This window comes from Carassius carassius, chromosome 8, assembly GCF_963082965.1.
Source record: "Carassius carassius chromosome 8, fCarCar2.1, whole genome shotgun sequence".
NCBI lineage: Eukaryota > Metazoa > Chordata > Actinopteri > Cypriniformes > Cyprinidae > Carassius > Carassius carassius.
The window spans coordinates 15656142-15868220 of record NC_081762.1 but is presented as its reverse complement, the minus strand read 5'-3'; the positions used below and the strand labels follow the sequence as shown (position 1 = coordinate 15868220).

At 36.8% G+C, this 212079-nt stretch overlaps 7 protein-coding genes across 13 annotated transcripts; 5 read left to right on the top strand and 2 right to left on the bottom strand.

Annotated features, from left to right (window-relative positions):
- Window positions 1–95332: 95332 nt before the first annotated feature.
- Window positions 95333–129242, top strand: sfpq (splicing factor proline/glutamine-rich). 2 transcript variants are annotated; one of them, XR_009434462.1, is made up of 12 exons: window positions 95333–96027; window positions 96469–96657; window positions 96748–97049; window positions 97150–97245; window positions 97558–97754; window positions 97867–97951; window positions 98029–98143; window positions 98231–98279; window positions 99674–99783; window positions 123940–123992; window positions 124094–124171; window positions 128791–129242. XR_009434462.1 is itself a non-coding variant. In XM_059556450.1 (10 exons), exons 1-10 carry the CDS (start codon window positions 95503–95505, stop codon window positions 104648–104650), a joined length of 1788 nt encoding a protein of 595 aa, XP_059412433.1. In that variant the 5' UTR covers window positions 95337–95502; the 3' UTR covers window positions 104651–105023. The 2 variants fall into 2 exon arrangements, 1 of the variants encoding a protein (XP_059412433.1); XM_059556450.1 differs by lacking the exons at window positions 123940–123992; window positions 124094–124171; window positions 128791–129242 and adding an exon at window positions 104531–105023 and having other exon boundaries at window positions 95337–96027.
- A 178-nt stretch (window positions 129243–129420) lies between these two features.
- On the top strand, window positions 129421–133233 carry LOC132145422 (uncharacterized). Its single transcript, XM_059556452.1, has 2 exons — window positions 129421–130032; window positions 132509–133233. The coding sequence occupies exons 1-2, from the start codon at window positions 129767–129769 to the stop codon at window positions 133053–133055; spliced, it is 813 nt and encodes a 270-aa protein (XP_059412435.1). The 5' UTR covers window positions 129421–129766; the 3' UTR covers window positions 133056–133233.
- Window positions 133234–138282: 5049 nt separating this feature from the next.
- Window positions 138283–178493, top strand: zmym4.1 (zinc finger MYM-type containing 4, tandem duplicate 1). 3 transcript variants are annotated; one of them, XM_059556435.1, is made up of 28 exons: window positions 138283–138742; window positions 144283–144843; window positions 145174–145226; window positions 145324–145488; window positions 154284–154356; window positions 154493–154733; window positions 154992–155121; window positions 161469–161684; window positions 161765–161915; window positions 162010–162125; window positions 163821–164042; window positions 164465–164615; window positions 164738–164913; window positions 165036–165201; window positions 165291–165443; window positions 167682–167719; window positions 167811–167955; window positions 168160–168266; window positions 170320–170491; window positions 170743–170949; window positions 171049–171152; window positions 174376–175068; window positions 175817–175970; window positions 176667–176818; window positions 176905–177019; window positions 177109–177348; window positions 177426–177552; window positions 177730–178493. In XM_059556435.1, exons 1-28 carry the CDS (start codon window positions 138361–138363, stop codon window positions 177944–177946), a joined length of 5427 nt encoding a protein of 1808 aa, XP_059412418.1. In that variant the 5' UTR covers window positions 138283–138360; the 3' UTR covers window positions 177947–178493. The 3 variants fall into 3 exon arrangements, with proteins under 3 accessions (XP_059412418.1, XP_059412416.1, XP_059412417.1); XM_059556433.1 differs by lacking the exon at window positions 174376–175068 and having other exon boundaries at window positions 138285–138742; XM_059556434.1 differs by lacking the exons at window positions 138283–138742; window positions 174376–175068 and adding an exon at window positions 142024–142219.
- Window positions 178494–183661: 5168 nt separating this feature from the next.
- Window positions 183662–201957, top strand: zmym4.2 (zinc finger MYM-type containing 4, tandem duplicate 2). Of its 4 annotated transcripts, none has more exons than XM_059556438.1 (29): window positions 183662–184124; window positions 189849–190097; window positions 190204–190285; window positions 190385–190597; window positions 190713–190768; window positions 190880–191008; window positions 191254–191290; window positions 191482–191689; window positions 191765–191891; window positions 191985–192200; window positions 192290–192440; window positions 193246–193361; window positions 193475–193693; window positions 194053–194203; window positions 194334–194509; window positions 196465–196624; window positions 196775–196903; window positions 197041–197069; window positions 197248–197377; window positions 197506–197615; window positions 197797–197968; window positions 198090–198296; window positions 198387–198487; window positions 198614–198743; window positions 198939–199090; window positions 199174–199288; window positions 199366–199605; window positions 199682–199805; window positions 201424–201957. In XM_059556438.1, the coding sequence occupies exons 1-29, from the start codon at window positions 183831–183833 to the stop codon at window positions 201641–201643; spliced, it is 4443 nt and encodes a 1480-aa protein (XP_059412421.1). In that variant the 5' UTR covers window positions 183662–183830; the 3' UTR covers window positions 201644–201957. The 4 variants fall into 4 exon arrangements, with proteins under 4 accessions (XP_059412421.1, XP_059412420.1, XP_059412419.1 ...); XM_059556437.1 differs by lacking the exon at window positions 183662–184124 and adding an exon at window positions 187035–187404 and having other exon boundaries at window positions 191485–191689; XM_059556436.1 differs by lacking the exon at window positions 183662–184124 and adding an exon at window positions 187035–187404.
- Window positions 201958–203171: 1214 nt separating this feature from the next.
- On the bottom strand, window positions 203172–204483 carry illr4 (immune-related, lectin-like receptor 4). The gene is given in 6 exon segments (XM_059555429.1): window positions 203172–203349; window positions 203450–203492; window positions 203495–203563; window positions 203652–203708; window positions 203711–203756; window positions 204090–204483. Coding segments are annotated over 6 exon segments (507 nt in total). The 5' UTR covers window positions 204204–204483.
- Window positions 204484–205368: 885 nt separating this feature from the next.
- Window positions 205369–208551, top strand: LOC132145411 (RNA-binding protein 48-like). The gene is made up of 5 exons (XM_059556431.1): window positions 205369–205590; window positions 205748–205938; window positions 206721–206866; window positions 206953–207515; window positions 208272–208551. Exons 1-5 carry the CDS (start codon window positions 205426–205428, stop codon window positions 208341–208343), a joined length of 1137 nt encoding a protein of 378 aa, XP_059412414.1. The 5' UTR covers window positions 205369–205425; the 3' UTR covers window positions 208344–208551.
- Window positions 208365–211078, bottom strand: clxn (calaxin). Its single transcript, XM_059556432.1, has 6 exons — window positions 210925–211078; window positions 210570–210725; window positions 209022–209126; window positions 208791–208942; window positions 208612–208716; window positions 208365–208521 (listed from the first exon to the last, which is right to left on the bottom strand). Exons 1-6 carry the CDS (start codon window positions 210989–210991, stop codon window positions 208471–208473), a joined length of 636 nt encoding a protein of 211 aa, XP_059412415.1. The 5' UTR covers window positions 210992–211078; the 3' UTR covers window positions 208365–208470.
- Between the last annotated feature and the right edge of the window lie 1001 nt (window positions 211079–212079).

The following is a 212079-nucleotide window of genomic DNA, read 5'->3' as shown; positions in this document are numbered from 1 at the left end:
AAAGTTACACTACTATTACATTTTAAACAGGGTAACTTGTAATCTGTAACCTATTACATTTCCAAAGTAACCTTCCCAACACTGCTCCTTGGAAATATCCTTGGAAATTACCTTGGATACTAAAGCTGTTAACAATGTTTTTGGTAACTGAAATAGCTAATTAGAGCTAATTAGAAATATTTAAACAAAATCACATACAGGAGCAAAAATACTACAACTAAAATTCTATATATATTATATATAAGACCATTACAATAGTCCGCCCTGCTAGTGATAAAGGCACTTGACTGCACACAAAACATCAAATTCCTTCAATGTTTTTGAGACAATAGCATGCTGATTTAGTTACTGCTTTGACATGAAACTAACTACTGAAACTAAGGTCTGTCTCCAGATGAATTGTCCTTGTCTAGATGGATGGTCGTTGTCCCTGAGGAGTTTTTCAAAAGTAATCAACATCATCCATAAAAAAAAAAAAAAAAAATTGTATTCTAGCAGAGAATTTAACTTGATGAGTTCCTCTGTAATTACAGGTTCACATCAAGTTTTTTTTTTTTTTTTTTTTTTGTGGATGATGTTGATGTTTCATGTCAAAGCAGTAACTAAATCAGCATACTGTCGTCTCAAAAACATTGTAAGAATTAGATGTTTTGTTTCCAGTCAAGACTTGGAGAAACTTGTTCATGCCTTTATCGCTAGCAGGGTGGACTATTGTAATGGTCTTCTCACCGACCTTCACAAGAAGACCATTAGACTACTGCAGCTCATCCAGAACGCTGCTGCCAAGATTCTGACTAGAACCAGAAAATCTGAGCATATCACACCAGTCCTCAGGTCCTTACACTGGCTTCAAGTTACATTTCAGATTGATTTTAAAGTACTTTTACTTGTATATAAACCACTCAATGGCCTAGGACCTGAATACATTGCAGAAATTCTCACTGACTATAAACCTAACAGTTAGAAATACCAAGGGTTCACACAAAACAAGGGGAGTCCGCTTTTAGCTCTTATGCTGCCCACAGTTGGAACCAGATTCCAGAAGAGATCAGATGTGCTAAAACATTAATCACATTTAAATGCAGACTCAAAACTCATCTGTTTAGCTGTGCATTTATTGAATGAGCACTGTGCGATGTCTGAACTGATTGCACTATATTTTATGTATAATCATTCTCTATTCTTAACTATTTTAAATTCATTTTAAGCCTTTTAAAAATCAATTAAAAAATAAAATAAAATCTTTGTAAAGCACTTTAAATTACCATTGTGTATGCAATGTGCTATTTAAATATACCTATGCCTAGCAAGTTTGCCAAAAAAAAAACAGCACATTAGCCTGAACTGACATGCACTGACTGCAGTCAGTGTTCTTAATCACTATTTTTGTCTCGTTTTTAAGTATAACATCTTTAAAACAAGATGTATTTTCTTAAAAATCTTAATTACATAAGATGTTAAAACTTGTTTACTAAATCTTGAATTAGTTTACCCCATTGGAGATATCTTGTTTGCTTACATTTAAAATGTTTCAAGGCTCATCCTTAAATCTAGAAAGAAAGAAAAAATCACTAGTGGGGCAAGAAAAACAAAAGATGTTAGAATTTAAGGAAAGAAGGCAAAAATAATTTTTTAGGGCACATAAAGTACCATGCAAACTCCACTTCAACACAATATTAAGTGAGTAAAATCAGCAAACAGAGCTATGTTGTTGGTTGCAAACTTTGAATACAACTGTGGAGAATGAGCTAATGTAAGACAGCATCACATGGCTGGGCTGCCATGGCAGACTATTAATCCTTCACATTGACTGCAGGATGAGGCTCAGATCATCTCCCAGAGTGCTTGTAATCTTAAATGTCCTCCAGCCCCCCTGTGCCTCCCTTTGATCGTGGGACAAAGAGTCAGCTTCTGGGAGCGCAGAAATAAAAATGAGGCACATAGCAATATACAGTTGCCCAAGGCAACCAGTGCACTTTGAAGGCGATTGCTAAATTTGTGCTTCTTGCCTGGTCTGATGGTAAGAGAGAGAGGGGGGGGGGGGGGGGGCACGAAAGAGTTGAAAGTGTGAAAGGGAGGGAAAAGAGAGCGATAGAGAGGAGAAATCCCACAATAAAGACTTCCAGACAAATAGCCAACCTAATGGAAGGGAGCAAAAATGGACCCACCTTTCGGGGACCTTTGCTGACCCCAACTCGAACAAAGCACATTCAAACCTGGTACTTCCTGGCAATGTCATCATACATCAAGCATATAGCAATAAACAAATCTACTGTCACCCTTAGCTATCAAATGGAGATGTAACCCACTGGTGAAAAATGGATCTTTCAAGATGCAGCTTCTGTAATCCATCTCCAAATCAGTCTTAGCAGGCCGTGCAAAGATATGGAGATGCCTCCGCCTGATCCAGGATCAGACAGATTGGCAACTGCAGCATCTCTGACAAGCCCCATAATCCATCAGGCCTTGTTACACCACCTGAATTCATCAAAGAAAGTTGAAAATGAGAGATCGGTGCAGCAGTGTTGGAAGCAGTCACCAAGCATTTGTCAGTCTCCCATTTAATAAATGGCATCCTTTGTTTATTTTTGGAAATAGATTGGATTACATTGTATCTGTTTGAGATGGATGCTCGGTGCTGTAAAGCCAATTGATAACTCTGTTCTTCCACAGGCTGCCAGAAATGCTAAATCAATTTACTGCAAAAGCTGCCGCATCAAAACAAAAATAATCAGTAGCCTCCGCCTGCCTGCTCAGCTCCAGACTCTCTTATAGTCTTCATAAACAAAATGCTGGGTTAAATACAACCCAGCGCTGTGCCCCCTAGGGGGCACATTGGGGAATGCAGCCTGCATGGTTCAGGTCGCGACGAAGACGGGTTTAAGATGCTTTTTTTGGATTATTGGATCCCACGGAATAGCGCTTTAGCCAAGCAGCGCCTTAAGAAATATGTACCTCCATGTTTGGATTATAACATTTGAAGGCATGTTCTGCTTTCGCATTTGTCTCCGTGAAGAATACGTGTGTTCAGAGTTACTCGATCATCGTGATGAATCACGATGTCTAGGCTCCACTCGTGTTTGTTCCTATTCCCAAGGGATGTGGGACAAAGTGTTTGTTGCTCGCGGAACGGTTCCACTGTTATCGCGACACAGTTTATCTCACCTCCCGAACATTGCTTTGATCTGCGGGATCCACACATCCACACACAGATGCCACAGATATCCTTGGGTTGTTATGACAATGAAGTGTGAGCACAGAGTTGTTTCAGGCCTGATCCTCCGAGATCATGTGTAGAGCCTGGCTGAACATTAATATATTTAAATATTCTGTGGAGAGAGGCTTGCAATATTTCTCTCCCAGTGTGTTTAGCACCCAGAGTGATTATGGTGAAGGTCTTTTCCTGTGTTAAGCCAGAATGTAGTCATCTGTGGATGGTTATGCTCCAGCTCAAGCTTACTTTGCTCTGGAATATGGCAGTCTGAGGGCAGCTACACTCTACTCTAGCTTCTATAAATTGGTTGGATTCCCCTTGGCACAAGTTATTGAGTGTAACAATGTAAAAATTGTCATAGTCACAAGAAGAAGGAGACAGGAACCAGCAGACATTTAAATAAAACTTTAATAACAAAACAAACACAAAACAGTGCAACAGCCCCGGTGGACGACTGCCGTGCACAAACAAAAGCAAAACACAAAATAAAACCTAAGCCTGGTCCTCTCTCATCCCTCACTGTCGCAACTCCTCTTTTTATCATTTTATCCTTATTAACAATAAAACAATTTTACTAAATTATTTCTATATTACTACACTATTCAGTAGTTAAATGCATGTGAACAGTAGCCTACTTTTTGATCAGTTCAACAGTAATATTCAGGAAATAATAGATATTGAATGGATTTTTGAACTTATTTTTTTTTTTTCTCATTCCAAATGATCAGGGGACATAAAACGGAAAAAAACGGTAGTAAATTATTACTATATTACTGTGCCATAGTAAAATACATTTGCCAATTTTTTGATCAATTGACCAGCTATCTGCCCAATCAGATATCTAGGTGACACAGTTTATAGTCCTTGACAGTATACCTCTCATTTCATGGCACAGCGCAGAGCGCTGTACTGTCTGCTAGCAGCCCCTTAGATCATGCGCAATCAGCAACAGCTCTCCTATGGACACTATGACCACGTTCACCCCTGCCACCCGCATCCCCATTGGGCAAAGGGTCGAGATGATCTGGTTGTGCTTTGTGAACACTCTCGTGTTGTACGGCGGCACCATAGTGCTGCTAAGACCAAATGATGATTTGGCTGTGCTTTGTGAACACTCTCGTGTTGTACAGCAGCACCATAGTGCTGCTAAGATGTACTGCGAGAAGCGCGATAATTAGACGACGATCGTCATTTACAAAAAGGCAAATATTCCCCTTCAGAGTCAGAATCGGTGAATAACATTTGCAACACATCCTCACGGTACAACTTTGTATTAGCCATTTGGCAATTTTCTTAAATCTCACCATTTACACGCACGCTATGAAATGAACTGCTTCCATATCAATGACATGAGAGCTCACTTTGCTCTGCTAATTCTTCGAACACTTTGAATAGGAACATGACGTAATGTTGGTCTACAATCAAAGTACTACATGTCTGTCATCTAGTGGAAGGGCATACAACAGAGAAATTACACCATATAAGGAACTACAGTCTATTTTATTAAGTATGACGTCTTGGCGCTTAGAGGGATAAGGTTGTAAGAAGATAGCCCACGCTCTGTGGTCTGGGCAGTTCTGCAAGAAGGCTATCTAGGCTAGCTGTGTATGTTATTCTGGTCTACAAGCCTTCATAATACCTTTAGAACATAGCTATCTGAAGATAGCTGTGTTCTAGCTCAGCAGCTACTTTCATTACCTGGAATTTAAGTGGCAATCTCTTGAGCTCCTCTAGAGGCTTTCTAGTTAGTCTCTTCAGTGGTCTTGTGTATCCAGGCTAGTATAACTCACATAGCATAGCTATCTGAGGATAGCTGTGTTCCTACATGGGTGGGATATTCCCCTTGATTAATTCAGGTTCCCCCATTTCTGCCAAGTTGTGTGAGTGGCCTGGGAATCAGGTACATTGCCCCTTTCTGAGGAAAGGATTGATGTATGTATGTCACTTCCTTGGTGCTCTCACACCAGGTGGACAAACATGCGCCTCGACATGGCTTGATTGGATTTAGTTCCCCAATGTGCAACCTAGAGGGAGCAGTGTGGAGTTCCCTAAAAGGGGAATGTCTCAGGTTACGCATGTAACAATGGTTTCCCCAGAGGGAACAAGATGCTACGCCCCCTTGCCATGCCTTTGGCCTGCCTGTTTATGTCTCCTTCAGACAGATAAGTGTATGATTTATTCAGCAGGTTTCCTTTTATACTTCTGGGCACCCTGCATATGACGTCATGGGCCATGTGGACCAAAAGATTGGAGTTGTTTCACACGTGCTTCAGACACCGGTCATGCAGACTGCATTCCCCAATGTGTCTTTACGGGGCGCAGCGTCTCGTTCCCTTTCAGGGAACCATGGTTACATGCGTAACCCAAGACGTTATCACAACTTAAAATGTATAATTAAAATGACCTTAAAATGTCCCTATTATGCCTTTTCGACTATTACCTTTCATGCAGCGTGTCATGTAGCTGTATATGAACTAGGGTTGTGCCGTTAGACGATAGTATTGTGTATCGACGATAGTCAGAGTTATTGACGATAGCAGGTGTTTCTTATATTCTGATATTAGGCTCATTCTCCTATTAATGTATTAAATTGTAATAATAATAATAATAATATATATATATTTTTTTTTTTTTTTATTAGGCAGCCTATTATAATTCGGCTATCAAACTGCCCCACTATTTCACTTCAGCACCGAATTTCACACACACTGGCATGCGCGCAAACGAGGATTAGAGCCTGTAGCCGGTGAAGAAGTCTCCATCCACAAACAGATGTACATCGTCTGCAGATATAAGGTATTTCATTGCTCTTTAACAAGTAATCTGAATGGCCCATATATGTGCAATATTTTAAACAAGCCTTCCCTAACTGAGTTTAATGCCACAGTTATGTTAGAATGCATCTCATTCTTGTTTCTGTGGCAGTGCGTCGGGCTCGTCATGGGGCGTGCAGTTCCTAGTGTTGTACGACTGATGCATAAGTTCAATTGAACTTTTCTCCAAATATATGAACTTACCTGTTTTGAATACTTTATATTTAACAAGAACATAGAGTCTTTCCTTGCTCCACCCATGCATGATAATATTGTGTATCGATGATCTCACGGGCTGACGATATGACGATTTGAAAAATGACCATATCGCCCAACACTAATGTGAACATAAACTATCTGCAAAGTTTTGAAGCCGACAGAGCTTGATAGATAAAGTTATTGTCTGTCAAAGAAAAAGAGTCCGCTCGCAATCGCCTAAACGAGTCGTCTGGAATTTGAATCTTATTCTGTTACAGCTTTCAATCCATACCATCTTTTCTATGTATTGACAAGTCTCCAGGGCTATCATTCTGTCATGGCAATTGGCGTTTCCTTTCTGACACACGCTGTACGTGGTAGACCAATCCAGAGCAATAGAGAGATCTCTCTATGGCACTGGACCAATCACAAAGGACTGCGCCATCTGACCAATTACAGCAGTGAGGGCTCAAGGAAAGGGGGATTTAGAGAGACGGATTCTTTGAACTGCTTCGCACAAGGTATTAATCGTTTATAAATTAGGTAAAATTATGTCTATTTTCTGACTCACAAAACAATATTAGCAACTTTAAAAATGGCATAATAGGGGCACTTTAACAAGTTATCTCCAATCACAATTTTACTCAAATGTCATCCTGTAATAATTTAATTTTTCCATACTTTTGGAGTAAACAGCTGTCAGATTTTAAAACAATGAATTACTTGTAAATACAAATGAAACCAAAAAAGGGGGGGGGGGGGTCTTTTATTCCCCTGGAGTTTTTTAACATTGAAAACCTTTAAGAAAGACATTTCATATTTGAATGACCTCTTATGAATGTACAAACTGTACAACCTACTAACTGGACTACACTGCCATCTCACACACTCCTCATTTTCATTCATAAAATATAACATCTAGCCTCAATAAGGTCCATAGAGCACTTATAGTGAAATAAACTCATCTTACTATAACGGCAGAATTACCCTATGCCATATTAACTATGCCATATCTATTCATAAAACCAGAACTTAACTGCCTCAATTAACAAATGCTTATTAAATGAATGGGTTCATTAGAACCCAGTGAGACAATGGGAAAACATTAACAGGACACATCAGCATGTTTCACCAGGGACTATACAAATTGAAATTGAAAAAGAGGTGTCAACTTGTATTTTTGTCTCAGTATCTATTGAAAAAAAAAAAAAACATCAACATTTCTCTGGATTGCAGAGAGCAGCCAGAAATGCAATGGTTGATGATCTGTGCAAGCCCATAATAGCAGAGCTGTCCTCTTGGCAGTTCTGAAATGGGCTATGTGTGTTTGTGAGGAATGTTGTGCCGAACTGTTACAAAAATATTTCAGCTGTCAGCGGATGAGATGCTTTGACTCTGAGTTGATGTGTGTGTGTTTGTGAGTTTGTGCCCAAGCTCTTGGTTTGTTATTTACTTGATAACCCCATCAATAGCCCACCATCCTCAGCTCACTAGCATCCCACTTGGTTTAAAACCAGCACAGGTGGACTGAAGGAACTTTAAAAGCTCAGAAGATATTGAAAGGAACTTTCTTTTCTTGCTGGAGGTCTCTGCGGCCTGTACACTACAAGGAAAATGTCACGACCAAAGTCTGAGAAAGCACATTACCGGGAAAGGTCAAAGACACAACTGGAGACATTCTAAATCCTAAGACTAAGACTACACATGTTGTCACAGAGAATAGCCATAACTCTCAAAGCTCTAAAATCATGTATTAGTGAACACAAACAGACATGTACACATTTTCATATGCAGGTGTGCTCATTCTGAAACATTGCTGAGGTGTGTAATTTCTGCACCGCTATAGTATCACCAAATGGAACTACTAAAATAATGACAGTTTTCAAACAGGTTATCGGAAAACTCCCGTCTGCTATTGATTAGACAAATAGACCCTCCCCCAAACTTATGTCAATGACTCAGTGTTGCTGTATCATGATGCTCATAATAACATGCCAATTGCTTATATTTTGACATATATATTAGTTGAGATTTGTATTTATTTTAAGTATTTTAGTTTAGGGGTACATTTTTCATGTGACAGATAACTAAATATGATGATCTGCTTACAATACATGAGTTCTTCTTCCCAGAACAAAAATACTTGGTTAAAATAAATAAATAAATAAATAAATAAATAAATAATAATAATAATAATAATAATAATAATAAATATTAAGCATGATTTAAAAAAAAATTAATTGGGTTTTACAATGACACCAGTCATGGTTACAGAAAAAAAAAATTTAAAGGGAGGAGCTATTTGCTTAAATGATTAAGGCCATTTACACAAAGTGGAAATAGCAATTATAAAACAGTATTCAATAATAACTTATTGAGTGTAAAATATAATTTTCATTCAAATTATTAAATGCATGCCACCTTATCGGGACAATAAAGACCTTCCTACAACTCCCCTAACTGATACTGATTTTGTGATATGAGATTTGTACAGAAAAAAAAAGTTCTCGAAACTTCGAAATCATTTTGACATCAATCATGTCAAAAATGACTATGGCACATGCATTACGATCTATACCACTGAAGCTGTTGTTAGACAATAGTCTTGACTAGCCCAATTACACGTTGGTGGGTGAAGTTATAGTGTAAATAGCCTATTTGCACTTAGTGTTAACAGACACTCTGTATTGGGCATTATTCATTATTGTTTTTAATAAAGTTTGAAGTCAGGATGTTACTATGCAAATAACACATTTTGCTAATTAAAATAATAAAGAACTTTTGTATTAAACAGTCCATTTTAGCAGCACCTATTTTTTTTAGTCATAAGTATTTCATATTTTTCTAATAATGCACAAATTATAAGTATTAAATATTAACATTTATTTATAAATATAGCCAATATTTCAAACATATGGGATTTATTTTTCCACTGAGCTTTTCACGGTGCATTACAGGATTGCTTCCTCAGACAAAGAGATTTGATGCTGCCTTGGAAAGTTGGTCTAAAACAAGTTTTCAGAAGGCAGCATAATTACAACGCCTCTGTACTGTGTTGTGAAATTGTGGCCATTTACAGAAATTATAGATGTATGAAAACAAATCTACATGCAAACAAACAAACATCAGACTAAACCAAGACACACAAGGTTTATTTGCTCTCTGCTAAAACTCACCAAGACTTACTCGTCTGTTCCCTGCTCTGGCCTTTTTTATATCTCTACATCCTTCCTAAGGAGAGAAAATGTCAGCCCTTTTGCGTCTGTTGCTTTAAATGTCTTTTTCAAGCCACTTTCCCCTAAAGTGTTTTGCTGGCATGTTCTCCTGCAGGGCTGAACGCCCCCTTCTTCTATCTCTATGTCACATTTCCTTTACCCCCAATTTAAAACAATTGTCTGTCATCGGCTCATCCAAGTTCTTCACCTAAAAGAGGAGTGTGTCTCCATCAAGGCCTCCATGGGGGATTATTGGATAAAGAGGCAGATCAGGAAACAGACAAAGTTCATGCCTACTGCTCCAAGCAAAGATGCGGCTTGCAGGCAGATGTTTTCTCTGACAGCTCTGTCTTACAGCATGGGAATGCTGATAAGCACTGATGAAAGAGTGTATGTCTCTTTCTTGTTGTTGGGGTTTGTTTTTTATTGTTATTTTTTTTTTTTTTTTTGTGATACAAGCAGTGTCTTTACATTAAAAGTGTGTTTGAACCAGCAACCACAATGTTTTCAGATGATTCCAAGTTGAATGATCAAATGATCTGTGAGCTGAATGGCTGGCTTACAAGCAAAAATAAGACCTAAATAAATTAAGTCTAACAGAAGCAAAGGCACCAACATCAAATTAATTGACTGATTAATCAGCTCATATCTACAAATTAACTGCCTGTGTTTCTTTTGTTTCACTTCAATAGAGTGAAACAGAGTCTACTTACTTTTTCAGCAGCCTTGGAATTTCTTAAAAGCCATTAACTATATCAACCAGCTACAAGGTAAATTACAATATTACAAACTTTGATTTTAAGCAAAAATTGGTTTGAACTAAACAGACAAAGCCCCGAAACTGTGAACTTACCTGTTTTGATGAGAAAAAGAAATACAATAATATATTACTACAGAAAAACATTTTGTAATGTGGGCTGCAGACTTCAACGAAAATATATTCTATTTAATAACAACCTTGTAGATCTGTCTTTAAAAGTTTATAGTTACCATTAAGAATCAATCCCCCTACAGAGACAATTAATTGGATCTTTCCTGTTGCTCTCCATAATGTTACTTTTAGCTATACATCATTGTCCAAGCTCAGAACAATATATTAGCAAGAAAACAATTGGCTCATTTACATTAATTAGCAGAGGTATCAGTCAGGAACATTTCAGTGGTATAAGAAAGGCAAAAAAAAAAAAAGTCAGACAAAATTAAGGTTCAGTAAAAGTCACTTAAAGTTAAGTGCTGTAATTTGCACTCTACTTAATATTGTTGTGAGGTGTTTGGTCATTTCCAATTTTCCTCCATATAACTCATTACTACTACAGTTTTTTAAGGTATTAAAATAAATCACAAAGCCATCAAAATATATTAATCATTGAAATGATTTTGAAGATTAGAGGGGGAAAAAAACCACCACCCACAAATAGAACATAAAACTCTCACACAATGTCAAAGTCTGTGAATAGCAGAGTGCCATAATGTGTGCTCTTTATCAGGCCATACTTAAGTTCAATTAATCATGCTAAGCCACTTGTGTGAGTTACATTTAATAATTAAATAGCAGAACTTCCAAGAATCAATGTTTCAGTTTAGTCTTTTTACAGTAAATGTCTCCATGCAAAGATTCAAATTGATTCTGGCCTTTAAAGGGGTCTTATATCATAAGGAATCAGATTTCCCTTGATCTTTTGAGATAAAAGAGTCCACTGTGACCTACCATATGAAGACATACAATAAGTTCAGATATCTTTCTGAAGGACATCCTTCTTAACGGTTCAAGCTGCATATTTCAAGGTGGACCGTTTGTCCTGTTTTGAACTTGTCACAATGTAAAAAAATCTTTGCAAATATTTTATCTAATTTGGACAATAAAACTGCATCTCGTGGATGTACACTTTGTGGCTCATTTCAAATGAAAAAAGTGTTTACACAGAGGCAAACCACCAATTAAATGCCAGTATAATAAGGGTAAGAGAAAGAAAATTGAAAACGTTAATATTAAAAAAATATTATGACTATATTGGAGTAAAAGTAAACTATGATTCGTTTAAAACAATGAGGCTCATAGACATACTGAGACTAATGGAAATGCTAACAGACTGCTTTCACCAAGGATTATAGACCTGCTTCATTAAAACTAATATATCTGTTGGCTATTGTCTTAAAGTAATCCAGTCAAAGAACATTAATTATGCATATTGTAAGCAGAACATTTAAATAATCACCAGTTTAACATTTATAACAACAGATGCAAAAACAAAACAAAAAAAAGTAACTGTAAGAGAATAGTTGTACATATTCCTCGTGATGAAATCATTAAACCATCTGTTTCCTATCTTTTAATTTGCCCACAGAGAGATATCTAATGTAAAATGTATGACAACGTTAATATAACTGTAAGATGATTTCTCCCTCAAGGCATGACAGTTATTCATATAATCATATAAAAGAGAAGTCTATTATGCACTTAGTTATGTCCACCTAAGTCTTTTTCACAATTTGAATGAGCAATTCTCTCAGACTCTTGAACAAACAATGATGCTGTACCTTTGAAAATTCTATAAATTAAATTTTGTTTACTGGCATTCTACACACTGCCATTCATTAACATAGGACTGCTGAATGCTGAATATGTGTTGATATACACATGGGAGGTGAATTAAATACACTAACTCTTATGACATTATAAGCATAACAGATTATGAATGAGCTGATTTTGCTTCATTTCATGCATAGAGCTTTCTTATAGCAACATTTTAGCCAGTGAAGACAGCAAGTTTGTGTTGAGTGATCTAAAGTCAGCACTTGAAGAAAAAAAAACTGTTAAAAGAGATTAACTGATATACTGAGTGTTAAAGAGAGGAATTAACAGGTCTACTACTGATGGCAGACTGATGGAGGCAATGGTATTATTGTGAGAGAGAAGAGTTAATTAGAAGTTAATTTTATTGTATAGCACATTTACAACTGTCACAGTGTCTGGGTTGTGTTCCCTGGGTTTCCACTAGGTGTCCTCAGTTCCCACGGTGATTATCATATTATCACTTCCTGTCTCCTTATTTGGTCACCTTCCTCCTTGTTTAGTTAATTGATTGTTCCCCACCTGTCTCCTGTTTCCCCATTATCCTTTTGTGTATTTATACCCGGTCTGTCTGAGTCTGTGTTACGGAGTCCTTGTTTAATGTTTGAGAGTTAATTCATGTCCGTCGCTTCTTGCCTTGCTTTGCCTTGTCTTCGTGTCTTGTTTCTGTTATGTTTGGATATTCTGGTTTTGACCAGAGTAGGATCCTACTGTGACGGAGTCCTTCTGTCACGATCGGCGTTACAGGAAACACAGGAGAGGGAACCAAGCCCTGACTCTGGTCAAAACCAGAATATCCAAACATAACAGAAACAAGACACGAAGACAAGGCAAAGCAAGGCAAGAAGCGACGGACATGAATTAACTCTCAAACATTAAACAAGGACTCTGTAACACAGACTCAGACAGACCAGGTATAAATACACAAAAGGATAATGGGGAAACAGGAGACAGGTGGGGAACAATCAATTAACTAAACAAGGAGGAAGGTGACCAAATAAGGAGACAGGAAGTGATAATATGACAAACACCGTGGGAACTGAGGACACCTAGTGGAAACCCAGGGAACACAACCCAGACACTGTGACAACAACAGCCACCAGGCTGACCAAAGTGGTTTACAAAAGAGCAAGAGTTTTACCACTTACACAGAAAACAGACCAGACAAAAATGTAAAACCACCCGTTAAAAATTACCATATCACAGTAGTCAATTCACTAAGGAAAACAAATAGGTTTTTAACAAGGATTTAAAAACAGACAAAGAAAGGGCCCTTCTAATCTCTAAAGGCAGGGTATTCCAGAGTCATGGCCCTGCCACCTCAAATGCACGCTCCCCTCTACTCTTAAGCTTAATGTGAGGGACCTCCAACAAAGCCTGGTCATGGGATCATAGGCTTCTAGACAGAGTGTAGAGATGAACAAGTTCAGATAGATAGACAGGAGCTTGGTTATGTCGGGATTTATATACAAAAAGGAAGATTTTAAAGTCTATTTTCTGACAAACCGGCAACCAGTGAAGAGATCTAAGAATTGGACTGCTTACGACACTTTAAATGAAGTCTGGCCGTAGTGTCTTCGATGAGCTGAAGACACACAAATTGAGAATATAAAGAATTGCAGTAATCTAGACGAGACATAACAAATGCATGAACATCCATTTCTAGAGTTTAGGACTGAGAGCATTTTTCATTTTAGACAGTAAACAAAGCTGATAGAAACTGGACCCAATAACAGAAGAGATGTGTTTATCAAATTTTAAATGCTGGTCAACTAGAATACCTAGGTTCCGCAATCTAAAAACAATTTCTAACTCAGGGCTTATACACTGAGAGTTCTCATTTGGAACGAAAACAATTACCTTGGTCTTGTCTTCATTTAGGAAGAGGACATTTTGGGCTAGCCATGATTTAACCTCCTCTAAAGATTGCAGAAGCTACGTAATCACAGTGGAATTGTTTTTCTTGATTGGTAGACAGATTTGAGTGTCATCTGTGTAGAAATGAAAAGACACACTGTGTCACACTCAGAGCCCAGAGGTAGCATGTAAAGAGAGAAGAGGGAGCTAAAATAGAGCCTTGTGGAAGGCGACAGGTCAGAGGAGCAGGGGAAGAGGAAAAATTACCCAACTTCACTAAAAACTTTCTCTTAGACAGGTATGACTGAAACCATTTCAGAACATTTGCTTTTAGACCCACCCAAGACTCTAATCTAGATAATAGTGAGGAGTGTCCTATGGTGTCAAAAGCAGCCGATAAATCTAAAAGAATAAGAACCACAGAATCTCCGGAATCAGTAGAGAGGTAAATATAATTTAACACTCTCAAAAGGGCGGACTCAGTGCTGTGAGCAGACTTAATAAAACCAGATTGAAAAACCTCAGAAATACAATTACTGGTCAGAAAACATTGAAGTGGATTCAGCACAATTTTCTCCAAAACGTTAGAAACGGAAGGTAAAACAGAAATTGGCTGAAAATGTTTTAGGACAGAGGGATCTAGTGAAGTCTTCTTGAGCAGAGGAGTGACTGTAGTGACCTTAAGGTTGGCTGGAACAGAGCCAGTTTGGAGACACTTATTAATAAGAGACACCAAACCTTGCCCAATCGAAATCGATAATTAATTTAACCCTTTCACGCATAGTGGTCACTACAGTGGACAGCTATTAAAAAAGCATTTTCTTGAATTTGCACGGGTTTTTATGGCAAAGTTGCACATCAATCTCTTCATTGGACCCTGGTGCATCATCCTATAAATTGCAACCAAGTGGCAAGCCTTTGTGTTTCGATTTTTTCCCCCTCCAAACCAAGATGGCCAAGGGTCAGTCAGACATGCCAAGTTGCTCCAGAATATCCACCCATTCCTTCTATCCTAGGAGACTCTTGTAGGTAAAAAAAATATTGCAGCATAAAGCAATATCTAATGAGTCATATCACAGTAAAATTTTCCAAGTTTTGATTTTAGATTGAGAGAAAACTCTGATTAATCACATGTCCACTGTAGTGGACGTCATGCATGCAATGGCTATATTTCAGCTACAATTCATAATTATAATGTGAATATTGTTTTTGAAATTTAAAACTTAAAAACTTAATATGCATTGACTTTTTCTACTGTAAATAAATGTATTTGTATTATTAGAATGTAATTTTCATTGACATCGAAAAAAGTCATGTGATTACATAATGTATGACACTTGTAATGCATTACTTTACTTGTTAGATCAAAAAGTAATCTGATTTTATAATGCATGTTATTGTAATGTGTTTTTTTACTAATAACATCAAAAAGTAATCTGATTACGTAATGTATGTTACTTTTAATGCGTTTCTTTACTCATAACATCAAAAAGTAATCTGATTACATAATGCATGTTACTTGTAATGCGTTTCCTTTCTCATAACATCAAAAAGTAATCTGATTATGTAATGTGCATTATTGTAATGCGTTTTTTTACTCATAACATCAAAAAGTAATCTGATTACGTAATGCATGTTACTTGTAATGCGTTTCTTTACTCGTTACATCAAAAAGTAATCTGATTAGGTAATGCACATTACTTGTAGTTAATTACTTGTTACAACCCGAATTCCGGAAAAGTTGGGACGTTTTTTAAATTTTAATAAAATGAAAACTAAATGAATTTCAAATCACATGAGCCAATATTTTATTCACAATAGAACATAGATAACGTAGCAAATGTTTAAACTGAGAAATTTTACACTTTTATCCACTTAATTAGCTCATTTAAAATGTAATGCCTGCTACAGGTCTAAAAAAAGTTGGCACGGGGGCAACAAATGGCTAAAAAAGCAAGCAGTTTTGAAAAGATTCAGCTGGGAGAAAATCTAGTGATTAATTAAGTTAATTGATATCAGGTCTGTAACATGATTAGCTATAAAAGCTTTGTCTTGGAGAAGCAGAGTCTCTCAGAAGTAAAGATGGGCAGAGGCTCTCCAATCTGTGAAAGACTGCGTAAAAAAATTGTGGAAAACTTTAAAAACAATGTTCCTCAACGTCAAATTGCAAAGGCTTTGCAAATCTCATCATCTACAGTGCATAACATCATCAAAAGATTCAGAGAAACTGGAGAAATCTCTGTGCGTAAGGGACAAGGCCGGAGACCTTTATTGGATGCCCGTGGTCTTATGGCTCTCAGACGACACTGCATCACTCATCGGCATGATTGTGTCAATGACATTACTAAATGGGCCCAGGAATACTTTCAGAAACCACTGTCGGTAAACACAATCCGCCGTGCCATCAGCAGATGCCAACTAAAGCTCTATCATGCAAAAAGGAAGCCATATGTGAACATGGTCCAGAAGCGCCGTCGTGTCCTGTGGGCCAAGGCTCATTTAAAATGGACTATTTCAAAGTGGAATAGTGTTTTATGGTCAGACGAGTCCAAATTTGACATTCTTGTTGGAAATCACGGACGCCGTGTCCTCCGGGCTAAAGAGGAGGGAGACCTTCCAGCATGTTATCAGCGTTCAGTTCAAAAGCCAGCATCTCTGATGGTATGGGGGTGCATAAGTGCATACGGTATGGGCAGCTTGCATGTTTTGGAAGACTCTGTGAATGCTGAAAGGTATATAAAGGTTTTAGAGCAACATATGCTTCCCTCCAAACAACGTCTATTTCAGGGAAGGCCTTGTTTATTTCAGCAGGACAATGCAAAACCACATACTGCAGCTATAAAAACAGCATGGATTTGTCATAGAAGAGTCCGGGTGCTAACCTGGCCTGCCTGCAGTCCAGATCTTTCACCTATAGAGAACATTTGGCACATCATTAAACGAAAAATACGTCAAAGACGACCACGAACTCTTCAGCAGCTGGAAATCTATATAAGGCAAGAATGGGACCAAATTCCAACAGCAAAACTCCAGCAACTCATAGCCTCAATGCCCAGACGTCTTCAAACTGTTTTGAAAAGAAAAGGAGATGCTACACCATGGTAAACATGCCCCGTCCCAACTATTTTGAGACCTGTAGCAGAAATCAAAATTGAAATGAGCTCATTTTGTGCATAAAATTGTAAACTTTCTCAGTTTAAACATTTGCTATGTTATCTATGTTCTATTGTGAATAAAATATTGGCTCATGTGATTTGAAAGTCTTTTAGTTTTCATTTTATTAAAATTTAAAAAACGTCCCAACTTTTCCTGAATTCGGGTTGTAGATCAAAAAGTAATCTGATTAGGTAATGCATGTTACTTGTAACACATTACTTTACTTGTAACATCAAAAAAGTAATCTGAATGGGTTATGCATGTTACTTGTAATGCGTTACCCCCAACACTGATCATTTCAGATGAGATTGAAAAAACGTATCGCTAGGTTTTCTCAGAGGAGGGCTATGATAGAAATGTGCATGTCCATCTTGAACATAATCATAATTATCAGCTAATAAGGGTAAATCTCCATACTCTGGTGCACTGGAGGCTCCCTGAGTGGTTTCCACAGTTGTACCTTGACAGGCTGTAGAAGATTCTGATGGAATCACGTCCTCATGTTCTGATATAATAGATACGCGAAGTGCAACTTGTATGAAGTTGTATGAAGCCATTGCAATATTTTGCATTTATATTTTTTGCATATATTTTATAGTTTTCACATTATTTTATATAATTGCATTGATTAGTTTGTTAAATTCACATACTTTATCTGTTTGATTATTGTCTTATATTTAATACAGTATATCTTCAGTTTAAACCAACCGCATGCTGTCCACTCAAGTGGACTGAAGATCTCTTTGAAAAATTTGTAAAAAAAAATAAAATAAAAATCAATTCTTGTTTTTCATGCCCTAAGAGCAATAAAAACACATAGGAAAAAAATCCTGACTGAGGATATCATAATTCATGCGTGAAAGGGTTAAAATAATTTTGGGTGAATGATATCGCTAGAACAGAATGAAGGTTTAAGCTTGTCAATCACCTCCTTCAATTCCTGGAGGTTGATAGGTTCAAAAGCATCCAAGAATGCAGAGGCAGATGACATGATTGAAGAGATAGTTAAAGTGGGGCAGAGGCTAAGTCTTAAGTTAGTAATTTCACAGAGAGCATCCAGAGGCAACAGGCAGTGTTAACAGAAGGATTTTTTAACAGACTAAATAATTGAAAACAAAACCTTAGGTTTAGAGTGATTAGTTTCAATTAGATTAGAAAAGTATGCAGCTTTCGTAGACTTAGCTGCAGTCTTGTAAGATGTAAGAGAATCTCTGAACATTTGAAGAGAGATATGAAGCCTCTCATTTTTCCATTTATGTTCTGCCTTTCTACAGTTTTGTTTTAAGAGACAGGTATCAGAATTTTACCACAGTACAGATTTTGGTTTTGTCTTGTGAGGCTTAAGGGCGGCAGTTACATTTGCTACCTTAAGACAGGCAGAATTCAAGAGGCTAAAATGTTGATCAGCATCCAAGTCAGATAATGGTTGATCCCAGTGCAACAAAGTACAAGGTGGAATTTGTGCTAAACTGTGAGAGTAGAAATGAGAAAGATTTACAGGTGTATTAGAAAAATTTTAGAGATCTGGAGGAGATAATATAGGCTTATGGTCAGAGATCATAAAATCTGAGAGAACAATATAAGTCACATCAAGCCCATATGAGAGTACAAGATCCAACGTGTGTCCTTGAGTATGAGTAGAGACATTGATCCACTGGGAAAGATTAAAAGTGTGGATAATGTTAAGAAAGTCATGTGATAAGGGGTTAGATGGACAACAAACTATTAAAGTTGATCATAATTTGTGGCAATATTGCCGATAAGTTCAGTGAAATGCTGTATAAAATCCTTAGTAGAGTGAGGAGGGTAGTAAATCACGCTTAAACAGACAGGACCATTCCAGTCTAAGTGAAGAAACTGAGCTTCAAAGCAGGAAAAGTCTGTTACAGGGACCTAATAACAGCATGCAGAGAGAGAGTTCTTTAAAATTGTTACTATCCCACCCCCATCCGTCAGCAGGGATCAGATCAGAAAACAGAGTTAGATCTAAGAAGAGACAGAAGTAATGACTGAACAGAATGATGTATTTCTGTGCACAGCCAGGCCAGGTGACATAAGGTCACTGGCAAAGTGCTGAATCAGTGCTTGAAGCAGACAGGTATACATGCCAAAACATAACCAGTAGACATTCTCAAAATGAGATAAATGCATACACTATGAGTCAAAAGGTTGGACACGCTTGACTGAATTTATTTTTCACATGGTCTTAGAAATGCTTTTGATCTGCAGGCTTATGCCTAAATATAATGTTTTGGGTGAGTTGCTACATTTTGCAGACATGCAGTAGAGTTGTCCAATAAAACTGCACATATAGACCATTTCAAAAATGAGCCAAAGTGATTGAAAAAAGAAGAAAAAAACTGTAATGTCTTTACTCTTATTCTGAAAATGTGTGTGTACACAAGTGCAGGCTCACTACAGAAACATTTTATAATGGAACTTTGCGTCCTGCAGATAATGACTGAAAGCACAATGACTTCACTAAAACCTTTCAAAATCTCCCTTTCTTTTAATTACCTCTCGCATATGTACTTTGGACAAACAACACTGATGTTCACTCAAGAAAGTCATTTTCATTTCATTTTCAGTAGTGACTCCTTTTAGCAAAAATACATAATTATTTGAAAATTGCTTAATAACCAAATGCATCTGCTCATATCTATTCATACTGTAAGCATGTTTTTATTTTTATTTTATTTTTTTCATGTGGCACATGTTAAATCAAATATCGTGTTAATTTGTTCTGTTGCTTTTATGCCATACAAATAATTTGTTTATTAAGAGATTGTATGGTGATGGTGATCAATGACTCTGAGGATGGAGAGAGAGAGAGAGAGAGAGAGAGAGAGAGAGAGAGAGATATGTGTCTCAATTCTGTCTTTTGTGTCTCTGCAAATGTGAAATTGAGATGAATGAGACCAGGTAAACATTTCAAATTAGGGAATAATGGAGAGAAAGAGAGCATGTATATCAAGGAGTATAGAGAGAGGCAGGGAATGTAAGAGATAGAGACAGACAAACAGAGTGTCTAGAAAGAAAGATAGATAGATAGATAGATAGATAGATAGATAGATAGATAGATAGATAGATAGATAGATAGATAGATAGATAGATAGATAGATAGATAGATAGATAGATAGATAGATAGATAGATAGATAGATGTTCTTTTTAGTGAATTAAAAACTGATTGTAACTAATGTATCCCAGTTCACAAATAAATTAATATTTTGAGTCATTTTAATTATATCATTTGAAAATGCTGTATACAATTATTAAAATAGAAGAGTAATCTGGCATTAGGATGCTCAAGACAGGAGAGTTTGATGGTTTGTCTGACTCTACTGAGAGTTGATTTGTTTTTGCTTTACTTATTCCACATATGGACATTGAAGCAGCAATTGCTTCCCCACATGCTAGAATCTGATTATCAAAAACTGGAGAGGAATTTTTAAGTATATTTATTAAAATTCATCATGGTGGAAGCACGATCCATCGGGGCATACGCATACTCGACTAGCACATACATTTTCATATCATTCACATATCAAATCAGCTTTGGCCAGTCCCTCAGCACCTCCACATGCCGGTGTGGAGAAGAGTTTCTGTGTAGCTACGGCTTCACAAAGGACAGTGGTGAGAGATACAGTGAAAAAAAATGATTATAGTATCTGATTAATGTCCAAATATAGACAGAGCTAGCAGGGCTGATCTAACTGGTTGAAGAGTTACGCATGGGAGGGAGAGGAAGGCCATGGATGAGACAAAGGTTGATTCACTTTGCACAGACACAGCTGCTCTTGAAAAGAGGGAAATGAAAATAACCCCATATAGCTTGATGGATGGGAGAAACTAAATTATGAGGGGTGCAGGTCATTTCTGATGTTGCCAGGAAGTCAGTCAAAAAAGATTTGAAGAGAGAATGCAACAAACCATTTTCAGAGCAAATGTAATGAATACAGTAATTTAACTGTCACTAATTACAAGGACAATCAATTATTTTTCGGTCATATTATGAACAGATGCCAATAGGTAATTAAACAGTCCGAATGGCCCAAAAGGTTAATGAAAGAACTTGCTTGGAAAGGTCAGGACATCCTGACAATGATTTTGTAAGCTGTGTTAACTCATTTCATCTGTGAGGTGCATTTACTCTGATTGGAATCAAATATTTTCTCATTATCAGCAGAATTGCAAGTCAATTCAAAGATGTAAATGACTCACTATAATTAAGCAGTCAAAGCATGGTGAAATCATTATTTGCCATGTATAAGTTATTGGTGCTTGTTTTATTAATAATTCAAATGTAAATTAAAGCCATTAAAAACTAATCAATTGAGATTTTTTTGTATTCAGTAAGGATGCTGGAAAACCTCTCATCCATCTCCAAGCAAACAAAGCTTCCCAGTCTTGAAAAACACATGTGTGATGCAAACTTCTGTAATGGCATCCCTTTGTAATTCTGATGCAGAATCAAAATATTGAACAGAAACCACAAAAAATACAGCTTGAGTTTATACTGCCAAGTTTTGCACAGGTATATAATTGTGACCCATTTGTTATAATTAGGCAGACTTAATAGTGTGAATCTACAATTTTCATAGTCATGGAAATAAAGAAAACTCTTTGAATGAGAAGGTATGTCCAAACTTTTGGTCTGTACTGTATATGAATAAATTTTTCAGGATTCTTTGATAATAAATATAATTCAATTACCAAATTTTGAAATTTTTAATATCTTTTGAATGGTAGTGTATCACAATATATATATATATATATATATATATATATATATATATATATATATATATATATATATATATAAAGCAGCATCAACATATTAATAAAAACTAATAAGACACTAAAGACTTAAGCAACGGCTGCTGAAAATCTTAAAATACATTGTTATTTTAAAATAACATTTCACAATATTACAGGCTTTACTGTATTTTTATCAAATAAATGCAGCTTTGGTGAACATAATTCATAATTATTCTAAACTTTTGACCAGTAGCGTTCTTGTGTTTGCTATTATTGGGGTGAAAATACTGCAGTACAACATCCGTATATAGTACAATAGTCTCCCTGCTACTTAGAAAAATCCATCAAGAAGTCTTTTGTATATATATTTGTTCTGCTTTTGTGTTTGTCTTTCTCAGCAACACTTGCAACACACTTGCACTGTTGCATCATGAGCAGTTGGCAAGAAGCAGGCCAAAAATATCAGCAATCAAAGCAGAGAAAGATGTGGCACAACTAGGGTGATTTAGACAGCAGGTGAGAGACAGATGGAGAGGCATCACATGCGATTGTGATCTTTGATCACTCAGCCATTAACACTGCAAATAAATTCTTCTGCTCCCAAGCCCTGAGTCAAGTGAGAGAAACAGAAGAGATAAAGTAATTTAATCTGTTTAATAATCCTTTGACATAGTTTACTATCACTGATAACAAGTATAGGAACTTATGGCCAGTCATATCACATATCATATCTGTGAAAATGTGGACTACTGAGCATGTTTGCATCATATCTTAAATCAATGTTGCAAACAAATTAATATGAGTTGTGAGTAAAAGAAATAGACTGCTACTGAGTTTCTGGGAATATTATGATTCATACAGGTGATGTTGAACTATTAATGATTGATTGCACATCAAAGTAAATAGTGTAAGCTTTCTGAAATAAACATAACATTCTTTCCAACATAAACAAATAATGTCAAATATCTGCATTCCATCGCAGCACATAAATAAATAATGTAAGTAGACTTGTTATATAAAATGTTAACAATAGTGCAATATGAAAAAAAACTTTTGAAATTCTCTTTTGAAAGGATTTCCACTCAATATCCAAATGCACAGATAAACCGGAGTTTATAAACTGGAAAATAAATGTGTATGGTGCTCATTTAGTCATTTCATGTGACAATATCCACATAGATGCATTTATAGGCTTGGTTACGTGCCCAAAATGCTGAAATGCTATCTCTCAACTGGCCAACTGAGACTGGAGGAGTCTATTATCCTGGTCCTCGTGTTTTTCATTTCTTTTAGATGGGTTCCTCATGCCCCAAGTGTAATATAGAGCAGTGGTTCCCAAACTTTTCCATTCCACGACCCACCTAGACAAGTGTAATATATTTCACGACCCACCAAAATATTAAAAAAAAAAAAAAAAACAACGAGTGAAATTACTTTAAACCTAATCTTACTTAAAATTTTTATGACAGAAATTAAGTATTTAAGAAAAATAACCATTTTATTTTAGAGTACAACTGAAAATTTCACTACAAATTTACAAGTTTTAATTTTTGTTTACTGGCGTTAAAATATGTAGTGTCCATAAAAACGTGAAGCAGGCTCACTCCAGTGAAGTGTGATCTGCGCTGCTGTGTTTTGTTGCATTCATGATCCTTCCGTGTGTGTCGGCGAGAACGGAGCACAATCCAACACTTTTTTAGAAAAGCATAAGAAGCAAAGCAGAACTATCTAAAACAGTTTGGAGATTAAAATAATTGTGAAATAGGTAAAAAAAGACCGATTGAACCTTTTAATGACATTGCTCTGAGACCTTCAAAACACGCAACGCACACGGACTTAATTGCAATTTGAAAATCACACTAAGGATATTGCAGTTCATTATTAATGTTGGTGGGCTATATCGTTGTGATGAGTGGGTTCCCAGTTCCCGCCTCCTTCTTCCTGTGATTGTGAAGATTTTAATGTTTTACACTGGTGCCGAAGCCAGGGAGGAAGGAGGGGCGCGCTGCCGAAGATCCTTCGCCGCTGGGGTGAATCCGCAGTGCCATCGAGCAGGGCGAAGGAGTCTGCCGCCGAGGGTGCTCGATGTGGTGGGCTGGAGTGAGTTGCCGGGGGGGGGGGGGGGGGGCCAACTCACTCCAGCCCACCGCCTCGATGACTCCTTCGTGGAAAGAGGTGGGAACCGGCGGACAATCAAACAAAGTTTTAATAACCAAATAAACACAAAACAGCGCGACAGCCCCTCTCGGATGACTGCCGTGCACAAATAAAAAACAAACACAATAACAAAATTAGCTGCAGCCAAGTGACTTTGTGCGACCCACCTTGTTCCATTCCGTGACCCACGAGTGGGTCGCGACCCACAGTTTGAAAACCCCTGATATAGAGGACATAACACGGGTTAATTGAGATTTTTTTCTCTCTTCTTTTTTTTCCCCTCTGCCACAGATTGCCACCGCGTGCTGAACACAGAGACATGACTGGAAGGCATCATTATGAGGGTAGCAGCCAGGCTTTACACCCGTTTTTAGAAATGTGTTAAGCAAAGAAAGGTGGTGTGATATGATATTCCTTGAGCATAAACCTGTTCCCGTATCTCAGAGGAATTCATTTACAGCGACTCGTTAACTAAAAGCTTTCCAGGTCAAATTAAGTTGACTCTTTCGGAAAGGTAATGCAAAAAGAGCACAAGTTCATAAAATTCTATCATCCAGTTCCAGGAAATAAGACCAATACAAGACTCCATGTTTATTTTGTTTCGTTTGTTTGTTCGTAACAGTCCAGGAAAACGTCCATAAGGGTGATTTTGCACCGATTTGGGATGGCACCACAAGGCATCATTCACTTGCAGAATGCAAGCTCCTGGAGGGTGCATAAATCTGAACTAGTGAGTTTAGGTATATTGGTGCAGAGCCAGTTTGTCTTGTAGGCAAACATCAGTAGCTATCGGGAGCCAATGCAAACTGATAAAGAAAGGTGTGACGTGGGCTTTTTTTTGGGGGTTTGTTTGAAGACCACTCTCATGTCTGCATTCTGGATCAGTTGCAGAGGCTTGATAGTACATGCAAGAAGGCAGACCAAAAGAATATTACAATAGTCTAGTCTGAAGAGAGCAAGAGCTTGGACATTTACAGGGCAATGGCGCTTTGGGGGCCTTAAAAATGCACAATTTCAAATTAAACTCACCTAGAAAATGATACTATTATTGTCCTTGTGTTAACAAACAAAAACGTAGTGACGTCATGTGCAAGCGTATATCGTGTTGTTCAGTCTATAGGTATTGACAGTGTTTCTTTACAAAATGACATCGACAAATACTGGCCTGGCATGCATCATACAGCTTCTTTAGTTGTTTTCATGGATCATTTTGACAATGTTGCCTTATGGAGGTGAAACATTTCGAAAACGCAAAGGAAAAACATTGTTGCCTTGTAAAGTGTAAAGTAACCTTTATCGGGTAGATACTGATCATTACAGCATTAGGCGTTGTTCACACAAAACATGTTTCAGGTTTAAAATGTGAGACGCATGGTGGTGGAATTAAACAGAAGGTCTAGAGATTAATTTAGAGTCTCGTTTAACATTAACGGCTAGCACATTTACATAGAAATGCAACAGAAAAGCAGTGCAGTGGAATGCAAAAATGCATTCTGTGTGAACAGTCCGTATGACTGGGTTTTTGTTTATGTGTATTTGAGAGTGAGTAATTCTGAAGAAAACATGCAGACCAGATGCAGTAGCTGTGTGACAGAATGGTGTCGCATATGCCTGGATGCTAGATGACGGTCTCCCCGTGTCAGCCCAGCTTCCAAACCCTTTCCACCATCTCTGACACACTGTCAGAAACAACAGGGCCACCTCTAATGCAAGCAGATGTAATTGTAGAGTCTGAAATAGAAAGGAAGCGTGCTTGCAGAACAATGAAATGGCTCAGTCGATGTAAAAAGCCACAATGAGATCAATAAATATTCATGTTACTTCTCTATTAGGAAAAATGCATCCTTCTCATATACAGTAGTCCATTATAATGTAGCTGAATCTAGCAGGATCGTGAGTTCCATTCCTTGGGAACACATGTACTGATAAGAAGGATGTATTGAATACACTTTAACTTGCTTTGGATAAAAGCTTCTACCAAATGTATGTGCATTATTGGTTGTGACTGGTGGTGATGTACATGCAATATAACAGCTTTGGAGTCTAATGATCCACTTCTTCCACGTGACATTTGGACACAGGAAGAAACAAGAGATTATATTCACAATGAAAGATATCCCATAACTGCTATTAGTGATTTTCAAACACATACTACTTATAATAGTCCAGTCTATCTTGTCCAGTCCAGTCAATCTTGTGGTAGAATTGAAAAGCTAATGCTCTCCTACCAGCCTGAGCAGCCATGAGGAACTCTAAATCATCTACTCGAATGTTCTACAACCCGAATTCCGGAAAAGTTGGGACGTTTTTTAAATTTTAATAAAATGAAAACTAAAGGAATTTCAAATCACATGAGCCAATATTTTATTCACAATAGAACATAGATAACGTAGCAAATGTTTAAACTGAGAAATTTTACACTTTTATCCACTTAATTAGCTCATTTAAAATTTAATGCCTGCTACAGGTCTCAAAAAAGTTGGCACGGGGGCAACAAATGGCTAAAAAAGCAAGCAGTTTTGAAAAGATTCAGCTGGGAGAACATCTAGTGATTAATTAAGTTAATTGATATCAGGTCTGTAACATGATTAGCTATAAAAGCTTTGTCTTAGAGAAGCAGAGTCTCTCAGAAGTAAAGATGGGCAGAGGCTCTCCAATCTGTGAAAGACTGCGTAAAAAAATTGTGGAAAACTTTAAAAACAATGTTCCTCAACGTCAAATTGCAAAGGCTTTGCAAATCTCATCATCTACAGTGCATAACATCATCAAAAGATTCAGAGAAACTGGAGAAATCTCTGTGCGTAAGGGACAAGGCCGGAGACCTTTATTGGATGCCCGTGGTCTTCGGGCTCTCAGACGACACTGCAGCACTCATCGGCATGATTGTGTCAATGACATTACTAAATGGGCCCAGGAATACTTTCAGAAACCACTGTCAGTAAACACAATCCGCCGTGCCATCAGCAGATGCCAACTAAAGCTCTATCATGCAAAAAGGAAGCCATATGTGAACATGGTCCAGAAGCGCCGTCGTGTCCTGTGGGCCAAGGCTCATTTAAAATGGACTATTTCAAAGTGGAATAGTGTTTTATGGTCAGACGAGTCCAAATTTGACATTCTTGTTGGAAATCACGGACGCCGTGTCCTCCGGGCTAAAGAGGAGGGAGACCTTCCAGCATGTTATCAGCGTTCAGTTCAAAAGCCAGCATCTCTGATGGTATGGGGGTGCATAAGTGCATACGGTATGGGCAGCTTGCATGTTTTGGAAGGCTCTGTGAATGCTGAAAGGTATATAAAGGTTTTAGAGCAACATATGCTTCCCTCCAAACAACGTCTATTTCAGGGAAGGCCTTGTTTATTTCAGCAGGACAATGCAAAACCACCTACTGCAGCTATAACAACAGCATGGCTTCGTCGTAGAAGAGTCCGGGTGCTAACCTGGCCTGCCTGCAGTCCAGATCTTTCACCTATAGAGAACATTTGGCGCATCATTAAACGAAAAATACGTCAAAGACGACCACGAACTCTTCAGCAGCTGGAAATCTATATAAGGCAAGAAGGGGACCAAATTCCAACAGCAAAACTCCAGCAACTCATAGCCTCAATGCCCAGACGTCTTCAAACTGTTTTGAAAAGAAAAGGAGATGCTACACCATGGTAAACATGCCCCGTCCCAACTATTTTGAGACCTGTAGCAGAAATCAAAATTGAAATGAGCTCATTTTGTGCATAAAATTGAAAACTTTCTCAGTTTAAACATTTGCTATGTTATCTATGTTATATTGTGAATAAAATATTGGCTCATGTGATTTGAAAGTCTTTTAGTTTTCATTTTATTAAAATTTAAAAAACGTCCCAACTTTTCCGGAATTCGGGTTGTAGTAAGTATACTTGGTTGCTTGCCCAAAAGTGTGCCAGAGCCACGAAAAAGCAAAAAAATATTCTCTCCTCTATATGGTTCACAAAATGCATTGCAGCATGCTTTTTTCTATTTTTTTTTATTATTATTATTTTTTTAATTGAATTTATAAACTAATTTCTTATTAGTTTTTTTTTTAAGTTTTTTTTTAAGCAAGAATGCATTTAAAGTAAAAAATACTTTTTTAAACATTATATTTATAATAATCATGTGAAGCTAATGATTACAGTAATGGGTGCTGAAGGTTCAGCCTTGCTATCACAGGCATAAATTAAATTTTTTAAATATATAAAAATGAAACCATATTTTACATTTGTAATAACATGTCACACTGTTACTGGTTTTAATATGTTTTTGAGCATAAGAGACATTTAAAAATCTTAATACCAAACTCAAACATTTGAACAATAGTGCAGATAGATAGACAAAGGCTCCTTGGATTTATTGTGAGTTTCTTTCTGTTAATCACAATCATTTCAGTGTATTGTTTTGAGGGGGATCAAGGCTGAGTCTGGAAAACAAAAATGCCATGCATCTGTTTCACAGATGAGTCATAAATAAGCTTGTTTTTAGAGGAAAAGGTCATGTTCAGATGAAATACAGCGACATGCTAACTCACAGATTTTATCTCCAAACATTCATTAAGGTTGGTTTATGGATATTAACATATCTATCACTTATCAACTTAACTCACTGAGAGAGACCAACATTGATATTGGTTGTTTCTTTAGTCTTCTGGGCCAGATTGTATTCTAGGGATCCAAACCAAGAAAAAAAACACAAGATCTGAATCAAATGCCCCAAACGAAGTAAAAGAAACCTAATTAAAAGTAAGGCACAGCTCTCAGCCAAAACGGAACACTAATCACCATAATGTGCCTTCTCTCCTTTTTCCGTTTGCTAAGTGACTACATTTAAATGAAACAACTATTTACACTGTATAATGAAGTATGGTTTTTTGTTTTTACATTCATTTGTTGTATTATGGCAGAAAATTGCCAAGACTTTAGTAAATATCTAAAAACAGTATTTTATCATAAGAAATCATTTGGAAATCAATCAGGGACATATTCTGTGGCTGAAGCATTTCTATGTGGGATATTCAAATAAAATATGGAAGTCACATATAAATGTCTGTCTGTTGTCTATTGCAGATATCTTGCTGGTTGGCAGACCGTCTCCTTCTTCTGTCCAGATGAGTCAGTCTTGTCCTCTGTGTTCATGTCTCACTAAGCAAGTATATTTCAGGTGAAATGAGATACCTCCTCTGCATGTACTCTCAGGTCTGATTCATGGAGCCTGCAGGTAGCGGGGGTGAACTGCATAGTTGTTTGGCACTTTTTGATATTAGGAGAATCCTGTAGGGCAGACTAATAGAGAGGGAGGAGAGGACAATGATTAGAAATGGCATGTCTGCTTGACAAACAATAAAGGCCGGTCCTAGCTCTGACTCACAGGATCAAGAGCGTTAGAAGCATATGCTCTGACACAAGCTGGATTTAACAGGTGGTGTGGTATATTCTCAAGTTTGGAAGCTCTAACTTTACTGAATAGGATTAAACGGGTCATATGATGCTTTTTTAAAGATCATTATTTTGTGTATTTGGTGTAACAGAGTATGTTGACATACTTTAATGTAAAAAACAACTATTTTTTTGCCAATACTGTACATTATTGTAGGTCCCCTATGCCCCGCCTCTCTCAAACGCGTCGTTTTCTACAAAGTCCCTCCTTCCTACAAGTGCAGTCTGCTCTGATTGGCCAGCTAACCCAGTGCATTGTGATTGGCCGAGCACCGCAAACACTCGTCAGAACTGTAACGCCCCTTTCCATAATCACAAGCTTCATCTTTCAAAATAAATATAAAGACACTTAATAATGTCCTTAGTTTTACTAGTTTTGTTTAGTTCAATCCGGAAAGGGGAACAGACACAGTGATGAAGCTCGTATGTGTTTGCAGTACACAAGCCACGGAGGGTTAAGACAGCTGACTACACTGTGACCCTCTCTCTCTCTTTCACACACACACACACACAACACGCAAAACTCTGCATTTGAACATTCAATAGCAAATACTTAAACTAATAACATACTAACTTCCAGTAGCTGATTCAGAAGTGCCAGATTGTCGTAGTGAAGTCAGAATTATATCCTCTCCTAGGTTCACGAAACGGTCGTCCATAAAATACATTGTAAGTAGTTTTAAAGATTCCTAAATGCATCTACTTTCAGAAGGCCAAATAAAGTGCTTTCCATTGAACTGCTTTTGTAGTTTTGATAATCAATTTATTTGTAATGAACACACAAGTTATTTTTACATTTGATTGTTTTTCATACACGAATGCTTTAGATATAAAATGATAAATGTAATGCATTTTTTGTTTCTTTCTAGGCTACTGGTACCATTTTTTTTGTTGTTGTTGTTGTTGTTGTTGTTGTTTTTTGCATCTGTTCTTATTTATAATAGCAAAGATAAAATAAAAATAGCTATTTTCTGATTATTAATGTATTAATTAATAATAAGAAAAGACAGAGGACTTCACTATCGACTCCAATATTTTTTTTTTATCAGATTCCAACAAATCATAAATCATTTTTAAGGTCTTGGAGAATAAAATTTTGACCACCATTTTTTTTTTTTTCGTTTTTTCCCCTAATTGCTCATTGTGACTCGTTTTGTTAGCACGAGTCACATTATTCTCATGAGGAAATACATGTGGAGGTGGTAAATGACAACAACGCATGCGCGATGTTTCAGGCGGCATGGCAAGTTTAAAGACATGAATCGGATATGGGTCACAATTGAAAGAACGTGTAAAAGGACAGCCAAAACATTGGATATAGACAACAAATCAGAATTGGGCATCAAGACCTGCAGTGTAAACGAGGCCTTAGATAAACACAGCATCTCCCTGACATGACTGCCTTTTACATTCATTCTTCCATTTAGCTTTATTTTAATTTCAGTTAAATACTTACGCTTATTTATTTTATTAGTTGCTAAAGTAACATTCCTAATTTTTTTTATTTTAAACCAATATTTTTTATTTTATTTTATTTTATTTTATTTTTATTTATTTTTTTATATATAGTTTTGTTTTTAGTTTTAGTTAACAATAACACTGGGTTTTTATTTACTTCTTATTTATTTTTATTTTATTTATTTATTTTATTTTTTGCAGTATTTAATTTTTTGGGTGAACTATCAAAATCTCGAAGGCAGATCAAATTCAGCATATAACGCAGTTACTCTCAACACTCTCAGACCACAATGAACAGACCAGTATTCAGAGAAACTCTTGAGATATACTTAAAACCTTTAGAGCAATTCAAGCCTGCTATTTTTCTGAGCAGTCTGGTCTGAATGTTCTTTTTGATCCTTGAAAATATAAGCATTATTTTTCTCTTTTGGATTTTCCAGCCATTTTGCAGGATTTTTTAAGGATTTTTAAACTTAAATAAGCAAACTTCATTGTCTAAAATGATTTTGTTCTATTTTGTCTGTAAGCTTGAAAGCCCAGCAATCCTGCCACAATGGATCATTTCTAGATTGCTGTTCCATATGTGCTACAGAAACACAATCATTTCACTTTAATTGTTCATTGTTTGGTCCTTGAGCTGGGCAAAGTGTTTCTTTGCTCCACTGCACTGTCTGAACATCCGGCCATGGCCCAGCGGGCCTGCTTGTGTCCACATTTTTCATGTCAAGGTTTTGTGCAAGCCTCTCAGCTTCACTGAATAAAACATGAGCTCTTCTGATGTTCTGAAAACACAAGAAAAAAAATCAATACAAATATTTTTGTCTCCACATTTTATTACTTTTCAAGCATTAATATGTGTTTGGTTTGCAAAAACATGTTTGCTTTCTGTTTTTAGATTTTGCAGGTTTAGTTTTTAATTATGGAAGAACAGCTTGGTCAATATTCATATTTTCATAGGCTTCACAAAGTCATACTGGTATTTTGAGAAAATGTCTCTGTGTTTTATTTTGTCCATACAATGAAAGTCATTGCGTTCCTGTGTTGTCTGGGACCCCTTTCACTGTCATGGTAATTAAAAAACGGGAAAAAAAAATTACATGATTTTAATTTTAAAGAGAACCAACCCCTTTAAGACTCTGAAACTGTAAAGTTTAAGTTGTGTATGTGTGTGTCCTTGTTTTAGTGTTATGTACATGTTTAATAAATTATTCAGCTAAAAGCAAATGTTTTCCTGCGTGGCATTGCAGATTTTCCAGAACATAGTGTGCGCAGCACATACACATAAGCACAAACACAACTAAAAAAGACACCGTGCCACTTTATATTGTTCGCCTGTAAATGTGAAAGGACATCTGGGTTAGTTGTGCCATGTTTTCCAGACATTTGAGATAATTGAACAAATTACGTGCAGGTTGTGGTTAGGCACTGGGGTCAAAATAGCTGTTAGTAGTAAATGCGTATGCCTCTATGCCTTTCATTAATTGTGAGAATAGCTGTTTTTGCTCCTCTTTTCCTGTTCAGTAGTCATTAGTCACTCGACAGGCTCGCCGCAAGCTCTCCAGCCCACCAGTTAAGTCTTGCACACCCTAAAGACAAAGAAAGGAAGAAAGAAAAAATGAAAAAACATGCCTAATGACAGCTTCATGTTAGCATGTTAGTCTGAATGTCACTTTAAATAAATACACAACGAGAATGATTGGCTTCCCTAATCACAACAGCAGTAATTCATAAATCTCCAACTTTCTCAAATAACACATTTACATTTCAAACTGTTGTTTTTAGACACCACACCTGAATACAAATCACACTCTTGTAAATTCAACATTATTTTGCAGTTTATATGGAACAAGCACGAGTGGAAACAGATTTCAAGATTTCAAAAGAATTGTCAGGTGGTGTTTTATTATTATAAGCATAATTTTTCTGGCAAAGAGTGCACCTGACTTGCATACATCAAATCCCACCTCTTTTCTTTCACTGAAAGGTTTTCAAGAATTAAGCCTTATTAGCTTAGGCCTGGCCTTCACAGGATCACGTGCATCCAGTGGATAAATGGAAAATATCCACACTGTGAACTTTGTGGATGTTTAATAATTTCAGTAATAATAATTTTAAATATTAAAATGGGCTGTAACAAGATCAGAAAACAATAATAATATTTTTATTATTGTTTATTATTGAAAGTTTCTACTGAAAAGATTGACTATGAAGTTCACGAAGCACTGTATTATGCACTGTTTATATGTGTGTATAAACAACACACTACTAACAAGCAGGCAAATGACCAAACTAGGGTTGCAAAGGGGTGGCAAATTTCCGGAAATTTCCTTGAATGCTTGTACAGTATATTTGTGGTATATTTCCATGTGGTACTCTTCCTTTTTTTCTTTCTTTCTTTCCTTACAATCAGAATGTCACTTTTTTGGTCATATAAATATAAGCATTTGCACCAAATAGCATGTGGAACTGAAAAAATATTATTCAAATATTTATAACTTATAAAAGGTTAAATAATCAGTCCTATTTATAAAAAAAAAAAACAAAAAAAAAAAAAAACGATTCAGATTTCAGACTATTATTTCATATGATAGGCATTGCAGGGTTAATGTCAGCATGAAATACCTTTGGACAGCAAAATATATGCTGTTCAAATCTATAATGGTTGTAATTCACCGAATTTGTGCATGAATACAATAGTGCTATAAATGTTTTACAGAAGAGGAAAGCCGTCCCACTCTGGCCAAGAGTAGGTTTGAGGAAAGCAGTCATTTATAGCAAACACACTTTATCTTTTAATTGATCTGTTGAATGATTGTGAGCGGATTCATAAAGAAAATTTAATTATGCAAAAAGATCACACTTTCTGGTCAGACATACAGAGGAAAGAATGATTTCTTAACGCTGCAATGAATCCGTCAGAGGACTCCTTAGCTGCAACCACAAAAATGCCTCACCTTTCAGCCCAAACCAATGCTGACAGCACAGCCACACAAAGCTATTTCAGTTTGTCTGAAGAATTTCCATGTCATTTAGAAAGACTGGATGGGTCTTGATCACTCCTAGATTAAAGTCTGCTAATGGAGAGCGGAGCAGGCCAGAGAGCAGGTGTTACCATGACAAACGGGCCGTGAGTGTAATTGCAGGGGACAGGAGTGTTGTTTGTAAGAGCCCATATCAATGTGTTAGAAAAGCCCTGCAGTGAGTGTCATCCGTGGATTTCTCTTTTTGCACCAATCACAGGACAACAAATAGCCCATTCCGTTTCATCCATAAGAGACACTTTGAATATTAAGACATAATGGAACAATTATAGAGCACTTATCAGTAAACTCAAAACTGTATCTTCCTTGTATGTGTTCTCCCAGAAAAGGTTGGACTTCACGTTTAAATACACAGCCAATCCCCAGATAACCAGTCAACAGCATCTATTTTCAATGACGCTTTGATGCCTTTGGGCACATGCTGTGTGCTGACAAATATGCAAATTTCACTGATAACTCCAGTAGCCAATAGGGAGCCAGAATGAAAATGTGCTTTGTCCTTATACTCCCAACCACTGACAACAGAGAATAACATTCACAACTAATGTGTTTTGCAGCACTTGTACAGTGTTACAGGGAAAGATGGTCCTCATTCCACAGAAAGCTCTGTATGATTTTATGATTTCAGTTTTAACTGTGTACATAATATCTGATCAAAAATAATATTTATTAAATATATCTATATAATAGTATATTGTAACTAACTGTTAAGTGTGTATTGAAATAGAAAACTATAAAAAAAATTATTCATTAAAATAAAACTAAAATAAAATATAAAAGTGAGATGAAAACCTTGAAAAAATGTAAAGTAAAAAACCCTGATATAAAGCTGTATTACGGCTAAATATAAGTAATAAAAACTACAAAAATAAAGATAATAGAAGCACAAAACAAAATGACTAAATTAAAATAAAAATAAAATAAATGGCAATTCAAAATATTAAATAATATCATAATAATAAATATAAATAATACAGTCACTGTACATAAATTTTCCGATGACATGTTTTTATTATTATTATTTTTGTTTGTTTGTTTGTTTTTTTGTCTAGTAGTGGTTAGGTTTAGATTAACTGTAGGAACTCGAAAATATTAGTTTAAAATATAGATGCATAAATATAATATGTTATAATTGGTTTATAAAGAATTTTAAATTTTTAACGATAAGCATATTTGCATTTGTTTCACCATACTGTATATTCAAATGTATTTATATGAGTGAGAGTGCTGATATTTGAAAAACATTCTGAAAGTTGTTTCAGAAGCCAATGCAGAATTGACATTTGATTACTGAATGAATCAGTGTTTTTGATCATATTAAGGATTCAATAATTTGCTCAATGAAAGTCACTTGATGTAACTGTCATAATAATGGAGTAACTTAAATAACTGATCACTGAAAAATCCCCAGCACTAATGCAGTCTACTTGAAAAGAGCAAATAAAAATCCCAGTGTAATATATGCATAAATTATGGATTTAGAAATACTATAAAGGAATAATAGACTAATATAAACTGTCTTCACTCCAAGGCATCCCAGGGATTCATCAGGACAGATGGGAGTGTTAACAGGACAGGAGTAAAGCAAACATGTCAATCTTTAATGTTTTTTTCAGTCTAGCACTGGGGAGCTTAATATTTACATTGGATGATCTCTGGGATCTTTGGAAAGGAATGGCTATAATAAAATGGACTAAGATTGTGGCTTTGAAAACCATTAAAAAGTCTTGTTTCATGAACAGGTGTCCATGAAATCATCTAGAGGCAACCTATGGATTATGGTGCAGCAACATATTGCTCTTTTAAACCAATTCAGTATAACAAAAAGCACTTAAAAGATGACGTGTTAAGTACGATCATTAATCTGACTCCATAAAATCTCTTATAACTGCAATACTAATAAGAATAAAGGTTGTCTCCTACACTACTGTTTAGGAATGAACAGAATCTAAATATATATTGCAAACATCATGCAGCTCAGTCTGGTAGTCATTATATGCCAATTAGTGAGTCAGAGCCTTGAAATGAATTATTCAGAATGCAGACTATCTGAATTAGACCCACCTTTTAAGAAAAAGGTCTAAAATCTAAACACATTTTACTAATTTTTGCGAAATATGTGCATGAGTGAAGTTAAAATCACTTTAGCCTTCAACTTAACCATAGTGCATTTACAAATCTATATAAATTTAAATATAAATGTTAAATAGAAATCTAAATGTTAAATCTAAATCTAAATGTTAAATCTAAATCTAAATGTTAAATCTAAATGTTAAATCTAAATGTTTAATCTAAATCTAAATCTAAATGTTAAATCTAAATGTTAAATCTAAATGTTAAATCTAAATCTAAATGTTAAATCTAAATGTTCTAAATGTTAAATATAAATCTAAATATAAAATCTAAATGTTAAATATAAATATAAATATAAATGTTGAATGTTGAATAAACACGTTTGGAGAAACTGTATTTGAAGAGTAGGCTAGTGTCACTTTTATGAAAAGGTTCGCATGCTTAAACACCAGCAAGAGCCTATGCTCTCGGCTAACACCCATTCATTGGACATTTTGAACGACAGTAGCGTCAATAGTTACCGTACCTAGTCAGGGGCATGCGGGGAAATAGGCTCTTGCCGCCGTTTAAGCATGCGAACATGAATGAGAGTGATGACATGATGAGTGATACAGTCTATTGTGAGGACATAACATTCAGTCAAAGTGAGATCCCTCGTGGCTGGCTATTATGGCTACAGGTCATCATAAGCCCCACACTTTTCATAAAAGTGACACCAGCCTACTCTTCAAATACAGTTTCTCCAAACGTGTTTATTATTTTAGGTACCGTATTTTTCGGACTATAAGTCGCACCTGAGTATAAGTCGCATCAGTCCAAAAATACGTCATGATGAGGAAAAAAAACATATATAAGTTGCACTGGACTATAAATCACATTTATTTAGACCCAAGAACCATGAGAAGACATTACCGTCTACAGCCGCGAGAGGGCGCTATATGCTGCTTAGTTTGTAGGGGTACGTCTGCAGACTGCAAGACAGGGGCGTAACTTGAAAGAGGCATAACTTGAAGTTGTCGAAATCTCACAGAATCAAGTGAGATGTCAAATCGATAACTTGTTGGCAATATGACCGCTTTCACAGAGGGCACAAAGTCTAATATTGATTACGTTTTTTAAGGGAAGCAGGGGTTTTAGGCAGGATTTGATGTATAAGGTGTGTGTAGATATTAATGTTAGGGAACAATGTGAGTGATGTGTACGTTTAGTAGGAAAACATATTATCTGATCCACACTCCGGAACAGAAGAGGGCAGTATTGCACCAATAAGCTGGATGCCAACTGCCGTTAAACTGGAAAGAAGACGAATAAGACAGCTTGCTGTGAGTTACAATGGTGAGAATATATTTTTTCACGAAATAATTATTTAAATTTAAAGGTGCATTCCATTCGACCGTAAGTGTACTGCGAAGTGGACTTCACAGGGTATTCCGCCATCTTAAGTGAGATTCCAATCCGAAGGGAGCGAACATGTTCAGTTCGAAGGGCACTGCGCACGGCACAGGGAATAAGGGAACATTGATACATCAGTTCACAGGAAGTGGAGAGTGATTATCCCCCAACTGTCATTGCGCGCAGCACGTCATCACCAGTCAGAACGGCCGTCTTCGCTGTCTTCGTTCATATTCATTACGGATTGTAAAAAGGTATGATAATGTAAAAGCGACTAGAAGCAGATGGGGCTCTGCCATTTTTCTTTATTTTACTTTATTTACCCCTTTACTATACGGCTGTGCGCGGGAAGAAGGCGCACGAGACCACTATGCAATTATATGACCATTTATTAAAAACACACATATATATATACACAGTTAACCAATTTTAAAAAAAAATGTAATTTTCATATTTGCATGACAGTTACAGCAGGGCTTCAATTCTGTTAATACTCAAGTAATAGCAGCAATAGTCAATTAAAGTGTATAATAAACATATAATGAGTACTGTATAATGAAAAACATACGTTTTTCATTATACAGTACTCAATGTTTTTTTCTTTTTTATTGTATAGTGTACATATTTTAAATGTGATTGTAAATAAAAATTAAAATATTAATGTAGTCCTATATATTTATGTTATATCATAATCTGTGCGACCCCATCGTTGACTTTCTTTGATGACGTTTGCAGGGCGTTCCAAATGAGCGGTTATTGTCAGTGAAGTCCACTTCAACTGATATACCGTGCTCAGGGAGTAGGGAGAAGTGAACACTGCGTAGGGACCCTGTCGAATGGAACGCACCTTTCGAGTACAAGTTATTTTCATACTGTGGTATTGATTTTGGAGTTAATAATCTATTAAATCTAATGTGTAAAGTCAGCAACATATAAGCAAAAGGTGTAAAGACGCTATCCTCCGGTTTCACAGACAAGACTAATTGAGCTATGGCCTGATCCTGGCTTAATCTAAACCCTGTTTGTTACTTACATAATATAGCATATTTGTGATTGTGCTGTAAAAACACGTTTTATAATGAATAACTAACAGGGGAGCTCCATTAAGTACACGACTCAAAAGTGGATTTACATAAACCATATATACATCTTGAAAACTATTACTAAATGTCTATCATCTGACAGGATAGTCTTTGATAAGTATTGCAGGTGAGCACATTTAACAGACATGAAACAGGCATCTGAGTTCACTCATTGTTGTCAACACTGCTTTAGATGAGTGTAAGTCATGTAATCAAACAAATCTACATACAGTAACTAAACACAGGTTATCTATTTTATTTGTCCATTTGCAATACTGATAATTTTAGAAACATTTGTGTTGGATAAAAAGCGAGTTACATCATTTACTAACTCAACATGCAGATGCAGTATATCACAGATAAATCACAGAGGAGACTGACTCTTGTCTGGATGTTACAGGCACAGATTATAATTATCTGCTGTAGAGTGACTGATGAAGGAATGCTGCCATCAAAGGATTTGTGTAAGTACACTACAAAATTAAATGAAACATTTTAAATAGTGTAATGGAGTTATAACAGCACTTTTCTTATTGTTGATTTCTGTGCATTTGCTGCAGATCTTTTGTGGTGGAGCAGGACCTGCAAGGAAAGGGGAAAAAAGGAAATACCTGAAACAAAAGAATAAAGTAATGACTTTTTGTATTGTGTGTGTGTGTGTGTGTGTGTGTGTGTGTGTGTGTGTGTGTGTGTGTGTGTGTGTGTGTGTGTGTGTGTGTGTAGATATGGATGAGATTCTCCATCACTCCATCTCTCACTGTCTCATCAGGACCAGATGCTGCTGTGGTCTCTTCCTCATCAGTGGCCCCAGAGCAGCGAGAGCATATAGAGAAAGACCACAAGACACTGAGGATGTGATTTTGGTAAAGTTTGTTCTGCTGGTTTCTGTTTATACAATGAAGGCGGACTTTCAGAAGCTTCAAAAGCATCATCAAAAAATGTGATGGAGCTTTTATCTGAAGTCATTGACCGTGCTCTTATTACAGGGGCCTACAATCCTCTGATCCACCTGGAGAAAAGAGCCGTGCTCACAGACATACTGGTGGTTTTGAACCAGTTCAGTGGTTTAGCCCACTACAAAAATAATAAATCAATGCATGTACTTGTAAACTCTGTGTAAATGTTTTAAAGGTAGTGGTGCTCATAGAGAGCAGGCACACGATTGTTTGGAGCAGACACCGCAGTCAGATTGTCCTGCACGTGTTCTTCTGCTCTCGCTTCAAGGTTGTGTGGTTCAGAGAGACGACATCATGGTCTTCCTCATCCTGTTGCTCAACGACATCCCCGTTGAGAAGAGTGAAACTGTGAAGCACAGCGCAGCAGCAGAATTGGCGCAGCTGTGTTGAGATGATAGTAAGATGTGGGGTTCAGCATCTGTAAATACATGATTGTTAGAACAGTAAGTTTGAATGAAGCTTTGTTTCATGTGTTGTTGACTTGTACATGTATGCATTTATTGTGATGTTAACATTTATACATTCTTTTAATCATTTAACCTGTTAGCCAGCACCCCCCATTATGGGACTCACAGCTGAAAGTGCTCTAACTAACTTATAATTGTAATAGTTTCCTACTTCAGTGTGTTACAAACATAATTGTGGTGTCTTTAGAAAGAAGACCCTTTGGGCTTCACTTTTTATCAACCAGATTTGATAATGCTCAATAATATTATTAAAATATTATTTTTAAATATTATTATTTAAAAAAAAAATTTACCACTCTTAAATATTTTTTTATTTGATATAAAAATAAATGAAATGAGTCCTGGAGCAATCTAGAAAAGTAATGGGTTGAAAGCCACATGTCTCATGAGTTTCTATTTCAAATCTGAATAAAATATCATGAAAAATGAGACTCCAGCAAATTAAACCTGTCACTCATATCTTTTACGCTCGTTTTAATTTTGTAGATTACATGATCAACATAGCGGATGATGATATCCAAATCGCATTAATGCTTCATACACAAATAAGCTTTCAGGCTGTAGAGTATGTATTCTTTTATCGCTCGTTAGATTAGTTCGTATTGAAACTAAGTGCCTAATTAAAGGGTATGCGGTTTCGAAAAATCTCGTTTTGACATCTCGTGTGGTTCTGTGTGATTTGGACAACTTCAAGTTACGCCCACTTCAAGTTAGGCCCCTTGCTGTGTCCGAATCCGCTCCCTATCCACTATATAGTGCACTATATAGGGTGTCAGCCATTTTGTAGTGCTGTCCGAATTCTGAGTGAACTACTTCATTCCCTACATTTGTCCACTACATCTTACCCACAATTCATTCTGATTTCGAGTGAACAACCAATGTACACTCGCTGAAGCACTATTTCCCACAATCCAATGCAGAGTAGCATCGAGCTGGAAGCGACAGCGGGAGCGAGCGAGTTTGAATGAGAGATGACGTTTACACTATGCGTTTACATCTTTATTATTTCTGTTTTAATGTTTTTCCTACATTATTTATATTGATATGTTATGTAGGCAATAACTCAGTATGGGATTTTTGGCCTCCAGGGGTCACTCAATCAAAATAATAACATAAGACGTACTTTGATGATGTCGGGAAAGAGCGTGGGCTCATGGGAGTTGTTGTCATTGGAACACGCGCTCTGTCGCTCCCCACATTCTGCACTCATTCTAACTTAGTATTTTGACAATCACGTCTTTTCGAACGGAGAGATATATGAATTATCAGACCCCTATCAAATCAATATTCCATCTAGCTAGTAGTAATATATGTTAAAAAATACGGTCGCCTGTCGTTAATAATTATAATTACGTTTATACTATGATATCGAACAAGATAGTGAACTGCATTTGAAGCTACTTTATCCAGCTAGATATAGAACAAATGTGGATTTACATTATACTATACATGAGAGCTAGTCCGTCTGCATTTTACACAAGACATCATCGTTTCACAAAATATACAGATAGATACACTTAGCTGAATGGATGCATACCTGTTTAACAGAATGCAAGCGAGTTTGGCATCTCTCTGTAGTTTCAGCTTGTCACGAAGCTCTCTCCATCTTGGAAATGCAGCTCCAATATTTACCCGTGTCTTGTTTCTTCTCTTGTCCCAAAACCTTCTCGGGTCATTTATTTCACCCGTACGTTTGCGCTTCACAGAACGTGCAGGCAAAGCATAATCATGATCCATAACTAAGTTATTGATTGAGGTATAAATACTAATATAAACAATATAAATATAAAATATAATAGTCTCGATCAAGGCTAGCTTCTACTTTTTCTTTTTCGTCTTTGTCTTCGTTCTTTGCTTCTGTTCACCTTTGTATTTGGCGTTCCGCCGGGTTCCGCAGGAAGTTAGATAAACTAGAGGGGTCAAAGGTTATATGACGCCATAGACAGGCGACAAAACGGAAATAAAGAAACTTGCCGTGTCTTCTAATTAAACTATAATTTTCTCCGAATTTGAAAGTTTGTGGAAACTGTTGGGATAATGTAAGTACACAACTAAAAAATATATATAACATAGATATAGTGATTTCTGCTATTTTTAATATTGTATTGTATTGTAATATTTTTAATACATATTGTGCCTTTAATATTTGACTAATTTACTGAGGTGGCATCGTTGTTAACTTACAAAAATGATGATAGTTTGGTGGATAATTTACATTTTTTCATTAATAACAGGTAGTGTATTCTGATGTAAAATTAACGGTTCTACAACCATCTTATCTGATCTTAAAACGCTGCTTGAGCGAGTGTCTAGGTACTAAAAATAATAAATACATAATTATGAACGTGTTTATGCGTGTTTATTTTTGTTTTCAGTACGTTATTTTAATAACATAATGATTATGAACATAAAAGCATTACAAAAAAAAAAAGATTATATACCATCGATGAAACCACAAAGCTGACGCGGCGGTATGTATAACTGCAATGTAAAGTAATTTTGAGTATTATTGCTATTAGTATTATTTTCTAAAATTAGGTACATATGGCAATGTTTTTGCAACAGCTCCAAGTCTCACGCGCAGTGTAGGCTATACGTCACTGTCCGAATCCGTTCACTTATTTATTTGTTCACTCCTTCCTGATATAGTGAACTCAACTGCCATACACTATATAGGGATTATTGAATGAGTGAATCAGTGAGCGATTTCAGACACAGCACCTGTCTTGCAGTCTGCAGACAGACCCTTCTCTAGGCTACAGGAGCATTGAGCAGCATAGAGTGCCCTCTCACGTCTGTAGACGGTCATGTTTTCTCTTGGTTCATGTCAAATTAATTTTGATAAATAAGTCGCAAGACAAGCCAAACTATGAAAAAAGTGTGACGTATAGTCCGGAAAATACGGTAGTCATTATCACGATAATCCATGTCCAAGAGTCAATTTCCTCAGATGAGATGATTTTTTATTCGTTCCTTATTTGACACGATGTACAGACACTGAGTGACCTCATCGAGCTTTTATTTTGGCACTTCTGGCATTTTGAATTTGCATATTAGCTAAATATTTAGTTTCACCCGAAACATTTAGATTCAACATTTAGATTTAGATTTAACATTTAGATTTTACATTTAGATTTTACATTTAGATTTTACATTTAGATTTATCATTTATATTTAGATTTAGATTTAACATTTATATTTATATTTAACATTTAGATTTAGATTTAACATTTAGATTTAGATTTAACATTTAGATTTAACATTTATATTTATATTTAGATTTAACATTTAGATTTAACATTTAGATTTAACATTTATATTTATATTTAACATTTATATTTAACATTTAGATTTATATTTATATTTATATTCAATATTTAGATTTAACATTTAAATTTAGATTTAGATTTAGATTTAACATTTAGATTTAGATTAAGCATTTAGATTTAACATTTAACATTGACGTTTTACATTTAATATTTATATTTAACTATTTAAAATATCTCTAAGTTGACAAATATTGTTGTAAATGTGCTAAAAAGTGACCGACAAAAAATTCATACCGGTCTTTTTAAGATTATTTGAAGCTAAATGTGACAAAATTTTCCATCGTAAACTGAATTTACAGTCATTTGATAATCAGAGGAAGTCTGCAGATGCTCAGCAGGGGGTTGTTAACAGCGCTACCGATTCTCTGACAGTATCCAACATGTTGGATATTATTGCTCAGCTGGTGATCTAGACCAGTAGTTCTCAAACCAGTTTATGGGCTCTCACTACCTTAAAGGATAGGTTCACTTTCCAATTCAAATTTCCTGATCATTTACTCACCCCTATGTCATCCAAGATGTTTATGTCTTTCTTCCTTCGGTCAAAAAGAAATTAAGGTTTTTGATAAAGCATTCCATGATTATTCTCCTTACAGTGGACTTCCAATGGCTACCAAACAACTGAAAGTCAAAATGACAGTTTCAGTGCAGCTTCAAAGGGCTCTACACACCAGATGAGGAATAAGGGTCTTATCTAGCAAAACAAATGGTCATTTTCTTTATAAAAAAAAATATGTATATGCTTTTTAAACAGAAATGCTCGCCTTGCACTGCTCTGCGATGCACTTCCATTACTTCATATAATACATAATCACGTTAATAAGGTCACGAGTGACTGACTCAGTCAGTGTTTACAAATGTGAAGAAGGAGGACAGTTCAACACATATTCAACCATTGACACATATTCAAATTGTTTGTAAAAGAGTCGTTTGACTTAGTCTTTGCATGTTTGACTGATAAACACTGAGTCGGTACTTCTTCCGCCTACCTTTTTTCCACGTGATCTTTTTTCCAACTTCATTACACATTATGTGAAGTCATGGACGTGCATCACATAGCAGTGCAAGAGAAGCATTTCTGTTTATAATTCTTTTTTTAGAAAATGATCAATCGTTTCGCTAAATAAGACCTTTGTAAAAGGTCCACTGTAAATAAGTCCACTGTAAGGAGAATAATCCTGGAATGTTTTCATTAAAAACCTTTATTTCTTTTCAGCTGAAGAAAGGAAGACATAAACATCTCGGATGACATTGGAGTGAGTAAATTACTAGGAAATTTGAATGTGAAAGTGTACTAATCCTTTAAAGGAACAGTTCACCCTTAAAATCAAAACTTGCTAAGGATGTTCTTACCCTCAGGCCACCCAAGACAGACGAGTTTGGAACAAATTTGAAGAAATTTAGCATTATATCACTCACCAATGGATCCTCTGCAGTGAATAGGTGCAGTCAGAATGAGTCCAAACGTCAAAATAGTGAAAACATCACAAAACTAATCCAGATGACTTCAATCCTTTAATACAGTCTTGTGAAAAGCAACGTTTTTGTAATAAACAAATTTATCATTAAGATGTGTCTAATTTCAGACAAGTCCATAATATTGCTTTCTCCAGTTAAAAAGTCATCTCATCTGAATCAGGAGAGAAATATGCACAAACCAAGCACTGATTATAAGTCCAAAACAATTCTAAACAAATATATCAGCTGGATTTTGATGTGAGAGAACAACAGAGGAAGGAATTTGAAGGAGTATTATTATGGTATTATCCAGAAGTGATGGTTTAAAGTAAAATGTCTTTATGACGGATTTGATTCTTAAAAGCACACCACTTCTTACTTCACAAGACATTAACTAATGGACTTGGGTTGTGTCCATTACTTGGATTATTATGATATTATAATCAACTGTTTGAACTCTCATTCTGACTGCACCCATTAAACTACACATGATTCAGTGGTGAGTAAGTGATGTAGAGCCAGATTTATCCAGATGTGTTCTGATGAAGAAAAAACTCATCTACATATTTGATGGACTGGGGGTGATTCAATTTTCAGCTAATTAAAATTTTTAGGTAAAACATTCTGTTAAAATATAATAAGAATACAATTTTTTAAAAGCTTAGTCCTAACAAGCTGTGCTTACTGAATGTGAAACTTTTTCACACTGAAATTAACCATTACTTTGCCCTGAAGGAACAAATACACATCACACACATTCACAAATGACTCTTTGAATCGCATGCTGATTTAGTCTATTGCAGTTATGTATGCATTCCTGTTATTTCTGCGAGCTTCACACTGATTTGCTGCCAATGTAGGGCATTGCAATGCGTGACAGGAAAACAGAGAGACATTTCATAAATTGTTGTTCGGTCTATCAATACTCTTCCATTGGTAATGGGTGAGTGTGACAGACTTTGGTTAGATGAGGGTGAGATTTGAGCAAATACAGTCAGTAAGTGTGGCATCCGCGACTTCAGTCGAGTTGCTGATAGTGGAACGCTGCTTTAATCCGACAGCAATTTAGTCACTAGAAGTGACATGTTAGACAAAGAAATATAAGGCCAGATTCTTCATTATTTCTCTAGTATGATACTAGTATTTTAAATGCTATTTATAATTATATTTATAAATATGTCTAACTTTCACACTGGTCACACAATGCCCCACTATCTGTTGAATAGTCTACTGTTGAAATTAAAACAAGAATGCTTATGAAATGACTGATTTGCAGACATATTTATATAAAAGTACTTTTTTTAATTGCAGATAATAATGTGAAATGAACACTCACAATGCAAAAACTGTTTTAATAGGCTGTTCCTTAGAATCCCAATTCAATTTTGGTCCAATTCAAAGGCAGCATCTGGTGATGGCAATCCCATAATTCATTGTGCCAGCTAATGAAGAAATGGTCCAAACATAATAAATATTTACAGTATGATATTTAGATTTCATTCAACAATAAAATATTATAATAAATAATCATTTTCTAATTAAAATATTTGTGTGTGATCTATTGTTTTATGTTAGCTTTTAAATTTCTTAGTCAACCATTTGTTTTGTTATTCATGTTAATTACATCTTTATTCATCAGAGAAACCTTGCAAACACACACTGAATAATTTGACCTCCAACTGAATCTCACCTATTTGCATCTGAAAGGAACGTTTAAAGGGCTCAAATGAAGATGAAAGTACACTATTACCTTCCTGGATTTCAGTGGCTCCTGCCTGGAGGCTTGTGCTCTTATTGCTTTCTTTTGGTCTGTCAGACACCCTCCTGTTCTGCTCTCACATCTCTTCACAAGCTCTTGAATACCTTAATAAGATAAGAACTTAACAGAAGGATACTAAATAATAGCGTACTTAAATAAGAACATTATGAAAAAGATGATTTCTTTAAAGCTGCACACATTCATTTTTACTTGTTAAGTAAGGACATTAATAGTAGTTATTACAAATGTTCGGAATCATGTATACTCATATGAAGACTCCAGTCATATCAGTAGCATAAAAGTTTTAAATTGGCAAAACAACTGAAAAACTGATTTACTGCATTTACAGCAAAATACAGAATTCAGCTCACTTTGAATGATTTCCATCCCTTTGTCTGTAAAATATTCTTAAGTATCTATATAATTGTAAAATGTATATGTATTTATAATTCAAATAATTTATGTGTGTGAAGTGTGTATACATAAAAACTGTTCAAATGTTTTAATGGTTTTATAAAGTCTCTTATGTTCACCAAACTGCACTTGTTTGATCAAAAATACAACAAAATGTGTAATATTTTAAAACATTATTAATATATATACATTTATTTATTAATATATTAATATATATTATTTATTTATTTATTTGTGATGAAAATATTATTTTTTTATAAACTTACTTCAGAGTTCACACAATCCTTCAGAAATTATTCTTATGCTGATTTGATGCTCAAACATTTGTCATTATTAACATTAAAAACTGATCTGCTTTTTATGAAAATTGATTCTCTGATGAACAGAAAGTTCAAAACAACATTTCTTTTAAATATATTTTTTAGTATAATGTAAAAGTCTTAACTGCCATCCTTGATTAATGTAGGGCATCCTTGCCGTATAAAAATGTATATGCAAACACTACAGATAAATACCCATGAATCCAAATAAGATCAGGGTATGAGAGCAGAGTCAAAGTAAAAATGAACAAAACTTTTCTCTCTCTTTTGACCCTGCTCTCTCGATCTCCTTTCTAAAGTCTCCTCGGAGCCCTTGTCTTAGGTCTGTGGGTTCTGCTGGGCCTCTGTGTGTCCCTGTGCCTCAGGCAGCCAGCGAGGAGGCTAGCTTCAGCCCTGCTCTGTGGGCAACAATGCTAAAGAACAGCAGGTTTCAGGCTGCGGCTGCTTGTGTAATCAAGCTGTCCCTGGCCAATATGACAACGCTGAAGGGTTTTTTCATGACCTCTCTCTCTGATCGGCTTTCATAAAAAGAGTGTGACTGGAGGCAGAACGTGCTTTTTTGACAGATGACATTGTAACTTTTACAATATAGTTTGATTTATTGTGCAATTTTACGACTCTTTAAATATGCAAGTGGGTCAGGTTTGAAAGTCAAAGACAGAAACTTAAAGACACGGTTCTTATTACTGTAAACCGAATGAATTATTACATAGCACCAACTAACCCCAAACATAAATGCCCTACTCTGCATTATGAGAGATGATACAACACTCCATATCTCCGATTCATTGTTTTTTATGAAATATTTATGTGTAAGCAGGCCAGTTTAAACGTGTATGCTGGAGTTTAGAAGAACTAAAAGCACTGGGGCTGTTAAGTGACTGACATTTTAATCAGAATCGACCTTTTCACCAACAGACCCACATATCACCTTTGTGTCTGGGGTACCGGTGACATTTTCAGCGTTATTTCTGTTGTTTTTTTTGGCTTTTAAAGTGAGATGAAACCTTTTTTGAATTATTATGTGTAACCACTTAATCATCTTATCAAAGGACAGAATATTAAATTGAAGACATATGGAAAAAATACAGCAAGATATCCAAAATTACCCCACTGTAAGTTTATTTTGAACAAATGCATGTATTTATTTATGTTTGCTTATGTTTTAAACTATATGCAGAAGCATGATGTCCATGATTATTTGACAATTAAAGAATATATCTTAACCTGTTGTTTTTTTTAAAGCACATAACATGCTTATTCCAAATAGCTTCTTATTTGTAGATAAAGATTCTCATTACTTAACAGTAGTTAATATAAACATAGTTTGTTTACACGGCTAAACAGAATATTATATGGTTCAGTCACACATGAAATTCAGAATTTTTTTTTACCTTTCCTAATATTTATACTCAGCGAATAATAAGTGAGATCGGTCATTTTTTTACAGTGTAGTATTTCCTGTACAGTGAAAGCCTCGTAGTGCACAATGTAGGTGATAGGGAACAATTCAGACAGTGTAAATAAACTTTGGATTAGTGCAAATGAGCTTATATATTAAGATTTTCATATTGAATCTAGGGGGTAATCTATTAGACTGTGGCTGTCAAATGCGGCTTTACCGAGCTCAATGTCTCTGGACCGAGCAGATATAAACAAAACGCTATTGGCTATTTTAAAAAAGTGGGTGGGGCTGCTAGATATTCCCCGCCCTCTCTTCCTGTTTCAAATTAAATTGCGTCACCACATAGAATAATGCTGCGTGTTTCAAGGCACTTCAGGGGACCTTTAACTGTACCTATTGATTTATTTAATGCATACTTGCTAAATAATTATTTTTTTTTTTTTTTTTTATCTCACTGGCCTCAAACTTTTGAACAGTAGTTTACTTCCAGAAATGCTCACTGATTTTTTTTTCTCCCTTTTTGAAATTAAATTTCACCTACACAATAATTCTATCAGTGGTTCTTAATCCTCTCTAATGCCTCTGATATGTGAATATCACAGGTTTCATTAGAGCACCTTAATCGAACATCCAATAAAACAAGCCTGACATCATAGCATCCTGACATGTGACTGTCAATCCAAGAGTATTGTGTGCATGTCCTTGCCAAAGTCATTTGGCTTTCATTACAAGCTAGCATGTTATTATATAAGCTAGCTCTCTTCTAAAGGAAGGATAACATGTTTTATAGCCTTGATGAAGGTGATAGCACCTTGACGAGATTCATTTATGCAATTCATTAATTGCTGTCCAATTACACCCATGTCAAACTTAACACGTCTCAAATTGAGGAGTACACGGTCTTCTCGGTGGAATTAATTCTTTAATGATGTGTCAATAAAAGTGCAGGAGTCATGTGACTCAGCACTGCGGGAGAGTAGAGGTGACGAATGATGGATGAGCACACGGGGAGAAGATATTAAAGACAAGCAAGCAAGCGAGGACATATACACTAAATCATACATCACAGCACTGATATGCTCGTCATGATCATACATAAAGTATAAATAGTGTATAATTTTAAAAGAATAAATCGAAGCAAATTTATTATTATCATTATTTACTTGGAATGGGGAAAAATACTGTGTTTCCTATTCCTATTCCTCCTATTCATTGTGATCTTCATTGAGATCTCAATATTGTTTCTGAAAATCTCTGGATTGTGTTTTGAATTCTATGCCAGTATTTTATTTATTTTTTTAAGCATCATACGGTGCGGGTTGAAAGCCTTGCAGCAAAAGAGTCATTTTTTGCAGCCTCAATTGACTGTGATGAGATACAATTCAGTTTATTGTAAAATAATGGCATAAATGTTTGGTTGTCCTTGAGAGCCAAATGCAAAAACAAATACACAACATCAGTGGTGGACTGGGACAGTAAATCAGGCTGGGAATTTGACTCCACCCCAGGCCAGCTCTGTTGCTGCAGTCACCACCCAATTCATGTGTGCACCAGACTGCTAAACTCTTTGGCTCTTTCAGTTGTTTGAATCTGGTTATACTTAAAAAATAAATAAAAATCCTTTGACTGTGGACGGGCAAAATAATCAAATGGAGTATCAAGACATTTACTGTGTCTATCATCTTTCCCTGAATCCCCCTCTTTCTCACTCTGCACATTGAGTTTCTCTGCAATATGAAATAAGCACTTTCAATAATCTATATTAATTATGCAGCCATCAATTGTCCCAATGATCACAGTCCTACTTCTGATGACCTTATAAATCATAAAAGCACATATTTTTCTAAGAATATAGCCAGCATGTTTAGTTTTGCTTATACTATAGCTTAAACTTTACCTGAAGGTTCCTGCTCTGTCTCAAAAGCTGAACTGTCCACCCTCTCTTGTTCAACAGCAGGAGCACTAGCAGCACTATAGTGCTACTGTTGCTTCCTTTGTCACCTTCAAGATAAATAAATAAGCATTGTAGACTAGGCTACATATTGTAGGCTAGAAATGTAAAAATCTAAATTTCTGGTCAATTTTGGCACTAAAAAAATACTGTATCCCATATGTAAAACAGTGTGCTAGTTTGAAGTTCTATCATTATATACATTTGTAATATTATTATTTTTTTAAATAGATTTTATCTATTGTAAGTCGCTTTGAATGAAAGCATCCATCTGACAAATGATTATGTAAATATTAGGGTGGAACAGTTAAACTTTTTCACAGTTCGTTTTGTTTAACGGTTTTAGAGTCACGGTTTCGGTACCATTGTATGTGCTATGTTTGTGGAAAAATGACACTTTCAAAAAATATATATTTTATCATATTATTAAGAATATTCTAACTACAAGCAACAACACAAATAAATACAATAGAGTAAAGATACAAATAAAATAAACTGACTTCCATGTTTTTTTTTGGTAGGTCTTGCATTAGTTTTTAGGTACAGAAATTGAATAAAGTAATCAGAATGAGCTTTATTGCCAGGTATGTTTACACATACGAGGAATTTGTTTTTGTGATAGAAGCTCCACAGTACAACAGAATGACAGCAACAGAACATAAAACACATAATAAAAGAATAAAAAAATACAAAAAAATACAAATAAGTAGGTAAGGAATGACAATGTAAAATCGCATTGCATTTTGGACTATAACTTAAAGATTATTCTTTATTAAAGTTACAAAAGCTTTTTAATGATGTCTCTATTTGTTTCTATGTTTTGCCACAGGGATTTACACAAGCTCCAGTCTGGATCCAGAACACCTGAGAAGAGATGATGCTGACCCTCAGAGGACTCCAGATGATGCTAACCCTGAATCAACAAACAGAACTAACAAATATTGCTACAAGTGTGACTGCATCATATAATAATTATTAATTATTAATAATATTAATATTGTTCATCCTCTGGCTGACTACGTCTTGTATTAATTTTTCTTAAAATCCTGTCATACGTGCACAAACTGAAAGTCACCACTTATAAGCTACTACTAAATATTGTAGAAACATAATTTTCTGTAAAGTTGCTTTGTAACGATTTGTATTGTAAAAAACCGATATACAAATAAACTTGAATTGAACTGAATTAAACAAGAGCAGTGAGTGATTTCTTTGTTGTTGCTGTTCGATTAATATAAAGACTGTCACTTTAAGAGAATGCACTGATCCAGTGTTCGTATTAGTATTGAACCTTTACAGTCTATGTATTGAACGAGAGTGAATGATTTGCCCAGGGTAATGTTTGGGAATCCAGAATGCGCATCCATCAACAGAAACATATATTAACTGAACCCTGTTTGTTTTACGTGTTAAACCATGCTTTGTCAGATTTAAGTTGAACAGCGGTCCCAGCGCGTGCCGAACAGTGTGTGGTGAACTGAACGGTTCAGTTTTTTAAGTGAGCCTTCCAATCCCTAGTAAATATAAATGTAATTCTGACCGACCTGCTCCCTTACTGGCAAACATGGCTGGGATTTTGCAGCAATTTGCTGCGTCTGTGGCCAGGGCTTTTCTCCTTTTTATACATTCCCTCTCTGCTCCTCCTTTGTGTTTACGCTCCATTTTCTGAGCGATTTTCTAAGATAAAGCCTGCCTCTGGATATAGCCAATTAGGCAGTGCTTCGCTGATGTTTGGTCATGTGGTGGTGTAATTTTCACTCCGCGATCGCCTGATTCGTAGATTCATAAGACCGTCAATTAATTCGCAGTTGCATACCAGCCTATTGCGCGTCAGGCTGATCGTCTGCACAGCGGCAGGCCAGAATGACCGTCAGGCCACCGGGAAATGTCCTGGTGCTCCCGATGGCCAGTCCGCCCCTGCACAACATGATGACGTAGTTTGATCCAAGAACAAATGACCAATATGAGCAGGTTCTATTTAGTGAATCACAACCATACAAAAGAATCAGAAAACAAATAATTTTTTTTGTTAAATAAGTACTTATCAAACTGCATGTTTTTGGGCCCTGTTGTTCATTTTACATATCAAAATGAATATTTTTTGCAATGTATCAAGTTAGATGTTTCCCTGTATAGTTTTTATAGTTGTTTCCTTGTAGCAATAGTCACATTAGGCTGTACATTATAAGTGAAAAATACTCAAATTAATCAGATTCAGAGGTGATTCATTGTGTATGTGATTCAAAATCAAACACAAAAGGCAAGTACCCCAAGTTTAACTGCATACAAGTTTGGAATAACAAAGTAGCAAATACATACAGTAATTACATATTTTTTTCCTTTGACAATAAACTTTACTAGTTTTTTTGTTTACTCTAATCATCTGCTTATTACAGTATTTTATCCAGCTTTAACATGGTACAGCAGTGTAATTTTCAAGACACATCTGTCCCATTGCCCCGTGTCTTTCTCTTATACCTGAAACCCCTCTCCTCAAGCACCAAGTTTAATAACAATCAAGTCCACTGGGACTTTCTCCCAGACTGAACTCTCCAAAACAGCAGTGGATTCTAGAATAAAGACCAGCTTTTCCCGGCAGCTCTCAGCAGTTGAGCTGCCATCTTGTCAAGACCCCAAATGAGCATCCACCCAGGGGTGTGGACCTCAGCGGAGCTCCACAAATAGTCATGTCAGTCCTGCACTATTACAAGATGAATTTCTCAAGTAACACTCCAGCAGCAAATCATAACAATAGATACAAATCAGAAATTCAATGTTTAATCTCTAGATGAAAATGTTTAGTGTATTTGCACCTTTGAGGTTATGAAGGGCGTTTTGCTAATAATGAGTTGGTAAGCTTTCTAATGAGGAGTATTCACACACTGTGATTATTCGATTCACACTAAACTCCATTAGAGCCGTATGCATTCCATTTATTAGAATATTCTTGTTAGCATTCTTTCTTCTCTACCTTCCAGTTTAGAGAGTCAAATGGAATGGAAATCTTTTGAAAAAGATTTAACAAAGAGAACAGTTTGGCCAGTGTCCACATGAGTGTGAGTGAAAAACCAATTGCTAATTGATTTCTCTAATAGAATTAGGCTACTAGTAACTCTATCTGAATAATAATTTATTGCTTTACCCTTTTGAGACTTGCTTTAGGAAAACGGTTCTATATTCAAGGATTAATGGTAAATAAGTGAAATGGGTTTGTGAATCATGCTTTCCAACACGAAAGGGTTTCATCAGACTTGACTTAATAAAAATAAATAATAAAAAAACAGAGATTTTGGTAGGTGTAGAGAAGGGACCACCTTTTATGAGTAATTTGTTAAAAAACACTGATTCATTCAGGAAGTTGTGACTGAATAATGGAATTGTTCAATCAATTGTTCATTCAAGAACACTGATTCATTCCGAAATGAACCAAGTGACTTTGGCTGCATCCAAAAACCTTGCTGCTTTATCAGTCAATGACTTTCCAGGCAACTTTTTTGCACAAAGGCACCTCATGAAACAGATTTTGGATAGGCTTCTGAAGCAGTGTAACGGTATAACAAACAAAATAGAATGAGTTCTAGTGATAACTAAATTAATATTTAAGTACTGTAATACTGGTTTCTCGCTGGAAATAACATCAAAAGTGCAAAGGTTAGTCCAAAATATACATTTACACACAAACTGACCAATGAACGCAACTTTTAGATGGTATCTTTGTTTTATTAACTCAACCTTCACGGAATGGAATGGAATTGTGGGATATCGAAGGCGTCTATGCTGCCTCCAAAAATTGATCAGATGATGGTATCTCATGAGACAGGAAGAGAAGCTAACTTTGGATTCAGAAATGACGTGACGCCTTGCATCCTTCGAATGCATCTTTCAAAGGCATCATTTTTTTTAATTTTCATATGCAGCCTTTGAGTGAGTGACTGAATCATTTGAATAACCAAACTGATTTCATTCAAAGAAATTGTTTGTTTATAGATGTTGACTACTGCGTGTTGCAGTGAATAGTCGATCCTGCTTTGGTTTTCCTTGGAACCATTTTCTTTAACAGAGCAAAAATAGACAAAGTTAGTGACAGTATTATGTCTAAAAGCTTCTGTAAATACTATCATTTGTTAACTTGCGCCAAAAAAATATGCAGCGGACACTTGCAGTGTTAAATGTTGTTTGCAATGTGCAGTGTTTGCACAGAGCAATTTGTGGTTGAAATAACCCAATGATGCCACAGAAAAAAACACACAGCTGGAAAAAGTGCTTGCAGGGTTTACAAAAACAACATAACTAATTCAAAACTGATCATATATTGTACCTATTATAAATCTGAGTACTCTTAGTGTGAACCACCATCTGTGAAGACAGGATGATGATGACGAACTGACGCACAGCAATGAATATTAAAAGCCATTACTGGACATTCCATGCTCACCACCCACATTCATTAGAGCTCAGGAAAAATTGAATGCAATTTGCGGTTCCCCAGGAGCATCAAGCAAAACATGGCCATCTCTTACAAAATTTGTGAGGTTTTTATTTTCCATGGTTGTAAATTTAGCATATTTCTCTTTATAATGCTCTGGAGCCGACTTGGCAAATATAACATTATGAAGAGGTGAATCTTTCCACCGAATCACTCACATTATACTGATAGCATCACCTTTAGACCCTTCAAGGGTCATATTTTCCAAAGACTCAATCTGGCTGTGGAAACCGTTGATGCGACCGGTGGCTGCTGGAAAAAAAAATAAAAAATCATTATTCGCTCTGCCATACAAGAATGATTTTTCATTTTCTCCTGATTAAATATTTACTTTGATGGAAGCAAGTGCACACGTATATTCACAAGTCTCATAATCAACAAATCACACTAAGTGCATAGCTGCTTTCCCCAATACTCCTTGTGAAAGTAATTAGGAGAAGAGAGAAGAGAGAGTGAGGCTGAGTTGATCTTAAAGCATACACTGTGACTTAATTAATGGACTGCAAATAATATCTGTGAAAAAGCAAAGACAGAACATGTGGCAATGATTGCAAATAATTCAATTTTAGCTAATTAGGAGACACAGCATCTTTGCTTAAATGTGTAAAGGCAAGGCAAATCAAGTTTATTTAAATAGCACATTTCGTACACAATGGTAATTCAAAGTGCTTTACATAAAAGAAAGTAAAATAATCAGACAAAAAAACAAACAAGGAATTTAAAAACTTTGAAAATGGTTTAAAAATGTATTTGAAATGAATTTAAGACGAATGAATTTAAAGTTGCATAAAATACAGTGCAATTCATAAAATACAGTGCAATCAGTTCAGACATCGCACAGTGCTTATTCAATAAATGCACATCTAAACAGATGAGTTTTGAGTCTAGATTTAAAAGTGGCTAATGTTTTAGCACATCTGATCTCTTCTGGAAGCTGATTCCAACTGTGGGCAGCATAATAACTAAAAGCGGACTCCCCTTGTTTTTTATGAACCCTTGGTATTTCTAACTGATTCCTAATGATCTGAGTGCTCTGGTAGGTTTGTATTTAAACATACAGTAGGTGGGTTCGGCACAAGTTAACACTGAAAAAAAGAATGGTAATAAGGGTAAATATGTACATACGCCAGAGAAAATCAATTAAACAAAAAAGTATAAATATAAATGTATTAGATTATGTAAATTAATAAACTCCAGGTGTATGTACTTATTAATGCCAAATTCTGGTCAATGTCACTTTTTCTGTCCTATTTTTCTAACTTATTCTGTTTCTACCAAGCAAACTTGAAATTGCATTTTTACATTTCCAGCATACCTCAGCAGTGCCACAAACTGATCCCCTTCATGCTCCATGCCGATTTGAGGCAGTAATTAAAGCAAAAGGAGCCTCTACCAAGTATTGAACATTCTTTCCAAAAGGCCAACAATTCATTAAAACTTTTTCATTAAAAACTTTTTTATGAAGTACTCTAATTTGTTGAGATAGTGAATTGGTGGGTTTTTGTTAAATGTGAGCCAAAATGACCACAATTAACAAGAAATTGATTGGTGTTATATGATAGTTTATTAAGCTAAAACTTTGCAATTGTGTCAGCTGTGTTGTAAAATGAACTCAGCCATAGATTTTCAATTACCAAATTCCAGAGGGGATATTGGGATGGTCTGAAAGCAGACAGTTAGGAATGGACTGAATGCTCAGTAACAACAAAATCATTGAGCAAATGCATAAAAAAATGTGGATGAGAATTTATTTGAGTATTAAAAATAGGTGATAGTTTCTGAATGAATCAGCACATTTAAACAAATTCGTTGAGCAAATGGATCAATAACTCACTGAACATGAGATGGTCACTTGTCGCCACCTACTGGCATAATCATGTAACTTGCAGAAACAGTCACTAATGTTTGAGATTCCTTCAAAGGTACAAAAATCAATATAATTCCTGGGTGTTTCTAGAACTGTTCCCGCTGTGTTTCCACACTTCAAGCCTTTGTTGTGTACTAAAGTCAGTGGTTATTAAAAGGACGAGTCTTTGTGGACATCAGCAGTTCATCGATACAGAAGTCAGACGCTCAGCACAGCTTCAGTCAATATTGAATCAGTGGCTTGTTTGATTCCCCTGACGTTAAGCACAATGAGTCCTGTAATCTAATCACTTTCTTTCTTTGTTAATTAATGCTTAGAAAGGGAGAGGATCTGATTTCACAGTGTCCTTTACCGTAAGCTGAGGCATAGATTGTGGATAATGGTTAGCAGTTTTGGATGGACATTTTAAATTAAATCAATTGCAGCCTTTCATAGGCATAATAGAAGTAAGTCACTTACAATCTCATAAGCTCACCAAGACTAAATTTGTTATACGTAACATTGTGAAATATTATTAAGTTTTAATTTTAGTTTTTCTATTTTAATATGTAATTTATTCCTGTGATGCAAAGCTGAATTTTCAGCAGCCATTACTTCAGTCTTCAACGTGACATGATCATTCAGACATCATTCTAATTCTACATTTCTTTTTATTTATATTGTTTTGAATTTTATGAACATGCTATTTATTATATTAAAAACTGTTGTGCTGCTCAACATTTTTATGGAAACTAATAATTGTTTTTCTTTGATGAAAAGAAAGTTCAAGAGAACAGCATTTATTCGAAAAACAAATATTTTATAACAATGTACATATCTTTACTGTCCCTTTTGATTAGCAATTTATGGTGAATAAATGTATTTATTATTATTAGTAGTATTTTTTTAACTATATTATTTACAAATCCTACTGACCCCAAACTTGTGAACAGTAGTGAATACTAAGTCTAAATCAAGTGGAAAATGACCTGAAATAGTTCCTGACATATTGAATTAACTAAATCATTTCCCCCCCTATTACTAAATAATATTTTCTTATGACGCTCATCCATTTCAGAGCACATTGTGTTACGGGCTGCTGGTGTGTGAATAAAGGCGCACAAGGAAGATGATATACATATACTGTACAAAGGGGTTCTTTTAATGATCACGGAGGAACAAGGGCACATCCAACATAACACATAAACTTAACTTAATCACGGACCAGGAGGAACTCAAAAGACAGGGTACTTAAACACGAGGGAGGAATCAGGTGAATGGAGACAGGTGGGGATTAATCAATTAAAAAGTCATGGAAAAGTAAATTTATTTAAGTAATTCAACTCAAATTGTGAAACTCGTGTATTAAATAAATTCAGTGCACACAGACTGAAGTAGTTTAAGTCTATGGCTCTTTTAATGGCTTTTCTGAGCAATGTCTTCATCAATAGACAAACTGAAAGAACATAATAAACCTCACCAGAGGTGCAAGAGGCCAACAAATTGCAATAGTTTTTTCTTGTTTATTTTTTGTTTGTATAACCATCAAAAATACCTCTCAAAATCATACTTATGAAGCGGTATGTTTGTTGCATTACTATCCACTTTCCATGCACGACTAGTAAAGGTTTAACAGAAACGGCTGACTCAAGTCATATGCAGTGTTCAGGTTGAACATTTTAAATTAACATTATATGCATAGTGACAAATAATTCAAAGGCTACTGTCAAAATGAAAACATATTTCCATAAGTGATTGTGATGCTTTGGGAAACAACTGGGAAAAGTCAGAGAGCACAAAGCTCTACTTAATTATAGACAAGCTGAAGACTTCTGCAAGATTTACTGTCTTTATTGTTATCTCTGAAATTTCCCACACTATAAGAAACATATAAATGTCACTCCTCCATACAGACTCCCACACAGCCACCACAGGGTAACACTGAGGTTATTTATAAGCTGTGTGATTTTAGTATATAGCCAGTAGGCATCCACAAACCATTTTTATTTTCCTGTTACGACTGGTCAAACCTTTGGCCTGTTAACCACACAGCAATATTTTTGACATTCAGTTTTGTAAAATCCTGTTTCGTCCTCAGAACATTGTTTTTCTCATAATCATAACTTATAAGTCAGACTTAATATGACCAGTGTAATTATCATTAACAGGAAATATAACTATTAAAAATATTGTAGTTCATGGAAATTAAACTGAAATAATATGAAATATAAACATTAAATGAAATCCTAAACTAAGTCAAAATTAGAAGTGTTGCCTTGGCAATTAAGTGAAATCATCTGATGCACTAAAATGACTAACTGGAAATAAATAGAAATGAAACTAGAAAACTTAAATAAAAATAAATTCAACCTAAGAAGTAATATTAAAAATGAACTTAAAATGACAAAAAAATTTAACTACATTTTATATAAAAATATAGAAAAAGAAAAGCTTATTCAAAACATAAATAAAAACTCTAACAGCATCGAAATAGCACTGAATGTGACTATATTTCACATTAGGAAATTTATATCTCACAAACTTAGACTGTTTACTTTCTTTCTTATATATGGAACATAAAAGAATACATTTTAAGAAATGTCAGGGCTTTTTTATCAATACAATTGTAACCAAAGCTGTGTGGTTACTAACATTTGTCGAAATGCCTTATTTTGTTTTCCACAATGACATGAGTGAGTAAACAATGTCAAAAAATTTTGGGCAAACTAATATCTCACAACTGCAACCTTATGTCTTATATTTGCATCTTAATATTTCACTTTATTATTCAGAACTGCGGCAGCAGGTTTCCATATACTGTACATCTAGCAATCCCTGATCCAGATTTGCAGCATTTGTTAAGAGGCATTTACCCTTTAATAACGTCAATGCACATACTTTCACTAAACTCTCTATTAATTACTTTTACACCGAATGTGAATTATAATGAATGACTTGTCAAAAGGATATAGGTCTCTCAGTCATTACAGGATCGACTGACCATGAGAGACTAATTAGCACTGTCCATATAATTACTCAAAGATCGGCAGGGCTATTGTTTGCAATGACAGCGAAATGTGTTTAGCCTCAGATTTAGGTCAGTGCATTAAAAAGCATAACTGAGGTGCCAAATGAGCCTAATTAATGAACATACAGTAATTAAAACTCAAGGAAAGGAGAATCGTGTAGCGCAGTATGCTGCAAAATCGAATATTACAAAGGGTGCTAACCTGATCTACATGGCATACAGAACTGAGATTTGATTTACTGTCATCTTTCTGTACTTACACGGCGCTCCCACTCAATATTAAACCCCTCACAGGTATTTGAAGGCCTATATCTCACCGGATTTGATCCAGTCTTCCCAGCAGCTCTGTGAGTAATGATCCTCCATCAGTCTTGCTCTTCAGCACTACCGCAGGGAGGATCCATAATTACAGCATCTCTTCTTCAGCCTGCTACAACCGCCTCGCCGACAGTGACAATATTGAGATGATGGCAGACATAATTTCCTTTGAAATTAATGAATGGTAAATAATTACCCTACATACCCGGAGAAGCTGCTGGATGGGAAGAGGAAGAAAGAAAAAAGAAATATGACAAGACAATCTCAACACCTCCGGGGGCAGAGGAGGGCAGGCACAAGGAAGAGATGGAGGAACTCTTTCATGGCCTTCAGGGAAGCAGATATCTGTTTGGTGCAACTGAACGCTGCTTACTTCTGCATAGAGTTCCTCCCCTCTGTGAGCGCTACAATCCTCATTCATTCATCATGTGTACCCGGCATTAGCATATCAAAGCCACTCTTATTTCTAATTCCATCTAAAGTAATTGTTAAATGAACATTGTTAACTGCTGACTAGGGCTAGGATATTGGAAAAAAGCATCTATGTTCAAGAGGAGGTGGCGATGGTGTGATCAAAGGTATGGTAATATCTATGGTAATAAAACAGCGAGGAGCTTTGACAACACTGAGCAGGAAGTACCAAGCAATACTTTTTTTGTTTTAGACAGGGTGGATGGGAGATGGGAGACTTTTTATCTCTCAGTTGTGGCTTTTGATTTCACTGCGTGTCTTTTTTCTTTCATTGCAACTTCGTCCACATTGTTTTTAATGTAAGAGAGGACGCAGCCATTTGTAACTTGAATGTGTGAGTTTTCCAGTCATTCGCTTCTAGTTATTTTACCTGTACAAAAAGAGTCTGTTATGCTGCTTGATATGGCAAACTAGTAAATATAATTTTAATGTATTATTAATTTACTGCATTTTGTTATTAGTTTTTTTACTTATTATGGCGAATAAATCTCACACATTCATGGAAAATTCTTCTCTAAATACTTCTTATAAATTATTATTAATCTTTTTACAAAATTGTGACTTTATACATAAAATTGTGGCTTAATATCTCACAATGTGACTTTGTTTCTTTATAATTGTGACTATATCTATTACAAATGTATTTTTCAACGTTATATCTCACAGACGTTATATTTCACAGTTGTGGCTTTATATATCACATCATGACTTTTTCCTCAATGTTGTAGCTTTAAATAAATTGATTTCTCAGAATTATCACTTTATATCTCACAACTGCTAAAAATTATGGCTTTATTGGTAGTAATGGCAGTTAGTAATTTGTATGCCATGATAGCTTTATTTCTCTTAATTGTGGCTTTATATCTTACAACATAACTTTTTCCTTATATAATTGCAACTCACAACTGCTCATTTACTTATCATAATAATGATATGAATTAATTATCTTATCTTAATTATGACTTTCTCACAATTTTCAGCTTTATATATCAAAACTACAGCTTTATATCTCACAGCTGTTACTCTTTATCACAATAACAACTTTATTTTTCTTAACTATTACTTTATATCTCGCAGTGTATCTCAAGGAAATCATGCACCTCTAAACTGTAAAGTCAACGTCAAATGAACGTAGGAAGGAATGAAGTGTGCAGGTTGTTTATAATTATAGTGAAAAATATCACTGAGATGAGGATATTGAATGTATGTGAATTCCTCCCTGTGCTTTCTAAAATATGTTTGAGGGGTGTCTAATTAACCTCATACTGTGTGTGCCCACTTCAACAATCAAGTCATTTAGGGCACTCACTCCACTGAGACATTTTTCAATTCTTACCTTTTAATTTAATTACAGAACAAAGACAAGGTCACCTCGACTGTAGTTACAGCCATCTATACAGGATAAATTTCAGCTGTGAGTGCTGCAATCCCTATCCACATACAGTTTAATGGGTCGTTCACACAGGACGTGTTCTTTTCTTCTTTCCGCATTAGCTGTAAACAACCCTTACGAAAGGAAAATATCAACCTGTCCTCCAACCAATACGCTCGTATATGTCGTTTGTCCAAATCCCTGACCCATAAGAGCGTATCCTACAATTACGCCCCTATCGGCAAAACGTCGTTTTCATATTAATGTTTTGTATTCTTTTATTTGCACTCTGGTTTGTGTTTCGTGTAGCTCAGTTGGTAGATTATTGCGTTATACCTTGATATGTAATCATGCTATCATGGGTTCGATCCCAGGGAACGGATATGCACAAAAATGTATATGCTCAATAAATCATGATTTAGCATGATTTCTGTGAGGGTTAGGTTTAGGGGTGGGGTTAGGTGTGGTCATTCGAACGAATAAGCAACCTAGTAAAATATGTAGGAAATACTGTGAGATCGGTGTAAAAAGCCCACACATTGCATTTAAATAAATGTGTGTTTTGATTGGTAATGACGTCATTTCATGATGACAGACGCAACGCGCGTCATTATTTTTACGCCCGCTAGAGGGCGCTTAACTTTAAAACGTAAATATAGGTCGTAATAAGGTGCTTGCACAAATGACCTATATGGTCGTTTTTTGTTGGAGGACAGGCTCCTAATATATTGTATATTTGAATACATTGAATAATATATTGATGATACATATATTATATTATATATTGCAAAATATACAAATGATTGCCGCTTTCAGTATATTGCAATATATTGGAAAAAATAAATATATATAAGAATATATGCCTAATATATTACATGATATTTTCCAATACACTGCAATATATTTTTGTTCCATGTTTTAAGGCGTCAATTTAAAAGCAGTTAAACTATTGAGATGCAGCACAGCATATCATTGCCTGTTAAAAACAATAGATCAATCAGATGAATCTGAGGATGTGATTTACATTTGATTATATAATTCACAAGGGTATAATTTTGTAATGCATGAATTTCCCCTATAAACTGTTTTTATCCAAATTGCATATTTCATTTTTTTATTAATAATAATAATAATAAAGTAATAATAAAACAGTTCATACTAAACTATTTTTACTATTCTGTCTAAATACAGCCAGGATTTAGACCGTATCATAGTACTCAGTACTGCTCTCATTAGAGTTACAAATGACCTGCTCTTATCATCTGATCATGGTTGTATCTCTTTACTAGTGCTACTAGATCTTAATGATGCATTCAACACTATCGACCACAACATTCTTTTGAATAGACTAGAAAACTTTGTTGGCATTGGTGGGAGTGCATTAGCATGGTTCAAATCGTACTTATCTGACTGCCATCAATTCGTTGCATTGAATGAAGAGGTATCATATCAATCACAAGTGCAGTATGGAGTACCTCAAGGCTCGGTACTTGGTCCGTTACTTTAAATGTTACCCCTGGGAAATATCATCAGGAAACACTGTGTTAGATTTCAATGTTATGCTGATCACACTCAGCTCCATATTTCTTTGTGGCCTGGTAGAACATACCAATTTGATAACCTAAAAAAAAAAAACTACAGAATGCATAGTCAGTATAAAAAACTGGATGACGAGTAATTTCTTACTGCTAAATTCTGAAGAAAAAAAACAGAGATGTTAATTATCGGACCTAAAACCTCCACATGTATTAATCTGGAACATTATCTTACATTTGATGGCTGCTCTGTCAATTCTTCATCATCAGTTAGAAACATGTGCTATTTGAATATATTCTTTCCTTCGAAAGCCACGTTTCTATCATTTGTAAAACTGCATTTTTCCATCTCAATAAATATATCTAAATTGCGACCTATACTCTAAATTACAAATGCAGACACGTTAATTCATGTGTTCATGACCTTAAAGTTAATTTATTGTATTGCTTTATTGGGCGGTTGTTCTGCAGACTTTATAAACAAACTTCAGCTGGTCCAAAATGCAGCAGCTAGATGTCTTACTAGAACCAGGAAGTATGATCATATTAGCCCAGTTCTGTCATCACTGCACTGGCTCCCCATTGTATAAATTTTAAAATCTTGCTTATTACTTATAAACGCCTGAATGGTTTAACACCTCAATATTTGAACGAGCTCTTATTGCACTATAGTCATCGACGTCCGCTGCATTCTCACAACTTTGCAATTTGATAATACCTAGAATATCAAAATCAACTGTGGACGGCAGATCCTTTTCTTATATAGTGAAAACACTGTTCAGGAGGAAGACACACTCTATCAATTTAAATCTAGATTAAATACCTATCTCTTTAACCTGGCTTACACATAAAGGCTGATTTATACTTGACGCATCCGCAAGTTCACTTGGGTGCGTGCTGAAAATATGACGTCTTCACGGTGTTGCCGGCAGGTCGATTTGGTTGCGAGCAAACGCGTTTCGCATTTCAGTGTGCACGGCATTTTCTTTTCACTTTCCACACAGCTCCACATCCGAAGATGCATGAGTTCATGGCGACTTCTAGCCGAACATGCACATCTGTGCTGGCGTTTGGATGAAACAGAAGCAGTTTAATGTTAAGTTCAAACTCCATCAGGTGCTTTTTGATGGAAAACAATGCATAGGCTTTTTTGTTGTTGTTGTTAGTGGGGTTTTTTTCAAGGCTTTTTATTTGAAATACATTTTATTTTTATTGTATAAAAATAGAATTAGAATTCATTTAGATGTTAATTATACACTATTTGCTTAAAATTGTCTTGTGTTTGATGCAAAATAAAGCCAATAGTTTAAGATTGTTTTAAGTTTGTACATAAAAAAATAATTAACTCATTCATCACAAGACTTGTAGCTACTGGCAAATAACTTCTTAATAGGGATGGGCGAATCGATCCTGAAGTATTGATATATATCGATACTGTTGCGAGTATCAAAAGTATTGATACTCAAATAAAAAATATTGATACTAAGGTGTTTTTATTTAACAGTGATTTTTTTTTTGTTAAAAAAAAAAATAATGCCTACAATATGCCTTAAATTGGATGAATAACCTATGTTAGCAAATAATTGTTTGAACACCTTAGCACAGGCAAATGTTGCAAGGCAGAATCAATCAATTACAGAGAGCGTGCACTCACTTCTGACAGTGCATTTAAATATAGCTGCGTTTCCCAAGAGTAGCCTATAATAAGAAAGCATTTAAGTTTTTGGAAAAAGCAGCCCAGAACAATGCAGAAAAAACATAGGCTGTATGTTTGGGTTATTTCACAATAAACCTATTGAAATTGTACCCTAGTTTGTGTAGTACATTTATTTAAATTTGAATATTAAACGTTCATATTGCTCATGTTCCTTATGTCAATGAACCATGGTAAAGTGAACATAGTTTAACTATAGTATTTTTTAGATTTCCTTGGTTACCACTACAGTAAACATATTTTAACAATGTGTAAACAAAAATATAACCTAATAAATTGCAATTAAGGCGTATTGAATGTTAAAATGCATTTCAAATATAAAGTAGGTATTATTACCCATTGTACTCATAATATTTAAATAAATTTCATAATCTAAAAGTTCAGTTTAGAAGTATCGTATCGGTATCTATATCAATGATACTGTATCGTATCGTATCGAAAACAAAATATGTGGTGTCACCAATCCCTACTTCTTAACACCGGTGATTCCCAATGGTTTTAGAGGACAACTACTCCTCATCGCCCCTTATTGTTTCAAAGAATAGTACAATGACGAACACGACAAGTATAAAAGCTTTGTGCATTTGGGAAAGCGCGCACAGTCAGCAGAGGCTTACGAAGCAGAGCAAGGCGAAAGTATAAATCCCGCTTAACACACTAACAAATTTATATTACTCAAACCCATTGAAGATTTGTTAACATGCCTTTTTTAGGTCAACCAGAACCACAAACACTTCCAATAACACACAATGTACTTGTTACATCATAAGAAGAATGTCATCTCCCCTAATATTAGTCTGTTTTTCTAATCCGAGGTCACCGTAGCCACCAGATCCAGTCCATATCCAAATCAGATGGTGGGTCAGATGGTTTCTCCCAAAGTTTTTTTCTCCATTCTGTCACTGATGGAGTCGCCTCCTGCTTTCTTAGTTGGGTCACTTAATTTCCAGTGATATCATCACTTTGATTGCACAGATACTATTTAATCTGAACTGAGCAGGACAATGACATCACTGAATTCAATGATGAACAGCCTTTAACTTAAATGTTAAAGTTGTGGCTGAAATAACTCAGTTGGGAGGGCGTTAGACTGAAGATCTAAAGGTCCCTAGTTTGATCCCGGGTTTCTGCAGATGCTCCCACTCTTTAGGGGGAAGTCGTGGCCTAGTGGTAAGAGAGTTTGACTCCAAACCCTAGGGTTGTGGGTTTGAGTCTTGGGTTGGCAATACCATGACTTAGGTGCCCTTGAGAAAGGCACTGAACCCCTAACTGCTCCGTGTGTGCACTGTGGATTGGTTAAATGCAGAGCACAAATTCTGAGTATACGTCACTTTCAAAATGTTATGTTTTCTATTGTCCTTTTGCATTAACACAATATTTTCCTATTTGATACTGTAAAGTTGCTTTGACACAATCTGTATTGTTAAAAGCGCTATATAAATAAAGATAACGTGACTTGACTAGTGAGTTGAGCTAAAGTTTTTATTCCCTTCAACCATTTATTCCTTTTTTTCTATCTATTTTTCTTTGGGCTGTAATCTATCACATTTGCATTATTCACATTGCACAGCTGAAAAATGGTACAGAGGTGTTTCTTTCCACCATCCTTTGTCTGAATATCAAAGAAGCAACAGGAGAAGCATAGAAGTCATAAATAAACAGAAACAAGGTTAAATCTGTCTTTTCAAACAGAACTAGAGATGCTTGTGTGCTGTACAGTCTGATTTATACATGAGGAGGAGTTTAGAAATATATCTGAGAAAGAGAGGTGAACTTAACTGCCAAGCTATACTTTATGTACTGGCATCTTCATTCATATCACAGAACAAAACTATATTTCTCTATATACCATTTCAAACTATATTATTGAATGTATGTGAATTCCTCCCTGTGCTTTAAAAAATATGTTTGAGGGGTGTCTAATTAACCTCATACTGTGTGTGCCCACTTCAACAATCAAGTCATTTAGGGCACTCACTCCACTGAGACATTTTTCAATTCTTACCTTTTAATTTAATTACAGAACAAAGACAAGGTCACCTCGACTGTAGTTACAGCCATCTATACAGGATAAATTTCAGCTGTGGGTGCTGCAATCCCAATATACATTCAGGTTAATGAGTTGTTCACACAGGACGTGTTCTTTTCTTCTGTCCGCATTAGCTGTAAACAAGCCCTAGCTCCATGTTTTAAGGTGTCCAAAATGCTAGAGTTCTTACTAGAACCATGAAGTATGACCATATTAGCCCAGTTCTGTTACCACTGCACTGGCTCACTATTAAACATTGTGTAGATTTTAAAATCTTGCATATTACTTATAAACCCCTGAATGGTTTATCATCTCTGTATTTGAACGAGCTCTTATTGCACTATAGTCCTCCACGTACGCTGCGTTCTCACAACTGGCAATTTGATAATACCTAGAATATCAAAAACAACTGTGGACGGCAGATCCTTTTTATATTTAACACCCAAACTCTGGAATAATCTACCTAATAAACACTGTTCAGGAGGCAGACACACTTAATGCAAGGATGTTTCCTACAATAGGGTGAGCAGATGTCCCCATTTTCTGTTTTTTTTTGTGTCCTGTCCCAGACTGGAGTTGTCCCTGGAAATGTCCCCGTTTTACAGCACGTTCAAACAACCCACAAATACAATGGAAAAGCCCGACCAATTTAGCCAGCTGGCTATCATATGATTGGGATTATTTTCTCCAGCAGAGGATGCTGCAAGCTGATTACTTGGTCCCAAGCCGCTACTGTGGCTGTGAAAAGCTTGGGTGAGAGCAGAGCGCTATTATCATCAGTTATCAAAATAGACCGCGTTATATACATATTAAAGCAAATTAATACTGTTTGTGTGCAATGTATAACAAGACATGTAGGTTGCTGGATTGTTTTGCACACAATGGGTCTATTAAACATTACTGAAACTTCCTCTGTCACAACTCTGAAGTCTCTGATATGAATGATGTATATATATATATATATATAACAATCAATTGCACAATTACATACTTTGACTTTGTAGTTAATATGCAAAATTAGGGGTAGAAAATATCAATTTTCAGAAGCATATGTTTATAAACATAAAATTTGAAAGGTTGTAGGTATGTATTATATTCCTATATATTCCAGAGAAAAAACATCAGGTGAAATTTGCACAAAATAAAATTGGAGGCTGCAGTTGCAGTCAATGTGGCTGGTTTATTAATGTGTCAAATATATTTTAGTACAATTTACATAAAATGTAAATGAGGTAAATTAGCCATGCAAAAATAAACACCCTGTAATTATTCAGTGAAAAGACATCTTGAGGCAAATTCATACAACTTTTTGATGCACATCTAGTTATTTATTCATTTATTTATTTATTGCATCTTGGTTTGTGCCAAAATGTGTATGAACATCAGTTACTAAAAGTTTTAAAGACTTACAAGAGAAATATTTGCTTTGTTATATTTATCATACAACAAACTGATAATACACTACAGTCAATGAGGTGATAATTCACCACAATGGTCATTTTTTATAAAACCTCAGCCGAAAGCTTAAATTTACATTATTGATCAGATGGGAGATATGCATATGTATGGTCCATGTGCTGCATAATATAAGCTAAGCATGTTTTAGCAATACTGTACCAAACTGATGCAACACATAAGTTAAAGATAACAGAGTTAGTCCCACCATGCTGGAAAAGATGCCCTGTACCCCCCAAAAAAGTACACCAGACGGCACCATTAGTTCATACTACACTATTCTTCCCTTTTGCATTATTCACTTTGGACGACTGAGAAATGGTAGCAGAGGTGTTTCCACTATCCTTGGTCTGAATATCAAAGGAGCAACAGGAGAAGCATGGAAAAGTCTTAAATAAACAGAGACAAGGTTAAATCTGTCTTTTCAAACAGAACTAGAGATGCTTGTGTGCTGTACAGTCTGATTTATACATGAGGAGGAGTTTAGAAATATATCTGAGAAAGAGAGGTGAACTTAACTGCCAAGCTATACTTTATGTACTGGCATCTTCATCCATATCACAGAACAAAACAGATGTTCACAAAGACATCAGGATGAAACTGTTAATTAATACTAATCAAATTAGTATAACATTAAAATAAAAGATACAATGTTTACAGAAGAAATCAGGACCATTGTAATGCAGGGTTTGCAGTTGAAAGATTTCTCTGAAGCATGAGAGCTACTTTGGAGTGAGGAAGCATAAAATGTCTTCTTTTAGCCTCCAATTTTAAGATGATTAATCAGAATCAGTATTTGTTCCTGAAAATTTCATTATGAACACACAAGTAAATGGCACAAAGTAAATCATCGCTTTGGAGCACTTCAAACAACCAAGGAACGGCCTGAAGAGGAAGGAAACAAGGCTAAGAAATGACTGGGGATTACCCATCAACCCTTATCATGCCATGATTGTTCTTTTGTAACAGAGACACTCCCTTTTGAGTTTTATCTACCAGTGTTGCCACAAAGAGCCTACAAAAACAGACAGCTTCGCTTTTATGGTGTCATTTTCACATATTCTTTTAGCAAGTTAATTTTTTTTGCAGGCCCTTCTTGTTCCTCAAAGCCCTACATCAAGAGGCTGCCTTCTCATCACACCATGAAAGTCAGAAATGATACGAAAGACAGAAGAGAAAAGAGATTGACCTTATAGAAATGTTCCATGTCATTAAAATGTATATTAATGTGTCAGCTATACAGTAGTTTTAGTCTGCAAATGTAATGTTTGTATCTTATGGCTTGTCTTTGTTTGCACGCTTTACAAGGACTGTCAGTCTCTTTATTAGTAAAAACGATTTTTTTCAGACTTGTTTGTTGAAAATTACATTAGTACACCAGTAGTGAGTTGACTTTATGAAAGAGTCAATGAATCATTCATTCATTCATTTAATCGTTCAAAAAAGGAATGACTCAGTTTTCTAGTACAACTATCTAAACATTATCAGATCAAGATACATTTATTTGAAAAGCAAAATAGGTTTAAACAAGAAAAAAATATGTATATAAAGGAAAATAATCTTAATTCAAAAAATAAATTTTCCTACCCCATTGGCAGATATTTGTTTTCTTGTTAGCTCATAATTATAGTATCTTGTTTAGTCCCTGAATGAGTCAGTGAATCACCACTGATTCCCTCAGAAATGGGGAAAAAAAGCAAATGACTTTGAGTACGTCATTGAAACATTCATTAAATTGATTCAATAAAACACAATAATTAATTCAGAAAAACAACCAGTGAGTTTTTTGGCGATATTCAATGGTTCGTTCTATTGTGCATTTATTGGGAACTACTTTTATTGGCAAAGAAAAAATAAAAAAGTAGCTGAAATCTGTGTCTAAAATGAGGGCCAAATGATTCACTAAATTACTTTTTTGTTCATTCAATTGCTAAATAAAAGTAATATCACATTCGTGATCACCCTGTTGTTTTGGATATCAGTAAGTCTGTATGAACCTGTGTATGATGTTGCTAATTAAATGACCAAATGCTGGCCATCTATGTAGTCTATGTGGATAAAAGGAAATGAAACACTTAGTACTTTCTTTAGTTGTGCTGCTCTATACAAAAATAGTTACACTAGTATGTTAAGTAAATCCCTGCGAGACCCACGAACGGCTGCACTTAAAACACAGTTATTTTTGCACTGTGTTTTTCGCTACACTTGAAATATTTATGCAATCTGACGGAAGTAGCTGAGTAAGGCCGACTGTATGAGGGAAATCAACAGCAAACCAGAATTTGCTTGGCAATCACCCTGAAAAAATTCTCAGGGGCAGGTTGTTTGCTTCATATGACAGGAATCCAAATGTGTAGGATGGTAATGTGTTCAATCTGAATAGAGGGGCAAAGGTATGAAGAGAATACTAATGGAGAGGGTTCTCATCAGAGGCAAAGAACTTGCAGGAGATCCCTGTAGTTTGGTAAATCGTGTTACGGTGGCGAAGCAACATGTGCTGGGTAATACGGAGGGCCATGCTAATGCGGCACAACGCACTTCTCATTTCAAGCTCCATTTGCTTGTCTCTGAGGGAGGTAGTGCTTTCTCTTACACTTTTGTCTACCGTGGCAACACAGTGGCACAGCTACAGCAACACTGAGACTTTAAGGAAGATGAATTCACACTTAATTAACATATTTTACAATACTAAACTGATTCCTCTTTTTCAGGATTCACATGAACATCTGATCAAAGTCAAAAGACATGTCCAGACATGACAGGTATAAAAAAAACAATGCCCCACACATTCTTTTTTTTTAATTACATATATATTGCTACATCAAACCATGTAATATTTTTACCATACACATAATTCCACTTATTGCCCTTAGACACAAGGCTGCAATAATACCTTGACAGAAATGATTGATTGTAGATCTCTTATTTTTTGAGAATCAAACATTAGTGTTAAATACATTGCCTACATGGTTTTAGAGATACAAAAATATATACGTACATATGTTCGTGATTTCTGCAAGATTAACTTTTTTTTTGTTGTCTATTTTTAATCAAGCACAAACAAACACTCATCTAAATCATGTACGTACTTAAAACGTTTTTCTCTTTCTCTCTTTCTCTCTCTCACACTTACTAGCAGCTGAAAAAGAATTTAGCTTAATAAGTGCATTTGAAACACAAGAAAAACTATTGTTATCTGTATGGTTTTTAAAAAGAACAGACTGAACTCTGTAATAATACTTGTTTTTGCATGGAACAGATTGTTCTGACCTTCAATTTAACAGTTTAATCAGTCTTTTTGTAAAAAAAATATGCTGAAAGAAAATGTGCACAAAAGTTCACTAAAACCTTTTTATTTTTTCAGAAGTTGCTACTTTTTCTGCAGTCTTTCTGTACTTTGATTCTTTTAAATCTGAGAGACATTAGACATAAGATGCGGTTCGGACAAGGATGCCAAAAAGAGTGGTTTTTAAGAAACTAAGACTAATACTAAAAAAAATTATAACACTTAAATTGAATATTAAATGAATCAAGTATAATAATAAAAAATGTCAGTAAAGGCATTCATAATGTTGCATATACACACTTGACACTGCAGAAGAAAAACAGCTTTGCTATCAAAGGAATAAATACAATTTTAAAATTGTAAATACAAAATACAATTTTATAAAACAATAAAATATGGAACAATTATGAATTGTAATATCATTTCACAATATTACTGTTTTAATGTATTTCATTTCATGAGCATGAGACCTTTTTAAAAAAAATTAATAACTTTCTAACCTTAAACTTTGAAACAAAAATTCACATAAACATATACAGCATGTATGTACAAACAATGCCATGAAAAATTTAACTAGTTTTAAATTATTCCTATTTTTATTGTAATGCATCTAGTTAAGCCACAATATAAGATGAGACGAAAAAGAGGTTAAATCTTTCAGGTGCAAAAAATTCAATTAATCTCTGACAGGGATTCAATCAAGCACCAGGCGTAAGATGCCATTTGTTTTACTTTAAACACACAAGGTCACAATTTTGGGTTTTGTACAGCACTAGGCTCAAATCAGGTAAAACCAAAATATAGTGAGAGAGCACAAGGCCGACGCTGCTTTCATTTCAAGGGCTCATATTTTCCACAGTGCGCAAAATATTTAGACATTTGACAAACAGCCCGTCAGCATAAGTCAGTGGTGAGCTGGCAAGGCCCAAAAACAGAGCAGAGGTACGTCTCAATGTTCGGCCCCATTTCTCACCCCTTGGAACACTTCTGTCAAGCACACGGCCTTTATTAAAGCTGCCCTGAGCAGCACACTCAACCTCACCGTCAAACGCAGTCATTGATGGCGAGGGAGGACAGAGCTGGACCCAACACATGAATAAGTTGGTCAAATATGAACGTTTCTCTTGGCAGCTCATTACGAAAGGCTGATTGATTCCCATAGTATTTTCCTGACATTTTGAGGTTTGTGTCTATACACAGTGGATGCAAATAAAGTCCTCATTATATTACAGAAACTTCACGAAAGCCTTCAAATGTAGCATTCTCATTAAAAAAACACTAAACAAAAAACATCTGTAAAGGAAAAGGCTTTTCTTTTCTGGAGGAAGCCGGCAATGACTTCCCCTGACTTAGTTAGAACTGCCCTTACTACATTTATGTATATATGTATGTATGAATGTATGTATTTACCTGTATTTTCAGCTGGGATTTGATCACACTCTCAGTGCAAGTGTCTCTTGTTTTAAAGCCTGATTTTTTTTAATTAAAGTATAATTTAACTTCTGCATTACAATTTGATTTGATATAATTTGTTGGCATTATTTAAATCAGCAGATTCACTTGTTTAATTTCAGATATAACATTTACTAAAATTTTCACTTTCAAATAGAAATATGTTTGTGCTGACGATGAGGATTGTAACACGACTTTTCCCATTAGCTTGTACTGGAAGGCAAAAAAGTTACAGATATTAAAAGCAAAAAGGTATGACAGCCATCTCCTGTTTACATAACATACACAACCAAAAAATATATAATTATAATTATAATAATAAATAAGAAAACAAATAAGTAAATAAAGCAAAAAGCCAGCACACGGACACTGGCTGTCATGTCTCATCCCCCCCAAAAATGACATTTCATAATTTGTTAATTTATTGAAAAAAATTAAATAAAATTTTTTCAAAAATAAAAATCTAACTTGGTCATTTTTGTTTTGGTTCTTGTTTGATAAATCCTCATTTAACACTACAGTTTTCATACAGTTTGTGGATGTACTGTATTTTTTATTTATTTTGAGGAAATAGTTGAGTTCATGTACTCCAGTGACAAATTATGATGTAATATGTGAGTGTTCTTTGCTGGAGGACTTGAAGACATTCAGCCTTTGACCCCTGCAAATCGCCATTGGTTTGTCCATTACCAGTGCGGTTGATTTTGATAATCTTCTGCAGCTGGCCTTTGTGCAAATGTAAAGGATAAAGTAATAAAGTTTAAAAAAAAGAAAAAAATCTATAAGCTTTTCCATGTATAAGTAGGTAATGATCTCAGGGGATGCCATTATAATCACATTTAAATTTCACAGATATTGGTGTCTTAACTATGTGACATTCATGCATTCTAATTGCAAAGAAAAAAGTACAACTTTAAAGGCAATTTTTATCTGGAGGTTCAGGTGGTTTGTAAGTGATCATGGTCATGATAAACCTAGCAGACAAGAGGATGTGTTCATGAGATTTATTTCTGACATGGGTGAATGATGTCCATTGAAGTCCAGGACTCTTGTTACAGAAATAATACTGAGAGCAACGTCTCAGACATTTCTGTGATATTTCACCCATTGTAATCCAGTAAGGGACGAAAAAAAAAAAGATTTAAACATTGTGACTAATGGAATTGGTACATGGCCACAGGCTAAAGGAACTGAATCCAGTGTAAATTGAAGCTGACAGATGCACAGAGGAATTATGCAGATGTGTTTATGACTCGAGATTTAGGCAGCTAAAAACAGACACATGCATTTATGGCCACAAAACAAATAATAAGCATAAGATATTTGCTTTTTGCATTGCTATAACAAAGGAAGTTTATATAAAAAAAGGAAATAAGAAACATAGTTTTTTTTTTTTTATAATGAAATTTGAGGATATTTCTATATTTATTTTAACATTAACATTTTTACAGTTGTTTTTACAGGATTAATCTTGGTTAATGTTGATTTATTTAAAATATTTTATTTTTTTCACTCAAAATACATTCATGTTACTTATACAACTTAATGTTAAAATATATTAGTATAATTAGAAAATAACCTATAAATGCATTAAAGAAAGAAAAAAAAAAGGTTAATTGCTAGTTCATGATACACAATATAATCTTTTTGTGAAGTGTTAATGAAGTTGTTTATGTTTTTGAAAATTTTATATAATCGTGTATATGTAAATATAAAGGAAATTATTTGTGCTCGCAGAAGACTCAATTATGGGTGCTTTCACACCTGTAGATCTATTGCTTTGTTCCGAGACAAATTATACATTTAAAACAATGTTGCTTTTTAATCTTGGTGCGGTTCGCTTTCACACGGCAAAGTTTCTAAACGGACCAAAATTGTTAATACAAGTCACGTGTGAGTAAACTCTCCTCTCATTGGTCAAAGATCCATGGTTTATTTTCCAGAATTCCGCTTACAGCTGTCATCTGTCAGGATAGAACCAGCGTTGATGGAACAACAACAGCTTTGAGGGCTTATTGACGTTTTGTTTGTTTTTTTGTTTTTTTCCATAGCTGTCATTATATAAATGTATTAATGTATCATTTTGAGCAGGAGTCCAGGACCGTTGGGAAAACATTGTTAAAATGCACCAACTTTGAAGAGCAATAAAATGGGATTATAAAATGAAAAGACGTGCTTTGATTTTGAATGGCGAAGACATGCTCATCCACAGACATCCTCTACTGTTTTTCATGGAATTTACGTAATTACCCATTATTCATTGTGATATAGCCTTGTTCCTTGTTCCGTTGGATCGGATTTCTTTCTTACTACAACCGAAGCGTTCCAGAGTTCCATTTCAGTCGAGTCAAGATTACCTCATTCAGGCGATCTTGGATGAATGTTTTGGCGCATATCTGAGTGCGATTGCCATGTTCACATATGCCCAAACAATAGGCCAGGTGTAAAAGAACCCTAGACACCCAAAATAGCTGATTTATTTGACCTTTACAGAATTGTCATCGCAACTAATATAATTTAAGAGCAATTCAATTAATTAGTTAACAATTTAGCTAATGTAATAAATCAAACTAGTTTTTTTTTTCAGATTAAATTTTTACAGTTTATTCTGTTCATTTTTTGACCTGTTCTGCTAGGGAAAAACATAGCACGCTGAAAGCCTTGAAATTATTAATACAGACAGTCATACAATCTTTCTGTGAGGGCTGGGTAAAATTTTCTTTGCGAAAAAATAAATTCATGTGCTGCCATCATGCGAAAACCTTGCCAAGAATTATATTAGCTGATACATCATCATTTTCACCCTTAAGACATTATGTGCTCATGCCTGTTACAGTACTGTGGACCCCATCAGCCATGCCATTCAACATATTTCACTCTGGTCTATCCATGAAAATATGCAGAGCGAAAATGATGGACATTTCTGTAGGCAGCACAGTATAAAGAATGATTCATTAATATACAGGAATCACCATAAATCTCTACATTGTAAACAAGGTCAGACCAAATAACCCCAAATACACTTTATTAGCATTTTTAGCTGTTTTCCACTGTCAAATTTCAACAAAAGAAAACTTCTCTCTTTGAGCCTCAAAACTTGTGCGGCCATGAATGACATCACATTGAGTTAACAAGATGGAAGTGCAGGGTTACTTCAGGTTGTAAATGATATTAGTTATCCACATTTGTACCAAAGACACCACTCCGGCAGGGCCGTAAGATAGCGTAGGCTTAGTTAAGCACAAGCTGACCAGCTCACGGCCATGAATCTTTCATCAGAACTTTATTCCACTTCCACAGTCTATGCGGAGCCCAATCTGTGTGCAGTGCAATCTCAGTGCAGGAGAGGTATTTGGGGTGCAGGACTAAGCTTGACTGAAAGAAAAGGTTAGAAGCACAAGAAAACACCACCTGTTGTTGTTTTTCAGCAGCATGGGGAAGGATGGATTTTGCATAAACAAAATTACTAAAAATCTAATTTATTTGTATCTTTAATAGCTATGTGGCAAAATTGATGTAGTAAAGAAAATTGCTTAGTTAAATACATGGAATATCCTCTCTTCCACTCTGTATATTACTAGGTTAAAATTCTAGGTATTTCTACAAAATATATATAATACACTTGAGGCAGGAATACATACACAACTTTTCGAATTTGAACAAATTTTTAAAAGCTAGTCATCATACATTTACTGACTTTGTAAATGGTCACAAACAACTGAGGATCAAACTACCAGTCTTTAAAGTCGTTCCGATCACAACAAATTCACACAGAAGCTTGTACCTTGTTGCTGGGAGATGCGTGAGACAAATGAAAACAATATTTGTTCTAAAATCAGCTGAAAGTATCAGATCTGTTTGATATCTACGACTCGATGGAATCAAAGTCTGAAGCTAAAAAATCAGATTCTGTGACCAATATATACTTCAAGATTTTCTATAAAAATCTGTCAAATCAAATCTGAAGACTGGCTCTGACTTTCAACGATAGCGTTGACTTCTCCAGGCTGTATATCGGTTGGACATCAGGGCAAAAGTCGTGTATAGCAAAATTTACATAAATATTATAAGTTACTTTTACTAAACACACACATGTAGCTAATGCATGTTTCACAGTATTAATTAAAAAATGAAAAATTGAAATAATGAAAATTCTGTCATTAATTACTCACCCTCATGTCGTTCCAAACCTGTAAGACCTCCATTTATCTTCTGAACACAAATTAAGATATTTTTGATGAAACCTGAGAGCTTTTCAAACCCTGCAGTGAAAGCAACGCAACTACCACGTTCAGGGCTCGCAAATATAGTAAGGACATCATTAAAATAGTCCATGTGACATCAGTTGTTCACCCTGAAAGGAATTAAATTATTTCCTTACGAAATTAACTCTCCAAGCTAAAACTCAGGAACTCACAGAAAACAGATACCATTCTGCCATGCAATAAAACAATAAAATTGATCTGGAAAATACATATTCAAAGAGCGTAAACGACACCTATTTCCTTGCTCATTTACGACCTCCTTCCTCCCTCTTCTCTCCCCTCCTTGCCTCTGACTCTCACTCTTCTCCCCCAAAAATATCCATATGCCATGTTATATCTTGTGAAAATATAGTTTTTTCCACTTCATGTTTAGTATAATTTTAAAGGTCTCTGTGCGATTGGTAAAATGGTCTCAATTTCACAGTAGTCATTTATATTATGAGAAAGATTAAGAACTTTTGTAGAATTGTGTTCTGCTGAGAAGGGGTGTGTTCCCCTTTAGGAGTCTTTGAGAATGTTTAACTCCAGCCAGGTTTGACCCTTATGTGACCCTTATGTAAAAGGCCGAATATGCATTAAACCTTCGACCAAGCCACTGGATTCTGCTATTTGGGCCGTCGGGTGGATCCTTACAAGCCTTAATTTTGTGAAGCTACAAGAATATCTTTTGAAAACAAAAATAACTTTATTTAATAATTTCTACTCTTCTGTGTCAGTCTTCGGTGCATGTTCACAAGAGTACCATGACGCAATATGAATTCATCAGCTTGCAAACAAGCCATAGTTCATCTGGGTTCTATGTCTCTTAATTTGTGTTCTGAAGATGAACGAAGGTCTTATGGGTTTGGAATGACAAGAGGGTGAGTAATTATTAACAGATTTTTCATTTTTGGGTGAACTAACCCTTTAAATAACCTTTACACAGATGAGTTATGAGTTCAAATAGATGCTAAAAATACATGTATAATTAATGTATCTGTGTTTATCCAATGTTTTATGTACAGCACTGTGATCAATTTTGTTTGTTTTAATTGTGTTACATCAACATGAATAGAAAAACTATTTTTTTTGGACACTTCACAAAAACTGAATCACTACACTGTTTATGTTGGACTTTCAGAATGAACTATTAAGTGTTTTTGTTTGTTAGGCAAGATAAGGCAACTAAAGAAATATAAATCCTTTTAAACAAAAAGTCGGGACATTAATAACAAAATGTGTGTGATGATGCATCTGGAAGGAAGTGTGGAAAGAAAACATGATCAGATGGTTATTCACAAGTGCTGCTGACAAGCTCTATTAAAAAGCCAAAGGTTTTTTTTTTTTAGACTGGAGCAAGAGTTCCAGGCGCTTCCACCTAAGCATAAATCTCTACCTTCATTTTTGTTCGTCTACAAACAGCACTGATGACCTTTCAAGGATTTGACTGAGAAGTGAAATGTGAAGTGGCAGGTAATTACTCATGTGTGATGGCTGCCTGTCAATCTTGCCTCCCTAAACATTGTTATTTCAGCCCAATGCACTTCACATACTTTCCTTGATGTACTTTTCTTTACAATTTGAAATGTACATCCTTGTCCTTTGTCCTGTTCACAGACAACAGCTCAATATTATTGAAAAATGTACCAGGTCACAATGGCGCTCACTTTAGAAGGGCCAAATGCGACTAATGCAAGCATGGTTTAAATATACAATTAAAAAGAAAAAGTTTAAAGGCAACAACACCTTATCCTTTAACCTTTAGAGGAAATGTTCAGCCTTGTAATGAACTTGCAGACAAACACATCTGTATATTCTAGCTAAGCCCTTTTAACTTTTTGTCAACATAACTGTTCATCATCCCCGATGGGCGCTCAAGTCTTCGTCTATGGTAAAAAGGCAGAAATTTGCAAATGTAAAGAGCGCCACTCTCAAGGGCACCAATTAAAACTTCCTTTGGCTGAACGACAGCATGAATTCCATCGTTTGGTTGTTGTTGTTTTTTCTCCATCTTCTAAACTTGTGACAAACTCTTGAAATCTGCACAATAGAAGGCTATTAAAAACAAGAGCCCTGGTGATAAAGATGGAGGAAGATGCTATTAGTCACACATTAGGCTTAAATTATGGAATCATTTCTGAATGTATAATCGAATATCTGGCGCTGAGAAATCATTATCATATGCTTTGCATTTACTTTGGTCGTACTGTATCCAGCGGACTGAGACGGAAAGTAAACCAGATTTTCTTACATATCATCCAACTGTGCACCAGAAATCAGTTGTCCGCAGGTTGAGATCAAATGTAAATGTGGTATTTGTATTAATGTTGGACTGGGAAGACCAATATGTCTCAGAATAAAAAGAGAGGCAGATGTATCACTCTACTCAAGCTGTTTTGTTTGTCACCACTGCCTACAATCTGAGGATACCAAACATGAGATGGCAGCAGGTGGCTCTGGATCATCATTTTAGCATTCATTTGAGAGACGAAATCCTGTCATTGAGAGAAAGTGAAAATAGTGGCACTAATGCTTCTGCAGCACAGTTCTTTCACAGCATCAATCTACCTTCTGGATGTCCATCTCTCTGTTGCTACAAGAAATTCGGATTATACGTGATGGAGTGCTTCAGTAAAATGTGGTTAGGCGCTGCTTTCGTAAAATTCACGTGATTTTCACAAAAAGTTCATGGCCCCCAAAATATTTTGTATGAATATCTGAACTTGTAATATATATATACAAGCATTCTTTTTTTATTAACACTTGAATGTAGGTAAGTTTCATAAAACAGCAACATTTTGAGCAATAAAAAGCTGAGAAATGTAATTTTTTATCAGATACTTCTTCTGGATCATATTAAGTCCAATGATCAAAGGAAAAATGTCACTTCGTTCAGCGCCGACAAAGCTTGCACAGACCTTTACTACTTCCTGGAAAGACATTTTATTCTGTAACATGAGGCAGTTTTCACTTATATGCGGTTTATTGTTGATGATCATTATTGTTTTTCATATGCATATGTTACAAATATGCTTACAAATGGTTTGTCATTACAAATGGTCATTTCTGTGTCTTCCTCGCCTGTGTTTTTTATCAGGATATTTCATGTTAGGGTTAAGGTATCTTTATTTCAGACCCATTCAGGAGATGTGTAATAGCACCCACAAGTGTATAACCTGAAAATTCTTTGTTTGGTGGGGAAAGAGTTAGAAAATGTCTTGGCTCTTCCAAACTTTATAATGGCAGTGAATGGTGGTTGAGATTTTGAGGCAAAAAATAAATCAATCATAAAAATACTCCACAGGGTAGGGCGAGTCCTTCTGAAGTGAATGCATTTGTGTAAGAATAATATTTATATTTAAAACTTTATAAAATGTAATCTCTAGCTTCTGCAAACTGTCATAAATCATGAGTAAATTATGGGATAATTTCCATGTTTGGCTGAACTATCCTTTAATACTATCATCGACTGATGTGATAAACAGAGAGAGACAGAAGACTTTAAATCCTTTATGGATCACAGTAGATATGGGCTGTTGTGAAAAGCAGTGGGAAACCGTGGCCTTGCTTGAACCATATTCAATCTGCCTGAACACACTCTGTCCCAAGTGATCAGTTTTGATACATGCTTGCTCTGCAACATCATCTCAACTGAAGGAAAACATCTTGTATCCACAGTGTATACAATTTATAAAATCTACAGTGCACAAAAGTTTAATGTTAAGAGAAAGAGACGTAAAATACATTAGAGCCAGCACGACTGCAGTCAATAAATATCACAGACAAGTTTGCTATTTGTTTTTTGTCAGACAGACTTTAAATTTGGTCTGGGGATTGTGCTACAATATCAGGTTTTAGCTGATATTTCATCTTACAACAGCAACAGTACAATGAAGATGCCTGATGGAGTCTATCACAATTGCATTATGAGAAGATTTAATCTAAGAGAAATAAGGAGTCCCCAACAAAATCCACATCATGGCATGAATCTTTCAAAAATATTAATTACTATCAGTGGTCAGACCTTTCAAGTAGTAAGGCAATAATAAATCAAACAAAAATAGTCATTCTGAAAAGCTCAATGAATTCATGAGTGCTAATGTGATATGAAAGTTACAGTGAAGTGTGTCCACATATAGTGACCAATACTCAGAAATTGTGCCCTGCATTCAACTTATCCAAGTGCACACACACCCAGAGCAGTAGGTATCAGTGGGGGTCTGGTGTCTTGCTCAAGGGTCTCACCTCAGTCATGGTATTGAGGGTGGAAGAGAGCACTGGTTATTCACTCACCCCACCTACAATTCCTGCCTGACTTGAGACTTGAACCCACAACCTTTGGTTTACAAGTCCAACTCTCTAACCATTAGGCCACAACTCCTCCATACGATGCCACCTTTGTCAGTTTTGTGAAATTTCATCCTTGCTAGATATTTCTCTGTCAACTGTGAGTGGTATTACTGGAAACTGGAAATGTTTAGGAACAGCAGCAGCTCAGCCATGAAGTGGAAGAACACGAATTTCAAACTTCCACTGGCAGTAAAATCAGTGCAAAAACTGTGCAGCAGGAGCTTCATGGAAAGGGGTTCCATGGCCGAAAACCTGCACGCAAGCCTCACATCACCAAGTACAATGCCAAGCAGCAGATGGAGTAATGCGTAGCACACTGCAACTGGTTTCTGGAGCAGAGGAAACCTGTTCTGTAGAGTGACAAATCACGCTTCTCTGTTTGGGTTTGGCGGATGTCAGGAGAACGATACCTGTCCGACTGTAAAGTTTGGTGGAGGAGGGATAATGGTATGGGGAAGTTTCAGAGGTTGGGCTAAGCCTTGCACTTCCTGTGAAGGGAAATTTAATGCTTCAGCATACCAAGACATTCTAAACAATGCTTTGCTTCCAAATATTTGGGAAGAGTTTGGGAAAGAGCCTTTTCTATTCCAGCATGACTATGCCCATGCAGTGCACTAAGCAAGGTTCATAAAGACATGGTTGGGTGATTTCGGTGTGGAAGAACTTGACTGGCCCACACAGCCCTGACCTCAACCCCGTCGAACACCTTAGGGATGAACTGGAATGGTGAGCCCTTCTTGTCCAACATCAGTGCCTGAACTCACTAATCTCAAAACAGAAGAGTGGAAGCTGCTAGGTGTTATGGGGGAAAAACTCTGTATTAATGTCTGTGTATGTAGAATGCAATGTCACAAAAGGTTCTGTTGGTGTAATGGTCAGGTGTTCCAATACTTTTGTCTATATAATGTATGTTCAGTTTACATTTCACCACTGCACAAACACAGCTTGTTTATTAATTTTATTCACTGTGAACACTATGACAAATTGCTTGTGATGTTCCTTGTTTAAATGTCACTTTGGATAAAAGCATCAGCCTCATAAATGCATACAAATGCAATCATAAGAACAATACTTTGAGTGAATCCTGGCATTTTCATGTCACAGTTGTAGCCCCCTAAGCTTCACTGGATCTGTGACTCAGTAGTCTCTCAGCACCTTCTCACTTCAGAATGTAAACTAAAGACGATCAGCAACTCTCAGCCATTAAATAACATTTTAGCTATCACAATTTTTAAGTGATTAAAGAAAACTTAAAAAAAACTTAACTTGCTGATTTGGGGGAAACTCTTAATAATAATGGGTGTCAGTCCTAATTTTAGAGTATTTCACACAGCATTTTAGTGCTAAAACCAGCTCCAAAATCTGCCAATTGTGCCGTCAGTTAATATCTTGTGAGGTGAAAAGCTGTGTGTTCATAAGAAACCTCACTGCAGAGGATCCACTGGTGTGCAAGTGATGTAATTTCTCCAAATATGTTTGGATGAAAAAACGAACTCATCTAAATCTTGGATAGCCTGATGGTGAGTACATTTTCAGCAAATTTTCATTTTCGGGAGCTATTCCTTTAAGAAAATAAGATAATAATTAAACCAGGCACAAAAGCTCAGTGTAAGACAGTTTATGTGGGACACATACACATCTACAAACAGCCATTAGCATCTCCTACGCGGTCCCCGTGGTCTTCTTGAGTTTCAAATATCTCAAATTCTTCTCCCCTGTGACCTCAGAAAGAAAATTGCCTCCTACATCATTATCATCTATGCCAGTTGCCATGCAGGGAAGGTCAGACTCAAGGGGAAATGCACAACGTTTATATGGTAGTACATCTGCATGACTGCCACCGTTTATCTTTCCCCAGCACCTTAGAACTAATCCTCGCTGTTCACGCCATATGAGAAGCAGGGTGAGCCACAGGGTGGGACCGTATTAACCCAAAGCTATTTGCAGAATTTGAAAAGAAAATTTGGGGGCTAGGGATGACTGAGATGTCTGACTGATGCTGCCAACCTGTTATAGATCCCCTTTTAAACGGTCTTCTGTAGTCAAGTCTGGCACTGATTGCTGTCTTGGCCATCAACAGTCACTGAATACATCAATTCACTGAATGCATTAAAGAAAATATTCATAGATGAAAAGTATTGTTCATGTTCTAAAGGAAAAATTTTGCTTGTATGTTAAAAATACGGCTTATATTTCACAGGCAAGATGATGCTAAATCACCTAAAATATTTTACTAATTAAATATGCAGTGCACTCCAGAAGACTGGAAATGACAGTGTAGTATTTTGAGTGATAATCAGAATAATTATTTTTAATGTATTGATAAGTGACGACACAAAATATGAAAAGTATGAATTCAGAATAAATAAATAAAAACCCTGCTGAGAAAAAAAAAAACAAATAAAACAGGTATTTTACGTGTTAAATTAAATTAAATTAAATTAAATTAAATTAAATTAAATTAAATTAAATTAAATTAAATTAAATTAAATTAAATTAAATTAAATTAAATTAAATTCAGAATTTATAAGGAATTATGTTGATTATGCACCGAATACTGTACTGTATATTTTATTTTAATAAACTTCAAAGATTTTTTGAGGAAGAAAAAAACTGCAGAAAAAAAACAAGCATAACCTGGTCTTAAGGACCTTTTCAGCATTTTTTCATCACTTTTCAGCAGAATAAAATAAAATAAAATAGAAATCATTCGTGGCAAGAAATTATAAAGATTTCTTCAATATTTTTTAAAAGACTACAGGAATTTTTGTAAGGGCACTTTATATTTTAGCTTAATGTGACAGCTGAGTCTAGGACAGCTTCAGAGTTTTTATGAGTAACATAACAAAGCTTGCAGATTTGTGTATTAAACTTGTCAAGCTCTCCAGCAGTTCTTGATTAATGAGAATAAGGGAAGTGGGAGAAATGCTTGCCTTCCGAGTGAAGGGTGCAGTACCGTTCACCAAAGCATTTCAATAAATCTCAATAAATTCAGAAAAGTTTGCAGAAAATCAGAAATGTATGATTACTCCCCTTGAGACATTCATTATTTTCCCTAGGGTGAATGTGCAAATTTCTTCAAGAAATAAACATAGTGATCAAAACCTCTTTAATCTTTCAGTCTTCTGCATTTCATAAGATTTCGGAGGAGTGCACATTAGCATCATGCTTCTGTGTGCAGATTTTCCAAGCACGGCTCCATTAATGCAGCATTCAATGCGTTCCTTTTAATCATTTAGATTCAAAAGCTTTAGTGCCCAAGTTTAGCATACTATATCATGATTAAAGTACAATGCTCCCGGGAAAAGTTCAAAATATGACCTTGAATGTGAAATATAAAAATTAAAGGCAATATAAAAGCAGTGAGACCCAGAATAAGGCATATCCACCTCTCCACCTCTCTAAGGCATTTGTGTTTTAATATCCAAGGTTAGATGGCTCTTGATGTAATGAGTGCTCTGATGTCCTGTCATCGTTCTCTGCTCACTCCCTTTTATCCCCTAATTGACTCACTTAAGGGCCATGTTGCGTTATTCAACTGCATAAATAAATAGCACTTTGATCCCCCAACTACTGGCCCATGATCTTGAGGATAATGCACCCATTTAGTTCAAGCGTCTTCTCTTTTTCCCTAAGGATACCCACTCGAATACTGTGGGTGGACAAAATCCAACACCAACTGACCTTCAACCAGTGCATTATCATTGATGCGCCACTGCTTACTTTGTAAATCTCTCAATACACTATAGATTAGCCATCTGTAAAATAGAGCTATTTAAAAAGATTCCTTTCAGTAGAAGTGCGATTTCTTAAGGCAAGAGTTAATTCAAAGCTTCGCTCTTGACACACAGACTGTTTGCAGACCCTGTATAACCTCCCGAGATCGAACTTGAACTTCAAAGTAGATCAAATAACACATATGAATATACAATGCTTATAATAAAATATTATGTATATATATATATATATAAATATATATATATATATATATATATATAAGTATATATATATATTGAGAATCTAAATTAATTCATACCACACCAAAATGGTATAAGAAAATTTGCTAAAACTGCATTTGTTAAAGCAAATTACAAACATATCCATTTTATGTTGAAGTTATACAAATACATAAAATCAGAATTACGCTATTACATTATCAGATTCATTTTATGCTGAAAACAGCAATGTGCTAAAATTGAGCTTATTTTGGGACATTTCTAATCATAATGTTACTCTTTACATTTCAGTTCTGGAATCAGAGATGAGCAAATAATCTGCTACAGACACAGATCACACATAGACTCTTTATCAAGCGCAAAATCATTTCACATTATTTATGCAAAGACTCGTGTATGAGCTACAACCCCCAGCCACTGTCCACCAGCACTTAAAGAAAATCAAATGGAGAAAAGATAAAATTAGCTATTCAATTTTGAAGACAGAAATTGAAAGTGCACCTTGCCTTTTTCCTCAGCAAATTCTATTGTTGCTTTATCAACAAACAATCAGGCCTACAATATCATTCTCTATAAAGGAACATTAGAGAAAACTGCTGTTATGTCAGAACAGCAGCAAAACAACAGACCCTGATCTGATTTCTTCTGCATCCCTAAAATTATAGATGACCTTTCCTCAGTCTCAACTTATATTTTTAATTGCAATGCAAATGCAAATCCCATCAAGTTTTAAGTCTGTTGTCATTATTTCAGTGCCTGCAGAGTTAATCACTTCGAATGTCGTTTGAGTTTTGACCTTAGTTAAGGTTAGCAATTAACTCAGTGTCCCCAAAACTCAAAAGCTGATGCTCTGAAGATCATTACTGGTTTCAAAAGGTTGATGCATCAAATCACAGAGTAACCAAAACTGATAGCTTTTGGTCACCATTCGCTTTTACTGTAAAGACATTCTGCTATAAATGTCTCACCTTGTGTTCCATGCAACAGAGAAAGTCTTACAGGCTTTGAAAGATTCAAGGCTAAGTAATGGTGAGAGGTTCATTTCTGGGTGAACTATCTTCTTTAAGTTTCTTCTTCCTCTTAAAAAACACCTCTACCTACATTGTCAGGAACATCCACTAGAGACTCATTTTCCTATCTCAAAATGTTGGAGTGTAGAAGAAAGGAGTTCTGTAGTTCTACAGAGCGGACAAGAAAGTGTGTTGCTATCCCCCTCCATCAACTCAGCAGCAGAGGAACTGGATAGGACTGCAGTGATATATATACTTTTTTTATTTTATGGCTAATAACCAAATAAATATATGAAGCAGGCATATAGATTTGAGTTTGAAGAACTTTACCTGTATAGTTTCTTAAAGCTTCCGTTTATTTTGTTTTTCCGTTCTTTTTGTTTAACCTGTTTCTCAGGTTAGACGCCATATTGAATTTAACATGAATGGAAATTAGGCTGTGAAGGATAGACTTACAGTCCCTTCAGTGTTATGCACTATATAAAGGTTATATATCACAGTTTTTTCCAGAAGGACGTTTAGTCAGCTGAATAATCTGTGTTGTTAAACAAAAATGCAATTTATTAAACTCATTGTACTTCTATATCTGTACTTCTATATCTCACAGCCTCATTTTCATTCCTGTCGAAAATAAAAAATATACCCTAACTAAGGCCTAAAGATTGAGTCTGCACTGTGATACAACAGACAGCATGCAGTGCCGGTTTGAGCAACTGACAATAGAGAATATCTGACCGCTGAATGTTGCAATTGACCAATCAGGATAAAGTATTCCAGAGGACCATGTAAAAAGACTTGCAGACTTGCAGGGTCTTGTCTCAGCTTCTTCAGATGTGTCATAAACAGTGCTCTGACAAACAACATTGCTGTCTGGCATGAAAGCTCTGACAGGAATTTTCTTGCAGACCATAGTAAAATGCACCCATTGGGCAGTTTATACTATGACTGGGTTTATACTATACCCTGCCATTGAAGACATCTACACTGTGTGGAGAAAGAGGAAGTTCACTATCATCAAGAAGAACTTCAGTCATCCTTCACACAGCATGTGCACTCAACCACCCTCAGGGGGAAGTGTAAAGATCCTTCCAAACACCACAAAGACCACAGTTTCACTATGAAATGCAGTTCAGTTAACAGAAGTCTCTGTTTTATCATGCATACATGCATTGCATACCAACATACAGGCTTATCTGGATTATATGGACCAATAAATTGCACATCACATCATATTTATTGCACAAGTCGCATTCAATAATCTGTCTCTTCTAAGCAGCTTTACAAACATTGATACTCAAAGTAAAAGACGTGCAATTGATTTTATAGTTGCAGGATATTGCTCTAGCTGATTTATGCATACATTGTCTATGGTATTATAGTCTGTACAAAGTGTCCCTCATGTGTGTTACTGTCTGTGTTGTGAATAGATTTTCTAAAGAGTAAATGCTCCAAGGTTTTCCAAGAACTATTTGGGTTTTCTCCAGAACAGACAATGAAAATGACTTTGTACAAAGGTTAATGCTCTAATAACAAAGTGAACATTTTGGTCTATTTGATTCATTTTTAATTCAAATGAATTAAGTTGTCATATCTTCAAGAGACACTTTCTAAGCAGCAATTTAACATGCTCGTATTTAATGATTTTTGTTGAATGTGTTTTAAATATTAGGCCTTCTTTTTTATCACTCTGCTTTATGCTGTTGTTACATCTTTGTATGTATGGAACAGTTAACCTACCTTCTCTGTTATTTAGTGTTATTGCGTCTAGCAGTAATTTAACTATAGTTTGTTACCCTCATCAAGCACAAATGCAAGACAATAATTATGTTTAACGCACAGCAACCAAAAAGATTGTCAAACAACAAGAGAACAAAAAAGTAACCACATCATCACACAATCATGCAATTATATAAGAGACTGAATATATCCAAAGCTATTTTGATGGCTCTGAAATGGTAAGATAAAGTGTATTTCTCTTGGTTATTTTACATGCTACATTCATTTAGTGTTTCCTTGAAGCTGCATAATTTAAATTTTAGGATTGGGTTGGGTGATTCAATTTATCTAGCTCTAAATCTCTCCTCAATGGTGCAACACCAGAGCCATCAAGTGGCTGATAAAAAACATAGTCTTACTACTGTAACTCAACTTTTAATTCCTGATCTCTAAGACTACTTACCTTCACCCTATGCAACCCTTCGGCTCATTCAAAAGAAAGGGAATACATTTTTGAAATTGAATATGCATTCATTTTTACATTAACATTCTGGAAAAAATGTTTTTAAATGTAACAACTTCTGCCTAGGAGTGTAACCAGTCTATATTATGAGTGCACTTATGGTAATAGAAGTGATCTAGATGTAACTGAGTGCAAGTAAGTGTTTTAAGGTACTAGAAATTGAATTGTAAGTGTTCAGTAATGTTTGGTATTATGTATTGGAGTGTCCTTGAAATGTAAGTGTAGTGTGGGTTACTTTAAGAGTATCTGAAAAGCAGACAGTGTATATTAGGAATCTACTTGAAATGCATTGGCAGTACTCGGGACAAGTACAACAGATTGTACTGAGTGCAGTGAGAGTACAATTAAACTGAAACAGACAATGTCACATTGAGGGTCAGTAACTAGATGCCACACACTTCAGTTTAGAGCAGAATAAGAGTTTAGAGTCAAATACCTAAAGTTGAAAAGCTTCAGGGCATTTTTAGCTTCAGGCCAACTTTCAAGATTTGACTGCCAAGACAAACGCAACCCATAATAATGAGCTGAAGTAAAATCTCACTTGTCATGCTGAAGTAATTAACCAAAAATCATTTAAATTGACAGTACCAAGACTTTAAAGATGCTGAAACCATCTTTTAAATTGAGTGGATTTGCTCTGAAGCACCAACAAATGAACGTGTTCTCATAACCCTGGGAATTAACTCAGAATGCACTGAGCAGAAACAATTGTTCAAAACAAACTAATTGATGTATGTGTTTAACATATATTTATTTCTGTATTAGTTACTAATGGCAGTAATCATGTTTGTATGATTGTCTCAAATGTGTCAGAAGCAATCAAATGTTTCAAGCAAAACTCATTAGTGACAACCAAGAGCACAACCACAGCTGCCTTCATTTCATACATTTCTTAATGCATCTCATGAAAAATGCAATGAAATGAAATGACAAACATAAATACTGTGATCCATAAAAAGTACTGCATAATAATACTGCATGAAAAGGGGACGGAGAACGGAGGATAAGATCACTCCATGCTTTATGTTCTTGTCTTTTTATGTATTTAATTAACTGCTGTTTTTAATAGTGTGAAATGTAAAAAAAATAAAAACAATTAGGTAATGTAATAAATAGATCATCCTCACTGAAAAGTACAGGCAAGCGTAAAACAGTTCTTACATTGGCTGATACTGACCTCTAGTGTAAAGAAAAATCAAAGTAGAAGGTTTATGCACTAAATAAATACAACACAAATCCAGCAGGCAAGTATGAATGCTCAGATTATATCCATTAAAAAAAATTATTTCAAGCCTGAGAAACTGTTTTCGTGGGACTGTGTCTTTTTACATTAATTTTAGAAAAATGCATAGAGCAGCATTAACTCATATTTGTAAAGAACAGGATTGACTACCCCTGGATTACACCAATACAAATTGTGAAAAGATGTGTGTCTCATTCATACATGCTCATTTAAAATAAAATCAAGCACATGCACAAGCTAAATGCCTTAAATGTAGGCTACTAAATTCGGTGTACTAAACTAAAATATAATTCATGCTGATATGTACCCAGACTACAGAATAGGGCTGCACTGTACTAAATCACTGTATCTGACACACGTAGGTGGCATATCCATATGTTTCTATATGATTAAGGCATGGATCAAACGTTTCCACCACTAATTAAAACTCTTCTCGCTACAGTCACAGACACCCTTAGCTTTAGTTTTAATTCCTCTAATCTTGCATCCTAAATGAATAATGTGCATAATTTGGTCCCTAACAGACTCCTTTGGAATCAAATGCAAAAATAAACCTAGGCCTACTTTTTTCATCTTTTCCTGAAGATACCAAGATAGGTTGGCTAAATGGTAAAGACTCAATAGGCTACATACACATAAATTTAGACAACATTAAATGAATTGAATGAAAGTGGAATAGCTATTTTAAAGCTATTTCAGGGCTACTAGTGTCACCTATGTAGACCTACATGTTCTTAAACAACAAACACAGCTCAGCGGTATCATGTCAATTATTAAATAAATAGAATTTATATATATATATATATATATATATATATATATATATATATATATATATATATATATATATATATATATATATATATATATATAATTTTTTTTTTTTTTGGCATAGCTTTTGTTTGTAAATATAGTTAAATAGCCTACTATTACTGTGTGTGCATGCTTCTGAGTTTATCTGAGTTTAACAAATCACTGGCAAAGTGAACTGTGCAAACAATTAAGCTCTCGAGTAATGGTTTTATGCAAGTTTCCTTTAATAGATTGGATCAGACGAGTGATTCATTTTTGAATGTGCCATCTTCTTTGGAAACAGCTGGTTGACAACAAACAAATAATATTATTAGAGAAATTGATTCACTGCTCGGTAGGCTATACAGTAATTTCTCAAACTTGTTAATGATTAAAAACAATACATTTTAAACTATTTACCAGACATTTACTTTTTTTTTTTTTTTACTGTTATCAAGAAATGAACATTCATCTTTATATAAACGCCATATTTTATAGCTAAGTGAGAAAGGACCAGCATATGTGCCTGTGAGAGCCCCTTCTGTATCTGCTTGTGTCCAAGAAGCTGATTCATATGAAAACCACTTTTTTTTTTTTTTTTTTTGCAATGTTTGCGTAAAAAATGTTCAGGATTTTATTGTGAATTATTCTTTATTATATTATTTTTCTAGAAAAAATGATTAGCAACGTTCATTGTGATGCAATTGAAAAAGCCATTGAGAGGAAGAAGAAGAAGAAGAAAAAGATGAAGTGGGGAAAGTTTCTGTCACCTTCTGTCAATGCAGTGGTCTCAGCCACTACACCTGCTGATGGTGCCAAAGCCTCCTCCTATTCTTCGCCCTGGAAGTGCAAATTTCCATCTCTGCGCCGGGACTTCCACAGAATTCTATTAGTGATTCTGCCTTGTGTCTTGGCTGAACTTCAGGCTGCAGCAGTTCTTGAAGGTTAGAGAACTTAAATAAAACTGTATTAATTAAGTCCTAAATAATTCAATAGTCTAATATATGATTTACAACAAAATATATCTCATTTCAACTGAATTTTTAATCTCTTAACAGATGCAGCTGGCGATCAAACTATCCCTGAAGCAGATCTTGACTGGTGGGTGATGGGAGAGATGTTGTGCGTTAATGCAGTTCCGGATAAAGCTAAGCTGGCTGATGTTTCAACATTATCACCAACCTACATCAAGCACTTGGGGTAAATGTCATCACAACTAGTTAACAGTTGGACACACTTACTCACACATAAAGTGTTTTCATTATTGTTTAACTTACATTCAACCTTATCATCCTTCACTAGTTCTCTTCCAGGATACCCATGCTCTTGATGGTTTGCCTGTCCTATCTGAAAGAGGAGGGCAAGCTTCTATGAACATACTGGCCTACATACATACACCTGCCCAGTAGATTATATGGAGTTTCAGCTCAACCGCCTTCGCACCTGCGACAGGTAATGTCACAAATCCACACCTGCGCTCGTTTCAGACTCTCAAACTGAGATGCCAAATGTCTTCTGCTGTTTCAGCTGTGGCTTCCAGAAGAGCTTTAGAGAGGATTCCAGCTACCTCTTTGGTGATCAGTCCTCAAGGATGCCTCACTGACAGCCTGAACAGAACTTCAAAGTGAGTGACATCCACTGATCTATAATATAACAGTGGTGACATCACTGATTATATCATATTTGTAGAAGGAAGTCAACAAGTTTAAACAGTTTCTGATTGGTTGATTTCTGTGTTGTTTGTTTTCTCCAGACATCTTCATTGGACTGCTCATGCAGTGAGTGTGCTGGCACTACAGACTCTGAGGCCCTGGAATTAAACACCTGTCCATGGGACGACATCCTATTAATCAGTTTGTACCGTGCAGAATAACTAAACATGAAGTAGTTCATAACTTCTGATCATCTGAATCTCTACAGGATCCTGGTACTTCTGGTCATGCGCTTTGACATTACATCGTCAATGCGCAAACTGAAAGATCAACTAAGTCCCAGAAGAGTTTTTGCTGTCCTATAGTACAGGTACAATACGAAAAACATCTGACATCTGCTGGCCAGTTACGAACATTCACCTTAAACAGTCTTAAAAAAACAGTGTCAGAAAGATATGTGTAATGAAATACTTTTGAATAATGTTTAAAAATTGAACATTATAACATCTACTAATCTGTTTTCTCATTTGGTGCATGATATTTAACAGAGAGCAAAGAGATGAAAGTTACCTCTTTGGTGATCAGTGGAAGTCAACAAGTTTAAACAGGGGGTGGTGTTGGCGCAGGCGCAGTGGATAAGACACATGCCATTGGTGTGAGAGACCCGGGTTCGAATCCTCTTTGAGACACCAATGTGTCCTTGAGCAAGACACTCAACCCCTAGTTGCTCCAGAGGCGTGCGACCTCTGACATATATAGCAATTGTAAGTCGCTTTGGATAAAAGCGTCAGCTAAATGAATAAATGTAAATGTAATGAAAGTGATAGACAGAAAAAGCCCAAAACAATGGAAAAAGAGCAAGACAAAGAATGCAGATGAGCCTGCAAGACCACAGGAAAGATATAGACAGCAAGATGTAAATATGTAAAAAACACCACGATTCTAGGGCTCAAATAGAACTCAATGCTCAGTCGAGTTTTATCAAGTCACTGTTGTTTTGTAATTGAGCAGTGACTGGTTGATGGTGCAGTTGTGAAGGAACAACATCTAAGCTTAGTGAAGATCCTTCTGTGGCTCCTCTGGTTGAGACAGCAGCTCATCTGTCTTCCTTGATTCCTCATTGTCACGCTGTGCATTGCATCTGTCCATCAGAACATCCCTTTGTAAGGCCAGTTTCTGAAGACTTTCAGTCAATAAGTGTCTGGTTGGTTTATTAGCTGTACTTCCCCTGGCTGGCAGCGTTTGCCTCGTAACCATCTTCCTTGGACAGATGCATTCATCTAAAACTACAGTTTATCATGTCACCCTGGTGTTTGCTTGTGCCAACATCCTGCCAGCCACACCAAAATGTTAGATCAAGTCTTCACATCAGTAATTTCAGATCCAGATGCCGGGTCCTGTCAGATATCCAAATCTTATTAACGTCTTGTCTGGAACCCAAAACCAGTGTTTTGTCCGCTACCCAAACTGTATTAAAAGTCTTCTGTCAGCCAATAAGTTGATTGAGAAAGCCAGAGAAAAGCAAAAGCAAAAGTAACGATAACAAAAAAATAAAAAAATAAATGAGCATTAATTTATAGAACATTGACTTTGACTTTGTCTGACTACCACAATTGCAATTATCTCTTATTCTTGAAGACAGATGTAGGCTACTTTAAAATCACACAATAAGACTAAACATTGATTGGAAATAATATGTAATATAATCATGAAATGAGTGTATAAATTGTTTCAATATGTAATAATTAAAATAAAACATGTACTATAATTTAAATGGGATCTCAAATAACACTTAGTTAAACTGATAATTATAATTAAATACTTTACGTGTCCTTTATTATGTTTGTCAACACAAATGTCTTTAACACATGACGAAAGATTATTAAAACAATGATTTAAAATGTAAATTGTTAAATTATTGCATTAAAAAGTGTTAAGAGACAGTAATAAAAGTGTAGTCTAAGTGCACTAAAGTGTTTTTCTTTTCATTAATATATTATATTATAATATCTGCAAATTCCGCTTTTTAAAACGTGGACAAAAAGTGCACATTCAATATAATTCAATGCAAACTCATTTCCCACAAGGGTTTGCCCAGAGACTCACCATCTAGTATATTTTTCCTTTGAATAAAGTATTTTATACTACACATTTTTAAAATACTTTTATACTATAATGAATTTGGACATGCTCACTTCTTAATTCTTTTTTTTTAATTTAAATTATGTATTAAACATTTTTATCTGGGTGATAAAGTAATCGTTCTTGTCAGAACCATGGTCAGAACACGAGTGTCACTAGAGCGCGCTAGTAACCCGTTGGGCAGAAAGGTTTTGGGCGGAGGCTCGTGTCGTCAGCACGTCGCTCCTCCCAGTTCTATGGTGTTTCACGTAACCAGTGGCCATTTTACAAAACAAGACTCGGGAGTGCAAGGTAACCAAGCTCCACTGTAGTTTTTGAATATATACCGCTGTTTAACTTTATCTTTTACTCTCGGAATATTTTTAACGGTTTTTCCCAGTCTGCTTGTGTGAAAATGTCTCGTGACCGGTCCCGTAACCGTGGAGGATTCCAGCACCGAGGCCGCGGAGGAATCGGGATGCGCGGCGCCATGGGAAACCCAAACTTTCGAAATCAAAACCAGCATCCTTATCAGAACCGAGGAGCCCATATGGGTGGCGGGTTTAAGCCGAATTTGGGAAACCAACCCATCCAGGCCTCTACGCCACAGAAGCCGCAAGAATCAAATCAGAACAAGCCAGCGGTGCAGTCACCTCCGGCGCAAGCCCCTGTCCTGCCCCAGCAGAGCAACAACAAAGGCCCGTCGCCACAGCCGACCGCCGGTCCCGCTCAGCCGAAGATCCAGTCTCCACCGCCGCAGAATACCGTGAAGACCCCGGACCTCGGTTCCCCACAGAACCAGCCCAAAAAGATTCAACCCGCCCAAGGTGTGATGGGAAATGGCCAAAAACCGCTTGTTCCCGTGATGAAAGCCCCCGAGCAGACACCTCCACCACCACAACAACCGATCACCAAGAGCGAGGACGGCTCTCAGCCTCAGGTACAATTACTTCATACTTGGGAAGTTGTGGGGCGCATACAATAGCATTGTTTTAATCGAGAACGTTAGGGATTTGAGCACGTTACATTTGTTCGATGACGTTAGTACGTTGCTGGTGGAGATCCGCCATTTTGTAGACGCTTAAACAAAACTGCATATTGTTCTCCCTGTTATCTTCGTCCCTATTAAATGCATTGATACCTGATAGTTTATTTCGCCTTTTGAACGTTAAGAACGTGTTTTTCTCTTTGTGCTATCCTTTCGATTTTTTTTGTGGACAGGTTGTTTGATAAAAGTAGGTAATATTTGACTTGTGCAGTGTAAATGGCTGTCGTTCACGCTCACTGCAAATGAGTCAAGTAACACTGACTTGTCTGTCAAATCTAGCCGCACGATAGGCTTGCCTTAGATTTACATTTTTATTTCATGAATGTTTGTCAGGAATTGAGAGCAACGCTGTCTTTGCTGCGCAAGCCCGGGGAGAAGACCTACACTCAGCGCTGCCGTCTGTTTATTGGGAACCTCCCAAACGACATCACTGAACCTGATTTCAGGAAATTGTTTGCAAAGTATGGCGTGCCCAGTGAGATTTTCATCAATCAAAGCAAAGGGTTTGGGTTTATCAGACTGGTAAGATTTACAGCTTGGATATAATGCTAATAAATCTATTTATGTAAAAAAAAAAAAAGCACATGTAAGATGTAAACTATTTTTTTTTAGGAATCCCGTGCCTTGGCAGAGATCGCAAAAGCTGAGCTGGATGATATCCCAATGAAAGGCAGACCACTTAGAGTTCGTTTTGCCACTCATTCTGCTGCACTTTCTGTGCGCAACTTGTCTCCATATGTGTCCAATGAGCTGCTGGAAGAAGCCTTCTCTCAGTTTGGGATGGTGGAGAGGGCTGTAGTTATCGTAGATGACCGTGGCCGCTCCACTGGGAAGGGCATTGTTGAGTTTTCTTCCAAGCCAGCTGCACGGAAGGCTCTTGATCGGATCAGTGATGGAGTGTTCCTTCTCACTTCGTAAGATGAAATTCTTTTAATTTGCCAAATTTGGCTGAAGAGCAATTTTTGTGAGGTTCATAAAATATTGCTTCACTTAACCATTCTATTTATTTTCTAGGGCACCCCGTCCGATTGTGGTTGAATTGTTAGAACAATATGATGATGAGGACGGTTTGCCAGAGAAACTTGCACAGAAGAACCCCAGTTATCAGAAGTAAGTTCCAGATGTTTTACATTGTACTACTAGAAACCTACTTTATTGGGATTAACAATCAATTTTAATTCATTAGCTGGTTGTAAAACCACTTTTTCATGTAAATGAAGTTGGACAGATGGTCTGAAAAGCATTTGAGTGTGGTCATTTGGCAGCTGGTAAAAAAGACGTTATTCACCATGTGTTTAGTTTTAAAGGTTGAGCACAGCTTTCTTCATTCAAATGAATCTTTTATGTAAATGTTTTCCCCTCTTCATGGTTTATTGGTCATAATGTTGGTCAGAATTGTTAACAGCTGTGATTTGATCTCAGGGAGCGAGAGCAACCTCCTCGGTTCGCCCGTCCTGGTACCTTTGAGTTTGAATACTCCCAACGATGGAAGTCTCTTGATGAGATGGAGAAACAACAGAGGCAACAAGTGGAGAAGAACATTCGTGAGGCCCGAGAGAAGCTGGAAGGAGAGATGGAAGATGCTTATCATGAGCACCAAGCAAACATGCTCAGACAGGGTGAGTATTGTCTCTGCTGAGCTGGTGTGTTTGTTTAGCCTTTTTGTTAATTAAAAAAAAAAAAAGATTATGGGGTGAATAATTGATTTGATGGATCATTTTGTTTCAAAAGACCTTCTTAGACGTCAGGAGGAGCTCCGCCGCATGGAAGAGTTGCACAGTCAGGAGATGCAGAAGCGTAAAGAGATGCAGCTCAGGTATGTCTGATGTAGTTTGTTGTGGTTCTGGAAACCTTTGATGTAATAGTAGTTAACTGATTGGTCCTCAACCTCAGGCAAGAAGAGGAACGCCGTAGGAGAGAGGAAGAGATGATGCGGCAGAGAGAAATTGAAGAACAGATGAGGCGCAAACGTGAGGAGTCTTACAGAATGGGAGGCTTTATGGATAATGTTAGTAATGCATTCAGAAAGCTCTTAGTATTTAATTACCATGTTGGTCAAATTCTTTCAAGTAAAATATTTTCCTTTTTTTTGTAGAGAGACAGGGAGATGAGAATGAATTCCAGTGGAGGCCTGGCGTTGGCTGGTAAGATGTTTTGTTTCTCTATGATTCATTGTCTAAACATTCAGTATTTCCACACTTATGTGCTGAAAGTCTGTTAAAACTTTAACTCAATCTGCATGCCTTCCAATCTTTCTAGTTCATACTTTCAAAGACTATAGAATGCCCAAGATTTGTCACGTGTATAGTTTTGAATGGCGAAAAATGCAACGCTCAATTGCAGGAAGCCCCGCCTTCTGAATGAAAGAGCCAATCGCTAGCAGCTGCCGTTAGAAGTCCCGGTTGCTGTAGTTACAGTCAGTGCTCTGAGACGTGCTCTTAGGACTGGGCATGTGCACTGGATGATCTAGCCTGAGAAATAAGCTTTTTATAACAACATTTGAGCAAAAGAAATAACATTTATAACCCCGTTGTTGTCAGATTTCTTTGGTGATTTCAAATATGAAATGTAATCCTAAGCTTAGTGAACCGTTTTGGAGAATTTGATGTTTCCCCAATCAAACAGATAGGAGCTGCACCTGGATGCCAGGAGGTGTTTCAAAGATGGCCGCTGAGTGACATTTGTCTTAAAAGGACTTTGGTACTTTTCATCGCATGTAGAAAGTCTGTGAAATATAAAAAAAAAAGTAAACAATGTATGTTATAGTAATATTTCAAGACGAGCAATTTAAAAGTGAATCAACAAAGAACAGCAAAGGGTGCCCAAAAGAGCTAAACTGTGAGCAGAATGTTGATTGGTTGACTAGAATCGTCACTTTTGCATGAAACAAGAGATAAAGATAGCTCCTTCACTCGTTCCGTTCTGCTGATAGTGTTGGGTTGGGCATATTTACATCAGTGCACAAACACAAGAAAAAAATAGCGTGTATTTTATATTTTCACAAAGACGATAGCCGTTTCTTCAATATGCGTTCTTGTCTGTTCTTGTGGACTTGTGAAATGTCATTGCCCAAAATCCCAATAAATTTTCTACATATTGCTGTTATTGTGTCATGAAATGTAGTTTTAAGAGTTTTTTAGGTGAGAATGTAATTGTTTTAAATTTAAATCTGCAGTTTATTTATTCTATTCAGTAAATTTGCAATGCCGATTTCGGAGCTCCGGGAGCTCAGTGCTCTTGTATCCGCCAAGAGCAGCTTCTGACATTTTCCGCTGGCTCTGATGTCTCTGTAGAGATAAAACATGAGATTAAATTAGTTTTTGGCTGGCTATATTTAACAGGCATTCATGGTCTCATGAATCTATTATTTGTTCATGATCATATCATTTTGGTTGAGCACAAAGTTGTTTAACCTCATTTTTATTTGAACTTTACCGTAGTACAGCTTGTAGCATATATAATGATATTATATAATGTATGGGATAATGATACTAATAATGTATGTTTTTTCATTTATTTTATTTTTTTTGTTAAACAGATATGCCGTTTGGGTCACCTAGCCAGAAGTTCCCATTGACCGGAATGAATTTTGAAGGACACCAGGGAATGGGGGGAACAACACCTGGGGGCATGGCGCCCAACGAAATGGTAATGTATCCCTGAATTGAAATCGAGAATGAATGTGGTCTGTGTTTTGTATGCACCATAACCTTTGAATGGAGCTGTTGTGGTTAATAGGAATTGAGGCCATTTTGTGTTTTAAGGTTTCACGTGGAAGTTAGGTGTGGATGGACTATTTCTACACTTGTCAGTGGGCAGTGTATTTTGCTCCCTGTTGTGATTCAATTATAACATCTCCATCTATTGGCAGAAGTCATTGTCAGCACTCAAGCTCAGCTGCCATTACTTTCCTTCTCTTGTTACTTTGGATGTCTGTCTGTACTAAAGCCCTAGAATTTTTATACAACTGTCTGCTTGCAACACCAACTTGTAAGTCCTGTCTAAATTGCAGAAAAAGACAGGCACTTTTACGCTCTGTTTGATGTGTAATTTTTAAATGAGCAATGTGCCATCTTTTCAAACACAAAGCCTGGTGAAATAATACCCTATGACATGCTGTTCTTGTTTTGTGGTGAAATACCTTTTGTAGCTGGGGGTTTTTCTTTCTTCAATTTACAGTTCCAAATCCATGTCAAAATCATGTAAGTGCTGCAGTGGTTCCCGCATGGAAATGCTGTTTCCATGCTTTGAGCTCTTTTTCGTAGTGTCGACCGACTGTGGGCATTTAGTGCAGATAGACTTAAAAGCAACTTAATCACAAGATGAATGTGACATAGTTACAGTGATAGTGTGAGATGATGTGGCTGAGCTTTTGAGGAGCTGGTTGGAGATGTGATGGTTGGGATACGTATTACATACAATTTTGTTGATATTGGATGGCAAGAGTGGGGTAGGGTTTGACCCATATTAGCTGTAATGAAAAGAACTCTGGAGTTTTTCCTTGAACGTGGCACACATTTCTGTAAGCACCAATGTGTCCTACCCGGTGTGCTTTTAAATATTTCTATTTTAATTTAAGAGTTTAAGCATTTGTTTCAAAAGAATTACTACAGCAGTTTGTAGTAAGAATGTTATATTCTGCTGTACTGTCACTTACTGTTTAAGCCTTTTTAATCCATACATAGTGAATTTGTACTACATCTTCCTGTCCTGAGCCCTTGCTGGGAATGCTGTGTTGCAGCAAAGTAATTCAGCAGCCAAACCAGTGTTTTACAGATTGTTGCATTGTTGAATGTGTTGCCTTTGTGCTGCTTTCACTGCAGTATCTTTTAATAGCTGAACATTTTTGTTGCCCAAGTCACAGGCAGCGTTATTGGGAATATGGGAGTTGGTATTTCCTTCCAGTAGGCTTCAGCAAGCCTCAACAATAGCTCCACATTTCAAAAGATGTTAGTGTATAATGTAAAAAAAAAAAAAACTTATTTATGGCTATTTTCTCATTCTGTTGTCAAATGTAAAACCAGATTTTGGTATTATTTCAACATGTTTAATGAGTTTATTACAATAGCCTTCTATTAGCAAAACAGGCTTGATTTTGTATTAAAATTGAATTGTTTTATAAGTGTCTTAAAGCAAATATTTTGTCTGAGTAAACATTATAGTTGTATATCTGAATATTAAAAGTGGAGCTCTCAGATTTAACACTTAAAGTCAACATGAAATCAAAATGGACCCCATCTGCTTTCTTGTTGTTTTTATTGTGTATTATTTATATACCGGTAATGTTTTTTTTTTTTTTGCTAATTATAAAATGTTATTGCTTGCTCCACCTCTAAAATGATTGCCTTTGTTGGCTTCATGGTTCACCTACATTTTGTCATGAGTGCTGTTTGTGTTTTAGGAGGAGAATAGTTCTCCACTCACCTTCAAATCTAACTTTGACATTACGGCTGTGCAAATAATCTAATGCAATTGTCATGCGCATCTCGTCAGTAAAGTCAGTCCACTTATCAGTAGTAAATCTCCATCACCTGCATTCAGATTAAGCAGCATTCGCTACACTCACTGACAAGTAGGCAATATCACGTTCATACTCGCAGATGAATTGCATTCGATTTCGAAAGCGATATTGCCTAGCTAGTAGGGCTGTCACTTTTTATTCGAATATGCATTCGAACATGACGTGAAATATGTAATCAAACTATAAATAAAATATCCGGTTTTTAAAATGCATTTGTAGCGCATTTTTTTTTTACAGTCTATGATTAGACCGTTAGTTTTTTATTTTATTCTTTGCCATCTTATCCAGTAGAGGGCACTCTAGACGTATTGTAGCATAGGCCCATGACCAAATCAAGCCAATAATAGCTAGTAGCCAGTAGGGCTGCACGATATTGGGAAAAAATGACATTGCGATATTTTATGTTTCTGCGATATATATTGCGATATGAAATCGAATCTAATTTTTCTTACAAACAAAAATGGTGTAAGCACACTTACATTCTCATTTTAAATGATTTAAACATCAACACCATCGTGTCAATTGATTAATATGCACGAGGGAGCGAGAGCAAGACAGTTCACGTTGTTTGAAGATGTTAATATATTTGTGATTGAATCTCCATTAGGCTATGGTGTTTTTTTTTATGAGCGGGGGGAGCGGGCACGTAGATATTCGAATATATTGCATGATATTTGATATCCATTCGAATTTGATTTTTCTCAAAAGTTACAGCCCTACTTGTCAGTGAACTTACTGTTGTGTGTAATGAATGCCATTTACTACTTGATGATTTACTACTAATCACGGCTTTACTGAGATGCGCATGACAATCGAATGCGTTTAAATGCACCGCCCTACTTTTAGTCCTGCTTTGAATTTTTTCCCCACTTGTTGGCTTTCACTGAAATGTTGCTTTACAGAAGAAAAATGGGTTACAAGTGCAGTTTCATGTTGGCTTTAAGTGGTCAACCTCTTATGCTGAAAGAATTGGACTGACAGCAAGCAGATATAATGGCAATTATTTTTGCAAGTTGTCAATGTGCAGTTGCTGTATTTAATTTTAACTTAGCCATATGCTTTGAAAGTTTTTAAAGAATTTTCAAATCTGCGTTACTTTTTTGTACTGATGGGTTAATCTTGAACACTTTGAAACTAGATGTGAATTACAAAAATGCAGCTAGCATTTTTACTGCAAACTCAGGATGCTGTTTGTCACGTTTGCAGACGTCCCATTTCATCCAGTTAACCAGCAGCACTACTGCATGTCCTGAAAAATACCAGATTAACGCTGTTTGACAAACTGAAGAAATGTGGTTTAACATTAAATTATATGATGGATAAATAGTAGGGGTGTGACGAGACAAGTATCCCAAAAGATGAGACCTGAGACTGGGTTCCCAACTGGGGCGTGCAGCAATGCCGAGGGATAGTGTACAGTTCGCAGATTATTTTGCAAAAGAAACCTCTGCATGTTGATAAAGGCTACACTGTGTAATTTTCATGCTTATCATGCGGCCGCTTGCCTGAAAAGTATTAATTGAACGCAAAATATTAATTTGAGATTTTAATGATCTCAAAATGACTCTCAGTACCTGCTTTTAGCGCTTCATTATCAGTTGTAGTAGTTGTGGTTTTATCGATAACACACCACTAGATGGTGCGATTGAAGAATCATAGTTGTATTGCAGGGAGCCATGTAGAAATCTAAATGAACGATGCATGGTTCTGCTCGAAGCATGTAAGTTACAAGTTTGTGAAAGTACTGCCAGTGCCATGTACATAAAGCAGATGATGAATGTACATAAGAATTCACAAATACCAAAATGACGTGTCTCTTGCATAGGCTGTTTGAGCTGCGGCTTTTTGTGTGTGTCCAGAAGCGGTCAGAATTCGCACACGAGTACCACACTGAAATCTATCGTGCTGTCTCATGCTTGAATAGCTTAAAGCACTTTAATGTTTAAACTGACAAGGCTTAAAACCAATGTGCGAATGATAAATGTTCTTGCGGAAGCAGCACTTGCCCGATCATTCAGATGGGTGATTAGTTAAACACTGGAGCATCCTGTTAACCACAGGAAACGTTTAAGCATATTGTATTTGCAGGTGAACATAAAATATCTTACATACCACTACTGGTGAGCGAGCCAGTGTGATGCAAATATGTCTGAAAGGTCTTACATATGCCAATATGATATCGTCACGTTCACGCGAGATCAGTTGGATCTCGTCACACCCCTACTGAATAGTAAAAATTCATTATTGCAAACTAACTTTTTTTAAAATCTGAAATCACAATCTCTTTGAAATGTAAAAGTGACCATTAACACATTTTAAAATGCAATATGTATCAAATTTAAGTAAAACCCCTCATGAATACAAACGTTGAGAAATTGATTTTAGGAAACAAAATAACAATTCTTATTAAAACTAATTTGTGTTCCTAATGTAGACATTGGTAGTTGCCCAAATTGCTCAGAGGGTTTTTGTGTAAAAGTGCAAAACTCTTGGCCATAATTATAAGTTTGGGGCATCCAATGAATTTCTGCTTTAAAATCTCCCATGCAAATGGGGCTAGTAAATGTTTCCTGTAGCATTTATAACAGCAGCGCTATTGGAATGCATTGTAATGGGATTTGACTAATAAATAAATTACCCTCTCTTCCTTTTCCTATGTCACCTCTGGCACCCGTGGATCTGCGTGTTGGAACTGTTTCACCGATTGTTTTCCTTGGAACCCACTTTTATAATGCTTTGCTCAAAATACTCTGGGAACTCATGGAACTTGTTACCCATTTGTTGCTTTTTCTCCCCCACCCATGGATGTAAACTCCATAATTTCTACAAAAACTAAATACCCAACTGATACATAACTGAAAATCGTCCATGTAGCGCAATGAGCGTTTCCCGCAAGGTGGCCAAGGGGGTCCAAGGGGCATGGGTGCTGGAAACCCAGGATTTGGCAGGGTCCGTGAGGAATATGAAGGATCTGCCAAGAAGCCACGCTTCTGATCTGGCACTATAAAATCAAAGTTTGTGTGTGGAAATCCAGAGGCTCGCTTCTGGAATCACAATTGATGTATTTAAGTTTAAAGAAGTTTTAGCCTGAAAACTCATCCCATTTGTGGCAAGATTTTTTTCGTCCTGTTTTTATTTTGTATTCTTAATAGGTAATATAGTAAAACCATTGAAGCCAGCAGTGGCTTAGTGCTACCAACATGTAATCCTCTTTCTTACTAGTCTATCTTGTCATGTTACTTGTGTTATACTGGTGAATATTGTAAATTGTTCTGATCTCACTATGGCTGTGTTCTGTGCCATTCACATTTAAAATAATACATGTACATTTTCAATAAAGAGTGCAGTTGGTTCTCCAAAACCCCAATCAGATGTTCTTGGCACAATGATTAAATTTGTGAAGTGTCAGACATCTGACACCTGATACATTTTATAGGCATTTAGGTTTATTTTTTTGGTTGTTGCATATGGATCCCTTTATATTACAGTTTAAAGGTCAGATTTATTGGTAAATTTGAACAACATGGCTATTTAGGTAAATATGGTTCGACAGTCTGTTATCAGTTTTCATTTTAATTATGAAATCGGCTATAGCTGAAACTGTTAGCTTGACTTATTTTTTTATTATTTTGAGTATTTGACTTGGTTTCATTGGTTAAACAGTTGTGCCCATCTCACACACCGATTGCAGTGCGTATGCCGCCCATGTGTGGTTCTTACGCAATGCAGAAGAGGCACTGGCACATTCTGCTTTCACAAATGACCTGCTTGCCATCTGCTACTGATCAGTAGCTGTATACCACATACACATTTAATCCATTGTTTTAATTTCAAAATCCAAACAGTTTTACTGATGATGCTTTTTCAGTATTGGGATTTTCTATCGTACAGTAATACAATCTTTCATAAATGTAATCACAATATAAACAATGTATTAATCAATGCACTTGTAAAGTTGTTCAAGTGGTAAAACCTTTAAACATAGCCTACAAGCTTTAAGCATTTAAAATGAAAACTTACCGTTGACAGACGCAGTCAAATCTTATGCTTGCTTTCGCATTTAAAAGTTTGTCATCTTGCTGGTTGTAAAGAATTTAGTTTCTGCTACGTCCATGAGTGCCATCCATTGTCACCTCGTTGGGCACGTTTCCTTGCTGTAAACCTAGCCAAAAAGCCATGTGTTGACTGAATCATGCAGTTTAATTATGCATTTATGGTGTAATTACAAAATTACTGTAAAACCCATGTTTTTACTGCAAATAATGCCGTCACTTTCATCCAGCGCATGCAGCACAGCAAATATAGGAATGATTTGTACGGGAATGAGCGCTGCAGATGACCGCTCCAAAAACATTGTCGGACCACATCAGTGTGCAGTGTGAATGCTCTCACCTGCTAGCATGGGTAAAAATACACACTGCATACAAAGTGTGTGTAAAATAGACTTTAACCCCAGTCAGCTCTAGAACTTTCCCTCTAACACAAATTGTTATAACTTCAATCATACATAATAGTAATACATTTTTATAAAAAAAATACAATAAAAAAAGTCTTTAAACTGCAGAAGACAAGATAACTGGATTGAAGTTTTAGAAAACTCTTAGCTACTTATTGGATTTTGTATACATTGAACAAAACAGTACACTCCTTTCAGAAGCATATTTTGAGGTTTATGCAGCATTTTATTTCCACAGAATTGTGAAAATGTCTGTGCTCGGTTTAAATCTAATCCTTCAAATCCATTTTAGAATGTTGTTTTTTATTTTGTACAGTTTATACTGGACAAAGCTGCAGTCTGTTTTGTGACCATTTCTTAAAGTTTTCTTTTTGCTGTAAATATGAATCCCTGAACTATAAATGAATTTGCTGATTTTGAAATTCATTTAGAGCAACTTTATGTAGTCTTGTGGGGTTTATTTTGTGATTACTACCAAAAACCATATTTAATATCACTGTCGTTTTTATAGTGGATGGCAGTACACATGCATTTGTTGCAGCCATAAAGCAGTCTGCCCTTTCACTGACTTTTGTACCAGCTCACCAAACTTGCATGCTCCCAGAACAGACATTTAGACAAGCCATTTGCCTTATTAGAAGTCACAGGGTTCCCGCAGCTCCCTAAAGTCTTAAATTTACTTATGCAGTTTAAGAGATTTTATGACTTTAAATTTGAAATAAGAAAGTCTTAATTATGATTTCAAGAGGTCTTAAATTTGGGTATGGGCCAGAATTGCAATACAGCTTAATATGACAATTAAACTTCAGAAGACTTTGATTTAATTTAAAATAAGTGCTGTACATTCAAAGTCCTTTGCTACCTGCTTTGTGTACTGCAGTTACCAGGGAAACAATTATAGGTCTGCAGTTCCATAAGCGCCTCCTGCAGGCAGAGAATGAATGTGAATTTTTAATAAGCCTGTTTCTCTAATTTCCTTCCTTCAATACCAGAGTAGTTTCAGGACTGCATTTCGAGGACCCCATAGGTTTTTTTTTTGTTGTTGTTTTTTGTATCAGCGGCTCATACTATTTTATAGCACTTGCTATTTAATTCTTTATAATATTATTTTTAAGGAATTGTGTAGTTTAATTATTTTCCTAACCAACTCCTAACCCTAAACATACCCTCTTGAAACATTTAACCTAATTTATATCAATATGTCCTATATATATTTTGGTTTTACATTGTTTTCTTGTAAGGAAATAATTGAACGTGATTCTACAGTTTATTAGCCACAGCGCAGCTTCATGTCTGATGAGTGACCCACTTAAAGTGCATTAAATGGTAAAACAAAAAAAATTGCAATAAAATTAGTTTATTTTTTTAGTACTTTAATAAATGTAAAATCATTTGAATACAAATACTAATTTACAACATCCAGCAACACAGTGAACAGTTTTGCACAACTGCAAAAATGGAGATTGCTGACACCCCCTCTATTCTAATACTCAAGTTCACGCCAGGTCTTACATTTGAAAATAAGTTGGAAAGATGAACAAATGAATCGTTTCCATGGATCTGGTCTAGGCATCTTTGAATCCGGTATCCTCTGTTGGAATAGAATTGGCTAGATAGAGCTGTCCTAGAAATGCGGTCCTAGAATGCAGGGATGTAGGGTTGTTTTTTCTGGTTACAATAACCTGGGATTACTCAATGTGTATTTTAAAGTTAACCAGTTCACAGGAAGAATAATTTGCTTTTTGGTTAAAAAGAACTTCTTAATAGGAAATTCGAATGGAATGGAAATTAGAGATTAGACCGTACAGAAACTAAACTCTACTCGCTAATACACACTATATACACAGTCACACAATACTGATGTTGTTAACATTTTAAGAACAAAGTATAACAATAATATGGTCTGTTTGATGTGATTTATTGAACTGATTTTTACATTTAGTCACCATTGTAGTACGATTTATTGTAATGCTTTTCCCCTCAGTTGGTCAGTACAAACATGGCTGACATTTTACTTGCTCAGATGACAATATCCGGTGAAAATCCTTATTTGGGTCATATTCCAAGATGTAGGCTTGAATCTGTGTTTCCAAAGTACAGTAACCACACCGTGGATCACATGGTGACAGACGACCACATTCATAACTGCAATTGCAGGTTTTCAAACCGAGATGGTGACAGAGGCAAAACTCAGGGACTGCAGCTTTGATGAGATTGAGGAACCTCATTCAGATGCTGTTAACCCCGGAAAAAATGACACCATTTGCCTTTAACCCAGGTGTTAAAAAGCATATCTGTGATTCACACGTTCACTTAATTGGCATAGAGCACTTTGGCTCTTAAGGGACACCTTGGAAACTTTAATATTTATCCTGATTAATGTTTTAGAGATGATTTTTGGTCCATATTGCCCTGCCTTCAGTTCATATGCAACAAGTGAAAGTTGATAACCGGTGTAGAATTCACAGCGCACACACCTGGAACTTTTTTATTAAGTAGCATGTTATTTAATTTAAATTAGTAAAAAAGAAAAATTAAGTGTGAGGGTTTTTTTGTTTGTTTGTTTTAAATATATAAATAGTTATGATGGTGGCCTCCCAATAAATAAAAAATAATAATAATGTGTAGTATCCACAGTAATCCGATTTAAGGATTGTTGTTTGTATTGTCTTATGGATTCATTGTTCTGCAGTTGAAACAAAATGCTACATACTTTGCTAATTTATTTTTCGTTATGCCAAGACCGTAAAATTGGGTTCTTTGCTTTACTCTCTTGGTCTTTGTGATTGAGAGTTGCACCATAGATTTAATATTTCTGTAAATAACTTAATGACAACCATAATTTTGCTATTATTATTATATAACTTTATATAACACTATTGTCATCATAATATAAAAACATTTTCAGATAATTAACTTAATGTAACATATATTTTTGATTTATCTTTGTAATACATTCTTGGTCAGTTACCAATAACAGCTAATATTGGTTCTCCAATGTACCCCTTATACTTTTGGGGTAGTATAATTATAACACATTGCATTTTTATATTAAAGCTTGACTTCTGTATTCTATTTGTATTTGACAATTATCCAGTACTTGGATTAACAATGCATTTATACCTAGTCATTTATTATTATTATTATAATTATTATAATTAACTAAATTAATTTTATTTCACCTTGCATGATGTGAAACTTGCATCATTTTGGATATTACACTTCACTTGTTTAAAACAAAAAATCTTACTACTCCTGCATTGGGTAATTTACAGGTAACTTTATTTTTAGTATTGCCTTGAAGACTACTAATAAGATTTTCTTCTACATTTTTTTTTACAACATTTTAAAAAAATTTGAAAACTTGGTAGCATGATTAAATAAAATTTGTCTTAATTTGAAAGCCATGTGTAATTTTTGATTATCTTAATTCTTAGAGTACAATTTAAATCACATGGTTTATTTAAGATAATTTCAACAACAAGAGTGGAGCTGGAAAAAAGGTAATTTCACATGCAGATTTTCTCAGATACATTGTGGAAGAAATGTTATTGTTTATTGTGTTGGTTTTCTATGCAAATTTATTTTTTTTTCTTAACAGGTTTGGTCGTGACTTCCGAAGTATCATCAAGTTCGGAACTGTTTTTTGATTTTAGCCATTTATCCACTATTCTTTTTAGCTTTAGATGGCATGCACCAGCTGTCTGATGCATAATGGTCTCAAAATGGCAAAGAAAAATGGCTTTTACAGAATACAAGGCTCTAGTCTGATTGGCTGTCTTTCAATTACCTGGAGTCAGGGGGTTTAGGTTTTGAACAGTCCACCTGAGAAATATTTACAAGTTCTCAATCTTCTTCAGTGACAACTATAAAGGAAGAATAAGTTGCTGGATTTGCCATAATTTTACATCTTTAAAGCTTTAATACACTTGGTAGCAAGTAGACAATGCAATTCGTGATCCTGCCAGTATTTCCCCTTTTCCATCAGCATGAACCAGGTTCTAATTCAGAGCCAGTGCTATTGCCGGTTCGGAGTTGGTTTGACTGACAAGCCTTCTAAGAACCGGTTTGCCTTTTCATCGGCTAGAGAGCCACCACAGAGCCAGGTCTTATATCACTGAATCATCATCTGAATATGTCTCATTTCCCTTAGTAATGCTATTGTGGCAGAGCCATACACAATGTGTTTGTTCTGGATGCAATGGCACCAGGAGGACTGATCAGTGCACCACATAGAGGTGCCGCTGGACCATTCCAAAAGCATAAAGAGCTGTCTGCTTTGATGCATCCCGAACAAGCCTAAACACACTATCAACAGTAGTGGATGTTGTCTTGCTGTTGATGTTAATGGTTTTGCGAACCTTCATCTGCATTCAGACATGGCGAATCTAACATGTTTATGTATAATTTTATTTCAAATATGGCAGTCAAAAGTTTGTTTATCTTTTTGGTCACTGTAACCCCCAGCCCCTGACATAAGCATACTTTCTTCTAGCCCAGCAATGTTTTAGTGCTACTTTCAAGCCACATTTCCTAGGTTCGGAGCTGGTAAAAAAATAAAGAGCAGACTTGAAACTAGGCTCCGAACCAGCACTCAAACTGCCTTTGTGGAAAAGAGTTACGCATAGATCTCAGTTATATCTCTTCTTAAACACAATGTGTTAAAATATACCATGGTTGGTCACTTCATGTCACAAATACGTGTAAAGCAACACAGTTTCATCAAGGCATGGTGGCTCTCTCAGCACAGAAGCAAAAGAGAAAAACCATGTACTTTTGTACAATTATGAAACATTGCTGGGTTAGTACAGGTGCAACAGTCACAAAAAAAGTGTTTCTCTCGGTGCTGCTACTACTTGCAGGGATGCTGAGTATACTTTGGGTCAGTCTTGACAGTACCCGGAAAACTCTGCTGTTGTTTTTCCACCAACCCAAGAGATCCCACTCCTCTTCCATGTCGTGGTTGCGGCTGATGTATTTGTGAACTTCATCAACACTTATTGAGGGGCATGTTGACACCCTCCTCAAACTCTGCCACTACAGTCTTGCTTCTTTTAGTTGCCGGTTCAACAGCTGGCTCTCCACCACTGGGTAAAGCTAACTGTCTGACCCCTGGCATCTTGCTGGATATCCTTCATCCAGGTTGAGACGGCATGCAAAGTTGACAAAATTTTAGCCACAGAAATATGGCAAGTTTATGCAGCCACTCGATTTAGATTTTGTGATTCAGCCATTCAAGATGTCTGTCAAGAATAATGGCCTGTTGTGGAATGTCTGAAGTCACAGACCTGCAGTGGCACTTAAGCCACTTATGCCACAAAACAATAAGGTGTAGTGTGATGTACTATTCGCCCTCTAGTTCGCTCTGAATCTGGTAGAATGGGTGAAGAAATTCCAGCAGGAACTGTTTTTCACGAAGCTCAGCGTATACCTCTTTAATTGAATCCAAGGTAAGGAACACAGTGCTGAACCTGGTGTCTGACAGTTCGTTTGGTTTATTATTCCTGACACATCTGCTTGAAATATCTCACAAGTGCTTTTGCTGCCAACAAAGTCTGTGAGATCTCTAATGTGCAGTCTCGTAGTTCGTCAAAATTAAGTGCACATCGAAGTACTTAATATACATGGTCCTAAAAATGCAGCCGATGATACGGTGAGAGTGCAGCAATTGTTTGATCCCTGATCAGTGACCCAGATGATTTTGTTCGTAACACAGGCATCAAATCCATGTACAGAAACAAGCTGCTGCTGTAATTATCTCCATATATTGTCACCTTTTTCTCTTCTTCAGGGGGGAACATCACTGTAATAAGGACTCTGCTTCGAAGAAAGAAATCTGGAGTGATGTAGTGGCAAGTGATTAAGAAACTGTTCTTGCTGTGATCGTCAGTCCAGATGACCTTGATCATCCCAATATTAATGTCACACATATCCAATATTTCTTTGACCACTGTCTGATGTTTTGATGGGTATAAATAGGTAGGTAAGCCCCCACGTTTATTAGGTCTTGCTCTGGGTCGATAAAACCTTTTACCGCAACCGTATGAAATGGACTGATATTGCGCAAACAAAACTTAAAATTTTTCTGTGAAATTGGATTTTACTGAAGCTGGCACTGACTTAGCTGGTGGAGATAAATAGTCTGAAAACTGATGTCTTGTTTGTAGCTACTAGCGGACAGACCTGCTGTTGAATGAGTGCATCCAAGGTCAGTGTGTCACTGTAAAGATGAACCTGTCTTTTTACTGTCGTAAGCCAAGACACTTTTGCAAGCCCTACACTGCACTGCACAGAGCCGCTTAGCTCTTAATTGCTTGTAAGGACAAGTTTATATTTCCTCTATAGTGCAGCTTTTCCTGCATCGTTTGCTATCATCATAAGTTTCCCCTCAATAAATTTTTGTTTTATCGCACTCATCTTGTCTGCTGTGTTGTGAGAGGAAAAAGCATGTCAATGCAGATCAGGAACACTTGCGCTAAAGGTATATGCAAGTAAAAATAAAATGATATATAATATTCAGATGGCTATTTAGTTCTGATCACAGAACTGTACTTAACTGAAAGATATGCGTGACAATTGCAGCTTCTGCCTAATTGCGACTTTATCGACTGTTGCGATATAATTTAGATTAATTGTGCAGCCTTACTATCAGTTAAACATTACCTTGAACACAACCCGAAGAGTTTTTCGGGACTCGTCAGGCTCGTGTCAGGTAGCAGAGCTCTAAAGCCAAGCCGACGCACGGCCCGATTCAGCATGTTGAATCTGCATCAGGGCCGTCAGCGACAGGGAGCACTCTGATTGGCTGTTAAGCTACGGATCATTTATTGAATGAGAGCATGAGAAACACTAGGTGCGTTTACATGGACCTTTTTTGCTTCCATCGGATTGAATTCATTCTGATTGACGAATCCGAATGTAGTGTTTACATAAACGCTGAATAAAGTGATCGGGTTGATATGCCCGTTTACATGTCACAAGCTTCTGATCGGATTTACTCTTTTGACATAAGCACACTGCATGAATACACAGAATTTCCCGCTGCTGTTGCATACTGTTTTAAAAAGCACACGTGATATTTATTTACTTCGGGTCCTAATTAGGCGATGACCAGCACATGAACTGTTGTGCTGCTTAACATTATAAAAAAAAAAAAAAAAAAAGGTGTAAAAGTGCCCTTTCTCGCACACAAAAGTAGTCGTCTGTTGATGAGTCTTAAACAAGGACTGGTGGGATGTGGTCCTGTTCCACTTCACATAAGCTGAGTGAAAGGGGAGTTTTATAATGACAGGACATTTATTTATGACACTTTAGTCACCAGGAAGAACAGCTCGTTCTGCGCGTCATACGTCATTACGCTATGTCTATGTCACTGCACATACGCAGTACTTTCCCGTTTCCGTTTTCAATCCGATCAAGTGTTTATATGTGCTCTCGCTCAGATTACAAAAGGGATTATCATATGTTTACATGTGACTTTTTTTTATTCTGATTGTGCTTCTAGTCTTATTACGATCGGATTACTAGTGTCCATTAGGGCTGTCACTTTTGTGAAAAAATCATTTTCGTTTTTAAGACTAGTGTTCATTGAATCGATTTTCCATGTCTAAAAAAAAAAAAAAAAAGACGTTTCCTTTTTCAATGTCAAATAACAGACGGACGTAAAGAGAGCGCTGGAAACGCACAAGGCAGCAATGTTTCTTATTTATTGGCATGAAGTTTTTGACAGAATTACAAACAGCAACAGGAGCGCAACATTCTCGAAAATATATATATGCAGAGGGGATGGCTGCCATCACAAAAGAAAAACATCACTGCAGGCTTCAACCCGGCTGCATTTATGATTTAGGCAATTCAAAAATCTCCAAGATTATTTTAAATAATGATTCAATTCATTTCAAACAACTGTTAAAAAAAAAATGAAACTTTAAATTGACTTGAGAACAGGCCATGTGGGTTTTTTTATTGAACGTAACCGACACTTAGGCTAAGCGGCACTAGGAAAGAAATGCGCAAAAAGGCTAGGGCCATTACAAATTTATTGGACAGGAAAACAGATCGATCAACATTTTCTGGGTGCAGAGCGTTTTTTATTCACTATATGTACAGCTGTTGAGAAGACGCCTCCGACCACACTGATGTCCCAGGGACACTCAGGTACAGCTGCGCAAGGTGGGGGTATTACTGCCAATTTTCCATCACAAAAGCCGGTCGCGTCTACCGTGCCGCGAGACCTCCAGATGCGCGTAAACGCGTCTTTACATTGACTTAACATTGAAATCATTCGCGCCAGACTGGTGTGAACGCAGCATAAGAGGATGCTTTCGACGTCACTGGGTGTGAGGAGTCACGTGCCGATTTGGGAGGGGTCTGAGCCGGTCGGCCAAAACAGCGGTGTTTGGAGAAGCTCTCAGGCATCCAAAATATCGACCCATACGAGCTCCCTGTAGTGGCACAGAGACCTGGACCATTTACCTTAGTGCACATATATGGACATTGTGAATTATATTGTTTACGATGTAAGTCACCTTGCATTCACGCTGTTAATGGCTTTAATCTAACCAGGACATTTACATCTTCCAATCACACATTTAACGAACGTTACCCTAGCTAACCCAGAACACAAAAACCTGGTACAGTATGTGTCATTGGGCTAAAATCAAATTATAACTAAACATACACCGCTTTACCCTACATCAAAACATGTTGGAAAAGTTTGTGTACATTGAACAATCTAGTGTTTACGAAACAGTCGCAGTTATTTAAGTTACTTTGTCATTTTGGTCAAGAAGTGTCTGCTAAATGCAATGTAATTACAACACGCTAAAACGCATGTGAATACACTTACTTTATTCACAATGTCCATATATGTGCATCGAGGTAAATGCTCCAGGTCTCTGTGCCATTCCGCTGCAGGGAGCTCGTATGGGTCGATATTTTGGATGCCTGAGAGCTTCTCCAAATACCGCTGTTTTGCGCTTGGTGTAACCTAAACAAAACTGTATTCCATTGTTCCTATGTGTTCCATATGTATCGTGTGAGGTACTGGAGCAGTTTTTAAGGCAGCAGTAACTTCCAAGCATGGTAAAACAGTGCAGAATTGTGAGAACCTCCTCTACTACAGAGTTAACAACACGCGTAAACAATCATATTTCGCCACCGGTGTTCTGCCAACATGGCGGAGACTGTGATATCGAGGGGAATGGCTCTGTGCTATGACGACAACTCCTCACTCTCAATAGGCACGTAAAATTGCTGGTATTTTCTGTCTAGCTTTCACAACGCATACTGCACTTTCGGAATTCTAATTGTTTAATTATTTTAAAATTAATAGTGTACATATTTGGTTAAATCGATTCCCTATTTTCATTTTCGAAACTTTTTTTGGTTGCTCCGATCGATTGTGCAATCGATTTTCGAACTAAAAGTGACAGCCCTAGTGTCAATGTAAACGCACCTACTGAATTGCTGAAACCAAGCAAATGACGAAGTCAAGAGGGACCACAAAGAAGCAGGATGTCATTTTGAAAAATAAAAATTAAATTGTCATTAATCACTTACCCCTATGTAATTCCAAACCCTTAAATGCTTCGTTCATCTTCAGAACACAATTTAAGATATTTTGGATGAAAACCGGTAGCTTTGTGATTGTCCCATTAACTGCCAAGTAAATTACACTGTCAAGGTCTCAAAGTATCATCAGAATAGTCCATCTGCCATCAGTGGTTCAACCATTACATTATGAAGCGACAATAATACTTTTTATACACAAAGAAAAACAAAACTAACAACTTAATTCAACAATTTGTTTCCTCTGTGTCACTCCACATCACCGTAGCACCATTTTGGAGAATATGAGCTGTATGCAGGGACCGTACACTTCTGTGTCAGCCATGCCACTAGGATATGTTTTCGCTTTGATTTGGAAGAAAACTGCGCATCCGTGTTAAATATCATATAATTTTGATGCTATATCGCCCACCCCTACTAGCTTGCACATTTTTCATGTGATTAGCTTGTGATCCTAAGTGCCTCAGAACGGCTCCGTTCACAGTGAATGAATGCAGTGAACTCTTTTATTGAACTTGCTCTGAGTTTAGGGCATTTGGGAAGGCACAAGCCACCAGCTAGGCTTTTTCGCAGCAGATGATTTACTTGTTTTTTAAAAGCCTGTTTTAAATGAGTTTTCTGTCAAAATAAAAGCTTCAAATTGCAGTATGAATTGCTGACAGCTATCAGTTTAAATGGGTAGCGTTACTGCAGTCCAAATTCAAAATATCTTTCAAGTGTAGAAATTACAAAAGTATTGCAATTTCTTTACTGTGGTATAAAGCAAAAATAATATACCTATAAATTATTCATTTTCATTTATTTTACAGTGACATTTTTAAAAATTTTACAATGCCGTTGTTATTATAATTATATTCTAATTTGTTTAGCTTCCTAAAACACCAGTATCAATGTTATTTAGACTGAGACAGTATATCACAAATAAAAAGAGGGTTGAATCCCCTTTAACATGTTAACCCACACCAGGATGCCAGCGCACTGAAACAGATTGTTTGCACATCAACGGTTACGAATATATTAAATGAAAAGGACATTTTTGACAAACTATATATCATTCTCAAGGTCTAGGCCTCAAGCATCGATGAAAGATCGCTGTTTTTACTTGAAAAACTTATCTGCTAAATTTATGTAAGCAGTGCACATCAAAACATCCAAAATAAAAACGCAGTACATACCAGTTTCATCTTATTAAGTCACAAACTTATCCACTGCTGTGTGCAGTTAAACAGGTTGAAGTTCAGGTACGTCTTTTTTCTTAAGTTTTCTTGGTTAAGAAACATGGGTTTTAGCTCTTAATTTTGAACGCTCAAAGTGCAGCACAATAATACAAAATGTAATCACCAACTCCCCACCCAGAATTTTTTATTTATATAGATATATATCACAATAATATTGTATAGTGAGGTTTAGACATTGTTATCTTTAGTGTTTAGACAGGGCCTGTTTACAATCAACAGGAGGTTAGGAATTAAATGGGAATTATAATCTGATTATTTGTATATTTTTCCTGTCTTAACACCTTTTTCAAGTTATTTTGACCTTCTTGATGAAAGCTTTGAATGAATGCATGGGATAAGTGTTCTCATTCCCACCTGAAGCTCTTGTAGCTAGTTGCCTGGATATTAGCAGGAAGGAAGAGAAAGATAAATGATCAGACTCAATTTTCAAGAACACCACACCACCTCCAGGCTTGGTAAGTGCACATCGCATGATTACTTTTCAGTTTGCCAAGTCCTGCAAGAAAACCATTTTAATTGTGTCTGTTTGATAGTGTTGGGGGAATGGGGGTTTGTCTTTTTTTCTTTCTTTTTTCTCTACAGCGTACTACCATAGTTATAAACATTTCAATCCAGATCCACACTTGGAAAAGAGGAATCATGGTATAAAAAATATATATATATATAAAAAATAATAATTGATCACATTTCGACATTTAAAGGCATGTTACTCAATGAAAATTGTTTGCTCTCATGTCATTCCAAACCTGCATAATTTTAATCTATACAAATATAAAGTGGTTGGCTTTTTTTTTGTAAAGCAAAGTAAAAAAGCTTCATACGAATCTCTGTGAAATGAAAATTTCAGTTCAAAACAAGTGGTCCATTGTCTATTGTGACTATAGCCAAGGCCAAAGGTTTTGAGAATGACAAATTTTAATTTTCACAAAGTCTGCTGCTTCAGTGTTTTTATATCTGTTTGTCAGATGTTACTATGTTATGCTTGAGTATAATTACAAGAATTTTCTAAGTGTTAAATTTTCTTATTGACAATCACATTAAGTTTATGCAAAGACTCATTATTTGCAGTATTGACCCTTCTTTTTCAAGCAATTCTTTTTCTGCAGTTCACCCTGACATGCTGTCAATCAACTTGTGGGACTGATGGCAGCCCATTCTTAAATAATCAATTCTCTGAGTTTGTCAGAATTTGTGGGTTTTTGTTTGTCCACCCGTCTCTTGAGGATTGACCACAAGTTCACAATGGAATTAAGGTCTTGGGAGCTGCCTGTCCATGGACCCACAATTTTGAAGGTTTTTTTGTTTTGTTTTGTTGTTTTTTTTGTCCCCGAGCCGCTTAGTTATCACTTTTGCCTAATGGCAAGGTGATCCATCATGCTGAAGAATCAATCAAAAGGCATGGAAAAGGCATTAATAATCACCTAACTGTTCTTGGGTGGTTGGGAAAAGTTGCTCTCCAAGGATGTTTTTATACCATTCTTTATTCATGGCTGTGTTCTCATTGTAAGAGAGCCCCACTCCCTTGGCTGAGAACCATAGTTAACAGAGGAAGAACAATGATTTCAAGCACCACCCTCCTTTTAAAGCATCCAGTCTGTTAATCTAACTCAGTTAGCATGACAGTGTGATCTCCAGCCTTGCCCTCGTCAGCACTCTCACCTGTTAATGAGAGAATCACTGACATGATGTCAGCTGGTCCATTTGTGGCAGAGCTGACATGCAGTGGAAATGTTTTTGGGATTATGTTGTAACGGTCTTCATCCTGCTACTAGTTGAGTTCAGCTGCAGTTTTATTCCTCACTTGTGGGGGTAGCCTAAACTGTGGTTGATCATGGATAAATATGTAGTATCTTCATAAATTTTTGTTTGTTTTGTTTTTTTCCCCACACATGATCTTTCAGAAATCATTGTAATATGTTGATTTGGTGCTCAGTACTCAATACTTAAACCCTTTCCAAAGTAAAATAAATCACTTTTTGAAAACTTGCCTAATGGAGATCATAATGCTTTTTTCTTCTCAGGCTTCTTTGAAAAACCAAAAGTTAAAAATAACCTTTATTTGAAATACAAAACTTTTGTAACATTGTTTTTGTAACATCTTCAGTTTGATCAATTTATTGCATCCTTTAATAAATGTTAAATTATTTCTTTCTTTAAAAAACAATCTTTTGAATGGTAGTTTATCTTAAGTAGTAAAATTCAATGAGAGATGACGAAGTTAACATAGAAATGAAGTCTCGATAGTCCGTTCCTGAGTTTCCTTAAAATGGTCACATTCAGGTGGCTCAAAAAAAAGTGTGAAATTTCAAATAGCAATGGGAAATGTGACTGCACATTTAGTCACATGGGTTTGGAGCAACACAAGGGTTAGTAAATGAAATACATTTAATTTTTTGGTAAATATTTTGATTCATTCCCTGCTTAGAGCCATTGGAATACTTTTTATACAGTGAGAAATTAAAGTCACAAAGTTAATAAATTAAAGGTGCAGTAGGAGATCTTGGAAAATGCTAACTTTAGTCTGATAGCACTGAAAGTCCCACCCTCCCTCCAAACGCCGTCCAAAGCCACGCCCCCCGAAGGCATATACACACACAGATAGATGACCAGAGACAACATTACTACAATACATCATGTTATTCACCGGTGAGAAAACTTACAGTTATAAGTTACTAACATTATACAGTTAGTAAGAGTATTACAATACCAGGAAGGAAGATCAGGTTGTTGATGTTTACCTGCCCTTTTCACTCTGTCTGCATAGCATACGTGATTGTGCTGATGACGTATCCTGTCTGCGTGAACAGAGTATGCAAATACATGTTTACAGGCAGGTAGGAAAGTCAATTGAAAAACTTGGAATGAGCATTTTGATTGGACGAACATTTCTTGATCCTACACCTTCCACCAAATATATTAATACTTTTAAACCACTTAACTTACTGATTGTTGTTGGTATGTGAAGAGATTTCCAACCAGTATAACAAAAAAAAAAAAAAAAGATTTTATACAGAATATATCACATAACATTTGCCAAATTTTTGACATCACCCTGCATGTAGTTAGCACTGTATACACTGGGACCATAAATTTCCATATGCTATTGATCGTGTGACCATATGGTAAAGACTGTTTTTCCTCTTGGCAGAATACAGTGGAAACTTGCCTTTTCAGGCTCCTGAGATTTAGCAAGTGTGACAAGAGCTTGTCTCTGTCTGTACTGTGTATTGAGTGAATGGTGGTGCTATAGCTGAGCATTAGGGCCCAGTGTCCAGCTTACCCACAGACTCCAGCAGTTGATAACATTGAGGATTAGTTCTACAGATCAGTGGACAGTTGAGCCTGGACTTAATTGCATCAAGAGGTATGCTTGCATAACACCGGAAAAGGTAAGTGATCTTGTCTTTTGTTCCATGCAAATAAAGTACTACTTTCATCAGCCGTGTTGAAATACTACCAGGGTTCTGGCGTTACACTCCTGAAAATGGATTCACGGTGCAGAAATTGTTTTTGTAAGCAGTATTTCAAGTGTATTTGGTACTTTGGCTCCCTCTGTGGATTTCAGCTGCTCTGTAATGTGTTCCACACAGTAGCTGTCTTTGAGGTCAGCAGCAGCATCACTACTTCATCATGTATTTAAGCAGTGTACAGTAATAGAATTTAAGGACCTCATTAAGTGGGGTGGTGGCATTCTATTGACTTCATTTACTGCTTGGGCAGGAAAAATTTGGTTTGTTTATGGTGAAGGCTATGGTTCTAAGAACTTAAATCTGGATAGAAATATTCAGAAAATGCTTTTATTTTTAGTCCACTTTTGATTCAAGTTAAACAGCACTTGGATTTCATGGTTATTGTGTGGGGCTACATTTTTGTTTGTTTCCAAAATATCCCTTTTGCCTAATTTAAGCTGAAGCAGCTACATTTTTGACAATTGCTGCTCAAGTTGCTTATACATACAAAAACTACAAAATGTTTTGGGTTGTGAAGATTTGTTTTTGAAACGTCATGTGCTTACCAAAGAGAGTGATGATTCTCTGAAAATGGTAATACTGTGAAATTAGTCCAATTACATTTTTTTCAGTTTTACTATACTTTAAAATGTATTTCACTGCTGAATTGTCAGCAGTCATTTCTCCAGGCTTCAGGGTCACATGATCCTTCAGAAATCATTCCATGATGTTGATTTGATGCTCAAGAAATATTTCTTAATGTTAAACTTTTTTGTTTTTGAAAGTAAAGTCTGCTCAAATAACGCTGAGGATATTTCTATGCAGTATACTTGCTCTTGTTAGAGTAGCTCTACTGTGATGTAGCATGGTGTAGAGCTGTACTGGGCAACACTGGTAAAATGATGCTACCTTCACTGATGCTCTGCTCATATGCTCTATGTAGGACTAGTTTTGTAGGACTATACATTATTTGTATAATTGGACCAAAAAACTATATCTGATTATTTTACATGGAACTGAATATATTTAATATTAACAGTATTATATTTAAAGGTTTTGATATTTAATATTAAGGTAACATTTTTCAGTAAGGTTCCATTAGTTAATGTAAGATAATGTGTTAACTAACATAAACGAACAATCAACAATATATTACAGTATTCTTAATGTTAATAAATTTAGAACAGAATACAGTAGTAGAATACAGTTGTTCACTGTTCATGTTAATTCAGACTGCATTAACTGTTAACAAGTTGAAATTAACATGAACGTAAAGTTACCAATATTAATATAAATTCTGTCCAGTTACATTGTTACTTTCAGTGAAGTGTGATTTTTTTTTTTTTTTTTTTTTTTTTTTTTTTTTAATTCAGTATCATTTGAAATGTAGTTCAATTTAAAAAGTCTTACAAAATTACTTTATATTATTTAATAAAATAATAATCATTACAAAGCATTTTAGTTTTTAGCCAAGCAATCCAGAATTTTCATTTTGGTGCATCCCTGTAAGACTACGTTTTATTTCATTTAATTTAAATTGAACAACAATTTACTTTCAAATGCTCCAATTGCTGAAGGGCCTGCACAACTTTTAAGTACAAGTTCAAGTAGCATTGTTCAAAATACTTGGAGTAGCACAGCACTGACTATACTAGACTAGACTAGACTTTAATACAAATAGTTGAGTTTTCCCAGGAGCATACAACATATTTACAGGTTTTCATGAAAGTGTTGGTCAGCTTGTCTTGCTTGACAATCACTTTTTTCACTGCAGCAATAAAACTGAAGTGAGATAAACTGAGAAATATTAAAATTATTTTTAGTTGAAACAGTTGTTGCCAAAGTTTTCCTTTTGGGGACATAATTTGAAGTTGGAAAAGGGTAATAAATTGCAATATCGCAGAATATCGCAATATATTTAAAATCGCAATTATATCGTATTGTGAGGCCTCTGGTGATTCCCACCCCTACTGTACTATAAGGTTAGGTTTAGGGTTTGTTGCTTGTAATTATTCATAAATTACTGTGATATAGTAAGTACATGCAACCAGGTCACCTTTAAATAGTTATCTCTCTCTTTTTTTTCAGGATTTTTTGAAAATAAAGTTCAAAAGCCCAGCATTTATAAAAAAATTTTTTTTATAACAATCTAAAAATGTTATCTTTTTAGCATATTTATTTGTCAGCATTTGCCAGTTACCCCAGTGGTGCTCTGATTTTGAGTAGGGCTGCAGAAACAATCGCATGTTGTTTGTCTGTGATAATGAACGATAGATTGCGTAGCTTGTTCGTAAACTACAGCTTTGTGTAGTAAATGCTGCTCCATCTGAAAGCACGTCGTGGAGATTCACTACTAATCGCATGTGAGAAGCACATGACAGGCGCATGCGATTTATCGTGCAGCCCTAATTTTGAGTTATGTTCATATTACACAATTTCCATTCATTTTATTCAAAAAAGTGCTTTTTGCAAATGTCAAGCATATTAGACACTCAAAACTCTTGAGTGCTTGTCTATCAACTGTTGTAGTCTTTAACAAACTCCTATATTGGATAGCTTTTACTTTTGTTATCTTGATGTTGAAAAATGTATTTAAGGCAGTGTAAATAGTTATTTCTCTCTCCTTTCCTCAATTCTCAATCCTGGCAGTCTTAACTAGTCTGTTTGCTTCATAACTACATGGATATCACAGTAATACTGCCTCCAGACTTTACAAACCTACCTATGCGGACTGGGTGGAAAATACTAGGGGTAATGAAACGGTGCTTTTAAAGTAAAAGTACATTTATTTGGTGTTTTCTCCCCAATCTGCTGTGATCCTTTATACTTCACAAATATTGCACTCATGACAGTGACCTGTTCTCTAGCACTGTATCGCAGCCATGTTACTGAACAGACTGTATTAAGGGTGCCCTAAATTCACTGAGTGTGTGTGTATTCCTGCTGCTCCTGTGGATGATTGGGGTGCTTCTGTACAACATATTTATAGTGCTGGATCAGCATTCTGTGGGGGTGTGTGTTTGTTTATCTGCACTGTGATCCATTCACCTTGGCCCCAGTCTGTCATTTTGATAATCCTAGTATGGGCCATGAGTTTCTTCCTCTATGGAGTGTGATGCCAGAACTAACTTTGTGACCTAGTGGCTGCCTCAGAGAGGCAGATCTTTAACACATCTGTTAGAAATTTGGGATTGTGTTTGAGGTGTTGTCTGTATGGAGTTCACATGTCATTGACTTTGTCAGTTAGTGAGCTGTACAGCAACTGTAACCATGTTCTTGCATGAGATGAAGCAATATTTGCTCTTCAGCTGTATATTCAAAAACATTGTGACTTAGCTTTAACTTCAATATGCCTAACCATTTATTTCACCATTATGTGCTTGAGTTGTTTCCATAATAGGGTTTTTATCTTTTGAAAGAACTTTATTTATTTTCAAAAAGGACTACTGAAACTTTTACCCAATATTTTCAGATCTCATATGCAGTATTAAGTATTGTTAATGATAAAAGTCTGCTGTAAGTCAGTCGTCTAAAGCAGTAAAGGTACTCACTGCCTTTCTTTTACTGCAGGGGCCTCGGGTGATTGATGGAGGTTAAGCAGCATAATCAACTTTGAAATATGGGTAAGCATTCACCAACCACTTTACAATGAAAAGCAAACGATGATACTGTATGTGTTTGTGTGATGGAGTAGAACTTTTTGTTTTGTTTTGTTTTTTGTTAGGTCAACCGAGAAACCTGTTCTCAGCAACTGAGCAATATGGGCACAAGATTTTCCTGTGCTGTGGACAATAATGTGGAGGTCTGTGTCATTCTTCTATAATAAATTATGACACTGAATTATTATTTCAATGTGAGAATATATATAGTATTGTCTGAACTGGCATAAAACTCCAAAGAGATAGTAAAAATTGAAATCACATCATATGACCCCTTTAATCAATGCATGCATGCTGATGAACTTTTATCATAGTTTATAGTTATATGGAAACGAAAGTGGTTAACTTTCAACCCATTAGTTTTCATCAGTAGTATTATTTGTGATCTGAACGGGAGAACCTCTTTTGCAATGTTATAAGCCGGGCTTCGGATGCTTTCACCTTCAAATTCACAATCTTTTCACATTTTACAAGAAAAGATCATTGTCTGTTTTGCTTGCATATGTCTACACACCTTTCACTTTTTAAGACCAAAACAAAAAATGGTTCATTGTTAATTCTTAATTAAAAATCACAACAACAATAAAACAATAGGATACAATAACAGACTAGCTTACAAAACGTTTATTAACAAAAATGAGTGAGATGAAGCTTGCATGTTTTTTTTTTTTTTTTTTTTTTTAAAGAATACCAATATGTTTCACCCTCTCTGGTTTAAGAAGCGGTCTTTTACTTTACTTAAGCTTGAAAACAACCCCTGTGCCCCTGCTGACATGGCAAGTATAAACCAGGTTCTAAGGGCTGCCTAGTCAAATGAGTAGCGTTTCGTTATAACAATTTTGTTTGCCGTTAGATGTTTCTCATATGCAACAGAATTGGCAGAGCTTATGTAGCTTTGTTGAACAACGCGGTGGTTGCACCAGTGCAACCGCACACAAAATGTAGTCGCACAGGCAGAACATTTTTTTCATAGTCTGGATATGTATATTATTAGGGCTGGGCAAGTTAACGCGTTTAACGCATTAATTAGCGGTGACAATTATTGTATCGCCTATTGACATTATTATTAATATTATTTTGAAAGTCTGTTGCTCACTGGCTTTGAATTCACATACAGACAAACCATGGTTCACAGGAAGAGTGGGATGTTGATCAGTACTGGCTTGGAATGAGCGTCATCGCGCATCTCAACCAATGAGAGCATTTGGGGAGGCCCTAAAGGCCACCATATACTTCAAACAAAATCGAAGAATGAACTATGACGTCATTTGAAACAAAATCAGGCCAAAACAAAGTTCGTTTTCAGTTAGTTTCGGCAGTTCGAAACAGCTCACCAAAGCAAAATTTCTGGGGGAGTTCATTTTGGCACCTAAACGCCTTAGGAGTTAGGTTGTGTTCTAAACAGTGTTGGCCAGTAACGCGTTACTGTAATTTAATTACTTTTTTAGTAACTGAGTGTAACAAATTAAAACTTCATGATCACTGGAAGGAGGAGGCGGGAACCGGCGGACAATCAAATAAGATTTAATAATGACAAAAATAAAGACAAAACAGCTCGTCATCCCCTCACGGACGACTGACGCGCACAAATAAAAAGCAAACACAACTAAAATCCAGGCCTGGTCCTCTCTCGTCCGTCACTGTCGTTGCTCTGGTTTTATATCCCTCCATCTCCTCCGTGGGACTCGAGATCGGTGGGTCGAGCAGGTGTCGCTCATTTCCAATCACTCCACCGGCCTCGCTCCTGTTCCCACGTCTCTCGGCCCCGCCCCACTCGTCACACAGAGTAATCTAATGCGTTATAATTTTCAAAATAGTAATTAGAGTATAGTTACAAGCCGAGGTCTCTATATGTTACTGCCGCGCTACATTGCTGACAGAATGCAGTGTTTTATATAATCCAGAGATTGTAAAAAGGATGTAGCACATGCACTGTCAAATCAAGTGCCAGTGGATTAGAGCCCTTCTTCCGCGAGACCCGACACAACCCGAGTGCAGCACGTGGGACAAGACTTGATAGATGATGTTTGCAGCGTTGAGCATTGCAGTGCTGAAATTTGCATGTACATGTTTCCTCTCATTATAACACATGAATTGTAGACATTATGAAATATTTAATGTGTTATAACAGAGATTCTTGAGATTGCATGAACTGAGATCATAGGCGGAGGGTGAACCAACCCCTCCCTGGCCACCCCTATGAAAAACATCCTGGCTCTGCCACTGTGTATTAAACATCATAAACGCGTCTTTTTTGGCAAGAACCAGACATGGGTGTCGTGTAGGGTAAATACATTTCTTTTTTTTAATGTTACATAATTTGTATTTAACGAGATTACAATTTAATAATAACGTCAGAAATGTATACTTTTATAATGTTTCCTTTTCACGATTATTCTAACAGTGAATAAATATATATATATATAGAGAGTGACATTATCACTAACATTGATCTATCGGGAGTTTAAGCACTCTCAAGATTCAAGTTTTTCTTATAGTTATTGTTTCGGCTGATTTTCTCAAAAAACAAAACTATCGTTATAATCACTAAAGCTGTATAAACTGTGAAATGAATCTCTTTGTACATACAGCTGCGCTTTGTTGTTTATGATGAGGGAATTTGCAAGAGTCCGGAATTCAGTCAGCTAACACGCACGCACTCAACAAAATTCATCTGACTCATCTGAATGTCATTCCGTTTTGTCATTGCATTCCTAAACTCAACATAATTGTGTGTGATTGGTTAAAATGCGCAACACTTTAAAAACGCCTAAAATAAAATACGGCCCAACATGAGATGATCTTAATTTAATGTCACATTCAACACTATTCATATTCACTTTGTTAGCCACTTTTGTTAGCCAGGTAATGTAACTAATTACTTTTGAAATAAAGTAATTAGAACAATGTGACTACTTTTAAAAGAAGTAATGAGTAATTTGATTACATTTTCAGATTAACTTGCCCAACACTGGTTCTGAAACAACACTGTTTTTTTTCTGCTCGTTTCTCATTCAACGGAAAGCAGGTGGCAAGAGAACAACATTTCCAAGTAACTAGCAACATAAATGCACTGTGTTGAATAGCTGAGATGCCATAGATATATCCGCACCAGTGTAATTGCTTTGCGGAGAGACTTTCAGAGAAAGTATTTAATTCCTAGAAAAAAATTACAAAGAAGCTTGGTACCGACGACCAGGAGTTATGCAAGAAGCGATGTAGAGAAACATCAGATGCAAGTTTTTCTAACCTATGAAAAGAATGAAAGGAAATGGTAAAGATAAAAGGAAGCAAGTACCAAATACATGTTTCAAATACAGCTGCTGCCGATGTTGTTCTTTCAATAAGTGAATTTAAAAGGTACACAATAAATGAAATGCCACAGGAACATACAATAGAAAACCTTGTCTTTATCCAATCATGACACCACATAAAATATCCAAAAGTGTAATTTATCCAGTTTAAAAAAATAAATAAACACTAATAAAATAAAGTAACAAACTGACTCCAATATTTTTTCCCACATCTTGCTAAAGTTTTCAGACTATGAGCCATTCTCACTTAAAGGACTGATTATAGAAATGGTAAGGTTCTTTTGAATTGCAAACTAGACTCTGAACTGCTTCTAATCATTATTCTTTTATCTATAATCTGACCATCAGCACCTGTCTCACACCTAGATACACCACCATTTCATCATTGTTGTGTTTAGGGGATACGCCCAAGCATTGTGAGTCATGTTTACATTAATCTACACCCCTCCTCCAGCAGCACAGGGGTGTTGGAAAGTTCGTTAACAGTATACCGTTGCTCAGCCTTTTCGAACTTCTTTTTGCCTCCAAAACGAAGAACAAAAACTAACTTCATTTGAAGCATATCAGGGCCTTAAGACCGCAGCATCACTCATGAGCAGCAAGATGCATGAGTTCAGGGCGATTCTAGCTGAACATGCACTTCTGTGCTGGAATTTGTGTGAAACAGAAGCAGTTTAATGTGAAGTTTAGAAAGCACCGGATAGAGTTTGACGAAAACAATGCATAGGGGTTTTTTTTTTTTTTGCATAGTTTGTCCAAGGCTGTTTATTTGGAATAGGTTTTATTTTTTTTAATAAAAATATAATTCGAATTCTAGAATTCTATAGAATTATACACTATTTGCTTAAAGTTGTCTTGTTTGATGTGAAATAAATAGTTTAAGATTGTTTTAAGTTTGTACATAAAGAAATTATATATTCATCAACTCGTTCAGCACAAGACTTGGCACAGCAAGGGACTTCTCACCAGTGATTCCCAATGTTTTTTTTTTTTAGAGGATATTTACTCCTCGTCGCCCCCTGTCGTTTCAAAGAATAGTACAACGACGAACGCGACAAGTATAAAAACCTTGTCCGTTCGGGAAGGTGCGCGTGCAGTCACCGGAGGCTTGCTTAGCGGAGCCAGACAAAAGTATAAATCCCACTTTATTCTCCCAAATCCTGCGCGCACACAAGTCTCTACAATATCCAATATTTTCTATAAAAAAAGTTAATGCAGTGGCAAATACCTTTGGTTTTATATTTAATTTGATTACATTACAAATGTACATTCTGTTACAAATGATAGATATCAAAGAAAAGGCTGCTCGCTGTTAATTTCTACTAATATAAAAGATGTTAACCCACTGTTATGCAACCAGATTACTAATTTGGACCTTTTTTCTTTGTCTTTTTTCCTCCTTCCCTCTCTTCTTCTTCCTCTCCACTCTTTCTGTTTGTCCCATATAGTCCTGTTGGAGTGTGACGTGGCAGCTTGGGAAATCACGCTGGATGCATCATGTTTATATCCAGTTTTTAAATAAACTACATAAAGATCCTTATGTCTGGTTTTGGGAAATAATTTTGAGATGAAACCATTGCATTTTAGTTGGTACTGCAGAACCTTGACCATGTAGCTGACTTTGTTTTAGAGTTGCTAAATAATAATTTAATCGCTTGGAATGGCACAGTATTTAATGTCTATTCATTAAACTTGCTGGAAAAACTTTAGAGGTTTAAGAGTTTGTTCTGGTCTACAAATGCAGACAGACCTCTGTAACCCAGTAGCACCCAGGCTGCTGTCCAGTATCAATTAAGGTCAAGGTGCTATGTTTCTCTTGTTTTATCACTGTTGTGTCCTATTGGCTGACAGTTACTTCTGGAAATCATTCAGAAAGGAAAATAAACCTGCAGTCTGAGAAGTGTGGTGCAGTAAATGTGGGTTAGGGTTTTCTTGGCCAGTGTTTTTAACAAATGCACTTAAGAGGATTTTCACAGGGATTTTTAAGAGTTATTGACAATGAAATATTACATTTGTGTTATTTACAACTGATAAATTTGATGACTTACTAACATGTCTGTTTGCAGAAAATTTTTTCTCATTGAATTAAGAGATTCTGAAGAAAAAAATTAATCCGATAATATTTATTAATACATTTTTGTTATCTTTAGTTTATTTAAAATTGTTCTTTAGAAATTACATATTTCACACAACACACAATTTGTTTGCCATCATTGGGATTTATTGAGTTGGTGATTTAATGATGACCCTGGCATCAGATAAACCCATGTTCCAAGATATCTCAGAAATGCTGGAGTCTTTCTGTGTGCTGTAAACTGACAACAGAATCAGGGAAAGGGAGACAGGGAGGGAGAATTTGGTGGTGTGCGACCAATGGGCTTGCCTGATGTATTTTTAATGCACATGAATGATTGATCACTGTATATGGACACATGCTCTCCTGAGGGGCGGCTGCAGTCTGTCTGGGGCTGTGGTGCAGATATGAGTGCGACCAGGGGACCACCTGGACTGAGCATGAACACTGTGGAGTTAAAGCATCAGTGGGCAATGCAGAGAAATCGTACTCTGGTCCGGACGTACCTGCTCTCCAGTTCTGTGCTTCCACTTCCTTCCTCGCGGAGCAGAGATGATTTCAGACTTCCATCACTGTCCAGGTCAACACATTGTCAGACCACCACAGTGCCTCTCAAGTAAGCTGATATCTGGTGCCTTGAAACCTGGGGTTTAGCATCAGCTATAGCTACAGAACTGGCGACTGTATGTGATATTAAAATTACATTGTTTAAAAAAATATATATATATATTGCTTTGTAATATTTATAGTATTATACATTTATAATATTTAAATGTTTTAAAATATACTTTAAAAGAACTTTACATCTTATTTTAATTATTTTAAATTTAAATTGGTTTTAAAATTTAAAACCAGTGAAATGCTTAGCAGTGCAATCCCTAAAATGTTTTAAATTTGTTGGGATTTGCATTCAACTTGAACCTGTACTAATGTGAGTTTAGTTACAGCTCCATGCACAATGGAGAATGCTTTAGAAACCTGAGAAACATTCCTCTTACATGGCAACACACCCAAACAGCTCATTGGAAAAAACAACAACAGCTACATTAGCAGCCAGTGTATGCTGTGCTGGCCATATTATGAAATGAGCAGAGGGGGGAAAAATCTATATAAAAAAAACCTTTTTATATATATATATATATTGAATCATTCCTGCATCTTGACTGACGGATATATGAGAATTTAATGGCCCATCTTGTGCCATCTGGACTGGCAGCTTAATTCATTTTTAAAAGTTGTCAAAAAACATTTACAGCCAGGATTTAACATGTTAAAGTTTGGGGGGAAAATTATTTTTGTTGTCAACCGGTTCTTTCGGACGGTTCGATTCAATAAACCGGTTGAAAAAACCGGTTCACCGGTTCTTTTACGCTCGGCGTAATGACGTCATTGGCGATGACGTAATGGTGTCACGTCTATCAAACATTCAAATATATAAAGTCAGTAATCATAACTTTAGTCAGTTAAAAACCTCATAATCATGAAAAGTTTACAATTAAGTTTTGCAACAACGCACCCAAATACAGTAACAGCAATAATGTGCATATGAGGATTTAAGTCTTGAAGATATAAATAAATTAGGTGTCATCAGCGCAGAAACCACTATATATAAACCATTGCGATGTATTTGTTATTAAATGAACTTACGTTTCGCCAGAATGCCCCTTCATTCAAGCCCTCGGTTTACCCGCGCTCATAACATTAGCACAGAATCAGTTCAGAATCAAATACCAAAAGAATCAGCTCGGTTCAGACGCGCTGTGAGTCAGTCGGCTTCACTCTGAATCACGCATGCACAGTATCATCAGCTCCTCTGTTCTCAAAACGGACACGTCCGAAAGAAACGGTTTTGGTTCAGTGTACTGATGATCCGAAAACCGATGCAACCGGTTCTTGACTCGAGAACGAGAATCACTCTAACCGGCACGTGCTGCAGTTCAGTAGAATCAGCTGTTCTACTCGTGTTCATGTTCTGTTTACTACAAACTCAATTTGTGAATGTGTCATCATTAACTATAAATACAGTACACATATTTCATAAATCATCCCTTATTCCTATTAAACATAGTCTTTAGAGTTCTTAATTATTGTCCAACTTCCCTGAAACCCCCTCTGGCCTATACATAATCTACAATATACAGATTAGAAACATTCATCTTAAAAAAAATAAATAAAATAATAATAATAAAAATGTATATAGATCTTTTATCACACTTTCCGAAATACTTTACACGCATGTGCAGTAGCATCAGTTCATCGGTTCTCAAATCGGACGCGTCCGAAAGAAACGGTTTTCGTTCAGTGTACTGGTGATCCGAAAACCGATGCAACCGGTTCTTGACTCAAGAACGAGAATCAGCTCATCGGTTCTCAAATCGGACGCGTCCGACAGAAACGATTCTCAGTTCAGTGTACTGGTGATCCGAAAACCGATGCAACCGGCTCTTGACTCGAGAACGAGAACTGCTCCAGCAGAGGGCGTGTTCGTTCGTCATCTGGCTCGGCTCGGTGTTCATCTTGATCTTCAGTTCGGTCTACACAGCATTCAGTCAATGTACTGTTTGAGTAAATTAATTACTCCGGGATATTGGTTTATTCTGACTCAGAGGGAGTGTCAGTCACGTTAAAAAAGTTAACATCTTAAGTAATTTGTGGATTAATGCTTATTGGAGACGTGAACCGTTTCAAACGATTCAGTTCGATTTGGTGAACTGGTTCAACCGGTTCACTAAGAAGAACCGGTTAAATTGAACGATTCGTTCACGAATCGGACATCACTAGGACACAACTCTGTATAATGACATGGGTATGACACCGGTATTACAAGGAGAGAGTGACTTATGAGGACATACCCCATGTCGCCATTTTTCAAAACGCTTATTAAACATACATATTGTCAGCTTAATTTGATTAACTTGATTTAATGTGTCCTTATGTATTATGAATTCCTTTCACAAATAAATCTTACTGACTCCAAACTTTTGAATGGTAGTTTTTTTTTTTTTACATTATGCTTTCATTCCATCAGATTTAGAATTGAATATATTATATTGAACCTCACGTGTCTGTTTTGGTCTCCTCTGATCTCACAGTATCAGTGAGCCCTGCTTGATCACCCCAGGACAGAGACCGGCTTTTGAGGGGTTTACCAAAAAACGCCACCCCCTCCTACACAAACGTGGCCCATCTTCTCCCTCCTGCAAGACACTCGAGAACACAAAGACGCCTCAGCAGAGCTATCATCAAGTGTACATGCATTTCTCTCAGCCTCTGAAGCCGGTTCCAAAGGTTCGACAGGCCTTTACTCACAGTCAGCTGCAGTCCACAGAGAGCAGAGGACTGCAGGCCTTAGTGAGGCAGCCCATAAACCTAGAGACTTTATCTGTGAGAGGAAAGACTTGCTTTCCCACCCAGCATTTAGCTACCTCTTCATCTAGCGCGCCTCGCACACAGCTGCATGTGTTCCTGCCTGCAGAGGGCTCCAGACAGGAAGAAGACCGGGACAGTGAGTCTGTTGATGAGGGTTTCATGGATGAGCTAGATAACAAAGTCAACACTCTGAGACTTCAACCAGATCCAAAGATCCCCAAACAGATAGAAAAATCACAGAGGGGTCAAATGGTGCAATTAACTTCCTAGTGTTATGCCTTTATTTGTAGCATTTCATAATTTGATATGTGTCATATGATAAATGACAAGTTCTGTATTTACCAATTTGAACACTAGTTTAAATATTTGCTCTCAAGCAATGCATGTGAATCATGATTTATGTTGTTACAATACATCTCAATTAAGACAAAAGGTGTTGTGTGCTGATATATAAAAGGAAGGAAATGTTCCTGACATTACAGAGCATTCTAAAGTGTTCATATAAAGGTTATAAAACGAACAGTCTCAATAGAATCTCTCCAACTGAGTCGCTGAAATGTCCCAGAAAAAAATCACTATGTCCTCTATGTTTTACCAATCATTTCACGCCAGACTGCCTCACAAACGAGGGTCAGTATAACTGATTTTCGTAATCAAAAAAGGATCAATACCAATGCTTAGTGCGCAAACATCAACCCCAGACAAAGTATGCTCATATTTTATTTTCCAATTTGCCTTTCTAATACTAGATCCTCTTGGCACTCTGTATGGCTAATGTTGCTAAAGCTATCATTGTCTCTGCCTGTTTTCACTGATGCTTCCTACAAGTGCTACCAGAATGATCCTAAATAGGAATGCGGTGTTTAATTGCATATTAAATATACGATTGAACACCACTACAGAGCAGAACCTCCCTCAGAAAATCTCTAAAATCACCCTCAAAAGTCTAAATTGTTCACAAAAAAGTCACCAAATATGAAAACAAAGTAAATACAGGTAAATATGGTAAAGGTAAAGTGTATGTGCGTGTATATCTATCTATCTATCTATCTATCTATCTATCTATCTATCTATAATTTACAAATATTGACAGTATAAAAATATAACAAAATGAAAAAGATGAAAAGACAAGTAATGTTGGGACTTTTTTTTGTGTCACCAAAATGCATCCCTGTCCTGTTCATAAGAGATATGATTCACCAAAAACAAAAACTTTATTCATACAAACGTATTTCAGTCAACACACTCAAAATACTGCATCCCAGCACAAGACACGATGATGCAGTCTCTCTCAGTTTCTGGTTGACATGACTGCATGAATTTTGGTTTAACTTTTGTCTATTAAAACAGGATGTTCATGCACTGAGTAGTTTGGTAAAATTTGGTGACAAAATCCCCAAACTGGCAACATTGAGAGTTAAATGAGATGAGCTCTTGAAGCTCCGCCCTCTCCTGAAAAGGGGGCAGGGATAATCAGCACATTTGCATTTAAAGGGACAAAGACTTAGGGCTGCAACTAACGATTATTTTGATAATCGATTAATCTGTCGATTATTTTTACGATTAATCGGTTTATGTACTTATATTTTAGTTTTTTTAATTTTTTCCCCCAAGTAAATTATTAATAAAGGGTCTTTATCATTCAGCATAGATTTTAAAGAGATTTTAACCATTTTGCATTGTCATATCCTCATCAAAAATATACCTGGAGTTGTTTTATTATGTGTTAGTGATCCTTTGTCGAACTCTTCTGCAATCAAAACACTGACCCATACTCTAGCAAATTTCACAAGGAGATTTCAAATAATGTTTTCACCATGGCAGTCCTTAGAGCTCCTAAAGTAGTTTAACATCCCGAACAAAGCTTATTAAGGAATCTTTCAGAACATATTTTCACGAAGAATAAGGATAAAACAGAATAAGATTGCAGTGCGTTGTATTTTATTATTTACTGGGAAAAAGCTTTATAGCTTATGCTGTGAAATTGTAAACAATCCTTCGAATAAAGTGCCAATGGCATGAAACCTGAATGGAACTCACAATTTAAAGTAAAATCCATCAGAAGGTTGTCCAGAAAAAAAAAAAATCGGACACACACAAAAAACCTGCTGTGTGAAAAAGAGCATTTCAAATATCTTCAAACATTTACCTCTCTCATTCAGTCATAATTAGGCTGCACGACTGAATTTTGAACTGGTAAACGACAAACTGATCACAGAACATGTTTGTAAAGCTTTAAATGTTAACTGTTAAAAACAATGTTATCAGCTTTTACAACTAAACATTTGCAAACAACATTGTACTGGAGAATCTGCACAAATAAAAGTCTTAGGGGCCGTTCACATATCGCGCCTAAAAACGCGTGGAAAACGCTAGGCGCACCGCTTTCTCTTTCTTTCCAAAGCGCTCGTGCAGTTGCGCCCCTGAGGCGTCTGCCTTTGCTAAGCAACCATGACGTGCTCTCTCCTTGAAGACACGGAAATTTCAGCAAAGGATAAATGGATTTGCAGCTCTAAAAATCGCTTGCAGTAGCTCTGCTACTAAATTTATTTCAAAATGGAAATCCATATACAGCTATGATCAGCTGTTCATCATCTTGGCTGAGCTTTTAACGTTGTTACGGGAAAGCACAGAGACAGAGACGCTGTTTCGGGAAGCACGTGAGATAAAACGAGGCCAGCTATTGGCTATTCGCTACTTCTCCTGCTGTACTGGCTGAGTAAAACCTCCGGTGGCTCATTACTGCCACACTTTGGTCACCGCAGATTTGAAATATGCACGAAATGAGCCGCTTATGGCAAATAAGTTATTTAGCAACGAATCGATGACTAAATTAGTTGACAACTATTTTAATAATCGATTTTAATCTATTAAATCGATTCGTTGTTTCAGCTCTACAAAGACTACATTTTAGCTTACACCCCTAAAAGTGGCATTTTTAGCAAGCTAACAATCTGTGGGGTATTTTGCGCAAAAAATTTCACATACACTCTTTGGACATCAGAGACTTATTTTGCATTTTGTAAAAGGGGACAGTTGGAATGAAGGATAAATTAAAATTCATAGCATTTAAACAAGTTCTGTTCTCGTATTTGAAGGTTTCTATTGGATGATTTAGGGTAAATGTCATATTATATGACTACGAATTATTAGTAGTTACTAAGCCTCTAGAGTAGATTTAACTTTCTAATTTGAATAAGAACTTACAAATGACTAGAGCAAGCGTAGATGCAGCTGTCATCTTGGAACGGTCAACCTGATGCCATTCACCATACTGTAGGTTCTCACAGAGCCGTTGAGCCATTCTGTGCAGGCTCATGGCATCTTTTGAATATTCAGTGATTACTATGGTGAATGACGTCAAGTTGAACATTACATTGGCAAACAACTTATGTATAGTGGCCCATAGGAACAGTCGTTAATGAGGCATCTACATATATATATATATATATATATATATATATATATGAACAGTCCCATTGAAGAGAGGGGCGGGGTGAGCAGTAGCTTATTATCATTTAAAAAAACATGCATCGAAATGGTCACTGTGAACAGAGCTGTTTGATGAGGTAATAGGGTGTGGTTTTACATGACCATTGAGGAATTTTAATCAGTACTTTGCTGACATTTCATTAAGACCCTAAAGAATACCAACTTGTGGAAAATGGGCATCTGATGTCCCTTTTAATAATTAATGAGTTGAATACTTTTTTTGAAAGTTACATTTATTTTAGAATTTGTTATTTTTCCTGATATTAACCCTTCACACAATATGTAAGTAGTGTTCTATTTTCAACGTCTCTGAAGAATTTTGTTAATATCCTCCGACTGTATGGATGTATCATCAATCAAGTGTACCATCATACATACAAGATTTTCCATGAAATCTATCAACTCAAATTTTCAGACTGGCTTTGACTTTCAGCAGCATTAACTGTTTATTCTGGGCTTTACAGTGCATTCAATTTGTTTCAGGTTTCAATTTTTGCTTTCCCCATGACTTTGGTGTTGCTAGGGCTGTGCTCTACTGTTTGAGCTACATTAATGCTGCTACAGAAGGGGCTCAAAGTGGGTTTGCTGCTTCTGCTAGTAAAACATCCTGTGCTGCCATGTTTCCTGAAGTATTTGGAGGCACCCTGCACCGCAACTGCCCTGGAAGTGGCTTGCAGCAGCCCCCTAAAAAACAAACTGACACACACACACACTACAATTTTGTAGAAAAAGTGACAGTCTCTGACAGTAAAAAAAAAAAACCCAAAAAAACACTTTGTTCTCTTGTTATTTTTACGTCACGGGGGGGCAGGATTTCATATTTTTTTGAAGCACCCCTGGGCGTCGCCATTGGCTAGCGGACCCCCACCTGCTGTTAGCATTCCATTGACTCCCATTCATTTTGGCGTCACTTTGACAGCGAATAACTTTACATCTGAGGCGTTTAAAGACTCCATTTGTCCATTAATTATTTCTAAAGAAACACGAAAATGTATAAAAGGCTCCATTACCTTGTATCTTACGTTATGGTCCCGTAGAAGCAGTTTTTGTAAAAAAAAAAATAGGCTAATGATTGCGTCATAACCAGAGCCGTTAAATATGTTTTTCAACGGCTCTGGTCATAACCATCGACTCTGTCGCACAGTAGAGAAATTACCGTATGGACAGGAGGAGAAGCTTGCAGACAATCTTTTACTGTCTATGAAGCTATCACGGGGACGTGGAGGCATAAAGTCAAGGGATATAATTAATCAGAATACTTACCAAACTTTGCTCCTGTTCACGCTCGCCTTCTCTGGAAGATTCGGTGGGTGATTCAGATTTCTCTTGGCACAGCGATTAGAAGATTTACACTCACGTGACATCTACCTCATCAAGCTCAGTTTGAGTCTGCGTAGTACGCCCGACCCCCAGGAAGTAAGCTTTTACTGTCTATGGAAGTAAGTGCTTCTAATTGACTTCACTTGTCTCCGTTGAATCCAATGGGGTCGCTCTGTGTCTATTTTCTTTTACTGTCTATGGTGTAGCTCAGCAGTGTTGCAAACTTATCGACTTTGTCGCTAGATTTGGCGACTTTTTTTTTCAAAAAACCTTATTTAGAGATCAGGTCTCTCTTTCCCAGCGCGCGACTCTCTCTCTGCATCTGCAGTTTTCAGCAAACGCAGAGAGAAGCAGCACTTTAATTAAAAAAATTATATTTTCTGTTGCTTCTAACTCTCTTTTACATTTTCTTAATCGTATGTGCATTTGATTTCGTAACACAATGTTGTGAATAGGATTTTAGTGCAGATTAATATAATTGCAACAGAGACATTCAAATATATTAATACAACAGTTTTATTGAGAATTTGGCTGCATTAAAATGCAGTATGTGAGCACAGGGAGACAATACAATTCGACGCACTTACGTCATGAATATTAGCACAAGACGTCATTTAGAGACTTTTCAGGCGGGGTTTAGCTACTTTCAATTGAAAGAAGTTGGCAACACTGTAATGCTCAGTTAAGATTAGGTCGGCATTCAGTAGGAGTGCTTGTGAGTCAGTGTGCTTTCGGTAGTTTTCTATTTCAGGTTATCATCGTCATGGTAAATTATTGTGTTTATGGAGGTTGCACAAACTGCAGCCAGTCAGGACATCGAGTCCACAGATTTCCAGACAAGAAAAAGCACGGTGATATCTTCAGTGCCTGGGTGCGTTTTGTGCAAGCGAAGAGACGAGACTTCACCAGTGCATCTGCTACGAAAAACGCGGTGGTGTGTAGCGTTCACTTCACACCGGAACATTATCGTCCAGAAGACATAATGGAGGTCAACATGGGATGCAAAAGCAAAAACCAAGTGAGACTCAGAGCCGATGCGGTTCCCTCGGTGCACATAGCCGCTTCATCGGGTCAGCCGTCAGCCCGTGGTTCGTCCGCCGCCCGGAGACATGTTGGTCATAAGTGGCCTAACTTCGTTTTAAAAAGTGGGTGGAACTGGGATTGTGTGAGAGTGAGTGTGTGGGGGGGTGGGGGTTAATGTATGGACATAGAACTTTTAAAGTGATAGTTTCATTCTTACATGTACCATACGAAATTTATTATAACTTATAACCCTTTAATACATTATCCATTTATAAGGGCACATTGATAATGGATAATGTATTGACAGGAACAAGGTTGAGCCATTTGAGGCTCCCACAGCCTGTTTGTATGTGAAACAATCTCGTGGAGAAATCAAAACAAATGAGTGCAACTGCACTCTCAACGAAACATACTGCGGTAAAAAGATAGCTTTTTATATTTATAACATGACATGACCAAGAGAGTGCAGTTTTCCCTGAAAACCACAATTGCAAATTTGACATTGATTTTATGTAACAGTTGTTCTCAAACCTGTCCTTCACCTGGAGTACCCCCAGCCCTGCACAATTTGTATATGTCTCTCTCATCTATCAAACAAGATTCAGCTCATTAGTGGAGACTGCATTACTTGAAGTTGGTGTGTCGGATACAGGGAGACATACAAAATGTGCAGTGTTGGGGTACTTCATGGAGAGGTTTGAGTACCACTGGACTACAAACGAGTAGTTAATATACAGTACAATATTGTCAGTGTTGACCATTTTTGCTCATTTGGTTAACGAAAATCATTCCAAATGAACACAGCAAAACAGTCGTGCATCTCTGAGAAACCCAGCAGTGTTTCGTTACTGAATGATTCTGTTTTTGAGCTACTCATTTAAAGCAAGGGTTCTCAAACCTGTCCTGGAGTACCCCTAGCCCTGCACATTGTGTTCCAATTCATGTCTTGCAGTCTCTGCCAACGAGCTAATGAATTGAATCAGGTGTGTTACATAAGGGAGACAAACAAAATATACAGGGCTAGGGTTCCTCCAGGACATGTTTGAGAACCACTGATTTAAAGTGAATATTAGGTCATTAATTACTCACCCTCATGTCGTTCCAAACCCTGGAAGACCTTTGTTCATCTTTGGAACACAAGTTAAGATATATTTTGTGCATCCCGTGAGCTCTCTGACCCTCCCATAGAGAGCAAGGGTATTACCACGATCAAGGTCCAGAAATGTAGCAAGGACATCGGGACAGTATGGGACATCAGGGGTTCAACCGTAATTTTATAAAGCTACAAGTAAACTATTTGCGTGCAAAAGAATATGAAAAAATAACTAATTTATTCAACTATTCGTCTCCTCTGCGTCACCCTGGCACCGAGTATCCACTGAATGTAAACGGCATGCTGTTCTGTCAAATCGCAAACAATGTTGAAAACATTGTGCCGCGTGCCGCAGCTGACACAGAACAGCATACACATATAGCATATACGCCCAGATTTAATTGAATTCTTTCAGAAGTCAATTGCATTGACTGATTTAAAATATATGACACCAATGTTTTAGGAATTTAAGGCACAGATTAGGCACATGCTTATTCAATAATTGGTTTATTTTCTATGTGGGTTTATGTATGTTTTATTTTATAAGATGAATAGAAGATGTTTTTTTCAAGGTAGATGCCAGTGTTTCCTGTCATACCTATGCAAAGATTTGATTTAAAATCCGTATTTTAGCTATTAAACTATATCTTATGATTTTAAATCAGTATTTAACCTCAGATTTTGTGGCGGTGTGCTTTAAAATGCCATTTTTATAATCCTAAATCAAGTAACAAACTACGGTAAGGCTAACACTGCTCGGTTTAAATAGAGAAATTGTAATCGGTTACATTAATAAATTAACTGAAATAGTTACACTACTTTTTACATTTCAAATATGATAACTTGTTATCTGTAACCTACATTTCCAAAGTAACCTTCGCAGCACTTTCTGTTATATATAGTAAGCAAATGTGTATATTAAAGCCCCGACCACACGGAGACGCATTTCTGTGAATAAGCAAAATTTTTCCAGACACCAAAACACCTGCCCTCTTTTCCAATTACACCACAACTCAATTTGTCTCTGACCTTCTTGGCTGTATAGCAGGCTCATAATTGTATGGCTGTGGCCTGTCAATATGAATGTGAAAAATTATCTACAGTTTCCTCAGCATCTGAACTGATCCATTGACTGCATCCAAAAGATCTAAAAAGCAGCATTCCAAGGCAGGAAGGCATCAGGGCACGACTGAATCCAAATTCTGCTTTACTTCTAGGCAACTGTCTTGCTGGCTCGCTGTCTTATGAGGCAATGACTTTGTTGGCAGCATTTTTGCACGAAGGCACCTCATGAAAGTTATTTTGGACAGGCTTCTGAGGCAGTAAAATGGTTTTATGATCAACAAAAATACAACAAGTTTTGGTGATGTAACTAATATTTAATTACTATAATACAAATTTCTCGCTAGAAATAACATCAAAAGTGCAAAACGTTATTCATAAACATAGATTTACGCACAAACTGACCACCAAACACAACTTTTTGAAGCTCTCTTTATTTTTAACTCAAGCGTCATTGAATGGTAGACACAGGATTATGGGATATCATTACATGTGGGATTACTTCCTTTCTCCCGAGGTACCACCTTCTGAATAAATTTTGAAGGCAGCATAGATGTATCCTTCACTGCTTTTGATATCCCACAATCCTCCTGTGTGTTTCATTCTGTGATGGTTGAGCTAATAAAATAAAGATGACATCTGAAAGTTGCATTTGGTGGTCAGTTTATGTATAAATGTATATTTCTGACTAGCTTTTTTATCTTATTTCTAGCAGGAAACCAGTATAATAGTAATTAATATAGTAATTTAATATATTTAAAATATTTGTTTAGTTATCATCAAAACTTGTTTTTATTTTGTTGTAGATCATTAAACCATTACGCTGTGTCAGAAGCCTGTCCGAAATCAGTTTCAAGACTTATTGTTCATCACATATCTGTGAAACCTGTTCAGATGTGATTCATTTTGTGTTCATGCAAATATTGATACATGTTGAGAAATATGATGGATTGCAAATAAATCAGTTTTGAAACTGAGAGTACTTTTTTGCTATATAATATACAGTGATAATATCTCTGCTGAAAAAAAAACGCTAACACCAGCCCAAGCTGGTCAGGCAGGTTTTAGCTGTTTTTGCTTCGGTTTGTTTTTCTCGGACACGTTTAATAAACCACATTAACCGATTCGATACGAAAAATCAGTAGAGTTGCTGAATTGTAACTGAATCATTGAAACGAACTGCTCGAAGGAGCCGATTCGCGGAAATGAATCGATAGCCTGTCCCTCCCAAGTGCGCCTCACCCATAATGCACTGCAGCACGCAGAGGGGAAGAGCTTTCGCGGGAGAACCAGCGAGCCCATCCAGCTAGTTTATTCTGTTCCATCAACTTTTGCAGTATTTCGATGTTTTAATGCAGAAGTAATCAACCGTGCATCTCGCAGTGGTTGCTTATCGACTGTCTTTTGAGAGGGATTGTTGAAAGAATACGCCAGTCGTTTTAAGGTGAGTGTTTGAACTGTTGAAAAGGTTGGCCCGCGTGTTGTTTATCATCTCTGCAGAGATTCGCTGCAAAATATGCATGCCCTGCAGCGTGGTTCACCTTTATACGCTCGGTCTGGCTACAGCTAACTATGATTTCATAGTTTAAAGCATTTTATGTTGGACAGTATTCTGTTGTTGTTTTTCATTTACATCGAGTAATTTAGCGAGCTAACGACAATAGAACGATGTGTTTATAACATAAAACAGATATTTAAGGCAGTTTTGAGATTTGGCAGTATTTTTTGGTATGGTATGTATTAGCCTGTGACGATATTAGCCAAAGATGCATGTTTGTAGTCCTGAGACTTGATGCCTTGTGTAGCAATTGCAAAAGTACAAAAGCGTTTGGTGCAGACAGTAGACTGAAGTCCATTGTAGAGGTTTATATGGTTTGAAATGGGAGTGTAACGTTAGAATTTGAAAAATAACTCTAATTTATCGCAGTTAACGTATATAAAATAAAATATTGCAGCAATTGGCGATGGTTTCATTACGAATACTGATGAAGATAATTTAATTCCTGCCGTAAATACGATTAAAAGTTAATTGCAATACTTTTGTTCACTAAATTTTGTTTCCTTAGAAACGATAGAATAATTATTTATATATATATATAATATATATAAAAATATAAATAAAACTTTTTATAAGATGTTTTTTTATGAAAACTTTTGTTAGTTGTATATTATTTCCCGTGAATAAACAATGGTATATGTCGCAAAACATTCAATAGTTTAATGTTCTGCCTATGCTTCAAGAAATTAATTCATTTCATATTTGAACTTGCAGAATTTTACACAGTGATAAAATAAGGCATTTTATGGAAGAAAAAAATTGTACGTTCACGTTACATTTGCAAAATCCGAACAACTGAATGAAAGCTTTAACACATTCATCATGACTTATAAACTTTCTTCACTTGTATCAGAGTCCCTCTTAAAGTCTCTGTCCCCATTTTAGACGGTATCAGTGACCTCCTGCACATGAGACAGTCTTTCTTGGCTGTTGACATTTTAAAAGGGGAGGGGGGCCTGATTTGTTTTCAGGCTCTAATCCCAATTATACACGTTTTAAAGGATTCACCCATTCACACGGTACTGTCTGATACCTTATCGTGTCCTTTACTTATGCTAACAGCACTGATACCCACACATTCCAGAACATTATCACTTGTCCCTAATGCATCAAGCAGATAATTGGGCAAACAAGAAAAACCTAGAAAAATAATAGGACATTTTATAAATGAGATACAGATAGTATTAAATATTGCTACACAAATGGTTTAAAATTCTCAAAGAAAAATTCTTCAACTTTAACTCATTTAATAATCATAAAATCTTGCTTGAATCTCAAAATGGTAACAAAAAAGACTTAAAACTTTTAAATGATCAAAAACAGTACATTTCTATTAGTTTTTAGTTTTTCTCACATGGAACAAGTGAGAAGCACGATTCATCAATGTAATGTGAAAATGTGCACAAGCAAATTTAGCTAAACCTTTTACCCAATGTTGTAAAATTACAATACTGTCATAACATAAGCTTAAAATCTAAAATAATCAATGCATTCAATGATGCCTCAATATCTGATTGATCTAGACAATACTAATCACAGAAAAACAATATTTTAGGCATTTTGCTTTGCTTTCTTGAATTTAAATTCATCCAATCCAGTAAAACGAAATGTGCTTCATGGGAAGTTCGCAGGATGTGTGAGTTTATGGCCTGTTAAAAACAGGCCTGTTTTTAAAAACTAGCATCCAATAGCATTGCAAGGCTAGACAATATGACACATTAGTTGTGTAAATGAGGTCTTGGAGAACAAAAAACATGAGCAGCTATATTTTAGTCAAGATAAACCTGATGTTGTGATATTGCAATAATTGTAATAAGTGGGCCTTACAGGGTTAAGCAAGTTTGGCTGTATAATACACTAATAAAACTGTACAGACTTGATAGAGAGCCCCAGGCCATTCTTCTCACTGAACTCTACTCTGAACAAATGTCTTCATTTCTCACTTTCAGGAGTGACGTCAGGCCCTTCACAGTCTACAGAGACAGTTTCACCGCTGGGCTCTACGTCTGTCGCAGGTGTCCCTATGGCTAGTGAAGATTCAACAGAACAACTTCCAGGAGTTGCAGCTGGTTCAGAAGTGAAGCCAGATGCAGTGGAGTCATGCCTGCTGGCTGCCACTGAAGCAGGTGAAAATGAACCAAGCCTTCAAAACAGCCTAATGGAAACCCAAAATGTGGAGCAGGAGGAAGTAGAGAAGCTTTCAGAGGAGATGAAGGAAGATCCGGATTTAATACAACAGTCAGGGGTGGACCAACAAAACGGACCAGAAAAGAACAGTGTAACTGAAAAGAAGGTAGAAGAAGAAAATTGTGCACAGGAACACTCTGAGCAGAAGAATGGTGGAGAAGTAAAGAAAAAGGAAGTGAGGAACAATGCAGATGATGCAGCACAGTGTTCAGAAGAGCTTGTGATCGCTAAAGTCGAAGACTTTACCAGTGAAATGGCTATAGATGTGGACAAGACTGAGGATTGCGATGGGAAGATGGAGGTAGATGGATCAGATGATGCAGGTTGGTGTGAACATTTTGCTTGTTACTTACAAGATGTGTCCTGCCGAGATGACTTGTAAACACATTTTGGTAGTTACTGATATTGGTTTATGACTGTATTGATAAGTGTTCACAGCCATGGAAAAGCATTCCATGAAATTCAAAATGTAGTTGAATTCCTATATATTTGTTTTTAGAATGTTTTAGTATATTGAAAATTAAATGCATGTATTAGATGCACAATGTTGCTTCATCGTTAATATTTTAATTTTTTTTTATTAATTTAACAAAATAGAACCGAGGAAAACATTTGACTGTTTTTTTTTCCTACATCATTTTTACATATAACAGGAAAATCTCTCCCTGAACCCATAAAAAGAGAGAAAACTGAACCACCTGTCGTGGTAAGCACAATCACTATTTTGTTTACCATATAAGTTGCTTGTTAATCCATGGAGGAAATAAACTCCTAAAACTAAAATTCTCTCCATCTGAATGCAGCAAACACTGTCAGTGTTAAAAACTGAGGTGAATCCTCAAGTGGCCCAGCTCTCTGATGCACTGCCAGTGAAGGTGAAGGATGAGCCAATGGATGAGGAATATGAGAAAGCATCGGTGTCACTGCGGCCAGTGGGAAACATTAAAGATGAGCCTGACCCAGCAGCTGTGAGTTTCACCACTGATTTATTAAATAAGTTTTAAGCTACCAATGCATTTGAGGATTGTATTTAGGGCTGGGTGGAAATTTTTTTTCTACTTTCAATATTGCCCACCAAATGTGATATTTTCGGTTAGTCAAGACTACATAAGACAACACTTGACAGTCAGCTCCAGTGCTGCAGAATGCAAAACGTGTGCCATACATATTTTGACGTGATTGACCCAGGTGCGAATCCGCCTTTTGGCAAAAAATTTTTCTCCCTTTTCAAATTTCAAATCATATCATATCAGAAAAGCATTTCTTTTCAATGAAAATTAAGTAAATAATCAAAAAGGGTAGGAGTAGGGAGGGCTTTATTGTCCCAATAAGGTGGCACCCATTAAATTAGACTCCCAAGTTATTATTGCAAACTGTTTTATAATGCACTACAATACTGAGGTGCAGATAATTGCCACTATTTGCAGTAAGTAGCTAGTATAAATAGCAGAAAATCCTGCTATTTTAACATAGTATAAATAGAATCTTTAGATATTTGCACTTGGTGTAAATAGCATATCACTGAAAAATTCTGCTATTTGCACAGTGTACATAGCCACTGTCTTTTTGGATAACTGCCAAACTAATGCTGGCGATGCAATGTTGCCAGATGTTCTATTAAAATAAACAAAACCTGTAAATAAACCGAAATTTTCAAATATTTTGGAAATTAGATAAGATAAAGTTACCGCGTCTCGCGATCTCGCTGACAACACTCTGAAGACTCATTCAGTTCGGAAGCGTCTCGTAGCAATCATTTTCTTACCACGGACACTAAATATTCTGAATTATACATGCATAAATTCATATGAGGAGTTTAGCAGCAAATTAGTCAATCAGAGAACAAATTTTATTTTTGAACATGAACCTCTTGGCTGGATACGGCCATGGATGCAGGGCCGTAGCTGGGGTTAGTGGGGCCCTGGTGCAGGTTGTACCAGTGGGCCCTGTTTGAAACGGTTTAATTTACGTTTGTTCAATTTATTTGTCTATTATTTTTCAAATATCGGCATCGGTCAATACGTTTTTCTTCTTGACTTTTAATTTGATGGTGCTGAGAGCGTAAGCACCTGAGTGCAGACAGTGCTCGTTCTCTCTCTTGTTCGTCGTCATCATTAACAGTTCTGTCTAACACGGATAGAAGTCTGTCTAATAATCGGAAAGAATAAGGTTAAACAGAAGGATAAAACAGATAAACAGAAATTAATGTACACAAAGTATTACAACGATTGCTTTTATATTAGGCCTGTTAGTAATAGAAACGCAAATATTATAAAACTTTCTTGTTTGCTGTCTGCATTAAGCAAATATGCATTAATATAATTTAAACAAATCTTTGACTAATTTAATTTCAAAAACCTTGCAAACATAGTCATATCCAACATGATCACTTTCTCTGTGTGATGGTCAGTCTGTGTGAATTGAATGCTTAAAACCATAAAAGCAAATTATACTCCGCTTTATGCATTTGCCCAATGTCATGACAAATGACAAAGATTCATGTAACTTTCACTGTGTGCTGTATGTAAAATGCGGGTTACCCTGACTTTAGGGGTGTAACAATCACAAACCGAACCGAAAGATCGCGATACACCACCCATGATATGAATCACGGAACTTTCATGCCGTACCACGGTACTCACGCCTTCTGCTGCCCATTGTTGAGGTCACTTATCTCTAACTAACTAATCTATTAAACAAAGTTCTTTGCATACATTTGATTAAATTGTATTGGTAATGAATAACAATGGCTTTTTAAATGCTGTTTTAAATATTATATTCCAAAGTTACCATTTGCCAAGTGCATGTCATCATGTGACTTGGGAGTGAGCGATACAGTCGGTTACTACTGTATATGCAGGATGTCAGATTCACGCATTTGCTAATGCCCCGTTTCCACCGCAGGAACTTTACCCAGGAACTAGGGACTTTGGCCTGGTACTCGGTGTGTTTCCACCGCAGGGACCAGGAACTAAATAAAGTTTCGGGTAAAAAAATGCCCCTCAGAAAGTCCCTGCTGGCGAGGTGGTACTTTTTCAAAGTTCCTGAACTTTCGGGGGCGGGACTTGGCCCCTAAACATCCTGATTGGTTGAGTTCACGCAGCATTGGTTGAGTTCAACCACCATTTATTTGGATCAACATTTTCAAAATATTACTGTTATTGTGTCATGAAATGTAATTTTAAAAGTATTTCAGGCGAGAATGTAGATGTTTAAAACTCAAATCTGTGGTTTATTTATAAAGACAGCGCCTATTTAAAATTGTGTTTCGCCGATCTCTGAGACAGTGAGCTCGACGCGACCAGCGGGAGCTCAGTCCTCATGTATCCGCCGAGAAGCAGCCTCTCCTCAGCTAGACCTTCTGATATGTACCGCTGGCTCTGATGTCTCTTTAGTGGTTAAACCTAAAATATAATTCAGCTGCGGGGTAAATCTAACAGGTTTTCTTTTGGTCTGTATTCAATTTATCTATATGTTAAAATGAAAATAAAAAAGGCAAATCTATATAATATTTCGTTTCATTGTAATGGCTGTATATCCCTGAACTAAGTACATTTATGCAGCTGTTATTATGTTTAAATGAAAACAAAAGGAGGCAGTGGTATTTGATATCCTATTTCGTTTTATTGTAAATATACAGAGAGGAAAATAGTAGCCATGGTTAGCTGACTGAAGTTATCAAGTATATGCTGCTGTTTGCAGATTTACTGGATTTGCGTCGTCGCGGACATCACACTCCCGAGTCGAATGCACAAAGTCTGAACTACCGAGGAGAATGCACGTCCAAAATCAGCGTACTTTGTATTGAGAAACGCGCGCAGAGCTACGTCACCAGTCTTTTTGCCTAATCTTCCCGGTACTTTACACCGCGGTGGAAACGCAGAAAGCAACAGGTCTGGGGGGGAAAAAGTTCCTGGGAAAAAAAGTTCCTGGTACAAATGTTCCGGGTAATTTCGGTGGAAACGCGGCATAAGTGTGTTGGAGCCCAGATACCAATTACCGAGCTGACCGCATTTGTCAGAATGTGCTGCCTCACCTTTACAGCGAAGATAAAGCCAAACTAGTGTAGGACCTGAGCAATGCTAAATTCATTGCTTTAACTACGGATGGGTGGACCTCCCATGCAACTTTCATTGTCTTTCATTACGATCACGGCGCACTACATTATGGACAACTGGGTAAGCTGACATCACTTAAGACAAATGTTTATTTCTGACTACCTACATAGGAGTTCTCATTTTAGTTTACTCCGTTAAGCTGAGTGCGCTAAAGAGATAAATGTTTTATTCTGACTAGTCTACATTGTATTTATTTCATATTTGTTTATTTGGGTATGCTGACTGCACTAAAAATGTGCCAAAGTTAATAAAGAAAAAGTCAAGTTATTTTTGTTGTAATTAAGTTAAGTGAATCTGTTGTTCCTTAGCTTAACAATGACATGAACCCTACCCCCACAGCGAACTGAACTGTGGCTCCAAAACCGTAAACCAAACCGAACCATGCCATTGGTGTATCATTACACCCCTACCTGGCTTTATTTAAAAATATGATTCCCAGTGCACACAAACTTTCCAAGATATCGGCATCGGCTGTCAAAAAACACATATCGGTTGACCACTTATCAAATTTAAAATAGCACTGCATAGTCTTCAATATAAAATGAAATAGTCAAACTAAAATTTATTCAGACACCTTCAACATGTCTTCAGCATTATCACAGTTTATTTGCTATAGTTTAGAAAATGGTAATAAAATATTACTAACGTGTGCCCAAGTGACATGGGCCCTGTCTGCCAAGAGGAGCTTGCGGATGAGGATGATGACAATGAAGAGGAGGACAAAGACCAGCCAGCACCACAAGCCAAGGGCACCACAAAGAAGGGGAGGCCAACCACCTGGAAGAATGTTGATCTGGACAACCAAGACCTGCCTGAGTACCAGCACGTTCCCCCCGACTTCTTTTAGACTCTATATAATTGATTCAGTAAGTACTTCAGCCCCCATGTCATCAAGCATATAACATACCAAACCAACTTATATGCAACCCAGAAGGACGCAACACCACTTTCACCACCACTGAAGGTGAGGTAAGGACCTTTTTCTGAGCTGCCCTCCATTGATGACTACTGGGCAATGGAGACCAGGGTCCCTCAAGTTGCAAACCTCATGTCATCTAAGAGTTTCAGGCTGATGAGAAGGCTTGTCCACTTTAATGACAACACCCAGATTCCTGGCTCCAGCGACAGAAGTCCGGCCACTGTTCAACCTCCTGGTTACTGCCTTCAGGAGTGAGCCACAGACCCCCAAGCAGTCTGTTGATGAGGTTATGTTTGCCTTCAAAGGCAAGACAGCTGGCAACCTGAGGCAATACATCAAAAATAAGCTAGATAGTCTCCGTCCTGGCCAGCACCATGTCCTCCTCCACCAACACAGCCATCTTTGCGGGCAACCTCTTTACCAGCCTGGATATAAGAGCCTCAAAGATAAAAACTGCTGGTACATGGGGGCAGCAAGGGACACCAGAATAGGCAAGCCTCCACTGAAGTCCATTATGGATATGGAGAAAAAGGCTGTCCCTCGTGGTTTGCATGACTACGTCACTAGTGATGATTGGATCCTGGACTTCAGGTGAAAGGACAACTGGGTCGTCACTCTGCTGTTAACATACATGGGAGTGGAGCCCAAATCCTCAGTCTACAGGTACTGCAGTGACACCAAAAGGAAGGAAGCGATAAGCTGTCCTGCTGTCATCCAGAGCTACAATGCCAACATGGGGGGCATTGACAAAACAAAAGTGACATGCTGGTCCACCTCTACCGCACCCCCATGAAATCCAAGAGGTGGTACATGCGGATGTTTGCATATGCAATAGAGGTCAGCCTCACGAATGCCTGGATCATGTACAGGCAGGATATCAAATCTCTTGCTGTGGATGGGCTGTCGTTAAAGAATTTTCGGATCCAGGTGTTTAGGAGTTGCAGCAGCCAGAGGCCAGTTATGTCTTGCTCACGAAGGAGCTCATCATTTCCATGTGCCCCTAGCACCCCTGTTGATGTCCCCATGCCTGTCCGGGGACACCGCAGCCACACCCCAGATGCTTCTGTGCGGTTTGACATGTCCCTCTTCCATGCCCCTTTCTACACCAACCGCCAGACCTGCAAATACTGCAGCAGGAAGGGAAACATTTTGAGGTCCAATGTTGTTTGCAGGGTTTATAAGATCCAACTGTGCCTCAATGCTGTGCTGAACGCAACTGCTTTGTCAAGTACCACAAAGCTGTTGCCTGGACTAGAGTTATGACACGAACAAAAGTTCCTTAATTAAATCACATTTGTTTCATTTATTTATACTTAATGTTTCATATATTTTAAATAGGAATGCACCGAAAATTCGGCCACCGAAAATTTTCGGCCGAAAATGGCATTTTCGGTTTTCGGCCGATAGACTTTTATCACCGAAACAACACGGCCGAAATGTTGTGATGACGCAAACAGAAACCGCGACCTGCACGTCCACCTGCATAGCGCAGACCACGAGCTCCCCGCGACATTCACTTCACACCAGTGAGAACATTCTCTCTCTTCTTATTCCTTTATTCGCAGCACTAAAGCGTCTCCTGACAAAGAGATTAAGACGGACCACGAAGTGAAAACAAAGAAAAGTACAGTCTTATAGAGTCTGTTAGCACACGTCTCACTGAGATCTTTTCGGATCCTCTGCACTTCATCGCGAATGTGCTTGATCCGCGTTATAAAGACCATTACTTGGATGCGGAAATAAGGCAGCGCGCACGAGAGATGATCCATGCCGCACTGGATGCGGAGAACCCGCGTGGAGACGGAGAAGTGCCAAGCGCAGGAGACTGAGATCAGAGCGCAGAAAAAAGACTCGTCTGTGCACCAGATGAGGGGCAAGCACCCTCGTTGTCTGATGTGTTCAGTGGAATTCTGCAAGAAAGTGCCTCAAATAATAATACGTTGGCTATTTTTTTCTTAGGCTACTATATATGTGACATTATATATATTGCTGCTTTAATTTGATTAAAAATGTTTATTTATGCCCTGGCCCTATTTAAATACACTCTCTCAAATATTTCTCAAATGTCAGGTAGATGACAAGCTCAACAGCTAGATGGTTATCTGTCTGAAGTCCCCATCCCCAGAAGTGATAACCCTCTTGCCTTTACTGGAGAAGTAATGCACTTTCTAGTCCTACAGAGAAAAATTTCAAATGCACTTCACCTAAATGCACTTTGTTTTTATGAGATAAGTTAATTTTAAAACCTTTCTGCAGGCCAGTAGGCCTGTACATTATTATTTAATATACAACATGAGTGGGATACATTTTTAGTTTGAATTTTATTTTAATACTGTGCATTGTTGCAATGTGCTTAATAAATATTCGCATAATTTGTAATTATGTATTTTTATGTTTTTTTTTTTTAATATAATTTATGTAATTGTAATTATCTTTGAAACTTTAATATTAATTTATGCAATTGCAATGTCTTAATTTTAGTAAAGTTAGTACACGGTCATAGCAATTGATGCAATGGTACTAATAATTGGCATAATTTCTTTCGGGGTTTCGGTTTCGTTTTTTGGCCTTGGTTTTCTCTTTTTTGGTTTTCGGCTTCGGCCAAGAATTTTCATTTCGGTGCATCCCTAATTTTAAATGTATATGCTTTATGTATATATGTGTGTGTGTGTGTTATATATATATATATATATATATCTATATATATATATATATATATCACACATACACACACACACACACACACACACACACACACACACACACACACACAGTCGTGGCCAAAAGTTTTGAGAATTACATAAATATTAGTTTTCAAAAAGTTTGCTGCTAAACTGCTTTTACATCTTTGTTTCAGTTGTTTCTGTGATGTACTGAAATATAATTACAAGCACTTCACACGTTTCAAAAGTTTTTATCGACAATTACATGACATTTATGCAAAGAGTCAGTATTTGCTGTGTTGGCCCTTCTTTTTCAGGACCTCTGCAATTCGACTGGGCATGCTCTCAATCAACTTCTGGGCCAAATCCTGACTGATAGCAACCCATTCTTTCAAAATCACTTCTTGAAGTTTGTCAGAATTAGTGGGTTTTTGTTTGTCCACCCGCCTCTTGAGGATTGACCACAAGTTCTCAATGGGATTAAGATCTGGGGAGTTTCCAGGCCATGGACCCAAAATTTCAACATTCTGGTCCCCGAGCCACTTAGTTCTCACTTTTGCCTTATGGCACGGTGCTCCATCGTTTTTGGGCAGAATTGTGAGTGAGCCCACTCCCTTGGATGAGATGCAACCCCACACATGAATGGTGTCAGGATGCTTTACTGTTGGCATGACACAGGACTGATGGTAGCGCTCATCGGAAAGGGGCTTCATCGGAGAATATGACTTTGCCCCAGTCCTCATTAGTCCATTCACTGGACTACCCGGCAGAAGATCAATCTGTCCCTGATGTTTTTTTTTGGAGAGAAGTGGCTTCTTTGCTGCCCTTCTTGACACCAGGCCATCTTCCAAAAGTCTTCGCCTCACTGTGCGTGCAGATGTGCTCACACCTGCCTGCTGCCATTCCTGAGCAAGCTCTGAACTGGTGGCACTCCGATCCCGCAGCTGAATCCTCTTTAGGAGACAATCCTGGTGCTTGCTGGACTTTCTTGGACGCCCTGAAGCCTTCTTTACAAGAATTAAACCTCTTTCCTTGAAGTTCTTGATGATCCTATAAATTGTTGATTTAGGTGCAATCTTAGTAGCCACAATATCCTTGCCTGTGAAGCCATTTTTATGCAACGCAATGATGGCTGCACGCGTTTCTTTGCGGGTCACCATGGTTAACAATGGAAGAACAATGATTTCAAGCATCACCCTCCTTTTAACATGTCAAGTCTGCCATTCTAACCCAATCAGCCTGACATAATGATCTCCAGCCTTGTGCTCATCAACATTCTCTCCTGAGTTAACAAGAAGATTACTGAAATGCTCTCAGCAGGTCCTTTAATGACAGCAATGAAATGCAGTGGAAAGGTTTTTTTGGGATTAAGTTAATTTTCATGGCAAAGAAGGACTATGCAATTCATCTGATCACTCTTCATAACATTCTGGAATATATGCAAATTGCTATTATAAAAACTTTAGCAGCAACTTTTCCAATTATGTAATTGGAATTACCAGAATATGTAATTCTCAAAACTTTTGGCCACGACTGTGTGTGTGTGTATATATATATATATATATAATATAGACGTCTCTTATGCTCTCTAGGGCTGCATATATTGGATAAAAAATTTTCAGCAACCATTACTCCAGTCTTCAACGTCACATGCTGATATACTGCTTATGTGACATTTCTTATCAGTGTTGAATTCATGTAATATTTTTTGTGGAAACCATCAAACAGGGTTCTTTGAGTATGATGGTCAAAATAATTTAATTTATTTTAAACAATGTTTTGTTATGCCTTTACCGTCACTTTTTTGGTCAATAATGCAATCTTGCAAAATAGTTTTTCTTTCGTCTACTACTGAATTGGAAAATGAATGCAAAATGGTATTTAAAATGCAAAAAGTCATTTAGAATGAAATAACTGCAAAAAGCTAAACCACATGACCGGTAATGAAACTTGAGCTAAATTTACATTATGTCAGGTTTAAATCATGGGTACCATTAAGTAATGTATAAAATATTTAATGGATACTTGTGTATTTTTTTTTGTGTGTGTGTTCATGTTTTCAGGAGGTCAACCAGACACCTGATTCGATCAAGATCAGCGCAGTTTTTTCTGTAGGAGGAAATGCCACATCCATTGGTACGAACCCTTTTATTATATTGTTTTTACCATTTACTATATGAGTGAATAGATGTGATGATAAATGGTTCAATTTAATTTTACTTTTTTTTTTTTTGTTGTTATTTCCTCCAAATTTTTCTTCATGTGACTGCAGTTCCAGCAGCTGCTCCAGCAAAGGTCCCTACACTAGTCCCTACACTATCCCTTCCTTCTCTGACCCCTGCCAATCCAATTGGTGTGGTCTGCACAGGATGTAACAAAGTCCTCTTAAAGGGACAGACGGCTTTCCAGCGCAAAGGCTGTCCTAAACTCTACTGTTCACCTCAGTGTCTCTGCACCACCTCTAATGTTGTGGTCAAGATACCTCAGAAGAAACAATGTCACTACTGCCACAAGTATGCCTACAAGTCTTGCTTTCAGACTACTTTTCTGAAATGTAACTTTTAAGATGATCATACTAGGTGCATTATATTCTATTGTATTTAACTAACTTTTGTAAATATGAACTTAACTTACCACCCTTGTACCTAACCCTATTATAATAACGTACTCCTTTATTTTAAAAATGCAAAGAATAATATATAATACAAATTTAAATACAGCAATGGTTTTTAACATACCCTTTATAGATGCAAATGCCTCTTTCCCTGCAGAGACATTCTTGACCTGAAGGATGTGATCAATGCTCCGGTGGATATGTCAGGGACTGTGAAGGAGTTCTGCAGTCAGAAATGCCTCGGCGCTTTAAGCTTCAAGTGCAGTGTTTGTCATAAGACAGGAATGGTAAGTGGTCATCTCTATCTGTGCAGTTGTGTCCTGTACTGGATCGCAGCTACTGAGAATGTGGCCTGTAAAATTAAATCATTTTGCCCTTAAAGGCCTGTTAACAAGACAGATGTAAACATTTTAATTTGGATGAACGGGCCTTTTTCATAAAACAAGTTTCCCAAATAAGCTTAATTCATTTAGTCCAACTTACTGACAGTTGATTTGGTTCAAAATAAGTCAGACTAACTGAAATAAGCCTGGCTTGTTTGGTAAACTTGTTTTATGAAACAGTACCCAGGTGTTTTGTTCAAAGTGATACAGATATTTTCATGCCCTTTAAAACATCTTGCTTTTTCATTAGCTTTTCTGGATGTACTCAAAAACAAACATATAACTCTAAGTATTTTAAGTTCCCATAATAGCACAAAATCCATTTGATCCAGTCAAGAATTCTGTTAGAGTAGTTACATATCAGGTAACCTCTTACCGTACTCCGCAGGTCTTAAATTAGTTACTTTTGACTTGAAATGAAGCAAGCACCGTTTAGTATATTTAAACCCCTTGAGGCTCCGGCGTGATAACTACCTTTTTAAATTTAGTTATTTGGTAGACACTTTTATCCAAAGCAACTTACAAATGAGGACAATAGAAGCAAAAAAATCCAACAAAAAAGAAATATGTAGGTTGCAACAAGCCCTTTTTTTTTAATTGACTTAAGGTACTCTTGGTATTTATGGTTATTCAGATGTAATGAATACATCTTTCAAAACCATAATAAGTCTGCTTTCATTTGTGGCCACTCAAAATAACAATTAGGCAGTACACAGTCTATATACAAAATAATATGTATACACACACATACATACAGGTGCATATAAAAAATGTGAATATCAAAAAGTTGTAGATGTAAAGTAAAAAATTTAAATTTTTTTATGATTAGAGCTTATAGCTCATGAAAGTAAAAAATCCAGTATCTCAAAATATTTACATTTGAGTTTAATTTAATGACAATCCCTACAGTATAAATTCTGGGTATATCTTGTTCTTTGAAACCACAATCATGGGGAAGACTGCTGACTTGGCAATGGCCCAGAAGACAATCATTGACACTCCACAAAGAGGATAATTCACGGAAGGCCATTACTTAAACAGAGTGCTGAATCAAAGCATATTAAATGCAAAGTTGACTGGAATTAAGAAATTGGATAGGAAAATGTGCATAAGCAAAGCAACAGGGATGACCACAAGCTTGAGAATAGTCAAGCAAAGTCGATTCAAACACTTGGGAGAGCTTCTCCAGGAGTGGACTGATGCTGGAGTCAGTGCATCAAGAGTCGCCATGCTCAGACATCTTCAAGAAAAGGGCACCAGGCCACTTCTGAAATGGATAGAAACAACGTTAGAAGCATATTATCTGGGGTAAGGAGAAAAAGAACTGGACAACTGCTCGTGGTCTAAAGTCCTTTTTCCAGATAAAAGTACATTTTGCATTTAATTTGGAAATCAAGGTCTGGAGGAAGACTGGAGAGGCACAGAATCCAAAGTCCAGTGCGAAGTTTGGGAAGACAGTGATGATTTTGGGTGCCGTGTCGTCTGCTGGTGTTAGTCCATTGTGTTAGATCAAGTCCAAAGTCAATGCAGCCATCTACCAGGAGATTTTGTAGCACTTTATGCTTTCATCTGCTGACAAGCTTTCCTTTTCCGGCAGGACTTAGCACATGCCCACAGTGCCAAAACCACTTCCTAGTGGTTTGTTGACAATGATATTTCTGTGGTTGATTGGCCAGCCAACATGTCTGACCTGAACCTCATATGCAATCTATGGGATATTTTCAAGAGAAAGATGAGAGACCGTCGATCCAACAATACAGACAAGCTGAAGGCTCAATAGTGCCTCAGCAGTGCCAGAGGCTGATCGCTTCCATGCCACACATCACTGATGCTGGAGTTTGTGATGGAGGAGACCCAACCAAGTATAGAGTGCATAAATGAACATATTTAAAGAACTTGAACTTGTCTTGCAAATTTTTTTTTTTTGATCTTAGGAAATATTCTAATATTTTGAGATACTGAGTTTTTTTTTTTACTTTTATGAGCTGTAAGCTCTAACCATCAAAACTAATAAAACATTAAAACTAAAAGAAGAAAAAAATATTTTTAAAAGTTTACTTTGCATTTAATGAATCCAGAATATGAGTTTCACTTTTTGAAATGCTATAAATACTTTTTCTAGATATTCTATTTTTTTTAGAGGCGTGCGTGTGCGTTTGCGTGTGTGTGTATGTGTGTATTAATAACTTGTGCATTGTGAAGAAAACCTTTTGTTGTTACTTATAAAACCAAATAGCTCTGCTTTATTTGCTCGGAAAATATATATATATATATATATATATATATATATATATATATATATATATATATATATATATATATATATATATATATATATATTGAACGCATTTTATATTTTCATGTGTTTAACCAATTTACTTGCACAACACGACTTTTGCTCGCATCTTTCCTCAGGTAGGTTGTGTGTTGTAGCTCATTGTCTGTCGCTCTGAGGTCTGGCTCATGAATATTAATCACATTGTCTACGTTCGCCAGAGCTGGTTGGCAGAGCCGGAGATGTGAGCTCTAGCCAATGGGATTACCGCTTGCTTCTTCTCCATCTGCTGACGGATGTGAACTACTGAAATAATAAATAATAAACGATCTCCATTATTTTGATAAGGAAAAAAAATTAAGAGTACCATTAACATCTAGAGCGTCAGTACTACATGGTTTATAAGACTCTCTCAGCTGCCGCTGTCAGTCAAGCGACGGTGAGCAGGGCGCCTACACAATAGATTACGCTGCGAATCTGTAGTTATCAATAAGAACAGCGCGCTGTAGAGACATGACGATAACGAAACTCTCAATTCGCTGTTTTCCCCCTTTATTTATAAATGCGAATGATTTACTAGAACGATTAATGTTTGGTTAGGTACTGTTTTTGTGCCTCATCCGAACCCGCAGAGCGCGCTATTCATACGGTTGCAAACAAGCATGGTTAAAGCTCCCCTGTCAATGTATTAAAATTAGCTTCAAGCTTCATCCGATTCATTCACTTTTCATCGCTTTTGGAAGATGGCACACTGCACGTGTGAGGAAACTCTTGGGACGGTCCTGGACAGCGAGGAAGAATTCACCTTTTCCTCAGAAGAGGAGCAGGATGAAGATGAAGAATGGTCGCATTTTGAAGAGCGCCTTGATCCAGTAGAGGACGCCCTCTCTGATGAGTAAGTCAGTCATACTTTCTTAGGCATGGTGTTATCTTTAAATAGATGTGTACATGTTTTAATAGTTAAATTGAGTAAAATGTGTCCTGGATATAGAATAGGTCCTAACACATTGTCATTGCATCTAAATGTTTCTTTTATTATGCTGTATAATATACTACTTTTCAAAGGTTTGGGATCAGTTTAGATTTAGATATTTGATGATTTTTTTTATCTGAATACTTTTATTCATAAAGGATTCATTAAATTGATTCAAATCAACAGTGAGGAAATGTCACAAAACATGTACCTTTCAAATAAATGCTGTTCTTTTTAACTTTGTATTCATCAATCATCATTTTATCACTTTTCGAAGCGGCAATCTGCAGCTCTGATCATAAATGTTTTCTGAGTACTAAACAAGTATTAGAATGATTTCTAAAGGATCAAGTGACACTGAAAACTTGAGTATTGTCTACTTAAATTCAGCTTTACCATCACTGAAATAAATTGAAATCTAAATTTCACAATATTATTGTTATTACTATCTTCCCAGTAGTTTAGCTTGAATAAATGCAGCACTGTGGAGCATAAGAAACCCCAACTTTTTGAAATTTAGTGTATATTGATATAAATGTGATATTTACATTAGTTGGCTTATAACATTAGCTTGTTTGCAAATATCTGATCAGGCGTAAGTGATTGTAGTGTGCTATTAACATGCATGTGTTTTTGCTACGAGTGTGCAGGATTAGCAATTAGTAATGTAAAAAAAAATATTTCTTTGATCCTGTTGTCATCATGCTCAGTTTTTTTTTTTTTCTCATCATAACAGAAATGAGGAGAATTACATTGACCAGATGCCTGTTGCAAAGAAGGCCAGGAAAAGCAAACAGCCTGTTCAGGCGTGGAAAAAAGAGACTGAAGTTGACCTGGCTCCACAGATGCTGAGATTCATGCCCGCACGAGAACCCGGACCGCAGCTGTGGCCATCTGACTCTTACACTCCCCTCAGTCTCTTCAAGTTCTTTTTCACTGAAAATGCTGTCTCAACTCTATGCTACAACACAAATGCCCAGGCAGCCAGGTCACTTGCAAGGGGTCGCAAATACAAGTGGACCGATGTCAGCGTCAGTGAAATGTACCGCTACTTTGGACTCATATTCTACATGGGCATGGTAAAGTTGATCTCAATCAAAGACTATTGGCGGCAAGGCAGTCTTTTCTCTGTGCCTTTTCCCGCCACAATCATGTCAAGGGACCGATACCGCACCATTTCATGGAATATGCACATGAGTCATCCAGCTGAGGACAAGGAGAATGACAAAAAGAAGGGCACAAATGAATATGATCGGCTTTTCAGGGTCAAACCCCTCATGGAGACGATCCGTCTTGCGTGCAAAACCATTTATCATCCTAGACGAAATTTATCTGTGGATGAAAGAATGGTGGCATGCAAAGCCAGCACCGGCATGACACAGTACATGAAAACTAAGCCAACCAAGTGGGGCTTCAAGCTGTTTGTCCTCGCAGACTCTTCGAACGGATACACTGTTGACTTTTCTGTGTACACGGGAAAGAACAAAGATGCCACAGGCAACGGACTGCCATATGATACTGTGATGTCCCTCTTGGACAAAAAAATTTTGGGAACTGGGTACCACGTGTACATGGACAATTTCTACACGAGTCCAAAGCTCCTATCAGACTTGTTAGAGATGAAGTTTGGCGCTTGTGGGACTTACAGAGACTACAGGAAGAACATCCCACAAAAAGCAACTAATTCACTGACTAAAAATTCCCCCAGGGGATCCATTAGATGGATTCGAAATGGTCCGCTTTTGTTCGTGAAGTGGATGGACACACGAGAGGTGTCCGTTTGTTCCACTATCCATGCTGCCTACACAGGAGACACCGTGCAGAGGAGAGTGAAAACGAAGGACACATGGAGCTTCAAGACATACCCCTGTCCCTCACCTGTTACTGCATACAACCAATACATGGGGGGTGTTGACCTGTCCGATCAGCTGCTGCAATACTACACCGCACAGCACAAAACCTTGAAGTGGTACAGAAAGATCTTCTTGCACTTCTTGGACATTGCTGCCACCAACTCTTACATGATTCACAAGGAGTTATACGGCAACATGACCCACAAGGAGTTTATGGAGCAGCTAATTGCAGAACTCTGTGGCGTGTCACCGAAAATCCCACAGAAACGGGCCTGCAGTGACCATGTGCCCGTTCCAGGAGCTCCGCTGAGCACCAATACCAGGAAAATTGCCTCAAGTGGTCGTCGAATCTGTGTGCACTGCAAGGCAGCTCATGGAATGAAGAAGCAAACTCCTTGGAAATGCCAGGCGTGCGATGTACACTTGTGTCTTCAGCTGACGAGAAATTGTTTCCAGGAATGGCACAAATCTCTGTGACCGTGTGCTCAGAAATGTGGTTTTGACCTTCTGTCTTTTATTTGATCTGTCCTTACATCTGTATTATATTGTACACTGTTGTAAATAAACTGCAAACAAAAACATTCTTATATAATCTCTTTTGGTTCCCTCACAATCGCATCCCACATTGATAGGTCTTTACCCACCTGATGTGAAATACTTCAAAACCGTGTGGGGGGGAGACATGTTGCAAATAAGTTTACTTTTTTTTTTTTTTGAAAGGACAAAATGATTTTCATAACATGTTTTAACAAAGGCTCTGGTCTATGAAATCCAGTCATCGAAACTTGTGAACAAGGTTTGCTGTGTTTTATTACTCCATGTCTTGTTTCATTATATATTAAAAGAGCTGATTTGGTGCTCAAGAAACAAATCTGATCAACGCTGCTTAAGTTCTTACAAATCTCTTGTGTAGTATAGATTTGGAAAAAATATCCAGTTTCATAACTGAATGGATGTTCTTGTGACTCATTTACATTTTTCCTTTTATATTTCTGTAGAAAACACTATTGTTCTGAATATTTTTTTTATCTTTTTCTTTTTTTAGATGCTTTATTTGTCTGTGACAGTTCTGCCTGCCTGTAAGGTCTATATAGAAATAAAATCTTCAAAAGATCTAAAATGTTGCATGTTGCAATTGTATTTCTCATAGACTTACACTCACGAAGTGAACTTATTGGGCTCCGTCCATAAGCTGTGCAGCAATAGCTGCTTCAACCAGTTCCGCTCCTCCAATAAGCTGAACATGAACAGCTGTGTGAACTGTGGAGGATATTGCTGTGGCACAGACAGTCAGTGTCCGTCTCTGCAGATAGAGAGCAGTGTTATGAAGTTCTGCAAACAGAACTGCCTCGTAGCCTTCAAAAAGGTAATTGCAAATGAATAACTAAATAAAAGTCCAATCATTTGTTGAAAGCCATTATCAAATAAATTAATCTTTCTTTGTAGAAAAGTTTGAAACCTGTCAGCTGCAAAATTTGTCGTACCATGCGGCCAGTTGCAGAAATGGTGGACAGTCCAAACATGCAGGGTGTCAAGGAACTTTTCTGTTCAAGTTCCTGTGTCACAGCGAATAAAGTTCAGACTGTCAGTTCTTCAGGTAACATAACCAGCTGTTTACTAAGATTGTGCATTCTTAATGATATTCTCTTTTTGAAGTATACTCATGTTCTTTTCATTCACATGCAAACAAGGTGTTCCAGTGGAATGCAACAGCTGCAAGCTTAAACTAACGCCTCAGTACCATCTAGCCATGTCTGACGGAACCATCCAAAACTTCTGCTCCTTTTCATGTGTAGTATCATATCAGGTAGAGTTTATTGACACAAGTTTACTGATCTCTATATTTTGAAGGTGACATCGGATGCAAAATTCACTTTTACATGGTGTTTTTTTTATTTTATTATTTTATGGCTTTTCCTGCCATAATGCTTAGACAATTTACACTGCACACATCTGTGGCTCTGAAACGGCCACTGGAGTTGACCACGATTACTTTCTAATCAGCGATTGTGTTTATATGAGCTGTGCACATTTCTGAAAAGATACACTCATATGCCTACCTCGATTAAAGCTGCAGTCCGTAACTTTTTTTTTTTTGGTTAAAAATGATCCGAGATCAATATTTGAGCAAGTACATAACCAGCCAGTGTTCAAAACTTACTTTAGCACCATTTCACTGTTATCTTATAATAGTGTTTTCTAATTTGAGTGGTATGACTACTATGCTATGGCATGTGAGGATCCTGCACAGGTGGCGGATATATAATAGCCCTTTCTCAAAGCAGCTAGAATAATTAATTGTAGCATTTTGATGGTGGATTGTAAATTAGAAAGCATTATGTGCTCATGAAACGCATGTGAATACAATTAAATTATATTGCCATTTTAAATGTGTCTCTGATTACAGATAGCCTGGGATTGCACAAAATTTATATTTTAAAGACAACCAGTTTGAAGGGAGCATAATTAGCTTTTTAGGTTAAAATAATGTTTTAATATGAAGTTCTAATGGTATGATGTTTAGAGATTAGACTGCAGAAATTGAAATCTACATGCTAATACACACTATATACAAAGTCACACATTGCTAATCTTGTTAACGTTAATTTTAAAAAGTATAATAATATGCTCAGTTAATGGAAATGTTAACTGATCTTTAGATTAATCACCATATAGTGCGATTTATTGTAATGCTTTTTCCCTCAGTTGGTCAGAACAAACATGGCAGACTTGGTACTTGTTTAGATGACAAAATCTGGTGAAAATTCATATTTGGGTCATAAGTTCCAATACGTAGGCTAGAATCTGTGAGTGTGAAGTACAGTGAATATCCACACTGGTGTGGTGACCGATTGCCCCATATTCCTCAAAACATTAGATTAATCCGCGATGGAGCCGTGCTGCACACAACCCACACAAGGAAGATTATTCCGAGAACAGCTTTAATTAGATGTTTTCAAACAGACATGGCGACAAAGAGGGAAAACTTGTGGACTGCAGCTTTAAATATAGGCATAATGTGTCAAAATCCGTTGCCATGACTTATTGCTAAAGAAAAAAATTGTCACATAACATCAGTTAATGGAAACGCCGTCAATTTGCTAAACTTTTTTTTTAAATCACCAAAGTTTTGCACAAATCATTAGCATAAATCATTGAATCTCATTAGACCGTTAGCATCTCGCTCAAATGACCAAATAGTTTCTATATTTTTTCTATTTAAAACTTGATTCTTCTGTTGTTATATCTTGTACTAAGACCGACGGACAATGAAAAGATACTATTTAGGCCGGTATGGCTAGGAACTACACTCTTATTCCGGCGTAATAATCAATGTACCCATGGTACAGCAGCAAAGTTCCTTGATTATAAGTTGCTACATTTCATGAAGACCCTAAAGAATCATACCAACTTGTGAAAAATGGGCGTCTGATGTCCCCTTTCAAGATGTCATACACAGAACTAGAGCTATTTGAATATTTGATTGTTTTTTTTACTTCAGGAGTCTTTCAGTAAGATAAAGCCTGCCATGGCAATAAATACTGCTACTTCTACAAGCAACAACACACCTACCACAAAATCTCGTGCCCCCAAACCTCCTGCAGAGTCCAGCTCATCAGCAAAGACCAGTACTTCCAGTGGTCCACCGCAAACAGCCACTAAGATCCCCTGCTCTCAGTGTTTGAAGTCATTCTACCACAGACCAGAGCTGCTGGAGTTCAAGGTACTCTGATCAATAATCAAATACCGACAATCATTATTTTAAAGACTGATGTATTATACTGATATATTGTCCGTTTATTAGATAGCACTTTACATTTTGTGAACCTGGTTACCAAATCAAAAGAATAAATCTGTAATGTTTAAAAAAATATATATATTCCATATTTATGTTTAACCGCTAGAAATAAAGTGAGATGTCATTTATTGAGCATTAAATATATAATATATTTGACTAATTAGACCAGTATTAACAACTTTAAACTGATAGGACTCCTGATATATCACACATTTTATATTTGTATTGTAAAGTTCATAATTAACATTCTTACAGTTTACAAATCTAAACTTTAATTTGTATTTGTTAGCGATGAGTAGTTGACCTTCATGTTAACCTTCATGTTGCATGTTTTCTTGACCTTTCAGAGGAAAATGTACGCTTTCTGTGATAATAGTTGTGTTGAGGAGTTTAAACAGATCAACAATATCATGGCTCGCTGTGAGTACTGTAAGATTGATAAAGTTGTCAAGGAGGTGAAAAGGATAAACAAGATTGACCGCTCTTTCTGCAGTGAGGGTAAGTACTGCAAGAAAATTGAAGATACTGTTAGTTGGTAGTTTTTCCTTTTGCTTCAGACATGTCTTGATCAAGTTATGGGTTGTGACATCGCAATTACTTGTGTGTTCATCCCTGTACAGGATGCAAGTTACTGTATAAGCATGACCTGGTCAAGCGCTGGGGGAAGAAGCACTGTCGCAACTGCTATTACTGTAGCGGATCCGCTCAGGCTCTAGTGACTGAAGTTATTGATAACGTAGAGAAGGAGTTCTGTGGAAACATATGCTTATCACAACACAGCTTACTGATGCGTAAGGTAATATTTGATCTCTTGGTTTATTCTGAGAAACCATTATGAGGCTGTTTTTTGCTGCATTGTTACTTTTAAGACATGCCATGGATTTGGTTTTCAACTCAAGGCAAGTATGTTTTTGACAGGAAATAAAGTGCTCCATGTGCAGACAGGCCAAGAAGATGACGGAGACTGTGAAATGGCTGGGTGAGATCAAGCATTTCTGCAGCTTGCAATGCTTGATGTTCTTCTGCAGTCTGCAGGGAACCACTGGGCCAGTCAGACCCGCAAACAAGACTTTGTCCACACAAGGTATTTCTTCCTGTAGATTTATGAGGATATTTGGCCCTTTTGTCTCTGTATCTTATGTCTTTTAATCTTTTGCTGATTGTTTTCCTCAGGGACAAGCCCAGAACCATCTCCAGGCCCTCAAACTACAGTTAATCACACACCACTTGTAACTAAAGAGGCCGCACCGGTCATCGCCAGTGTTCTATCACTCTCAAGTGCGTCCAATGGACAGCCAGGTGTTTTGGGGAGCAGAGTTCTGCAAGGTGATAACCTCTTTTTACTTCTTAAACATCTCTGTATATTGAGGGATGCACAGTGTATAATGCCGCGTTTCCACCGAAATTACCCAGAACATTTGTACCAGGAACTTTTTCCCCCCAGACCAGTTGCTTTCTGCGTTTCCACCGTGGTGTAAAGTACCGGGAAGATTAGGCAAATAGACTGGAGACGTAGGTCTGCGCGCATTTCTTAATGCAAAGTGCGCTGATTTTGGACGTGCATCCTCGGTAGTTCAGACTTAGTGCATTCGACTCGGGAGTGTGATGTCCGCAACGACACAAGTCCAGTAAATCTGCAAACAGCAGCGTACTTGATGACTTCAGTCAGCTGACCATGGCTACTGCAATTTTCCTCTCTGAACATTTACAATAAAACGAAATAGGATATCATATACCACTGCCTCCTTTCGTTTTCATTTAAACATAATAACAGCTGCAGAAATGTACTTAGTTCAGGGATATTTGTATATATACAGCCATTACAATGAAACGAAATATATATAAATTTGCCTTTTTTATTTTCATTTTAACATATGGATAAATTGAATACAGACCAAAGATGTAACAGGGGTAAACCTGGTAGATTTACCCCAAACGAGTTATATTTTATGTTGAACCACTAAAGAGACATCAGAGTCAGCGGCAGATATCAGACGGTCTAGCCGAGCTGAGGCTGCTCTCGGTGGATACGTGAGCACTGAGCTCTCGCTGGTCGCGTGGAGCTCACCGTCTCCAAGATCGGCGAAAAACATTTTTAAATAGGCGCTGTATTTATAGATAAACCACAGATTTGAATGTTAAACAACTACATTCTCGCCTGAAATACTTTTTTCTGAAATTACATTTCATGACACAATAACAGTAATATTTTGAAAATGATCCGAATAAATGGTGGTTGAACTTAACCAATGCTGCGTGAACTCAACCAATCAAGATGTTTAGCGCCCAAGTCCTGCCCCCGAAAGTTCCGGAACTTTGAAAAAGTACTACCTCACCAGTAGGGACTTTCTGAGGGGCATTTTTTTACCCGGAATTTTATTTGGTTCCTGGTACCTGCGGTGGAAACACACCAAGTACCAGGCCAAAGTCCCTAGTTCCTGGGTAAAGTTCCTGCGGTGGAAATGCAGCATAAGTGTTGGCCGATGCTCAGTTGTCATGTCGTCTTATCGTCAACCTGTCAAGTCTCTGATACATATTATTTTCATGCTTATTTAATTTGTTGGTTTAATTACAGGTAAGTGAACCAACACCAGCATAAGGCTAAAAGGAGCCTAATGTTTTTAATATGATTACTAATTATACTGCTTTTTTAAATGCTTTTACATTCCCTCAGTCATTCAAAAAGCAGCTACAGAAAACGAGCAAAGAACATTTACATTACTAAAGAGCATCATCTAGTGCAGAATGCTTCTTTAAAAACGCTCCCTTATAATCAGTGATCACTGTCTACACTGTATGATGAATAAATCTCTTGCACTGAACACATCTGTGGCGTGTTATGGCTCTGACATGGCCACCAGAGCTGATCGGGGCCTAACTGCGCTGCATCACTAAAGATAGGTGCTTAGTCCATTTTTGATGGATAATAACGATGATAATAATAGTAATCGTCTTATTGTCTAGGGCATAAGAAACAGGCTCATCAATACACAAATACCATCATCTATCATCACCCTACAGTATATACCATATTTTACAAGATTATTATTTATTTTATTAAAGTATGAATGTATATTATTTGTATACATTTGTTTAATTATTTTAGAAATTGATTTTATTGGATATATCTACTATCATGTTATGGATTTTGCTCATGCTCATTTCTTTTTGCATTGCATTACTTTTGCCATTTTTTTTTAGCAGTCATTAAATAACTAGAAATAAACTACAACCTATAAATAAATGGAATCTTTAGCAAATCTCAAAATTAATATTTTGTTCATACTATAATATTGTGATTACTTCAATTTTGTGTGTTTATTTGGATAACATCTTGTTGAATTTTACCAGCCATAAAATGAAAGTAATTATGGGCTAATCAGATCTGTCAGATTTTTTTACATCAGTGCCTAAACAACACGTTGCTAGTTGTATAATTGACTGTAATTGTCTGTTGTCATAACTTGTGAATGCTTTTTTCATGAAATGTTTTTTTGCAAACAGAGGAATGAATCAGCTGTTTTCTGTGGCTCATCTCTCACATTTACCTTTTTGTTTCCTCAGCCTCTGTTCCAGCTGCTACAGCAAAAAGTTCAGGAAATGTGAGTTTTTCACAATATCAGTGATCTAGCTGAAGTTCTTTTTGAAATGTGAATGAAAATCAACCACTTATCAATTGTTCTGTGTTGTCAGACGGCCAGCACACAGACAGATGGTGCGAAGTTTTTTGCGCCAGCACCTCGAATCCTAAAGAACAAAGCCTTGCTGTGTAAACCATTAAGTCAGAATAAAGGCACATCTTGCAAACCCAATGTCTGCGACATGAATACACAAACAGGTACTGGGTAACACTGTTGCAGACATGTTTCTTTTGTGCATTATGTTTGCTGACACTCCCATGTATCGAGGCATATGCATTGTCATGTGTCTCTTGACCTAATATAATGTTTTACTGTTTTCCAAAAGTGGGTGTTATATAGTGGACTGTAAAAATGAGAGGAGGCACTTGTTATAAATGTCATGGTTGCCTTTTGTCCTCTAGATGGACCTTCCGTGATAGTGCTGCCTGTGCCAGTGCCAGTCTATGTTCCGCTTCCCATGAATCTCTACACCCAATACACTCCGAAGTCTGTGGGGCTTCCGCTTCCGGTGTGTATCTCTACCTCTTTTGTCCTTATACTTATCTTTTGAATATTAAAACAATTAAGGCTCTATACTCTATAAAAAAAAGTTCTTTTATTTCAGTAATTCAACTCAAATTTTGAAACTTTTGTATTAAATTCAATGCACACAGACTGAAGTAGTTTAAGTCTTTGGTTCTTTTAATTGTGATGATTTTGGATCACATTTAACAAAAGCCCACCAATTCACTATCTCAACCAATTAGAATATGGTGACATGCCAATCAGCTTTTAAACTCAAAACACCTGCAAAGGTTTCCTGAGCCTTCAAAATGCTCTCTCAGTTTGGTTCACTAGACTACACAATCATGGGGAAGACTTCTGATCTGACAGTTGTCCAGAAGACAATCATTGACACCCTTCACAAGGAGGGCAGCCACAAACATTCATTGCCAAAGAAGCTGGCTGTCCACAGAGTGTTAAATATTCCGTCAATACCACAAATGTACGAGCGCACCTAAAACGTCATCACCTGGACAAGTTTATGCTTACGGAGGACCCAAAGCAGCAGTGGCCGCGTGACCCAAAACAAACTACGCTGGACATTGATGGCGGTTGTTCCCACAAGTTTCTAAGCTGTCAAAGAAACTGTTCAGAACAGGCCAATCGCACTTTAACTCTCCATTGTTAATTGCAAATTGCAATGTTGCACTTTATTTGCTGTTTTCATTTCAATTAATTCAATCCAAGTAAATGAAACACTCACAAGATGTCACCAAAATCACTCTGTCCCCTTTAAATCTATCAGAAAATGATAGAACCACAGAAAGAGGCGTCGGAGGCTAAGGAGAAGAACTGGACTGTTGCCCAGTGGTCCTCTTTTCAGATCAGAGGAAGTTTCGTATTTAATTTGGAAACCAAGCTCCTAGAGACTGGCGGAAGGGTGGAGAAGCTAATAGCCCAAGTTGCTTGAACTCCAGTGTTAAGTTTCCACAGTCTGTGATGATTTGGGGTGCAATGTCATCTGCTGGTGTTGGTCCATTGTGTTTTTTTGGAAAGTCACTGCACCTGTTTACCACGAAATTTTGGAGCACATCATGCTTCATTCTGCTGACCAGCTTTTTGGAGATGCTGATTTCATTTTCCAGCAGGATTTGGCACCTGTCCACACTGCCAAAAGTACCAAAAGTTGTTTGAATGACCATGGTGTTGGTGTGCTTGACTGGCCAGCAAACCTATGGGGTATTGTCGAGGAAAATGAGAAACAAGAGACCAAAAAAATGCAAAAGAGCTGAAGGCCACTATTAAAGAACACTGGGCTTCCATACCACCTCAGCAGTGCCACAAACTGATCACCTCCATGCCAGGCCAAATTGAGACAGTAATTAAACCAAAAGGAGCCTCTACCAACTATTGAGTACATGTACAATAAATGAACATACTTTCCAGAAGGCCAACAATTCACTAAAAATGTATTTTTTTTTTTGGTCTTATGAAGTATCCCAAGTTGTGAATTGGTGGGTTTTTTTTAAATGTGAGCCAAAATCATCACAATTTAAAGAACCAAAGACATACATTACATTAGTCTGTGTGCATTTAATTTATTTAATACAGGAGTTTTGCAATTTGAGTTGAATTACTATAATTAACTTTTCACTAATTTGAGATGCACCTGTACATATTTGCTACCAGAATGTTAATGTGTTACAATATTTTTTATTGTTAATGGAAACTAAATAAAAAAATATTTGTTATCTGAAATAAAAAGCTAACATGGAACTCTAAACAAAAATGTATCACTCAATGTAATGTATCACTATAAATTTTTAAATGAAGGCTCGTTAAAACGAAAATTGAAATCTCAAACTAGAAAAACAAAGTTAAGGAAATGGTAGAGAAACGTAAAGAAAACCAGCCAAAATTAATAAATAAAAAAGAAACACCACAGGTACAGGGATAAAATATTATAATCATTTCAAATGAATTGCAGATTATAAATTAGATTCATAGGCATCCCAAACTCTTTATTTATTACACCATTAGTATGTACGTCAACATGTGTCTCTTGGCTGTTTATGCAGGTTCCGGTGCCCTTGTTCTTCCCTACAACTCTGGACAGTGCTGAGCGCATTGTGAAGACCATTCAGGAAATCAAAGAGAAGATCCCTGATGACCCACTGGAGGCCGACCTCATCATGATGGCAGAGATGGTGGCTGAGGATGCAGAGAAGGAGAAAAGCATCATTATTCCTGGTAAATTAGGGACAGTTGGAAGGTTTTTAATGTTCCTGCAACTTCTGAAATTTTTAGTTAACACTGATCGACTTGATTAGTTGATTAACTGGTTCTCGCCATGAATATAGGCATAGATGCTGGAATGCCGTTAAGAAAAAAAAAAAACTATTTGGACACTGCACAGTGTTTAAACTTTGAGAGATGTAATAAGATATTGCAGGTGCACACATATTTATTTTTGTTCACTAGCCTCCTGTTTTGTTATTCAGATCAGACTAGTAACATAATGGACGACCTTGATCTGGAAGCCTTATCTAGCAATCTGAGTTGGGAGGAGGACTCTGTGTCTTCTGCCCAGACATGGGATCAAACCCCTGAACCTGAGAGGCCTCCTCCACCCAGATCTGCCACACTGACCCCCGTCTCCACCGCGGCGGAAGAGCCACAGATGGACCTGGAGGCCGATTTCCCAATCGGTAAGAGCTTCTGCGGTGATTAAGGTCAAAACACAACAAGATTATAAATATTTTTTTTATTTATAATCTTAAATGCATCTTTATCCTTTCACATTTCAGAGCGCATTGAACTTTTCAGAGAGCCAACACAAACAGAGACAACAGATTCTGTCAAACGGAGATCTCGCAAGAGAAAACATGATGGCTTCCCTCAGAAGAAAAGGGTAAGAACAGCTAAAGCAGAATTCTTGACTTAAGTTGCCACCATAATTTCCACTATAAAACACTTTCAGTTTTGGAAACAGGATATATCATACTAGGGTTTTGTGATGTATACCGGTTTGTTTTTTCTACGCCTTTATTTTGAAAGAGTTTCATTCGTTATGCAAAATGTCATAAATGTTTGCATTTAGCCACAATGTAATTTTCAGAAGACAAGCGGAGAATGAAGGTGGAGCAGCAATAGGTGTCTGCCAATCATCACAAAGGAGAAAATAAGATGAGGCACTTGTTACAAATAAGTTTTATAGAACTGACACTCTTCTAAGCCCCTCCCCCTCAATAAAGCCTACATTATGGCACTTGTACAGCTGGTGTCAAAAGATGCATGGAAAGGGAAGCAAACTGAGCAAATTATCTCAGATGTTATTAATGAATCCATGGATGAAACACAGCCACTGACGAGATTTTGGAGTGGTGAGGAAGGTTACATCAAAGTCTCTTTAAGACAAGTCATGTCACTCGGCAGCCATCTTTGGTATGCCTCTCATGGATGCAAGTGCAGGTCCTATCTCTTTGAATGGGGAAATATCAATTTCTCCAAACCTGTTCACTAAACTTACGATTAAATTTCACATTTGATAACACCAAAGAAGTCTGTTAACTGTCATAAATGTTGTTTCTTTTGCTCAAATAGCGTTATTAAAAGCTTATATTTCAGGCTAAGATCAGCCAGTGCAAATTCACAGTTGTTTTTCCGAGAAAATAATGGGTCGTCTCAACCGTCACTTCGAAAAGCCCCGGAAAAGCCAAGATAGAATGCCGTTTAACACCAGTTACCGCTCTTTCGCTTTGTTAGGAATGCTCAAATTGAGTTACGGTGTTCTGCCTTTGTTAAGCCGCATGCCAAAATGAAGTTACGGTGCCAGTTTGGAGTTATAAAGTGTTCTTTGTTTTACTGTCCATTAAAGTCAGCCACATTTTAATTATGGTGTAGACAAACAAAGTAGATTGCGATCTTCCAAACAGCTCCATATAACAAAGCACTGTAAAAACTAGATATCCTGGCAGCAATGCCTAATTGTGAATAACCTTTAAAGATTTTTTTTTTATCTTTTTATAATGCAGATTATTCATCAGGCTGTCACTTCTATTTGGACTCGAATGCCATAGCTAGCATGATCAATCATAAAATCAGTAGCCTTTTAAAAGTTCGCAATTAAATCCATATCCTACCTTTTCTTGTAACTCGATAAAATCAATCCATGGCAATGAACATCATCTGAGATGTTTAATCCACAGGCATTCTGGGCTTATTCCTGCTTGCTGGCATTTAAATCAATCCACAAGTCGTTCTTTTAGGTTAGACTATTTCATACAAGTCAATATAAAAGCAATTATGCTATGTCTAGCATTCTTTTACATTACTGAGCATTGCAAATAAATTGGTATCCATGGTATCCACTCATGTTTAACTTTAAGTCTGCTGCTACGAGCAAAAAAACAAACTTATTACTAAATGTAATATCCTATATGAGACAGCCCATGATCACTAGATTTTATACAGGTGTTACTATATAACGTTCTTTTAAAATGGTGATCAGCAACCAAATATTGATAATGCGAAAGCTACTGCCTTTTGGCTTGGTGTGACTTCTCACATTTTGCAGACAAATGCAAAGGCAGAGTACTTCAAAATAGGGGTAAAAATCAGTTTGAGCTCACAATTTTTCAATGTAGATAATTCCTTACTAAAACATCTAATTGTTAAATTTCCAGTGTCCTACATATAATTAATTTGGCTGGACAAGTAAAAAAAAACTTTAGTTTTTCTCAGTTTCACACCCTAGCGAGTTAAGGTCTTTTGCCTTTGTAGGGCAGTACAGTTACAGAAACAAAGTGAATTTGTTGTAGTTTAAAAAAAAAAAAAAATAGAGAGTGGGAAGCCTATTTTTTTTTTTTTATAATTTTAAAACCATTGTAAATTATTAGTAGTGGTGTAATGTTGCACAGTCCAAAAATTTTAATATGGTTAATACATACAGAATTTTTCTATATTTAAAAGATAATTTCAAACTCAATTACATAACATTATAACATAATTTGTGTCGATATATTTTGATTTTGCCATCCTTTCAGATGCATATGTTGTTTAATGAATTTGAGTAATTTTCTTAAGAGCTTTGCTTTACAGTTGTGTACTTGCCTATAAATAATACAAAATCACTCAAGTATTTCCAACTTGTATAAAGTATTATTCTGGCAGCTAGTCTTCCATGAACAACTGCACAACCTACACGTCGAATAGACAGTGGATTAGAGTGCGATTGTGATGATTCTGACTGAAATATTTTGCACCAGAAACTGCATGTTGTTGCTTGTTGACATGGTACACAATATTGACAGACTTACCGTATTTTCCGGACTATAAGTCGCACTTTTTTTCATAGTTTGGCTGGTCCTGCGACTTATGGTCAGGTGCGACTTATTTATCAAAATTAATTTGACATGAACCAAGATAAATGAACTAAGACAAATGAACCAAGTTAAAACATTACCGTCTACAGCCGCGAGAGGGCGCTCTATGCTGCTCAGTGCTCCTGTAGTCTACACTGAAGACACCCTCTCGTTGCTGTAGTAGACGGTAATGTTTTCTCTTGGTTCTAAATAAATGCGACTTATAGTCCAGTGCGACTTATGTTTTTTTTTGTTTTTTTTTTGCTCATCATGACGTATTTTTGGACTGATGCGACTTATACTCAGGTGCGACTTATAGTTCGAAAAATACGGTATATAAAAAAAAAATATAAATAAAAAGATTTTCAGTAATCTGTTTGATCCGCTGTATTGAACACATGCCAAACAATGACATCAAAACTGAGGTACATGCTGAAATGTCATTTTTGTGTACCATGACATTGCTATAAATTAGTAAATACTACCAAGTTTGGGATAATTAGGGCCTTTTCATACTAAAAATCTTTGCAAGCTTTGCATTTTTGTTGGTGTTTGTTCACGCAGCTGCAATAAAATAACTAATTTATTTTTTTAATGCAGTTAAATTGACTTCTACTTTAAATGTACATTAAGTCCATAAAGAGGTGCATTACTTATCGCAGAGAATTTTGTCATTCCTTAAATTGGAACGGATTACCTTATTGTGTTCAACACACACAAAAAAAGTTAATTAATCGCGATTGACAGCCCTATTTTTCCTGCTCCACCAAGGCTGTTTCGCCCACATGCACATTCGTATCTGTGGAGTTGTCAAGTCTTCAGGTTTCAAGCTCCGGACAACAGGGACAAAATGTGGTGGAGGACTTAAATCCTGAGCTGGCAAAAAGGGATGCCATGATTGAAGGACTAAAGCGGGAGATGCGACACTGCAAGGAAGTTTATGACATCACCAAGGCTGCTCTAGGAGATTTGAAAGGCAGTCACAAGGGGCTTGTCGAGGCCCACAGGGCTGTCGTGTTGCAGCTGAGAGAGTTACAGGTGACAACCGAGACATTGAGGAGCAAGCTTGACTCTGCACAAAGCCCAATGGTGGACTCTAAGAGTGAGGATGCTGTTGCCAAGTGTACCGATGCAGACAGTCAGCAAATAGAGCCATGTTGCCATCCTGATCTGGAGATTCGTCTTCCCTCGGAGAAGCAGCTGGACCTTCTGTTCACGCAGAGTCGGAGGCGGCCGGATCGCTTTGGTTGCTTGTTGTTCCGTGCTGTTTTACCCCAGAGGAAGTATAAGGAATGGGCGTCTAATACCAACTGGGATGGTGCAAGGGGCAAATTTGCATTGCCTGTGAACCTACGCCACTTTATCATTAAGAGTGTTTCCCAGAGGTTCCCCTGCTTAACCAGCAGTGATCGAAAATGCATCAAAGACCGAGTCAATGAGTTCCTGCGCTCGCCAAGAAATAATGTTGGCCACAAGCTTTTACATGAGACAAATGCTGGAGACATTTATAATCTAATATACATTAGAATATTTTGATTTAAAAGATTGTGCTCAATTCGGAAACCTGATTTTGTCTTTTGTTAGAAACCCTTTAGAGACTCAATTTTTCAAACTGTTAATATCATGATACATAAGCTTAACTAATAGTGTATTATATGTTCATTGAAAATTGAATGTGACTGTGATTAAATCAGCCTAAATCTGTACTGTCACGTGATTTGCTTTTAAAACAATTTTCATCTTGTCATGATAGTAGCATGTGCAAACCAGATGACTTTATAGAGGTTTATAAGCAATGGCTTCCATGTCTAATGTTGTTCTGATGATTTGTACTTGATTCTTCAACATGTTGCACATGAAAAGGGATTATTTATAAGGGCAGGGATATACTAACATTTGCAACATTATACAGATTACATGTACAATACTGTTCAAAAGTAAGATATTTTTGGAAAGTCTCATCCACCAAGGCTTTGATTGATCAAAAATATAGTAATATTATAAAATTACATTTTAAAATAACTATTTTGGGTTTGAATATATTCTTAAAATTTCATTCTGTGATGGCAAAGCATTGTCATGTTCTATGAGAAGTTATTGTAATATGCTGATTTGTTGCTTAATAAACAGCTTTATTATCATCATGTTGAAAACAGTTGTGCTGCTTTATATATATATATATATTTTTTGTTTGTTTTTTGTTGGTGTGTAGGGGCGTAAGAGTGCAACTGTTGTTCCAGTCAAATCAGCACTAGACAATCTCTCTAACCTCTCAAAACTGCAACACGAGTATGCTGTAAATGCTTGGAAGGAATGGGTACGCTGGAGGAACGCCCAACCCAACATGGAGACCCCCAAATTTGGCTGTAGGTCTTTTTTTTTTATCCAGCATTTTGTCACAAAAGAAAGTTCCACAATTTAAAATGAAAAACTGTACATAAAATTATAATTTTCTCATTGAAACAAATTTGGAAAAATGTACTATTACACTTGCCCACCAATGGATGCTCTGCAATGAATGGGTGCCGTCAGAATTAGAGTCCAAACATCTGATAAAAACATCTCAATAATCCAATAATGTAAGTCCATAATCCATAATAATGGTTCCTCTACTGAAAAAGTCCTTTCCGTTTTCCTTCACTTGTAAAGGGTGCATATATTTCTCTCCTGATTCAGACGAAGACTTTTTTCACTAGACAAAGAAATATTATGAATTAATAATTATTACAAACAAATTGCTTGTGAATTATTGTAATGTTTATATCAGCTGTTCTCATTCTTACTACAGATCCATTAATGATCAAGTAAAACAATACTAAATTTTTCCAAATCTGTTCTGATGAAGAAACAAACTAATCTACATGTTGAATGATCAAGGTTGAGTAGATTCTCAGCAAATTTTCAGTTTGGGGTAAACTATTCCTTTAATGTGTATTTCAAGGTGTATATTTTTTTTAGTATATGCATTCAGAGGGAATGGAGCCTTAGCATCATGCACTACTAATTAAACTACAGAATCTTCAACCTGGCATTAAAGCACTAAACACTATCTTCATCCGTAGCACGCAGTATGACACTAAAGGAGGATTTGTTGAAGTGCTGCACTGCTGAAATAAGCTATGGCCTCTGCAAGTTCATTTCTGAAGTTCGTCGACCCAATGGAGAGAAATACAGCCCTGACAGCATCTTTTATCTCTGTTTGGGAATCCAGCAGGTAAACTGAGAAGAAACCACTCAAACTGAACAGCCATATTATAAAAGCTGAACTGGTTATTTAGCTCTTGTCGTTCATGTTTGCAGTACCTGTTTGACAACAATCGGATGGAGAACATCTTTGCAGACGTTTTCTACACCAAATTCTGCCAAGAACTGACAATCATACTCAGAGGGTGGAAGCCAACTATTATGCCCAGTGGTGAGTAATTTAAGACCGGAACGAATGACTAGCTTGTTTTGCTGCTGCTCTACTAATATATGTGTGTGTGTTTGTTTGTGTGTGTTCAGGTTATGTTCATTCTCGTGTGGAGGAGGAGTATCTATGGGATTGTAAGCAGCTGGGGGCTTTTTCACCTGGTGTGCTGCTTAACACCCTGCTTTACTTCTTCAGTAAGTACTTCAACTATAAGACCGTGGAGCAGCACCGCCGCCTCTCTTTTGGCCACATTGTACGCTGCTCTCGGAGCAAGGGCGACACAAAAGTGGCCTGTTTGCGATTCTATCCCCCCAAAGAGGAAGCAAGCACAGGTCAGTGGTCAGTTATACAGTCCTAGCTTGACTGTGTGTTTGAGTTCTTGTTATATCACTTGTTTGTTTTAATTCAGATGGCGTCCCTGCAAAGAAAAGGAAAGAAGAGGAGGATGAAAATGATACTGTATATGAGATCAAAGAGAATGCAGACAATCCTCTCCGCTGTCCTGTCAGGCTGTATGAGTTCTATCTTTCAAAATGGTACGTTTGTTTGAACTTCCATTGAACAGCATTTATTTGAAACTAAAATGAACTTTATTAATACTGTCACTATTAGTATATTTTTATGCATTCTTAATGAATAAATGTATTCTTCTATTTGATCAAGTTTGTCATAATTATGCAGCCCTATTAAATACCGTCTTACATTCCATCCAGCTCACCCAGCGTGAGGCAACGCACAACTGAATTTTATCTGAGCCCCGAGCGCTCCTGTGTACCCAACAGTCCCATGTGGTTCTCGACCACCTCCTTGAGTGATGATGTTCTGGACAGCATGCTCACACGTATCCTTACTGTCAGAGAGCTGCACCTAGAGAGAGAAAAATCACCCAGTGAGTCTGATTCAGAAAGTGACTCAGACATCAGGCCCTGATTTTGAAATCAGACACATACCATAAGCGCAAACCAAATTTTTATTGCTACAAAGCTGACAAAATCTGGATGCCATTAAATGGGCCTTTAGGATATGGATAGATTCCAATGGATGGAAAGCAAGTGTTTTGTCATTGTATTTTCCACATTTAATTGGATAGTAGTTATGAGGCTGTACAGTGTTTTTGTGATCAAGTGTATGAAAAACTATATTTGACAAAAGCAGTTGATGTAAAAAAAAAAAAAAAACATTTCAAAAGGTGCATATGGTGTTATGGATTTCATTTAGAGAACAATGCTGAGTTTTTTGCAATACCACATTACACATAAGTAGTATTTAATGGGGTTTCTGCCCATTCTTTGTATCATATTGAAACACTAAAGACACTGACAGCATCTTTGTACAACAGGCATTAAAAACAGTGGCTGGTATATCTACCCCTAAAATGAATACGTAGGGTTTTCTTTTTGCAACCTAACCAATCCAGGATTTCTTAATTCTTGTATGGACAAGGCTGCTTTTCTTTGCATAAAAAAAGAAAATTAAACTTTTTGAGTCTTTTTTTTTTCTCCAACATATACTGCGAAGGCATATATTTAAAGTTGCCATCAAATAAACAATCATGCATTAAATTACATGCATTTTGCACATTACATGCATTTTGCACAAAATTATTTACAATGCTTTACAATGGCAGTGAATGGTGGTTGATATTCAGTAGCCCAAGAGAAGTGCTATAAAGTGCATCCATCTATAATAAAAATGTACTCTATGGGGGGATAATAAAGGCCTCCTGAAGCTAGAGATTATGGTTTATAAAGTTTTAAATATGTATATTTTTCTTACAAAATCACACAGATTCACTTCAGGAGGCCTTTATTAAGCCCCCGGAGCCATGTGGAGCACTTTTTATGGATGGACATTATAAAATTAACGTTAAAATAACAAAAAAAAAATATGTATGAATAAGTATACCCAAGTTGCTTCAGTCCAGTAAATGTCAATCTTACATTAACTTTATAAAAATAAGAGTAAAGAAAAAATAATAATTTACTTGATAAAAAAAAGTATAAACTCAATTGTAGGACAAAAGATATTAAGTTAATTGTTTACAACAGGTTTTTGATGAATCTTTAAATCTGGCTAAAATGTTGTAACACGCAATATTAAACAAACATTCTTATTTTAGGTAATGTATACCCCTAAAGGCACTACGTTTCCTGAGTCATACATTTACAGACAGAATATGAAAATGTAAAAAAAAAAATTCAATAAAGCCGTTATTTTTGTTTTCTTTGTGCACAAAAAGTATTCTTGTAGCTTTCGTAAAATTGCGGTTGAACTACTCTCGCGTAACCAGACTGAAGGTCTGGAATTCATGGCAGCTTTCATTGGCCAAGACCCGCCCATGAGGCAGTTTAACCAACATGTCCAACAACCAATTACAGTTTCGTTCATCGAAACTCTCTTGACATTTTACAGATAATATGGTGCGAACTTTAAATATTTCACATACTTTTGAAAATCCAGTATATAGTTAATCCTGATAAGCACTCGTCGTCAGAGGTGGGTAGTAACGAGTTACATTTACTTCGTTACATTTACTTGAGTAATTTTTGGGGTAACTAATACTTTTCGGAGTATATTTAAAGATGGGTACTTTATACTCTTACTTGAGTAAATTTTTGGGGAAAAATCTGTACTTTTACTTCGTTACTGTGAGCGACGATAAATGTTATAAATGCTTCAGTTTATTCCAAACGCGCCGTCTACTTTTCCCTGGGCAATGAGCGATGCCCATTCGCGAATGATTCATTCTTTTGAGTCAATTCTGTTGAAAGGCTTGATCATCAAACCAATTGGGAAACGAGTGAATTGGTTCATGAATCAGTTTGAATGAGTCGTTCAGTTCCCTGCTGCACGCGCTGAGAGTCTGAAGCGGTTCACTCAGAGTTGTAACGTTTAACATCAGCAGCGTTGAAAACGTGGCTGGAACTGCACTGAATTGAAAGCAAATCTGCAAAGGCTATTTGCTAGCGATGGAGATCCTTATTAGATGAACACCGCGTGTGCTGTCTACTGTTCAACAGGTAATAACTTGGGCTACATTCGATTACAGTACACGATACCACTGTGACATTAGTTTGTTGTACGTGTGTGGCTTATAACAGAGGGGAGTCAAGTTGAATGCAGCTTCCAAAAGACAAAAAATAGCCGATTCAGATTTTATTAATTTTAATACAATCATTTGAGCTTATTAAAGCATTGGCCAATCACAGGCGTTCAGATGAGTCATCGCTAAAATGCCGGTGCTTCCTTCACTCGCTCACTGACTGAATACCTCTTTCTGGCGAATTCTCTAGTCAGAAACAACAAAGTGCAGATGTGTGTACGAATCTATAATTAAGATATTGATTTCACAGTGTTAACAGTTTCAGTGATTTTAATGGGAGATTCTGAGAGTGATTGAAATCTAGACTGTCAGTGAAAATGATCTTTAATAATGTAAATGTTATTTACTCTCTTTCTGAACAATGAAAGATTAGTAGCAATATTTATATCACATTAACTTTCAATGTTAAATTCACATTTAATATAAAGTCAGTCGTATTAAAAATATATTATGGCATGACACCTATATCTCTTAAGTAAACAGACAGGGTTTTTATAATAAATTACATAAATTGGAGTAAAGGCTGATGAAATATATACATTTATACACGCACACATACATTACATACATTTTATCTATATATCTAAATAAAAATAGGCTCAGTATATATGACCCAAAGTAACTAGTAACTAACTACTTGAGTAGATTTTTTTCATCCGATACTCTTTTACTCTTACTCAAGTAACTATTCAAGACTAGTACTTTTACTTGAGTACAGTTTTTGGGTACTCTACCCACCTCTGCTCGTCGTCACACTTGTAAGCACGATGGCTTTCTTCTTTCGTGAGGGAGTTTGGCGCCATGCTATCTTTGTTTCCAGGCGGAATGTTAAAGAAAGTGACGCACGTCTTGCGGGAACATTGCAGTTGTGTTGCTGTCTATGGGGGTTCTGAGAGCTCTCAGATTTAATCAAAAGTATCTTAATTTGTGTTCCAAAATGAACGAAGGACTTATGGCTTTGGAACGACATGAGGGTGAGTAATTAATAGAATTTTCATTTTTGGGTGAACTATTCCTTTAAGAGGATACCGTATGAGCAATTGGCCTGTATGGTACCATAAACAGTGGTTTCCTCTGTAATGGCCTAACACAAAGCAGCACAGTGTGCTCATAAATGCTAACTTATCAGGCATTGTACGTAGGCAAGACTACTGTGCTAGGTACCTCAACAGAAGGTTCCCCCCAAAAAGGGGTATGTTACAGTCGGTTTGCTATTTTGGTAACATTCACAACTAAAGACCCACCGAATGAGAAGTTGGTAATTTTCCAAATGGATGCAATTTATTAAACGGCAATAATAATACAACTTATTTCACTATATAATTATATATTTATTTAAAATGTATATATTTAAGTTTTTTTTTCATGGTCAATTACGGGCAGTTTCATAATTTTCCCTCTATTTTGTGGGCAAGTCGTGGCCTAGTGGTTAGAGAGTTTGAGGGTCAAATTGATGATTCGTCTATTTCTGTTATTCCCACCATAGACAATAAAACTATAGACAGATTCACACCCCCAATGTTATGTGCCTGACCTGGACATGAGTGTTTAAAAAAAAAAAAATAATGAAACAAACATCAGTCAGTCTTTAAAAAGCACATTACAAACTAACTAAAGTTGTAAAAAAAAAATAAAAGGCATAAGCGTATAGCCCTTTAAGATATTGTTGAACAAAATCCGAGAACTTTCTCATCCTCCATAGACCGCAAAGGTCCTACCACGTTCAAGGCCCAGAAAGGTACCAAAAGCATCGTTAAGGTAGTCCATGTGACATCAGTGGTTCAACCTGAATTTTATATGGCTACTAGAGTAATTTTTGCGCAAAAGAAAAAACGTAAGTCAACATTTTCTTCTCTTTCGCGTTAGATTTAGAGGCGCGTTCACGAATCACGGGAGCACCACAGCGCGTGCGTGTGGCACTGCTGACGTATAACCCGGTGCGCCGCACTTTGTTTATATTCTGAGGGAGACGCACGCTGTATACAAGCTAGTCAATTGTACAGTGAGCTTATACTGGTCTTTGTGTAATCTTTAAAATGGTGCTGAAGTGTGCATGTCCTGGATGTCCGAATCGTCAGAAACCAGTGAGATTACGTAAAAGTTTAATACCTACTCCAACAGATGATAGACTTACCTTTCACGGTTTCCCAGTAAACGATCCAAAGCGACTGAGGCGATGGCTTCTGGCTGTTCAGCGGGATGTTGATTTTCCGCTTCGATACGTGAATCAAATGAGGTTGTGCAGTGAACACTTTTCACCAGACGACTTCAAACCGGGTCAAGGAAAGATGCGACGATTTCTGAAATCAACAGCTGTGCCCAGCCTGTTTTTACAAAACAAAGAGGTATGAGTCCAAGTGGCCTGGGGAGATCTTTGAGGGTGTTACAGTTAACGTTACGATGCTGTAATTTATTCATATGACTTGACTTTATTCCTTTCAAATAAATTGGCGAAACATTATGTAATGCTTTGCATGAAACTGTAAATTACATCCAAGTCACAACAGTAAGATGAAATGTTTTAAGAGACTCTGAATTACCCAGCTCAGTCAGGACCCCCAGTCAGCAGGTCCACCTCTTACCAGTCAGCTCCCAGTATTAACTGAGAAAGGTGGGAATGCAGGGGAATTATTTTCAACTTAATGTGTTCCCCAGTCAACCCAAGTGAAGCCCAATCACTTCCAGTGATTCTATGCGAGAACCTCAGTGTTGGGGATAACACATATTAAGTTTTACCAATGTATTTTTCACTTACCAAGCCACAACCAGAATGCATTTGGCAATGTTACAAACACATTGAGTCCAAACATGATAGAAAAAGATTGAACTGTCATGCATGCTGTCAATGAGAATGCTAATTTCTTAGAATATGGATAAGATGGGTGTTGTGGGTTGTATCAGTTTTAAGGTTTGAAAACATAGTTATGAATGGATCTGGATGGATCTCTGTGATCTCTCTTTGTTTCACTCACTGCTGCTGCATCTGGAGAGCCTTAGGAATTTTTATGGCCATCACAGGCCAAACCTTAGGAATCCGTCTCAAGGTAGGTGAAGGGCAGAAACTGCATTTTTCACCGCTGAGAAGTCCTTTCCTTCCAGGACTTGGTACCAAAGGTCTTATTGCCCTAGAGGTGTCTGGCTGTTGTCCTAGCATCTTTATTTGATGGTGTTAAATAGTTATGTTAACTTCTATTAGTCCACCAAGATCTAATCAAAATTGAGCAACCTTTGTCCACAGTTGTAGTCAGAAGAGGGGCCCCGCAATAAACTGGGCCCAGGAATGTGCGGTCCACTACAAAACACATAGTTTATAAATATATATATATATCAAGTATAATACATTTGGTGGCATTGTAAGTCATTCAAATAATGAAAGTAAGGTTAAAAAAACATTTAGCATTTCTTTTAATGTATCTACAGAAAAGTTTGTTTCTTTTTTTCAATGCCCATTTACATTTGTGGATAAAGAATTAAGAATGTTTTCATTTCTCTCTGTGCAGAAAATACATTTCAAATCGACATCTTTACAAAATATTGGTTTCATAAAAGTCTGGAGCTCTGCTTTTCTGTCGCATGATGACGTATGTGCGTGTAGCCAAATCTCGCGTGAAATGACGCCATTGTTGTTTACAGAGAGGGAGGAGGACGCTTGTGCAGAAGGTGGATTGTTTTTAGCATTATATTTATACTCTACTCGTATTGTTAAGCAGAATGGTGCTTACATGTGCTTATCCTGGATGCCGTAACCTATTTAAAAGCGTGAGATTGCGTGCGTCAACTCAAACGGGAAAGTTGACTTTTCACCGATTCCCAACGTATGATCCGGATCGGCTGCATTTATGGTTACTTGCTCTTCAGATGGATATTACTACACCTATGAGGTTACTCAAAGTATGGAGGGTCTGCAGTGAGCATTTTTCCCCGGATGACTTCAAAGCCATCAGTGGGAATCAAGTCTTGCTCAAATCATCAGCGGTGCCTATGTTTGTTTCACAACGAACCGAGGTATGTAAAACTGACAGATCACGAGCAGCTGGATTAGAAGCGAACAATGGCGTCAGTTCACGCGTGATTTTGCTACCGCGCATACGTCATCATGCGACAGAGCTTGAGTCTCAGACTTGTGAAAGTGAAAATAACAGAACTTTAATTTGGGTGAACTATTCCTTCAACTAATATGGTGATCAAGAGTATTGAATTAAATTATTTGCAACACCTGGGTTTGACTGAGATGGTTCAACTGAAAATGAAATTACATCATGTGCATGTTCTCATTCCATCCAAGATGCACGAGTTTCTTTAGGTGAACACAACTAAGATTTTAGAAAAGAAAAAAATCGGTGTATTCAAGATATGGGGTTTTTATAAATGTATTACATTTTCAGATCCAGAAATCACACATTTTTTTCCAGGGCAGTAGAAACACTGGTTCTTCAAAGATTAAAAGAAGAGATGAATGTAGGGATTAATTTAAAAAAGGAAGAACTGTCTCTTTTTAGTTATTTTGTCTTATTTTATTTTGTATTTTGTTTCATTTTAAATTATTGCAAAGGGATAGCTCACCCAAAAATGAGTTCATCCTCATGTCATTCCAAACCCATTAGATCTTTGTTCATCTTTGAAACACAAAGATATTTTGATGAAATCTGAGAGCTATCTAACCCTCCACAGACAGCAAATAGAAACTGGTAGGTTTAGGATAAGGTGGGAGGAGTTGGATCTGGATCCAACCTCGCCCCATGGATCTGGTGTTCTGCAGTGAGGACTATATCGACAAAGCACTCACACAATTCATAGATAGGCTCATGGTTCGTCCACAAATAAAAGCCTGGAGTATTTGTGTGTGTGTGTGTGTGTGTGTTGAATTTCTCTCTCTGATAAGTTAATTTACCCATTAAACTGTGGCATTAAAAGCCAATGTGAATATTAATATTATGCAATAAAATATTGTACAGCATTCTGTTTGAATTGCATATGACGACATATTTTGTTTTCATAAAATACACACAAAGTGATTGGACAGAAAGTGCTGCATTGTTTGTCATCTGTCTAGTGATTTTTACATTAAAGGTTTAGATCACCCCAAAATGAAAATGATGTCATTAATTACTCACCCTCGTGTTTTAAACCCATTAAGACCTCGGTGCATCATCAGAACACAAATTAAACTTGCTGACCCTCCCATAGACACCAACGCAACTGAAATGTTTCAGACAAGTAGCAAGGACATCTGTAAAACTGTCCCTATGACATCAGTGTATAGAAGGAGCATGTAAGGCTTGGGAAGGCTTAATCTTGCCATGGGAACTTGGGGCAAAAATGCCCCACACAAACAAATTAAATCCATTACATCAGTTGCTAACAAAGTGAAAATGAATAGACATGGTCGACGTGGAATTAAATTAAGATCTGCTCATGTTGCACCATGTTTAATTTTAGGCGTTTTTACATTTGGACCAATCACCACGACTTCCTGGGGGGGAAGTCGTGGCCTAATGGTTAGAGAGTCGGACTCCCAATCGAAAGGTTGTGAGTTCGAGTCCCGGGCCGGCAGGAATTTGTCGGTGGGGGGAGTGCATGTACAGTTCTCTCTCCACCTTCAATACCACGACTTAGGTGCCCTTGAGCAAGGCACCGAACCCCCAACTGCGCCGCAGCATAAATGGTTGCCCACTGCTCTGGGTGTGTGCTCACAGTGTGTGTGTGTGTGTTCACTGCTCTGTGTGTGTGCATTTCGGATGGGTTAAATGCAGAGCACAAATTCTGAGTATGGGTCACCATACTTGGCTGAATGTCACTTCACTTTTTTTTTTCACACACGATTCAGTTGAGATTAGGAATGCAATGGCTAATCAGATGAGTCATCGCTGAAACTCATCAGATTTGTTGAGTGCACGTTCTCTGTTTAAATTCCGAACTGTTGCGAATTCTCTCATGATAAACAACAAAGCCCATATGTACGTACAATGTGAGATATTCATTTCACAGTGTATACAGCTTTAGTGATTATAACTGTAGTTTTTTTTTGAGGTGCTTAAACTTGCGATAGATCAAATTTAGTGAATGTCATTTTCTATATATAATTTATTCGCTGTTTGAATAACCCTGGAAAGGAAACGTTATGTAATTATAAATTTCTAATGTTTTTATTCAACTGTAATCACATTAAATACCAATTCAGTCCCATTAAACACCTTTTATTACCCATGTATTACCTGAAACCTTTGTCTGGTTCTTGCCTATAATAAATACGGGTTTATGATGTTAGCCTTAGTCTGCAGTTGGACCCTCCGTTATGCATCAGTGGCTCAACTTCAGTTTTGTGAAGCTATGAGAATACTTTTTATTATGCACAAAGACAACAAAAATAACTTTATTCAACAATTCTTCTCCCCAAGTTACTGTCTTCCTAAAGTAAACACCATTGTTTATGTTCAGGAGAAAACTAAACAAAAAATGTCGGAAGAAAGTAATTTGGGCGAGAATAATTGTTGAATAAAGTAGCTAGTTTTGTTTTTGCTCACAAAAAGTATTCTCGCAGCCTCGTAAAATTGAAGGTGAGCTACTGATGTCACATGGAATGTTTCATCGATGTCATTGATATTTCTTGGTCTGGGAACTTCAGTTGTGATGCTGTCTATGCAGGGTCGGAAAGATCTCAGATTTCATGAAAAAAATATCTTAATTTGTGTTCCGAAGATTAATAGAAGTCTTACGGGTTTGGTATGACATGAGGGTAAGTAATTAATGACAGAATTTTCATTTTTTGGGTTGAACTATCCCTTTAACAACACAATCCTGGAATCAAGGCTTCCTTTGGCACGACCTTTATTCTAGACACAAGCTCAGATGCCTAGGTTCAAATTTCACATGACATCACAAATAGCAACTCCTTCACTGTGAAAACCTGGCAACCCTGCTGCCTTGCAGAGGAAGACACTCGAATGCAAACTAATGTGTAACGTTAGTCGTTGAAATGGTGCTGAAGTGTGCGTGTCCTGGGTGCCCGAATCGTGACAAACCAGCGAAAATCCGTAAAAGTTTATTACCTACTCCAACAGATGATAGACTTACCTTTCACGGTTTCCCAGTAAACGATCCAAAGCGACTGAGGCGATGGCTTCTGGCTGTTCAGCGGGATGTTGATTTTCCGCTTCGATACGTGAATCAAATGAGGTTGTGCAGTGAACACTTTTCACCAGACGACTTCAAACCGGGTCAAGGAAAGATGCGACGATTTCTGAAATCAACAGCTGTGCCCAGCCTGTTTTTACAAAACAAAGAGGTATGAGTCCAAGTGGCCTGGGGAGATCTTTGAGGGGGATAAAGATACGGTACAGTTATTAATTTATATGGCTTGACTTTGTAACTTTAAAAATACAATTAGAACTGCATTTTATAAACTGTAAATTACATCCAAATCATAATAAACAAGGTGCTGCAGCACATTCATGGGTAATTACAGAAGACGATGAATAAAGTCATTATTTTAGTTTACTTTGTGCACTAAACAAATGTGCTTGTGGCTTCATAAAATTGCGGTCGAAGCTCTAATTACACATGCACCATTTAAAGATGCCCTTATTACGTTTCTGGGCCTTGGACGTGTTAGTTGCGTTAATGTCTATATAGGGTCAGAAAGCTCTCAGATTTCATCGAAAGTATCTTAACTTGTGTTCCCAAGATGAGCGAAGGTTTTACGGGTTTGGGACCATATGAGGGTGAATAACTGACTTTTCATTTTGGGGTGAACAAATCGTTTAAATGATGACGGTTTAAAGCCAATACGCTAACGACGCGGCACCAGTCCTGTAGGTGGCGGAAATGCACCACATATACAACAACCACAAGAAGCACTCGATTCGGTTCCTCCCTCCCGTTTCCATTTGTTAGTGGATGGATGGAGTGAGCAGCTGTCAAGCTGCAGAAAGTACAGTAACAATAGCCCACGTGACTCCTGCATCCTAAAGCCTCCGTCAAGGCAGCTCTATGGAATAAAGGGATTTTTAGATGGATATCTTGTGTTATACCATAGCTATCAACGGTCGTTCCGCTTCTGCACCCTCAAACATGGCTCCTTTACGTTTTGCTTAACAGTGAGTCCCTGCAAATCTGGATTTGATTTGTTTTCGCAATGGTACGCGTGTGTGCGTTTCCTGGATGTTTCAACCGAGAGAAAGCGACACGACTCCGTCCAGTGGCATCATCTCAGGAGCTAAGTTTGATTTTCCACACATTACCGTTGCATGATCCCGAGAGGCTGAAGCTGTGGCTGCTCGCTCTCAAACGGGATATAAACTCACCCATTGAAAATATCCGGGCGTTGAGAGTGTGCAGTGACCATTTTTCGCCGGACGATCTCACAGGGCCAAATCAACGATATCTGAATTCATCTGCGGTGCCTAGAAAACAAACTGAGGTGTGTGTTGCTGATAGACAGGCGAATGTTAAAACACGGCAATTGGGATCGCGGAGAAAAAATATTATATTCATTTTTGGATGAATCTTCACTTTAATATTGATTAAACAACAGTCTCCCTTTAACTTTCGCAATTAAAAAAAATCTGACAATGACTGTTATGAATAGCTACCACGCACTCTGTGGTCCTCATGAACTGTCAGAAAAATAAATTATTTTCTGTTATGTCTTTTCAAGAAATGCATACAGTTTTGAAACGTCATGAGAGCGTGTACATAATGAAATATTTTTTTGTATTTAGATTCACTTTTTTCTTTTTCTTTTTTGAAGAAATATTTCACCCAAAATTTTAACTTTGGAATTTTAATTTATTCACCCCCGGGGTATCCAAGATGTCTGCAGTGAATGGGTGCCATCAGAATGAGAGCCCAAACCGCTGATAAAAACCTCATAATCACACAAGTAATAAATAGATCAGCATCTTGTGAATCCGTCATTAAGCAACATTAAAACTAGTGCGGTCAAAAGATTAATCGCTCACAAAAAAGTTTTGTTTGCATAATATGTGCATGGTCTTTGTTTATTTATTATGTATATATAAATACACAGCATATATTTTGAAAACATTTACATGTCTGTATTTATATTTATATAAACATAATTTTTTTCTGAAATATATACATGCATGTTTGTGTATTTATATATACATAATAAATATACACAGAACACGTACATATGCAAATAAAAACATTTGTTTTGGATGCGATTAATCACGATAAATCGTTTGACCGCACTAATTAAGACACTGCTTCTGGCCAAAATACCGATAATAATCCATGATAATGTTTCTTCCAGTGAAAACGCACATTTTAATCAAGATATTAGTTTAGAACTATTTTGGGCTATTTTCACTTGTCGACAGGTGCTTCATCTTTGTGTATTTCTCTCCAGTTTCAGGTGAGATTATTTTTCCAGTGGAGACAACAATGTTATTGTCATAGCAAATAAAATAAAAAAATCTTAATCCTAATGTTGAATTTGTTTATTACAAACACACCTGTATACTTCACAAATGTTAAGTGACTGGTTGTATTATTTTTATCAGCTGTTTGAACTCTCATTCTGACAGCAACCAATCACTGCAAAGTATCCACTGGTGAGCAAGTGATGAAATGCTTAATTTCTCGTAATCTGTTCTGACGATGAAACAAACCCCTCTACCTCTTAGATGGCCCGAGGGGGGATACATTTTCAGCAAGTTTTCATTTTTAAGTGAACTATACATTTAACACTATCTGCTGCTGTTTTAGGAGACCGTGATTGAACCAGACGCCCTGTCAGCAGACAACAGTTGGGATACAGAAGAAGAAGAAGATGAGGAGGTGTATTATGCAGATGATTTTGAGTCAACTTCAGGAAAGCAAAAGAACCCCAGAACCTGTCCTGAACAACGTGGTAAACTCATTTTGAATGTCACAAATCCTCCTTCAGAGCCATCTACGTCTCTATCTACTTTTGGGTCCTACTATGCTCTTCCACCCACATGGCACTACCAAATGGCAAGTCCTCAAATATTTTATCACACAGTTTGAAAAATGAACTGGTTGTGCTGTTTTACTTCTAAACCGTAACTGTTATGTTGATCCACTAACTGTTTTCTGACAGGATGATCCTGCTGAGGCTGGGCTACAGATGGAAGAATGTTATGATGTAAACTCCAGCATGGATCCTGTTGCTTATTCAGAAGGCAAGAACGGTCTTAGTTTTGTTCCTGTGAGTTTATCTGTATCTGGTAACCTAAATTTCATATTTAAAATGGACAAATGTCATTATTTCCCACTTTCAGATGAGAACTCTGGGCTGGGCTCTCCATCTGTGGCAGGTGTCTTTATGGCCAGTGAGGATTTTAAAGGACATCCAGACATGTGCCAGGCGGAGGACATGGCCCAGTGTTCAGAAGAGCTTGTGATCACTAAGGTTGAGGACACTAATGAAATGGCACTGGACCAGAATGATGATTACAATGGGATGACGGAAGTGAATGGATCAGAAGATTCAGGTTATTGAACCAATGTTATTGTTTTAGTAAAACAGTGTCCTTAACACTCTAGTAGATTTACAGTGAGTGTGATCATGTTTGTTTTTGTTGTATTTGTACTTGTCCTGTTGAACAGAAACACAGAGAGCCAAAAATATAAAAAGCAGGACTATGGGATCATCTGCTGAAATGGTGAGCTCAGCACCACTTCATGCTCACCACTACAGGCAAACCAGTTTGAGTTTGTTTGCTAACTTATGGAGCAATACACTTCTAAAAATAATATCTCTTTCTTCTATTCAGGCTGTTGACAAAGAAGTTAAAGCAACCCAGCCCTCTGTCATAATGCTTTTGAAGATCAAGGATGAACCGATGGATGAGGAATGGAAGAAAGCAGCACATTCCCCGATGGGAAACATTAAGGATGATGAGGTGCTCTTTTCTCGAGACGATACTGAATCATACTGAAATGTGAATTATCCAAATGATAAGTTAAAGTACATTGTTTCTGGTCAATAATACTGTGCAACATAAACTACTGTTCAGACGGTTTGAGTCAGTATTTTTGGCATTTCTATTCATCAGAACATTATTCTCCAACGTCTTCCCCTGTTGTCTATTATTGATGATTAAACATTTTTTTAAATGAATAATTATGAATATGTTTATGCTTTCAGGATTTTGACCAAACACTGCATGATATTAAGATACAAGGTGCGTTTTCTTTTTGCATAAATATGAGCATTAGGTAACATTATATTTGTTCCATACCTATAGGACTTTCTGTCATTTAGTGCATAGTAACCATCATTCAAACTGGACTAAAAACCCTTTTTGGGTGAGCTGTTCCTTTAAGGGTCTGAAATCAGTTTTTGCATTTTTACATTGCCTTCTTCATGTCACAGAAGCTCTAGTTGGCATTCCAGAAAAGGCACCATCAGTCCCAGCAAAATCCATTCAACCTTTAAAAAGACATGGGGTTTCGTGCACTGCCTGTAATAAGGTCATGCTGAAGGGACACACAGCATTTCAGCGTAGTGGCTCCTCTAAACTCTACTGCTCGTCTCAATGTCTCTGCAACGCTAAGAAGAAAACATGTCACTGCTGCTTTAAGTATGCTTAATTTCATTCAGCTAGAGTTGTGTGTGATTGGAATGATTTGACTTGACGCATGTTCTATCCTTTCAGAGAAATTCATGATGAGAATATTAAAGTGACCCTGGTAGACACGTCAGGGACTGTAAAGGAGTTCTGCAGTCAGAAATGTCGCAGCGCTTTAAACTTCAAGTGCAGTGTGTGTGAGAAGACAGGAGTGGTGAGTAGACATCTCCATCTGTGCTGAAGAATATTCTTGTGTGCTCAGTCTGTGATTGAGTTTTCTAAGCTCCAAAATTGTTGTTTCTCTTAGACTCATAGTCATGAGGTGAATTATATGGGCTCCATCCATAAGCTGTGTAGCGACAGTTGCTTCAACCAGTTCCGCTCCTCCAATAAGCTGAACATGAACAGCTGTGTGAACTGTGGAGGATATTGCTATGGCACAGACAGTCAGTGTCCGTCTCTACGGATGGAAGACAGAGTTATGAAGTTCTGCAGCCAAAACTGCCTCACAGCCTACAAAAAGGTGAAAGCACAATAGTAGTGATACTCATTTTGTTGAAATACAATTTTTAGGGTGAATTAAACATTGGATAAACTCATTTTTATTTATAGAGGAGTCTGAAACTTGTCAACTGCAAAATGTGTCATGCGCTGCGCCCAGCTGCAGATGCGGTGGACAGTCCGAACTCAGAGGGCATCAGGGAGCTTTTTTGTTCCACTTCCTGTGTCATGACAAGTAAAGTCCAGACTGGCAGTTCGTCAGGTACAGTGATCACATTTGCAACACAACCCAGTGTATTTAACTGTAGTGAAGCACAGATACAAGTTTTAGAGTCAGAGTATGAGTCCCAATACCTAAACTACCATCTAGAAGTTAATTAAATTAAATGTTAACTTTAAAAGAAAATGTATCACTCCTCACTCTCATATTGTTCCAAACCATTTTTTTTTCCTGTGGAATACAACAGAAGACGTTTGACCCATTTAACTTTACCATTAATTGTATAAACAAACAACACTCAAAATACTTTCTTTTGTGTTCCACAGAAAAAAGAAAGTCATACAGGTTTGCAACGACCTGAGGGTGAGTAAATGTGTAAATTGTGATAACAATTAAATTTTTTTGGGAACCATTCTTTTAAAAAACATTGCTACATTTTTTAACTAAATATAAAAAATATATATTGTTATTTATTAGTTTCATAAATCAAAATTAAATGCATTATTCATTGATACATTTGGCCACACTTTAGTCTGGATACCATTTCTAACTATTAACAATGAAATTCTGCCTCCGTGAACTCCTAATTTGCTGCTTATTAATAATTAGTAAGGTAGTTAAGTTTAGGTATGGGGTAGAATTAAGGGATGTAGAATATGTCATGTAGAATAAGGCATTAAATGTGGTTTAAAAAAAACAGGCAATATGCTAGTAAGCAACTAGTAAATATTGAGAATTGGTCCCTAAAGTTACCATGCATTTATTCAATTTGACATTTACAACTGTGTAATTTTATTTTGTTTAAAAAATGATGCTTGAATGTCTTTATTGTCTGCATGCACACAAGGTGTTGCAGTGGAATGCAGCAACTGCAAGCTGAAACTAGTGCCTCAGTACCACATATCCACGTTAGATGGATCCGTTCAGAACTTCTGCTCTTATTCCTGTGTACTAGCATATCAGGTACAGTTCTGTCATGTCTGGCACTGATCTTCTTTAAAATATTCTAGTACACATACATACTGATTGATGTGAATGATGTCAGTTTGTGTTGGTTTTTGTTTTGCTTGATTCAGGAGTACTTCAATAAGACGAAACCTAACATGCCGGTAAATACAGTAACCTCTACTAGCACAACTACCCCAAAACCTGCTGCCCCCAAACCTGCTCCTGCAGAGTCCAGCTCATCAGCAAAGACCAGTACTTCCAGTGGTCCAGCGCAGACAGCCACCAAGATCCCCTGCTTTCAATGTCTGAACAACTTCTTCCACAGACCAGAGCTGCTGGAGTTCAGGGTACTTCTGTTCACAAGACCTACTTGTTTTTATTAAGACAATTACTTTGTTTTGTTGTTGTTCCTCTTTTTTTTTATTACTATTAACCAACCTACAGTATTATTTTCAACAGCAATTACACAGCTGTGTTATAACTTTAATTTTGCTCATTTAAATATAATTCGTATTTTAATAAGTATTTTCATATTAGGAGACCTAGGACTATGTGGAAAAGCCTACTTGTCTGTTTATTAATTATTTTATTGATTTACTTCTTAATATAACAAAAATAAACAACCAAGATATGTTAATAGTTGCCTGAGGCCTTGGTTGAGTACATGCTTGTAACATTTATACATGTTTTTTGTCTGATTTTGCAGAGGAAAATGTACGCTTTCTGCAGTAACGCTTGTATTGATGAGTTCAGAAGGATTTACCGCATGGAGGCTCGCTGTGAACACTGCAAGCTCGATAAAATTGTAAAAGTAGTGAGAAGGATAAACAAGGTTGACCGTTCTTTCTGCAGTGAGAGTAAGGATAAGAAAAATTCAGACATTGTTATTATTTTATTGTTTGGCTTTGGCATTATTTTAATATTAGATTATTAACCTTATCAATTTGTAAATGTGACCTTGTGCTTGTGGTTTTCCTTTCTGTACAGGATGCAAGACTATCTTTGAGCATAGCCTGTTCAAACGCTGGGGAAAGAAACACTGTAGCAACTGCTTTTACTGTAACAGCACTTCTAAGACTGTAGTGACTGATGTCTTTGATGGGAAGCAAGAGGAGTTCTGTGGGAACGATTGCTTGTTAAAACATAATTCACTGATGCGTCAGGTAATATTTCATTTTGTTTACTCATGCAAGTGAGTTGTTTAACTGTTTCATTATTAAGTTATTTATTTCTGCAGTTAATGATGTACTTTATGTGCTTATTTATTCTGGTTAGTTATGTAGTTATTTACTTGGTCATCTAATTGATTACATATTTATTTAATAGTAGGGATGTAACGATTAACTCGACTCACGATTCGATTCACGATAAACAGACTTAGTAGTTTTATTTACTTAGTTATTTACTACTTGTTAAGTTAGTTATGTAGTTATATAGTTACTTGAATAGTTATTCAATCAATTATTTACTTATTTAGTGATGCATTTAATAAGAAAAAGACAATAAAGAGGTTACATTAGGGGCTCTTGTGCCAGAGGAAGTGGTCGGCCTAGATTGGCGGCCCAATGTTTTTTCAATTGACACTGGGCTGCTGGCCCAAAACACTTTAGTCAATAATATCACATAGGCTAGTTTTTTTTTCTTCTGACAGACGCGGCCCATGAAACATGTAGCTCAGCGGCCCATTGGTTGTTTTCTTGATTGACACTGCACTGGCCCAATCATATCTTTGAACAGCACCATCTATGGGATTTCTGCCTGCACACAGTTTCAGCGTGATCATGGAGAAGAAATGCAAAGGAGGTGCAGAGAAGCTGTGTGAGAGAAAGAAAAAAAAACAGGCTCTTCAGACAGATGCTGCCAAATGTGTCAAATTGACACAAATGTTTTCTGCAGTAGCAGGACCATCACCAGCTCCTGTGGCTGATGAAAGTGCTGGTGGTGTCAGTGGCAGTGGCATTAACAGTGTTAGTGAGGAGGAGACTCAAGAGGAGAGGGACAGAGATGAGGGAGTGAGGGTAGAACCTGCGGTAAGCCTTGATAAAACACCACTTTGTTGAAGTACAGTATTTAATGTCAACTCTCACTGATTCTTGTTTTAAAGAGTAGGAGTTGGTATACATATTCAGGGCAGGGGAGCACCAGGTCGGGTGGTATTTGTGATCTCATGTGGTGGTGGGCCTGTCTGGTCCAAAATGCCAGGGCCAATTTTTAGTCCCAGGCCATCCGTGGGTGGAAGGACCCATTTTTTGGTGCGTTCACATCACAGGAACTAGGAACATATTTAGTTCTAGGAACTCTGTTTCGGGGAACTAAATTAACTCTTACTTCAGAGTAGGGTCTAAAACACTTCCATAGAAACTACCAGTGACTTAGGTGTTTGGCCAAATGCATACAAATCACCAGCTACCCAGCATTTTTAAAAAGCCGTATAAATATATTTACTCCACAAACATGGAAAACACAAACATTCCATTTCCATTATCATGAAACCCATGACACAACAAAAACAGCTCCGATCACGGCATCTTAAATTCACTGGTTGTTAATGTCTGTAAATGCCGTTCATTAAAATGTAGCTGTCGGCCACTTCAGAGTTGCTAATGCAACCAGGAAAAACAACGCTGGCTGGTTCTTGGAACTGAGTTCCTGGAGCTACGTGGTGCAAAAAAAAAAAAAAAAGTCGCATCAGTCCAAAAATCCGTCATGATGAGGAAAAAAAACATATAAGTCGCACTGGACTATAAGTTGCATTTATTTAGACCCAAGAACCAAGAGAAAAACATTACCGTCTACAGCCGCGAGAGGGCGCTCTATGCTGCTCAGTGTAGGCTACAGGAGCACTGAGCAGCATCTCTGGCAGCATAGAGCGCCCTCTTGCGGCTGTAGACGGTAATGTTTTCTCTTGGTTAATTTCTTTTGGTTCATGTCAAATTAATTTTGATAAATAAGTCACACCTGACTATAAGTCGCAGGACCAGCCAAACTACGAAAAAAAGTGCGACTTATAGTCCGGAAAATATGGTACCTTTGTGCTGCAACATTAGACTTAGGATATTGATAGAAGATTTTGCTTCTGAAAGTAACAGTAAATGTTGCTGCTGCACAATTTTGACAGGAAATAAAGTGCTCGATGTGCAAGCAGGCTAAGAAGGTAACGGAGTCAGTGAAATGGCTGGGTGAAATGAAGCATTTCTGCAGCCTGCGATGCCTGATGTTCTTCTGCAGTCTGCAGGGCATCACTGGAGTTGTTGCAAATAAATCTCTGGCCACACAAGGTATGTCCTCTTAAAGATATTTGGGTGTATTATTGGTATGCTTTTATCCCATCCAGTGTTTGTTCATTACATCTGTAGATTCTGTAATTGGCTAGCTAGAATTATTACATCCTAAATGTTTCTTTTTCTGCGCTGTCACTGTCTCCACAGGTGTGACCCCAGTATCCTCTGCAGTTCCTCAAAGTACTAAAGAGGGCACACCGGTCATTGCCAATGTTGTATCACTTTCAAGTGCATCCAACAACCAGCCAGGTGTTTTGGGAAACCCAGGTCCAAAAGGTGATTAACCTCAGATGCATTTGCTATCTAAACACTCATGTCAGCCTGGATGGAGCGCTTTTACTTAATGCATATGATTAAAGACTGAGAGGCGTTGTATGCTTAAGTCATTCATATATAACCCTTTGTTTCCTCAGGCTCTGTTCCTGTAAAAGTCACAGGAAATGTGAGTTCAGGAAAGACTTGCAATTATACTCCTAGTCTAAAAACTGACTTTTCTTATTGAGAGCAAAATTGGCATTCAGATTGTCTAATTTGTCCATTTATTTTTAGCCTTAGTAGTGCTTGTTTGGATCGGTCTGGTTTGCTGTACACGAATCTCTTTTTCTTTGCTCTGCTTACAGAAGTGTGCTGTGAAAGCTGCTGTCTCTTCATCCCAAACCCAGAAAGACAAGGACTTGCCATATAAATCCATCAGCAAAAACAAAGCCACATCCTGTAAACCTCACACCTGTGATGCCGAATCACAAATAGGTACTAATCAGTTCCAGCGCGACACTGACAATCACTTTTAGCATGCTTATTCTGGATATTCTTGCCCATTTGTTTTTCTCTTTAGTAAACAACTTCCAGTGCATATGCTGACACTTTTTATCCTGCAGATGGAACTCCTAAGGTGATAGTGCTGCCAGTGCCAGTGCCAGTGTATGTGCCAGTTCCCATGCATCTCTACACTCAATACATTCCACAGTCTTTGGGGCTTCCACTCCCGGTACATCTACTCTACCCTTCCTCATCCTCAACTTCTGAGTCAGAAATATTTTCTGTATTAACAACATATCACAGAAGTATATTAGTCCTTGAATATTCCTTTAAATATGTAGATATGTAGACAGTTGCCGCTCTTGGTTAATGTAGTTTTGTAGTCTGAGATAAATATTGATTCAATGCAGGTTCCGGTGCCCTTGTTCTTCCCTACAACTCTGGACAATGCCGAGCACATTGTGAAGACCATTCAGGAAATCAAAGAGAAGATCCCTGATGACCCACTGGAGGCCGACCTCATCATGATGGCAGAGATGGTGGCTGAGGATGCAGAGAAAGAGAAACAAATCATCTCTAGTGGTAAACGATTGAAAACATTATTGAGGGTTATGGTGTTTAGGCTGTATAATATATCCGCAAATGCATATTTAATTGTTTTGGTTACATACATACCTTTGAAGACAACTGTTTTGTTGCTCAGATCAGACTGGTAACATAATGGAGGATCTTGATTTGGAAGATCTATCAAGCAATCTGAGTTGGGAGGAGGACTCTGTGTCTTTTGCCCAGACATGGGATCAAACCCCTGAACCTGAGAAGCCTCCTCCACCCAGATCTGCCACACTGACCCCCGTCTCCACCGCGGCGGAAGAGCCACAGATGGACCTGGAGGCTGATTTCCCAATCGGTAAGAGCTTCTGCTGTGATTAAGGTCAAAACACACCGAACAAGTTTTTTTTAATCATCTTAAATGCATCTTTATCCTTTCGCGTTTCAGAGTGCATTGAACGTTTTAGAAAGCAAATGCCAAAGGAGATCAATTCTGGAAAACAGAGATCACGCAAGAGAGGACACGATGGCTGCCCTGAGAAGAAACAGGTAAGAAAAACTAAAGCAGAATTATTCCAACCACTTTTTATACACAATTATACACCAACCAAACTCCAATATATCACATTATGGAAAACAGAGTATCAGATTATTATGTGTTTTGTTGGAATGTAGGGCAGTAAGTGTGCATCAGCACCTCCAAACAGCCTCTCCAAACTGCAGCACGAGTACGGAGTCAAAGCCTGGAAGAAGTGGGTGCGCTGGAGGAGCACCCAGCCCAACATGGAGACTCTAAAATTAGGCTGTAAGCCTGTTTTTATATTGCATTTCATCCCAAAAACAAGTTTATTCATATTTTATTCAGAAGCAATACTGGACCAAATTAACTTGGGAATAATTAAATAAATCAACAAAAAAAATTGGGATTAATTAATCATTTTTACACATGGGAGACATGTTGAGAGATTTTTATGGCACTAAACACTATCTTCATCCGTAGCACGCAGTATGACACTAAAGGAGGATTTGTTGAAGTGCTGCACTGCTGAACTAAGCTATGGCCTCTGCAAGTTCATTTCTGAAGTTCGTCGACCCAATGGAGAGAAATACAGCCCTGACAGCATCTTTTATCTCTGTTTGGGAATCCAGCAGGTAAATCATGAGGAAAAAAAAACACATTCAGTCATGTTATATATAATTGATTTGATTTAAGCTTTTGTCATTCATGTTTGCAGTACCTCTTTGATAACAATCGGATGGAGAACATCTTCGCTGATGTCTTCTATGCCAAATTCTGCCATGAAATGAGCAACATACTCCGAGGGTGGAAGCCAACTATTTTACCCAGCGGTGTGTAATTTAAAACACAAATGTGTGACTAGTTTGTTTTGGTGCTGCTCTATTAATACATCTCTGTGTGTGTTCAGGTTATGTTCATTCTCGTGTGGAGGAGTATCATCTGTGGGACTGTAAGCAGCTGGGGGCGTTTTCACCCGGTGTGCTGCTCAACACTCTGCTTTACTTCTTCACCAAGTACTTCAACTACAAGACCGTGGAGCAGCACCGCCGCCTCTCTTTTGGCCACATCAAACGCTACACTCGAGGACAAGCCAACAACAAAGTGTCCTTCCTGCGTTTCTATCCCCCCAAAGAGGATGGAAGAACGGGTCAGTGGTCAGTCGTACTATTTAATAGTGATTTTTTTGGTAATTATTTTCTACTTAATAATTTTGTCCATTTTAGATGGTGTCCCTGTAAAGAAGAAGAAGAAGGAAGGTGAACGGCAAAGGGTGCTAAAAATACGGCAGAATTCAGACAATCCTCTTCGTTGTCCTGTCAGGCTTTACGAGTTCTATCTCTCAAAATGGTACGTTGGCATTTTGTGTTATAAAACAACTCATGATGTACAGTCGTGGCCAAAAGTTTTGAGAATTACATAAATATTGGAAATTGGAAAAGTTGCTGCTTAAGTTTTTATAATAGCAATTTGCATATACTCCAGAATGTTATGACGAGTGATCAGATGAATTGCATAGTCCTTATTTCCCATGAAAATTAACTTAATCCCCAAAAAACCTTTCCACTGCATTTCATTGCTGTCATTAAAGGACCTGCTGAGAGCATTTCAGTAATCTTCTTGTTAACTCAGGAGAGAATGTTGATGAGCACAAGGCTGGAGATCCTTATGTCAGGCTGATTGGGTTAGAATGGCAGACTTGACATGTTAAAAGGAGGGTGATGCTTGAATCATTGTTCTTCCATTGTTAACCATGGTGACCTGCAAAGTAACGCGTGCAGCCATCATTGCGTTGCATAAAAATGGCTTCACAGGCAAAGATATTGTGGCTACTAATATTGCACCTAAATCAACAATTTATAGGATCATCAAGAACTTCAAGGAAAGAGGTTTAATTCTTGTAAAGAAGGCTTCAGGGCGTCCAAGAAAGTCCAGCAAGCGCCAGGATCATCTCCTAAAGAGGATTCAGCTGCGGGATCGGAGTGGCACCAGTGCAGAGCTTGCTCAGGAATGGCAGCAGGCAGGTGTGAGCACATCTGCACGCACAGTGAGGCGAAGACGACCTGGTGTCAAGAAGGGCAGCAAAGAAGCCACTTCTCTCCAAAAAAAACATCAGGGACGGATTGATCTTCTGCAGAAAGTATAGTGAATGGACTGCTGAGGACTGGGGCAAAGTCATATTCTCCGATGAAGCCCCTTTTCGATTGTTTGGGGCATCTGGAAAAGGGCTTGTCCGGAGAAGAAAAGGTGAGCGCTACCATCAGTCCTGTGTCATGCTAACAGTAAAGCATCCTGACACCATTCATGTGTGGGGTTGCTTCTCATCCAAGGGAGTGGGCTCACTCACAATTCTGCCCAAAAACACAGCCATGAATAAAGAATGGTACCAAAACACCCTCCAACAGCAACTTCTTCCAACAATCCAACAACAGTTTGGTGAAGAACAATGCATTTTCCAGCACGATGGAGCACCGTGCCATAAGGCAAAAGTGATAACTAAGTGGCTCGGGGACCAGAATGTTGAAATTTTGGGTCCATGGCCTGGAAACTCCCCAGATCTTAATCCCATTGAGAACTTGTGGTCAATCCTCAAGAGGCGGGTGGACAAACAAAAACCCACTAATTCTGACAAACTTCAAGAAGTGATTTTGAAAGAATGGGTTGCTATCAGTCAGGATTTGGCCCAGAAGTTGATTGAGAGCATGCCCAGTCGAATTGCAGAGGTCCTGAAAAAGAAGGGCCAACACTGCAAATACTGACTCTTTGCATAAATGTCATGTAATTGTTGATAAAAGCCTTTGAAACGTATGAAGTGCTTGTAATTATATTTCAGTACATCACAGAAACAACTGAAACAAAGATCTAAAAGCAGTTTAGCAGCAAACTTTTTGAAAACTAATATTTATGTAATTCTCAAAACTTTTGGCCACGACTGTATTTGGTTGTCATACAATGTTGTTTCTTCCAGCTCGCCCGGAATAAGACAAGACACAACCCAGTTTTATCTGAGCCCCGAGCGCTCCTGTGTACCCAGCAGTCCCACGTGGTTCTCGATCACCTCCTTGAGTGACGAGGTTCTGGACAGCATGCTCACACGTATCCTTACTGTCAGAGAGCTGCACCTAGAGAGAGAAAAATCACCCGACGAGACCGATTCAGACAGCGATTCAGACTACACACTGATTTAGTACCACAGTACTGAGAAAACCTGAATGCGTCCTCTGAGATTTTGACTGTTGTTCTGAATGTTGGAAAGTAAGTGGTTGATCATATTGTGTCCATATTCAATCATCTTTTAGTTATAAGGACGTACACAGCTACAGTGGGATTATTGTAAGTCGCCACCTTTATATTTAAACACTAAAGACATTTGAAAGCATCATTCCAAAACCAGATTTTGAAATTTTTTTTCATTGCAAGCCATGTTGGTTTAAATAGATGCAATGTTCCTGAAACTGACTCCTAATGCCTTTTTTTATGGATAAATGAAGACTGATTGAAACTGATTCTGCACATCTTTTATCTTTATTATCTGAAAAGAGGTACAAAAATCACCTTTTTCCTTGCACAGAAACACTTGATGCCTAAACCCACACTCTTTTTTGTTTGTCATGTCACCCTGGTGGAGAATATTAGAAATAATTTAATTTGCTTATAACAAAGTTGTCTGCGATTAAGAGATGACATGAGAAAAGAAAGGAGCATTTTTTGTTTGTTGCAAATACATTTTCTACATGGCAGGCAAAATAGATTTTATTCTGCGGAATATATCCACACTGAAAACACTTGGTGTAGGATTTACTTTGAAACAGTTTTCACTCAAAATTGCTAGTGCGTTTCACAAATAATTACAAAAACTATTTTTTAATTATTCTTACAAAAACACTACATAATTTGTTTTTACTTTTTTTTAGTTAAGAGAAAAATGGTTTGAAGCATTACAGATATTTTCAAGTCTTTGACAGACATCGGATTGATAAGAAGTGGTTTGCTGTATTTTAAATATAATAACTTTTGCATGGTTTAGCCACAGGATCTTTTTCAGACCACTTTGGTGAAGAGTGGACCAATATAAATTGAATAAAAGCAATGAAATCTCTTTTCCAAATCAAAGATGGACAATTTGGATCATAATCAGTGAAAAAATCTTGACCGGCAAAATCTTCAGGCAAAACTATGGGTGCTCCAGAGAGGGAACAAAATGTCAAAAATGACAGGTGGATCCTGTTGCAAAATGCAAAAACAAAAATAAAAAATGATTCCACATGCAGGCACTCGCATAGTAAGTAAAAAGCCTAATACATGGCTAAATATTAAAAAGACACTAGCACTTATCAGCCCAAGGGAAAACCTGAAGGATTCTTTTATTTTGCAACCGGATCAGATTATTTATGGCCAATTTAGAGCAGAGATTCAAATCAGTTACTTCGCTGAACTCAAGGCCTCTAGCTTATTAGCAGAAGTGAGATAGATTAGGATACAGAAAAACTGTCCAATCACATCTTACTACCAAAGTTCTTTGAGGTTCCACAGACCCCAGCCAAAGGGAAAAGATGTTCAAACAAAAGCAATGGGGCTTATGCGGGTTTATTAACTTATGAGACACTGATGCTGGGCAATAAAGTAAATATACAGGACTGATGTTCCCTTGTCATGAGCCACATTTCTGTTTCCAAGTAATCTTCTTCTGATGACACACATTACTTAACATTGTCACTATGTTTGTCTGGAGGATCTTGTATCGCATATTCTTCTAAATGCTTTATTGCAGACCGCATCAAACCAGCCCTTAAGATCCTGGATGGAGTTTTTATATATGTGAGCACAGTCCTCTCCGCTGGGGTACTCACCCCTGTTTCCTTTCCAGTTATCTGGTTCCGCTCTAGTCCAGTAACTGAAAGAAATGATTTGTTTTGAGAGCATTATCTCAAAATTATCAAAAAGGGTATACTATTTAGGTTTTAGAATTGAACGAACTGTAAATGAAACAATACCTTTTATATTTACAAAGATATGTGTTGTCTACCCATAGCCATTATCCTCAATCTCCTCATCTGTGAGGCCAATCCAGAATGACTCTTCGTTTTTTTTATAATTCCTGTCAGGAACTCCCTACAGGACAAAGTTTAGACTTGTTATTTATACTGCAATATTTCATATTCATTTCAGACAGTCGTTATTTGTAAAAACATGGACAAACCTGTTCGTCTCTGCTGTTTATAATCACCAGATGACCGCCATCTGAGATACAGTCCAGTTCAGTTCATTTGTGGAGAAAAGGTAACATTTTCCTGCATGATACTCCCAGATACTTCCCAGTTATAATAATACAAAACTAATGGTAATCCATTACACAGTGATGACAGTAACTGACCCATACTCAGAATTTGTGCTCTGCATTTAACCCATCCAAAGTGCATTAAACACACCCGGAGCAGTGGGCAGCCATTTATGCTGCGGTGCCTGTGGAGCAGTTGGGGGTTCGGTGCCTTGCTCAAGGGCACCTCAGTCATGGTATTGCTGGCCCGAGACTCATACCCACAACCTTAGGTATAGGAGTCAATCTCTGACCTCTAGGCCACGAGAAGAGAAGAGTAATTAAATGTTGTGTAATGCATTACAATGCAGTTATGCCAGATAAACATCTCTCACTGAAAACTTACCTAAATGACACTCCTCTTGATTATCCTTGTCGACTTTGTTTCTTTTCACAAATATGACATCAGTGTATACAACGTCCTCAGACATTTTTCTCAGTTTTTGATTTGGAAAGGATGCTTCTTAATGCTTGTATCATCAAATTATGAGATGTTAATGAAAAGAGGAACTTCATGTGGTCTTTGACAAATTCATTATTAACAGTATAAATGTAATACTTCAGAACATTACATAAGAGGACAGTGTGCGTGGCAGGGAGCTGAGGTGTGGTTGGTTGGTGGTTAAAGTAATAACAAGCACCCAAAGTAATGCAATCCTAAAATATATAAAACTCAAAATGTAATTTTCTTACCTAAAATACATAATTAACAGTCACTGTCAATGCATATGGATCAAAAACACAGCTAAAAAGCTTCCTGTAAGTGGCCCTCCTTCACAAAACTTAACATCTAGCAGAGTTTTATCATAGGTAGAATCAGGGCCATAGCTGGGGTTTGCAGGACCCCGGTGCAGGTTGTACCCATGAGGTTGTACCTCTGTTTGAAATGATGTAAATGGCACAAATAAATAAATAGAACACAGCCGTGCGCCCCTATAATCACATTCATCACAACCTTTCTACTAGCGATGGCCCTGGGTAGAATGCAAAATGTTTCAATACAAGCATTTCAGTCAAATGTAATTTATGCAATATTTCAAACCCATGGCTGACAGCTCATGCTGGAGGATTCGCTGCTCAACAGATCTTGAGCTCATTGACAAATATCTGATCTAGCTTTACACAGCATGCATGATTGTAAAGTCCAAAGTGAAAGTGAACAGCGAGCGCTCATTATAACGAGATTTAAATATTCTGCAAATTGATAAGCGGCTCCCTGATGCCCGAAAATTATATGCAATTTTAGAATATTTGCTGGAGCACTGGGCACAAAAAATAACGGGAGGGGGCGATAATGGTCAGAAATTTACTGGGAGCAAGATTTGGGTATTGTTCATTTGAGAATTGCTCTTTGTATTTCCCAAACATTTCCAAAGAGCGCAAACAACACAAGTGTGACTTGAACAATGACCAATACCAGAGAGTTAAAAATCACTCTATAAAGAACACGCGAGTGAATACATTTTAAATTACATTTAAATGTGAAATTGTAATGACCTATATTAAATGCTAAATTGCATTAATTTAATTGGTGCATAGAATTAAATGTTTAATAAGGAATTAATATGTCAAATTAACTATGCAATTGCAAATCACTATGAAAGCATAGATTAAATGATCGTTTAAAAACTGAGACTTTTGTTTTGAAATGTGATGAGTCGTTTGCTTTGGTCGCTGACTTCACCACTTAAAATGGACAGTTCGGTCACTAATCCTTCTGTGTGGGGCTCACAACAACTGTATAAACACCACGAGCAACGAACTGTTGCTCAAACACGCCCAAAATACAGAGAGGGAAGGCGCCTCAAAGCTGTTAAGGTGGGTTTATTTTATAAATAGTTTTTTTTAGTTAACGTGAGCACCGTATTTTAGCTTCTCGTAGCACCTAATGCACAAAGATGGTGTAACGTTAGGCACCTAAACAGATTTTGAGCCACAGTGCGAATGTTATTTTTGACTGTATCACTGATTTCAGGTGTATACAATCAACTTGGAGTCTCGGTTTCTGTTAGTTCAAGGAGTGCCCGCTATTGGAGTGATGACCGAGCTGGTGCAGCTGTTTGCTCTGTATGGAGTGATCGAGGAGTACAGGGCTCTGGATGAATACCCAGCAGAGCAGTTCACTGAGGTCTACTTAATTCAGTTCAAGAAACTGACGAGTGCAAGGTAAAGACTGACTAAAACATGTTTAAAGTGAACATGTGCCACACTGGATATTTTTAAACGTTTGTCTCTTATGCTCATCAAGAAAAGAAAAAAAAACGTTGAAACTGTTTTTGACATTATTATACTTTAAAACTTTTTTCTGTTTTAATATATTTTAAAATGTAATTTATTCCTGTGATGACAAAGCTGCATTTCCAGCAGCCATTACTATAGTCTTTATTTTATAATACAAAATGTTGATTTGCAGTTACGATTCTTTATTAATATGTTGTAAGCGCTTGTTCTGCTTACTATTTTTGTGGAAGTATTTAGATTAACAGAAAGAAGAAATACAATAGTTTGTAATATTGCAAATGCTAAGTGTCCTTTCTAAATAAAAGTATTTTACATGTGCACTTTTAGCAGACTTTGTATTCAAAGCAACTTCTAATAGCTATTCCAAAACAATTTGTCAAGGAGCCAACAATATTCATAATATACAATGTCATGCTTTTTTGGCAACAAGCTATAAAAGGAGAAATGCAGATGTAGTTTTTTTTTTTTTTTTTTTTTTTTTTTATGTGTATTATGTGGAATTTAATATTTTATTCAATCTGATTATTCTAAAGAATTTAATGCTAAAATGTATCTAAATATGATTAACTTATATCTAAAAAGTATATAAAAATGTGATTTATTGAACTTTTTAATGTCTAAAATAGTTTTTTTTTTATTATACCTATATGCTCAAAGCTCTTTTCTCATGAAATGACATGCATATGTTACAATGTGGAAATTTTCAGGGTAGCTAAACGGCACACTGATGAAAAGAGCTTCTTTGGGGGTCAGCTACACGTCTGCTATGCCCCCGAATATGAAACTGTGGAAGAGACGAGGCAAAAGTTACAGGACAGGAGAAGATATGTTAACAGAGCAAGCCAAAATACAGGTGTTGTATTTGGTATTGTATAATACAGGTATTGTATCTGTAGATCTATGTAACCTATGTGGATTTTTTTTTTTTTTTTTTTTTAGCAAAACAACACAATCTGCAATTAGAAGAAAACACAGTGTCTTCATGCACCAACACACAAACATCTGCAGCACCTGAGATCCAGAAAGGCTCTGAAAAGGCCAGAATGGAGAATGTGAACTCTGACGACATGGGCTTTTCTGTGCTGCCATTAGCACCAGAGGACAATGTTTCTTATAAACTTCACGGTTTTGAACAGCCGTTACAGTTGCAGTGGACCACTGATACAACATTACCTACAGAGGATAAGATGGGCTCGCTACATAATGCCATCCCTCCTGTCACAGAAAAAGAAACCAAGCAGTGTGCATCCTCTGCATCTTGTAAAAAAGAGAGAGATTTGATTGAAAGGCAGAAGAATCTGTCACCATCTGTCAGATTTATGCCAAGGACTACACATTTAGAAAGTAGAAAAAGAAAGTTGGAGGGACAAGCGTTCTTTTTGAATGAAGCAGCTGAAACAGAGACTTTGATTGGTCCTAAATTACCAGAGCTGCCCAAAGTAGACATGGAGGATCATTCATTAAATGTAACTGCCAGTTTGATCCGTCAAACAATGAGTAAGGTTAGTTTGTCTCTCATCCCTGCTGTAAATATTATGTAATTTCCGTAAGTACATTGTGTACCGGTAATTCTAGTAAACAAAAACTGAAACTAAAATGAAAAACTTTTTTTTTTTTTTAAATCAGTTACTTGAAATTAAATAAATATTAACTTATTATTAAATAAAACATTTAATAATAAAAACTTATTTTAGCTAAATTAGTTATTGTACTAAAATGTCAAACTAAAACTTAAATATAAGTGTGAGTGAGTGAGTGAGTGAGTTGGGTGGTTCAGATGCAAAAGCCTCTAAGTACCATCTGAAATTTTCATCTAAAATTAGGATTTTTATCAGTTTTCTATATTTATGTTCAGTTATTTCATTTTTATAGCATGGAAGAGGACCTGCACATTGCCATTAAAGTACAATGACTCAACCTATGCATAGGAGCTTGATAAAAATCATAATTTTAGATGAAAATTTCAGATGGCACTTGGAGGCTTTTGCATTTGAACTCTTCATATATATATATACACACACACACACACACAAATAAATATATATAAAAAAAACTGACAATGAAAATGACAATAACATTACAAAATTTTGTAGAATTTTGAATAAAACTACATTGGAAACATAAAAATAAAAAATGATTCAAAATAGTAATAAAAGCTATAACATCTCAATGATACTAAAATAAAATGTTATGCACATTATGTAATTTCTCATGATGGTATTTGCATTGTTGTTACAATGTTTGTTTTCTTTTCTTAGGTTACATCTGTTCCAGAGATCAAACCTGTACAAGTGAAGACCCCTACAGCAAAGCCACGCAGAAGAATTTAATTAGACAATCATGGTCTCCGATTGAGCAATATTTTAGATATTTATTTCAGTTTCGGAAACAAATATTGTGTAACTATCTTTTCTCTTATTGCTTAATTTTTTTCCATAAAAAGCTGAGTGGTTCTTTTCAGTGTCCATGTTGTTCCTGGAATGCATGTTGCTCAAAAGCCAGTATGCTCTGCCAAACAAATAAAGGAACAATTTAAGAGCCTGTCCTTCAAAATGACAAAACACGTTTCATGCACAAATAGTTGCTTGTGATTTCTACCTTTGCATCTGGGAGGCAGTTGCCAAAAGCTTCAAGTAAAAGGTTTTCATCTTTGACTGTCTTCTCAAAATCAGAATAAGACACTTTCCCATCATGGTCATAATCCTGAAAATAAGATTTATGCATTTGGTGAACAATGGTAAGATGTTACATGTAAGCTTTAGGACACACAGTAGTACCATTTTCTTCAGCGCAATCTCCACAATGTCCTTGATCCCCTCATCAGGGTCCTCTTCCGTTGGTTGTCTGATGAGGCTGTCTTTCAGCATTTGTAACATCTCCTCCCGTGAGATGTATCCGTCCCCATGCAGGTTGTATACGTCAAAACAGACTAATACAAATATAAAAGAAACATTGTGTACATAATATTTCATGATCACCACTTTAAAGTGAAGTCTTGAAGAACTTACATTTGATTTTCTCATCCAGTGTGCCTCGCAAAAAGACAGACAGTCCTTCCACCCATTCTCTGACACTTATGTAGGTATCATTGTCCTTATCAAAGGCCCGAAATACTGTTAAAAATAGAATCAGCTTGTATTATTATTTCATCAAGAAACATTGCAAATATTAATTATTGTCATTTGCTAATTTCCTTATAACTTCAAACTTAAGATATATTTAAGTATGTGTATTTGCTTGTGTTTATGTATTTAAACACTTAACTATATTTCTATTTTAATTTAGTCATTTAGCAGACGCTTTTAGCCAAAGCGACTTACAAATGAGGACAATGGAAACAATCAAAATCAACAAAAGAGCAATGATATACAAGTACTATAACAAGTCTCAGCTTAAATGCAGTACATGTAGAAAAGGCTTTTAAATAATATAATAAATAAAAAGAAATCAGAATATAAAAAGAAAAGAGCAAGCTAGTGTTAGAGGTCTTTTTTAATAATTGAATAATAAATGAAAAGAAAATAGAATACAAAAAGATTAGAAAGGTAGTTATGTTTTTTAGGAATAGAATTAGAATAGTGAGTGCTAAAGTTAGAGGGTCAAAAAAAGATGGAAGAGTAGGTTTTTTTAGCCAATTCTTGAATATGGTGAAGGACTGAGGATTGAGTTGGGCAGGTTATTCCACCAGGATGGAACAGTTCATTTAAAAGTCTGTAAAAGTGACTTTGTGCTTTTTTGGGATGGCACAATCAAGCGACGTTCATTTGCAGAATGCAAGCTTCTAGAGGGCACATAAGTCAGAAGTAATGAATTTAGGTAAAGGGGTGCAGAGCCAGTGGTGGTTTTGTAGGCAAACATCAATGCCTTGAATTTTTAATGCGAGCAGCTATTGGTAACCAGTGCAAACAGTTGATGGTGTGACGTGCATTCTTTTTGGCTCATTAAAAATTTATCTTGCTGCCTCGTTCTGGATTAATTGTAAAGTTTTATACAATTAATATTAACTATAATATATTAATATTATACAATTTATATATTAACCATATACTACTGTCCACATTGGTCGTCAGTGTTGCCAATTATCCATGATACTTTGTAACCCGAAAATATGATTAAATTAGGCTTAATTTAAAATACAGGTAAAAAATAAAAAACAACAGAGAAAACTATTTCATATAACAGTAGATTGTGCACTATTTTTACAGACTTTTCTAGAGTTTAAAGCATATTTTTTTGAGAATGTGTAGTATTACAAGTTTACTAGCTATTAAAAAAATTTAATCATTCAAAAATGTGTTCAATAAAAAATATATATATATTTTTTAATATTATATTATGTCTTTTAATTTACAGATAAATCTAAAATAACATTATGTTTTGGTGATATTTGATGTGACAATTTGCGTCGTGATTACGCAATGGCGTTATCGGGCAACTACATCCCAATGTCATTTATCAACTTTTAGCAACAAATCGACCTTCCTTTAGCAACTTTCTCTGACAATTAAATGGCATTATTATTATTATTCTCGTCCTCATCCAAATCGGAGACGTACCGTTGTCCATCATCATGTCGTCGGTCATGCCGAATGTGTTGTGCAGTATGTGTCTAAACCTGACTCGGTTCAGTCCATGCGCCGCTCTTCTCTCTGCCTGCTCTCCCAGCAGACCGCTGAACAGTCGTATTAGACACTCCGTCTCTCTCTTATCAACTACAGCACGAGCACAATGTTGTCAAATGACTAAACAGACAGTAACAAGGCATTTTCTTCTTACTTTTCTATTACAGGACATGGTGATGAACTAGGCCAGAGACAATTTGACTAGGCTGATAGCAAACGTTTTACAAGAATAATATTATATATAATATCAATTGACATGTTAGAAAGAAAAAAAATTATAGATACCTACAATGTTTGACTTGCTTGCATAACGTTTCGGCGAGGTTTTGAATTAATTTTCTGTTCATCGCCGACATTTTCAGAATTTTCTACACGAGTCTTTCGTTAGTTGTTGCTATAGAAACGACTCATGGAGGCGGAGCAAACTTGTGTCTTGTCCGAAAGAAAAAAATATTTGCGTCATCCATTTTAATTGTCAGTAAACGGTCGTTTTATTTTGTCCCGACAATACTTTTAACCATATCTGGTTATTATGGGTATTACTGAGGAACCTGTCCCCTCAGTATCTAGTCTACAGTACTTTTTGCTGTGCATGGGTTGTAACTGTGGGTTTTGATTCATCTCGGTGACTGGAGTCTTTTGAATCACATTAAGATTTGTTCAATGATATTTTGTATTTGTTTGTTAAGTTTATTTATATATTTATTTACTGCAGATTAGTGTTGTCAAAAGACCCGGTACTTCGGTACCAAGTCGGTACTAAAAAAATGAAAATGTCACGGTACCAGGTTTCTGTAAGTACCGGTGGTACCGAGGACCCGTTCAAACCCGGTTCTGGATGCATACATCGCTATGATTTCCGCGAAGCAGAAAACGCGGACGGAATCTCAAAATCCAGTCATGAAAATGAAACGTACATTTTAATATGGACAGTCACGGAATTTGTCAAGGTTAGCATAAATGAATCAAATCAAATCTCCATATGGACCAGTATCTGTAAATGTTAAGCCGCAAAAGTTAGTTGAAATCTGCATCCTGCATGTTTTGCGCGTCTCTGTGTGAATGAATGAATGGTTTGTTTACTACAAAGACTGAAGCGCATGACGCTTGCAGTAATGAGGACATACAACATCACCAGAACTGTTCTGAGTCACTTCACAAGCATTTTACCGTTTCATTTGTGTAAAACCAGTGTCAGTTTAAAACTATTCACGGAAAACCGTCAAAACACTCGCATATGTGAATACATTTTACTAAGGACGAGTAAATTATGTCTATTGTTAGCCATTGGCTAATAAATTCTTAGATTTTACTCGCCAGTGTGTGTGTGTGTTCGAGGCTATTATAAGATTGGCGCAGATATATTTTCACTCGCTGAGCTCTGAGCGCTTCAGAGTTCTCTCTCCATCAAGCGATCTGTACTTTTCAATTAATCTCAATGGAC

What these genes read in the sequence shown, in the direction of transcription:
- sfpq (XM_059556450.1), top strand. Translation starts at nt 95,503, where the DNA reads ATGTCTCGTGACCGGTCCCGTAACCGTGGAGGATTCCAGCACCGAGGC. An exon ending in AGGACGGCTCTCAGCCTCAG is followed by an intron (nt 96,028 to 96,468) that starts GTACAATTACTT and finishes AATGTTTGTCAG; the next exon opens with GAATTGAGAGCAACGCTGTC. An exon ending in TGGAGGCCTGGCGTTGGCTG is followed by an intron (nt 98,280 to 99,673) that starts GTAAGATGTTTT and finishes TTTGTTAAACAG; the next exon opens with ATATGCCGTTTGGGTCACCT.
- LOC132145422 (XM_059556452.1), top strand. Translation starts at nt 129,767, where the DNA reads ATGGACACATGCTCTCCTGAGGGGCGGCTGCAGTCTGTCTGGGGCTGT. An exon ending in ACCACCACAGTGCCTCTCAA is followed by an intron (nt 130,033 to 132,508) that starts GTAAGCTGATAT and finishes CTGATCTCACAG; the next exon opens with TATCAGTGAGCCCTGCTTGA.
- zmym4.1 (XM_059556435.1), top strand. Translation starts at nt 138,361, where the DNA reads ATGGTAAATTATTGTGTTTATGGAGGTTGCACAAACTGCAGCCAGTCA. An exon ending in AAACTGAACCACCTGTCGTG is followed by an intron (nt 145,227 to 145,323) that starts GTAAGCACAATC and finishes ATCTGAATGCAG; the next exon opens with CAAACACTGTCAGTGTTAAA. An exon ending in GCTTCCCTCAGAAGAAAAGG is followed by an intron (nt 171,153 to 174,375) that starts GTAAGAACAGCT and finishes TGCTCCACCAAG; the next exon opens with GCTGTTTCGCCCACATGCAC.
- zmym4.2 (XM_059556436.1), top strand. Translation starts at nt 187,096, where the DNA reads ATGGTGCTGAAGTGTGCGTGTCCTGGGTGCCCGAATCGTGACAAACCA. An exon ending in GAATGGATCAGAAGATTCAG is followed by an intron (nt 190,598 to 190,712) that starts GTTATTGAACCA and finishes CCTGTTGAACAG; the next exon opens with AAACACAGAGAGCCAAAAAT. An exon ending in GCATGATATTAAGATACAAG is followed by an intron (nt 191,291 to 191,481) that starts GTGCGTTTTCTT and finishes TTCATGTCACAG; the next exon opens with AAGCTCTAGTTGGCATTCCA.
- LOC132145411 (XM_059556431.1), top strand. Translation starts at nt 205,426, where the DNA reads ATGAGTCGTTTGCTTTGGTCGCTGACTTCACCACTTAAAATGGACAGT. An exon ending in GGCGCCTCAAAGCTGTTAAG is followed by an intron (nt 205,591 to 205,747) that starts GTGGGTTTATTT and finishes CACTGATTTCAG; the next exon opens with GTGTATACAATCAACTTGGA. An exon ending in AAGAAACTGACGAGTGCAAG is followed by an intron (nt 205,939 to 206,720) that starts GTAAAGACTGAC and finishes GGAAATTTTCAG; the next exon opens with GGTAGCTAAACGGCACACTG.
- clxn (XM_059556432.1), bottom strand. Translation starts at nt 210,991, where the DNA reads ATGTCGGCGATGAACAGAAAATTAATTCAAAACCTCGCCGAAACGTTA. An exon ending in CGACATGATGATGGACAACG is followed by an intron (nt 209,127 to 210,569) that starts GTACGTCTCCGA and finishes TATTTTTAACAG; the next exon opens with TATTTCGGGCCTTTGATAAG. An exon ending in ACTGGATGAGAAAATCAAAT is followed by an intron (nt 208,943 to 209,021) that starts GTAAGTTCTTCA and finishes TATTTGTATTAG; the next exon opens with TCTGTTTTGACGTATACAAC.